Source organism: Lineus longissimus, chromosome 1 (assembly GCF_910592395.1).
Source record: "Lineus longissimus chromosome 1, tnLinLong1.2, whole genome shotgun sequence".
NCBI lineage: Eukaryota > Metazoa > Nemertea > Pilidiophora > Heteronemertea > Lineidae > Lineus > Lineus longissimus.
The window spans coordinates 28,832,413-29,095,240 of NC_088308.1; the positions used below are offsets into that span (position 1 = coordinate 28,832,413).

Genomic DNA, 262,828 nt, shown 5'->3' on the forward strand with positions numbered 1-262,828 from the left:
TTCGCCAGCTTCGCTTTTTTGCCGCTACGCGGCGCGTTGGGCCCTTGCGTCAAGTATAGGTTAAAGGCGAATAATTGAAAGAGCTTCATTAATTGTAATTAAGGATAAGCGCTTAGTTCTGTGACCGCTTGAACCACCGTGCAGCGAGATAAATCAGAATACTGCCGACATGCTCACATGAATAAGTTAGTTTGGACCAAAGACTGGTAGGCAAATACAACCGATTCAGCAGCACTTCTAATGAGAATCGTAGGTGTTTGCACTGGACATATCATCAAACTCCGTCAAAGTCCCTGGACCATGATTGGTTCAAAACAACGCTGCATTGATACATACGGCTAAATGAGAGTTCAGAATAAGAATGTTTGTCGACGGATGGTATAAATGTCAACTGATATCTTTCTTTAGTTCTACCTCCGTCGGACAGAGAGCTTAGCTGTCGCATTGTAGATGACAGCTGGCACGATTCTTGGATTTAGACCATTTATATATTACAGGAAGCGTACAAGCGTGATGACTGACGATGAAGGGACCAAGACAGTTTCGGCGAGTTTGGTTCAGTGTTAATCTCTGGTTTCTTAGTGCCGAGTGCAGGGCAAGGACAAGAGCTGGGGTGCTAGCTGGCCCTCCGCACATGTCATGTCACAACATCATTAGCTGGACTGTCTTGAGTGGGATATCTTCTCATTATTTGGGGATCAATGCGCAGCTTTGAGGGTTTTCCAATTATAGGGGGATTAGTTTGGGCTTAAGAAAGGTTGTGACCGACGTAATCATATGTATCTGTCCAGAAAGGCTCAGGAAGGCCAGATGATTGACTCTTGTTGTTCCAAACTTGATAATCACACATCTCTTTTGTTCAACCATCAACTTTGTGCCACGTGATGGTATCCTAAACGACAAGCCTGAAGAATGGACGAATATCAGACAATTGCTGGCAAAAGGCTTAGAAAATAATCCGTCAACGGGATGACGAATGTCAATCAATCAATTCAATTCAATAGCAGTAGACAGACATAAGTAATGTATTATAATCTCTATAAGGCCTAACGCTATTCATTTTTTTGGGCCAATCAACCAGACACATGAATAGCTTGCGTCGGACTCAATAGCCGATTACGCAAGCGCTGTGGTAACCATAGTGGTAACCATAGTGGACATTGCCTTGCTGACACTGTCCACATCCCCACACTCATGCCCTCATTTTCACATCTCCATCATCCACAGGTAGCATCTTCTGGGCCACTTTTTACCAATGATTGTTCTTGATGATATGACGAAATGATCTGTCGATAATGCTAGTCTATTCATATCTCTTTTCATCTTTATCCAAGAAGATGCTGCAGGCTGTCAGTGAGATAATAGGGACTCTGGTTCAACTAGGCGGGGTGACCTTGACAGCGGATAGAGGTTTTATGATAGTTTGTCACCGCTAAAGAGGAGAGGGGATACAAGATCATCGTCAAATCGGCATCTGATTTGATGCAGCTCGTCAAGTGATGTTGCTCAGGCTAGAACATGCTTGCCAGATATATCGAGTCCATGAATTCCGGCCCGCGCAATCATCTTGTTGCCCAATTACTTTATAGTCTATTAAGGATAGCACTGTGGTATAATACATGTATTAATGCATGCCTAACCTACATAAATCTAAAAAGCACACTTTTTGATCGGTCAACACGGATGGACCGATCCCAGCTCTAATCATTTGTTCATGTTCAGCTGCCAATCAAGGTCACCTAAATCGACCATATTTGGTGTATACTTCAGGCAAATATTGATACCTATATGCAGATAGACAGACAGTATAATATGTCTCTAGTATTCCCCCTGGGTCAGTGTCTGTGCCGACATAAAGCTCTCGATCGCATCGACACCAGTTTATCATTGCTATAGCGCAAAAACCAAACAGTGTTTGAAAAACTGTCAAGGGCAATTGGGTTTGTGTTCGAGAACTTTCAGATGGATTGACCTTTGGTTTATTCTCGGAATACATGAAAATGACGCACTTCTGATTTACCGCGTGCGTGCGAACAACACGGGCCACTCACTGCTGCTCTTTCGACACTGACATGACTGAACGCGTGCTGACTTACTGGTAGTGAGCGTCAATCTCTCGGGTAAATCGGCATGCACTATGCTAAGGCAGACTCGCGAGTTAGAAGACAAGCCATCGGGTTGCAGAGGCAGAATACCAACATTTTCTTGCGGCAACACTGATATGAATTACCTTTCATCAAGCCGACCACTCCCCTCTGCGAGTGTTCTCGGCGAGGTGTCCATCATCGGAGGGTTGCTCGGATGATGCTACAAGGAGGTACTAGGTCCGTCGCCAGTCAAGCTGATGACACAGATATCATCCTCTAGTGTGGTCATGGCGTCCTCCTAAACGAACAGATACATTGTTTAAAAAATAGATCAGGTAAGCTAACTAGATACAACCGGAAATTGACAGCAATCAGCGCTGGTTGATCCGCTGTCTGTCACACTGGCTACTCTCTCATTGTGTATTGCTTGTTGATTTGGCCACAATCGATACATTAGTGAAATGGAGCTAGTATTTCAGACTTGGAATCGTATTGCCTGATTAGAGTATAGGCCTCTTACCGCAAGGATGTTGCCAAAATGTCAACATTGATGCTTCAACATGTCAAACTGAAAGATAACATAGTGAACAGTATTTCGAATGGTGCATGTAGGCCTACTGTTCTGATGGGCTCGCTCCATTGTTATCGACTGCTGCATTTGAAAACTGCGCAATCAAAATTGCTGTATCTTCCCTTTGACTTTGAACATTACAATATCCGCTCGATTTCAAACTAAATGCAATTTATTTCCAATTGAACTTAGACACCTCTTCTCAAACGCTGCCAGGAAACGAATGCGGACGTTTTCAAACAGTTCGATCCGGTGAAATTTAGAAAAGAAATCATTTGACGTCAACTTTTGCTGTGGGAACTGAACAGATACGGTAACCATACACAAGCATTAATAATTGTGAACAGACAAAACGCGCTAAAGGCGACGTGATGGTCTTGTTTTACCCTGCTATGGATGCTATGCCTCCATGAGACTTTGGTCCATATCTGAATTCGGAATGCATCATCAATTTAAAAAAAACCCGGAAAAAGCGCCTTGTTCCATCTTGTCACGATTGGCAAACATTTTCTGGTAGCTCGATTACACGATCGACGAAAGAAGATGCTTGGTAGTCCATGTAGAGGCCATTTAAAGCCGGACGGAATGAACAGCTCATCTCAAACATCATCTATTGAATCTCGTGCCGTTACAAGCGCTTACAAGACATTTCATGAGAAACAAGGCAAAATAAAATGCTTCATGTTTCCATGAGCGTGGTGAATGGACGGATTTGAACGTAATTTGATGCCATTCTCTCCTGCTGAAAACCATGGCTGGTGGTGCTGTCACGTTTTCAGAGCATGACGTGTATTAAGACCAAATTGCCTTTTTTCAGCATGCGAACTGCATGTAGCAGCTGCAGAAGTCAAATGGCACTGTTGCAGCAGCAATCAGTCCTTCACGTTAGTCCTTGGCCGCATGGCTTTGTGTTGGGCACGTTGCACAGGCGGATGTAGTGTCAATGGTGGAATCAAGGTAAGCATCTTTGGTAGCCTGCCCGATGACTTCATCCCGTGTACAAAGAGATAAACTTTGACAGTCTTGGCCCCCTCATGCCCCTGCTCGTTATAGCTTCAGGACCCAGGTCACGTCCAACTGACATAATCCAATATATTGGTGTGAGAAGCATTCATTCATCGACTTCATTAAGTCCCGTTTTCTTCCGTTGATTCATCTTTCGTTTACCAAGCTTTACCAGTCTCACCGCACAAAAACTAGCAGGGCGACTGTGAATTTGATTTGATTTGACGATAAATGAATTACCTTTACAGCTGACTTGGTGTAGTATTGTTATGCTTTATGATCACCAGTCGCCTCCGTCTTGTGGAACCTTGGCCTATCATTATTGGTCCGTAGTCTCAATAGCGCATCCTGATGCTGATGTCCGTATCTACCATGTTTAACCACAAGAGTGGTTCTTTCATAAGATGCAGATTGCGATTTAATAAAGATAATGATTGTGGTGTTACTGAATCTGAAGCAGGAGGTATCTTCTACCCATCCTCGAGTGCTGTTCTGTTAACCGTATTCTTTTTTTTAATCTTAAAATGCTGGTTTAGTCATTTCAATTTCATTTTAAGATTTACGCTTTACGTCATTTAGTAACGACAAGTGATAGCCGAAGGGGTCTTTGGTAGCTTGCATTGGGAAGGAAATTTGCATGGACTGATGCTGAAGAATGTTGTACATCCATCGTCTGGAATGACTTCTCCGTAGTTGGGAAATAGGGAAGGGGAGGGGACATTTCGGTGGCATGGTAGTCATGCGCTTGCAGGAAGTGAGTTCCTTCTTTAAAAAGCAGTCATGTTTCTTATTCAACTTAATAACTGCGATAAGACGCGTTGTACGACTCGGTCACGCCGTTTTGTTGTCGATTAGATTGTAACGATTGAAATTGAAGGACATGATTGCATACACTAGTTAAGATGGCCGCCTCCGATACATCACTATTTTAGTTGTGTCGGGAACAAGCACTCGATTGAAGAGGATTCAAGTCCAATGTTCCAATTAGGACCAATTGTCTTAGATGTGAATGGGGAATGGTGATTAGTAGTCTCAGCCGGCTGCTGGAGGGGAAGCAAGTCGATACACTCATCAAAGCGCTGATACCGGCCCTTGAAGTCTTCCATGGTCTCGTCTTGCCAATTCATTACATTCAAAGTACTGAGATCGAGGGTCTCTTTAAAGCCATTCAAGTGGACAGCTCATATATGGGGGATTCATTGTGATGTCTTGGATGCAATGGTTTGGATTGGAGATTGTTGTACAAGGTAGAAGACAATACAATCTCATGACTGCATTCCAGTTTCATACATTTGTTTGAAGGCACGCTTACCCCTTCGCCCAGCACGACAACAGACATTTCGAACAAGTTGGCCATGGGGGGACTAATTGGTGGCGAATGATGTTCGTTAAAGGATCTTGGCGAGAAGAAGAGTCCTATATCTATCATTGAAGTAAGCTCCATCATCACCATCTCCTTTCTCAAAGTTCTGTGCTGTTTTAGGATAGATTCCTGGTTGGATCTAGTTTGAGTGCTGTTGAGATGAGAACATTTCGCAACAACAGACACCACTGTCGCCAACCTACAAACCTACCTATAATGACAAGACAGTATATCAGCTTGCAGGGATTTCAGACTTCACATCTAAAGCCATAGACGACTAAAAGCTTGATTGTTCTCCTAGATAATGCCATACCCACCAGGGACATACAGTTGATGGGTAAAGGTCGGGATGATCTGCTGCGACCATTAAAAGGGGTCGAACCTGAAAGCTCGGCTTAGCTCAGTCTACCGGTATTCTCCAAGTCATTGTTTTTGCCTCCGTAGAAATCCTTATATCAGTTTATCTGGGTCTCTGGTCGACATACGTCGTCATAAACTACCATGTGGCGCTGGGCTGGTGTAACTGAGAATCCGTTGTAAGGAAACTGTTGGCTGATTTGGAGACTTTCTTTCTTTTATCTGAGAGATCCAAACATGACCAGTTCTTCCCACCTGTTTATATACTCTCCCTTTAAAAGTGGGACGACGAATATAGGAATAAAACGGTAACTGATATTGCTGCTGATGAGACGCTAGATCTCTGTCACGTCGTGGTAGCCACTTGTTGCTCGCGCAGGCGGTGAGGAGCCTCCCGCCAGCTTCAGCAGCACCGCCAGGTGGACAACGACCGATGCTATCGCCATCCTGATCCCACTTTGATTTCTCTGAGCGGTGTGTCATCAGATCTAAGAACAATAACAATACGTGGATATTCATATTTGTGCGTTTTTGGACTATTTCATCAGATTGACATTGGCTGTTTAGGAAATCAAGGGGAAACCGTTACAAACTTGGTAAGTAACTTTTTTGGAGTTGGTTTAGCACTGATCTCTATGTACGGTATACCTGTTGCTTTGCTGTGAATTTCGGGTTTTAGGCCACCATGCCTATTCTGGAGACGTATCCTTCCAGAAATCAACACATCCAATACAAAGGCGGGAGGAAATGTTATTTCAGCCATGTTATACCCGCCAAGATGTCATGTATATTGATAAAATGAGGTTTAAAGAAGAACTTATATAGAGCATTTCCGAAGACGGTAGTTTGTTACCATCGCAGGCAACCGCTTTAAAGTATAGAATTTGTTCCGGAAGATATTCAATAAAATTGCTGTAGTAAACGTTTTAAAACAATTATTTGATATTCAATCAAATGTATAGGGTTAAGGAGGTTTTATCGTTCGTAACAATGTTTCGAATACATACAATCGTCAGGGCCATTTGTCTCCTCTACTTTATTTGCTCAACCTTCGGTCGAAGACTGGTTGATGTCAGATTGATCATTTGGGTAAAAAGGCGAGAAGATGAGAAGGATCTATATTTATTTGTTATTAGAGTAAAGAAGATGCCATGCCATGAGGCCGATGCCAACGGGAAATGCTTATAACAGGTGGTTTGTGATGTCAACATGCATTGGGACATGTATGACATGACATTGTTGTCAGGAAATACTGGTTGTCACAGGGAGCGAGGGTTTGGTTGGTCTCGATGATATCTATTGAAGAAGAGCACATTCATCCCTTATTCTGGACAGACAGTCCCATTGTTGGCAAATGAATCACCATCAAGATGTTTATCACGCGCGATTAATGAGCCAATGATGAAGACCAAGTCATATAAGCCCCGACTGGTCTCTGGAGAGACAACTTAGTCATTCCATCTGTCACTGGGGTTTTCAAACAGATAGGTACATATCATGGCACAGCAAGGTGACAATATTGACCTCATCATCATGTTACAAAATCAATGATTGACCCAACTTTGAACATTCAATCTCAAACGCTCGTCCACCAGTCTCACGCACACGTTACACAGCGCTCAAACGCAAGCGCGCAACTGGAGTCAACTACTTATTGATCAGTTGTTAACTAATAACGGCGCTGTCAAGTCTTAACGTGAACATTTTGCTGGGATGGACTGAAAGAGATAACGTAACCGTTAAGGATAACGTGACTTTTGTGCTTTCGAACAACCCGGCCCTCGTCTACTCTAATAAAGGTAAACTCGGGGATGCAAAGGCGGACCTGCCAACTCGAAAAATTCAGGATTTAAACTGACTTAATACTTGGTTTTACTCATTTCATGATTTTCAAGCCGTAGGCTATATGTCAGGATTCCGAACTCGCAACTTCAACTCTAGTAATAGCGAGCTTTTGTATGTAGGTGTGCGAGGGTAGGAGCATATGACTGACTGTGGTTTTCAACGTTGCATTCTTTGAAATGCTTCACTGATTTCAGCGACGCAATAACCTGTTCTCGACACTGTGACCCACATGTATATGCAGACTTCTTTGTTATATTATGCACCCTAGCATGCCTCAACCTACGGAGTGTGTGCTTCTCATCGGGGTATATCATCAAGTTGAATGGTGTCTTTAGAGATACCCTAAAATCCTTTCTACATGCATATATTGTGAGAGATCAATGATCGTGCGTGTATGCATAATTAGCCGTTATCACTTCCTTCTCAACAGGATTTTTTTAAATCGCGGTTGTGGTCGCCAACAATCTGTGAATCTAAGGACGACTTGGCACTTGGCATTCTTCAGCTAGATATTAGTTTGTGATAGTAGGACATCTGTTTTCTCAAGACCATGACTTGAAATCCTTGAAAAACCAGAGTCACTCGTATCCTCCTCCCCTCGAACACTCGGTCGATAGTGCCGAGTGTTGGCCCGAGGTTCAGGAGGCAGTCGATCGAACTTCATTTCAAAGCTGTTGGCTGCCATGCGAGGTGGTGATGGCAAGTGTTGTCCAGCATACTCAAATGCATGTCTACGGAAAAGAGCAAGAACCAATAATTCTATAAAGCAATGTTTTATTGGATTATAGGGGATACAAACTGCTGAAATATAACTGGTGGAAAGCAACGAGACCTTTAAAACACAAATACAAAATTAAAGACGCTTGAACGACATGCATACTACACTCAAGTTATAAGAGTGAAGAATGAGAAACGTTGGAGAAACTACATGAGCTGTCCACGATGGTGAGCTAGCTTTCATCCACAAAACAGCTCCCGGCTCACTTAAACTTTGGGCACAAAGGATTGTGTTAGAAGTTTATTACATATCTTCCCAGTTTCTTGAATGACTCGTCTTCATACAACAATCAGGCTAACGTCCATGATTTGGTCACATAATTGAACATTCATTTAATCTCCAATCATAACCGAGGGAAGAAAATCACCAAAACTGGTGACAGAATTAGGCAAGGTTGACTGATAGCCGCCGGATATGCAAGTTCTAACTAACAATAAAGAAACAAAGTGAGATTACACTTTTAGATCAATTTCTATCTCTTGATTAGTTACTAATCAGCAAATGGTTCATTCTTGAAAGACCTATCACTTGTACCGAGATTTTAAGTATAATTCGTATTAAAAGCAACACTTTAGTCCATCATTTCAGTGTAAATATCAATGGAGATCAACGACCTCTTACATCATGGCACTGAACCAGCAAATCATTATAATAGGCCTTTCTGCATCCCATATACATAATAGCAATTATAGATTAATCTAATGCTTTAGATTACTAGTAATCGACTTGAATATTAAGTTCCTGTGGCAAATCCTCGGTGTCATATCATCACTGGTATAGAGGGCCTGCATGGACAGTCATGGCCTAACAAGGCTGACTGTATTTGTTGCTGTAGGGTGGTGGATAGTTGACCACAGTGACTGCTTGTGGCTGCTCCTGGATCACGATTCCCTGTTGATCTTGAGGAGTGTGGCAGCAGGTGACCTTGGAAACTGCCACGATTATACAGATCAGGCAGACGAAGGTGGTGATGGTGAAGGCAGCAATGACTGCAACGACTCCCCATACAATTCCAAGAGCCTGGAACACATGAATAGAAACACTTGATACTTAAGGCTAAATATGACACATAGTCCAAAGGGAGACTATGGGAGTGGGAGACAAAGAGATGTGAGTGAAGTAGGATGTAGTTAAAGTTCTTCTGTGTGGTAATAGCGACATTTTGACCCCGGAAATGATGGGTGGCACGTCAATAGGTTCACTTTGGATGATGCTTGAGATGTGTGAGGGAAGAGGGCCATAGAGAGAGGACAGAGCTACAAGATATGATCTGACCATGTGATAAACGTGACCAACTTGATGAAGAAGCAACGGAACTCAACGAGAGTCTTAACAACTAACAGTCACCAAATCTAACAGTCTGACCTTAGTGTCTCTTTTAAATTGTTTATCAACAAATTAAAAAGTACAACTTACAATGAGGAAATATCTAGATACAATAGACACTAAGTAAAATCAGTTAGGTTTTGAAATAAGTATTTTAAATGCAATTACCGCTTTTGTCACATCTGGCTCTGGTGCTGGCTCAATTGTACTCATCGCACTACTGGCAACGATCAGGGCCACGACACCAACAAGCAGAATGATCAGCTGCAATTGGAAGAGGAGATTAATAGGTTATAGCCACAACAACAAAGGTTCAAACCATGCTCCATGCTAGGCTAACAAGATCTGTTCTGTTCTACTGGTTCAAATGGAGTACCCCATGCCAGCCAATGGCCTTGATCCCCTCACCTGTTCCGTCTTTAAAATGAATGAAAAGCATATTCAGTACCTACCTTAATAACTGTCCAAGCCAGTGTAAGACTGGCCATAACGATCGCACCAACTGAAACACTGTGTGGCTTGCCATTGGATGCTGCTACTGCCAGACCGCCAGTGCTAATCAGTCCGCCGGATGAGAGGAGGAAGACCCACCACCCAGCCACGCTGGATGTGGCATTGGCTAGCCCAGCAGCTAAGAAGATGAATACAAGGAACTCCAGAATACCAATCACCAACAGGATCACTCCTGGTGCCTTGCATCGTGGGGCAGGTGGTGCTGGTCCAGCTATGATTGTGGCGTTGTTGTACATCTTACTGTAGTTAGATGACCTAGACAAAGAAACAATCAATTTTATAGGCCTAATAACAAGAGAGAGTACGATACCATGTCCACGAGGGACCAGAAGTCTGCACCAAAGGTTTCAACTAAAAAAACTCGGGAAGAATATGACCATTATTCTGAAAAGTAGGCCAACTAGCCACATGTGGACGGGCTATCTCATCTGTAAATCATATAGCAGCGTACCACCTTTATCTTAGACTTGCGACTATCGAACATGTAGCCTGTAAAACACTTTTACGATTCAAAAACTCACCTCATCTATAATAAACTGGCAATCCACACGGCTCCGCAGTAATCTATGAGACCCAGATAAGCTGAATGAGCACGTCTTCAGAATTTGCTTATGCTGCACTATGCAAATTTGAAGAGCTCCGGCGCAGTGATTATAGTGTCTGATGAGGCGTTCCTATCGATGTCAGTGCTTGAATATTCCCTCTAGTTTGGAGAATGAGCCAGTGCAATAGCCACACCGTCACGAGGCTATTTTTAGAACCTTTCTGCGAATCGGGCGCTCGGGCAAACATTCGTCACTACCAACCAATCAGTAACGCGAACGACTGACTCTGGATTTTCGAGGATGTACAAACTCGCACAGTGCCGAAAATTTGTAAGGAACGATATCAGCGCCGCTAGTATCAAGATTTAGAATCTTATAGTATACTCCTTGCATCAGCAGTGGGATGAGGCGGTAGAGGAGATGCATTATTTTGTATGGAGCATATGTGACCCATTCCAGCAAGACCAGTCGCATGGGGAGGTTGAGACGGACTGTTTGTTCATTTCACTATTGTCTGCCTTTTGTGAAATCTGAGGACATCAGTTTCTTCTATTATCTCCTGGTGTCATCTATGCTCATCTTATGTGCGACACAATTCACATATATTGGCTTGCGGGTCACAAATTTCTCATTACGATAATTATATTAAAGTGGAATATTGAGGTTCATCATCCGATTCGCCTACTGAACTTCCAGCGTTGCCTCCGTCGCTGTAAGCACGTCATCTTGGTCACCAAGGTTTTTGCGTCTTTATCAAGCCGCGATGAGGTTAAGGATGTCTGTAAGCTGACTGATCAATGTCCTCTGGCATTCTGCTGGCCAAGGCCCGTGCCTTCGCTCGGCGGTTATCAAAAACCAACATGCCATGCCATGAAGTCGGTTTATGAATTTCAGTTGATTAATTGTGGGAAGGGGACCCTTGCATGCCTAGTGTGAAGATTACCAGTGTAATCGCTGTGTGTGGCAAATTCTCCTCGAAGCGCACCCCAGTACGAAAATACTCTATAAAACCTCACTACAATAATAGAGTTTGGCTTGTTCACGGTCGTGTCTCTTTCAAAGGAGAATGAAATGACTTCCCCAATCTTTCTTCAGCGCTTTACCACGCATCCTGACAATATCAGGCCATTTCACTCGATACATACTTACTCCCTCGGAAACATGCGGAAGGAAAAGTCGTGTTGTAGGCCCTGTTTGCAAGAGGATGCTTAACACGTTGCTAATTAACAGTTTCGTGCTCTCCTCACCAGAAACCCTAAACAATCGTTAAACGAGAATGGATGGAGATAAGGCGTGTCGCCTTACCCACCAAGCGAACCCGGTTGTTTCCTCTTCCTGTAGGTGTTGAGGCAAGGTGCATCCGGGTGAGCGTTAGAAGGTATCTGATCAGAACCAGAATTAGGAAGAGTTTGCATCAGATCACATAAGGTGATTTATGACAGAGACCAGATCACACTTCACACCGTTCCTGGTGCCATAAGCTCTCATCACTGACAGCCTAGACCGGCTTGCAGGCCCCTCCCATACACGGGATCACCAAACCAGCGCTACCAGCATGACTGGCAGCCATGTTACAAATAATTTCCATTGTCGAACACATTCAATAATGACAATAGGATTCGGATGACTACGATCTCTTTCGGGAACGCTAGAAATCTCCGGAGTATATTCTTAGCGATTCGAAGAGATTCTGTGCTTATTCTGAATTATTGGGGTTTAGTATGTTATCGAGCTGCAAGTTCCATCCACTCGACGCCACCAACAATTGCACGAAAGATGAAAGTTAATCTTTTTCGGTGTATATGATGCGATACCCGCTAGGACGATCTCTCTTTGCTGTATACAAAAGGATGAAACTGTATCGAAATGTAACATAAGATTGTTGCAATGATGAAAACTATGACAAATTTCTGTGATTATTTGCCTTTGTCATATACCATACTGTTCTGACTTCTATATCATCCTTTGCTATTCTATTGTCATTTTCACACCACACTGACAGATGGACTTGGCATAAATGTCAAGACCACGGAGAGCCTAGAACATGGCCATTCTCAATTGAATATGGCGAAGTCTTGTCCTACCTTGTTGAGTCAAAGAACTTCATTACACTGTGTAGCATTGCCAATCTTTGTCTGTCAATGCTGGTCATCTGAAACCAGATGTAATATCCCCAAATACCTTTTTGCTTTTCATCCTCCACAATACTGCAAACAATGCGATTTCTTCACAGTCTTGCTTTGGTCCCAGGGGACGAAGTATTGTTGTCATTTTGTATCATGTGCCATCAGAAAGGTCAGCTCCCTTGTCGGAGTTTGCATCTCTATGCAAACTACATGTATATGTTACTTTCTCAGTCTGGCTGTTGCAAATATAGAAACTACATTCTCAGTCGTTGATATTGACGACAATGGTATCATGTCAACCTACCTGCGACAAACAAGAGCCCGATTGCGAGATTAAAATCCTGGGCAAAGGGAGACGAAAGATGTTGGCGATACAGAGTGAAGATAACCGCGCACTCCCTCCGGTTGGCGTGGAGTTTGGTTTTCACGCTGACGACATTTTTGCTCAAAAAAGGTCGGGACAGCAAATAAAGCCGTGTACCAAACCAGAGCTTTTTTAGGACGGCTGCCGCGACGGGAATGGCCATGACACATTTGGTAAGTTCGATTTGTGATTGCACCGAAATTCACTACAGAGCTGGTAGGTTCCCCATCATCCTTCCCAATGCCGGCCATGTTGATGAGAAAATGTGACCAAGTTCACTCTATGAAATGTCCTTCGTGTCCTTTAGTATTGCGAGTGGTGCGCCAATCAGCAAGCCATCCGGATATTGCATTCTTGTTGGATTGCATTCCAATGTCGGTCTGAGATAATTTAAGTTTCATCGCCCCGAGTCTGGTGTTTGATTCGCTCGGGATACGGCGAGGGTAAATGTATCTTTCTTTGAAAGCGCAAATATTGAAATCAATTCATTAGATTCTTGCCTTTGGACGGATGGGTTATTACGGGTGAATTGTAATGTTGACTCAATGGTTCCCGCAGAAAAGATGAATATCACGATTGCTCTGAAGCATTGTTAACTCGGTTCTGATGAAAGTGACGCACAACGGAACATTTCCTTCAAAAAACACTAAACTTCGTTAGAAATTGAGACCGTGCACGTGACTCTTTATCTTTCTTTAGTACAGCGAATGGTACCTGTGACGGATTGTGATAAGTTGATAAGACCAGTAACTGTTGAAGTCCTGTAATGAATGTTACCTTGAAAAGTTTCCCAACTCGATCATGATCCTCCTGCCAAAAGTACGCAATTCCGAGAGGGATCAGTCTCCCTTGTTGTATGTTTTCACCGAATGCTTAGCCTTGGTATAAAATTCCGAATAAATACTGGTCTTATTGGCCTGACCACTCGTGATCTTATTGGATCTGACCGTCGCTTAGGCTTCTGGCGATCAACACAGTGCTATTCCCGTGACACGGGAGAAATAATCATCCCACCGCGCCATCCCCTACAAAAATTGCGATAGTCTTTGATGAGATTGTGCGGTATCACTACGATCCTGTTAGTGTCTGGGCGGTCATTCGATAATGTCACCGCAGTCCGTATCGTGAGAGCTCAGTCCTTCTTTTTGATCAGGTCTTCACCAGGACGCTTGTTGGGCTGATCATCACTGTCCAAGGTAATTAGTTATGGGCGTCCATCAAGTGACATGAGTCTTCAATCAAGGACGATCCCTAGGTCTTCGATCCCTCAGGATGGTATATGTACATTGGCGCGAACTCAGTTTTAACACAATGCCCGTGTCATTTTGTATTGAAATCGACATGTTAGACGTTGCATAAAGCAATAATGTGAAGTAACAGTTTGATCCCTACAATGTTTTACTGTAAAATTGTAGCTTGATCGGCTTGATACAGGTGACGCTGAAAAAACTACAATAGTGCGTAGCCGGCATAATTGAACCTTGCTCGTTTCCAGACAGTCGTGACATTTCCATGATAAGGCTGAAAGAAGCGATCAACCGCTGTCACATTACTCTAGATTCAGCAGTAATGGACCTGCTTTATCTAAATGTTACTCTTTCTCCGTCGATTAATACACAGCATCTCCCTAATGGAACCAATCTCATCCCTCCGGCTGGAACCATTGCGTGACAATGACCCAATGTCTTATCGAACTCCTGAGTTGTGTCAGATCAGTGCTGATTGAGGTGGTTGCGACTGCTTTATGATCGCTTCGTAGCCCCATCCTCTTAGCCCAGCGCATAAAATGGCAATGAGTGTCCATCCCTTCCACAATATGTCACCGTATCACTATCAATTGCGGTGTATTGGCCGACAATGGCTGCCGCAGTTACTCACCAAACATAAACCATTACCAGATAGACAAACTCGATTTATTGTCTACAGAATGAATATGAATGGCTTACTGTGGTATCGGTGAAATTGAATCAGGTTCGTGTTGATTCTCTTCTGTTAAGCGATAGGTTGTTTTACCAGAGATTACATGTAAAGCGATAACAGCGTGGTCGTCGACATGTTTGTTGCCTCGGTCTGGTAACAGCGTGGTCGTCGACATGTTTGTTGCCTCGGTCTGGTGAAATTGGTCCGTTATGCTTTTCTATTTCCCATGTTATGAATCAGCGTGATGTCATGATCGATGTCGATGGCTTGTTTCGTCATCTCATGCCCGTACGTCAAGAATGTCGTCTCTGTCGTCATAATCGTCGTCGTCATTTTCAGTCAGTGATTCCATCAAGAATATTCGACCGGTGTAACATCTGTCAGTGTTTCGGTGTTTCGCTTATTGTTCCCTTATTCACAGATTAGGCGACGGTTGTAACCAAACGGAAAACAACTTTTCGCGGCCCGGGAACACGGGCACACAGTAACACTCCCAGATGCTACGTACACCGGCTTACAAAAGGCTACACAAGTAATGCCCGATGTTTAGCTTTGGAAGTGTTTCCTTTATCGCTCTACCATTTACCTTATCAGTCCTTGGGGTGCTCTTATTCCTTGGCTGTGATCCAGTCCAATATTCGTGTGGCTCGTATACGAGGGGGTGTACCAGCTGCTCATTGATGTTGCTTCAGAGAGGATGAGTCTTCCATGTTATCGACAGATGGTGCAGTAGTTACCAGAGCTAGCAATTAGTGCTTCATTCTGGTTGCAATGGACAAATGAAAAGGGTGAGAACCACCAGCTTCGAGACGTCCCAGGAAATCGATGATGTAAATTTACTTAACTTGACGCTAATGAATGATTACATTGAGGTCAATTTGAGGATAATGCTTTCGATTCTGGAGCAAGTGTCATCCTCAGTCTTCACTGTTTACTACATGAAATCGGCCACGTTTCACCCATCGCCTAGACTGACCTATTATCAGTCGAATATCATTGGTCGCCACAGGACCTCTGCCTGAGGTGACCAAAGACATATGAAAGAATGGACTTCACTCTCTGTGATGCTGATGTCGGCATGTCTGACTTGTCTACAGAATATAAACCAAATCGTAGCATAATGTTGTGGTGACAATATTGCTCCGTACCTTTATGATTACGCTCTCTTTTGTATGCTAGTAATCAGCCATCACCTACGGTTTCCTCTTAAAACAAGCCTATCCAATAACGCTTGTCATTGCCATTCATTGCCGGCTGTCGGAAGAACCCTGTAGACTGAGGAGACGAGCGGAAGCACACTTGTCTCCTAGAAGACGTGATCAGTCATTTATAATCATCCGCGGCTCTCCTCGTGGCACTTGAGGTGGTAATAGCTGCCTCACTAATTGTCTTTACTGTCTTTATTTCATTATCAGTTTCTAACTGTGATCCCTCTTGGCTCTTGTTCATGTTTTCAGACGAAATGGTACAATTTTTAGTTTTCTACAATATTTCTCGTCACTACCTTCATTGTTTACTTCTGACTTGGCATCACTCTATAACAGTTCAGTATCCTCAATGGATTCTTCGCTATATGCATGTAGCTTTTTCTTCCTCAGTTGCTAACCAATTAACTGTAATTAACGGTAACTATCTCCGTTTCCTTGTTGCCGATGAACCGTATTGTTTGAGACTAGTTCTGAAAAAAGAACATACAGTTACTGATTTCGTAAAAGATGACCAAAGTCACAATAAGAATCATTTTGCCAGATTGCCCACTGTTGTGTACATACCGTCTAACTGTAGATTCCATCCATTGAAAGTACATAGGGTCTTATGTCTTCAAAAGGGATGACGCACATCTGTGAGATTCCTAACATAAAGGGGAAGCAGATAATTCGAGATTTCAGTCGCAAAGGTTCTTTGAGACACCCCATATTTAGCCCTTTGAAAGGTACACCCACAGTATAGATTTCTTCAACCCGAACAAGTCAAATCCAGTCAATGAACTGATACCTTGTTTTATTCAAAGGTTTGATCATCTTATAATCTAAGTGCCTTAGGCGGGAAGACAAAATCATAATTTGAATAACAGACTAGATATGTATATATATATATCTCATTTCAGCCATCATACAGGGATGCTGCGTGTTTCTGGCCCTGGCTGCATCTTTGTAACAGGAGAGGGAGGCAGATATCGAGGAATAGTATGATCGAAGTCACAGTACATATTAGTTTCTTTTGTAAGATCGATCCTAGTATTTAAGATTTTATTGAAAAATCTATGTACGGGTACGTCATCTTTCGTTCAAATCAGTAACGGAAATACGGATCTTAATAACGAGGCTTATACATGTTCTTTATCCATTACATTAATGAAACATTAACCAATGTGTTCTACAACCACACCAGTCATAACTACATCGTTACTCTGTGCGATACATGTAGTATCCAATCCTACAGTTGTCTGTTGAACCTCATCCCTCCTTCAATCAAAATGATCAGGAAGGTCTTGGTGCCTCGGGGCTGTACGTCGGATAAGCTTTTGTGATCGCCCTCTGATAGATCAACCTTCTATCTACTTAAGGCGTTTGAGGCGACCTTCACTTTGGGGAGACATCGATAGAAGCCAATCTTATGCAGAAGAGGGCTCAAGTTAATGATGTCGTTTGTGGAGATAACCATTTTATCGTTTTGGAACCTGCTTGAAGTTTCTTATTGATGTTAGATATCAAGATATCATCCGTTTTTCCGGGCGTCTTGTCGGTGATGTCAAACAATATGGGTTATGATGAAACACAGAACTGAACGAAACGACAAAAACTGTCGAACTGAAATGATATCTTAAAAATAAAACCCGTCTTGGGACATCTGTTGAGCTCCATAACATCTCATGCTCATGGCTCCCCATGGTTGCAACCAGATGCTGCACGAGTCACAGGTGCTTGTACCTCGTCGTCGTTTACTGCTGATGGCAGCAGTGTATGACCGATGGGTTTTACCAGCTACCCACAGCATATCACATGGCTGGCAGCACTTTTCCGTTTTTGTCGTCACCGCAAGAAAAACGGCACCGTCCCGCAGGACAAGGCATCTGAGTAGCTATTTGAAATTAGGCAGCGATAGATTCCTGTTAACTGCTATCTACTCCCGGTGGAGATGGCCATGAATCGCGGTACACAGCAGCAGGAAATTGATCTAATTTGCTTTACGGATCCATTTGCCGCATAAAACAGTGCGTTATTTACCAGTCTATTAAAAAGATTTTAGTTTACTCCAGCGGGCACGTTTGATTTTGAAAATCTTGTTGAGGCACGTATGGAGTTTGTGCTTTTAAACAATGATATCATTATATCTGATGCATTTGTAAAGTAGATTAGTCATTCGGGATGTCAGACACGGGCATTACGTAAAGGTAAATGGGGCTTTTTGTAAATCAGGTTATATCATACCATAGTTTTATTCCTCTTTGAAAACGGGATGGGGTTTACGTGCCTCTGTGTGGAATTGTATTATTACATGCAGTTAAATTTTCTCAGATCTTTTGCAATCATAACCAGGCATTTTCGAAGGAAACTAAAAAAACCAATATCAAACTTGAATAAAAAAACTACATGTATTTTCATGTGATTATTGAACGAGCCAATCATCTATAGGTTTATGGCTGGTATCATATTACTTGTGTTGTAGGACGCTTGACTGTTCTTCTGTTCCGTCTTCGTCACTGAATGGCATATCTTTATGGGTTGGCTGTGCATGTTTGATTCCAGAAACCGATCATCTTGAATCAAAAAGTCGTTGGTAAAATCTCATCCTATTAAACCATGCTTGGCTACGGAAGACCTGATTCGTTGGCCTATATCGTGTTGGAACAAAAACGTCAAGTCGGATGTAGCGCCCCAAACAAGTTGATATACATCTCATAGAAAGGTGAGCACGGCTCTCGATCGTGCAGGACATTTCCATCTCCGCCTTGACGCAATGATTAGTTCGCTTTAATCACCACTCTCAATCTCAGGTGAAAAAAATGAAGAAAAAAACTCGAAGCATCAGCAGTAAGATGTAATTGAAACTCTGATGGGATTTAAGGGGATGCGTGTGTCAAACCAGCTTACTGATATGAATTATGAGGAGTGCGAACGGATGAAACCATATATGGTGTTTAGAGATCTAATGAACACGGGAAAAATGTCGCTGCCGGGCATGATAGCTTTCGGAGGCAACTTGCAGGTCACATCCGTGATGAAGGTAAGAGGGTAGGAGTTAGACCTCGAAGGCGGGTGCTCCCTCTTCGAACCTGCATGAATTTTTTCAGTTCTTTTCACGAGGGCACGTCTGTTCGAACTTGTTGTTGGTAAAGTCAAGTGAGACCAGACGATGTGTGTCTATGTTTCAATATGCATTCGGTGGTTTGATGGTCGGACGTTCGGCCGCTTGGGGTTTTATGAATGCTTGTCAGCTTTACGGTTACACATCATGGACGCAAATGCGACCTTTTAGGGTCTGAAGCAAAGCAACTGTTTGTCTCAAAAACACAACTGATGAAAGGATACAATCCTAGGACACCCACACGATCCTAATAATTCAATAATGTAGCTAAACAAATGATCTCCGCTCCCTCATTCTGCCGCCAAGTAGGTTAGCATCCCATCAAGCTACAAGGTGATTACTCCCGCCAGTCCCACTGGGGCTTGCGGACCTATTCTCAGTACCGTTACAATGGGTTTTTGTTAAGTGACGGAATTATTTAAGGCGGCCACAGTTGATAACGCCTACTGTAGCATGACGATGATGGTCCTTGACTAGCACCAAACATTGAAAGGCACTTTCCGGGGAGGCAGATTATGTGCTGCGTGTACTGTGGCGGGGATTGTGTTGATACTACGTTCCCTAACATTATCATCATGTTGATCGAGGGACGGTGCGATAGGAATATCAGTCCGAGGACTGAGTGTCCCGGAGAAAGGATTCTTTTGATATCTGATGTATTGAGGGTTTGGGGTCTTCACAGAAATATACCTTAATCCGCCAGACCATACAAACACAATCACGACGACTGCAGGCCTGCAGGCCGTGATACCGAGAAAAAAAATAGAAAAAAAGCGCCCCCATATCTGCCCTCGGGCTATGTTCTTTGGCTGATAGGGGCTCTCTGACCATGACACCGGGACTGATTAGGCTCAACTCATATGACAACTTCTAAATATTAATAATTATGGCTTTGGCGAAGAAATGAAATACGCCTGTTGAAGCCTTATCAAGGCAGAGGATATACCTTATAACATATATGTTAGACTGGCTACATCATCCGTACCGGTTCAGGAAGGAAGGCCACCTCCTCAGATCAAAGAAATTAAAGGTGCATGCCCTGTGTCGAGACCTGAGAGACGATGGGAGATTTCCTTAGAACATCCCTGCTTGCCGGTGGCGCGATGTAGGCTTAACGGAACATGCAGTGTTTCTGATTAATTCGATCCTTTTATAGCTGTTAATGTTACAGCCAGTTGCGAAGCGATAAGTCTTACATGACCGAGAAAGAACAGTCTTTGCTTTTCAAGGACACGGAACGCCTTTGCGAGGTTTGTATTTCTCCTAAATCTCATAGTTCAAAGCTTTTTGTGCTGTTTAACGTCCTATGTGTCAAAAGGGTCCTTAACTCGCATAAGAGCGTCAGTAACAATCATGCTTTTGGAATAATTTTAACGATGTACAGTGGATTTGGGTTGATGATTTTCTGGATTTTGAGGAGAGAAAACAATTGAAAAATATTTAGTTAAAAATTCTGAAAAAGCCAATATTTTTTGGGGCTGATGATCCAACCGACCCAATTTACTGGCAGCTGAGTTCGTGGTGCATGGAATAATCCGAACTTGCATGATAATGAGTCGTGTGTTCTGACTCTGAGTCTACATCAGCTCAGGGATGTCAATTCATCGCAACATTTCCATTACGGATAACATAACGATTCAGAACTAAAAAAAGAAAACAATACCAGATATTGGATTGTTATGGTTACCAGTGACAAACCAGTCGTGGCGAAGTCACGCGACATGGGAACAATAATTACAAACTAAGCTAAGACGGAACTGTTTTAATTATCCGAGAATGCCGGGCCGATAATGACTTGGACAAAACGTGCCTATTTTCAATTTGACTGAGCCCATCGACTATACTTAAGACTGCTTGTGCAAAACACAATAATCATTATATCATGAATACGTGATACTTCACGTTTATATCATCAGGTTTGAGACCGAGCATTGATTTCAACTCCGGCATTGCCGTTCGCTAGATTTGTGGCAATTAGAAACATCCGGAACGTATTCAGTGCGGCTGTTGGCGGAAATAGACCATGCGGAATGGAATGGCGGGAAAACCATCGGGTTCTGTCTGCCAGATATCATTATTGACGCCCCCCCCCCTCCCCCCGCTCCCCAAGGAGTACTGTGTAAACAATCAAACTGCTGTAGATCAAACTGCTGAACATTTAATTTGGGAGTTTCATGTTACCAGCTAGGAGTGGTATTTCCGTGACTTTCATACATTTAAAGCCTTCCTTGACACCCTATGTATGCGCTTGGGAGTGTCCTTTGGCGAGTTTCAGACGTCTCCAATACGACATGGATCCGATCTCAAAGAAAGGTCACATACAAGCTCAGACTTCCACATCGTATGTCAAAAGAGGGGGCGTGTCCACAATCCTCTAACTGAGTGGGTGATACAAAACTTAAACTATCGATTTGTGTTACTCATAGATGAACGCTTCAGCGGAGGAATTACTTTATGTGACTACATATTCCAATAAAATTGTCATCAAGACGAATACGCACAAATGTGAATCTTCCTAGCATGGCAATTTATGAACTCAAAGGTATTGGTTCATCTTTCGTGTGAGATGTCGGCAAATGGAAGCCAAGATTGTGTTACTTATCAGCTCCTCCGATGGACAAGCGCACAATTGTTACAGCAGATGTGCATCCCTGGTGTAATGAGTAGAGTTTTTAGCTGCGATCAGACAGTGGTGTATCATTTACATTGTCATCTCAGCAGCCAGCATCTCTATAGCTACTGATCTAAAGGATGACTGGTAATAGTAGCGGAACTGATTCCTTTGACATCACGTAAGGATATCAATATCCGCTTCACTATCTCCATTTCCGAATCAATAGATTTTTTCGTTATTCAATTTGCCATGCCATCTTTCCTTCAATTTGCAGCCTTCAGTCTTGCGGCTTTATGCTGTCATTTACACTGACATCTCTGTTGGGAGATGAACTGTTCGTTATGCAGAGGATTAGGACAGGGACCTTGGGTGGGAAGGTCACGGTCGGGGTCACCACTAGTGAAGCTGCACCATAATTATCAACCAGAAGATTGGATAAACTGGTAAATACTGAATGACTGTAATATTTGCTGACGCACGTAGCCTTCTTCGTGTTATGTTTTACGGCGCTTTAGGACATGAATAAGACAGTACAAGACTCCCTGGATGCTTCTTACCCAGCATCAGTCCATATTGAGTCACTTCTATAGTCAAGAGTGTTTTCCTTCCATGTTTATATGCGGGAAACACGCGTCACTTGTTTTAAATCGATACGTGCCTTCAGTCATCCAGCTTTGTCTAAGAACTGCTCCAATAAGATAAGGCAACCTTAAGGTCTTGTCATGAAACACCTCAACATCAAAGCCACCAGCCTGTCAAAAAGATTCCAGAGAAACATTTTTCGCATGTTCTGTCGGAAATTGTTTCTTGAGTAGAAAGCCAGCAGGTGTTTCACATGAGTAAGAGGACAAAGGTTTGCCTCAGTGTCTGTGGAAGGTTTTTAGCAACAAGAGAAAGATGGCAATCTGTTGAATGGAATGTTTTCACAAGATGTTTGTCAGGGTTTTTTACGGTTGTTGTTGATAAGTAATTGATATTGAGGATTAGATGAGAGAACACATCAATGTTGTACATAATGTTTATACGTCATTCAGAAAGTAAAGGGATGACACCCACCGCGTGTTTGCACCTTAAGCTAAGCTATCACACATGGTACAGGGCAATCTACCAACATCTGGATACACCCAGAATATGGTAAAATGTTCAGTGCACCATCTAAGGAAATTAATGTGTAAACGTCACCTTTATGAACATTTTATCGAGATTATATTGACTGTTGTCCCGTCATATTCACTGAAACAATCATGCTAATTGGTCCCGTTTATGTCGAATGGTAGACAATCTTATCCAGATCAATCAATGCTTCATTCCTGCACGCAGCGATGAGATATGCTTTCACACGGAAATCGTTCATTAGCAGTGATTAATATTTAATAATCATGGTTTATGTTCAGTTTAGGTACTCAACTGATATCTGCCATCGTGCATCAAGTACATTTGCATTTTCGGCTTTGACGAATCTTAGCGACACTTTGGGTTTCACCCTATAGTTGACGACAATCAAACTCCATAGCGTTCGCCTTATCATTGATCAGGAAAGATGATGTTGAAGTTGAAGTTGAAGTACAATTATATGTATGTAGAGCACTGGACGTTTTACGATCTGTGTATGAGAAAGAGCAGTCTCCTTTTTCTCACAGCTATCTCGTCAGGCTTTCCGCACTTACGACTAAGGTTGCTTTTTAGTGTTCTTTTCACCACTCAGCATTCTCCACCTGTCTACTTCTGCTCACCAAGCACATCTACACATGTTTTATAAACCCAGACCTTCTAGCAAGCTCAGGCAAGTGATGGCATGTCCTCCATATTAATTGCTCGATAGAAAAGTGGACTCATTCTTTGATTATCAAGAAGTCCATGGTAAACTGATATGTGACTGAAATGCTGATACCAATTTATCGGTTTTAGTCCGGTGTCCTACCATGATATCCCGGTAGCAAGGAAGAGCCAGGAGGCTGGGAAATATCAAAAGAGGCTGCTTCCCAGATGAACGATGTTTCACCTTTTGTGACCAGTGTCCTAAACCCACCCGTCGTTGATATTCATGAAATCTGGTTTGCTGAGCAGGCTGATATAAAGGCAATACGTGTAAGCATCCGTTTTTATGATAAGGATTGGACATCTTTTGCTCTGCCCGATACGGATATAGAGATGACCACGAACTTATCGCGTCTGCTCAGCCCTGCCCACAGACTAGCCTGCCTAGAACACTTCACACACCTCTACACATGAACACTGTTAGAATATAAAATCGTCTTTAAAACCTCTTTTCTTTCATCAGCGTAGATATCGAAATAAGTATGAAACCATATTCGATCGTACGGTAGGTATTCCTAAAGATGACGGGATATGGTAGCAGAGTGTAGTTTGTATGGTTATGGTCCCAGAATATTCATAGGCGTTGTGAAGAGCCGGGAATTTTAGTTCCTGAGCCTCATCGGTTGACCATTGGGTAGTAAATATTTCTCCCGCGAACAGATTGAACTACAATATTACCATTGCTGACCTATAAGCGGTTGGCTACCACCTCCTCGAAATCTAACCCGAGCCTTTAATGGGTGATATGAATAAAGAGTAGCAAATGCTTTTACTTCAATTTTGTACAGAAAGGCCTAGTGTAAATGTACATGGAGTTTTAGATAAAAGCATTTGCTAGTCTTTATTCATATCACCCATTGTGTCTATTGCATCAATATAACTATTTGCTCCAAAGAACACCAGTGTCCTGTCAAGACTCCTACACATATCATTAACACTAATGTACACGCTGCACATAGGCTGGACCCGGCTTGTTTTCATCCGTTCTATACAGCCAATTCACCACTTCAAAGCCAGTCGTATCCAATTTCAAAGAAAGGAATCCGGATTCTGCCCGAGCTACTGATTGCGCCACAATTACAGTTGACCAGTGAAGCCTTTGAGGCTGGCTCAGACACATTGACCACCGGAAAGTTACCACCAGTGCGAAGCGTGGAGAGGTAGAGGATCGGAACTGTCTGGATAGAGATGATGGATAGATGGCTTTGAAGACCTCAATAAAGTGAGGCTTTGAAGCTGGGCTGGGAACTAGGCGTATAAGCTGGTCTGATGTGTTGGGAGGGCGCAATGGAATACTAATATCCAGCAAAATGTCTGCTTCACTTGATCCAAAGTGTTCTTCAGATAGATCAGGCCAAAGGTACTTGGCTGACCTCTTGTCACTAAACTGAAATAGTGTGATCACAAATAGCCATGTTACACAGCCTTGGGCAGCCGGCGTCGTGGTTGACCTGCTGTACTTGTCACCGTGAAAGAGCAGTTGATAGGCCTTTCCGGAGAACAAGCTAGTGTTGTGCAATACCACTACCTTTTGGGAAATGTGATCAGGTCTCATTCCTGAGTTCAAGTGAGCACCTTTGGCCAGATCGATAAGAAAAACACTATTGGGACCAATCACCAGTGCAGGCGACTCATTTGGCCAATACCACCTGATCGATCGTGTTTGTTATCAATAGTTTAGTGAATGACTTATTTACAACTTGTCAACTGCAGTGGGAAATGTTGTAATGGAAATTTGCCACGCTCTGTGTCAGCTTACAAGATGACAGTTTCAAGGATCGCTCCAGTAGCGTAACCATTATGAAAGCCTATTCCAGATGAGAATTTGGACCGTTCAGACTCTTTCACTTATTGGGTTGCCTTTAAACCTCATTAGAATGCGACTATAAATCAACGATATTAAAGCTTCCAAATAACAAATAAAACCATGTAAACTGGTATATTACAGTTATAACTGTAACTACCCTGACATCAGGATTGGTCCAACTTGTTTTGGACATGATAACCTGATCTCGTTGGAACGCCTTGTCAAAAATGCAATTAAGGAAAAGTGTTAGGCTCGAGATGAAATGCGATAGGCAATGTGGGCAATAATTCTGACCGGTCAAGCAGGAGGTTATTGAATCCAATGTCATAAAGGCGCGATATCAAGAGGACAACTAATATTTGGTGGGGAAGAGAGTCCTTTACAAATACCGCGATACATATCACTTTCAACAGACACATTCTTTGACCTGGTTCGATGCGGTACCGTCCAATCCGCTTAGCAGTTCCATATTACAAACTAATGAAATTAACTTTTTTAAAGAAAAAGTAACATCAGGAAATCTCTCCCACGCCAACATCTATAGATCTGTTTTCCGCATCCTAACATGATCTACATGATTGTAAGTCTGAGGAAATGAACTAGATATTCCAATTCATACGATATTAAATCGATGGCAAAGAATACGTTACATGAATGTTCCTTGAACTTGAGACAGATGATTTCTTGATTGATAAATATGAGAAAGGACAACCAAGCCAGACCCTGTCGCATGAGAAATGAGACTGAATCGGGGTATCTATCCCTTGGACAGGCGGCTGAAAAAGGTACCTCGTTCATCATCGTCTTATTCTGCTTGAAGCAATACATGATCATGACATTATCTTCAGTATGATCTTCATCAGCCATGATAAGAATAGTACGACTGGTATATCTAGCCATGATCTATGAAAACAGGCTTCCCCGTAATCCCACCCTGTGGGGGAATTCAATAATAAGAAGAGTACTACCAATATATCTGTCTCTAGCCATGATCTGTCAGAACACGCAGCCTGTAATGGGAAATTCAATGATACCATATTGTAAAGGTTTGGCGTGACATGTCACAAGAAGGAGTGTTGTCTACTGTCGCCCCTGCTACTCCCACTTGTAGTACGACTCGGATGCCTGTAAGATAATGTAAGGTAAAGATTGTCGCCATCCAGTCATCATTGTAGATTGATTGCTATCGTTGCAGCTTCAAAGAGTGGATGATGGCTATAGCGTACGGTGGTTGATCAAAACACCTACATAATCATTATACTGGCTAATATACATGTACATGTACATGTATTTGCCTTCTTTTGCCATCTTTCTCGTATAGCAGTGATGTCCAATGAGGTTTCATCTACATCAAGATATTTTGACTGGCTTTTTTCTTTGAAGTAACGACATAATCTCTTCTGGGAAAGCCGGTAAGCTTTCGACCCGGCTGAGCCGCGTTTTCATGGAATGTCTTCTCAATGGAGCGCTGATCTAAAGAGTAAAGGACCTTTGGCTTCAACCAGTATAAGAGTCATTGCGAGACCTGAATACAGCCAGACTGCCCAAGGAAGATGTCCATCACCTTATGGTTCTCTGTATAATTATGAAAATGATCAGAACTAGTGCAAGTCGCATCCACAAATTCACTCTATTACCTTTCTTTAAGGTCTCTCTCCATCTACCAATACAGGTCTAGAAGGACACGCCGATTTACGCCCACGCTTAATCAAATTAAAGGAGTCTGATTAAAAGGTGCGCTGCTGTTGCTGAAAAACAGTTCTCTTGTGATTAGATAAACATCAAAGAAAGAACAAAAACCGTGGATGTGATGAGACCGTCAATACTCGATTGTGGTTGATTATTACAAACTGCTGCTTTTGATGGTAAAAATGAGGCAATAAATTATTGTTAGAAAACATTGGCATTTAAGAAAACCTCGATGTAAAAATTTTGATGATGGGGCTTATCACAATTCATAATGAATAGACGAAGAAAAGGAAAGGCTATTGTACGTGACCATTTTGACGTAGACCGCTCAAACCTCGAGCGAATGAACTACGAAGCGAGGTGGCTGTCTGTGTCTCTCCCGATCACGCTGACCCAGCCAACCACTTCCCTCTCTCCTGATTGCACTAGGTGTTTCCCGCTTCTGTTGCAGTGGTTGCCGCGCAGTGCAAGAGTCGACGCTTCCTCGCCGGCAGGTCGAGCTGAAGGATGCGCTGTGTGAGCAGTTCCTTGACATCTCGTGTATCTCTGTACTGACCTGAAGATAGTGAAAGTTGAGACAGATCAGGTCTGTTGAAAGAGCTCTGGACTGTAATTCATCACTGGGGTGTATTGTGATCAACGTGCAGCTGCCAGGTTAACTTTTGCAGTGATGGCAGGCGATCTTCCCCCTCCCTCATCTGCTTGTTTCCATTCCTCAAACATACATCCCTAAAGGTGAAAGAGACACCAGACCATCAACAATCCTGACATGTCCACAGAAATCCTGTCAAACCAAGCAAACCAGTGATCAAACATCGTCACAGGAAATAACCAGGAGCATGTTTTTATCGCAAGATACAGCTTCTTTCTTCAACTAACTCTGTGTTGCTGTTGCTAAATCGCTATTCCCTTGCTATCAGAAGGTCAGTCTCAAACCCAACGTTCATCTTCATAGATGTACCAAGATCCAGGAGTAAGCAAATAAGATGTCAGATGATTCCACCAGCTTGTTACTTTTGTCTGAAAGTACAACTTGTTACACCTGGCAACTGTGAGTCTGTCAAATGAGCCTTATTGTTTCTTGTTGATTATGACAAGATCGTTATTCTAAAGTGACATGTTACTGTACTAGCCCTCTGGGGCAAGGAAAAGAGATTGTAAATTCATATTCTGTCTGTGTCTCTCCCGATCACGTCAACCACTTCCTCCTCTTCCAAGCAAGAATAACTATCTATTAATCTCCTAAATATGTCTCAATCATGATAAGGTACGGCCACTTGTCACACCAATCAATAGTGTGTTTGTGGTATCATCCGCGGGGGGCATAGGTGAATCAATAGATCACCCCGGGCTATGGCTCCACTGATAACTCAATAATACACATCAGTAAGCGTCGTCTGGTACGACCAGTTTTTCTCAAGCGGCCGCCAACCGATGGTGCGGTTTGTGTGCGGGTCGATGAGCGCTGCATGTTTGAGTATCATGTTGGAAAAAGCATTTCCCTCGGCAGCGTGTCAATCCAAGGGGAAGTCGTCGTTTTTTCCAGTCGTCAAAGATGACGTTAATTCGCTTTCCGCATACCTTTTTCTCGCGTATCACCAACCCTTGTCTGCCTCCAGTTATTCGATTATTTTTCGTTATTTTCTGGTTTTGTACAGATGCATATCTCTGACACCTCATCAGTCGTAATCTCAGAAATTAAAAAACAATCTCGAGATTTGTTTTCGTCGTTCGAATCATGAATTTCCAAATTTTCATTCCGACTTAAATTGGGCGATTATTGAGGAGAATGTTGCCGTTTGTTGTACATAACTCTACACTGAAGTAGCCGAGATTTAAAATGGATTCCTTCTTCTGGATGACAAGTTAACAATATCGTAGTAAAGCTGAAACGGCTTTGTACACAAAGCGCGCTTCATGAAGTACAACATTTTCAATTGTCTTTTAGATCGAATCCGCTACTTCAGTCGTGGTTGATGCAGGTTTTTTGCTTCGTGTATGACTGGTCTACTTGTGGAAGGTTCGGGAGTTTAAAAATCCACACCATTAACACCATCGGTTTGTTTTTTAAAAGATCCAACACAAGAATAAGTGCAGATACGGGAGACCATTTTTTCACCGTACACTCTGAGTAACGGCGCGGCATCAACTTGGCTTTCGACTGCGTTGCCCATTTCATTCGTCCTAATACACCTGCCAAGCAATTACAAGATTCGCCTATTGAAACCCTGAGAGTGCGAACTCTCCTTGGTATTACCTCTTGATACTTGGAGCGCGGTAGAAGTTGAAAGCACCAACCCTCCTTTCTCCCTGAGAGAATATCAGCATCAAAGTTGTTTGGGGCAGCAATGTATGCGCAATTTGACACTTTGATTCTGCTTCTCATGCATATCTTGCGTGCAGCCTACCGCGGCAGCAAATTTTCATCTGAACTGTCAAAGCGTGGCTCTCTGCGATTTGATTAATATATCATGATAAAATCCCCTCCGTAAACTTGTTATCACAGCCTTCCTTGAGATGCTACAAGATGCAATCTCATCGTAACACAGTTTATCCTACTTGCATCGTTACAAGTATCCAAGTATTGGTGTACTAAGCTAGCGGAGAAGGTGATCAGTCATTCGCATTGGCTTCATTTTGATACGTATTCTTGCAAAGTTGCAAATATTGGCGCAGACTGTGATCAGTAGTAATTTGTTCTACTTGCTCTCTGTCAAATGTATTTGCGCAGTTACAAGAAAGTGTTCTTGCGCTGATAGCTGAGACAGATATGAATACATGCCATCTGTCTTCTTCCCGCTATTACAAGTCTCCTTGCAAAGACACAAGCAGCCGTGCACTAAGCTGGAAAGGACAGAGTAACCATACCAGAATAACACTAACAACATCCAGTAGATTAGTCATTTAATTGAAACTCGCTCCTTACATGTTTCTATCACAGGATAATTATGAAGATGTCTTGTTTTTGATTGAAAAAGCTATGAAGTGATAAGAGAGAAGTGTTCTCGTTTCGTAAATCATCTTATCTTGCTTAAACAGCTTACGGCGGGTCAGTGTTGGGTGAACATGGGTGCTGACTCTCCATGTTGACACGGCACAGACGAGATGATGTGATTGTGTGGCGAGAATCGGGTTTCCGAATAGCGAAGCAATATCTAAAAGCAATATTGTACATGACGGCAAAGTCACAGTTTGTATGTTGTGCCGTATATTGTCATTCAAAACATTGGCCATATGAGCTGTCAAAGCAAAGACAGGATCGATGTTGATATTAACACCAATGCTTGTCACCAATGTGGTCATGGGCCCGATGCTCAGTCGGACCCCTTCCTAATTCAAGAGAGAGGGCGATTCTCTCTCGCAGGCTCGGTTTCGTTCTAGATTTAATCACATCAGTTTGGGAGCAATGACATAAAAACTCTCTTTATATCTTCATAAACGTGAGGCTGATCCGACCCCATCAATCTACCATTCATAACACAGGAGTCTGACAAACGACCAACAGATTATACCCTCCTCTCTAACTTTCCAGACAACATCTCATCTATGTTGCTTCTAGTCTCTGTGCATTAGTATACAGTGTCCGTTATGAGATACGTTATTCATACAGCTCAATGCATCGTGAAGGTGTCATTCGGCCATGATGGTTATCCAAAGTGACAATCATGCCGTCACGCTTTCAACCCCTTCAAAGGCGAGATGTGATAGGTATCCCTCATTCATCATCCGGTCACTCACGCTGCTGACACGAGATTGCCAGGGAAGGCGCCTATAATGTTTTGATAAATCCAAATACAGGGTACAATTATGTTATGATACGAGGTAATGTTGGCGGAGAACAGATATAAGATACGAAATGCATCATCAGACCAGCATTCTATGAAGAACTGTACATTAGTCTTTCGTTGTTTCACAGCACCTTTACACAACCAGTTTGATGTTTGCTTTGAATAATGATGGCGCTTCGCCTGTTCTAGTTGATGTTAGCATCATCAATCCCATCTGCAGTTTCATAAAAAATATTCTATTAAATTGTTTCCCCCATGTCAGCAGAGGAAACCTTCAGCGAATGAACCTTTCGTCTGTTTACGTTATCTCGATGTTTCTTGCTTCCAAGTGGGCGTCTTATGTCAGTACTTGTAGCAGTATGTTTCCTGAGTTCAGATAATCTTGGTCAATGCTTTCAGTCGTCACAATGGAATCATATCTTGTGCATTTCTTCCTCATGAAATATTCATGGTTAAGAAGGTGCACTTAAAGCAATATACACTGTATATCATTCTGATTATCAGTTCAAGTGTACAGCCAGATTTTTTAACTTGCTGTCGCTGATACATATGAATATTGTATTGAGTTTTGCTCTGTGTTGCGTCGCATTGCATTGCATTGTGTTAAGTACAAGAGACACAAAGCGGTGGTGTTTTGGTATCCATCATAACAGCAACAATTAGGGAGCGAACAATCCGTTCGCTGCTAAAGCTAAAGAACAAGAAACAAATGATACTAAGACCAGGAGATGTTGTCGAGACGATATGATGAAAAGACCTGTTGCCGATATTGAACGTGGTCTACTCATCTCACTTTTGTGTATTTGATCGTCTAACATTGTTCGCTCAATCAGAAAGACCTAAAAAGACTCATGCAAGCCTGTTTAATTATCATCTCAAAAGCTACGTTCATCCAGAAGAGATTTATTGACGACCTTATCACCCCTCTAATGTTTCTAAAGTGGTCACTGGGGTCATAAAGACAGATTAGATTGAGGTCTAAGTGCAGATGGTATTAAAGACTAGGCATGGTCATCCTGCCGACTCATACTCAATCGCGATTATCTGGTCGGGTACGTGACCGGAGCAGGGCTAAATCACCAACAGGGAGGTGATGACTTCCAGTCTAATCACTGATATTTCATTGAAAAATTTATACCGCCTTGGTATCAGTAGGCATTTGAAGATATCGAGTCGAGAGATTTCTATGAAGTTTCGGTCTAAATCTGCGCTTAGATTTTTCGAAGGGGCAAACTTTGCCCTTTTTTCTTTTTGCTGAGATTTGGGTTTCAATTCATATCAAATCGATGTTCATGTTTATCAACTTCCTGCCTTGTTATGATATGATCGATGACTATATATCTCAGCTGCTCTTTAAGCCAATGATATGAATCGTAATTCGTGACGATTTCGACTTTCAGCAGACCAGGGTTTTCTCGTCAATTCATTCTCGTCGATTTATGGACATGTTTCCTACCATCGCATCGCAGTTTTCAGTCACGCAAGAAACCATTATCATGGAGGTATCGATCGGTCGAGGGCGTAGCCATGGTTAATTTCAGTTTTTCTGCAATGCAGGCTGATAGCTGGAAACACTCAACCCACGCTAACAACGCTCTCTATCTCTTTTCATAATTCGCGTTTTTCCTCTCATATCTGAAATAAATCATGATGAAAGTCACAATATAAACAATATGACATTGTAACGCATGCGTACTTATAAAGCAAGTCACCATCCAGGTTTCCATTGGGTTTGTGTTGGTGCTAACCTTGAACACTAGCATGTACATCCGGAGTTTGTATCCAAATTTAGGTTATTCAGGAATGAAGTTCGATTGAACTAAGGCTCCGCTTCTTCAGGCCCTGATGTCTCCATCATGACTTTCTAACTTTCACCACTTCCACACAGATAGACAACTGATCATTTGTTCGGTCTGAGCTCGTCTGAGATTGGACGATGCAGCGAGGCATCTCTCATATTGATTGAAATTAATTCTTCCAGAAGAATTTGCGAGTAAAAAGCTGTGGTTCGTCTCGGGCTCTAGTGACCCACAAGTGACATCCGTCCATTTCTTGATGAGCTCTTCCGCAAATCAGGATTCCATCGCATGTTTCGTACTTAAGCCGCACATTGTCAGAGAGCAGCCAAGGTAGCAAGCTGCCGTGGTAACGTTTTTGAGTGTTTGAGTGTTTGAGTGTTATGCTACACACATATGCTATTTTCAAGAGTCTGGCCTTCTAAGTGGCTTTTAGAAAGCCAATTGTATGGAATCATCAGAGGGTCATTAGTGTCGTACCACACTCCAATACCTTTCTTTCGTAAGCTGGCAGCATTCTTGCAAAACCTGAGCCTGCATTAATGATTGACATCCTAAGCGTAATTGCGTCATATCGGCCCCGCTGGCATCATTTTTGTGATGCTTGCAAGAAGTCATTCTGGTGCTGTGACCTCGTAAGTGTAAGTCAAGCATATATAGTGACCTCCGGCATGACAGGCAGTGAGTAATGCCCGCAGCTATGCCCATTCTCTTGAGAGTAGCTATACATGTCCATAGGAAATCAATTAGCTTGAGTATTTACTGATAATCGCCCGAGGATTTCGTTGAAAGCGTTCGTCGACTTATAAACCATTAAAATCAATTTGATATCAATTCCTTAATATGTATGCTTGAGAGGAGACTGTCTCTCGACCGTAAGTCGTAAGCCGTATTAAAGTTGCCCGTGATACGGTTGGTCGCTTCCAGCATATAGCCCAATGTGATGAGATTCGAATTGACTTCGCTACCGGCGAGAAGTGTATGGGCATCTGGCGAAGGAAGTATCATTAGCTCTGACATAGATTCACTCACTTTGAAATCTCAAGCTTTTTAAGGCGGAGCACACACGACACATCCGAACTCATTGGTTCTTTATGGAGTGTTTTCACGGCCAGACATGTTCAACGCCTGGCTTAACTGAATCAAATGCAGTCATGGTCAGTTGGACTTTCTTTTGTCTGCCCATCCAGCATGGCAGGTTATGACGTCACGCGAAACCACTCTACACCTGTTTATTTGGTCAACACACAGCCCAATTGGGCACACGTAATCAAATTACACACAAGCCTATTGGCTAAAAAGGATTACTACTATCGCTGGGACCATACTACCGTATTACAAGACTTATAACAATAGAATCACTGGTCTGAGAAAGTCACCAGAACCCATACTAGGTCTTTATCGTTACCTACAACAAGACAATGCCTCCAGCAACAAACATCTAAGCCAGTTAGGTAATGCATTGTACTGATCACACTACTTGGGCATTAACACACGTTTGCATAAGCAGGAGTAGGGAAGTAATAGAGTCTGCACTTGGTAGTGTCGAACGTCCTTGTTCTGGCGATCACATGATGAGACCTTGGTGACCATCAGAGATTTAGGAGATTGTTGATGTCTGGATGATCCATTGTCATTACCATGCTCACCCATGCACTTAGCAATGTTGTCGTCATCATTACTCATTTTGTTGGTAAAAAAGATCGGCTGCTCAAACATACCAAAAGAGACTTGGGGTTAGTTAAAGAGCAGTGCTTAGAACCGGTGTGACAGCGGATATAGTCCCCCTGGAGTCATAGTCCGGTAGCATTGTATTTGACCAAATAAGCAGCATGATCTATTGTACCGCTAACCCTAACCAAAACATTTAGCAATGCGGGCTATTGTTACACGGACTATCAGCCCTAGGACTACTATCCCTTGCACACCGGCATACTTGCTTATCAATCGCGACGGTTATCTTCCCGTCGACATGTAATGTACAGTAGCTCCTTTGTGATCGTTAATGCCAATCAGGAGCGCCCATATCGCGTTAGGAGCCATTAATACAGCCAGTATCTAAACACGTGTTGAAGATCGTGTCGTAATTGATGAAGTAAGCCCTCTATCAGCTAAACGGTTCTTGAATGGCCGCATAAATCAATTTCGATTGGTCGATACAGGCGAGGGTATCATTGACTATGGCTTTGTTATACAGTAGCAAAGGACATTCATCCCAGTGAGATCATATCGGTTACTATCAGAAAATACAAGCTTTTGATTTATGGTGGGGGTCATGGTAGAACCTATATCAAGACTGAACAATAAGAGTTGTGGTCTATGGTCTATATGCATTCTTCTTCATCACAGCAGTCAGGAAGTTGAAAGAGCCAGGTGCTCGTTGGCAGGCTGAAGAAGGAGTCAACAACGAACGCATACCTTTAAACGTGTCTGATAAGGCACTTTTCATTCTTCAAAAAGTTACTCTTCATTCCAGAAGCTTTTGACTGATCTGTAATGTGATGTGTGATGTGATGTTTTAGGGCTTTCTAATGAACAGCGCAGATGGTATCATATCATGGTTTCTCCATTCCTTTTTCATAATACTACATAGTAATACTGCGGTCGTTAATGCACCTTACATTGCATGCAAGCGTATCCAGTCAATGAACAATCCAAAAAAAGTAATTGCGCTAGCGCACACCTTCTGTGAGATTCACATGACGAGCATACAATTGAATTTAATATCACCAGGATTATTAAGGCAGCCAATATTCTGAGATAAGTCTTTTGAACTCAGTTCTTTGTCTGATTCGATATCATGATATTACACGTTGAAGGAAAGACAGAGTTATCGTCATAGGTTAGAGATTGGAATATACATGTATACGTCTGCATAGTTTTGTTGTCATTTGGCAAATAAGGGTAGCGTCTCCAACATGATATCGCTGGGCTAGCCAATCATGATGGACTGCAAACATGACTTTACCCCGTTCTTTATACGGCCCTGATTAATCTCAATAAAATGATTGACTTTCCCTTGCGCTGCCAAATAAACATGTCCCTTTCGTGTCCTATGCGAATACGCCACATTGATGTTGAGAAAAATGCGCATCATAAGGCAGGATGTATTCAACCAATCTGGCGGAGACGACATTTGCAGTAATGAGACACTTCTTATCGATTAAACATAGATTTGAAATGGGCCAACGGCAAGAGAAGGAGAAGCCACACTTTGAAAGTAAACAATAGGATGACTAATCCCATGATACAGGACAAAATAATCCGTCTGTCATACACATGCGTCTGATTACAGTGATCACATGGCATCAGTTGACTAAAGGCACACTTTGAAATTTAACTTGATAATCCGAAGAAAGCTACAACTTTCCTTGTGACACTGTATCTGTCCAAGTGAGGTAATACTGTAACTGTGTTTACCCATTCTATCAAGTCATCTCGAGCGCTTGATAATTTACAAGAGAAGCCATTCAGGCATAGCCTAAGTAAATGTCACCAAGTTTGGAGAGATCATGAATATTGATGCGGTTTCCGTTGAGACGGTGAATTATACAGGATAACACGGTTAATCTTCTGATCGGAGCAGCTAAGCGTGATTCTCCTCCAGGGGAAGTGGCGAGTCACACCTGACGGGAAAGGGTTAGTGCTAAATACTGAACCAAGAAGGTAGTTTCAATACAGGTAACGTGTTTAGAACAGTCCTTCCAAGTTATCGTCGTCATATCAGAGACATGTGCCTGTCTGGAACCTTTCTTTAACCTGATTTAGGGAGACAGTTTTCAATAACATTACAATGATTTAGTCAGTGTTCATGTCGTCCGTCAAATGATTGCCGAGTTACGTGTTATCTGTCATGTTCTCATAATTGGTAGCTGAGTTGGTAGTCTTCCGTTATCATCTGACTTGGTCATGCTTGTAGTCTTTTGCTATCATCAGAATGAGTTACGATGTTCTCTACTGTTAGCATCTGACTCGGACACACTTGGTAGTCTTCCGTCATATTATCTGACCAGGTTGCCTTCAAAGTCGTAGTAAGGTGCTTTTGACAGTCCTCGGGCCTCCGCAGTTAGCCCTGTTTTCAAATCGTTCAGAAAGCTTGACGAGTTCTTCTGCAATTGCACATGACTTTTCTAACAAAATCCGAAGTTGAAGTTGTCAGTTGTATCACACTACTCTTGGGACCTGTTTCAAAACACCCTACATATCACGCTAGTACGTTGACAGATCTCTCCAGATTAACCTGTCCGAATCAGACCATAATTAATCCTATAAAGATCCCCTAGATAAACTAGAGCGGCAATACAGAAGAGATATTGCTCACATAATTGCCAATATAAAAACAATGTAAACCATTACGAGCTCTAAAAATCCAATAGAGTCATAGCATCATGTCTTGTTGGTCGTTGTTGCAGCATGACTGGTATTTACATGCGCCATTGGATAACGCTAACCGGTCCGTTTCCGATGATTATTTATTTGACTCGCCCGATGGAATAATGGTTTACTCAATGGACTGTAGGCCGTGCGATGTCATATTAGATGCGAGCAGTTGCCTTCTCACTCGGTGTAAGCCTCAGCCAATTAAGTGCATCATTGATTGTTTTTTATGCAGCTTGAACCCTACTGTTGTCTTTTCATTCGACAAAAGGATTTGATGTACTTTTGATGTACTTATTGGCTGAAGTAGACAGCATCGCCACACGTAGGATTTGTGTTACGACCCTGGTCTAGCAGTTCGTTACATGGTAGCAGAGCGTAGTTTCGATCTACGGACGTCTTGGTCATGGGCCCAGCACGCTTCCACTGCGCCACTCTAGCGTGCCGTACCATACTCGTCCTCACTGCAATGACTCTTGATACGAGCGTTTAACTTAAGCCTTAATCAGCAATATATGAGCAATATAATTCATCAATCGAGAAGAAAGCATGAGCAATGAAAGCTTACTCTGATGGATTAAACTGATGTGGAACTGGAGACATGGAGTCAACTGGATAAGAACGTCTTTGACGTGTTTAATTGGTTTTAGCTGAAGGCGACGAGTTCCCTTTGAAGAGCTCCAGGGCTTCTCTCGCGGATGGCGTTTGATAGGACCTGGAGGGCCGTGACCCCCAGCTTGACTTATTTCATGTTGGTATTTTGACAACACACTACTGCAATCACGCCTAGTCAAGCCTAGCTTCATCCTGATGAGTTACTGAGACATAAAGAACCCTCGCTATGGTCGCTTTCAATTGCACTTACTCAAGTATTCAAATACTATGGAGGAACTTACTAAAACTTTAAGTACTTCAGTTAAACTGAAAAGGACCTTTAATGAAGTTTTCTCTCGACCACTTAACCTACCAATGGACGGATTGAAGATTATTTGAATGTGTGCCTTTCTAAAAACCTTTTACTCCATTTCGACAGGATGCCAGCCTCCGATTCTGTCACATTGCATTCTGAGTTAGACATCAGTGTCACTTAGCCTCTCTTACCCGCCTAGTAAGGGTAATCCAATCATGGCAAGGATCATCTTTCCTATCCTATTATATGTAATGCGGCCTTCCGAGAGAGATTTCACTGTCCTTCAATATCTTCGCGATATGGCCAGAGGCTCTAGCGGCCCAAGAGCTGCCCACTAAGTCAGACATATGAAGCTATAAGCTCGTTTTCACGGCTCAGCAATCCACCGAGACATTTATCTTGTTTACAACTTTGATGGCAAAGAATCTCACTACTGGTGTGATACTCTAAAGGCGATGGCGCGAACAACGGCTACCTTCGGAATTTAGAATATCGAAGATGATATAAATCGCTCCCCCTTCCCAACAGTGCTGTCCTAGTATTTGTCGGGCGTCATCATGTCATCATACATTTTCGTTAACTGAAACAAAACTAGCGATACCAGACTGCATGGGTGTCATTCTGCCGTGGATTCTGGTCGTTCAAAACTCCCATGTTTTAATGAAGTTGTTCTGAAACCATGTCAGACAAGATTGATTGATTAATTCAATTTGGTGTCGAGACAGGTTAACAATGGATACAGTCGCGATGAAATAAATCTAAATATGAAATCGATTCGATGGATAAAAGCTGTCCGCAACCATGACTGATTACCTATAAATTTCTCAGATTCCAGCGTGTGGGTTTCTTTGACTGCACCACGTCCGTCACCGTCCCCCTCGAAAGAACTCTTATCAAAGAAACCCTATAACGGGTATGAAATAGTTAGAGGCATCCGGTCATTATGCGATGGACTTTTATTCCGGCCCTCAAATGCATGTCAAATATTGCCAGTTGTAATTTAGATAATTCCTTTGAAAAATATGATTAACAATGGCAACTCAGTGGTCTGTATTGTTGCTTTTGAGGGTTGTACAAACAGGGTTCTTTCGCTGCAAAGTGGGACTGGGAATGTTGCCCGTGAGCAGAATCTCCAGCAGGGCAAGAGAGAGATATAAATAGGGCATTATATCCGCAAAACGTTCTCCCTATACTAGCCTGTTGAGTTGGGTTATTCTGCTTCTTAGAAAAACCCTTGACTGCCTGACTTCCTTGCCACAGTCAGGAATAGCTTTTTCCTCTGTCATTGCTCACGCGTGGACGTTGTCGAATCTTTCTAAGAACCTGTGAAGGGTGTCCTACAAAGGATAATATTCCAATTAGCAGATGGACATGGCAAATAATTTCTCGGCACCAGATAGCAAAAACTAAATCACCTCGTGTTATCCGCAATTTTCATGAATGTCATGGTATGATAGTGGTAATTGTACCATATGCATTTCAGAAGAGCTACAAGTGCACCTCCACGAGAGGCGAAACCTTCTTATAAAAGCGTGAGTGCACCTGCTTACTCGTACTGTCTACTCATCTTTCATCAGGAGACTGGCTTATTTTGTTGACAGTTTTGGGAAGCTGCAAGTTCAAGATCATTGGAGAGCCCGCGGCTCTGCTCGGCCGTGGAGCCAAACCTGACCGCCGGGCATGTTGATGTCCTCCTCATCTGATGTCGATCTCTCTCTTGACGCCCTCTTAGTGCAACCAGAACCTAATAACAAGATCAAATCGAACACGAGTTGCCTTAGCCTATTGCTCTCCAGGATGGCTAAGTATCTCCGCGTTTTATCCTTAAGCGGGAATTCCAGCGCCGATGAAAGCCATGGACTTGCAGATTTAATTAATTTTTCGTTGCCGACCCTTCCTTCCTTCTTTAGAGCAATTCACATCTCTATAGCAGCTTTCGGTAATTGATGATTGCTTGCGGTTGGTTCAAAAGGGTGTCGCCATCATGTTCAATATGGCTTTGTGAGATCGTAGATGTCCATGGTGAGATCATGCCGTCAGGCGATTCGGGTCAAATGCTACTTAAGGTACGGTAAGCGTACTTGAACCATTCTCATCTTCAGAGATTGAGGTAAACCTCCCCATCAGTAGCATACAGGAACCACTACAGTTTCATCAGTTTGTTTTTCTGTTACCCATATCTCGAAAACAAAATCGGGTTCCTAGAATCTATACATGATCTCTATCCACAAGGCAATCCTCAATGTACTCATAATAAGAGTGGACGAAACCATAATCTTTCCAATATTGCTTTCATAGAGTGTTTTCTTTGATCTTATCGCCTAATCCAGGGTTCTATGATAATCTTCTCATCCGGGATTTTGGCCTCCTTTGACGCCAATCCGTTTCGACACAGATTCTTTTGAACAGCACGACACAATGCTGGACATAGAGAACTGGAGCAGACAGCGTTTTTTTTTACATTTCTTTTCAGAATCAATATGAAATACATGTATCAACCGTACTAGAAGTCATTATTGATCCCGGCGTCATCATTTATCTCACATCTTCACTGCACCCCGCTGAACACGGCTGCTTGTACCTTCTGACTTGAAAGCATCTTGGTCTGTAAGGCGTCGGTTAATATTACAAAACGTGCGCCATATTCCGACACTTGCACCAGTGGCTAATGCTGTCCTGGATATCGAATCTACACATCTTTTCCCGTCTCTGTCTATAAAAGACACACAATAAAACCCTACATGAAGAGCATCATCGTTCACCGAATCGTTTGTCAACAACTTTGTGCTATTGGTGCGCTCGCGTTTAATTGCCATAACATACCGCTGGTATTACAATGAGTAGCATGGTCGGGTTCTCCCTGCAGTAACCAAGCGACTGGTGGAGAAGACGGATGCGACTCATCTCTCGAGCTCGTCAATAGCGAGATCATTGGAATCAACCTGAACCTATTAGTAAATTGACGAATTGTAACGTCTCTTCAGCTTCCTACCCTAACTGAGATCGCCAGCAACTGGTGATTAATTTTTGCGAGTGGCTGAAATTCAATTTGGGCGGCTGAGCGCAGTCAACGCTGTCTTCGCTATCGATTCGCACCAGTTGCGGGATGTTCTGAAGGCGGTGGCTTACGGCGTTTTTCTTCCTTTCATCAGATTTCTGCCAAAGGATTTTAAATTTGAATCGACGCGATAAGTTTGTGACAGTTATTTTTCTGGTGGGCGAATCTTTCTTTGAACTTAACATTTGGATACTATCATCTTGTCTTTTTAAGTGAATCGACGAAGCTGTAAGAAGAAGTATATTTGAGAGAATTTCGAAAGTTATGAGTCTGACAGGCTTGACTTACTTGTTCTAAGTTTGTTTATGAACAATAGGCTACGGTGTTCTTCCGTAAGCTATTGCATTTGTATTTTAGACCTTCGGATTCTACTGTTGATACAATCATCAAACATTCTCCGCCAAGAGAGTAACCACTTGGTACACCGGACTCAATGTCCACATCTACATAGTGTTTCAGTTGTTAGTTAAGTTGAACCAAAACCGGAGTATCGCATTGGTGTAACGTTACCATACAAAGAGGATTAACTGTTGCTGTCGGTGTAAAGCCAGTAGGTTTGAAACTGGAACTCTTTATTCCTGATACAGATGACATTTTAGTGAATACTGACACGGATACAAGCAAAGGAAGAACTGAGGGTAGCAGGTAAGGACGATATGGTTTATGGTTGTAAACATCATTTGTAAATAATTACAGCGCTAATAATATCCGAGTCCCATCCCTCGATAACAGAACTCCTCCGTGATTAAACCTCCAGCTCAAGGCCAACACCGTCATATCTAGCTGACCATCAATGAGCCCCTGATGATATCAAGCGGTGTATGTCATGGACTCACCCTGAAGCCATTAGTCCTGATATGACCATTCCTCGTGACATTCCGGCTCCCGGGGACATTCTGTAGTGCAGGGTATCAAGTGAACATCATTTCACCCGGCAGATGACCTGTCATAGCATCTTAATGACATCATACATATTAGTGAAAGTGCACTGTTTATAATGTTAAACATGCTGATTGATAATGTAAGTGCTTTATTTAATGATACACAACAAACCAGTCCCCTTGGGAGTTGTGGATCGGAAACCATATGCAAGTAACGTTATTGGAAAAGTGCATCCTCGCACTTGAAAGCCTGAAGATGCACAGCCAAGGGGCAGTGTGACTTTCATTTCGCGCATGTATAATTATATGGGAGTGATACACCTTTTCAGGTAAAAACGTACTCGTTTGCCGGACTGGAGTCGTCTCAGTCGTCTTTTACAGAGTTCACGCTTTCACATGTAACGCGTCACTGTTCACTTTTCATGCGTGACATGAAGAACAAACAAGTCATTTCCAAAGATCGGGCTATATTCGATTCACGAGGTCACTTTCCACCCTCGCGTCGTGTTTTCAAGCCTGAGTCAGTTACATCTCTACTTACAAGTGACAATGAGAATCCTTTATAACTCCGGCCTTAAAGGTAAGGCCAGTCCCTTACAGTCGAGGAATTCATGAACCAAGGCGTCACTTGACTTGACTTGTACATGTAAGCTTTGCCTCACTAATGGTAGCTCGGCCTGCTTTGGTTCCCCGGACCAGGTTTTTCAAGCACCTGTTCCGGTGGGAAAAAAAACGCCAGAAGTTTACACATGCAAAAAAATGGATCAGATATTTCAAATTTATTACCAGTGATGATTAAAATGTGAGCCTTCTGTTCCAAATGATATACATTTCTATATTGTCCCTGTACAGTATATGGATTATTCATTCACTTAGTGTAAGACTTGGTGTCTTATTGAAAGTTTTTCTCTCATTAAATCCGAGGTTCCTCTTTATAAATGATGTCCATTGCATGATATAGATGTGTTATGGCATGTATTGTAAGTAGGAACGCGTGCCTCTGCATGCAGACATTCATTAGGGAGAGATTCTGTTTCATTATTAAAGGCAACAGATCATTCCAGTTTCTCTAAACTATTTCTGATATGAATTATACATGGCAAATACACCATGCAGTCGTATACACTATTCAGGCGTGGTTTTGTTTTAATCCGTTGTTGTATGTTTCTAGATCGCTCTAACTATAAGTATCATACACATCATCGTTATAAATCACAAACAGCACTGAATTGATGCGTTATGGCGTATAAATCAACGTTGACTTGCCTGGGAAAATCTGGGTCTTATTTTGAATAATTATCTTGGAGAGGATTTGCTGAGAAGTTCTTTATAATCAATTGTGATGTTTTTCGTAAAATCTTAATTGAGCAGGTTCCATCTTGGCTTGGAATTTTGATGTGAAGTGATGACAGTGTCTGCAGCGCGATACCAGTCTTGCTTGAAGTCTTAGCATTCAACAGAGCCATCTTTCTGGCCTGAAACCACATAGCTGTCTCATAAACAATAACTGAGAAACTGCCAAATACAGATATTAATGCACTTGAAGTCGATGAACTATTCTTTGAAGCAGCACTGTCTTGGGAGAAGGGATGCACAAGAGAAGAGGTGGTATACAATCAATGGAAACCCCCTCATCTCATCTCAGACAAAGATTAGTTTGAACATAGCACGGGAGCCTGGCATGACACGAAATTCATAGCCATGAAAGAAGTGCATGCAGTTCTAAGGCCCAGAATATTGAGACGTTGTCACTTACTCCTCGGCTGCTATCGATTACTACATGTAGGCATATTCTTTAGTATCCTTTATCATCTTGTTGATAAGGGTCCCTTCCCCACGGTGTCATGTTATGTTATAGATATTCGTCTTCTTCCATACGTATCAAAGGAGCCAAGCTTTGCTCCTTGATGGCAAAATCTTAAGCCGCGTCATAACGCTGCTGTTGGAGTCACAGCACTTAGTCTCATCTAAGTAAAAGGACGACCTGTCTTTCTTGATATATCAAGACCTAAATGTGACATTATACCTTTAGCGTCAAGAGCTTCCTATAGAGAGCACGCACAGCCGTTGGCCCAGGTGTATGAGGTGAAGTGACTGACATCTGATACTTCGGTATTCTTTAGACCCATCACTTACCGATTCATTTAGAAGTACAGACACCAAGTAAGATATGCTAAATTTTCCGAGTCTGAAAATCTGGCATTAGGCTTCCTGGCGTTTCATGTTTTGCTGCCTTGGTTTCTCAATCATAAGTTTGATTCTAAGTTTGAGCCATCACTTTCTGTATGACCATTATCAGACCTACTTGGACTGGCATACGAGGCAGACAATCCAGTGTAATGCTAATAGTCTCTTGGTAAACAAATATTTGTATGAGTAAGATGTAATGAGATTATATAATGACATGAAGAGAATCTGGCCGGCTCATCATATCAGCCGATACAGCAGTGGGCGACACACGTACAAGAGGCCTCGCCAACATTTCCTCGTACATGAATGAACACAGTTAAATACCTTGTTCAAAGTGATTGGTACACGTGAGTGAAGGGAGTGTATCCGTCTTAAGTGAAAGAAAATAGATCAATAGCACAACTTTTATTTCCTGGGTTATTACGAAACTTGTTTTCGGCTTCACTGCTTATTATGGTAATTCCATAAAGCGTGCACTAACAACAATGGGTACATGGGGAAAACACTCAAGCATTGCTTGTTGTAAAATTCAATTTCAAAATACTCCACCAAGCATGCAACCTGGGGAACCATAGAAACCACATAGCGTGCCTGGGTTCATCAGTCATGCTAACTTTAGGGTCAGAGTACTTGGTTACTCTTAGCTTTAGGGTTCATTCATTGAAAGCTACATCCATCTGGGCTGGCCGTAGAGCGGGGTCCAGACGTCTGATTGTGTGATCAGTTGACACGTGAATGAGCTGCAAATGTATCACATTGTTTATCATAATGACAAGTGTGAAGATGGCAATCTTATTACCAAGAGTCAACGTCATGTCAGCTTTAGACTTAGAAACAGACGACAGGCGAGGAAATCAAGCTGCTACAATGTTGAGTTGAGGCTACGTGCATCTATTGGTTGAGTCTTGTGTGGATTTATGCCCGAGATCGTGACATCCAACAGATAGAGTTTCAAAACACTTCGAGTATTTGGCCAACATGCGTTTGGATGAAAGTGACAGAAATTCTCTCGAGGAGTATATAGGCCACCACACCCCACTTCGTTTTCGGCGCCAGCCAGTCCTCAGCTCTCTATGAACGGTGTACGATAATTGAAATGTCTAATCGGTGATTAGTTTACCGAAATGCTATGAGAATGTTTGGAAATTTTCTGACACTGTGAAATTGTTAGGTTTACATCGTCTCTGCAAACAAAAGCCTGTAAAGAATTGATTGTCATTTTCTCCAGTGAGGTGGATCGGTCACTATGCAACCATTCTACTCCCTGCCACACAACAATCATCGGGTACATTCCGACGATTAGTTCAATGTATTCTCTTGCCATCATCTGCGCTAGCAATCAAATCGACAATATGTCAGACAAATCAGTTTGATTGTGTACCTGCCGTCGCTGTGCAAGAGGTTTCCTGTTTGCTTGAATGTTTTATAGATTCTTCTGGCTGATGGTTTTGTCTCATTCAACCAGAGTAGAATCGCCGGATATGCTGTCACGGCTTGCAAAACAGATTCCCACGAATGCAGCATTTTGCTTGAACAATGCATACTTCAGTGTAGGTGCGGTTGTTCTCAACTGCTAATAACCATTGGCATTTTGAAACGCGCAGTGGTTTTGATGAATGGGTTCCTGTCATTCCAAGTGGCGTGGTGGTAAGGATCGATCTTTGTGAAGCACCAGCTTGTCAATGTTGAGGGCGCGGGTTCAACTCCCGAACAATAGGTTGAAACTCTCTGACACCTACGTTCTCATTTCGATTACTACATGTAGTTTAAAGAAATCGTCGTCTGGCTGTATCGTTTCCTCGCCCCAATATCGGCCCAGTTGACACTGATATCTCAATTCAATATATCTCAACTAAACAGATGATATTTTTATTTTGCTTTTAATAGAATCGAGGAAGATATTGAAACCAGCGACAGATTCGATTGCAATCACTTGATAAAGTACAATATTCATGTCTTAATGTCAGCGCTGTCTATTGGTTATTCCCCTTGGTGTCGATAGAGTTTCCAGGCCAAGACATCCACTGAGCCATCCCGTCCTTTGAAGCAAGCTAAGCTCGTAAATGTATTATCTGAAACATCAGAAGTGGATGAAATTGACGGGCTAAGATCCTTTTGGCTAACAAGTCTAAAAGGTGGGATCTCTAAGTTGAGTCACGCCTCGCCAATCCTTCCACCTCACAAACGTACAGACAACCAAAGGACAGTGCTTCTAAAGCATTCCTGTAGACTGATGAATAATACTTTCAATTGCATTGGAGGGCGCCTTTCCGTGTCTTTTGTCGATTTATACCCTAGCCTCTTTGATGTCTTCAGATTACTGAGGTGAAAGCGAGGGTAAGAGCAGCGCCATCCTTTGTGAGCAAAAGGTGAGCTATTCATACCGGCCGAGAGGGCTGAGGCTACCTACCTTTGCAAGCATTTGTTGAGGGCTGAAAGTGTTCAAATAGAGGGCTTATTTCAACTCGGTTTGGTAAGGAAATTTTCGGTAAGTCGGAGGAAACTTAGTGGATGATCGGGACGTCATATCAATATCGCGTGTTGCGAGTCCAAGCAACATCGTCAGAGGAATTGTGCCCTAATCGAAAGTTGTCACCATATGTTCTTAATCGAACGTCCGTACTTCTTTTCATACTTTTAACAACCTTGACTGATCTTCAGTGACCTTGAGTGACTTTGATTGACCTTGAGTGACCTTGAGTCATGGGCAGCTCAGTGCATAGCATAATCCAACGCCTTTGGCAGAACCATCAGCTGTTGGTCGACATCGCCGGTAGTAAAAACAAATATCTGATTTCATTGTGGCATTGATTCCTGATAGGAAAATATGTCACCGAGTCTTAAAGTCAAAGTACTGCTGTGTTTATTTCCTGTCTTGCCGATCACCTTAGCGACTGCTTCCTGATCCAAGCCCTCCAGGGAAAGTATATTCATTCCTATGACTATTCATAGTAAAGATATTAATGACAATCAATCTGAAAGACCCTGAGGGAGTCTTTAATAGTTTCCATTGTGCGCTGTTGTTGATAACCAAATTATATTCTTGAGATGGAATTCCCCTAGGGCCTTTCAGTTGTGAAGTCATGGAGTCAAGGTATCGTGCCTGACCCAGACTGCACGCTCCACCTCGGAGACTGACCGGCATTCTATTCCGCTCTTCCGCGTTTACCGAGAAATGCCCCCACCAGCTCGGCTTACTTCGTCTTGTATTCGAAAATAACGCTGAAACTCGTTTTTCTTGCCACGAAAACCATAGTCTGGTTTTTCATCGATGTCCTTTTACGCCATGAAGATTTCGATATGCTAGCAGTTACCAAGGAGATATAAGTGGCATTTTTACAGACATTTTGGCTGAGAAACCACGTCTGTTCCCTTCAAAAACGGATGAAAAGCGGATATGTTGGACGTGATATTAGTCTTAATTGAAACATTTTCTGATGTCTTCCCAACATTTTCTCGTCAATTCTAATCCACCCCAGGTTAGAAAAAAAGCGTCTTATATCCGAGTAAAAAACGAAGTCAACTTTAAGTGTTTCTGGAGTAACATGTGGTTGAAGGTTCTTGAGAGAGGCTGATCATTATCACAGCGACAACACGTGGTGGTGACGGAAAGTAAACAGCTGTAATTAGCAAACCCAGGTTGTCTGGAATTACGAGACATGCAAATAGTAATGCCCAAGCAGACCCTGTGCTAATACTGGAGGATTCAATTCCCGGTTAATTCTTTGCCTCTGGTATACAGGATATTAGAGTTTTTCTTCCTGAGAGAGAATGTCGGCGGAATGACATAGGCCACATAGGATGTACGGTTGTCTTGCAGTCGCGATACTGAAGGTGTTCTTCATGTTTACTGGTTTTTATTTGCTAATTGGTCACAATTCCAATTAGCTGATTGTTTATCTTCAATTTCACAGCATCTGTCCCGTGATAGTATCACAATATGTTCGTTGGTGATATGACATGCTTGCGCTGTGTTACATTGGCTCAATGTTATTTTTATTGTCTACCCATTACATTGCTCTGTTATCACCAGGCAATAGAATGTGGAAGAATGCTGGCAAACAGGGGTCTACCTTAGCGAGAGTGATGCGCAAGATGCCACTTTTTACCGTGGAATTAGAAACTACTGCTCTACAAGCTCAGTGATATGTCACATAGTGGCCGGCGGCTCAAACTGGAGCAGTGGTCATCTTGGCCAAACTGGTGTTCAAACGCTTCTTTGTAGCTGTTGTTTTCCTCCCTGATTATTATGAAGAGGTATGTTTTGCAGTTTTTATGAGGCCTCTTCATATTGACAATGTTCAGTTTAATTCAATTATGGTTCAGGAGGCCTGACTTTCTATTCATTTAGTTAAAACTCTCGTGACTCTCCGTGCGGTGGTTCCTTTCTGTACGAAGCTGTTGCGTAAACTGGGTGTTTGCTACTTTAGGCAAGCTATTGGATGTGTCCATATTTTCAGCAATTCATTATAGCAACCTGTTGATCTTTCCCACCTGAAAGTCAGTGAAAAATTCCGTGTCATATTCTCCTCCTGCTGTCGCTCTGATCAGACCAAGATGTCTTCATCCTCGGGACTGACAGTAGTACCTTACTTCACCCAATTTCCGTTGTGTTTAATACTCATTGCTATCGTATAATAGGCCGATTGAAACCTTCCGGTGAACCCCCCCCCCCCCCCTCCTGTCCACAGTTGACAACCTCCGAAAGGACAATTGCCTTGTTAAGCTGTCAGACCGCGATATCTCGAAATGTGTTCAAGTTGATAAGTGCCCCTGACTTTAGTAGTCACTTCTCGATGTTCATTAACGACGATCAGTCGTTTTCAAGCGAAGGATTTTGAGTTACAATCTTCTGCATTAACGTTGGTACTGAGGCACTGATAAGCTGCATATGTTTCAGCTAATCCTCTACTCAAAGCTTTTCATGTTGGTAATTCTAGTACAGATATACAAGTCTGCTGACCTTTTCAGAATCAGCGTTTGTATTGTTAATTTCCGCGCCATTGCGTAATACCACAGTGGCGCGGAAATTGACAATACAAAACGCGGTCGCCGATGGTGGATACTGATTTCTTTTCAGCAAAACTAACCAATCATGAAATTTTAGCAAATATCTGCAAATAGATTTCCTCTTGGTGGCCCCGGAGACTGTTATTCTTTCATTTTGAAGGCGATTAAGGTTTTATTGACAAAAACACGGAGCGTCGAAACCAGCACCGAGTGGATTCATTTCGACCTAATCGACTTGACAGCATCAATATGTCGAGGTTCAGATTCTGCTTTTGAAAGATTTGGATTTCATGCCTGAGGCACATGCATTGGTTGCTTCGACGAGAGGCTAGAGGCTCCAACTCTGACACACTCGTCATTGTTGTCACACTTCATTTCTGACGACAGTCATTTTTCACATCGCTGTATTTTTCCGATGTTATTTGCCTCGGCGCTCGGATCAGGTGGGTCCCACACTTGATGCATATTCGAGAGTAGACATGCACATAGTTGTATTGGCTGGTTCTCGTAATCTTGGTGGGCATGATCAAAGGTTACGCCTTAGGAAACCAAGAGTACAGCTTGCTTTGGCTACTGTTTTGTCGATATAAGTGGTGAGAAGTCGCCGCTGATTGTTACACCTGAGCAGCGGTTGTTTCCCACCGAGGTAATGGAGACAAACCCAATGTTGATGTTATTTTGTTTTGGGCATCTAGGAGTCCTTCTCCACGCAGGAAAATCATGTTTGCTTTTCAAGTTAATCAAATCGGCGCTCAATTCCCAACGAATACACTTCGTTTACTCATCCTTTCAATGTCGACAAATTTGACAAAAATTCACCACTTAATTAGTAGCAATCACTCAGCTGCTTAATCAGCTTATCGCTGCCTCAAAGGACACTCACAAGGTTCGCATCTCTAAACACGTTAAGAAGACGAATTTCCTGAGTCGAGTGCTCAATGCAATGACGAAATAAAATGAAGTAATTATAAATGAACTAAAATCTCATGCTGTTTTTGAAGTTACTCCGCAAATTGACTTAATAGTTGTCAGCATTCCCTGAAAGAAGAATTCTTTAACCCTAACAAATATGAGCTGGTAAAGAAACCCGCGTTCGCTTTAAGAATTCTTGGTGGTTATCTAAGACTTTGAATAAAGAGAACAGTTCAAAGAGGTTAGAGAAGAAAGCTTGGATCCATTTTTTACTTCATCATGTTCATCAAAGCCAAGGTTCTTTTTCGCCTCGGTGCTTTGTGATGGTTCACACCTATGAGTGGCGCCTGCGCAATGGAATATCATCGTGGGTTGGTAAACATATTGAGATTTCATTATTTAAACATCCTCCTCCGCGGTATTAGATGGGAGGATTGCGTCAACCCTCTACAGAAGTCAAGCTCTTCTATTTTTCTTGAAAGAGTTTTCTTTGAGAGAAACAGCCATCACTTCATATCGAAACCCTTGGAGGGGGCAACCATGTTCCATAGTCTACTTTATAAACATATCTGCATGGTCAAGATCATTGCATCTTGCAACTGCCCTTGATGTCTCAGTGCCAAAGTCGAGAAAAAGTATTTTTTGTTACTGCCTGTGGTACATGTATCTTGAGTAACGCGGTGTCACGTGATGAGACTCGATCTCGCCTCAGTCTCGTTCTGAGAGTTAAACATAGTCCACCTTGCGAATGGCGAATGGCGAATGGTGCCTATGGCAAAGTCGACACAAAAATACTTTCTGACTTTTGTGCAAATATTCCTTTTAGCCGCATCGCAGCAATAATGATACGTAACATAATAACGGTAGCAATCTCACCCTGGTTCTAACTGCTCATTCAGATCTATAGACTGCGGCTGTGTCAATGACAATTTAGTAAAAAAGCAACTGTTTCCCGACTTCTGATGTTCTTTAAGTGACATGCGGCAATGCTGATCCGCCATGATGTTGTTTCCCACCTTGCCTCACATCTATATCATAATGGCTTCGCACCGTGGATGACTTTGTCAACGACCTCTCCACACCGGTTTCAGATTGGAGACGCATAGCATTCCCGTTATGAGAGAGGATTCCAGGGTGACTATTTAAACACTACCAATCTCGCAGATAAGTACTCAATATCACCGCTTCTTCTGTCAATATAAATTCTTTCACCATGAACGCGGATATTTGAGTTGCTTTATAGGAAGAGAAAGTACCTTGACTCGGGCTTTGTCTCCACACCGGTCTCCGCTAACTGCTGATGTTCACATACTGATATTCAGGGCTTTTTCACCCCAACGTCTGTAACAAACAAAATATCGAGAGGAGGAGTATTTTGAAAACCCCTAGGATGAGGTCTCCAGCTCAATTATCTTTTTAAAGGGACGGTTTCCTAAGTGCTTCTTCCAATGCTTTTTACAATAGCCACAACTGTTGCTGAAAAGGTATTGCAGCACCTAGTCCAACGAGACACATTAGACGATATAGTGGTTCACTAATTGCTTTTTGTATACGCGAAACATTCCCTATCTACCGATTCCTCTACATTCTCTAATGTGTTGTTGCAACAAAATGATAGACAATCTGACGATTTCAGCATCTTCTTCATGCAGCAAATACGGTCGTTATCATTTCCCTTCAAATACCAGTCACCAATGCTGTAATCTGCTCACCGTCTGTTAGCCTATTGTTTACCTGTTAAACATAGAGTATGTAGCCGATTGTCTCCTAAGAGGCTTATGAGATAATGGCAGCATCAGAAAGGCACTTATTGCTCATCGCATTGCGACCTTGGTTATCATTTGATTTCTGTTTTCTTAGCTGTTTATTCTGCTCTAGCTTCTGCTCTATCTGTTGATGACAGATGCTGCACTGTGTGTATGGGGATGGTTTCAGCCTGAGGTTAACCGTGAGTGGCCTCGTGGCCTTGGAGGGTGGTGGAGTCGGGGAGTGCGTCAACACCCAGCACAGCGATAAATATTCACTGAATCAAAAAATCTCGGATCCGATACGACTTTTGGATTCGCCATTGCTCTTTTGGATCCGATACGATGTGATAACTTGAGATTGCATAATGTGAGTTTAATAATGCCATTGGTCACAAAAATGTGCTTACATAAGATAGCCAAATGGCAAGCAGAGAGCATGACGCTCTCATGGATAATAACTGAGCATCATGTTATCCATTCTCTGCATGAGTGAAACCCTTCCTCCTTATCTTATGTTACGGGTGATTGTTAACCCATTTGCATTACGGTCTGTTATCTGATGTCGCTGAAAAGTCGATTTGCTGCTGGGATGCGAGAATTACAATTAGGCTTCTATTCAATAATGTTCTTTATTTGGTTAATGCGTAACATCGTTACCGCGACACTGTCTCAGTGGCTTCCTGTGTAGGAAGTGTTTAAAATCACTCTCTCACTTCTTGCAATGGTTTTCTTTGGTTTGTTTAGTTGAAGCTTGTTTGGCTTGATTTGCCCGCCGTCAGATGTTAGAGTTGCTTGTGTATTTCAAGTGTTTGTCCGGTTATGATGTTTTGTTCCCCATATGATGTAAGTTACCTGTAGCTTTGAACTTCTGTCCCCATTTGAGTTGCTTGTTTTGGTCTTTTCCACCATGGCAGATGCTTGTTTTGGGCTGCAGATTGAAGTACTGTTAAGCATAGTATGGATGGTGTAGTTTCAGATGAAACATCTAACGTATTCGTCCCTGGACTGGCTGGAAAGTTAATCCTTCTATTGTAATTCCATTTGTTAAATGTGCTTCTATGCAGATCTCGTAGCTGTTTGACATATCTGCGAATACTCATGTTAGCCAAAAGCGGTTTCATTTCACAATCTATTGTGCTCTGTTAGATGCTCTTGTAAGGAGAGCTGCGGCGTAATACAGTCTTAAAGAGATTGTCTTTTCAAGTTCAAGCAGTACTCTACCATACATCTTCTTTATGATGTTCATTTTCAACTCGGCTGAGATATATCAACACAATGGCTAATGCGTCGTGAAGGTTCTACATCCACAGACGTTGTATACAGTTCTTGCAAATGTAACTTGACACAATATAAGGTTACGCGTACGGTTTACTTAAGTGAATTTTGATACTTGACCTACCTAATTGTTGAAGCGAGTTTGCTGATTACTCTAAAAGATATGTTTTGCATGTACAACAGATAAGACTGCAAATTAAATATAAGGTTTCAACCTCTGATTAAATGGACTGTGTGAACCTTTGTTATCGGTAGAAGACTGTGGTAAGGCTTCAAGAGGGACCAATAACTGCTTTAATTGGAAAACAACGATGTCGTCTGAATGTCGCTAATAGGCTAGGTAAATCGTTTCCACTTGTAAAGGAGCACTTTCTATTTCTTATTAGCCTAACTACTACAAATGAGGCCGTGCTAACAACAAAAGCCTCATCCATATGAATGTCGAGCAAGAAAGTGACGTCCATAGACATCAAGACGGCAAACCGCTTACATAATGTGCAGCTGATATCACTCTTTCACTGATTTCCATAGCAATCTCGGTAGGATGGGTCTTAGAAAAACATACCAGAGCTGTCGAAGGGTCATCGATATTATTATAATCAATACATTCTTGCCGTACACTTTTTCTCGGATTGATTAGCATCTGAAGTGTCTCCATACTGACCGTTCGATCACTTCTATGCGAAAGGTCTTTCCTCCATGATAACAGACTGAGAAAGCATTTTGAATTCCAGCGGTAATGTCTCCGTAGCCTCCGCCCATACTGACGCGCCTTGTCTGGAAGCTGAGCAATGTCAATTCATTGAGGGTCAAGGTAGACACTCAGGCGAAAACTTTCCACTCCACTTTACCCTCTTGAATCGGCCTTATGAGGCCAACAAGGACAGAAAATCTAGGGTGTTATCCAAGCTAGCCTCGTGCAGAACGCGGCACCGGAATGATACTGAACAGCCACAGGTCATCACTTGTTGAACTGATGATATCACTGATAGGAACCTTCCTGGAAGTTCATGTCTGTAAATAACAGAGGATAGTAAACCTCGCGAGAAGCAACACGGATTCAATTTGCAGTCATGTACCGGTTTCGAGCAAGACCAGTCGCCTCATTATTTCCACTCACCTCGCAGGTGAACCAGACACGGCAGTCCTAATGATAATGGTGATAAACGTGGAGCTTCCGCTCAACAACCCAATATAAAATATTCATAAACTGCGCTCACCGCTACATAATTTGTCAAAAAATATACAATACCCCTCTGGAGGGATGTTGAATGTAACGAATACTTTGAGGTGTGAGTGGCTCCTTTGGATATCATTTTGACGATCTAGCGCCATTTTGCCAAATACTCTCAAACACTCTCCTCTCCAGACATGAAATTGAATTACTGGGTTTTGGAGATAGCTACTCACACCAAACGTACATGTAATATTCATAGAGCAGTTTATCGGAATATTATATCAGCACTAATACAATTATAGACGATTGGGTAAGCAAAACATGTTCATCGCTATGGCGACTTTTCCAGAATATAGACATGTTGCAGGATTTGCATTGTGAAAAAATGGACATAGATATGGGGGTAGTGGGTTGGTGAAACGCCTGGATAAGACATATAATACGCTGATTATAATCCATCAGCTCCTGAAGACCGACATACGTGTAGTTTCATACTGCACGATTCGTTTCCCTCGAAGATCTAGGAAGATTTCAACCTTCGATCCGATCGACCATGTTCCCTTCACTCGCTGCGTAGGCAAAAGAAGGTGTTACAACATCACCATTCATTTCCTTCAAACGTGATGACGGATAAAGATCAAGGATACCATGGACATGATATTGTTCACCATTCACTCATCACATGGTTTCATGTCGCCCAAACACCAGTCCCGTGTGATTATCTGGAGGCACCACATCCGCGACCATGTCATCATACGATTGATATGTGTCGAGCAAGGACCTGATAGCTGGTCATCACGCCGACGATTATGTCGACAACCAAATTGACATGCAGTTGGCGTGCTGACGACAACAGTCAACCGAAGGTTATCGACGACGTTTTGGCAGGAAGCGTCCTGTCTCTTCAGTGATTGCACTATTCCGTAATTATGTGTAATGGAGCACAAACCATTGATGTTTTGTTGTCGCGGCGGCAATGTGTTTTGACCCTTATTACTGCAAAGGCTGCATGGTGATCGTTGCTTCAAACAGCACCACTGCTTGATTGAAAAGGTGAACATGACCTTGAAAGCTTCGAGTCAAGATCACCAGTATCCTTGCCGTCAGCTGTGACAAGCTGGGCCGACAACCTTACAAGGTGGTTGCGTTGTCACAGACAGAGCGGCAGTGTGTCTTACCTCCCCAGGACCAAAGCTGAACACTGCTTCGCGTCGAGGTATGAGAAAGTGGACGTGATATTGAAGGCTTCAAGCTCGGTCCTCCTCATCGCGTGTTCACCTGACACGCCTGAGTTGGTTGTGTGTTCATCTGCCACTGCCTTTTGGTGGGACACCTCGACCGCTTGAACCGTTATCGTCTGATCTTTGACCGGCTGGTTCTACATAATTTGAGGCATTTCGAAGATCTACAATTTGCCTCAAGCAACGACGGCAATGAGCCTGACTCACCAACGTGTTCTTATTACTAACTCGCTGAATGACCCTTTAAGGATGTTTCACTAATAAGATTTCAAAACCATCCGCGGGATTGCCTCGGTCGGAGCAGAAAGGGAAATCCATCCCTCCAATTCTGTGGCCGTGCCGATCGGAAATGATTCTCAACGGTGGAGAAGCCTCACTCGAAGTTTTTCAATTTCCTAAGATTTAAAGCCCCACATGAATAGCCATTATATCAATGGGCTGTCAGGCAGGTTACGAGGGACCAATCAACCGAGATTCTAATTAGTATTTCCCCGATTGACGTGACCGCGATCGGAATTAAATTTTCAAATCAATTTTAGTTAACTTAAAAGTTGATTTCAACACCGTTGGATATTCATCGGGGTCACCCCTAGGGTAATCCCACGGAAATTCTTCAAAATATTGGATATTGCATCGCTGACAGTTACAGGTATCGATCGATCTGCAGTCTTCAATCTCTAAAAGAAGTTGACGTATTCGCACTAAGGTTGGTATACATTTGTTTGTATCTCTGGTCCCCACCAACCTACGCCACTCTAATCACATACTTGGCAACCCAATCACCTACATGTTCTCTGTAGGTACAATCTACCCCTGTAATTCGCCGTGTACTCCTCCTGTACGGTCCTTACTTCATTCATTAGGTAACCAATATCGCTTTGCAGAACAACACGCAAATGACATTGTATTCATCAATTTCTCCTCAATCATCACCGCCAACGATCTGATAACACCAGTATAACGGTCCATTACTCGCCCAACTCGATGTCCAGCGCAGATGATATCATTAGCCAATAAGAGAGAGCAATAACCACTTAGGTTCACCACCGCGTGTTGGGAGATTATCTTTCTTGGCGTTGTTTGCTGCCACGAAATACGATTCATTTATTCGATAGGTAACCATGAACAGTTCATTTTCGACAAATAAGAAATCGTCATACACTTTAACAAACGGACACTTTATCCATACCATTTTATGATAAGACTGTGAGCATCCTCTTTATACAGTTTATCCACCATACCACTGTCATTCGCAGATAGGATGGTGGGCTTCAGGCTCGTTTGACGACATATAAGTCCTATTTGTCGGCTGGTGATTCAGGCGGCGATTTGCGCCGTTGGCAGGCTGGCCGTCCTATTTCTCGTATTTACGGTTGGGACGGTTTTTATTACTGGAGATTGCACAGCCGTATTATCCTCTGAGGGGAGCTACTAAATAAATACACCTTATGATCCGCGACAATATAGGGCTTCTTTCGATCACATGCATATACGAATAGCGGAACCATGTCACATACGGCGTGACTCCGCTACTCCGGGACACAAAAGGCATTGTTATTAATAGTTACTGGTCTCACAAAGAAGTGGGGTTCTTACATCCCTCTCTCAACCTCATCCTGTCTTGTAAGTGAGCACTCAGCATTAGGCGGCTTCAACAAATGAACGTACCATAGCTTGCTTTGTCGCACTGGGTTTTTTCGCCAGTCGCTTTATTAGCGATGCAAGGAGTGTTGCTGTTTCTTCCGCCACGACAGGTTAGTTGTATTGCCACCGGCTGATAGTAGTCAGAGCGTGAAATTGACACGGTCCTCCGGGTAAAGGTGGCGACGCGACAGATGGGAAGGGTCGCACTGGGTGGATTAAGTGGATTGCTCTTAACCTTTTTTTCCTCGGAATGTTATCACCTCTTGTTGTTGACACTTTTGAGTTGGATGCAGAAGACAGGCAGGCACAACTCTAAGGATGGATTCGTCGATGGTTGATTATTTACGTACATGTTTGATTGAAGCAACAGTAAGTTAATAGAATACAAATAAGTCTTCAAATAGGGTTTTGTTCGTGTTAGGTTTGTTGGCGCAGACAAAGAGAGAGCCTTGGGGCCTTTCAGATGTGAGCCAATCCTTTGTTCTAATTAGTAGCTGCACGACATACCTTAGTTGGCCCCATGCTGAATCCTAAAGAGATACGATCTATTCAGTTTCGGGCAGATTTGACTTTCCATGGTAATTTGAAATATCATTATTTTCTGTTGGTGGTTCTTATTCATTTCACGTAACCTTACACTCTTTGTATTGGCAGGCCTCCTTCGTTACTGGCAATGACACTGCACAAATCATTACCGTACACTCCATGTAGGCCGTGGGTGTTGTCAATTACCTGGACAGAAATGAAATAAGATTGCAAACAATCTCCTTTTTAACACCCAAACGAGACTAATGTGCCTTGATTCCTGAGATACAGTGCTGTCATCGACATCGTTAGGAAGGATGCTGTAATTTTTAATTTAAAAGCAAACAATGCGAAAGACGTCATCGGATCTATCATCTTGGACTAATTCGTCCGATTTTCACTAACCTTGTCTTAATGGGCGTTTACAATGTGGCGTTCCACCACCGATGGCATCTCGAGTTGGGTAATTTTCCTGTCATCAGTGGCTATGAGTTACACTTGTTTGTGCTAACGAGGCATTGACGGAGACGCTTTATGCGTCGAGAGAAATTACGCGCACGATCTCACGGAAACGAATTGCCATTTCTGTTTCAAGAGAAGCGATTCTCGTTACCGATGGGTTTGCACTCTGCACTAAACACGGAAAGATCATGCCAAGCACGAGGTCAACAATGCCATGGAATGCCATCATATCATCAACTCATGATGAAATCTGTTAACAAGAAGCTTCTCGTTGATTTGGCAGCGAGTGAAGTTTTTGTTGACTGTTGGGTTCGCAATGGGTTAAAACCTCTGTCCAAAGTGCACTGGTGATCCTCTGTTTGGAGAATCGCATCCGCAGGTAAGGTTAGCGGAGCGAAGACTCATACGACCTAGAGTCGACCGGCTGTGACTAACAATATGTTATATGACGACCACCAGATATCGGCAGAGTGCCGCCAACGCATATCCGGATTCGACATAATACATTGTATCTCTGTATCTCTTAGGATCTCGACGAAATGGTCAAAAGTGGTCAAAGATAGTCAGCCATCTTGGACTGACTGAAAAGAAAAGGTCCGAACACCTCATCAGTGATATCATGATAGGCAATGGTGAAGTCATTACTCGTATGCGGTTTTTCTTCGTGGCGGCGATAGCGCTCTGCTTGGTTAGGTCGTCAGTTGGTGCAACAGCTTAAATTTCCGTTCGTCGCGAACACACCAACTTGAGAGCCGTCGTCAGCATATCTGCTCACCGTATCATCAATAATTCTGGATGCGGCCCGCCTGGAACAGTGTGGACAGCTGCCTCCAATTGTCACTTCCCTCGAAAAGCATACTGAATCTCGGTTGAATGATTCTGATCTGGGAAAGTGCTTGTCGCAAGCAACGCCTGCTCAACGAGAGATGATCAAATCATTAAAACATCATGCTTGTTCAACGCGAGTGGTTTCTGAGTGGACAGAATCGTGCTGGCTGACACGTACTCGTTTCGGCTGTCTTGAACTTTGAATGCGATATAAAGTTTTTGTAATTCTCGACGCTGATGATCTGGGCGACACTAAGTCTCTTATTAACGATAGTGCATGAAGCGGTTGTCTAACGTAATCGGAAGGAGAGGTTGTCTCCGGTATCCGGTACAGAAACAGGCCCATGTCATCATCTTCATATGACGAATAGCAAAACACAAACATTATGCTTATACATGACTACTGTACATGACATATTGGAACTTATTAGTCCATGAAACTGAGAAAAGATTTTTTCTCTTGTTCCGACAACGCTCCATCATTATCGCATACGTTTTATAATGCCATCTTTCTTATAAAATGTCTTGACCAGATTGCTTTCAAGCCCCGCAGATAAGACTGGCGGCGATCTCATTAGAAAAAGAGCTTACTGACCATTCTATGATGAATGGTTGCATATGGCTTTGACAAATGAGGTAGATGGATGGTCATTACGAGATATTCTCCATCCCCATGGGATTATCTATTCTTTAACCTGATAAATGGTGGAAGAAGTGAGATAAATGGATATGTTTTATAAGGGGCAGCGAGTGGATAAGACACCACGTGCAGGCCAACGAATTACGTGGTCAGCATTTTGAATCATAAGCAAGCCGGGGATGCAAGTCGATGTTGTTTTTTTTCATGATCAATAATTGCGGATCAGTATCAACTGCGGACTCATCTCGATGATGCGGTTATTGGCGCTGAATGGTACCACGCCGTCATCCTGACTCGGAGGATGGCAGGTTTTGAGCGGCAGGTCAGACACTTTATGAAGCAAGTTTGGATGAGTTTTCTTTGCCGCGAGAAGTAGTGTAGTCTGTAGATTCCGCAGTACACGGTTACTTTTTGAGAGAATACTTTGATCTTATTACGAGCCAGAGTGAGTTCGCTGGTAGCTCTCAAAGAGAACGAGATCGGCTAATTGAGTGGTTTTCCGAGGCTTGCTTGATTCCATCACTTAGCGATTTTATCTGACTGAATAACGTGCGGCATCATTTAATGAGTGGTTTAAACAGCTCAGTGATAAGAAATGTTAAAAAAACGAAAAGATCGGAAGCCGCTCTTGATTAAAGTTAATGAAAAGGAGTTTAGTTAGATTTAGAGTTAGACACTAACAAACCACCTCGTTAATAGAGGCAAACAAAATGAGCTCACTCATTTGATGTCGCCGGTACACGTAGTTCTAGTCTGGGATGTTTTCAGACTGTCGCCTGAAGTGTCTCAGTCATCGTGTACCGCTATACTTCCTTTGGAGTGTCGCCAAGACGATACCTTCTCTGATATCTGTTATTTCAACTGATTTCTTCTCTAAGGTCCGTCTTACATTATTAAAGTTCAGTCAAAAGTCAAACCTGATAACTGTTTATCTTTCAGCGCTCAGATCAAATGGGCGTTCAACTTTGTATCAACGCAACCAGACAAGTCAAGGTGATTTCCGTTATAAAATTTGGAATGCGATTCCGCCTAATTGCGTCAATTTTCGAGGAATTCGAAATCAGCATAACCGGTCTGGCCTGGTTGTGACCCCCAATTTGTTGTTTACGTCAGGGAACATGCTATACATATTTTGTTGCATTTCTTGCCCCATCGATCACGACCTGCCAGTTATGCATGAACCCGTAAGTGTCCCTGGGTTATTTTTACAATGTGCATGGGCCGCTCGGCTTACCGCAGAAAAGCTTGCTCATTCCTTACGAAGTTCTCTTGAGCAGGGGAGCTTGCATGATGTCTTCCCATGTTGACAGGAACACACGGTTAAATGCCGTTTCGGTGAAAGATCGCGGTGACTTTGGCCAACGAAACAGAGAAAGGACGAGTCCATTGACTTTGTTATTTGTTATGTAGGGGTAACAGGTGCACATATTAACGCGGCCAAGATATCTATGAACTTATTAGGGGTGGAAGAGAGTCGATGGGCGCCTCTTCTCTCGTGTGATATAACCAGCGTACCATTGTTCAGTGGTTGGTGGCGAATAAGGGCCAGCTTGGAGATCGCAGAGAAATTCCCTGAGTACCATCCATAATTGATAAGAAAACTTTACGTATAGTGATGTATTTATTGGAATAAGCCCAAAGTCTACCATATCGCTAAAAGGTGGATTACATAACACAGTTCTGCTGTGTTTATCGATGTGTACATGCATACCGGTGAACATACCATTCATCTCCCTGAATCTCGTTGGCCCGCGGCCAGCCTTCCAACATGATCCACTTGCTTAGCTGGAGATGTAAAACATCGGGATGTTATAGGATCGTATAGTTTGCATTCATTCAAGATTCAACTACGAAGGACGTTCTCACTACGATAAGCACTAGGACTACCGTAACGACATCTCCTTCTCAGGGTTTCATGTAAGGACGGCTTATAAGGTGTTTGTAAGACAGAGACCCGTGGACTTAGAAGGTCAAAAGGAATATCAATATAGAACAACGAACAAAATGGAAACAACTTTCTTATTGATGGTGACGAGGTAAGCCAAAGATAGGCCTTCTTAGATTGGGTTATTCGTGTATGGAAGTGACTACTTGGCAAGCCTGGCTTACCAAACAGCGACTTTTTCTTGTCCTGAATGGAGAGTCGAACTCATCAATATTAAAGTAAAGTCTCCAGCTCGCCAAACAGGGTAGATTTTTTACCTGTTTGGCAAGCCCGGCTGGCCGAACAGGGTGGCTTTTTGTGCTGTTTGGCAAGCGGCTCTCCAAACAGGACAAAAAAAGATGCCTGTTCGGCGAGCGGCTTGCCAAATAGACCCGGCCTTCGTGTATATATTATACGTTTATATATCGTGGTATTAAGCAGCTTGCTTTCTATGGCGAGATCCAAAAGTAACTTTAAACCATAGAGGTTATATCAACTTGGCATTGTTCATTGGTTTGCAATGAGTTTGATTGATATCATAGATAGTGTAGACTCCTGGTGTGTCAGAGCAAAAGGCACATGTATTAGCAGCCTTATGAAAGTCGATACGGTCTCATCGACACTCGGTGTCACATGAGTAAACTACGTGTAGGGCCTAGATTCCTTCTCGTTATCTCTAGCTTACAGTCCAAGACAAATATGCAGGCCTATATCATTAATTTACTTACATAACATAATCGTGATAGTTTCGAGTGCTTACGAGAGTTTTCGTAAGTTACAACAGTCTTGATAAGTCGTGCTGTCAGTCACGTTAAGGCAAATATATCAACTATATCAAATGTCAATATGTGCATTTCCCCTTGTAAATCTACACAGTACATGTATGTATATACATTGGTGTTACAAACAGTGCAAACGTGCATTCGTTATACCACAAACAGTAATAATACCACACTCAAATCGACACCAATATTTTCATATTGCAGTTGAATTTTTTGACGCAGGTGACAATAAAATATTTATGAATGATTTAATGTACATGTAATTGTTAACGTCTCGACCAAAGGGTATGCCGTAACTGTTCCTGGTTTTGACATGGCTGTATCATAGCTGTAGTGGAACTGAATAGTCACGTCCGAATTTAGTTCAGCGCCGTATGGGCTTGGTGGTGTATGGAGTCATCATGTTGCTCCTACGCAGCTGAATCATTAGTTCTGTGAGAAACACGAGAGAATTTCGTTGGCATGTGTCGGAGGAGGTTGTCGGCTGCAAAAAAATTATTAGATCTTTCTCCCACGCGCTACTTACACACAATAAAGCCAAGGAAGACCAAAAGAAGGAGCAGACGACATCACCATGTGACATGCCTCGAAACCTTTTGACACTGATTAACTGACATTTACTGAAAGTTGCTGCTGCAGCATCGCGATGCATCATTTGATGTTGAGCACAGAATGCCATTTTTTCGCCGCCATATCTTTCATGTGTTTTATCTTCGTTGAAATAACCTGAGGGCTTCTGCAGTTTCTCCTTCCCCGGTACACACAGAAGAAGCTTACACGAACGAGATATTACCATTTACATTTCAATTAGTCGTCAATTAGTGGTTAATTATCTCAATTACAGTCATTATTAAACCTGTTATGAAATAGCGAATGCTTCTTTGATGACTTCGCTGTGGTTGGTAGAACAGGAGGGAGTCCCTCGGGGTACACGTGGAGCAGGCAGCGTTTCTAACAGATGTCGTTTATAAGGAGTTCTGATTTGGCGAGTTTTGATTTGGCGAATCAGGAAAAGACCAGAACTTTGTTTTCAATGCAAATTCGTCGAGTACCTGCCTGCCCACACTGAGGCCTGACACTTCTATCTTGCTACGTCTGACGCCCCACCCAACCTATATTGGGAAGTTCAACTTGGACAGTATCAAATAGAGCATTTTTTCAAAAGGTGTGCTTGCCGTCGTTATCAAAAACACGTTGTCAGCGATGTCAACAATCCCTCACCCAAATGAAGGGGTTCATCTTTAAAGCCAGCCTACTTGAGACCTGAAGGCTATCTTTGTTGTATCGCATACTTCCTTGTAAAGAGGTTTCTCAGGGCCTTCAGCGATAACCTAGTTTCTCTAGTTCAATATTTGCACAACACATAAAGACAACGAAGACGAATGCAGTTGATGGATGTGCTCGAGTTGTGACAACCCGAAGTGTTTACGAGCAGGTTTTAGTAGGGAAACCTTTAGGCGACAGGTCACAGGTGGTCGGGGATGGGTTATGAAAATGTACTAAAGGAAATAGCTCATGGTAATTTACCATTTTTAAGCGTCCCGTTTATCGAAAGGACGAGAACGCATAGCTCCAATCAGTTCGATCTTCTTTCAAGTTTCGCCAGCGAATGTTTCTTCCACTTTTGATTTTTGATTGGTTACTGTGATACCACACTGTTAAACATCAAACATAAGTTCACGTGTTTGTTTACTTTTTCGGGTTTTCAGTAATGAACTTGACCTACTGTGCCCTGTCTCAATGTATCATTCAACAACTGATCATTCTCAAGCCGAGGCTGAACTGACTAAACCCGATACGTCCACTTTTATTTAGAATAGATCTTGATCGATTTTGTCCTTTCTCTGTAGTATTTGACAGCTGTCACCGCCCGTGATCGAATGACAGATGTGCATTTAGGTCACATGTATTGATAAACTACTCATCTAGGCCTGTGGACATGCTCGGTGAACACCATCGTCTATCGTATCCTCACGAGGTGGCGACAACTTGGAATTTGAGAAGCGATAGGATACCACCAGACATTTGATCTTGGTAAAGTTTCAATGTGTCAACATCTTCTGGATTACTTCGTTTGCTCCATAAATGAGGTATTTAAGGTAGGTTTCAGCTCAAAATATCGTGTTATCAATGGCCTGTATCATAATCATACCAACAGGCGAGAACTGGTCTCTGGTTCCGTTCAGGAGATCGGTTACTCACTCGACAGCTACAGCGTTTGTCTGGAACTCAGTTTGGTGTTCGATGTTTCATCAATCAACGACCAACACCAGCCATAGGTGCAGGGAAATTACTATTCCCGCAGGCCTGCTGATAATCCAGTCCGCCTAATAGTTACAGTCTAAGTTTCCTTCGTGTTCAGTCAGCTGGCAGTGGTAATCCATTGGTCTTGTGGCTTACCAATAGACCAGTAGTAGTCTTTCCCTAAAACTGAACATTGCTCGTGAATGGTAGTATCTGCGTCCGTGTATATTCCATTCTAGTTATCTATCAGCGAAAAGGCAAGGACAGGCATCAGTTGGGGTCGAATTCTATCTCATGCAACATGTTGATCAAATCAGGGTCACGATCGCACAACTTTGAAATGCTTGAGGTTGATATCATCATTTAGCATGAGATTGGACATTTTGTCCCTTTTTAGCAGATAACTTGACTTTCAGTCCATATATAAACAGTACAAATTTAGGGAGGGTGCATAGCAAAAGCATTACTTGACCAATTGACGTAATTTGCGGGAACAACATATTCTTTTAATGAATTGGTATTTTAGGGCAAACCCACACTAGCCTCAGATCTTACTCTTAGCATAGATGGATTAATATTCAGGACAAATTTGACGGGCGATAAACCATCCCCCTTCCTGGCTGTATACAGCGCCGATGTTCTTTTACAAAGTGACATATCCGGGTGTGTAAAGGCCTTTGGTTTAATACAAGCCAAGAATAGAAGAGCATATTCCAGTTTAACGCGGCCCCTCCAAAGATCCATTAATCAATGTCTTGTTTTTTTCGTAAAAACCCCCAATACATCACATGCTACAACAGGCCTTCAACCTAGCGTAACCTTTCATTAGAAGACTTCAGTGGTGCAATCAGAAATGCTAACACGTAGTGTGAATGATATAAAGTATCCATTGTTGAAGTTTTGTGTATTTTTCAATTTACCAGAATATTTAAGAGGAATCCTATATGTATACTGTAAGGGCTTTTCTGCACAATTGTTTGCATACGCGACAGTACTTTGTCCTGGCATGTTAAGTCAGTGGCGAGAGATTTACTCAGGGATAATACCTGACACCGTTATATTGAATGACAATTTCGCTATTGCCTGATAAGTTGAAATATAAACATTTGCACCAGGCCTATGCGTGTCTGAAATCTGAGGTTCCTCTCTGCTAATTTGAACGATGAGGGGAGTTTAAGAACTCTATGATGTTGATACAGGGCGTCCGTGGTAACTCAATGAAGTTATGTGATCTTACAACTTTGAGAAGACGCTTATCACCTTATTTCACGCCAGTGGCATGAAATGCACACCACACATCGAGCGAGTCATTACAATTGCACTAACTACAATTACAACTACACTAATTACAATTACAATAACATTGAAGTCGAGAGTCGAGTTGCAACGGATCGCGACGAATCATTCCCTGGACAGTCGAGATGCAAACGAAATACTTTTTCTTCTTCATCGCTTGTAATTATCTTCCTTTACCATTTCTAGACTGAAATATTCGAAACAAGTCCCTCATTGCTGTGTCTTCTGCAGTCAGATTATTTTCAATACAAACTTGGTAAAAACAAATATTTGCTGGAGGAGAGCGCGTTTCATCTTAATACAGCCATTGTTATTGCAGATCGAATTGTTTTTGAAGGCCTATACTAGTGAATAGTATATCGTCTGCCGGCATGTGTAACATGATCAACACCTACATACTTTGTACAATACATCAAGCTTTATATACATGTACATGTTAATGTATATCTATAAGCTGCATTTAGTCCACAGCTTAGTCTCTGACAGCTGCATGGTTTATGCTATTTATTGTTTATTTCGGTACGCGGTAAAAATCCTAACTTAAAAATCCTAACGTAAAAATCCCAAATTTTTGCATTTTTTACCAATTCGAAATAAAATTGAACAAAATTTATTTCTTTAAAAACCAATTTTTTAAACTAATTAAACAAAAAATCCTTCCATTAGGCCTACGAATCATTCATGATTTTTTTATCAAAGAAAATTCCAGAAAAATAAGTTGAACAAACACATTCCAAAATGGATTAAAAAATAGCAAAAATATTTCCAAAAATCCCGATATATTCCGAATATCTCAGAATATTTTTAAAAATTATAAATTTTTCGGATTTTTACCTACCTAAACATTTTTGGGATTTTTCCCGTTCGGATTTTTCCCATTAGGATTTTTCCCTACATTCGTTTATTTCATTAACGTGTCACTCTAAACTAGCCATATTCGGCCTCCAATCCGTTCTGGAATTTAACACATACATGTATAAACAAACTCCAATAATTTGATGGTCAGGAGTTGCCCTTTAGGCGCATCCTCCACCCAGTCAATCTGGTAGACTGATTGGCCTGCTTTATTGAAATACCATTACCGTCCAATCCCGAAAGAGATGTTTGTGCCTATTAATAGAAATAATGGGACGCAGGCGGGGACCTAGTGTATGCCATCTCACAGTTGTACTAATGGGGCCATTCGTGCGTTAAGTAACTATTAAACTTACTTAGCATTTCGTCCCTCTCCATACATGTAGACCTCTACATACTGATGCTAATGTAAATGTAGGTACATGCTTCATGGGATTTACAACATAGGCCTAATGCCCTTAAACAGACTTTTCAACCATAAGGACTTTAGTATAGGTATACGCCATTTGTCACCGAGGGAGGCGAAGAAAGGGGTAGGTTCGTTTTCGTTTACCTGATGCTTTTCCTTTAGAAACAATTTTACTACTTACAAAAATGTAAGCATAAATAATAGGAGTGTTTATTCATATGATCAAGGAGGTTTTACACACCTTCCTTGATATCATTGTCTTTTGCCCTTGACTTCTTGCTCAGTAACCTTCTACCAGATCTGTTCAGGTCTACTGCAGCTTCAAACAAAGCTTATTAACGTATAAACGTTCTCTTGATTGATCGCTAAATCCAAGAGGAATGCGATGTTGATCATTTATGATCCCAGAATCAACATGTCACCTGACTCAGGTATCTGTTCTTCCTCGAAAATTCCGAATCAGTCGTATCCTCCTCCCCTCGCACACGATTTATAAGATCGGTCGATACGGCCAAGTGTTGGCCATCCTGAGGAAATCAGGGGTTAATGTTTGCTTCTCCGGCTCTGCACACACACTGTGGAGGGCCGGAGAAGCGAACATCAACCCCTGATTTCCTCAGGATGAGTGATGGCCTGAGCTGACAGGATGCTGCCTGTTGGCACATATGTACATACATGACATACCATCAATACAAAACCGTATATAGATGCCTCTCTGCTGGATCCAGGTCAGTTCACCTTGTGATGCTCATTGTGCATCATCTGATGGGCACATCTTAAAGAGTATTAAAGCATGATTTCATGTTCATATTACATCCTGGACCTTTGTCTGCAGAGAGAATAGTGCAGGAATTCGGTAGAATCTGAGCGTTCACTCTGGTCAATGGTCTAGCATCTCCCATCTACTGTGTGGCCGTCCTTAGACGCTTGTCCACCTTTCGTTTGGAGCATTGAATGTTGGCCCGTTGGCCAGGGGTAAACTGCTCTGCATTGGGAGGTCCATGGATTCCTCTCATTCCCTGGTCAGATCTAGGATACCTTTCGTTGCAAATGATTGTACTAGTTGCCCCGAAATACATAAAACATCCAGGTTGGACGAAAACCTTCTTCAGTTGCATTGAATGTAGACTGTGGTCACAGCAGTGTATGAGCGTGTGCAACAAGTAGTCCGGTCATAAGTCATAAATTGTGAAAATTCCTGCATAGAATGTATGCTGATATAAATTGTCCAATTATTGACAAAAAGGTCTATACCATTCTTCCATTGAACATAATGACACATGGCAATACGGGGCCATATTTTCGAGCATATATATATAGGTGCGGATTGAATACTCGATATGTATAATTCACTTGACATTTGTCAATGCAAATGACTGTGATAGTGAATCCTTTATAACACTGTTTGAAAATATGGATTTACATTTTGCGCTTGAGATGTTTGCTGACGTTTTATCAAGAGATATCTATATCATGGCCGCTGGTTTCGCCTTGACTGAACGTCTGATCTAAGTAGAGTTTTGTTAGTTTTCAAATGACAATTTCATTTTAACTCCTGGCAAAATTCACTGTAATCAAATCCGCCACAATTTGCTGAGTCGTATTGCCACTTATAGTTATACTGTTAGTCTACGGCAATATTTGCCAGTCGAAATTGGAAACTCTAATGGACACCGCTCAGTATAGATTAGTATACATAATTGTATTTATCATAATTGGTTCTGTTATTTATACCCTTGATACAAGGATAACGTAAATTCAACTCATAACAAATTCTGAATTACAACTAAATCTGAAATGAGTGCATGGAGTACAGTACAAATAGTACTTTGTATGGTAATAATGCACACGGTCCTTTGCGAACACAGCATTTGGTATCATCTCCTTTAATTCATGTTTCTTTAATTCACTTGGAAAGACCGGGCTTTTTTTCAGGTTGTCCTTTGTGTATATATTCGTGTATTCATATCGACAGCCTGTCCTGATGTTTCCCCGCGGGAATTAGGTCATGCAGACATTGCTCAATGCTATAAGGATGTACGTCATGATTTTTCAATGTGACCCTGATACAAATAGAAAATAGCTTAGAAAGACATCAACTCAGGCCTACTGTCAGACAAAAAAACCATCAAAGTACCGCTGATGATATAACACTGCCTCGAGCGACAGTCTGTTTACTTCATATTCGATAGTTCGTATGTTTTCGTTATTCTAAATCGGGACGAGTCGCGCGTATGATATCAGGAACAACACGACAACTGTATGTCCACATATTTAAGAGATTAGTCAGAGAATCATTTCAAACGGACCTGAACAGGTGGACGTGTTGTAAGGACACGCACATTATCAATTCGATACCGCTGTTGCTGTAATATCGTACACGCGATACATTCATAGCAAATATGGTCTAGCTCTATTGAACTGGATTACTGTCTGGACAGAGGGTAAGAGATCTTCTCCATACATGCTCTAGTCTCTGTTCATCTTGGTGGTTGTACCCCCAAAGACAACGAAGAAGCAAGCACTTAACATGTACTGTATACCGGTGATCTGCATCAGTCATATGACCTGAGACCACGTGAGATGCAACCAGCTGTACTAACGAAAGGTAGACAATATCAACAATTACTAATTGCCTGCGCCTTTTATTTCATGGATTGATGCAGGCGAAATTCCATCATGCTATCAATCTTATGGCAAGAAGTTCTCTGCCCATTATAATAGGATATTTCATCAAACCTTTGAATGCAAAATCATCCAAACGCAACCAGGCTTGCTCTTGATTGGGAACATTATAGCGAAAAATGAAACTAATAATTTAGTCTTTTTCAATATTACGAGTCGAAGGCAGCTTTGATGGCTGTACATCGTTTTCTCTACCACGGAATAGCTTTTTCTCAAGAGAACTCAATGATTGTGCCTTTTGACCAATTCCTTAATCAAGTAGTCAGTAGGCTATGAGACATGCAAACAAGGAGGAATTTCATCCAGTAAGTATCGTGGATTATGATGTCGCTGTCTCAGTGAGGATCAAACAGCAGGGTTCACCCTGGTTTGGCACCTCAATGCACTTTTCAATGTGTTTGTTTGTTACCTTGTTTGTGATTGATTTCGGTATCCGTCTGAGCTCGAATGATCCCTGCAGAGCTTTGTGGACAAACACGTCTTCCATCTGAGCTCATGCATCACTACCCCTTCATTACAGGTCTGCCATGACATGCAGTACAACCTTCTGTACCAGTGACAACTAGGCATGGTCCACATTTTCGATACAAAAAGTAACTACGTGTGTCATGTAATCGGGTAACAGTCTATCATGATCAGGGCGTCGTTTTCAGGAGCATGTTGTCAGTGCGTTCATTTCATCCGATGACTATGAGTAGACCTATCGTGGCGATTGGAATATATCTTAGTATTTCAGAATACAAGCACCGGATTTTTATCGACCCCATTTCGACCCCTGGGGTCAAGGTTACGCCTGCCGAGTAAATACCGACTGCTGACAGCAAATACCTTGTTGTTTGCCACATAAAGTAGCGCTTACTTCTGGATTTGTGTCAATATTTTCCTATCACGAAGGCATTTTTAATATCTAAATCGTTTTTATACCTCCTATCAGTCATTGAACCGTTTTACTAATCTTACAAATATGATTTAAAGCACTTATTTTGATCTCAAATCATATTGACTTTTTTAACCAACTGGTATTTAAAGATTGGCAATGTTAACCAAGTAGCGTAATCGCCATGTTCCACTTGTGCTAACTCAGGCTAATCCAAACAGTTTGCACGTATCATTAGTTTCCCTTCGAGAAATAAGCTGGTTCACGGAGCGTCTTGCGTGATATGAAAAAGTTGTGCTGATACAAACTTGTGTACTACACGTCATGTTGCCCCCTGAATGCTTACTCTTATTGATATTTTGGTAGCTGTCGGGATGGACGTCATGTCGCGGCCTCGTGGGTACTTTTCAATTGATATCTTACTCTAGCCATTGCTAACAATTTACTACTGGTTGTACTGGTTTTTACACCTGTCCGTGGAATGTTCGATTTGAGTATCATCGATGGTAACAGATTGTGGGCCTAATAGTCGAGACAAGGTAACTTATTTCTTTGATAATAGCTGCGAAAATATTAACCTAACTTTCTAATCTCTCCTAATTGTCAGCTGATGATACCCAAAAGGGAAATGCAGAAATAATCAGCGGCAACCTGCAAGCTTCCTTGGCGAGGCGTATAGGTCAGCACAGTTACCCATTGGCAATTACTTCAATTTCTTTCTTGCCATTGGTAAGAGAGATGGATAGGCAGTTATCAAATAAATGCATTTGTTACCTTGCATAGGTATTTTTTTATAGTTTTACCGAAAAGCCTCGAGAGCTGGATATTTGTATTTGCCGAAAAACCGTATCCATTTAAACCTCAACAACAGTGTGTGGTGTGTTGGCCACCAAGGTCAAACTCGTAATTCTTATAGACAACCAGAATTGCGTTGACATAGATAATTAGTTTCTGTTAATGGGGCAAATTATATAGCGTTGATCATCAGATACATGTACGTTGATACCAAGGGAAATTATAGAGCGTTACATGCACTGCAATAACCAATACAACAACATTTCAGTTTGAATAAACATTGGAAATATCCCGTCCCCGGCAGGCTGATTTCCTTTCATAAAGATAAACATCTTTTTCAATGGTACATGTTTGCAGTTTGAACGAATCAGAGACGTTTGTTTGGAAGGAGGAAGTAAGAGGACATGAACACGACTCTGAGCACGGACATTTCATTCAATTCTTTAAATCAACCAACGGACTCCAAAATTTAAGTTCTATTGCGTCGTTGGGCGAAAACCGTTGAATATATTCCATGTTGAATAATTAGTAGTTACTGAAGTACTGGTCGGGCTGATTTGATTTGTAAAGACTATCCAGGTTTCAGTTGTTCGATGTAACAAGTTGTTTGTACTCAATAAGCTACCTTTCTCTGTGGCAGTGAACATACATTAGAAACATACAGTGGAACCCCTGTATAACGCGACCACCCCGCTATGACTAACAAGAATTTCCGGTCCCGAATGGTTTCCTCTCTAATAACCATTACAAGGCCCCCGGGAACACGACCATCCCAACCCAACCCACGACCACTGGATTGGGCGGTTCCCAATGACAAAATTCACCCCTCTAACCCGACCAAAGGGCCTAATTGCCGTAATCGGTCGCGACCGCGTCTCCAATTAACCCGGCAATTTTAAACACCTCGGCGCCAAGCTCTCTCTTGATTATTATAACACCACAGACAATGGCTATCATGAGAATACATATGAAAACCTTTGTACAAATAAACTGCGTTTTACTAACGGTTTTTGAATCAATTTATTCCTGTTTTTTTCATCATTCAGCCCTGTCAGTGTTGGACATGATGGGTACCGACAGCAAAAAATCATGGGATTTACATTAAAGCGTTTATCACTGAACACATTGGAGCATTCTAAAATGTGGAATGATGAGAACTGAAGACGAATGCTGCCATGATTTCTGTTAAGAAATTGATTGCGGCATATTTGTCATGCTGCAGATAAAAAAAATGTTCAAGTCCAAATAGTTTTTTCGCCCTGTTCTGCACAAAATGAAGAAACATCATCACTCCCAAATTATTTTTTTTTGGTTTGAAAGATTTTCAGAATTTTGAACAATTTTTGCGGGAAAACCTAATCAGTGGGCACTCTAGAAACATTCTATGACAGTAATGATGATAACTATCAAGTTTGTGAAGCCATGTCGGGTGCCCTCTCCTCAGCACCCTCGACCTCACCTTTGGCTACTGGCAGGTCCGTGTTCACCCTGATTCGCGCGACCAAACAGGTATATACACCTCTGTTGACACTTCGTGGGCTCGAGAAACCGGCTTTCCGACAGAAATGGTGCAACCGGTTCGTAGACCTGCCAGACATCGGTCCATGAATATTCAGTGCTGATCGGGTGATAACCTCATGTTATGTTTTCAACGCCTCATCGGTCCAACCTCGTCTTCATGGTCTTTATGATAATCATAATTTGATGAACGAGCTGCTACTAGGTCCCGGTCGACAGCACTGAGCGGCAGTATTGCCTTAAAGCTTGTCAATTATCTTGTCATTATCTGATAACTTACTCCTTTTGGTCTTGGTATGATATTAAGTGGCCCTAATTGCTAATTCATTACCTGTAATAGTCTAGGTAAAGGTTGATGGGATGTAATAGAGTAGTCTACCATGAAGAAGTGGTCACAGCAATTTGCCTCGGAGCAGAAATTACATGCATGTAACAGAGTCTTTGAAAGACTATGCTTGTCGCTTGGAATCATGATAGGATATCTTAATCATAGAATTGTGGTCAAAGAAATAATCCGAGTGAATATGATGCATTCAGGTCCAAGCTTTCCTTAGATTTGGTCTGATTTGAGTCGCCAGTACCTTACAACCGGTCGATTCCAAACATCTGCCCACCCTTCCGCTTTCACTTTCACAACTCGCAGTCGTACCGAATGATTAACTGTTTGTTGCTCGACACACCCAGACATTGTGTGTAACATGATTTAGTGCAAAATGATCGATTGTGTCAAAAGTGTTACTCAAATATGTACTTAATACATGTATATATGATTTGATTCACGTATATTTAGCCTTAACATGCCTTTGTCCTTCGACATATCAAAAGAGCAAGAGTATCATCGAATATGCTGATTGATTCGGTTGAGATCGAATTCCGATTCTGTAGTCAAATTATAGGCATCGACAATCAAATATTAATGGTTTCTAAAATCAGGTTGTTGGCGGTGTGATATTAGATTTTTCGTTTCTTTTCTATGAGAAGTGCAAATTGGATTTGATACTATCGAGACCTAGGACCATGCTCGCACCAAAGTATGTGCTGTTAGATGATTATAAGATATTGTAGTTGGAATGTATCAGCTCTAACTCTTGTCTTATATTCGCAGTTACGATGTCGCAATGTTTACATGGCAGTGAAGTACTGGGCCTCGTTTTACGTCTGTTTGATACAAACTATTGAAGCAGTCAATGTTTGCTTTGAGGTGATTTGGAATAGAAAGTGATGCCAGGCTCTTATTGGTTGGTTCACCAAATACAGCTCGAATGGCGCTGATTCCGCCAGTTAGTTTCTTCCTCGTGGAGTTTGGTGAGACAACGGATACCTCCGGTTTGGTGTCAATTCCTGCATTCATGACAATACTTAAAGATTGCTTCCAAACAAGTTAGGGTTATTCTGCTCGAGTCAATTAAGATGGAGGTCTGGCGTTTCCGGGTTCAATCAATGGTGATGATAGAATGAGGCTTATCAACCTATATTAAATTCGCCAGTAAAAGCTTAAAATTCGCACCTTCCGATCGGTTGTTTTCTTTAAATGCGTCCTTGGAAATGCCGCGAACATGAAAGTAATTCCTCGCGAGACTTTTTCAGGTTGATGTCCACTTCTTGCAGTGGACGGTTACACGGTTAACCCTAAAACAAGTCTGAAGACCAGTTATACCGGAGAATGGCAGAAGTTTGGCGATGATGGGGAAGATTTAACTTAATTACGCTCTCACTGGAAAATCAAAAGAGTCGCTGATTCAGTGGGCACTCGGACAATCTAATGTACACTAGACGTTCATTAATGCGATGTGACACTACATTGTATGCCCAGCGGCGAATGAACCACACAAGTGTGTGCCGTGTTTTCAAGGCTTAAGATAAATGCAAATACAATCACTCCTAAGTATATGGGTGGAGTCATCACTGTTTCAGGAAACCATAATTGATGTGCTCCTTGATTTTCTCGAAGTCTCGAAACGTTCTATTTTCAGGTGTTGTTGAAAATGCGCCCAACGTGACATGTATATTTTCGGTATTTATAGAAAATCAATGTTTTTTTCTTGTTTTTCAGATGTTGCAAGGTGACAGGGCTATGATAGCTTGACAGGGCTAGAAGCGTTCACGATAGAGTAGCGTCATGTCCATGGCGGAGTCGGTCACTTGAGGCGATCATGGAGTACACAAACATCGCTAGGCACTTGGGAAGGATACTCCGGATTATATTCAATGCGACATGTGTGCTTTGTGTATTCTTCCAGCTTCTGCACCTCAGTGCGGGGAAAGAAGACATCAAGATTGGATATATCATGGGCGCGGATTTGAAAGAGGGGGTTTCACCGGAGTCCTATTACAGGCCGGGCAAACGAACCTCCGGGGCTGTCCAATTAGCTATTGATGAAATTAACAACTCTACTGAGTGGCTGCCAGATCATAGATTAACGTTAGTAGTGAAGGATACGTATGGGAATGAGGAGTATAGCATTAAACATACCATCAGTCTGAAATGGCAGAATGTCTCTGTTATTATTGGACCTCAGGATACTTGTCAATATGAAGGGAGAATTGCGGCTGCCTACAACCTGCCTATGATATCCTATGTGAGTAGCAATTTGTATTTTAGAGTACCAGGATTGAGATTATGATATCCATGCCGACTAACCGGCGTTGTGTGTATATCCATCCTTGAAAGGAGGAGACTCACCGCCGGTTAGTCGGCGGGATGTTACGTGGATGATATTTACGCCAAGTAAACCGCTGGCGATGAACACTTTCATGTAGGATATAAAATACAAGGCTGTCTCATTGCTGGGTTATAGTCTATACTTATATCAAAAGTGTATACCAGCTTGTGTGTACAACAATTCAACGTAGAACAGTTCAACTTCCATGTACATCGTTGGCCCTATACGACGCCTGATGCATCGATATGTTTAACTGAATCACTGAATTTCACTTGGTTGAGTTTGTACAGCTGTCATTAGTCATGCATTTATACAAAGATCTGCTGTCCTGGGTGTCACTCATGTCTGTCAGTTCCGCCAAGTATTGTGTGATACAGTCACGACAGGGCATGAACATCATCTTGCACACAGGGCCTACTGCACGACTTCTCATTAGGCTGACGTTACATAGGCCTCATTCGTTCACTTCCCACATGTCACGTTCCAGCTTTACTTAACGTTCCTCGGTGAATGCACGGCCTTGTGGCATGCATTCAGTGAGGAACGAACGCATTAAGGGGAACGTGACATGTGGGAAGTGAACGAATGAGGCCTATGTAACGTCAGCCTTACGCATGGCCTGATATTGTCAGGATGGGGCATGAATTGCTGCTTTGATAAGCGTTTTTGCCGGGCGATATTACAATATTTTGGTCCGTCTGCTCTTGTCTACTGCCTTTAGTGTACTTGCAAGGTATGTTCAATCCCACGTACCTTTCTTAAAATCTTCAAAGGAAATGCCTGTCATTTTGTTAGTTTGAGTGGACGTCTCGAGAATACATTAACATGTCCACGTATTTACAAAATCAGATTCAAACTGACAACAGAAATGTCGGAGGGACTTCTTGAATAACAAAGGCGTTCATCCACACCGGGAATGGTTTCATTCTGACTAACTGCACTAGCTCACGGCCGACACAGCGCTAACTTTGAAAAATATGATAATATCGTCTCCTGGGTAGAACATGTCAAAACCACACGCTGAGAACCAGACTTAACATGTTTGGATTCTCATCTAGTTACAGGCGCATCTCCGGCATATCTGAAGCTGCAGGAATGTACTGTTGTGTACTGTGTGTGACAAACAGCCTGAAATAATCGAAATACAATTAGCGCAGGACTCCTTTTCAGGGGGTCATTTTCTACTTCTACACCAGTCGAAAATTCGATCAGATAATGATTACACCGTACATCTACTATAATTAGATAAAAGGTCCACAGAAAAAAGTATGAATGCAGCTATGTGACTGTTTCTGTATCGATATATACCATCGTTGTACTTTTATTGGGATTTTTCTCAAATTATGCTCTATAATCTACCGTAAATAAAGCTCTGAACTAAGTTAATAGCGTGTAGACGCGAGAGATAATGCATAACATTGATTAATGGACCAACGATCCCATCCACTCTAATGCGTGCCTCTGGGGCCTATTATCAGAAATTACTCTTCCCAAAGCCCTGCCTATTTTAAACAATAGCAAGACAGTGCGAATGTTGAGTGTTTCCCTGGTCGTTCCTTTATCATTGCCGTGACTGGTTCAGTGATGTCGACTCGCATTATTGAAATGAATTGAACGCACTCTGCCGGAAGGGTCCTCTCAAGCTAATATCTGCTGAGCTTGCCTTCAGTAACTTTTTTTTAAAGAATCTGGTGGTGAAATGCGATATCTTTGACGCAGCATCGAGCTTTTTGCTGGAGGGAGATAGAGCCTGGAGATGGGACCGGTATATGTTACTCGTAATCCGTGAGCTGGTGTCGCCAGGGATTGTGATAGAGCATTGGTGAACGATGCCAGTATCAAGCAGGGTATAGGCTAAACTCAGTCTCTCTATATTGCAGTCGATATTTCTTACGCGTAGTCCTTACGGTCTTTTTGAGCGCACTTGAGTTACACGCAGTAACATAACTGCGGTGAAAAGAGTGGCTGGTCTGGAGGATGTTTTGTAGATGATTGGTATGAAAGATATCAAGCAGATTAATCTATTATCTGCGTGGTGAATGATAACATTGATAGGGTTATTTGGCGAAAAACCTGCAAAGTCGAGCTCCTCGCGCAATGGTGTCTCCTTCGCTCTGGTGTCACATCGATGACATTCATTGAGGAGCATTCCTGCTGAATGTTGCGGCATTTCCCGATCGAAATAAGATCTGACAGCATCCTTCTGGCTGTTATAAACTTCCGATTTGATGTCGAGTTGTTTTGCATGGTCTCTGTGCCGAGAGTACAACTGGATGATGAACTAATCTGTCCAATGGTGACCAGTGCTGGGCTACGCCATGACGACGTTGACAACCTCGTTGAACCGTTCCTGCTACACTTTTATAACCAGAAATAAGCAAAGAAAATTCTGAATGTATTGTTAATAACTTCATTGCATTGGACAAATATACCGGTAGAGGAGTTAATTAGAAGGCACTGACGAAGACCCATCCTCCTTCACGTCAAATCGGTGTGACAAACGTTGAGGAAGGTTCTTTGACATCAGTGTGGACTGCTGATTTTTCGTTTCCTAACTTGGTCGAAATGACATCGTAGTGTCGGGCATAGATAGTGTGGGAGCAGAACCCTCTCCGATCCACTTCACGAGACGCATAACTTCTCTTAAAAGTGGCATAAGCTGTCGAAAGTGCATCCGTCAAAACTATAATCATGAAAAAGGTAAATTCTCTTCTTTCCCTCGGTTTGCTGCATGACTGTTCCATTGAGGCGCACTTGATTGCCATCCCAAAAAACTGATCAGATGCACCATGTTGTCAACATTTGCCAATTTCCATCTCGTCAAAGAGGAAAAAGATTGAACTTGTGGAGATATCCTTCCTCCGATTTGCGCGCGATCTTAATATGCGAGTTTTTTATGCTGCTTGCATTTTCCGGCAGATTGGAATCGTAGTGGATCTCCTCCAATCATGCTTAAATGAGCGAATGAAAGCTAAAAGTGCCTAGTCAGATAGTACATGTATGAAGAGATGGTGTGTTGTTTGTAAGTGGTCAATTAAGTTACTTTACCTAGGAGATGGCGCTTTCTGATGATATTGGATGATTTCCTAAATCATGGGATACCAAATTCCACCTGTGCTTCTGTTGATGTGTGTAGCCACAGAGTAATTCCTTCAAACCTTGAAGCGAATACCAGGTGATGTGTACTTTATGGAATGTTACCCAAGCTGTCCTATCAATGAATCAATATCTCTTCATTGTTTTCTATCAAAAATATCGATTTTTCCCGGCCACATCTGACACGAACCTTCCGGCATCTCCCACATTGCTTCACAACCGGATGTTGACCTTTCTTAACAGCTTCCGCTTTCTGCTGCAGCTAGTTGTCAACGGATCAATCGTGATTTTATGACAAGTGGTAATAAGTGGCGGATGTTAAATGAGTGCCCAGGAAATTATGACTTTTAGCCAACTGTTCATTTCTTTATTATCAGTTTCTGTTCGATGTTTTGGAATTGATTTGAAAGTGAGTGCAGATTTATACAGATCCTTCTGCTCATCAATCTTGCTCGAACGATAAAAAAACCTTATATCTCATGACGTCCGAAATTGGTCTAAATTACAATGGAAAAATTGCGTCTGGGGCGACTCTGTAAAGCACGATGCCCGGCTGGATACAGGAGCATTGTCTCCTGATAAAGTGCATGGTCAATGCATCAACACTATAAACATCATGCATCGAATTGTATACAATATAACCACCATGATGCATAGTACACGTAATTGCATTATTAGAGGAATTCGAGTTTGCACCAGTGAATTAGTTCAGCTGTTAGACAAATGTTTAGACCACCAATAACACATCGGTGTCCATTCTTATAGATAAGTGGTGCCTGGTTGAATCATGGAGGTTAAATGAAATAATATATGATGAAGCGTTAACTAGATTAATGTAGCTACTACATGTAATTGACACAATTCGAGCAAAGCATGCCGCGGGATCGAAATTCCCTTTCACTGTGGTAGCATTATTCACATTTCTTGATCTTTAATAAAGGCGTGATATATATCTGTCTGAAAACCCCACCTTGGCTCAGCTGCTACTCGGCTGATGAAACTGCAGCTGTCTGACAGCCGTAAAGCCTGCATCGCCAGAGAATAACCTCAACCACCTCAGAGGTTGGCTAAAAGGTCGCCATCGTTACTGCTAATCCAATCTCTATATCGAAGAAAAGTTAGAATCACAACTTTTCTGAAATGTTTTTAAACCCCGGTATATGTAAAAATTCCACTGCTGAGCTGAGCGACACGCAAAAATTACCGCGCCATTAACGTCATGTTAAAAACGAAAAATAACACTTATTTCCTTCTCTTTGATACTCTCCCGGTCTTCAACAAACTCCATTAGTCAACTCAAACCTCACTGTCTCTGGTTCATGACTTATCAGATGAATGCTTGCTGAGATACATGAACTTCAAGTAAGACATCTTGAGCAATACTGGCTGCTTCAAGAGGGACATTCAGAAGAAAGTTGACATTGAAATCCAATCAGCAAGTCAACAGCTTTCTACATTTGTTTGTCCGAACCTATTGTATTCTGACGGATTATGGTACATGGTTCTAAAGAGGCCATGACTGTCATAGAATCCTTTGTTTGCAGGACATTCTCTCCGAAGACATTTCAATTAACGGCAATACGAACAAAGCATTACGTAGTTTACAAGCCAAATTTGGCCACCAGTACATATGATACACAGACGCCGTGGCTGTAGTGAAACGCGACATCGTTGTGTTGGGATCAATCATGAAGCCAACACTAAAGCCAATGTCTTGCATTTTTGTCCGTGGTCGGGTGTGATTGTCATGTCATGACCATTTAGTGTCTCTTTTGACAAAACCAAGGCTGCCACAACCATGGCAACGATAGGATAAATGAAACCTTGTGTTAGCGGGGGCATGAAACCTTGCTGAAGGCCATGGCTTGCGTGAGGAAAGCCTTTATCTCCACTTGTTTATGTGGTCTTGATCACCCTTTTGTCTTCAATAGGGAAGATTTGTGAACTAAGTGTATACCACACCGAATGACCGGACTTGAAAAAAGCTGTCTTGCAAGCAGGAGACAACCACAGTCATTTGTGGTATTCGGACGTGCTAACTGGCTGCCTTGGTAATCCACCTGCCACAGCTTGCATCCAAGTCCTGTTCAAGCAGACACTGTTAACGGTCGTCTCCCACATCAGGACACAGGTTGCCACATGGTCATAATGCCTTTCTAATCAATTATCTGTAATAACGTGCGCCTTGTCCATCAGGTCCATTAGTGACAGTAAATATTGACTGGCACCGTCACCAAGGCTGTCTTCTCACACTACTCCACACTGCTTCACGATATCTAATAAGGTACTTCATGTCTCATGAAGATTCCCTTTGATTTGAGCTCTTCCCATTCCCCATCACTCTAGTCGAGTAGTTCTTTAGGCTGGTTGCTCTACGACGACCAAAGACCTTGCTAATTCAAGCATTAGTGTAAATTAAGGCTGTGCGCTCTATCATTCCATGATTGGATGCATTAACACCACAACTCAACCTGTATTGGCTTGTCTAGCCAATTGTCGCAGTAAAATATAAGAATCGATTCTATGATCGGCCCAAACAACTCTGAAGTGTTTCAATATTACTACCGATGCCATATGTTACCGGCTGCAGTGGTGGATTACTATACAAGTACATGTATGTTGTTGTTGTTGTTGGGGAAGTTCGATAAAAACTGTCACATTTTTCAGCTTTCGGTTTTAGGATTGTAGCTCTGTTTCTGTTGTCCATAGTTTCCTTGCCAAAGATGTGTGCTCAAGCCATGCCTCCTCTCGGCTTGTCATCAAGGGACAGTCTATCAGGATGTGTTCGGGCGTTAGGTCAGAGAAACAACATTCATACTTTCGTTGTCCCAAAACTGAGGTATTATCTTTATAAAACGTTAAGAAAGAGTTTTACCTCTCTGCTGCCTGAACTTGTGATGACCGATCTGAGATGAGTGTCTCAATGGTAAGCTCGAGCACTTGCCTATAGTGAAGATGCTTTTCAATATCACTCACAGAAAGATACTTGGAAAACCAAATAGAAATCAATATATCGTCTTTCAAAGCAATATCTCACCCAGCCACAGATTGTCTCGTGGGGGTGTTTTTAACAACATTTAACATCGACTTAATCTGACGAGTTGTCTCGTTCATTTTACTTCCTTCGAAGTCTCCATAGGGTTGGGAGCTTGAAACCAGCGAACGTGTCATGTTGCAAGCGATACAGCCACATCACCCCGCGGGAGAACGTAGCCTACGGGAATACCATTACGGTCACGTAAGAATTGCCAAAGCTATGTTTTTTAAATATTTGATTATAGATAGAGTTGTTTTTCAATTTTGTGAAAAAGAACACGACTCCAAGATAAAATAGCACGTCACCACGCCTATTCCGCATTGAATGTTGATTGATAACAAATTGATATTGACTCAGATTAATCATAAATAATCTGATAAAATGCTACCCGATCGGGTCAGCCAACACCTGTTGGTCAATCAATAATCAAAGCAATGCAATGATTTCTATTCTGAGGGCTGTTAGTTCAACCTGGACACTGAGTTTAAACAAGCATTTTAGTCCTTTGTAAGCGAACTCTGAAATGCCGACCAGACAGAATATTTCGATGAGATGCCGAACGAGGTATCGCGCGCGAGAGGGGGGCGGGGGGCAGAGGGAGACGAAGGCAAAACTTAGGTGAGAGAATACAGTGGCAGATTCAATAAAGTTACTATCAACCATGGTCAGCAGAGTATCCTCTGTTCTAACCTGTCATCAACCATGGTCAGCAGAGTATCCTCTGTTCTAACCTGTCATCAACCATGGTCTGCAGAGTATCCTCTGTTCTAACCTGTCATCAACCATGGTCAGCAGAGTATCCTCTGTTCTAACCTGTCATCAACCATGGTCAGCAGAGTATCCTCTGTTCTAACCTGTCATCAACCATGGTCTGCAGAGTATCCTCTGTTCTAACCTGTCATCAACTGAGGTTTGTAGATTGCATTACTACAATCGCCTTTATACCATCTTTGCGGCTAGCGAAGGGCCAATCATTTGGATGTCGCAGTCTCCAGTCTGGTGAACGGATCGGAAGAGTTCCAATCTATAAATGCCATTCTCTGTGACATTATGTAACAAACTAATCAGCCTTTCTGCACTAATACGATATCATTGATTGGATCATGTATCTTTTGTCATCTTAATCAGATCACAAGGCAACAACTCTGTCAATCATGTGTTTCTCTGGACATTAATGTCAAAGTTATTTTGACTTATCCATTATATTGTGTGATGAGGTGTTTTGTGAAGCGGTATGTTGATGGTACTGTAGTTTTATTGGGAAAATTGATTTTGAAATCGGGAGAATTCGAATCAGTTTGATAACGTTAATGTTGTGGCTTCCAGACACGATGAAAACATGATGTTTATTAAAGTCAGTACGCTTTATCGGAGTTGCATCGGATTAATGACTATATGTCATTAGCAGTAAATGGGCTGTTTTTTTTTGTGTGTTTTTAGTGTGGTGGCAGTGAGAGACTTACATGATACGCCATTGTGGCAGGTTTTTCGACATTGTTTTGACATCTGTTTCGTTCGATCGATGCAGCCTTATCATCGTGATGTATTCCGAGGCACCACTCTCTTGATTTTAGCTACAGACAGGCCGCAACATGATATGCTGCTAACAGCTACATTTCCGCGCCTATTTTTGCGATAGGCAATATAATAACGCCGAACATGAAGAGACCAGCTATGAACTGGTTGTCAGCAGTGTATTGCCAAAAGAAGAAGGGAGATTATGGCTGCATCTCCACACACAAATCACCTGACGGTTTTTTCTTCTCACCCTCGCTCGTACAAAACAGTCTGAAACACAGATATATTGTTCTCCTCTCTTTCAGTATTGTAACGATGCCGCCCTATCCGATAAAGTGAACTTCCCCACATTCGCCCGCACGAAGCCGCAGGCGGGTCAGATCGCCAAGTCGGTCATTGCGTACCTCAAGAACTACGACTGGAACAAAGTCACCCTGGTCTACTACGACAAGGGTGACAATGGTCCTGTCACAAAGGCAGCTGAGGCTATACAAGAGGTGAGTCAATTACTTTTTAACACCTCCATTGACTAGTCCTTTTAGATGTATTTTGTTCCAGTCCAAGTGGTTTTTGTTACGACACCAAAACGGGGCGCACTGGCCACTGGCCTGCATGCGGCCTCTTTTAATACTACATTCAAAGCAACTCGTTGGTCAATATCTCCTCGAAATTGGAAATGCAGCGTACAGGCATCTTCCTTCTAGCTTCCGGTCAGTCATGTCAGTTCCTGGTTCCCACCCAATGACCGGCAATGGAGCTAACGGAGCTTCCTTTACTGTTATTATTATCCATATGCCATGGACCCTTTGTTGTCTCTTCGAGTGGCAATAGTCCTCAGAATACTTAGAAACGAAGCTTGAGATGCCTCCGAAATCACTCTGATCCGAATGACATGGTTCTAATTTACCTGAAATGAGTCTGGAATGATTGTTGGAAGTTGTTCCAATCAAACTAATTGGAAAAGGACACGACCTCCCCTGTTGTAAAGCACGTTTCGCTTTGACGTGGTTTGGGTTGCTCGCGGCTAACGAGATGGTAACTGCACTCACTCGAGGAAGCCAAACCTTTGCTTTGAAGTGTTGCTCAAGTATAATGTCCGCGATTGAAGTACGTGTAATAAGGAAGGAAAGACACCTGTACTATAAGTTAGGGAGAGAGTGCATCAGCCGTACATGTTAATAATATCATTTCGCCCTGACTGTAGACGTTGAGCATGTCAATTTTTGTTTATCAGAAAATGCAAAATGGACGTTGATCTTCTTCTACAATAGCCCATTACTTGTACTAAGTGCATCCAAACCATGGAACTTTGAGAGCCTTTGAGAGCTTTAGTGGTCGAAAGATGAAAATGGTGTTTCTGATTGAGCAACTAGTTAGACCTGCCTTATCAGACCAATTTCCCTCCATCAACATCTGACCAATACTTCAGATCCTTTCATTGACAAATAGCACCGGAAAAAGGCAAGAAGCCACGCAGCTTTAGCAGGCGTTGGGTAATTTCGGCACTCCTGGCCGACTTCAAAAGCCTCTGAAAGTAGCAAAACTGTGATGGTAAACCTTTGTGGTGGAATCAAACCTAAACACGATGCCTATCTTACCGTTCATACCGTTAACGCTTTCTCTTCCAGCTAGTGGTGAACGATCCCACTCTCAACATTACCACTGTCCATCGTTACACCCAGGCTGTATTCTTTGGTCTCGATGCCAACCAGGGCACAGAACCGAACGAAGACTTCGCCAGTATCATCAAAGAAACATACAAAACCACGCGAAGTAAGTAAGACAAGAATGCATGGGCTGATTCAAATACGTTTACGGACAGATACTGCTATTTGGTTCTGGTTCCTCTGAGCGGTTATTTGATAATTATCATCTCCCTTGCCAGGTTGGCATGGCAGACCAATTACGTGTACATGTATAAGATTTCATCAGTAATTCCCCATGTTTCATCTCTAATTCTATATATTTAAATCAGGCCAGGTGAAAGCAGCCTGGGGCTGCTTTGTTTTTCTCATCTTACAAACAGTTAGAAGGATATCTTTCCCTGCCTTGCCTGTCATTACTGATGAATGAGTTGTATCGAGAGCCGATACCATCACAACCATCTCACAGATCCACCTCGCGATCCTCCCATTAATCCCTTCACCTTTCAGCCCATCTTTCCAGATTTCTTTGAACAAGTCAGTTGAACGCCTTGCCAATTAATCCTTAGCGTCTGATAGGAAACTATTGTCATGCTCTCGCCGCGTTCAATCCATCATCCAATTTGATCCCGGTGATTACGGCAAATTTGCAGCTCGTCAGCGTACCTCATTACACTTCTCCGGATTCAAGTTTTACTGGCTCGGTGGACTTCTTCTCCTTCTTCTTCAGCATTCGCTCTGAACTTGGAGGTGTTATTCTTATTTTCCAAGGATTATTCCTCCTCCAAATGGGGATAAGCGTTTTTACGGGCCCCCTTTCGCCAATACGTTATATTCCCAAAACAAATGGATAATGTCTGTGCTGTTGATAAAGGAACCCTACGCATCTCACAAGCTGTTCCTTTATCATCTTAAAAAGAACCAAGAAGGTGACTGAAACTTGCACGAGAGCATCTTTTCCTGGTCATTCTGCCACTTTCTAGCTGCGTTTCTCGTTTACTTGGTTATTGCTTTGTAGATCATTGCGGCGTCTCATGGGTAACGCCAAACAAACGTTACCTTAAAAGAGATTGGATTGTTTTAAACTAATCCGATATCCAATGTTCATCCTGCCGTATCCGGTTTTTAAAACTCACTTTCCATTATGCTGCTGATGTCAAAGGATGAAGAACCTTTGTTGCATACACACATTGGAAACCGATACTCGACGATAACTGATCTCATGATATAAGATACCAGGCTTAGCATGATCCCCTGGGAGAACGTTCGTGCAGATTTCACCAACTGTTGCCTTCCCAGGCAAGGCTTGGCATGGGTCAGCAGATACCGGTAACATGCTGATCATCTCCAGGGAGGGACACGTTTTGCTACCTTAACAGTTCTACATGATCTTAGATAAAGCTGGCACTGTTCCTCTTACCATATGAGATACTTCTCTCGTCAATATCTGGTGTTGTACTGACACAATAGACCATGGAATAGCTTGTAAACGAATCTTAAAAGCTACGTTGGGATTCTGTCATTCGTTCCGTATCATCAATGGCTGAACTATGATCATCATCAATCTGGTGGCGATGATACAGCTGTGTTGAACGTCGCTTCATTGGTGACGACAACCTTATGGCTATCATGCCATGTGTGTCTGTGAATTCTTCTTCTTCTTACTCGGCGTTCAGACATGTCTGTTACTATCTATCTGTTGTGATGTGGGGAACACTGCTAATGAGTAAATATGGCGTGCCAATAGTGTTAACTTAACGCCAGAAAGCAAGCTGAAGGCGAATAAGGCTACGTTCTAGTGTTTCTCTCGTAAAAGCCACCTTGAAACAGGTTCCGAAACGAAGATGATTCTTTCATAGTCTGGTATGAAAAGGTTATGGGCGAATCATTAGGTAGGTCTCTCTGTTAACGCAGGATTGTCAATTTCAATATAGGTTGAGTCGATTAACCGGTAGCTATCGTTTATCTGATGGTGGATCTTTCTTTCCTCTTTCCAGTTTATGTTCTCGTTGCTGATGTTTATGCCTTCCCCGCCTTCCCGGTCGCACTACAACACATGGGCCTTCTTGCCAAAGGGGAATACTTTGTTGTAGGCGTTGATGTCGACCATTACAGCCCTGAAAATGTCAATCATTATCTTAATGGTAAGGTATTTCGATTAAATTAAGTATTACAAGGCAGGTTGCTAGATAATCATCATACATGTAGTTGCCTTAGGTAGGACCATCGCCCCAGTGCTTGCAGTGCAATCTGGAGGCAGGATAACAGGAATGTTAGTGCCAGGGATGGTGAGTTTGTTTTACCATATTGGACTCGAGTATAACAGCCAATCGTCATGAAGCTGGGCCATGTTACAACGATGACGATAGCATGAGTTTATGATAAGCCTTATGTCTTCTTATATTTCTGTTCAAACGGTAAGACACCAGTTAAATTTGAATCGACACAACAACAAGGAGGTCGAGCACTCAGAGCGATGCATCTCAACTCCGGCAAATGCCGCTGTGAGGCGCCACTAGTTTAGAGTATGGGCGTGGGGCTGCGAAACGTCCACAAAGGTTGCTAAGAAGCAACAATTTATTTATTCGTATATTTTCTTACAGGTCCGTTTATGGAGAAAGGTTTTCAAAATCAGCCACAGTTTTTAGAAAGTGCCCGCTCATTGGTAATCATACTGCCTACGCCACCCAAGTATCCAGAATTTGACGACTTGTCCAAACGTGTCAATGAATATCTTAAAAAGCCACCCTTTAACATGAAAAACCCATTCGAAGAATCAGGCATTGAAATCATCGTAAGTAGCCTCGTTTTGAAAGTCGTCTGCTTATTAGCTTCTTCTCTTGATTTCAGGGATGGCTGCGGGTGAGGATAAGGCTGATATGTCCAATATTCACGACCCAATGAGGTCAATTGTTATTATTCTTCCCTCACCACCCAAATATCCAGATTTTACGAGGTTCGCTGCTGTAGTGAACGACTATCTCGAAAATCCTCCTTTTAACTATTTTAAAAGCCCATTTGGAATTGATAAAACCGTAAGTAGTATGCATGATAAACCACTAAACCCTCTTGACCTTTTTACATGATACCTAAAGACGTCTATCCTCCTGACTTTAACACTTTAAGGACTGAAAACTGAATCATCATTAAAGGGCCAGAGAACCAAAGCGGCTGATATTCTGATTTCATTGCTTTATAATACATGGCAATACGATGCACGATTAACTAAGTGGTGATGGTAACGTCTTCTCATCGGCCACCGTAGCAAGCCAAGGTTTAAACTTGGTGTATCCATCCTTGTTCTTCAAGCATGGCTGCAAAGCTGTTGAACGCCTGCGAGAGACAATACTGCGCTTTTGGTGCCTGATAATACATCGAGCAGGCGTTGGTTCTCTACCCTCTTCTAAACACAATTATCTCACAAACTGAAAAGTCAAATCAAAAATCAAAATGTTTCTAAAAGCAGAGAGATAATTGATTTTTTAACCTGAAACTATTAAAATGGTAAGAATATCAGGCAGCGAAATTCGTTGTCAACCATTAATGGAAATGGCTCACTTTATCGTGATTATCAAATGACTCAAAAAGACATCAGAACTGAAAGGTAATTCTTGTTAACACGTTGCAGCTTTTTCATCAAGCAATGTCGATTTCCTAAATGTTGCTGTTAGTGTAAAACTATCAACTATCTACCAGAAAAACAGTCCTTAAAGCATTAAAATGTTGCTTTCTTCTTTCCCTACACTGGTTTGGGATCAAACTCTCAGTTCTAACAGACAAACGCCCGCATAAACATTAAAACATAACCTTCTCGTTTCAAATTGGGACTTTTGTAGGCATGCCAATACGTCCATAAACGTTGTAAACTTGTAAAGTGTATCTCATCTTATCAAATGAAGCACTGAGGAACACTTTATCTTGACGTCTTCTAAAACAAGCCACGTGGTGTTACCGCCCATTTCCCTGGCGGTTGACTCAGCTACATTATGGTGAAAAGACCAAGAACATCAAAAAAGATAACCTGGTCTTATTCATCGTTCATGATCCTGGACTTTCACTTAAACCTTGGAGACCTAGAGGCACTGCCCTTTAACAACATCTAACGTTCCTACTAACAGAGTGAAACCTTTGTTCCTCTCTCTCCTGTCACCAGGTAACGTGAATCGTCTGGCGCAACATTTCCCCCAAGAAGTAGAAATTAAGCAAGCTTCAGAATGTGAAGTTGTGCTCGACTTTGCACGTTACCATTGGTGAGAGTAGACATGTTCGGGTGGGGGACAAACGTTTGGACAACTACCAGTTTGGGGATCTTTAACAATGTGGTTTTCGGTGGTCTGGTCGCTGTTGTTCATAAGAAGTTAAGTGGTTGTTTTGGTGTTAACTTAAATGAGTTCTCGCTCAGCTAAGCCTGTTGTACTTAACGCCTATTTAAAGTTAATACCAAGTTAGCGAGCAGCTTGTTTTGAACAACCACGCCCTGAATGCACACTCTGGTTTGGTTTGAATCATTCACCAGTAGCACTTTATGTTCTTAGATTCAGTTTTCCTCATTGCTGATAGGTGGAATAATCTGGAAGGGTGCTTGGTCATGCTTTGGTATAGATCATCACATCAGCACGATTAAATGTTTTTAACCGATCATAGACATCACACCGACTAAAACGGTTTTAAAGACTCGGTGTCGGGACACGCGTCGTGTGTTTCTCTCTTTTGTTGTAAAACTGGGCCCGGCTACTCAGTCGACGTTAGTGATAACGTTACCGTTAAGTACTAACGCTACAATTCAACGTCTCGTGAAAGGAAATGAAATTTAGTGAAGAAGATGACGATGGTTGAGTTAGCGGTGGCGCTTGTCACTAACGCCGATTGAGCAACTGGGCGTTAAAACAACTCTTAATTGTTGAATTTGAAGAAAAATATATATCATTGGTAAAATGTCAATTGTGTTCAATGCATGTTGGTTAAATAAGACACTTACTTCTCAAAATGATTCCCGTTATCGTTTCAATACAAAGAGCTAATACTGCGTAATATCTGTAATATTTAGATTGATACAGCACTTCTGAACATACTAGTATCTACCGATCGTTTGATTGCATTTGGATTTTATCCATTTTGTACTTCACACGTTGTTTAAAGCATGATCCCCAAAACATTGATGTTAAAGCCAACGTTTAATCTCCTATGCATGTTCCAGTCTTCTCCTGGTATCATCAACTCCCTCCAAAGCAAGCTCACCCCTCCTTGTGCTTGAGAATGATATGTGGCAAAAATCTCAAAAAATCTTCTTCTCTCCAGTCAATATATGATTTTGATCCGCATGATCCGAACACCTAACCCATAATTAAATGTCAGATTATAATCAAAAGACGCTCCTGATTAGGAATTAGTATTTTCTGAACAAATCAAATCGACCAAAAGCCCAGGAGTAGTCGTTGGTTAAATCGGATTTTGCACTGAGGAGTGATTTCAAGAGTTAATGCTACGGTTTCAGTTTTTTTCAGTTACATTTTTATCAATAAAATGCTACACTATTAATCTGCTTTTCTTGTCACGTGTTGAATAAAACAAACTAATGTACAGGCAGCGAAGTTGAAATTATCAACTGAAATCAAATGAGTTTTTGCCAAACACGAATTCATGGCGTTATCGGGCAATCTAACTATCAAATATCCGACTTTTTCCAAATTAAAAAGGTGAATTCGTGAAGAAAGTCTAATAGCACTCAGTCTGAAAAGGAGTAAGAAATCTTAATATGCTAAAATGATAGGTGGCTTGATAATGGTCTTATCTCTTGTTGACAAATTTCAATCCAAATGGTGCTGGTTTTGAATATCGACTTTCTGAGATTCTTAGTTAAGATCTCAACTAAGGACTTCACTAAGGACTCTTGTAAAGATAAAAATCCGATGGCAATTTTCGACCTGGCGTTAACAAAAATGACAAAAGACCTCAACAGCGAAAAACCAGCCAAAGTTGCAAGCCTAAAACGTCTTTGCACCAAGGGGCCCTTTTTACATACACTAGTTTGTAGTGCTGTTAGTTTATCTTAGCCAATTCTGGTCAGTTGGTGTTTTACTATGAATGATGTATAACTTGACATGATCGAGTCGGCATATCTTCCTGGGATCGCCGATCACCCGTTTCTGCACTTTAGCAATAACCAAACGACCCATGAAGCCAGACTAGTGAAGCAAGGTGTAGCCTCCCAGTGTTGCCCCTTTAGTCTGCTCTCCACATTGCACCCTTAATGTTTGTCATTTCTAGGTGGTTGCTCACTGATGGTCTAGGTATGTGTCCCCTTATTAACTTGATTGACCAGTCATCTGTAAACCATTAACGTATTATGGTGAAAGGTCGCCAAGTTTAGACAGGAACGTAACTTTGGCATTCTTTGTGGTAGTCAGTTATCTGGCGAGGCGAAGGCCAAGTATACCCTTGACCAGTGTGTCAATGCAGAAAGAACGGGTCATGGTGTCTTATACCTCAGCTCCTGAATACCTATCGAGCCTGTCGTATTCTGCTAACAGAGTCGACCATGAACGTCTACCATTGGTAATCAATGATACCATACCCCATCCTGGCACTCCGCTTCTCGATATTTCAAACGAAGGAGTGAAAAAAAACCTGAATCTCAGGATGACCTTACCCCAGATATAATCATAATCACGGTCCCACCTGATTAACACTTTAGTTTTAGCAAGGAGATATCGCATCTAATTCGCCACGAACTACCTCCTAAACCATGGTAGTTTTGATGACAAGTAGGACTCCCGATAAACTATTAACTTACTGATGCTTGTGTAATCACTGGTTTTATCACTTCCCGAACTAAAGTGTGAACAAGATGGGTGAGAAGGTTGAGCCCTGACTATTTCTTTCTTTTCTTCTTGTGTAATACACTCACGGTATACTTCAGATTCCAATGGAAGCGGGCTATCTCTATGATGCTGTATGGCTCTATGCAAAGGCTGCTCACAAGCTACTAGAGATGGGGGAGAGGGTAGATGATGGAAGAGCCATATTCAAGGAGTTACGTGGCAAGGAGTACATCAGTAAGTGTTTTTCGTAAAGGAAGAGTATAGGCAGGAGCCACATGGGCCAGATGGATGACGTTACACCAGGTCTCCAATTGATGTCAGTCAAATGATGGAGACTTATGTATGAACTGTGTAGTAACGAATAAAGGTGCAGACTATAATATTTAAGAAGTTGGTTAAGTGTGTATTTGTGAGTTAGTAACATATTTGACCACTGCGTTCGCAGCCGTGTCGAGTTCTGGTATGAATAGAGTAGACGTTGATATGGACAATCAGCCAGAAAGCTGAAGGTATTGAATGTTTCTAGCGTTGAGCAATCTATCTTGAAAACTACTTAAACTTGTATTCCCGAGTTGTTAGAGAAGATCAGTTATAAATGGAACCTTGGTGAACATAGTGAATGATGGCTAACGTATTCCCCAAGGGGGAGAATAAATGGTATATCTGGTCGCAGAGCGGGATGTTCAATCAATATTTGATTCATGGTCTGCGGAAGGTTTAAATTTAAATCCGTGTTTTGAACAAAACATTGCAATAATTAATAAGTTCTCTTGAATTTAATGATATTACTGTCTTAAGTAGGCAGATTAAACAGACTTATACGAATCTTACTTTGAAACAAGACAATGCTTTTAGTATGAATATTTAAGTGGATTGTATCTCTCCATCTGGGTAAATGTAAAGGTTACGTGGAAGGAAGAGTCAACAGAGAGAGGAGATGGAGCATTATCCGGTATCAAGCAGACTCCTTCCCTCTCGCATCCTTAATGGAAAAGATCATTTGTTTGATTGTAACTTAGTGTTTCACTTCGATGTTTTCGTGTGATGTTGAAGTGATGCTTTGATGTGATTCTCTTGTGGATTGACCAAGGACGCGACATTCATCCGCCAAACAAAAGATCAAACAGATAAATCGAAGAGCTTCTGTCATTTAGAAACAACTAAGTGACAAAAACGGTTAAAGACATCAATCAAATTCATTAAAAGCGACGATCGAATGAGATATTGCTAAAAATGGGATCTGTTTTCAATCATACTCTCTGTCACCTTCTTGTAAGGTTTAGTTCCTGTTAAAGGCTTCTTCAGAGGTCACATTCCGTACTCCAGGATGACTATCTTTTTCATTAAATAAACCCACACTGATATCTTCCAGGTATTAATGGTTTCGGGAATCGTATTGATGACAATGGTGACTGTGAGGGTAACTACACCATCATCGCCCGCCGACCCCCAGATCTGGCCAAGGATCGGAAGAGCTGGGGCATGTACCCGATCGGGGTGTTCAGGCGAGTGGAAGGAGGAAATCTGGTATGTGTAATCTCGCCACCAGCAAGAGGTCTCCCCACGAATCTGGTCAAACCAACAGCGTTAAGTTCGCCTGAGTTCAATAGATATGATGGGAGCAATTGATAAAAACGTGCATGGTGGTATTTCCGTTACAATAACAACTCTGATAGAGCGCACTTAATTTGAGTAGTAACTTAGGCCTTGACAAATATCGGCTTTTCAATTATGAGTCAATATTTTACAGAGATAACCAATATATGGTAGCAATGAGTGCCAGGCTTCTCTTGGGGACGATTCAAATTATTTTAATGTTTGAAGAGAAACTCCATCATACCGGTATTTATTGAACTGATAGTGATGTTGACATTCCGATAAAGAGATGTTTACACGCGCTGGTATTGACATCTCCCTGGCGGTAACATGATTGATTGAAAGAGATGCCCCCCCCCCGGCTCTCCCCCTGGAACGTGCAGTTTCCATCGCTATTTAGCAACGATTAAGTAGACGGTTGAGTGCCGCCTCATCGTAGGTATTTGTATGGCTGATTTACATGTATCACATCAGTTTCCTGTCGCTTTAAAAGTTGTCACTAATTGGTTGACCATCTTTAACTACTCCGAGTAATTGCTACAGACTCCAGCAATCAGCACACTATCTTAACAGTCTTAACCATTTGAATGGCAAAGTGCATGATGACGATGGAGAGTGGCTTTCAGCCTGAAGCTAGCTAGATATTCCTTTTTAATGAGACCATCAAGTTTAAACATCAGATTTTTTACAGCCACCGCCGGTTTCCGACTATTTGAATAATTTAGGTCTCCATCTCGATCTAAACAAGCTCTTTATGAATAGTACATTAGGGTGCTTTCGGCAACGTTATGGCGTTAACAGCACTTCCCATTTAATGTCAACTTCCATTCATGTCAAAACACTGTCAAGCTAATCGTGCTAATTGTCTTTTTCAGACGGTGGCCTACTTTGAAAATGAGACTATGCAATGGGTTGGAAAAACCGCGCCACTAGCTGAGCCAAAGTGTGGCTACTTCGGCAAGAAATGCAACGAGAAAGAATGTAACTAGAGTATTTCCAATAAATCATAACTGGTTTCTGCTTACTGCGCACAAAACTCATGTGAAAGTTACACAAAATCGCTCTGATTAGACAGCCCACGGGAAGGTGTGATTTGAGAGTTACAGTTGACCAAATTCCTGCCCCTTCTAACGCATAACTAAAGTATCAGAGAATTTTTTAAGATTATCACACTCCTGAAAAACGCATTGCCCTGAAACATCAGGTTACTATTGTATTAATCCTAAGGTCGCTTCATTACGATGATGATGAAAAAAACTGATCAATATCAGTCTAGAGCAGGCCCTGGTAGTGTTTAATCACAGTATGTAAGCATTTACCTTTGCACGATGAAGGAGGCCCTTGTCTCCCTCTGAAGGTATCTCCTTCTGACCAACATGTTGCCCCAAGACATGACTACTGACTGACTTAATTCCTTGTTTCCACTCTGCTTGCAGCTAATACTGAGAAGATTGTAGCAGGCGCCATCGGTGGAGTGGTCCTTCTGGCGGTAATCATTGGCTCGATTATCTACAGGTAACGCTCAATTAACAGTAAATGATGCTAATGGTCTATCCCTTTCGTACAACCATTAACAGCGCTGATAATTATGATGAGAATTATGGTAGTGTCTTGCCAATATTTCGGTTTAACGAATTGGCTTCGGATTAACCCGTTTGTTGTAAGGAGCTGACAACATGGTTAATGATGTCGCTTTCCCGCCTTAGTTAACCAACTCCAATCTTTGAGATCAATCATCACAGAAGTATCATTGACTGATTCTTATTCAGAGAGATTTCGCAATGCACTTGGCTGTTGTTCAATGGCTCATTCTATACGTCCACTGCGTTTAGACTCATCATGGTTGGTGCGACATGTGTCAATGCCTCTTTCACCGACACAAGAGGCGCATCACCCTCGCAAAATCAGAATCTGACAATTGTTGCTTTGTATAATCATCCCAAACTGCTGGTCATCTGCAAACACTTACCTCCCTTACAATTATCGCCATCTGCCATCAACGATGTAAACCTTTCGATGCTACCCTGCAGAATGATGTGTGTTGGTCAGTAGTTGTTTTAGTAAGTGTACAGAAACGTTTCCCATCACCCACCTGTAAGACGATCAAGGAATACTAGTCTAGGCCAGGAACACAGTAGGAATCAAACCAGAAGGAGAATGCAATTAAGTGATTTATTTCCATCGTTCCATTCCAGGAACTGGAAGTACGAGCAAGACCTGGCCAAGATGTTGTGGCGTGTCGACTGGAAGGATGTCGTGACGAAAGAGAAGCACCATGCCCTTTGCCAGAACTTGAATTCACTCAACGACTCAAACACAGGCAACAAAGCAAACGCGGGGAATGCAATGACCCGGGTATGTATCAGGTTGAGCTGTCTGGTGAAAGTAGTCCTGTTTCACTCTTTCCCTTGTAACATGTAGCAATGGCCGCTTTATCGTTTTAAATAACCAATATCTATCTGCGCTTTTCCGTTAAAAAGCGTTACAAAAACTGTCACTGTTAACATAGATCTCAAGGCGCTGTTGTATTCAGCAGGTACACCTGAGCTCGAACCATCAAAGATAAAGCAGTGCCCAGACTGCCGTCAGAACCCACAGCCCACGGACTAAGAGCAAGGACTAAGAGTCAGAAACCTGAACTAGTACGCACCCGTACTCCACGTGGACCATTAATTCATTTGATAGTAAATCGCCCTCTTTATAGTAAATAAGGTGCTTAATAGTAAATATCCTATTTCGTAGATGAGTTCGCACATACGATCGAGTCTGATGTCCCTGGAGTCGCAAGGAGGCGACTTAGAGCTCAGGCATTCCTTCTGCCAGGTTGGCACGTATAAGGGCAACTTGGTCGCTGTGAAGCGCGTCGCCAAGAAAAGCGTTGATCTGACGAGAAATGTACAGAAAGAACTAAAATTGGTAAGGCTTTCGGTTTCCTCATGACTGATGTGATCCCGTCATTTGTCATCTGTTAACGTATTACCTCGCTCCCCCCTGCCCATGGGCCAAAGTAAGGTTGCGACCTATCAAATTCTGCCTAAACTAGTTATGTGATGTATCTACCATTGTGATGGGTGCTGGGTTAGTCAAAATGAGTAAAGTTACTAAATTGACGTTATTTCCTCTTGTAAATTAATCCATATTTGTTTCGTGAGAGCATTCAGTGTCTAACTCAGTCACTTCTTCCTTCTTGCAGCTCAAAGACATCCGTCACGACAACCTGACCCAGTTTATAGGTGCTTGTGTCATGTATCCTAACATAGCTTACCTCACGGAGTATTGTCCCAAGGGGAGCTTGCAGGTAAGAGGAGACGGTCGGTAACATACTCTCCATCACCTTTACTTAAACTCTATTGGATCGTTCATATCATCAACGAATTCCTCCTGTATCTATCAGCTTTAGATTTGTAATGAGGGACCACAAACGCAGGACGTCTATGCCCGTTTCTGCTCCTACTTCTAATAGTTTCGTATTTTTGTGTCTTCAGGATGTCCTAGAGAACGACGATGTGAAGTTAGATAATGTTTTTATAGCCTCAATAGTCAATGATATTCTGAAGGTAAGGCTCGGACATTCACAAATTGGGAGAGATGCTTGACATAAAGGATTTTGAGAACTTGAAGTGAAGTGAAGTGGTCGACTTCAATTGACGATGTTCTTCCTTTCCTCTACCAACCCTTACTACTCATTTTTCCAGGGCCTTACTGTTATTCACGAGAGTGAGATCCACTTCCATGGACGACTCAAGTCTTCCAACTGCCTTATAGACAGCAGATGGGTGCTAAAACTCACCGACTTTGGCCTGTCCCACTTCAGGTCAGGGGAGGACAAAAAGGAGGATGGCGACTATGCGCATTTTCGAAGTAAGTGAACGAGCAAACAATCCAGCCATCTTGTTGGTTGTGATGTCAAACCAAGGTTATTTGAACCTTGTGCCTATGAGTGGGCAAGCTAAATAACGCATCTCAGTGGACGTCAGGTCAAGACGGAATCTTCTTCTTGTCTGGGCCGACGACGATGACATTAGACTCTTTAACCACTTGGTGCCAAACTAGAATGGCACGGAACAAGAATTGAGACAATCATAGTCACATGCCTACATGGCTCCTCTTGTAGAAGTCGTGAGTGAGATCGTACCAGGACCTGATAACAACTGTCTGTTTTCGCTTCAGGTCTGCTGTGGACGGCACCAGAGTTGTTGCGGAACCCGAGCTGTCCTGGAACTCAAAAAGGAGACATCTACTCCGTAGCTGTGATACTTTATGAAATTCATAGTAGAAACGGGCCTTACGGAGACACAGAAATGACTCCGCAAGGTAAGTCGATTCAAGTTCGTGAATCTGTTGTGATTATTATGCTCTTCCAACATTGAAAACCACCTGACGACCTTCACGTAGAGAGAGAAGAAACTTCTCTGAAACATCCTACTTAGGCATGTCGGAGAGGTGCAGTGGATTCTCTTCCCCTGAGTTTCAGGTTGAGTTGGCCGGAGCTGGTGGAGACATCAAGCTTTTCATCCAATCATCCACATAAAACTCATCCAGAAAATGCTAAGTTGTATTAGCTTCTTTCAGAAATCATCAAGAAAGTGAAGCATCCCGAGTCCATCCTTCATCCATTCCGGCCACGACTTGGAAACCTTGACAGCACGGCCAAGTTTATAACTGACTGTATTTCCGAGTGTTGGTGTGAGATACCTCAGAACAGACCAGATATGAGAGGCATTAGGAATATACTGAAACCTCTGCAGAAGGGATTGTAAGTTCTCGTTTACACTTCGTTACTTCTGTCAACGGCGGTAAATCCTGCAATTGCTTCCTTTGAGGACTGACGAGCCATGCTTAATAGTTGTAATAGTTGAGCACTCTTTTTGAACTAGCGTAGCCAGGCTACTCCCTCCCTACTCTCCTCTCTGTTATTCTGCCAAGCTCTACAGAATTATAAAGAGCAAATGATGCGGGAAATGACGATTGTAATACAAATGTAAACAAGGCAGTTGGCTCAGTCGTGTCTCGAGGGAGAAGGATTTGAGGTACGTTACAACTGCTTTAACCAAAATCATGAATATCTCCTAAACCTCTCATTGTAGAAAGTCTAACATCATGGACAACATGATAGCGATAATGGAGCGGTATGCCAACAACCTCGAGGGCGTGATCGAGGAACGGACCGAACAGTTGCTCGAGGAGAAGAAGAGAACAGAAGAACTGCTGCATCAGATGCTGCCAAAGTAAGTACTCTCCAAGTCAGCAGTAACGAATACTTTCCACCTGGGCTAGCTTCTGTCATTTAACATCATGCTGAAGGTGGTATTTGTTTTCTGGTAAATGCTGTGAAGGGTTTGGATTACTCGACCCTGTTAACACTGCGAGCCATCACAGTGATCTTCAACGATTGTTTCATCTTGTTTACGATTTCTTTGCAGATCTGTTGCTGAGCAGCTGAAGCAGGGTAAACAGGTCGAGGCGGAGGTGTTTGAGTCGGTCACCATCTACTTCAGTGACATCTGTGGTTTCACTGCCTTGTCATCTGAGAGTACACCCATGCAGGTATGTGGAACAGATGTTTGGCCCTCTCATTCAAGAATTGAATAAACTCTCAGTTATCTTGACCCTCAATGTATTGACTATGCTCAGCTTAGCTGCGGAGGCAATATCGCTGGAAGTTCAGTATGTTAGACAAGTGACCTGGATTACTTTGATGAATTGAAGTCTTGCACGTCTGAACTTATTTGGCAATAAGATAACTCTTGTCTGCTGTCACAGTAGAGAATAGCGATCCTATCCAACAGCCGCAATCAGAACTTCACTAGGTCTATAGTGTTTCAATTAGGCCTACTGGCCTTACTGTCTAAGCTTCTACAGCATTCACTTATCACTGTTCCCACTGAATCATGAAAATACAAACCTCCTTTCCTGTTGATGTCAACTCTTCTCCCTCTCGCTTCAGGTTGTCGACCTCCTCAACGATCTCTACACGACCTTTGACTTTATCATCGGCAACTTCGATGTGTACAAGGTGGAGACGATTGGGGATGCCTACATGGTGGTGAGCGGCCTCCCCACCAGGAATGGCATCAACCATGCCGGCGAGATTGCCTCCATGTCGCTCGCTTTACTGTCCGCTATCAAGAAGTTTAAGATCAGGCACCGACCTGACGAGTGTCTTAAGCTGAGGATTGGAATACATTCCGGTGAGTCCAGTTGCTCCATTCGCCTCTCGTTAACAAACTGGAATGCATCATTAGGAAATCGTATTCCTGAGATGATGTTATTTAGGAACCGGATAGTTGGAGGGGAGGGGGGGGGGTTCAAAACTATGAGAGTGGACAGAAGCTGTTGTGATATCCTAACTTGATTTTCTTCCGTTTTATAGGTTCATGTGTTGCTGGAGTCGTAGGTTTAAAAATGCCACGATTTTGCCTCTTTGGTGACTGTGTCAATACCTCCTCGAGAATGGAATCAAACGGCTTGCGTAAGTATACCAACCTTGTTCGACACGCCTATCAACAGAAATCTTATTGGTCTTCAGACTGCGTAAGTATACCAACCTTGTTCGACACGCCTGTCTACAGAAAGTTTGACTCTTATTGGTCTTCAGGCTGGTGTGAAGTAATCGAAACAAAGATTTTCAGTCTATGATTAAGTATGCCCTTTTACTTGTAGCGTTGAAGATCCATTGTTCGCCCCAGTGTAAGCAGTTGCTTGATGAACTCAAGGGCTTTGAGGTGGAGGAGAGAGGCCTTGTCAAAATGAAGGTAAGCTTTCATACGCAGACGGTATATAGCACTTTAAGTCTAAGGGTTTACAATAACAACACTCTGTTCAAGTTAAGATAATCGCCTCTGACTGGTTGCGACTTAGTGCTCATCGGACAAACTTGGGATTAATGGAAATTAAAACAACATGTGATCTCCCTCCGTGTAACACAACAATGCCAAGAATGATTTGTTATGTGCTCCCATTACGGCAGGGCACGCAATGAGTGCATTTGGGTTGTTTGTATAGGCAACTCAAACTTAGATGAGAGATTGCATCCTTCTATTGCACTGTTCTACTTCATTTTTCATAACCCATACATTCCACTTACACAGGGCAAGGGTGAGATACGCACTTACTGGGTCATCGGTGATAAAAATTCAAAAACGAGGAAGTTTTCGTCGTCACAATCATCCGTCCAGACACCGAACCACAGCAATGAATCTTCAGACTATGATTTATCACAACCTAGTTCACCAGTGGATAATAAAGGACTTCCTAATGGCACCAAATCAGATGGTGATGATAGTCGGTCGACCTCGCCCTCCAAGAAACACCCATCGTCACCCTTGAAAAAGTTCTTCCAGAGTGGCAGTAAATCGGACTTGGGGAATGAGCGGAAGAAAAGTGCAGGGCAGGTCCCGGAGTCTTTACCACTGTTACCAAGGAGCCAGCAATGTGCTCCAACGAATCCTGGTTACAGAGACAAATTTGAGATTATTATCAAGGAGTGAGATTAAGAATGCTGGATTAGAGTGCAAGAATAGCAGTGACTGATGGAAGACATTCACTGATGGCCATAGGCACGCTGAGCAGTTATGGATACTAAGTGACAGGTTGTGACTGGTGGATATCAGGGCATCCAGCGTGTTCAATGTACAGTATTCGTCCGGAATGAAGGGGTGTATGCGTTCTGTGATAACGAATGGTAGAACGTGATGACAATAGCCCCCACGATCGCTTGCTTGTCAAGAACGTCCCCAAGGACAAAGAAGGCTTAGAGGGGCAGAGCTGTCTCTCCTGAGAAGCTCAATATGCTTTCATAGTAAAATCGTGTGCTGGGTCAACTCATGTCCACGTGGCAAAGTGCTCTAAGTTGTAGTAGGTAATATCATGTCAGGAGGAAAAGGACGGGCTGTACGTGTCCGTCCGTGGTCGAAATATGGACCATAACTTAAGGGTAATTAAGTTACCATTAAGTCCTGCTTGTGAACCCTTTCGAGACTCAGTTTTATAACGAGTTTAGAGGCATTCATTCTGGTGAGAACTACTTAAAATGCAGAATCATTCCATGGAAGACATATAACACGAGGACACAGCACTAAAACGAATGAAAAACCTGAGTGCAACGCGGGAGTTCTAAGTTTAAACGGGTTAAAGTGGACATGTATTGCCAAAATCTGGCCACTTGAAATTTGCCAAAACTACATGTACTATGTTTCTGATGACAGCATGGGTTTAGATTGGAGCCAAGCTTTCTCAAACTTAAAAGATATATTACTGGCCATTCAAGAAGTACTGATAACGATAAAATGTAACGGTAATTATACTCTAGTCATAAAGTTATAATGTACATAATTTTAATGAGGCGACTTACAAATTACTCATCTAACAATAGTTAAGACAATTACTGACGTAATGGATATGAGAACGCAGGCTTTATTAGGATGTAGTACAAAGAATCGAAATTCACTTTGCATAACATAGTTTGTGGTCAGCATTTGATCCACAGATTTTCTCGAGGACTGTGGGGAGGGTGTTCCGTGGGGAACTGAGGACTGTGGGGAGGGTTTTCCGTGGGGATAAGCAGGAATTTGACAACCCAGATGTGATAGCCAATTTCTTGCTGAGATATATATACATTACGGTAGTAAAACAAACAGACACTGGTATGTGTCAGCGGTCGAAGTGGAGAAGTGTATTCTGTTAAGAAATGAATCACTGCATCAGCCATAGATAAGTAACTACAATGAGCACTAAACGAGTGTATGAGTGCCATACATTCGTGCTATGAGGTACGGTGGATTCACATTGGTTTGCATGTGGAGGGTTTCCAATTCACGATGTTGCCCCACGTTCCTACATCATGTTTTACCAAGACCTGAATCATCTTAAGAGTTGTCGCCAAATTCTCTGCCAGTGTCATGGTGTGTCAGACTTCAAGTGTACATACATGTAGGTCGCGTCTGAATGTGTATAATAAAGCACTACTCACCCACTTGGAGCAATTTTTCTCTGGGTGGATTTTGATATAAGCTTCGTGTTCATCAGTGGTTGTGATGTCCAATAGGACATGTTATTGTTAAATGTGCTTAGCCCTCTGTCTCTTTGTGTAATTGATATAAGATAGCACCAGCTACCACCGGTTCAGTAATCATGGAAGGACAGCGGTTTTAGTTGTAAAAGATGATTCGTGTTGGTTTCGCGAAGTCATTGAAATATTCACTCGCAATGTATCCAGGACCAATACCGAGTTGATTGTAACTCATCTTAAAGTTATGAAAAATGATTGCAAGCTGAAGCATGATTATGTGAAAGAGCTGGTCTATGCCAATGACATTGATATTTCGCCTAAGGCCGGGGTTAGATAGGATTCACGTTCTCACTATGTTTCACTCAGTCAACTGACTTAGCTAGGCTTAAAAACACGACGCGAGGGTGGAAAGTGACCTCGTGAATCGTATGTAGCCCGCTCTTTGGAAATGACTTGTTCGTTCTTCATGTCACACATGTAAAGTAATAAGCGACACCTTACCATCTCAATACGTGAAAACATGAACTTTGTATAATCGCGGCCAAAGAGTAACTTCGGTGGTTACTGTCTAATCCCGTTATTGGTTTAGGCTATTGTGTTTGTTGGTAAAGGTAGCGATTTGTAGTTAAATTCAGCCAAAGCAAAGTGTGATGATATGTTTGTTAACCCAATTTTTTATTTCGTACTATGTTGACTACTAGATCTGACAATGTCGAGGCTATTTGAATGTCGACCTCTGAGCGTGAACAGTACAACGAAGGCGCTACCGGGTAGAAACAATCACATTACGACATCAACACACTAATAGCCAGTCCTGTCCTTTGTACACTCTACAGTCATCCACCTGAGACCACTTCATCAGTTACGCATGATCATCCGACAGCTCGGCGTTACCAAACCATCGACTGTCCAAATCTTTTAAAAGGCATCGAACGACTACGTGCAGTTGGGCTTATGACTGATCGTTTTAAAGGGGTGGTTTTAGATGCTGAAGCGGTCTCGGATCGGACAGACTAGAGTATATGAGGTGTTTATGTCTTGTCATTGTTGTACTTACCACGTCCTGTGCGGAAGATTGATTGACGCACAATAATGTAATTATTGTATTATAAATCTTTTAAATGCGTTACCAATATGATTACTGTTCATCATAATGAAAGATACCAATAAATTAAGTTTTTTAAATATCGACTTTTTCTGGTTTCTTTTTTAATAAATAAGTCGCAGTATAAATAGTTCGCAATCTCGCTTCACGACGTCATGGTCTATTAACGGCCAAATATATGGTGACATCCTCTGAGAATTGCATCCTGAGTAAATCAGTGGTTAATGTACCTTGAGGCAGCAGTTGGTATGTATGGAACAGTTCCCGACTCCGAAATGATGCTGCTGTGTCCCTTGCCGCTTTGGTCATATCCCGGCAATAACCTTGTCCGTAAAGACCAACCTGGGATGGATGAAGGTTACAGCTAAAAAAACGGGATCTTTCTCCGCGCAAACCATCAATGACCGAGGATGGTTTGTTTACAACAGGAGTCACAAATGTGCCATCTAGGTCTAACATGAAGGAATGCGTACAAGGTTCCTTTCTACATCCATATACGCATTCCTTCAATGGACATATCCCATTTTAGCCAGAATATTTGCATGTGGGTGGAGGTCATTTCAGACTGACACTGTGACTATTCACTGCTTAACTGTGTGGGAACCCGCATTTTGCTGCCCTGATACCAATGAATCCCTGTTTCTCCCAAGGTCATCATGACCAATTCGCACATACAGATATGCCGCTATGAGATTCGATGGCCACTTCCAATCACTGCATGACACAGACGTCTCACCAGCTTTGACAGCGTTGAAAATGAGAAGACGGTCGCCCTGCGAGAATTACTTTGTAAGTCCCTCCATCATGACTTCTTCATGTTGTTGTCTTCGGATTATTGATTGTTCAAAGTACATTTCCCGTTTGACGTATTGCCATGCCGCATTCTGTCTTCCAGTCATACCTGAGATCTCAAAGAGATGGATTCAGAAACGAGACCGCAATTATCGAGAGGCCAGGTAACTCTGATGAGGGACATGCCTGCGGGACAATCACGACAGCCCGGAAGAGCTGAGGAGGCCGGAGAATATGTACCCAAAAGGCGTGGATGTCTTCTATACTATGTCTCAATTCCAGCTTCCCGTAAGATCTTTGAGACAGCATTGAAAAGGGCTTGCTACCTGCTTCGGTTCATGCTGGCGGACAGACCAGGCGTGAGGGAGAGCTTCTACAAGATGTTCGGTCGGTTAGCTTTGATGGGATGAGATGACCAAGGGTAGGTGAGGTACGGTTAACCCGTTCATAAGATAACACCAGAGTTGAAATGATAGCACGACAGAAAACGGCTCATAAATGGTCAAGAAGGATGACCATAACTCTCTTCGAAGGCAGCAGCTTCTCCAGTCAAGATGGAATGACTAAAGCCAAACAACATGTTAGACTCAGTAACCAAAATGCCAATTTAATTGTCATCTTCACTTAAAATGATTTTGTACAAATTCTACAGGACTGGCTACATGCCTATTTACAATGCAATTACAAAGTGACCCACAAGGTCTTATTAAATACACAGACATATTTTACAAAAGATCCAAGAAAATCATTCAAATGACAAAAAACAGGAGAATATTGCGTGTTTTCTTACAAGGTCGGATGTTCCACTTCTGCATTACTCATTTAACGAGGGCACCCAATAAAATATCAGGCATTTACAAGTTCAGCACTGAATTTCGCTGCTCTCGATTAGAATTTTCCTTGAAACAGAGCAGTCACGTAGCTTTACATTTTATCAAAGTTTTCATTCAACTCTCTCATCCACTCAGTAAACAAGCATAGAAACTCTGCAATAGCTTCGGACATCATGTGACTGGTTCAGAGATTTGGTAAAGGACATGTACAGTACACGATAGAGTTCATAACACAATCAATATGTCACAAAAAATCAAGAAAAAAAAATAAATGAGATTCATAAATAATGCTTCACAAGAATTCTTTAGACCTATACACAGAGACATTCTGTTTTTCTCTACTCATCCCCCCTCTGTCGCATTCAGATGCTACCAGATTACATCATTTCCTAAAGCATTGTTTTGATATAAACATAATAAATGCAAAGTGGATGAAGAGTGAATGGTGAATCCCAGAGCTCCATAATCAACTGGAAAGTAATGACACATGGTCAAGCAACTGCAGCTTGGTGAGTATGACAAGCCAGACTCTCCAGTCACAGTACCCAACCTGGTTGAGTGTTGGACGCTTGGTTCATGAACAACATCTTCTGCCCAGGGATACAACATGTGGTTAGATGACTTTCACTAAGATATGCTATCTCACCAGAACTTGAAGCAGACTCTGATAGCCTAGCCCTGGGATTCATCTGTATGTTACAATATTATTGAAAGTAATAAAATTATTTCAAACAAACTTGAAGCAGCCACATTCTTCACTGAATCATTGTACCAAACCCATCCTAACTACCACAGCTTGGCATGAACAGGAATAGGACAGCCCTTCCCACCTTATCTGCCACAGCTCAATGTGAATGGAACTGCCTCAACCACCCCGGCAAGCTACAATGGCTCAGTGTGAATAGAACTGCCTCACCCACCCGAGCTACCACAAACTATAGACTGGCCCAGCAATCTGTAAATGCCCCCCCCCCCAAATGTGTCCGGGTTGGCAGCTCTGTACCAAGGCTCCGGGTTGGCAGCTCTGTACCAAGGCTCCGGGTAGGCAGCTCTGTACCAAGGCTCAGTATGAACATGAATAGCACCCTCACATAAACAATATCAAGCTAGAGCTAGCTTCATTTGATGAGAGCCAAAGGCCAAATCAATCACTTGGCATTTTGGCTACCTTTAACTTGATCAGAAACAAATAGTACAAGTTATTATACATTATAAGAGCAGCATGTTTTATCATGAAATTCTTTTCTATGGATCGAAGCTGACTTCGCTGAGTTCCAGGAAAGGAACTTTCGCACGGAACTGCCAGTGAAATCAGCCTGAATCCTTACAAATAACTCACACAGCGCCCCTCTCAAAACATTCACATCTTAAATAATAAATACAAAAATTGCATGGAGTTCTATGACCAAGCCAGGCAAGTCACTGGACTTTAAGAACACCTCCTATGTTTCATCAGTAATGTCTATAGTGATAGCGGGACAAATGAGGGCAAACATTCTATCCACCACGAGTTCTCCTCAACTCTGATGAGAACAACATGGCTGGAGAGCCTCACATGGCACCATTCTATTCAAGATTCCTTTCAACTTGTCTCTATTATGCCATCATTCCTAATTATACATAGTATCTTGGCGACATACCTAGCTAGAAAGGCTAGAAATGACTGTGATGACCCTCACATATTTTGAGCAAATGGTGGAGAATACTTCAATATGATTCTAGAAGATGCTACATCACACATGATATTATTCTGAAGAATATCTACAACCAGAACACAGCACTTACAAAGTGAATCTACATGTCAGCAGATGCCATTTCCCCCAGACAAGTCATGAGCAGGATGGATCAGATCAACCACAGTATATCAACGTGAATACACGCAGCTAAAGCAAGCTATCACTGTCCGCATCAGTTGAGCAGCTAAGACGCCCCTTATCTAAAATGTAGAACAAGTCTTGGAACGTAGCAAAGATAAACAGTCCATATTCACAGATTTTCCTATTTTCGTCTCTCAAGTCTTTGAACCACTAAACCGATAAACCACTCCATGGTGATTTAACCAGCCAGATTTGTGGGTATTTCCACATCAAGAACCCTTAACAACCAGATTTTTGTTACACAGCTTGAGGCCAGTGAACCCGACAAGTCCAGGACAACATCCAGTCAGCCACACTCCCAACAAGAACTGCCTTGATCCTTGGGCCGAGTGCTAACAGGCTTTATACAATCACGTGATAACATCCTTTCAACAAGTTGGCTTTGCTCATTCGACAGCGAAGCCACACGTTTCCTCCACAGCACATGTGAGTTTCTCCATCATCTTGTCAAAGTCTTCATAGGGTGGGATATCAATGCGATTGAAGCTGGAAATGGAATCAAATTTATCGTAAGATTTATACTGAATACATTTCAGCTTGTTTGAAGTGGAGGGAGTTGTCGCCGAAAAGGACTTGAATCTTTGCTATTGATTCATGTGGTCAAAGGCTCAATATATGAAAATAGAGTTGATCTGATGACGCTCAATGTTCCTCAGAAATGTTGTCAAAGTGAGTGAGGGTTGTGTGTCGAGATGGTTGACGTTCCACTTACCACGTGTGAGCTTTGGGTAAGTTAGCCGTGCTGATGTCCACCTGGTGGATGGTGAAGAGTCTCGGTCCTGCTGCACCTGTTGACCCTAGAACAACAATGAAAACAGCATACGCCTAAACAAACACACAAACTAAAAGCTCACAAAAGAGGCCAAGCAAAATAAAGGCTCAAGAAGGCAGCCTGAAGCAATGTCTCTGGGGAGAAAATGGTGTCTGTGTGACAGAATATGACCTTCCACCTTGAGGACAAGCTGCTGTAGATTGTGGATAGGATTATCCTCCCCAGTTACTAAAAGAAATGAGGTCATTTCACCCAATAAACAACAAACATACTCACACACTTTCATACAGCCATCCAACAAACTGTCCACTTTATAAACTTTAATACCGCCCTGCATTTGACTTGACACACTTCGCATCTACTCAAAAACTTTCGGGGACAATTGGAAAGATCCAACATCCAAAATAGCACCAATGCAGATCAAGTTGAATGCAGCACAGTAAGTTTATGAAGTAGACACAGCGAGCGTTGACTGGCTGTCAAGAAATGGGTGAGAGTGTTTGCAGTTTCAAAAGCAGAAGAACCACAATTCTTTTAGAAACTGTGGGCTAGGACAGCTTCAGGCTGACTTTAGAAACTGTGGGCTAGGACAGCTTCAGGCTGACTTTAGAAACTGTGGGTCAGGACAGCTTCAGGCTGACTTTCAATAGCCAACATAAACAACAGCGAATAAACAGAATTTGCTCTAGTAGTGAATAACAAAACAGAAATTACATCAACAGCTGGATGGGCAGGGATGATGGTCATGCAGTTACTAACTGATGATGCAAACTACGTTTCCCGAGGTTTTCAAGGCATGAGTTCATGCTGGAGGACAAAGCAAACCAGCGTCCCCTGCTGACAAGAGGAGGTACTGTGGGGGCACGGGGATGAGGCATACAACAATACTCCAGCATGCAGTTACACAACAACCTGCACTACACAGTGGAACAAATATCAACATTCTGTTGGCTTATAGTGAACAAGTCTTTCCTTGCTAACATTAGCCAGTACTACTAGATAGCTGCATCATCACAGAACATGGATCATGATGTCCACTTTACAGTTAACTTTCTAATATCATTTAATTTTACACTAGACTTCAAGAACCAAGATGAAGTGTTAGGCAGCCGAGGGTGAGATCCAGGAAACCTCGAGGTGTGTGTCTCTAGGATCCACCCTGGTTGACCACATACCCTGCAATGCTTTGAATCCCTGTAATGGAACTCGTGAACTCCCCGTCACAAACTGTAGCAGTCTCGCTCGCTTCTCCTGGTCAAAGTCATCTACTGCTTTCCAGAACCACTTCACAATGTTACTGTCTGGTGTGCAGTGCTTTAATCGTGTGTGAGCCTTCCAGTCATCAATATCTATTTTACCTAGGCCACCAATCATCAACTGAAAAAGGGAAGATTAATATGCAGACCATGGCTCACATCAACAACAGCAACTAGTCAACTTCAAAGGGGTACTGGCATGTTACAGAAGGGAAGGGCATCCACTACGGCCTTGCAGTGGGATTCACATCTGATCCAGACTAATGCTCCTGGAAGGAATCTTGCTTGATGCCTAGAACGTTACCATGAACCTACCTCGAGTTCCCGCTCATCAAATGGCCGGAGTAGATGTTGTGGTATCAGCTCATTGAAACCTTTCTGCAACGCAAGGAACTGCGCTTCTATGCCTCGCATAAACCGCCAGTTTACATATAACCTGAAATAGACAACCACATTATTGTATCATTCTCTTAGATTCCTATGATGATACATACACTGCTGAAACAACAGAGTCTCAGGGTGCTCAAGTCCACAGCTCTCAGAGTTCTATAACCTGCCTACTTGGTCCACAGCTCTCAGAGTTCTATAACCTGCCTGCTTGGTCCACAGCTCTCAGAGTTCTATAACCTGCCTGCTTGGTCCACAGCTCTCAGAGTTCTATAACCTGCCTGCTTGGTCCACAGCTCTCAGAGTTCTATAACCTGCCTGCTTGGTCCACAGCTCTCAGAGTTCTATAACCTGCCTGCTTGGTCCACAGCTCTCAGAGTTCTATAACCTGCCTGCTTGGTCCACAGCTCTCAGAGTTCTATAACCTGCCTGCTTGGTCCACAGCTCTCAGAGTTCTATAACCTGCCTGCTTGGTCCATAGCTCTCAGAGTTCTATAACCTGCCTGCTTGGTCCACAGCTCTCAGAGTTCTATAACCTGCCTGCTTGGTCCACAGCTCTCAGAGTTCTATAACCTGCCTGCTTGGTCCATAGCTCTCAGAGTTCTATAACCTGCCTACTTGGTCCACAGCTCTCAGAGTTCTATAACCTGCCTGCTTGGTCCACAGCTCTCAGAGTTCTATAACCTGCCTGCTTGGTCCACAGCTCTCAGAGTTCTATAACCTGCCTGCTTGGTCCACAGCTCTCAGAGTTCTATAACCTGCCTGCTTGGTCCACAGCTCTCAGAGTTCTATAACCTGCCTGCTTGGCAAGAGAACAAGAGGAGAAGCTGATGCACAAGGAAATGAGTTTACAATCGGCTTCACCATAATCTATCCTGCCTCAAGATGCCACAAAAATGACAGCAAAAAGGCAGGCAGAGTCAGTGAAACTACAACCTTTCATCCAACATCACCAAGAAGAGGGAGAACATATGACTTACTTTACATATTCCTTCTTGTTGTCTTCAGAGACATTGATATCTTTGCCTCCTGGTTTCAGCTCGAGTTGTTTCAGCTCTCCAAATGCTTCATGTTCCACACTAAACGTATTGTGAATCACATCGGTAATATCATTTTCTCTGAAAGTAGAACCGACCTGATGAGTTATCTTCACATGTGCAATGAGAAGTGCATACTTCTCTTAGGATTCTGGAGGATGCAGTCCCAACCAACACAGCCCTCTCTTTTAGAGGGGTGACAGTACTGCCCTCTGGCAACACTGCTGCCATCAACACACACAAGTGAAAATTACCAGCCAATTTGTTTCTCCTTTTTGTAATAGCATTTCAATCTGTCACCTCGGGTACTTACAGCATCCAAACTAAACTCCTATGAAGCTCAGGATCGACATTCTCAATGTCGTCGAGCGCTATAGGTTTAGCCAGCAGTTGTTTGTAAAAAGGCATGGTGAATCCACCATCGATGTAGTGACCGTGGAATATGGCACTTCCCATCACTCTTCCAACAAAATGGAAGTAAGACAGATGTTCCTGCAAAGACAACAAAGGGAAGTGTAATCAGTTCCAGCCTTGCACAAGCGGATGCCTCTCAGGCGAAGTCCCTGGCAGCCACGGCCGTTTGACTATTAAACTCGGTTTCCCTGGTGCCATATCTTCAGCAAGAATCAACCTCTTGTCAAGGTTTCTATCTTTTGCACAACTGTTTCACCAAGTCAGCAGCGACCTCTTATCTTGCGGTCACATCCTCGTAGGTAATGCTGTTGGTTATCTCACTTACCGGATTCACTCCCGAATTTGCATTGATTTGTAGCGTGTATATATCATCCCTCGAGTACTGGAAGAGGCCATAGTAAGGGTTGAGCATTTCATGAGATAACAGGTACAGCCATTCCCTGGAACAAACACAAGCAATCATTAGATATGGTGTATTGGTTGTCATGTCCGATATCCTCATACCCTGTCACTCCACCTCGATGAAGACAAGACACCTGTTTCCCGTGAAGCTCATCTCGCCAACTTGGACTGACTGGTTCCACTCAAAGCTTATGCTGGAGTGGTCAGGACTCCAACATCACTTCATGAAGATACTAACCTAGCCACGCCTCCATAATCCAGACCTTCCTCTCCACGGAACTTTACCATCAATCTTTTCCGCAAATCCTTTGGCCGCATTTTCATAACCTGACGATAAGATTCCTGAAGAAGAGACGAAGATTATAAAAGACAAATCAAGTTGCATCAAGTGTACTTTTAGTTTAGCAAAATCCCAAAATGAGTGCAGTGACTGAATTGTGCAACCGCTGGTAAACCTGCAGTCAGCCCTTTCAAAAGCAACGAATTTACCCCTGCTGAAGGAAATCATTTTGTCTATGAAGTTAAAGGGACTGGAAACATGTAAGTTGGCCATCATGGCCTCTTTACTGGGCGAGTATGACATAGTCATCCAGCAGCATGTCTCCACCTGGATCACTTACTTCAAATATTTCCTCTCTTGATACCTCTATCCTACAATGGCCAGACTGCGGCTGTAACGTTTGAAGTTCTTGGCGTAAGATTTTCATTTTTTGAACTAAGTCTCGTTTATACTTGGGAGCGGGTGACTCATTTTCTTTATCATGGTTGTTACTCATGTGTATATTCCTAGAGTTGTTTGTGCTGAAGGAGAGACAAATATCCAAATCACTAACGAGCATTTAGCACAAGTTTCTTGTTCCAAGCAAAGTCGACCTGATCCTGCCATTTCAGATGTCAATGCTGTACTCACCGGCCTCCAAGTGCCTGGTGTAGACAGACATGCTTGACTCTCCTCACATTCAACACAGCTGTACCTTTATGCCACCAATTCACCCAATACTGATCAGAATATGATGTCTACGAGCCAATGATATGAACTTCATCTTTTTAGAGTTGGAATTGCAAAATTTGACGATAGACAGGTTTCCTTCTGCAATCGCCTCAGCACCAATGAGAGGTGAATGAGCCCAACTTACCACAGTCGCCGTAATACGTCAGGATTAATTGACAATCGGGGATCGGTAAACTGTGTTGTTCGGTTATTGTGATCAACATAGTATATACGGTTATTAGCCGTATACCGCGTCTCCCAGCCAGATGGTAATGGACCTATGTCTGCCTCGGGGACATTCGCTACATCCCTGAAACCACAAAATGAAAGACTCACTCTCATGTGACGCACTTGACATCCTATTAATCTCAAGTGCCTCTAAATTAGTCAAATGTTTTATCTACAATACCACCTTACAATTGAAATATGTCACATCTAACATATGGATGGCCAACAGACCGAATTACAAGCACAAACTGACATCTCATATGTCTGTATTCAGGTATAGAAACTACTGGTTGTTCACAATGGGACTCCGTGTCTCTGACAGCAATCATACATACCTAGGTACGCGGGGGTCATGCCACGTACTAATACCAGTTTGTGAGTGGAGGAAATAAACCTGCCCTTGTTGCGTCGTTCTTTGTTCTGAAAAGATGAAGCATATTATGCGACTGGTTGTAGTGGCATCAAATATATGTTGTAGATGGAAGAGAAGCTATGCTAATACCACTCAAACCAACTAGCCATACAGAGGGCCACGTCAGCCCACTCACTATAGGCAAGGAGGAATCGGTCAAGCTATGCTAATACCACTCAAACCAATTAGCCCTACAGAGGGCCACGTCAGCCCACTCACTATAGGCAAGGAGGAATCGGTCAAGCTATGCTAATAGCACTTCAGAGGTCAAACCAACTAGCTCATATTGAAAGTGATACTAAGCTGAGAGACTCTACTCACCATATCCGTCAGGCAGCTCAATCGCTTGATGTAATTGTGACCGATTTAAATAATTCCTATGTCGTGTTGATCTTCGCCTCCGATCTCCTTCCCTTTGCATCCCAGCACCACTACCACCACCTGAGTGACCAACACTAGAACTCATGTTCATATCCGGCGTATGACTAGTACTGTTACTCGGACTAACGTTCACATTATCCCGTTCCGGCGTACTACACGTTGTCGTTGTTGTTGTTGGCGGTGTGACGTTTGAATTACTAGTCGTTTGATTCTCTCTGAGGCTATGCAGTCTTTGGTTGGCACTAAGCCGTTGGGCAGTGGTCGCCCCCGTGCTGTGAGATAGTGAGCTAGATCCTTGTCTCTCATTGATGAACTCAATAGCAGGCCTGAAAAAAACATGGAAATGCCATGACCTTGGTGAACAAAGGAAACAAGTATTTCTCCGTAGCTCACTTGTTAGTTGAACATGCTTTGGTTTGTTAGAGTCTCAGACGGCGCAAGCATCCGTGCAGTTGAGATGACATCTCCTATCTACAGCAATAAACCAATGAGATGGAGAGAACATGTGGCACTCTTCTCCTCTACTCACCGTGTCGGCCTATCCCATTGTGTTGTTCTAGTAATATGGTTGACATAATGAATCCTACCAGCGGCCGTCCGTCGCTCCTCCCAACTGTAAGACCAAGGCAAGAGGTGTTTTTAAAAGCAGGAGGAACAAACAATAAGGCAGGGACTACCCCTCAGGTACATGGATCTCTTCATTTAAAGAGGGAGGTGGTCATCGTCCCTTGTTATACAGGCCTGGGTCCAGCTCTATGTCTGACGAATTAAGCATCTTATCTGGACATGGTTCAACAACAGTCATTAGCCCTGTTCTGCTGGGCTTAAAGTTCTTCCTTCTCATTAAATTGTCAACCTTATTACCCCTCTCCCCCATCATTTACTATCTTTCTTGTGTGACTACGACTGAATACGGGTCACAATGCCTTCAATGATGATGATGATGATGATGATCTTCTACACCAGATGGAGCCCTGATGCTTACCCTTCAGGTAACTCATTAGGATCTCTAGTTATGGCATCAGAGACATCATTGACAGACGGCCCAATCCCCGATCCTCTATCACGTGATATGAGACTGATCACAATCTGTCCTCGTACGGTCTCACCTTCCACGGGGTTCTTCTTCTGGAGGTCAAGACGCTGAACTGCAACATGGAAACAGATACTACTATAGAAGCTGTGATTCGAGCAGACGGCTCATTAGCCAACACGACATAACAGCCACTATAACAACTTCCAAAGATCATGAAAACATGTTCCAAAAGGTAGCACTTGTTGGCTGAAATAGTCAAATGCACCAAAGTGTGAGATTTATGTATAAACTTGAGTAGTACTAGTAGAAGTTTGCCACCAAAGACAATGCATTTTTCAATTATTTCACAAAACAAGGCCGAACCTGTCTTATCAATTGACATCAAAAACCATTATCCACCAGTCCTCAAATGGCATCGACTTCTTCAAAAAGAAAACTTTGTGAGTATTTGAAATTGATCCTGTCAGTTGACAGGGTAGGACATCGTGGCTTGTCATGAACAAGCCTGTTTGTGTGCCGCAAGTTTTGACATCAGAGCCACCCTACATTCTTCTGCCGATGGAGTCCATGCTGACTTTCAAATAGTTGCTGATCATGGCTCATGTGGTCAGACACACATTACAGCATGCCTCCACACAAACATGATTTGTCATAATTATTATCAGAGCAGGTCACAGAATTACAACCTTTGATTTGGTTGTCTGGTCTGTACTGAATGATAGAGAGGTCAGGCTGAATCTGCCCAGTCAGCTGCCTGGCCTATGTAACCTAGATCATAGGCCTGCCTGGTCTATGCAACCTAGATCATAGGCCTGCCTGGTCTATGCAACCTAGATCATAGGCCTGCCTGGTCTATGTAACCTAGATCATAGGCCTGCCTGGTCTATGCAACCTAGATCGTAGGCCTGCCTGGTCTATGCAACCTAGATCGTAGGCCTGCCTGGTCTATGCAACCTAGATCGTGGGCCTGCCTGGTCTATGCAACCTAGATCGTAGGCCTGCCTGGTCTATGCAACCTAGATCGTAGGCCTGCCTGGTCTATGCAACCTAGATCATAGGCCTGCCTGGTCTATGCAACCTAGATCATAGGCCTGCCTGGTTTATGCAACCTAGATCATAGGCCTGCCTGGTCTATGCAACCTAGATCATAGGCCTGCCTGGTCTATGCAACCTAGATCGTAGGCCTGCCTGGTCTATGCAACCTAGATCGTAGGCCTGCCTGGTCTATGCAACCTAGATCATAGGCCTGCCTGGTCTATGCAACCTAGATCATAGGCCTGCCTGGTCTATGCAACCTAGATCGTAGGCCTGCCTGGTCTATGCAACCTAGATCATAGGCCTGCCTGGTCTATGCAACCTAGATCATAGGCCTGCCTGGTCTATGCAACCTAGATCGTAGGCTTGCCTGGTCTATGCAACCTAGATCATAGGCCTGCCTGGTCTATGCAACCTAGATCGTAGACCTGCCTGGTCTATGCAACCCAGATCGTAGGCCTGCCTGGTCTATGCAACCTAGATCATAGGCCTGCCTGGTCTATGCAACCTAGATCATAGGCCTGCCTGGTCTATGCAACCTAGATCGTAGACCTGCCTGGTCTATGCAACCTAGATCATAGGCCTGCCTGGTCTATGCAACCTAGATCATAGGCCTGCCTGGTCTATGCAACCTAGATCATAGGCCTGCCTGGTCTATGCAACCTAGATCGTAGACCTGCCTGGTCTATGCAACCTAGATCATAGGCCTGCCTGGTCTATGCAACCTAGATCATAGGCCTGCCTGGTCTATGCAACCTAGATCGTAGGCCTGCCTGGTCTATGCAACCTAGATCGTAGGCCTGCCTGGTCTATGCAACCTAGATCGTAGGCCTGCCTGGTCTATGCAACCTAGATCATAGGCCTGCCTGGTCTATACAACCTAGATCGTAGGCCTGCCTGGTCTATGCAGCCTAGATCATAGGCCTGCCTGGTCTATGCAACCTAGATCGTAGACCTGCCTGATCTATGCAACCTGGATGGAAGGCTACATGTACATGTAATGATACAGATAGGGCTATTAATGTAGCTGCCTCTGAGGACAACAAGTTACCATTTCAGGAATAACAGTACACGTGGATTGGTAGACCACACCCTCAACACTGTACAATGTATATACATGTAATACATGTACCATATGACAATTATATTCAGAACAATGCTGACAATGACTCAACTAGACACTCAATACAGAACTAACATGTACCACTAGTTACACATAGTATCACTCCAGTTCACAACTGAAATGAGGGAAAATACCCGACTCAGAAACCAAACTCAGAAGTTCTCAGTCTGCATTGAAAAAAGGAGATGGTCATGCGACGAGCTCTCTCGGCTTCACCAAACTTGAGTGGCCAGATCACGCTTTATTCATTGTTATCAATCAAAAATAGACGTCTGAGCCAAGATTCATAGATTTGACCAAAAAGGAACCCATTTTCAGATTAGCATGTAGGCCTGTGTCAACTCTGGCCTTTAGTTCACTGTATAATCTATCATTGGCATTATGCTGTTTTATACACCTCCACATAAGCTTAGAATGTGTTATTCAACATATTCAATGCTGCATGTACATGCAGAATGTAAGTAGACTATTGGATCAAACATAAATAGATGGCAGCCTCGAGACATGAAATGACAACAGTCTGTCCACATGGTTAGTATTCAGTGGAGTCCTTGGCTGTGTCGTCAGAATATGATTAGTAAACATGTCAGATGATTTATTCTGCATGCACAAAATCAATTGCATTTTTTATTGAGCATTGCGTTCTGACAATGCATATCCACCATCAAATTGATTGTATGAACGGAAAAATATAAATGACATCAAGTGGAGAATGTGGTGAACAAAGGCTGGTGACTTTCCAGACTCGTAATTGCTAAATATTGAAGTGATCACGGTATTGTATTACCATACCATCCAGAAATAATTGGTTTTGCAAGCAGGCCTGACACTGAAATGTCTCTACACCAAGTATGGCCTGACTGCAGACATATTCAACACAACTGTGAGCCTCCAGGAAGGGATACGAGCCATTGAAGTGGACCAAAGATCAACATCCAACATGCACTGGTCATATAACATTACATAAGTAGTTCACACTAAATCATGTCTGAAAGATTCATCAAGCCACTAGATGCATCACATGAATGTCCTGAGGATAGGCGAATCGAGGAAGCCATAGGCTATAGCATCATACACAACTAACCCATGACTGATACATTCTCCAGCTTCTCAAGCTCCAGGATCACACAGAGAGTTACAGACACACAACAGATAAGAGGCTGCCTGAGCCAAAGAAAACCTTAAGCCTGCACCACACGGTGAAAATTTGCGTGATGCAAGTGACACGCGTGCATGTTGCGACAGGCAAATTCTCACTGTGTGGGGTCGTTTTTTGCTGCGTATCTTCCCTCGCGAGTCGAGACGCAGCCGATCTAGCATGTTTGATATTTTCTCGACACGCGAGGAAGTTAATCACCGTGTGGGGGCTACCTGCAGCAATGTTGCGCGAGTTCGACGAATCACAACAAGCAGATCGGTCACATGATTTATAGGTCAGTCACATGATACCAAAATGGCAGCGCCCGGGAACTGTCAAATCCTATGAGAAGTATTATGGACCAAGAAGACCAAATTGCCCTTATTCTCCTGCTGTTACTCCATCTGTTCCTCGACCCGCACTCTGTGGAACTGGCGATACTTCATGGGGTCCTCCTCCCGCAATTCAGTAATTAGATTTGCATAGGCCCCCTTATCCTCTCTTCTCTGAATCCATGGCCTTGTCCAAAGACTACGGTCCACGCGGCGCCGCCTCCGCCGCCGCCTCCGACGGAGTAACAGCAGGAGAATAAGGGCAATTTGGTCTTCTTGGTCCATAATACTTCTCATAGGATTTGACAGTTCCCGGGCGCTGCCATTTTGGTATCATGTGACCTACCTATAAATCATGTGACCGATCTGCTTGTTGTGATTCGTCGAACTCGCGCAACATTGCTGCAGGTAGCCCCCACACGGTGATTAACTTCCTCGCGTGTCGAGAAAATATCAAACATGCTAGATCGGCTGCGTCTCGACACGCGAGGAAGATACGCAGCAAAAAACGACCCCACACAGTGAGAATTTGCCTGTCGCAACGTGCACGCGTGTCACTTGCATCACGCAAATTTCACCGTGTGGTGCGGGCTTTACCATTCACTTTACATCATCAACTCAAGATACCTGACTTTCTTCACCGATTCAGATAAAAACATGGATTCATTTTCATGGCAACTGCTCATGTTTTGGTGTAAATCTATCCTAATGACCCTGTATTGTACCCAACTAAGTCACATATGAGGCCAGGTCATACTCTCTAAAATGGGTCTTTGCTCATTTCAGTGACCAGACTGTTCATCACCAGGGGCAACCATTTCAACCAACATCGTGCATCTCTGGCAGGAACGCCTTCATTCCCAATCACAGACTGGGAAGACTGACCATATGTACCCGTCTCTTTACCACACTGTAGACTGCACTGTCTAATTCTATTGATCTCAGATTTGGAACCAAGCAGATGTCTCCATGCTCGCCAGCAGACGCTATTCATGACAGTGCTAATGTGCGAAGAACTAGTTGGGGTTATAGTATCAGTAGAAAGCCGACACCACAAATAGAATATTGAGACATCAGCTCGGTCCCATAGTACTGCTCCAAAATAAACTGTGTTAACAGGTTTAAGCCAATTGAGAGGCACCGTTTCTACATAGGCCTCTTTGCAGGTGAAATAGGTTTTCTGTCCAGGCCTCCACGACTGGCGTAAACCCACTGATACAGTATGAAGACGGTGCAAAGAAAGAGGCAACATATGAGATAAAGAGTTAATGATACGTACAGCCGGTGTCCTTGAGCCGCTGGATGGCATTTGACATAATACGCACACATCCTAGGAAGCCAGCACCTTGTTTCTTATGGATCTTCTTGTGGTTCCACACGCTGATCGTGACAGAATCCTTCTGCCCAACGTACCTGAAACCATGCAACGTATCATCTCATCAAATATGAATCAATACATGTAGGTCTGGTATACATGGTGATGCAAAAGTAGCATCTCAGACTCAGACATCCGAGCAGAATGTAGAATGTCTATGTCTTGGTGATCACTCATAGGGTAAGTTGTGACGATGTGATCTACCGAGTTTCACTTTAGTTTGAAGTTTCAAGGTGGAAGGAAGAGCGATGAAACATGCCCCATCAGTGATCCATCCCATGCCAATGCCACAACTGACAACCAGACATCAAGATTTGTGTTTTTTCCTCATCAGTGAAGAGCTTGTGGTGCATGATGAGACATGGAACACACAGAATCTCACGTGACTCATTTTCAATAACATTGTACTTTGTAAGGAGAACTGGTTGCATGGTGGACCATGACTGGTGCTATCCATTTGCAAGAAGAGATTCAGACGACCAAAGCCAAAACAAACAGGTCTTTTAGTTTTAAAAACGTTTTTTTTAATAAATTCTCATGTTAGCTTGAGACAAGTCTCAACCTATCCCCTGCCCTCTCCAATTCCCACATCAGTCGGAATATGCAGCAATCTATTTACAAATGTATACAAGTTTAAGGGCATTTCGAATCTCTCCTCCCAGCAGCACATCCCACTCACTCGTATCCCCACACATCTCCTTCACCCAAAGGAGAGCTTGAACCCCAGAGATATTCCAGTGTCAGCATACTTGGGGTCAAAAACACCGCCATTCAAGCAAGCAGCAGACAAAGCCAATCACAAAGAAATCTGCCAACACGACCAGGAGCGGAATAGATGAATATCAATATCATTGTTCTTTTAACAATGACAAGTGATGCGGGTGAAACTTCGGTGAATGTTGACGATGATGATGAAGTTCAAGGTGACTGAATACAGGATGTCTTGGAACATTACTTTTTTTAAACACCTTTCAGAAATTTTTCGATAACGTTATTTTCATAATGGGCAGGACAACACAATTCTAGTGAAAACTGAACCAAAAGCACCCAGTGCTGAAAATTCTACAAGCACGCTTGGTTCATCAAGATTACAGTTGATTTTCTCTATCTCAACTGTCAACTTTCCATAAATGGCCCTGGCCTTGTGTCTGAAGGTTTTGACTGACCTTGTTGCACTATAACAGCACAGTGCTATACAGACACCTAGTCTATCAATTATACATGAAATGTTATTATTGGTCGGTGTAGTTCATCAATTGAGAATACAAGACAGTCTGACATGATGTTATGCAGCACAACAAGGGCAATTTGGACTGAATCATTGCTAAAGATATCTCCTTGTTTTATTCCTTTTGAAACATTTTGTAATCCACATGATCAAATAAATCTCATTTCACATGCCTGGGAACACGCCTACATTCTACGCCTCTAAAATCACACAGACCACTCTGACAACGTTTCTGACCCTGGTAAATATGCTACGGGCGTGGTGGGGGTTGATTCATCACACTGATGTTGGTTCTTTCATAGCGAGTCAGAGTTAAGGGCTTTGAGTAGAAGACACATCTTGGTCTGTATAAGAAAGTGCTGTCAAAGTGTCCATCATCATTCTTTTAGGCCAGCCCCACTTCCTCATACCTCAAGAAATATACTAGATCTAGAATGCCTCTAAAATACTTACAAATCATAATGCTGATTCCACTTGGGGTCGAGTGTGTTCTTACATGTCTCCGTCGAATGGCATTGGCCAGAGCCATCAACGCTGATCTTGCAGAATGGGTCAGGGAGACCTGGAACGAGAAAGTCATATGAGAACAACATAGGAAATACACATCCAGGCAACGAGGATTGTCTTCATCAAATACACACTACATTTGTACATGTATATGTGATCCTGTCCAGAAAGTTCTCGTGTGAACATTCATGTAACATGTGTTGTCATCAGACTACATGTATGTAAGATGTGTTGTCATCAAACTACATGTATGTAACATGTGTTGTCATCAAACTACATGTATGTAAGATGTGTTGTCATCAGACTACATGTATGTAACATGTGTTGTCATCAGACTACATGTATGTAACATGTGTTGTCATCAGCTACATGTATGTAACATGTGTTGTCATCAGCTACATGTATGTAACATGTGTTGTCATCAGACTACATGTATGTAACATGTGTTGTCATCAGACTACATGTATGTAACATGTGTTGTCATCAGCTACATGTATGTAACATGTGTTGTCATCAGCTACATGTATGTAACATGTGTTGTCATCAGACTACATGTATGTAACGTGTTGTCATCAGACTACATGTATGTAACATGTGTTGTCATCAGACTACATGTATGTAACATGTGTTGTCATCAGACTATGTGTTGTCATCAGACTACATGTATGTAACATGTGTTGTCATCAGACTACATGTATGTAACATGTGTTGTCATCAGACTACATGTATGTAACATGTGTTGTCATCAGACTACATGTATGTAACATGTGTTGTCATCAGACTACATGTATGTAACATGTGTTGTCATCAGACTACATGTATGTAACATGTGTTGTCATCAGACTACATGTATGTAACATGTGTTGTCATCAGACTACATGTATGTAACATGTGTTGTCATCAGACTACATGTATGTAACATGTGTTGTCATCAGCTACATGTAAGATGTGTTGTCATCATTCAGACTACAAGTATGTTATAACCTGTGTGTTAGGAAATGACGTTTAGTGGAAGAACACTTAACGACTAAAAAGGGTGCGACCCATTTCAAAGCGACTTGGATAATAGACGCCCCCCCCTCCCTCCCCCCCTGACAAGACAATATTATATACCTACCTGTAATTACAAAAGATCTACCTCTGGCATTATATGCTGTGCGAGTTTCACCCGAATCATCCATTACTGAACGAGATCACAGATAGTGACCGTATCACAAGAAGCAAGACGAGCTCCGAATTATTTGTACACACAAGTAACCATGAGACGAAAGTGACAGTTTGACTGCCAACTATTGATGACAACCAATACATCTATCTGGGGTAAATATGACGTCATCAAGCAATGATAAGATACCAGAGTATCATCAATGACGACATAAACTTGACCTACAAACCAGTGTCAATATCGACATCAAGAAGATTGAACCAATCAAAGTTGCTGACCTGTGGTTGTGATACAGTCTCAAGTAAAGCATGTAAAGTGGAGCTCAGGTGAATCAATCACAACCTAAACAACCTAAACAAGTGTCATTATATCACACAGTGGGCTGGCGGTGTCATTATATCACACAGTGGGCTGGCGGTGTCATTATATCACACAGTGGGCTGGCGGTGTCATTATATCACACAGTGGGCTGGCGGTGTCATTATATCACACAGTGGGCTGGCGGTGTCATTATATCACACAGTGGGCTGGCGGTGTCATTATATCACACAGTGGGCTGGCGGTGTCATTATATCACACAGTGGGCTGGCGGTGTCATTATATCACACAGTGGGCTGGCGGTGTCATTATATCACACAGTGGGCTGGCGGTGTCATTATATCACAGAGTGGGCTGGCGGTGTCATTATATCACACCATGAGCATGACACCGATAGCACTGTGAAGCTCTTACAACCAAATCAGTTTAATAGCAATCTACTTGGATTTAGATTTGGAGCATGTGTTAAGAATCTCTACTGAGGGTAAGTGAATCATCCGGCCAGATATGTAGAGGGAAGTAAAGAGTAGCCTGTTTCCTGGTGTAAACTAGGCTACATGTTACTCCTCAAAGTAGTTTCATCTGGATGACTATGAGTAACATAAAAACAAACAGACTGGAATTCCTACATGACGTTGGTGAAACTAGTGTTCAGCACTGACGAATGTAACTGAACCTCAGTCGGACATTTTGCTTATTGAATGTGTCTCTTCTTAGCCTTGGTCAACATGTACCCAGACATGTCTGATTCCATACAGCAAAGAAAAACTTCCTCAGATAACAGAAAATTGCTGTCCCTGTTTCATCTTTGCTTTCTACATGCGGGCAAATTTGGAGAATTCTTACCCTAGTCTTATTTTTTACTTAGGATTTCTTTTTTTCAGATCCTCGCAGGAGGAAAGTAGATTCCAAATGTCAGTTGAATCACCTCCATCTAAACACATGTCATAACAAGCCCAACGAGAAATCAATAAGAGCATTCTGCAAGACTCAACATGGCAGAAGCTAACACTAGTAAATGTGCCTTGTATTTTATACTCAAGGTATTCATAGTAATAAATAGTTCAGGTAGATTTATGAGTGGATCGAAAAGCAAGGAGCTACTTTTCCTCTGGCTGAATACTACAATGTTTGCAACTGGAATTCCAAACTTTTTGCTTTGTTGCAGAGAGGAATTGATGATGAACCAATACTCTGTCACTCTCATCATCCAAACGCCCAAATGGAGAACATCCTATAGTTTCACCTTTGTAGTAAGACCACTTATGAAGTTGACACAAAGACCCCGCCAAAACATGGCATCATGACCATCAGATAAATTGGTGTTGCAAAACCATTGCCATAATGCCAATCCAAATTCAACTTGCTCAATGGCATTGAACATGTCGCATGACCATGCAGAAACGGTCTTAGATCTGTGGAATCAGCTGAGTATCAAATGGGTGAACACAGAGCCAGAGGAAGCACTCCTGGAATTCCCATTGTATTATTGTTGGTGTTAATGAACACAAATTGTGCCTTTATTGAAAATTCAAAGTTAATTGAAAACCTAACAAAATATGCATTGACATTGTAACAGAAATAAATACTATGTGATAGACAACACCAACATACAACATTTGAGACTAACTCAAAACACGTGGCAAAGGACAAAGCTACGATAGAAAGCGCAGTCACACGCTGAAAGTGCTACTAAACAATAGGCCTTTTATGCAACTTTACAAGCTTGGCCTGGCATAAATTGTACATACTTTTATACTTACGAAAAAAATCCTTTTTGGCCAGATTCTTTGCACACAAAACTGAAACAAGAAATCAGGAAATGTCATTAGACATTAAGATTTATGTGAAGTATAGAACTTCCAACACCAAATATGAGGGTACAAATGTCGGCCTCAAACTCTAACCACTGGTACCTAGCAGTGGTAAAGTAGCAGGCAGATTATCAAATCCTCTTTTTCACATTGTGGAATGAATAAAGCCAGGTGAAGATGAATACTCCCAAGTACAATGTACATCAACTGACGATGAAAATGATGTGGAGAAGAAGAGGAATTAGCAAGGTGAAACTTGGCAGGTGCTACTGTATCACTGGTAACCTTCCACGTCCAGCACCTGTAGTACTGTACAACATAACAACCAGATACAACAACTAGTCTACCAGTTCTGGGCTTTTCTCCGGTTCGAAGTAGGCCATCACATTACCATGTAGCGCTAAGAATATCATTCACCACGTCTATTCAATTCAGTGAATTCACACCCTCAATGAAAGTTGATGATTCCTGCATGCGCTCTGCTCATTCAGCTATACTCAAGTACATCAGACCTTCTCTTGCAATAGAAGTCAACTAAGGCAAGAGTAACAAGGCTAGGATGAGGCTCAGGAAACCATCTGTTGACTTCATGATTTTCATGCCCCCCCCCCTAAAAAATATCATGTCCTGGCCAATTATCAGACAAACTGCTCCGTCTAGAGGTTTTGGTTCCTTTTGACTGAGAGGGGGGGGGGAGGGGGGAGGTGACAGCTCTTACCATGTAACAGTAAAAACTTATGTCAGAAGACAATAACATCACAAGAACCGGAGCAGGCATGATGAGATTGAGAGTGGTCAAGACTTAAAAACATGAAACCACCTTTTTGTGCCCAAACTTACACTACAGAGCCCAGTGGAGTAATCCACATGCATAGCAGATTCTGACCAAAAAAAGATTGGCAAAAAACTTAACTCTCATGTCTGTAGGGCTAGGAGGGTGTTTATTTCAATATAGGGCCTATGTATTAGGTAGCAAGGTTTATAGAGCAGGTTAAGTAATCTGAAATAACTTCCCCAAACTGGCCAAAGGTAATTAACACCAAAAAATTTAAATTGTGGCTGCCATTTTGTTGAAATATTCACACGGACGGCTTTGCAATTACTCCATCACATTTATGCCTGAATGATCTTTGATTTTTGCATTGTGTTTTATTTTTAAGATTCTTCACATCTGGCTTTAGAAACTACCTGATCCCATTCACTGTCATTGTTGAAAATGTATCGCTACGTCAGCTTTTACACGATGGCACTCAAGCTATATTGTAACGGTATCTGCATGGACCATGTGTCCATGGTCAATCGATGTCACAGTCTGATCTACCGTCCAAAGCCGGTGACGGTCCATCATCAATTATGCCGCGGATGCCCCTGCTCTGGAGTGGACATGACATTTCAACAAGCTTAGTATAGGCCTAGGAGTCTTAGACTTAGGACTAAGAACTAGAAGTACTAGGACGTCGTATGTAAGGTAGTTAGAATATAGGGTAAGACTCACAACCGACCGACCGACAGACAGAGTCAGAGGGCTTGCATTTCGCAGAACATTTTATGGTGCGAAGTCTCCAAGACAATGCTGAAGGACAATAACAATAACATGAACACAATGCACGAGATTTTTACTTTCATCACTGACATAGAACAGTGAGTCAAACTGCATGGCGGCCATCTTGGATTGCGAAGACTGGGAACTTGCGACAAATCTTTCAATTTTCAATGTGATTTCCTCTCATCCCGGTCAACTCAGGTTCGGGTTCCCCAGCTATATTTCAAAAACTTACCCGTTAGTCTTATTCTCATGTACCCATTTCGGCTATTTTCCTGACTAGCCATTATAATACCACTCTGAATACAAGTTATCGCCTTTCATTCTGCATTATAATGAACAATACCAATCTCCAGCAAATCGTCGAACTCCTATTCTGACTCTGGTAATCGTTGACTTCCGGGTGTATGAATTTACAGACTGTTAACTTTCTTTATGATCTGTGTTTCGCCGAAGCAAATATAGTTCAAAATATATTGCTCAAATTTCACAAATTTCACAAGCTGCATGAATCTATTCAAACAGACTTGACACATTATTCAATTAAAGAGTTTGAAAAATCCAATATATGAGGCATACCTATGTTGTAGCTTTTAGTTCTACGGGATAATTTGGGGTTTATCGGCGGAAAGGATCTTCTTGAACACTACCACAATAGCTTGCCGCAGAGCTGGTAAATGGAGAATGCGATAATATATGACGTCATTCTGGTTCCGGTTATCGCACCGTCATCTGGTGTAACCGTTTGAAATACCCATTGGAAAATTACACTATTGTCAGTCTGCAGCTCGCCACGTTATGAAATGCATTCAGGCGGATTACTGAAGGCTTTGTTCACAACATATCAGGACATAGGCACAACCATGGCAAACAAACAAACAAACAAACAGAAACAAAGACAAAGCTTCTCCACCGTGTTGACAGCATGGTGAGAGAGATGAGACAGTCACAACCAGGCCGAATCAGTCTTGGCTTCTCCACCGTGTTGACAGCATGGTGAGAGAGATGAAACGGTCACAACCAGGCCAAATCAGTCTTGGCTTCTCCACCGTTTGACAGCATGGTGAGAGAGATGAGACGGTCACAACCAGGCCAAATCAGTCTTGTTGGCTGCTCTGCCAAGTTGTCAACATGGTGAGAGAGATGAGACGGTCACAACCAGGCCAAATCAGTCTTGGCGGCTTCTCCACCATGTTGACAGCATGGTGAGAGAGATGAGACGGTCACAACCAGGCCAAATCAGTCTTGTTGGCTGCTCTGCCAAGTTGTCAACATGGTGAGAGAGATGAGACGGTCACAACTAGGCCAAATCAGTCTTGGCTTCTCCACCGTGTTGACAACATGGTGAGAGAGATGAGATGGTCACAACCAAGCCAAATCAGTCTTGGCTTCTCCACCGTGTTGACAGCATAGTGAGAGACATGAGACGGTCACAACCAGGCCAAATCAGTCTTGGCTTCTCCACCGTGTTGACAGCATGGTGAGAGAGATGAGACGGTCACAACCAGGCCAAATCAGTCTTGGCTTCTCCACCGTGTTGACAGCATGGTGAGAGAGATGAGACCGTCACAGCCAGGCCAAATCAATCCTGGCTTCTTCACCATGTTGACAGCATGGTGAGAGAGATGAGATGGTCACAGCCAGGCCGAATCAGTCTTGGCTTCTCCACCGTGTTGACAGCATGGTGAGAGAGATGAGACGGTCACAATTTACCAGGCCAGGTTTAAAGCACAAATATCAGGAATATCATATGAAAAGAATCATTTAATTCATTAATTTTCAAATCTATGAGAAATTTCTTTGATAAACCAATAGGCTGTACTATTACTATGACATCTTCTCTGATACACTCCTAAATATCACTACAATAGAAGAAATGTCAAAATGTCCAAAGTGTAAACTGTGGGAAATTTTAAACGTTTTTTAAATACGTGTATATCCTGACCCCAACTATCTTGGACCATCACACTCGTTCCCCCGAAGTGGTGTCTCACCGCTTAAAGGGATTTGGGCCATATTTTCCCTAAAAGAGCTTCTCTTCATTGGGTTGCTGCTCTGAGGGTTCTGCGACTCTTTACACTGGGCTAGGAAATTCTTCAAGGCCTAACTCTGGTCCCCGAAGTTGCTGTTAGGCTGCTTGTAGGGGGATTTCTGCTCAGGCATCATGCTGGAGCATTTTAACCCCCCCCCCCTCAATAAGTCCTTCTGTGATGCCCAATAAACAACATTGGTTCTAGTTCTTTAATTTGCCGCTAGGGTTCCGTCGTTGGATCGCATTTCTCGTAAAGATGGGCAACCTCGAGCCAAGGAATACCAGCGCGCACGGTATTGACAGTCCATCCACTGCATGCACGGCACGCCTCGGGTAAATCAACTTGGCCTCCTCGACCCTTCGCTGCGCGGCGGATTGGGTCGAGGTTACCTGGACGAGGTTTTCGATTTTCGGTGTTATCTACAAAAAATGGACGATATATACGAACACGAATCAAAGCGTCTAAAGTCAGTAAGTAGGCCTACCTCTGAGTCTGATATAATCAAAATGTAACGTTTGAGAAAGTGATTGGTTATTGTGTAGTTCACAAAGGAGTGGACGATAAATAACAACGATGAGTACTTCGCTACTAGCCTAGCCTGGACGACAGGGTGTATCAAGAAAAAGAGCAATTCTAACTTCAGCCCGAATTAACCCTTTCCTGACTCTTGTCCTTTCTCACCTAACCTGTAGCATATAGTATTACCAACAACAACATCAGCACATCACATGCACCGTAGAGATGATGATCCGTAGAGATGATGATGTCATTGAACTAACCGTAACCCTACCGGCCTACCTAACCTAGGCTAGTCCTATATAGGGGCCTTCAAGGCCTCAGCTCCGCTCCCTGACGACAGTAGTCAGCTGTGTCCAGTCAGCTGTTTCCTGTATAGCCTACACTGGAGACAGCAAGCAAGTCCAGGCGATTGTCTGACGACAGTAGTCAACCTTGTCGTCAGCTGTTTCCTATAGCCTACAATGGAGACCGCAAGCAAGTCCAGGCGATTGTCTGACGACAGTAGTCAACCTTGTCGTCAGCTGTTTCCTATAGCCTACAATGGAGACCGCAAGCAAGTCCAGGCGATTGTCTGACGACAGTAGTCAACCTTGTCGTCAGCTGTTTCCTATAGCCTACAATGGAGACAGCAAGCAAGTCCAGGCGATTGTCTGACGACAGTAGTCAACCTTGTCGTCAGCTGTTTCCTATAGCCTACAATGGAGACCGCAAGCAAGTCCAGGCGATTGTCTGACGACAGTAGTCAACCTTGTCGTCAGCTGTTTCCTATAGCCTACAATGGAGACCGCAAGCAAGTCCAGGCGATTGTCTGACGACAGTAGTCAACCTTGTCGTCAGCTGTTTCCTGTATAGCCTACAATGGAGACCGCAAGCAAGTCCAGGCGATTGTCTGACGACAGTAGTCAACCTTGTCGTCAGCTGTTTCCTGTATAGCCTACACTGGAGACAGCAAGCAAGTCCAGGTGATTGTCTGACGACAGTAGTCAACCTTGTCGTCAGCTGTTTCCTGTATAGCCTACAATGGAGACCGCAAGCAAGTCCAGGTGATTGTCTGACGACAGTAGTCAACCTTGTCGTCAGCTGTTTCCTATAGCCTACAATGGAGACCGCAAGCAAGTCCAGGCGATTGTCTGACGACAGTAGTCAACCTTGTCGTCAGCTGTTTCCTGTATAGCCTACAATGGAGACCGCAAGCAAGTCCAGGCATGGCATTGTGTCATAATAACTGCACTACGGCATTGTGTCATAATAACTGCACAACGGCATTGTGTCATAATAACTGCACTGCGACATTGTGTCATAATAACTGCACTATGGCATTGTGTCATAATAACTGCACTACGGCATTGTGTATTGGTGGATTTTTATTGAATCAGACCACAAGTAATTACAAACGGTGTACCCCTTTAAACACCAAGTTGACAATGAAAAAAGGCCTGTGGAGCCAATCATTTGAAGTTTGAGCCTGTGAATGGGGCATTGACAACTCAGTTAGACCTTGAACAACAGTGTGCTTCAATATAAAGGGCTTAGTGGGAAGGTTATTTACATTTTAAAAACTTCATTCCTTGCCTAAAGTTCAATCATGAAGGCAGATGAGATAGGAGCGTATTTTCAATAAGGTATACACCTTTCCAGAAATGGGACGCCGAGTGTCTGAAATAGTGATGTCGTAAGGGGAAACTAGGCCTTATGGTGGAGGGACAAAGGAGATAGTCATGGTTGACCAACACAATTGAATGCCTTTGATGACGGACAAGGGGGAAAAAGTTAGTTCCAATGCAAACCACCAATTTCGGGGTGCATGTATATATTGATCTTTCCTGTTGTTGGCCACACCAGACATGCCAGAGCGACCTCCTGCCGCTCCAACATTGTTGTTAGTGTGTGACATGAGGTAATGTTGGATCACATCTCTTCATAATGGGCGTCTATGCCATGTATGGCTTATCATCATGGTCAATGCCATTCTCATTAGAGGGCAGCTAGCCAGGTGTGATCTACTGCTGTGCTGTTCAGCTCGCTTGGAGACATCAGTGCTGCTCTCTCCTCAATTGATTGTCTTACGTGTCAGTTGGTGTCTTTGTTTTATACGAGAGACATGGACGGTGTCATCAAGTACCAAGGTGGATCACCAGTATGTTCATAGACACTCTTTAGCCGGTTTTAGTGCATCTGTTTCCTGGTCTTTTGTACAGACGCCCTTCAAACGCCTATAGCGTGGAAACAGTTTATCAATTTGTATCAATTTGTACAACTGTTATTTTCATGGCCATCTCAGAATCAGCCAATGATTTCATCGTAATGTTTCCAAGTTTGGCAAACTCAATATCCAGACACTCTCAACAAACGAGATCTCAAACAAATGTGCACGAGAGTCAGAATGCATCAGAAGCATGAGGTTTTATCATCGTTTCATGAGTTTTATTTTCCATTAAACAGGATAACGGCAAGGGACTGGTAAGTACAATATATTGCAGAAGTTGGAACGCTTTAAACATTTCGCTTCATCATTTTGATTTGACCGTTTTTCCGCACACGGCAGTTCCTTCCATTGACCTGTTGGACCGGTTGTCTAATAGACCCTTTTACACCAAGCGGAGGAAGTCATTGCGGGCACAAACAAACAAGCAGCAAAGAAAAGACTGCATGGTCGCACACCACATGATCTTTTGTTCGTTGTGCCTATATTTAGGTTTGTTTGTGCCCGCAATGCCTTCCTCTTCCTGGCGTGAGGGCCTCTATGCCCTCTATGCCCCTTGTCAAACTCCTTTCCCTCACTCACACTCACTTCCTGTTGTGTCACTCAGTCTGGTTTCTAGCATAGCCTGATAAGATTGCAAATAGGCCTTGTATTATGGACTAGAACCTCCAAATCCGCATTCTGTATATTTTTCACCACAGTACAGTCTCCTCCCTCACTAGTCAGCTGGTCTGACTGGTGGCTGCTTTGACCTGGTTTATTCCAAAAGCTCTGGCTGTTCGCCTTCACACTTTCTAAACTAACTAATAAAGAGCTATTTCTGGCAACCTTTCACATTGCATTATAACACACACACTGAAAAAAGCCATATTCTTGTTTCCAGGCATGTTTTTTGGTAAATTTGTATTGTCCTCGTCAGGGATTGCCTGCCTCCCTTATTCTTTTCTCCAGAAGGAGAAATAAATTGCAGGGAGGGTCAACTTTGGTAAAATAGGTAATTTAGGTAAATGACCTGGTTAATACATGTAATATTTCTCCATCTTTTGGCTTTTTGAAGTGGGGAATCTGAATGTATTATTCATGATTCTGTTCATGTTATTATAACGAAGTGTAGGCCAGTGCCAGTGGAATGCTTACTTTGTCCAACCTTGTACAGTAGGGCCTACTTTATACTGTGTGAAGTAATTGTTAACTCTCACAACAATCATATTGTTTGGCACTAATAGCAGTGTTATTAACCTGCCAGGTCAATTGCAGATTTCGTGAAAGACTGGTCCTGTGCAGTGTGGTCAATGTTATTGTTATGTATCCCCCTGTTAACTCTATGTCACTAGCGAGTAACACATTGAACAGATAACATGGCTGACCATCTTCCTTGCACCACTGGCAGGGTGCCCCAAAAACTGAACATTGATTTAAATTAGTTGATCGCCGATCAGGCAGGTGGCAGCTCCTGATCCCACAGTTCTGTCTGCTCTGAAATTATACCAAGAACATGCTCAACAGTCAACTGAATCCAAACTATCAATCTATGATGTCTTCAAAAAGATCATTGCATGAATAAATTAGAAAGAAAAACTCCCATGATTAGGCCTATAGATTAACCGAGTTTTGATTGAATATGTCTTTTGGTTGAATTGATCGTCTTGTTGGTACTCAGCAGTCGAGGTTGTCTGATCACATGTTCAACTGAGCGTGCTGATAATCGACTCATGTCATGATAGATGGCCATCCGCAAAATATGCGTCGATGTGGCTTTAATGCTATGGCATGATTTGAGTCAATGTCACTCCATAGTATGAACACACTTGCAATACAATTCTTCTTCTTCATGCAGTGTTGTTAAATCTTTGAGTTTGATGGAGTGTCCAGTTCTGGTGACGAAGGTTGTCATACTTCATCTTGATCACCATTTTAAGCTTGTCTTGAGTGCAGGTTTCAGATGGCCTTGGCTCAGTGTTACAGGGGAGTGTATGTTCTCTCTTTCCAACTTGACAAGCTACAACTGCTCACTTTCAGACTGCTGTCAGACTTCACTGGCTTTACCGTTGCTCCAGGATTGGATACGTCTTTTTATTCCTTTAAAATGCCATGTTAGAAACTGTGTGTTTTGACCAGGCTGTCAACTAAACAGTCATTGTTTTATTTTCAAAATCAAATAGTCTTCCTTTTGGAACAATGACCCATCATTTCTCTGTCCAAACCCATATTGTGCCTGCCAGCCAATGCCAGTGAATTGACTCTCCGGGTGGTGGCCGAACCAATTCATGATCCCAGCTTGAACTCTCTAATGTAATCGTAAAACAAAGAGCACAAGTAGAAGTACATGCCGCTTATACTTGTATTGGATACTTCAAATCAATCTACTACAGTCATGGTGGTTTAATCCCCCACCCAGGTTTACCTACTTGGCAAAAATGGTTGGGAAAATTAGCTTTTGTCCCGCCCATTTGGACATACATAGTACAAATATGTTGTACTAGTTGTTGACCATACATAAATAACAGACCATTAGCAACTACAGTGGCCAGACCTCGCCTTAGTTGAATTTAAAAGTAAAAATAAGTTGTAAGCCCATGATGACGTAGGTCAGATCTTAGAAGGCTGGTTGGAATTCGGTTTGTCTCTGTGTCAAAATAGTTGTTCTGACCTAAGGGCTTGTGATATGTGACCCGTCACAGCAAAACCAGGCGCATGTCGCACAGAAGATGAGCCTGAATGACACCAGAAGATAATGGAAGAAATTGATGTGCTCGTATTTCACAAAAGGCAGACAATAGAGAAATGAACAAACAGTCCGTCTCAACCTGCCGAGCTCAGAGCGACATGCGCCTGGTTTTGCTGTGACGAGTCACTATATATATTCTTGGTTTGGGGATGGTTTGATCGATATGACATAGTAGACCCGGCCATAGTGCAACTGTTTCTCGACTGGTTGGCTAACGAGGCACGTACCCCCCCCCCCCCAGCACTGACAATGAGTACCTAGCACTCATGTAACAATCATGTGGGCACATGTCTTTGCCTTGGTTTATGTGCTTCTGTGTCCTTGTGGATTGATACTTCTGTCCACAGTGAAATCTGTGAATTGAATGGTTGGTCTAACCTCTCTCACTCCAACTGGTGACATCGCTTATCTCACTGAAATGGACAACTGATCCTTGTGGACAGAACCCCAAATGGTGCTGTCCTGATCTGCTAAGTATTGACGATCAATCGATGGGTGATCAGCGCACTCTGGTGAAGAGCAAAGCAAACACACAGGACAGTGGGGAAGACAAGGAGGCCTACTTGGCAGACGTGGTCTCCATCAAGTCCCACTTGAGCATTCCCTGCAGGTTAGACGATAATCTCACACATGGTCCAAATATTTACTCTCGTTATCAAGTGTGGGAGGAATGATTTCCCGTTGCTCCCCCTCCCCCTCCTCGGTCTCTGAGAGGCAAAAACCACCTGTAGGCACTCCATGGACTGGTCTTATTCAAACATGGCAGTCAGTATGCAACATCTGTTTCACACCAGTCCATAAAAATATCAATTGAACCACTGCTCAGCTGGGCATATGAATAATTAGAAACTTTAACTGAGCTCATAGCCAAAACTGTCATTCTGTTTGCGGCTACCATTTGATACTTCTTGTGCTTGAAAGAATATAACAAGTGTTGCTCCAATACTGAAATATTGATTAAAATGTTCGCATACCTTAGCTGTGTTCCACACTATTTGATGTGGTGATGGTGTATCTGGTAGAATTCTCTCATTAGGACACACCTGTGCATCTGAGTTCAATAGCAATTTGAATTCTAATGTCAAATTTCATCCTGGTGATGATATGTGTACTTAGTGTTGATTTCATCGCACTCTAGATGTATGTACCAGAAAGAGAGATATGTGATGAAGTGCTACAAAAATCAATTTTGCGTCCATCCCAATCAACACTTTGTAATGGCATTTGATTGAGGTTTGAGGTTTTACAAAATGTGAGTTGGCTTGTCCATCCACATTGTTTCAAATATTGCCCTGCGAGCTCGATATAAAATGATATCATTGACTATACAGACCAACGATTGGCAGCCAGCAATCATTGTATCATCACCAGCAGATTCCAGCCCGCTCAATCATTCCTCCACATGGCACATGTATGAATGATTTGCCAATGTCATCCACCCTCATTACCATATATACATTCCCATTGGCTGACTTCACCGATCAAGCACATGCCCAAGCGTGGCTCTGCCAACCTTACGCCAACACGCTTTGTGGCCTCTTGGAGGGATTATTGGTCGGATAACCACTCTAGGATAGCAGAAAGTCAAAATGTCTCTCGCTGCAAATGGCATTTTGGGAAATGGTATTAAAAACACTCCGGATCCCTATGGAATAAGAACGGTAATATTTCCTTTCCACATTTGCTGTCTATTTTTATTGATTTCAGTATATTGGTTATGGGATCCATTGATCTATTGGGTCTGGGAGCTTGGTGCAGGTATGGTTAAGGGGCTGATATGTCACTCTTGACTGTTTGTGAGTAAAGTCAGTAATTGGGGACAAAAACAGTTGGACAGAGTAAAAATCATTTTCTCAACTTGGTCCATCTTCAGATTAGTTCAGTCAGGTGAAGAGCTACTGTTGCCTTGAACAGACACTACGAGTAGGACGTTTTCATTGAACTTGGTCATTTCAATTTAATTGGACTTCTGTTTTCAGATACCTCTTCAAAGAACACCTCAGTTTTCTGTCCCAAATGGCTGTCCTTTCTAATATTTCTACACTAATCTTTTAAAAATGTCTCTATTTTCTGACATTTGGCAGGCTTTGAGGTGACAGAAAGCGTTGGAACTTTTGGCAAGGGCTAAAAAATGGGTGGTATTCAACACATTGCTTTCTCATTGATTATTCCCGTTTTTGTCTGTTTAAACTCGTCAGACAGTAATTGGTCAAGCTGTCGTACTAGTGTTTTTACCACTTGTTTATCAGTTAGGCCTAATGTAATAAAGTCAGGGAGAGGGTTTTAAATTTGGGACCCTGTCAGTGCTTGCCCTATGTGGTTTGTTGATCTGGCACAATAGGTTGGGTGGGGTGCCATTGTTGGGTTGAAAAAGGATTAGTGCTAACTTTAGGTATTGGTATTTGCAATAGAAATAGCCACGTTGCACAAGAATTACCACAGCAGTTGTATTTTATACTGGTTGCTATAAATTTGTTCTGCATTTGAGACAGGCCTGATAAAACTTAAAAAGCTACTACAATATTACTAGATAGTGCACTGCCATTTTAGTTTTCTGAAAATGGGGAAGAGGTTTCATGATGATGTGTAGCTGGTGAGGGCATTTGTTCTGTGTCTGCTGTCACATGATATTCCATCTCCCATTAAAATGTGTTGTTTAATAATTAGGTTGCTGGTGACATGGGCCACATCATCAAAATATTTGTGGAAAAGGAATCGTCTGATTTTGATATTTGCTCTATTCAGTTTTCGCTTTACTCGTCAACTATAACCCCCCTAACTCCTACTGGGATGTGAAGCTCTCTTGAGAAGTAGCTCATACATTACATCATGCCAGCAGTATTCAACGATGAGTTATTTCATAATACATGTTCAGTACTTGCATTTGCTCATCACAGACAGCAGATGTGCACATGGCAGGTTGTCTAGCACCTGTTGACAGTGTTGTCGTGTTCAGATCAGCAATCATCGGTGTTATTTAGCTCAGGCCTACAGCCCCCCCCCCCCATATCATGACGGTGGCAAAATGAAATGAATAAAATGAAATTTAAATGGCAAAATGAAATGAAATTCAAATGAGACGGCCTATATCAGCCATGGATTAGCACCAGACAATAATGTGGCTGTCACCAGCTCTTTCCAACACAAATGAAGGCAATAAAATCTGTTGAGCATTTAAATTTGCTGCAGCAAAGATCTTGTTAAGTATTTCATTCATGTGCTTGCTAAGCTTTGATGGACAAAGTGTCTGTGGCAGTCTGAGCTTATTTATCATCTCAGTTTCAATAGGACAGAAGATTGAACCAGGACATTCACTCAGAATAAGATAATGGACATGCGATATTTTGACACTGGCATATATTATTCATACATGATATCAACTGCCGCTGTTTACAAATTCAAATGGGATTGTCGTCGCATGATCTTTTCATCGTTAGTGATTTGGAACTGGCGTAGGATGTAATCGTCAATTGTTAAAGAATACTTAAGGGGAAATTATGCCCCAGCCTCATCATGGCAGTTGTGTCATTTGCGAGTCCCCAAGAACAGGACGAATCAATGATAATGATAATAATATTTAGTTCTTATAAAGCGCTTTTCTAGGTGCTTTTGGGATATGATATTATTGTCACGGTCTCCAGAGGCATATAGGCAGCTTTTATATAGCGCTTTACACTGACCAAGATCTGTCTGGAAGTACTTGGATGATCGCTATCACAATGGTAGGGGTGAGCAGAAGCACTTGGCCAACTGTCATTGAGATGCAGCTCTTCTCGAGCTCAACCTGCCAAGGTGGTGATCACACAGGGGTGTGAACCCATGACTCTCTTGCGTTGGGTGCTAGACATGAATGCCACTGCACAACACAAAACTTTCATCCTGACTTGCCGGCAGTTCTGATTGGTCAGTTGCTAATTCTAGTCACCAGATGCACATTGATGAGTAACCAAGGTATACTTCATCACCCGATACTAAATCTGGAAGTTTTGTTGGAATTTCTGCCAACCACACCATTTCCAAGTCCTTTTGAAGGGAATAGGCCTGTTCCCCAATACACTTTATAGCACTTCAGTTTAAAAAGCCACCAGTTGCAAGCTGTCAATGGCTGAACAGACTTGTATGGTCCAGTCTATTACTGAACTATTGTTGTAATGTAATTGAGGACATAAAAGTTAATTGTTCTTTAATCGATTCCATCAAGTGTGTTTAATAGTGTTATGACTTTTCATTCATGTGAGGGTTGATTTATTGATGTTACATGAGGAAAGCACAATGGCTTTTTAACATACTGGCTGTTTCCCTCATCTTCCAAACACCAAGTAGCTATAGCTATTTGGTCAGTTTGGAAAGACTTGGGAAGGCGGTTCCAAGATTGTCAAAATGTTCCCGTGGAGAATGGATTCGCCAGCTTACAGAGAAGCACTGCAGTGGATCCAACTCTTGATTGTTGCCACCCCCCTCCCCAATGATGATCGCTGCATGTCTTTCACAGCTGGCTGTGGCCAGTCATTCCTCACGTTAGGAGCCCTAGTCTGTCACTACCAGCTCTCCACTAATTGCCTCTTCATATTGAATTCGCGCATTGAATATTTGCTTTCTTCAAGTGCAAACTTTTTAAGTGAATTCGGTGAGGAATATATCTAAGACCACTTCAGGCAATGGACACAAAATGCCAGGTTGAAACATGAGCTCATGACCTTGCCAACCTAGTGCCTTTCCAAATTGAACACGTAAATTAAATGGCACTGAACATTAATTTGCATAATTTGGGGTCTGATTTGAGCATCAGAAATGGTCTTAAATCGGTGAAAGTAGACTATTTTTTGGTGCAGTGTCGTCGAGGGCAGGCGATCATGAATACAATTTTGTTGAAATGTAACGGCCTCTGTCCCCTGCAAAAGCTTTCATCAAAATTTGAACATTGTGAGAAAGGATAGTATCTGTGTTTGATTTTGGTTTGTTTTCTATCTTCTCATAGCTTCGACAGAAAAGGCCTCGCTTGGCTAAGACTAAAGTATGTTTGTGTATCATATTGACTTTCTCAGCCCAGTAAATGCTCTATATATGGCTCTTGTCAACATGTTGATTGTCCTCTGGCCAAACAAGTTATGGACAAGGTCGTATTTAATAAGAGAGTACCACCTAAGACTTAGGTCAGCCCCTCTAGGCATTCAATGTAAGGTGTCTGTGAATGGCCAATCAGGTCTCTGGTATCATAATCAAAGACAAGTGGAAGGAATTATTTGACCACGTAAACATATCGGTATCATTGAACCCTAGATTTTCAGGTTATGAACCACCTGAACAATCCCATCCAGTCACTGATGGTGCATTGGATCTCCATGGATTACTCCAGCCTTGTGTCTATTCCCTGGAGACAGCGCATGTCCTAACGAGACCGGCTGTAATTACCGAGTCGTCGAGCTTCGATGCCCATTCCTGGGCACTTCCTCCCTGATGATGAACAAAGCATGTTCTTGTTACTGATGCAAATTATCCGTTAAATTCCGCCATAATGAGTGAGGTGAATTCTGCCATGATTTTGGTGTTAGGCCGTGTGTTCATTAACAAATCAGAATCCTGATACGGTTGTGGTATGATTATGATGCTTGGTGTAACGTGGAGGTGTGCCTTATCGGTTCAGGTGGCTACTCCCCACGTTGTCATAGAAATGCTTCCTGCTGTGAACTTGGAATGAGAATATCTGATGAGACAAAATGTCAAGTTTAGCCGACATAAAAAGATATCTTGGACAGAGTCTGAGAGTGAGATGGTTGTTTTGGACAACAGATTATGAGGGTTGCCCCCTTTACCCTTGCAGTGATCCACATGTTAGGAAACCTTGTTCTGTCAGTTTCCAAATGAATGCAGTGAGTTTATATCTAATGGCAGTGTCGTTATGGTGAATGTACATCAATGAGTTATCATTGAGCATTGCCCGCAAGCAGTTTTGGTATTGTATATATTCCAACCATATGAAGTCTGTGTTCTTGGAAGGAAGACAAACAATTCCTTTGACTTTAAAACCAATAGTGACATAAGAGCTGTGGGCGATATGTTTTAGGTGTTTTTCTAGGGTCTATTTTCGTCAACCCGCGACTTGCCCCGAGTTTGATCACATTATTGACCCTAGTGCAAGTCTACTGGTCTTGATATCAAGTGATGGCGGTAAAAATAGCATTCCTCTGTTGTCGCCTTTTAGTTAGATGTGTGTAACAGAAATGAAAATTTAATGTTGCTTACATGAATGAAAAGGTGTAGGAAATATCCCATACCAGAATTCGTTAGTGTTTATGTAACACATATTACATTATTCACTATAACAGATTGCATTCACAGTGATCGATCAATGTAAAGGTCATGATTTCGGTGTAGTAATGTGCTCGACCACTATTGCTTGGAATTTAACACTCCATTTTGTGATTTCTTGGTCTATTTGAACCATATTATTCACACATATTGAATTTTTATGACAACATCCATCGCTTCCACATGAATGAGTGCGGAAGCAGCATTTGCCGACCATATTGACTCCTGCTAGCGACGAGATGATTGCTGGGAGTAACTGTGAGCGTTCACCGTCTCTCAGATTGGCTGCTGACTCGGTGGCGATGGCGAGTAGTTACCTTATCGGCTACGGGAGGAATACAAACGACCAGGTAGGTGACTAGTCTAGGTATCTCCTCCTCTTTCTATTCACCTAATGTTCCATTGGCATGCACATTCCCGTTGGCGTCTGCTTCAAATTGAACACTGTGTTTGTTTTTGTGGGAGCGCTCGTGAATGGTACTTGCACATTGTGATAACTCCAATTAGAGTGCTCGACGATGTTTCAGTATTTCACATATTGCGGCTTGTACAGTGGCATTCAACTACTGTAACAGTGTGTGACTCTTTGACTCCAATGATTTGGATGAGTTTGTACAGTGGCATTCAACTACTGTAACAGTGTGTGACTCTTTGACTCCAATGATTTGGATGAGTTTGTACAGTGGCATTCAACTACTGTAACAGTGTGTGACTCTTTGACTCCAATGATTTGGATGAGTTTGTACAGTGGCATTCAACTACTGTAACAGTGTGTGACTCTTTGACTCCAATGATTTGGATGAGTTTGTACAGTGGCATTCAACTACTGTAACAGTGTGTGACTCTTTGACTCCAATGATTTGGATGCGTTTGAATAGTTGCTTTGCCTGCCTAATTTTCAAGCTGAAATGATCGCCATTCACCACGTAGTTCACATGCTTTCTGCCTTTTTCTGATAGGGGATGTGACTCAACTACTTGAAGTGCTTGGCCAATACTTTGGTACATGTGTACTTGAAATAAATCACAGTGCTTGTCTTGTCAGCAGCACATTACATGTTTTGGTGCACTGGTGACTGGTCTATTGCGATGCACCTAATGGTTTTGTAAATGTGGTCTGTTTGACAAGCTGGAGTGGCATCCCCAGTAACCTAGGAATACAGTTGGTCGAAATCAACAACACTGTACAAACAGCTCCTCCTTCCCAAAGTGTTCAAGAAAGAATCTTGTATTCAGGTCAATGGGCCTATATGTGTTGCCAAATAGAGATGGACAGGACTTGAAACCACCTGAGTTATAAGGCTTTGTGTTCACAGCAGTCACTCAGTGATGCCTTCCTCATGAAGCAGTCCTGATGAAATGTTGTAAGATCAAGCAAACACAGGCTACATCATGATGCCCTAAGTGGCTTCAGTAAGACTGATATGCCTGCTGCCAGTGCTGGCCTTGGACAATAAACAAATGTGGAGGAAATTGTCAATCATGCCATGACAATAGGCACCCTCTTTGGACAAGATAGCCAGTAACACCATGAATTTATCGGTCAAGCTATCGTGTTGGTCAGTCATCCATTGCAGAATGGCCATGGGGTCCCATCATTAGAGACTGTTGGTGTACATCATTACAACACCAGTCACTTCCTCATTGACAGTGATGGGTTTGCACAAACATAACTGTTGGTGTACATGGTTACAACACCAGTCACTTCCTCATTGACAGTGATGGGTTTGCACAAACATAACTGTTGGTGTACATGGTTACAACACCAGTCACTTCCTCATTGACAGTGATGGGTTTGCACAAACATAACTGTTGGTGTACATGGTTACAACACCAGTCACTTCCTCATTGACAGTGATGGGTTTGCACGAATTCTGTGTCATCCATTCAACTGATAGTTTAGGAGATCCTTATGGTCTCTATCCTTTACTGTTAGAAATGATATGAAGTGTGATCAAATCCAGTACGTCCAATGTGTGATCATTTTGAAGAGATCAGTCTGTGTTTGAAAGCTTCATTACAGCTACAATCAACTCTTCAGACAGAGTGTAAGTCATCTTTGTGGTTGTTGATGATGAGTTTCAAGTAAAAGGTTGGCTGTATCAGAAAGGAAACTGACAAATTCAAAACCTGTCTATAACCGTTGTTTTGTGAGCAGCTTAACAAACAGTCCTAATCCATGTCTCTCAATCCCCTGTCATTGTTGTCAGCTGGCTGTCTTTGATGAGTGAGTTTGCTTCCTCCTGATCCTGTGGACCTCCGTTAACGATCAGTTAATGATTGTCACAATGGTTCTTGTGATAAGGCCCCAAACAACAAACTTTCCCCGGCTGAATTTCATGGTGATAGATTCAGAGGTTGTAAAATAAGATTTGATCAAGACCAGTTTCTCTTTGATACGAGAAAGGTCCAGCTTAGTCGAAGCAACCCAGCTCAGGATGCAGAAGCATCCACCCCATCAGCACGAAATTGGCGGAAAATTTCTTAAAATTCTGCCTGTTCAAATCAATCATCAGTGGGAAGAAGGAATGAGAAGAGCTTGCTTGGTTGCGCTCGGCTGAGCTGGAGTTACCTTGGTTTACAGACCAAGTTCTCTTGCTTGGTTGGGCTCGGCTGAGCTGGAGTTACCTTGGTTTACAGACCAAGTTCTCTTGCTTGGTTGGGCTCGGCTGAGCTGGAGTTACCTTGGTTTACAGACCAAGTTCTCTTGCTTGGTTGGGCCTCGGCTGAGCTGGAGTTACCTTGGTTTACAGACCAAGTTCTCTTGCTTGGTTGCGCTCGGCTGAGCTGGAGTTACCTTGGTTTACAGACCAAGTTCTCTTGCTTGGTTGCGCTCGGCTGAGCTGGAGTTACCTTGGTTTACAGACCAAGTTCTCTTGCTTGGTTGCGCTCGGCTGAGCTGGAGTTACCTTGGTTTACAGACCAAGTTCTCTTGCTTGGTTGGGCTCGGCTGAGCTGGAGTTACCTTGGTTTACAGACCAAGTTCTCTTGCTTGGTTTGGCCTCGGCTGAGCTGGAGTTACCTTGGTTTACAGACCAAGTTCTCTTGCTTGGTTGCGCTCGGCTGAGCTGGAGTTACCTTGGTTTACAGACCAAGTTCTCTTGCTTGGTTGGGCTCGGCTGAGCTGGAGTTACCTTGGTTTACAGACCAAGTTCTCTTGCTTGGTTGCGCTCGGCTGAGCTGGAGTTACCTTGGTTTACAGACCAAGTTCTCTTGCTTGGTTGCGCTCGGCTGAGCTGGAGTTACCTTGGTTTACAGACCAAGTTCTCTTGCTTGGTTGGCCTCGGCTGAGCTGGAGTTACCTTGGTTTACAGACCAAGTTCTCTTGCTTGGTTTGGCCTCGGCTGAGCTGGAGTTACCTTGGTTTACAGACCAAGTTCTCTTGCTTGGTTGCGCTCGGCTGAGCTGGAGTTACCTTGGTTTACAGACCAAGTTCTCTTGCTTGGTTGGCCTCGGCTGAGCTGGAGTTACCTTGGTTTACAGACCAAGTTCTCTTGCTTGGTTGGGCTCGGCTGAGCTGGAGTTACCTTGGTTTACAGACCAAGTTCTCTTGCTTGGTTGCGCTCGGCTGAGCTGGAGTTACCTTGGTTTACAGACCAAGTTCTCTTGCTTGGTTGCGCTCGGCTGAGCTGGAGTTACCTTGGTTTACAGACCAAGTTCTCTTGCTTGGTTGGGCTCGGCTGAGCTGGAGTTACCTTGGTTTACAGACCAAGTTCTCTTGCTTGGTTGGCCTCGGCTGAGCTGGAGTTACCTTGGTTTACAGACCAAGTTCTCTTGCTTGGTTGGGCTCGGCTGAGCTGGAGTTACCTTGGTTTACAGACCAAGTTCTCTTGCTTGGTTGGCCTCGGCTGAGCTGGAGTTACCTTGGTTTACAGACCAAGTTCTCTTGCTTGGTTGGGCTCGGCTGAGCTGGAGTTCCCTTGGTTTACAGACCAAGTTCTCTTGCTTGGTTGGCCTCGGCTGAGCTGGAGTTACCTTGGTTTACAGACCAAGTTCTCTTGCTTGGTTGGGCTCGGCTGAGCTGGAGTTACCTTGGTTTACAGACCAAGTTCTCTTGCTTGGTTGGGCTCGGCTGAGCTGGAGTTACCTTGGTTTACAGACCAAGTTCTCTGTATTGTTTCGAACTGATTCAAAATCAATAGTCAGCCAACAAACCACGGTAAAAGATGATATTGCTGCCAACATCTTGCTCCGTAAGTCAAAATCCTTTGAAATCCGCATCGAAACAACGCAAGCAGCCAATTTGCCCAGCAATCACCTCACACAGCCCACAACATAATTGGCTGGGAATTTATTCAAATGGCGCCATTAAAGCCGCCATCAAATCATGCTGATGATTCCTGGATGGTGAGTTTCATTACGAGGAGCTCAAGAGCGGGCTGGTTGTGACAGCTGGGTATCCTCCTCAGGTCATATCTGCATCCCTAGCCTGCTATCTCAGGAGAGATATGGATCAGACCTTGGTTTCATATTCTACACCTCGATTGTAATTTATGTATTATACGCAGGGGTCGGGGGTTTGATGACTATATGTGTGTCCTTTGAGGGTGATCAAATTTCCAATACTATTATGAGCAAAATTCAAATGCAAAATTGAGCAAATCTTTGAATGAAATTCTTGATGTGACTACTGGTTCTTCCTCCAACCCATTCTCCCCATCCAGGAAAGCTTGTTCTTCCTCCAACCCATTCTCCCCATCCAGGAAAGCTTGTTCTTCCTCCAACCCATTCTCCCCATCCAGGAAAGCTTGTTCTTCCTCCAACCCATTCTCCCCAAAGCTTCTCCTTCTTCATCCATCAATTTCCGTTCGTCAGCTTTGGGGGGATGAAATACCTTCTTGGATCAGCCATGGGGATTATCCATCATAATAAAGGAGGCAGCTTCAGAATATGTTTCAATTTATAATGATAGCAGGGTTGCGTGATCGATCAACATGAATAGGTTCAAGATTATACATTCGTATCATCAAAAGGAGAAATTGTAAATTTATGCTTTTCAATTTCGTTCAGATTAAGATGTGTAGTGTGCTTGAGGAATAATCTGTTAGTATTTTGGTGAGGTTCACATCTGTGTGTACCTATTTTTACCAATTTTTGTCTTAGAAAATGCAATTCCCAATTATTGATGACATCAATAGTATGAAAACCCCATCTAACACCATGCAGCTCTGCCCCACTGACATGCAGCTTTTGGTGGTCTTTCTGGATTGAGATTTATGTGCAATCGTCTTGGATTGTGAGTCGGGTGTTTTCTTTTCATTTGCAAGCAGTTTGAGTTGTGTTAGCTGGGTGATTATCCTTCTAGAACAGTCGAAAGGACAATTTCAAGAGACGCCAAAACTACCAGCAAATAGTAAACTACAGGGGGACAGTCATAGGAAGCTGCTAAGGGCCACAACAAACCAGCAGGAAACAAAGACCGCGTGGTCACATACTGTGATTTCTTCTGTTCTTGTGCCGTCAACTATTACTACATAGCCACTGGAGACAATAGCAGTTCCATCGTAGCGGTGACCAAAGCTGGAAGCAGTCTTTATGGTAGAGAAGCTGGGAGAGGTTGTGAAGTAGAAGGCAGATTGACCTCGTCAATATATCACCTCGCTCCCACTTCCTCAAGCTTCTTCACCAGACCACTCAACCACCAATATTCTGCCTAATAATCTCATTGCCATGGGTATGGGGGGGGGGGGGGGTGATCAAGACTGCACCAATATAAAAGAATATGGCCTTATTAATATTGGCTTTGTGTGAAATAAACGTGTTGTTGTTTGATGTATCTGTTGACCTTTAACTGGGTGGCATGACATTTAACTGGGGGTTCCATTTTCTATCAGTGTCCAAAAGACCATCCTGCCATCAATCCTGCGATCAATCCTGCGATCAATCCTGCCATCAATCCTGCCCTCAATCCTGCCCTCAATCCTGCCATCAATCCTGCGATCAATCCTGCCCTCAATCCTGCCCTCAATCCTGCCATCAATCCTGCCCTCAATCCTGCGATCAATCCTGCGATCAATCCTGCGATCAATTCTGCCCTCAATCCTGCCCTCAATCCTGCCCTCAATCCTGCCCTCAATCCTGCCCTCAATCCTGCGATCAATCCTGCCATCAATCCTGCCATCAATCCTGCCCTCAATCCTGCCATCAATCCTGCCATCAATCCTGCCACTGATCTCATTGCTTGAACTTACACTTTCATGATTCCATTATAACTCTTTCGTTAGTATTCATGATTGTGAGGTGGCTTCACCATGGCACCTGGATTTGCCTTGATAGTCGCTCCAGCGGAAGTTTCATTACGGAGAAGTCCACAGCTTTTCCTGTATTGTTTCGTAAAATGGCGGCATCTGGTTCGGCATCTTGGCATCTGTCAGTTGATACGGCATTAAATAGGACATTAGCATTGTGGGTGATAATGATGTGCATTGAGCTTGTCTGAAGATCAATACATTTGCAGGTTTCAATATGGGTAACTGCAGTCATGAATGGAATGACATATCGTTGGGTTGAATGACCTCAAATTTGATATATTTGGGCCAACTTTATCAGTTAACTCATATTTCTTGTTCAGCGTGGCTCCATAACCATTTCATGTCTTGAGCTATGATGTCCTCCAACGATCTTTGGAATACTGGTCGATATTCGAAAAAAAATTCTGGGCTGGTTGGTATTGTTGGCTATTTTGGCCATATGTCTGACATTTCTTGCAGTGACATCGTAATTTCAAGTTATCGCTGGCTTGTGATAGCAGGTGTTATCTGGTTGTTCATAACACCTCTGTTGACAGCCTGCATGTGCTATCATGGTATGAATCTGTCATCAAGTCTCCGGGAGCAGCCCATGCTGGAATGTTGGCTGTGTGACACCTCAGATTGGCCATGAGAATGAGTAAGCTGCTCTGTATCAATATGATCCTGATTCCAGCCAAGCTTGGTTGAAATGAATGCCAAGATCATTGATTTCTTTCCTCTTGGTTGTAATCCTCGTCATTTCCCGATGCTAATGTCTCATTGACGATTGCCTAAGTACGCCTTGTAATAAATCGCTGTGTTATATTCTGCCATTAAAAAGCTTGTAGAGAGCATTGTCTCTGTGGCGAATATCTTGCAGTCTTTATGGCTCAAAACATTGTAATCAGGGTCTGCGAAGGTGGAGCACAGCTTTGCCACTAAATATCAGATAAACGGTATTTTCTCGGAGCAAGTTGAGTTAGATGACATCCTCCTCACTTGCTTTTTGAAAGAGATATGAAGGACTAAATGTTATTTCGTCCAAGGCATAACCTCGTGCAAACAGGGAGTGGTTGTCACTCTGAAAGTGCTTAGACAACTACCGCCGTCTGCGCTCACCCACCTACAGTATAATAGGTCACCATTGAGATCAGTCACACACTGTAAATGTGTCAAGACAGGTGAACCATTCTCATCAAGAGCCATAACATCTGCTGCTTCTAGCTTGCTCTCAAAATCACAACTCATCAGTTCAACATTCTCGCTATTATTACAGCATTTTGGGAAAATGATTCCTTTTCACCATACAGTGGTACCCCAGTAACACGACCACTCATGGGACTGAGGTTGAATGGTCGCGTTACCGGGGTGGTCGCGTTTAATAGTGAAGTTGAACGTCTGGGGACAAAATACATGATAAGGTTTTCCCGAATCATTGGTCAGAATGATTGCTTGCTTTCTCCAATGCTGGTGCCAGCGTTGATATGTTATTTTCCCCTCCAGCTCATATTGACGATGTAATTTAAATCGTTCCCCTATCTATTTATATTTACATTCTTATTGGCTGCATTTCCCAATGGAACTGACCAGTTGACGTTAATCATTCTCCACGTGCTCCACTGAGGGAAGGGCCGTTGCCGCTGCAGATCAAAACAAAATGACTTCTGGTTATCTCTTCCGGCCATGCACGTTTTGGGAATGAGCATTACCTATGATGGAATTTCGTAGCTTTAGTGCTGCTAAAATGGAAATAATCGCTGGTGCCTGATGGTGCGTGAACGGGGTGTGTTGGAAGCTGCGATGAGACTGAGATTTATGCGAACTTAAAGGTCATGCTGTGTCAGAGAAACCAAAAAACTCTTTCGGGTGCAGTGTTTGTTTGCAGTGTCGCGCCGTGGAATGTTTGAGATTGAAGTGAATTCTGTTTGCGTTGGTGGTGGTGATGATTGTGAAACTCCAGGGAAATTACACAGCAGATGATACATCTGTTTCTTTTGAGAAAATCTGCAGTTCGGGAAAATTCGATTATTTTTCCATAAATATCTTGCCAATGAAAAATTTTGCAATCAATAGTGTTCAAGTTTATTGTGTTCATGGTCAATAAACCCATAGAAAACGATCTTAAAAATCCTCATTGATATTGCATGATTGGCATTATCTAACCCCTGAAAGTCTTCATCATGGCTGTTGACATTTTAGCTTGGTATTTGTTCTTGCCACCTTGGTAGCAGGACACTGCTCAATTTAGGACAGTATTGGTCAGTCCCAAGAGAGGTTCTTTAGTTGGATGCTGGGTGATAAACTGTACAAAATGTTCCCCCTTGTCAATCCATTGAGTACTAAAACCAACGTCCATCCTAGTCAACTCTCATTGATGTGGCCTCTCCGGATTGTGGAATTATTTATGAGATGTTACTGATGAGGCACATTGCGATTCCGCTCCAATAATATGTATTGAAATCTAATGGTAATATGTGAGAGAAGAACACGCCGTTAATCATATGAGGTGAATAGCCACTGTCACCCGTCCTTTCATGGCACTTTCCCTTATGGAGATGACCATTTGCCTATCAATATCTTCAAGAAGAAATTGAGTGATTTCTGAAGATGCTATTGAACTTTAAGACCAATCTGACCCATAAATGCAATAGCTTTTAGCTCAATCTTCCATTCTTATTATACATGGAAGCCTTTTGTGTGGCTGTTTAAACTAAATTAGAATCTTGTGAAAGCCTTTTTGGCTGATATCATTCTTTTGAAAGTCATCTTACGGTATCAATCAAAGGGCTGATGGTATAGCCGTATTTCACAGATTCAAATTCTTTCGGACGATTGTTGCCTTGTGTAAAAAGCGATCATCTTTGCTGATCCTTCCACTCCTTCTTCCTTGAATCAACAGTCTGATGAATTGAAAGATTTCTCATGAAATTACGGTGGCCATCCATCATGATCCGGGTCCATCTTAAATCATCTTTTAATCTCTAATATTTTCCTAGTGATATTTTATTGAACATTTCAATATCATTTGTTCATGGTTGTATGGCCTTCCTTCTGATTGGTTACCCCTGCGTGAAACACGATCAAACAATCAATGCATCTGATCTCATTCTTGGCAGTAATTAAAGCTATATGAGATGTTGGTCCACCATCAGATTGGCTAGCCACATTCTTAGAAAGTCAGCTAGTTGGCCGGGCGCGTGTTTCCGTATCCATACAGGACTAGAGCTTTCAACTGCCAGCTGCCATAATAAAGCTAGTCCTACTCACTTCCATCTCTTTCCCTCTCCTGCTCTCCCCTTACTTTCAGAACAGCAACTTTATCTGTTGCATTCTATCACATAGCTTTATGTATACATCTCCGCACCATCATCCCTCATCGATTTTAATTACAGTCAAATCTAGAGACAATCACGTCAACTTTCAAAAGCACTGTTTGCTCATTAGTTGATAGCAATTTTACATCCCAATGACAGGTTTTGTGATGACAGCATCCACTCAGAAGTGTTGTTCAAAGTTGCATTTGAAGTTTTCTCATGTTGATTACTACAGTGCCAGTTGATCTAAGAGGAAGAGTTCTGCTAATCTGTGTACGCCTTCTTTATAAACACCATTCACTAATCTTGATCGGTCTGTGCGGAAATTGAGTGTGACTGCACCATTGTGAGGCTTCCTCTGGAGACTGTAGACGTCCCCAGCAACATAGACTTGCAATGGAAGGACCATGTCGCTTTCACATCCAAACTTCTATGCATGGGGATCCATCATAACCTGCTAATGCTGCGTGTGTATTTCATGTGCATTGCCCTGTTGAGCAGAATGTTATGAAATGGACGGTAATTAGATTTACTTGTATCATCTCCACCGAAGCCATAAAACCAACTGCGAATTCATCGCCATGAAAGAATGATTGAAGTCTCCACAGCACTCCTGATTGCTGATCTAAAATGCCTACAGCTTCACCACACCAGAAACTGGTATGAAATTTAATTTTCTGCTCGATATGATTAATAAAATGAGCTTGCTTGTTATGTCTGGTTTATTGATATTGCCTTGTGAACTATATAATATCATTTAATAAAACATGAGAAAAGCTCATTGCTTTTTGCTCGTCGATGATGTGATTGCCGTGCATGATGTGATCGCTGTGGATGATGTGATTGCCGTGGATGATGTGATCGCCGTGGATGATGTGATCGCCGTGGATGATGTGATTGCCGTGGATGATGTGATTGCCGTGGATGATGTGACTGCCGTGGATGATGTGACTGCCGTGGATGATGTGACTGCCGTGGATGATGTGACTGCCGTGGATGATGTGACTGCCGTGGATGATGTGATTGCCGTGGATGATGTGATTGCCGTGGATGATGTGATTGCCGTGGATGATGTGATTGCCGTGGATGATGTGATTGCCGTGGATGATGTGACTGCCGTGGATGATGTGACTGCCGTGGATGATGTGATTGCCGTGGATGTTGTGACTGCCGTGGATGATGTGATTGCCGTGGATGATGTGATCGCCGTGGATGATGTGATTGCCGTGGATGATGTGACTGCCGTGGATGATGTGACTGCCGTGGATGATGTGACTGCCGTGGATGATGTGATTGCCGTGGATGATGTGACTGCCGTGGATGATGTGACTGCCGTGGATGATGTGACTGCCGTGGATGATGTGACTGCCGTGGATGATGTGACTGCCGTGGATGATGTGACTGCCGTGGATGATGTGACTGCCGTGGATGATGTGACTGCCGTGGATGATGTGACTGCCGTGGATGATGTGACTGCCGTGGATGATGTGACTGCCGTGGATGATGTGATTGCCGTGGATGATGTGATTGCCGTGGATGATGTGATTGCCGTGGATGATGTGATTGCCGTGGATGATGTGATTGCCATGATTGGCGTGAAGATACCCTTTCATTCTTATCAAGGAAACTGGGGAAGATGCTGAAAGTTTAACAAAAGTAAATCAAACTAAAATAATGTGACTGGCTGTTATCTTAAGTACAATCTACATTGTCACATTGCACTCTTTGATGTCACAGATGTGATGAGCACTGAACAAGAACTTTGATCTTATTTATACGCATACTACATACATTGTTAGTATGATCTATGTGGGTTAGAATGGCTTTTTCTTCAATTTTTTCTTGATAAACATCAATATATTGATTGATATTGGTCGTCACTCTAGGTGTTCTTGTCTTTCCCCATCTGATATAGGTCAATGACCTCACTGATAACTGACCAAGGTTGTCTTGACTAAGATATATCAGATAGTCACTCAAGATTGCACACATTGTCTTCCAGGATAGGGGCTAAGCCAGCATGTCCGTCATCTTCCCTAAGAATTCATTCCCCGCCAATGATACTGATTTCTGGTATCACTTGGATCAGGTAGACAAGCATCACTCTTTCATCTGTCTCTTTCCATGAAATATTTCCGTTTCAGATCTCTGCCTCCCTGACTTATCACTACATCTTATTGTCTTCCATTGTCTTTACTTGCAGGGTGCGCGACGAGCAACGAATGTGACGTTCCAGAGCCATCATGTGTCCCGAGACAAGAGAGGACAGGTTCTTGGCCAGAGAGGAGGGTTCCGTGGATGTACCATCTGGTTCACCGGTGAGTGCATGCACTCTTCGTGTTGTCCTCCCATTCTCAATGACCTTATGCCGGTGCAGTTCTGTACTGGTGAGGGGGACCACTCTCACTGCTACAAGTGTTCCATTCAAACCCTGATTTGGCTGCCACTTTCTTGTCTCCGGTCCTCCTGGTCAGTCAAATGCTGTGGTGACATAGCAACAACGAGCTTTTACCAGTACTGGTAATGTGGTCATGTTGAATTTTCCATGCCAGCATGACTTTTAAATCTATGCCATCTTGGGAATGTCTGTCCAATCTTTGCATTGTTTCTTCAGGTCTGTCTGGAGCGGGTAAGACGACCCTCTCTTTCGCACTGGAGGAGTACCTGGTAACCCACGGTATCCCCGCCTATGGCCTCGATGGTGACAACGTGCGCACAGGCCTCAACAGCAACCTCGGCTTCAACTCTGAAGACAGGGAAGAGAATATCCGGCGTATCTCTGAAGTCTCCAAGCTGTTTGCTGATGGTGGTATTGTCTGTCTGAGCAGCTTCATCAGCCCCTACCAGAGGGTATGTATATGCCTGGCCTCCATTGGGAGTATCCTCCTTATGTCAGTTCAGCTGATATCGAGCTTCTGCCGCTGGTTGGGTGTGCTTGCTGAACACTGTAATGCCATTACAATATAATGATAGAAAACATCAAAGCTCACCACAGACATTGTTATTTCCACTTCAATTTCCCCCTGTGATAAAACATACTGCTGGTAATGATCAGCATTGTCATCACAAGCTCAGCTCGACACAGAAAAAACGATATCTTCCTTGGAAACAGACAGCTACCTTTAAAGTTCTAATGGATGAAGATGGAATTTATTGGTTCGAAGCAAGCATTCATTTGATGGCGCTGATTGCCGATGTAGTCTTCATGAATTGAACAAATAATTCTTGCTAGAAAATGTTTTTCTTCGATGATATTTATTGCTTGGGAATAGAATGAGTTCATCAACCCTTTGGGGGCGGATAGAGTTGTCTCTATCGAATCATGGGAATCAAATCAGAAGGTAGCCAAAGGCAATCGTGTATCCAGATTTGAAAGATGTTCGGGAGGCCAGTGTTTTGGGGGGGTCTAGGCCGTGCTCAGATTATAAATCAGGAGGATGTCATTAGTTTCGATGCATGAAATCTTGAAAGACTGAATTTCGGCTGGGGAGGATACAGTCAAATTTGGCAATAGGTAAAAAAGATCAGTTTGAAGTTTGTCATTTCCAAATCAGTCTAAGAATGTGGAATAAGAGCGAAATTCCAATTTCTCAAGACCCAGAAGAAAACTAGAGGTCTTTTGCTTAAGAATTTGAGTGGTTCTATAGACTTTCCAGATTGACAATTGCTCACTTATTATTACAGGACCGAGAAAAGGCACGCACACTCCATGAAGAGGCTGGCCTGCCGTTCTTTGAGATCTTCGTGGATACCCCTCTAGATGTCTGTGAGCAGAGAGATGTGAAGGGCTTGTACAAGAAAGCCAGGGCTGGAATGATCAAGAGTAAGTTGGGATTGCTGTCCTCAAGTTCACAGTTCCACACTGATCTAGTGAAGTCCTCTTTCTTTCAATGGACAACAAATCCTTTCCACGTGTTGTTACTTTGACATCAACATCAATACCATTTAAAGCAACTGATGATTCTCTAAGTTTTGTGGATTTTCTCATCACAGTTTTAATCCTACGTTTTGTTTTGACAGAACTTGTGTTGTTGTTCATTTCCATGGCTAATGCAAAAAATCACCATCAAAAATATCCAAGTGGTCCTGAAAACAATCGTGCTCACCTGGTTTTGTGTGATTCCAGTTGCTCGTGACTCGGTTCAATCAGGCAAAGTAGAATATCTGTCGTCAGATATGAGGTATTTTGATCACCTCCTACCAAAGCTTGCCAGACTAGAACAAGGTGGGCAGGTGACAAACACGTTTTGTTTGGAGCACGGGTCATTCAACTCATAGCTTTGCATGAAATCCCAGACTTATTCATTATTTTTCAATGACATTGGAAGTTTTGGATGGTTTCTTTCTTTTGTTTTCGTTTCCTCTTTTGGTTTTAGCTTTCGGCAAATGTCGTTGAAATTGAATTTCTCTGATGATCTCCGTGCAGCTCTCATGAAATAAGCTTATCCGACAAAGATTGTTACAAGCTCCTATTTAGAGAAAATGGCCAGTTCTTGGCTACCAGGAAGGAGATTTAATCCACTACTTTTCTCATTCTCTTTCCCAAACTGAACTTACACAACTGCTCTTTGCTGTGACAACGAACAAAGAAGAATTGTACATAACTTTCTACGTACTTTCAGCTGACTTCCAGACCAGTCAATGTTAGCCCCTCGAGAGCACTTAGACTTGTTGCACAGAATGTCAGTTTGCTTGTTTCCCTTTTGCAGACTTCACTGGTATCGACTCTGCCTACGAACCTCCCTCAAAACCTGAACTCACCTTGAAAGCCGGCTATGACACGATCGATGATTGCGTTCAGAAGCTGGTTCAGATGCTGCAAGATCGCTGCATCATTCCAATCCATGCCTCCAATCAAGTGAAGGAGTTGTTCGTCCCTGAGAACGGTGTTGAGGCTGCCACGAAGGAGGCGGAGGCACTCAAGTTTGTTGAGATCACAAAGGTAGGGAGAGAGATTGTCAATGTGACAGAGGTGCGACCTCATGGTTTCACTGAATCTTCAGAGTTAGGAGATCCATTGAGACCTATAAGTATTTGCCACATTTCACCAAGGGGACTGCTTAACTTGCAGAACGAGCCATTGTAACTACACATCACAGGCCGGATCTGTTTTTGTGCCAACCCACACTCCAAGTGATATCCTCAGCAACATCAAAGATATCTTGCTGACATGTCAGACCGGTCCTGTCAGTGGCCTTATCTGGTCTTGGTATCACCAATAATGACCATCACATGCTGCTCACGAACACTGCATGTATGGAATACCAAATCATTCAGTTTGAACGACCAATAAAGTAACGTGATGTGGTGAGAAATCAATATGGCCTGACTTTCTATGACCAAGAACTTAATGTCTGTGGTAAATGTCTGTGGACTCAATATGAAATACAGATGACGGCTGGGTTTATTGGTATTTATTGCATGATGTTTACTATTCTGGTGATTCTGGTAATGATAGCCCAAACCATGCTGGAATGTCTTGGTATATGTGGAGTAGGCAGGCCTGCTGTGATTATCACTGGGATATCTCAGTGCTGCTGTCTATGATGTATAGGTAGAACTAAATATGTAAACATTCATGTATTTGGTAATGATCTGTATGGAGTGTCATAAAGAATGTGTGTATCTTATAATGTGAGTACTTGAGTTAGCAGTGAACCATTTATAGATTCAATTGTCTTCTTCTCTTCAGCTTGACTTACAATGGGTGCAGGTGCTGGCTGAAGGCTGGGCGACGCCACTGACAGGCTTCATGAGGGAGAGGGAATACCTCCAGTCACAACACTTTGGATGTCTCTTGGATGGTGAGTGTTGGCAGCTTGTTACGGGGGTGCACAGGGGGGTCTGACTCTTGGATGGTGAGTGTTGGCAGCTTGTTACGGGGGTGCACAGGGGGGTCTGACTCTTGGATGGTGAGTGTTGGCAGCTTGTTACGGGGGTGCACAGGGGGGTCTGAAAGGAGACAACAGCAGATGAAGAGTCAGCCAACTCTTCTAGACCAACCAGCAGCGCGAATATTTAGGACTTGATGGACACTCTCGTCTTGATCTTCTGTGTGTGTGTGCCATAGTTTAGCTGGTAGACGGCTGACTGGTGGACAACATTGAAATGACTGCAGGTTGAACCCTTGGTGTGCTTGATTGGGCCCCTTGTTTCAGGACAGGTGTGACAGTGGAATTGCTCTCCTAAACTCTTCGAGTGTGAGTCTTGCTGACCTCTTTCGTTATATTTCTGTTGTATTTTGTTCCTGTTTCCTCATGTCACATGATGCAGTCAGGTCGCTGTCGTCTGCTTTCTGTTTATAGTTTAAGGAATTGCCATTTCTGCTACATGCTGTGTATTCAAACGGCCCTTTAATTTGTTTCCCCAAGGTATCCAGTACAGTAACCAGTATGTGATTTCACAGTACAATACAAGTTTATGTATGTACTCAAGATGGTGCATGTGGTTTTCAACTTCTTTTGTTTCCTTTACAAATGATGTTTACTTTAGAGTGACTGAGGAGGGTATGGAGCCAGAAGGTACCGAGGGCTATTAGGTCAAATGTGAGTCGGGCACCACTTAATCACAAACGCCAAGAAATATGCCTTCTGGCTCGATGCTTCTGACAGTATCATTGGAGGAGGACCTTGCATTATTGATCTCATAATTTGGTGCAGTTATTAAGTTTTCTAATTCTTTTCAAGATGCATTATAGATTATTTTGTCCTTCTTCTGGAGGTGGTTTATACATGTGTTGCTGGCGGTAGGTTTCATATGCTTGCTTCTCTAAAATTGCTCTACTTTGCTCCTCCTCCCTCTGATCTGCGACCAAAATGACATTTCTTTCTTTATATATATTGGCCGAGTTTCAAAAAGGAGTTGACAAAGTTTCACTATTTCCTTCCAGGTGGCGTGACCAACCAGTCCATCCCTATTGTTCTCCCAGTACAGACCGAGGACAAAGAGAGCTTGCAGGGCAGTGAGGCCATGGCACTCAAATACAATGGCAAATGTGTCGCAATCCTGCGATCACCAGAGTTCTTCGAGCACAGAAAGGAAGAAAGATGCTGCAGGCAGTTTGGGACATCGAACCGAGGGCATCCCTATGTCAAGGTAGGTTCACAATCCCATCTTGTGGGGACATGTTTCAGCTCATTGCTCTATAATCTGAAGTTTGTTAATTGGTGTCATTGTCCTTGAATGAGAACGTGACCAGAGGGAGCTCCTTCCAGCATTCTCTTCATGTTGTTATTTCTGCTCCAGATGATTAACGAGAGTGGTGATTGGCTTGTTGGTGGCGACCTGGAAGTCTTACAGAGAATACGCTGGGATGATGGTCTTGATCAGTATCGACTCACTCCACTGGAACTGCGCGCAAAATTCCGTGAAATGAAGGTAAGAAGTGAACTCTACTCTAAAGCCGTGTGTAATTTGAGTGCATGTTTTCACTAGACCACATGGAGCTGTTGCCCTTATCAAGGAATCGAGGCTCCAGACTGCATTGTTATGAAGATCAGCTACAACATGCAATGACTCCTTTGGTCAATCTTTCCAACCCTCCTGATTATCGTCACCACTGCTCTTCTTCCAGGCTGATGCCGTGTTTGCATTTCAACTCCGCAACCCGATTCACAACGGCCATGCGCTCCTCATGGCTGACACCAAAAAGAGACTTTTAGACCGAGGTTACATCAACCCTGTCTTATTACTACATCCACTAGGTAAGTTCTCACCTTCAGCTACTTGGCTCTTATGGTAATAGTTTCTTTCACAGATCTCTTTGTAGGTGTGTGCGATGGCTAACGTAGCTGCCTCTTTACAAATAGCTATGCTATGTTATGCAGTCAACTCTTTAACAATCAAAGACAAGAGTAAACTGACCTCGGCTTTGCTTCATGAGCTGCTGAAGAAATGTCTTGTATAAAGCACATTGGTTGGCAGGTTGATTGTAGCACTTTTCTTATTGCATTTCTCATCTTCAGGTGGCTGGACCAAGGATGATGATGTACCCCTTACCACCAGAATGAAACAACATATGGCTATCCTCGCAGAGAAAGTACTAGATCCTGCATCCACCGTAGTGGCCATCTTCCCCTCACCCATGATGTATGCAGGACCAACAGAAGTGAGTAGGCGTTTCTTGGCAAGACACTTAACCATAGAGTGACTTATCTCAACCCTGAAGTAATGGGTATAGCTTTAAGCAAAGCGCTGTTTGAGCAGCTCCACAGTTTTGAAAGAGACTTTGAGGTATGGGTCAGCTGATCAGGCTAATTGCATAGATACTGGACTACAGACCACAACCTTTAACCTTCATCTTCATGATATCAATTGTTTATCAATGAGGGCCAAGTTGAGGTCAATTTTATGTTCAGTATCATTCACTCCTGTAACTCTCTATCCATCCTCTCTAACCCAGTGGTTCATGTTACAGGTTCAGTGGCATTGTAAAGCCAGGATGAATGCTGGTGCCAACTTCTACATCGTTGGCCGTGATCCTGCTGGTATGCCCCACCCTGACACAAAACAAGATATGTATGAAGCCACACATGGAGGAAAGGTGAGAATCATAATTAGTGTGCTTGTCTTGTCAATATAGCTGGGTTACTATAGCATAAAGGTTTTTCAAGTTCATCGATAATCCATTGCTTGTCCACCACAAGTGCCTTTCCAGTGACTTGTACAGTGGAACTTGTGTTCGATGGACACACTCTCTAGTAAAAGATGCTGCTTCTGGTCCAGATTTGGTCATTTCTGTATAACTTGACTACTGTAATCAGGACAACTCAATGTTAAGGACAGCAGATGTCTTGTTTGAGGAAAGAAAACCTAATGGTTCATAAGATAACTCAACCTATTCTCTGTTTTCATTGTAGGTGTTATCGATGGCCCCAGGTCTGACCAAATTAGAAGTCATTCCATTCAGAGTCGCTGCCTACAACAAAGTCAAGAAAGCAATGGACTTCTTCGACCCGGAAAAGAAGGACGACTTTCTCTTTATTTCCGGGACGAAGATGCGAGCACTAGCTCGTGCAGGTGAAACTCCCCCGGACGGTTTCATGGCTCCGTCAGCGTGGAAGGTCCTCTGTGAATACTACCAATCAATAAACAAATAAGGGAGCTAGCTTTATTAGGAAAATGTGTAGCAATGTGATAGAAGCTGAGAGAGGTGGTTTAGACAGCCTATCTTAGAGATCAGATGATGTGTAATCTGGCCACAAGCTGCACGCTGTGAATGGCAAAACGACCATGTTACTTCAGCCCTGCGCTCTGTCATGTTACCTTTTACATGGCAGCGTCATTTTGCTATCTCTGGTCACCTGTTGGCTACTATGGTGGTGGACACCATTCATAGCTCAGTGACATGTTTGGCTAAATGGCAGGGTGTAACTGCATTTCAACTACTAGCAATATCATATCTAGTAAGATACTAATTCTGGTCAATGGGAGTGTGTGTAGCACATTCAGAGTAAGTGTCAACTAGTCACTGCATCATGGACAAGAGACCATGCTGTGTTTTTTATCATTTGCTCAAATATAGGAATATACTGGTATGGGCTTTATTTCATGTCCTGCTCAAAATACCTACAAAATACTCTAGCATACTTGCCAGTGGAGGCCCACCACCTCTCTCAGTTTCACCCTGAAAGTGGTAATGGACTCAGTCCATTACTTATATTGTGGGTTAGTCTATTTATCTCCTGGTAGGGTATGTTTATTAACCCTTGTATGGTCTAATGGAAATGGTGATTGAGGTATTATTGTAAGTTCAGTGAAGCCTGAATTGTAGCTAACTAATTAATGGCTGGTGTACAGGTAATGCACTGCAGCTGACTATGCTGAGTATACAGTGAGAAGTTAGGTCATGTTGGCATGCTGAGCTTGATTGAGTTGTTAGAGAGAAAGTCAGATAGAGGACACAGCACATTGTTCTCATTTGATGAAATTGACCATCCCCTGTTGATTACCTTGATTTAAACATTCCAACTTCAGATGTGCTGGTCACTTGAGGCACTTTCTGGGTTGTTGAGTTCATATACCCATTGAAGGTAAAAACCAATGTTCTGTGATATATTTTGTTTCCACTTGACCATTAGACCATGAAGGGTTCATAGTGTCAGACCAGTCACCATATTTATCTGTTGTATACCTCATCTACTGATTCTAGTTTGGAGGCAGCTTGTTCTCATATCTATCCTGACTATCTCTTTCCAACAATCTTTGAGTTCTTGATGTTTTTTCTGAAGATTCAATGAAAGGTGCCACCTTGCTCCTATAAAGAGAGTTCAACATGATTCTCAAGCAAACCTTGCTAACTTTCTTTTCGACATGTTTTCAAGCCATCCAAGCTCATTGTTGGAAGGACTAATACCTGTACATCTCCAGATAAATAAGACACCAATTTGCCTCTTCATATTCTTGTTTCTTTGTGTACATGTTTTATCATAGTCTTCCTGTGTACTGTTGTATTCTACGTACATGTATGTTTCCAGTTTGGTAGCAACAGTAGTGATGTATATGTACATATTGATCAGGACGGAAGTGTGTCGCAGACATTCTGAGACAGTCATGAACAAAATGACAACTGTTTTGACTTCAGAATGTGTTTATACACTTCAGCCCCAATTGAGTAGAATGGGTAATGTACAGTTCATTGTCTTTTTATAGAAATACACTTTTCCACCAAGTGCCTTTAATTCATGTGTCCTCACAGTGTTGTCCAGTTGCCAGGTGTTTGACTTCATTCCAAGGCAAAGGGAAAGTCAAGATTTAAAGTCACCTGGTGGAATGATTGTGTACTAGATGAAAAGTTGTGTGTGTGATTTGGCAGCAATGCAGCTGATGTACTATTAACTCTGTTGTGGATGATAGATAGGAAACATTCATATTCTCTACTTGAATGGGAGGCAAAGTTCCTTTGACACAATCGTATGAGACTATGAAGAATAGTGGAAAATGAAATATTCATATTTGCCCATATGAAGGGTACCCATTGCTCCTTTCTGCTATAGAATTCTTGCCTCGTTGTTTAAAGACACCTCAAGTACAAACAGTATGACATGTTTATCTCTTAGCAAGTGGAATCATTCTCCTGTTTCAGGTTGCCCATTCCTTCTATGGTCAAACACACTGTTGACCGAAAGAATTTACTGACCTTCACAAAGTGTCTTATTTCTTATTATTTCTTTAAGACTTCTTGATTACTTTATAAAACATTTGTAATTTATTCAATGGATGGGATATGCTTCACCAACCATGGATCAATTGAGAGGATCACTTTGCATGCCTGGATGTTCAGTTTTGGGCTAGTTGTAATAGTAGAATCATGAAGACTTGTTAGTACTTTAGCTTCATCAATCTCAGACTAGTCGGAATATGAAATTCAAGTGAGATATTATGGACCTGGTCATTCGATGCCATTCTGTGTGTTCATTTCGGATGGACAATAGGTTAGCAACACCAAGTTATCGATTGGACAGGTTGTAATGTTTCAGCTTGTCCTTGATATTGATGATGTAGTATATGTGATTATTCAGCTAATGTAGTCTAAGATCAGTGAAACTCAAGTATGCAAGTAGAATTTGCTCAGTTCAAAAGGAAAACTCGCATAATGCGCAAATGATAGTTGCTTTGTAAATCGCGCTAATTTATAAACCTCTTGCTTTGTTATGTAGTTTGCATGTAATTGTTGCCTATACTTAAGATGATTTTTGTCCATCTCCTCTTTTTCTCAAATGTTTTTCTTTAACGAGCCAATCCTTAGCGACATTTGTGTGGAACATAAGTTTCCCAGTTACCATAAACCAATGCTCTTGTTGATGGAGCTAAGTATCACATTCGCATGTTGTAATAACTTTAGTTCTATAAAGGTATGCAATAATTGATCGATTCAGAAGTTAATCAGTTTCGATTGAGGTTATATTTGTGATGAATGATCAACATTGCAAATTTGATATCTGGCCGACACCTCACAATGTAACACTTGATAGATCTTAATGGTTAAACACCGGTTCTCAAACCGCCGGTTAGATAGATGAAGTCCCAATACATCAGTCATGATTCGTCTCCCTGCTATAATCTCGTTGTTAGGATGTGATGTGCAGGTGTTCTTTGTCTTCTCTGTGTCTGGTCTGACTTGTCTGGTGAGTAGACTTGTATAAGATGGTCGTCTACAGAATCAATATATCAATACATGACATGAATAAAGTGCATATTCTGTGGCATGAATCGCTTTGTTTCTTTTTTCTGACGCCAACGATCAATCCCAAGATGTCCACCATGTGTTGGAGAGATGTTGTGACGAGAGACAATCAGTAGATAATCTGAACATCTCGTCAAGAATAACTAATTGATCCAACTGACCACGGGACACAATTCATGTTCGCAGTCGCCTGTTGACAGGGTGTCCCCATAGTTTTGAAACCTCTGTAACATCCACATGGTGATCCATGTTTGTATGGTTGATCCTTGACATGTCCCCAGATGTCCACCTTGTGTTTCAAATAACGCTGTTCTCAGCATACAGTATCAAAATATACTGGAGGAAGACAATACACATGAGGCAGTATCGAAAGACAAGTCTCATTGCAGAGAAACATATTCATACTCGAGGACGACCATTCACATGAGACAAGTCTCATTGTATATTCATACTCAATAGTCAATATGATATCTGAAGGACTAAGCCGCAAATCAGGAATGACAGGTTCCCAACCTGCCGCTTGGTGTTACAGGAGAACTATTCCCCTGGTATGGAATTCCATTGTGGCTGTTGTTGTAAGTCGCATCGTCCTCTGTCCCCGCCTCTGTCGATCACAACTTGTTGATGGTGTAGCAGGAGGGATTATCCTCTGTCTTTCACAATCTTGTCGCCTGTCTCGCACAACTGAAATGTCCAGTCCCCCACCGTTCGCAGCTTGTGACTGGTGACCAGGAGGTATCCGAGTATAGCCCCTGGTCTTTCACAGAAGTTGGTAGGAGGTATAACGGCTGGCTTTCACACCGTGGTCGCCTGACTTTCACAGGTTGTGGCTGGTGTAGCAGGAGGACTACCCCCATCGTTCAAAACTTGACCAAATGTCTTTTACAACCTGGTGGTCCCCGTTTCTCGAGCAGCTGAAACAGGAGCCTTTACAAACTGTGTCTAGTGTTACAGGTGAAATAGCCCACTCATTTCTACATGATGGTCCCTTGTCCTTTACGATGTTGCCCCATCTCTCACAACCTGGCTGGTGAAGCAGGAGGTACTGTCCTTGGTCGATCACAACCGTTGTCTGGTGTAGCAGGTGAAATAGTCCACTGATAAAATTTGGTCCCCTGTATTTCATGACGTTGTCCTCAGTCTCTCACAACCTATAGCTGGTGTAACAGGAGGTACACTACCAAATGGGAATATCTGTCTGTATAAAGGGGATATGGTGATATTTGAATCTTAGAGGGCGCCACTGTCAGTAACTGTTAAAGGGAAGTCTGCCGCTTTAGTTGAAGGTGAAATTTGTCGATATTTCAAGTTGTGAAGAAAAAGCTACAACCGTCATTGGATTGCCCCACCTTTAAAAAATTGGCATGTGGGTATGTGGTTTTAGACACTGCCCATGTACTCGGCGCTGTGGATTCCTATCTATTGAGAGGACGGAACGCCGTCTATTAGTGTCGTTCCATAAGTTTATGATGGGCCAATCAAATTGGCGACGTCAAGGGTCACCGAGGAGAAGAGGATGACAAATAGCACGATCTCGTTGTAATATCTTTATTGAACAATAAATTATTAGAGTAGAATTTACAACTTTTTCTGGGAGTTTCTACAGCCGGGGATAGAATGTCCGGGAACCAAGCATTCTATCACTCACTTTAATCTGGAGCTATTGGCGGTCATGGCATCTAGTACAGAACCATTTATAGCAACAGAATACAACAGGCCCGGCACGCGAATTGTTTTTCCTCCTGAACCTTTGGGGCACTATAGTGTACATTTGTACAGGGACTTTCAGCCAATCAGATTTCGACAAATACATGACATCAGAAGTCTTAGAAACTTTAGAGCAGTTGGTGGAGCGCTCGTCAGAAATGGCAGAATACGATGTTCGATCCAAAGGTCGCGAGTTCGAATCCGGTTGTGGACAACATTTTTTTTTTCTTTTATTCTTAATTATTTTATTTTTATAATGCATTTCTTTTCCCTTGTTATTTAGATTTTAGATATTTGAGTTATGCTGCCTGCAACATAGCCTACCTACAGAAAGGACTTGAACAATAGCCTATCTCCAAGATCCAAGGGATAGTTCTTCAGATATTATATTGAGTGTGAATATACAATGAGACTTGTCTCATGTGAATGGTCTTCCTCCAGTATGAATATGTTTCTCTGCAATGAGACTTGTCTTTCGATACTGCCTCATGTGTATGGTCTTCCTCCAGTATATTTTGATACTGTATGCTTCAAAAAAGCGGTTCATGATGACGCCCCGATGACGACACAGATTTATCGGATTCTGATTGGCTGAGAACTTGTGTACAAAGCGAAAATGTACACTGTACTGCCCGAAATTTTCTGCTTTTACAGCAGAGTATTTCCCCCGACTCCCGTAAGGTATCGGCGATCTGTGACCTGATCATCCTGATAATGTTGATGTAATTGTGATGTCATGATGTGACTGGGCACTGCCACCTCGTCATTCTGAAGACTGGCACTCATCATTCTCGCTTTCACACCTCATGGGCCGAGGGGTCAGTCACCTCTGCAATCATGAGACAGATCAAGTTAATGGTCAAATTCAGGAACACTAAAAGATCAAGATTTCCTTACAATAAATTTTCAGCAAGACTTGCCTTTGACTTGGACAGTCGCAACGTGAATTAAGACTATAGACCTGCCACTTTAGTTTTCCTGGCAATATGGTCCATCAGAATAGCACCAGGTAGCATACTAATGCTGTCTTTATAATACCTTTAAAGGCACTATGGCAAACTTCCATCTCCAATCACATCAAAGTATGTTGGATCAAACACCCACACAGGGTCTCCTAATTATCATGATCATATACATTATCAAAAAGTAACATATCGCCTTCTTTTCGGCGAAACCGAGACTGAATTATTCACATTGTGTTCAACTGCGTTCATTTCGCAGTCAATTCATTAGTTACCAATGTATGCCTTAGAGGGGGCAGAATGGCACTGTTTAAACAAGAAGTCTCATCAACAGCCTCAAAGAATATTGGATCGACGGCACACAGGGCCTCCCAGAGATACTGTCAATGACGAGATATGACTGGGCCTTCTGTAAGATTAGTTTCTCCGCCAAACTCGAGACTGAAGGATTAAAATCTTGTGTTTATAGGCCAACAAATGCAAACACTTCCAATGAACCCCCTACAAGAGACGAGTGGCTCTTCGTCTCCCCGACTTTGACACCCTACTACGAACATATCAATAGATCAGCCAGCGGTCCTCGGTGTCGCCGCGTGGGTTACGTCCAATGAAATTGTTTGCAAATGTCAGGGAACCACGATCTGACATCCATAACCAGCGTATCCCCTTTTCATGCCAGTTACAGTCGGGTGCTACACCACAGTCGGGATAGTGGCCGCCAAATGAATTGTTGTTGAATTTAAAACTGTTAACTGTTAACTGTTAACCTTCATGAATTCAGTGGAGATTTCCACATCACAGGATAGAAGAGCAATGATGGGATCTCGCTGATTTAACATGATCACTTCCATCTTCACCATCATGACTTGAACGTGCGCCTTTAGTTTCTTTGAGCAAATGGTATTTGATTAGGGATGGCAATTAAAATTGCCGTTGAACATGTGCAAGAAGTGCAGTGATGTACATAATTCAACATGTCTGGCTTGAAATTTCAAACTGCGCAGTTCATTCCCGCCTTGATTGTATGACTATTTCTGCAATAAAAACCCTTTGAAACCAACCCATACCTTTATCAGGAATAGATACCGTGCTTTACCTTCTGCTGCAGCCGTTTTGATTTGTTTCGGAAAATTTGAAGGCATTTTTACGTTTGAAATCGGAGAAAGTGTTCCCGCGATGTTCTCCGCATCACACACACCAACCGACTGGCGTTCAAATCAACCGCGACCGATCATGATCAAAGACAATACATTTGTCGTCGCGGCATCCGGGCACCTCCTTAAACCAGGCCGGCTGGCAGTAATCTGCTCAAGAGAGACCTTTGTTCTGTCAATGATGAATATGACAGGCATTGTTAAAATGTGGGATTTGCTTTAGCATACATACTTGTACATGTACATATGCTGAGCTGTGGAAGTGCATTAGGCAGGTTATGTAAGCCAAAAGACGATGTAAATGCATTTTGTCGTATTGGAGAGATTTCACTGCACGAAATGGGTTGGAATACCAAGTTAATTTTGTTACACCGAGATCGGTATTCTAGCTGTGAAATGTGTTATAATTACAATATACTGAGATGGTATATACATTGTATTTCGAATATAGGCTAATGATCAGTATACTTCAGCACATTCTTTACCCCTAGTAGGCCTATACTGATATTCATATCCAATTAAACTAGATTCTTTCGTATCAATGTGTTATACTAAAGAACATGAGGCAATAATATTGGATATTAAATATGAAGTATAACACATGATCCATCACGGCATCCTACCATGCTGTAAGATAGAAACTTGAAAAATGCTGCGTCAGTATTCAAGTTGGAAGCCCTGAAGGCAGTAGGCCTGTTGTGGAAGAAACAAGGCTGTGAATGTCCTCCAGAAAATTGTGAGATTACAGAAAATTGTGAGATTCTAGCTTAGACCAAGTCAGTAGATTATGATGCATGTACTTGAATGACGTCATGCATGTCAGACTCCCAGAGAGAAGGTAGCTCAATCCAAGGAAAAGGATCAAGGTGGCTGTTTTACGATGAGGCAAAAACAATTTGTAAGGTTGTGACTGTCTTCGGAGTAGGCCTATGCAACTAAGCACCAACATACATTAGTCGGTCAATTTGACACACACAAGTACTTCCAATTTGCAGGATCCCCCCCCCCCCGATGCACACTTCATTAAGCTTAGAGTAACCTGCCTATTCGGCAAAAAGTCCTTTCTGAAAGACCTAGTCATCTCCGAAACGAATTCGATTTGGAGCGTAACGACTGGGGGCGAAACGACCGGATACCGTTTAAAGAGCTCGTATCACGTGACGCATGAGGATGGTCTGATTTTTGTCTCCGTTTCTGAGATTATAAACATTGCTGTGTTCACTAATTCTCCTCCTAGAAACTGATGCATTTTTATGTCTGAGTGACTTGGAGCTGGACTGGAGTGGACGGGATGACAAATATAAACGGTAATTTGTGCATATTTGCTGACAAACAACCAAAAAGTTGTTGATTCTCAGTGAACATTACATGGTGAATCTCATGATGATTGCATGGATATGATTAAGATAGGCCTAGGGGCCTAGGGCTAGGCCTGTAGAGTGTAGGCCTAGGCCTACATACATGTCATGTATGATGTTGATGTCATTTGATCCACACACGGGCTTGACGCTCTCCACCCCGGTAAAAAACCTATAAACCTCATGACCTTATTTTTGATCAGTCTATGATTATGGTAAACAGTAGCCACAATGTTGTTCATGTGTGATGTAGGCCCCCTATTCAATTATTGTGACGTTCTGTTTGATTTAATAGTCGTATCGCGATCGTAAGTCGACCGCAGAGCTAAGTTACCGGATGCCGAACAAATTTATTGTTTTATACCTTTGCTTTAACATGTTTTTGTTGCAGGTGCCTCGTCTGTGAATGACCGCCAGGGCCATCTCAACCGCCTCCTTGATGCCGTCAAACAGGTAACGGGTCGAAGTCACAATATGTTCAGCCAATGTTTATCGACTTGGCCTTGTTCGTCTTCCCTCAATCAACACTGGACATTATTCTTACCTTTTGACAGAATATGTGTGACCAAACCCTTGATGAGTTTGTGGATGAGCTTTGATTCTACGTTGTCATTGCTTGAAACTAAATGAAGTGTTTGCTACACCATTGTACACCTCGACCCCATTCTTATGAAGGGTGACCCCATTCTTGTGAAGGGTGACCCCATTCTTGTGGAGGGTGATCCATTTGCATAAGGCCACAAATACTCTTCCATTCAAATCTAAATCAGATGATGAACTCTGTTTTACTTTGGTCAGTTTTGATAATCTGGTGTACGATTCTTCATTTCAGTGTCAGGTTCGATTTGGTGGCAAGAAGGAATTGGCTACAGATTCAGATAGCAGGTTGGTATATGCCCAACATGTTCATGTCATGAGACTTGGCTGTAATGCCTGTTGCTTCGTGTTCAGCAGGCCTCTGGTGGGATGTGTGGAGTGAGTCAGCTAGGGAAAGTTACTGAATGTGTACGCGACCTACTTTGATGGACTGCCATTCTGCCTCTGGTATCCCCGGCAGTTGTTAGTCTCATTCCATGATAGTCTGCAACAGGCATTCTTGTTATGGTGTATCGTGGGTGAACATTTCGTTTTGGCTGATGTTAACATGAAATTTGTTTCTTCCTTTATTTCAGGGTTAGTTGTCTGTGTTCATCATGGGAGGTTGTACTTCAGCACGGCATGAGGCATACCAAGAAGGCACTCTCAACTCTCAAGTAAGTCTACTGTCGTATTGACAGGAAATCACCTACTGCTGTCACAAGGTATTCATGAGTGACCACTTCTCAAAAGATTGATTTCATTGCGGTACCCATGGTGTACACTTGACATTGGCCACATGACCAAGCTTGGCATTTGTGTCTGAAGGAGTTACACTTGAATCACCAGCGGTTTTTACCTCCTTCAGAGTGGGGTCATATTATCGGCAGCTATTTCTAAAGACATGACAAAATAGAACACTTCATCATTCCCAGGCACTGAAAGCATACCTTGTACATGTAGTATTCAGTGCATTCTGCCAGGATAATAAGGTTAAGTTTTGACCCACTTTTGAATATAACTGCATCTGCTGCATGGAGGTTATTTGTCATCTTAGAGCTATTGATCATTCACATTGATGGCCAATGGTAGAATCTATGGTGAGTTACCTCTCTCCTAGATTCTATGACAGAAACTTTGCTGTGAGAAGTTGAACTTGACCACTGTTTAACCTCTAACTTGTTGTTGCAGACAAGTAAGCGAGATGACTGGCCTGACTAAGATGACTGGTGTCCTCGCAGAGATCAAAAATCTGGAAACTGAACCAGGTATAACAAGAGTTTTGTGACGATACTGTGTTATACATTAATTACATTGTATGGCATTGTGACTCTCTCTGTTTCACTACTCCAGAGTTCCTCTATAGAAACCTATAATAGTGACAGACAGTCTGCAGTATGAAGGCCTCGATCAATTAAAAAGCACACTGTATAAAACCTGCTGTTCATGCCATTTGTTCCGAAAAGAAAACATGAGAAATGATGAAAATGAGAATCTTAATTGATGATGTTGACATTCCAGCATTTTGGCAGTTTGTGAAGGAGTATCTGAATAAACATGAGCTACAGCGCTATGCAATGCTGAAGAACATCCATACAGATGCCGGTCGAGGAAGGGCATGGTTACGATCGGCCTTCAATGAACATTCCCTGGAAAGATACATGCACATGATGATAGGAGATGATTCGTTACTAGTGTAAGTGAAGTAATGATAAAGCTTGAGATGTAAGGTCAACATGTGGCTCCTCAGATGAAGCAGATGTTTGGGCCAGAAAGAGTTGGTCAGAAAGTGGCTCCTGTATCAAACAGAGGTTTGAGTCAGAAAGAGTTGGTCAGAAAGTGGCTCCTGTATCAAACAGATGTTTGAGTCAGAAAGAGTTGGTCAGAAAGTGGCTCCTGTATCAAACAGATGTTTGAGTCAGAAAGAGTTGGTCAGAAAGTGGCTCCTGTATCATACAGATGTTTGGGTCAGAAAGAGTTGGTCAGAAAGAGGCTCCTGTATCATACAGATGTTTGGGTCAGAAAGAGTTGGTCAGAAAGAGGCTCCTGTATCATACAGATGTTTGGGTCAGAAAGAGGCTCCTGTATCAAACAGATGTTTGAGTCAGAAATTAGCTCCTGGGGTATCAAGTATGTTCAGAAAGCAGCTTGTAGTCTTGAAATGTCTATTGTGTGTTGTTGTTGCAGCCAATATTATGAGGACTGGGCATTCCTGAGGGACCAAGAGAGGAGTAGCATGTTACCCATGATGGCTGCTGGCCTAGGGTCCATTCTCTTTGCCATCACCATAGATGACCCAGAGCTCAACACAATACGTCCAGCACAGGGCTTACTTGACCTACCTTTCAATCACGCCATGGCACCAGTGCATGATGAGGATCAGAAACCAGTCATAGCTGGGGAGGCTGCCATTAATGGTGAGAATCTCATGATACAGGTCATCTTTGTATTGGCTTAGTTGATCAGAGCAGATATGTGACCCATCACAGCAAAACCAGGCGCATGTCGCTCTGAGCTTGACAGGTTGAGACGGACTGTCTGTTCATTTCTCTATTGTTTGCCTTTTGTGAAATATGAGCACATCAATTTCTTCCATTATCTCCTGGTGTCATTTAGGCTCATCTTCTGTGCGACAAGCGCCTGGTTTTGCTATGACGGGTCACATATGTTGAACTTGCTCACGCACGAGAAACTATTGTTTCTTTTCTTGTGGAGAAATACTTTTGATAGCTTAGCTACCTGAGGTGTAGACGACCAGCTTTCAACAGGAGATTTATCAGTTGAAGTTGCTTCATCATGTAGTGTTAGTAGTAGTGATCCATCCACCCACCCATTGCTTCATCATGTAGTGTTAGTAGTAGTGATCCATCCACCCACCCATTGCTTCATCATGTAGTGTTAGTAGTAGTGATCCATCCACCCACCCATTGGTTCATCATGTAGTGTTAGTAGTAGTGATCCATCCACCCACCCATTGCTTCATCATGTAGTGTTAGTAGTAGTGATCCATCCACCCACCCATTGGTTCATCATGTAGTGTTAGTAGTAGTGATCCATCCACCCACCCATTGGTTCATCATGTAGTGTTAGTAGTAGTGATCCATCCACCCACCCATTGGTTCATCATGTAGTGTTAGTAGTAGTGATCCATCCACCCACCCATTGGTTCATCATGTAGTGTTAGTAGTAGTGATCGATCCACCCACCCATTGGTTCATCATGTAGTGTTAGTAGTAGTGATCCATCCACCCACCCATTGCTTCATCATGTAGTGTTAGTAGTAGTGATCCATCCACCCACCCATTGGTTCATCATGTAGTGTTAGTAGTAGTGATCCATCCACCCACCCATTGCTTCATCATGTAGTGTTAGTAGTAGTGATCCATCCACCCACCCATTGCTTCATCATGTAGTGTTAGTAGTAGTGATCCATCCACCCACCCATTGGTTCATCATGTAGTGTTAGTAGTAGTGATCCATCCACCCACCCATTGGTTCATCATGTAGTGTTAGTAGTAGTGATCCATCCACCCACCCATTGGTTCATCATGTAGTGTTAGTAGTAGTGATCCATCCACCCACCCATTGGTTTTGTTACTGTTGTTCAATTAAGGTGTTGCATGATCTTGTGGTCAGTGGCCGTATTTCTATTTTTATATCAACACTCAGAACTGAGAATAACTTTTGTCAATGTGTGTAATGTTGGTTATTTCTCCTTTCTCTATGTTTGCTCTTCCTTGTTTCGTTACCTTATGTTGGTTACATTATGTTGGTTACATTATGTTGGTTATATCATGTTCGTTACATTATGTTCGTTACATTATGTTCGTTACATTATGTTCGTTACATTATGTTCGTTACATTATGTTGGTTATATCATGTTCGTTACATTATGTTCGTTACATTATGTTCATTACATTATGTTTGTTACATTATGTTCATTACATTATGTTCGTTACATTATGTTGGTTACCTTATGTTGGTTACATTATGTTCGTTACCTTATGTTGGTTACATCATGTTGGTTACATTATGTTAGTTATATTTTCTGTTTAACCAGACAAGAAACTTCCTGCTGCTGAAAAGATTAAAAAGAAAAAGAAACCGGTCAACTTTATTGATTTGGGCGGTGGAGATGAGACGTCAGAGGACCCACAGAAAGGTGCAACTTTCATTGTTGAAATCTCTGCATCCTGCATCTCACATCCTTTGATTAACAATGTAGGCAGATCTTTCACCTGAAATGTTTCTGATATGAATCCAAAGACTCTCCCAAGTTCTCCACAAAAGGTCTTTCAGTGTTGATTAAACCTTTAATACAATTGAATCCTCAAAACACAGTGAAACCTTCATTATTCAGAAGCACTTTGGATTGTGAGATTTTTCCAAATAATCCAGCATGTTCCCCACTTCTGCTACTTCCTTGGGGATCTCGTCATTCTGTCCTGTTGATAAACCCTTCCCTGGTCTATGCTCTCTATGTGAAAACCTACCCTACTGATTAGTCACCTTCTGCTGGTGGCTAATCCCTACTCTATTCCTTGTGTCCATCTCTTGTCTTAATAAGAGTTTTGATCTGGTGTCTTAAGTGCTTTCAACTGTATAAAGCTATTGAGTTCTTGTGCATGTTGACTGGTGTCAAGTAACCCTTTGTCTTTTGTTTCAGAAAATGTCAAAGTCAAAAAAGAAAAGAGGAAGAAGAAGAAAGTGGCTAAATTAGTATCGTTTGATGAAAACACTGGAAGCTCTTCGACCAGACCTCGCGTCGTCTCCCCGGAGCCCAACTTTTCTCCTGCCTTATCTGACAAGTCGTTTGATTCTGCCTTCTCTGCGGATTACTACATGACAAACATTTTGCCACAGGAGAAGGCGCCGGATTTACTGACATCAAGTCTTGCCGAGCCACTAGTTTCGACGTCTGCCAGCTCAAGCACGGGAACATTTGTCACACCAAGAAGTGATACTGACATCAATGTGACGGCCTCTTATCAAGCAAGTGCTCCAGAGGCAAACTCTACATTATCTAATGTCAAATCAAATTCATTCAGTAGCTTGGTTTCTGAGAATGGACATTCAGGGAATAGTCAGATGAGGAATCAACCTGGAGCCTCTCTCAGTCCTGAGAATCAAGCAGAACTGAACACAAGTGCAATAAATGAAAGTTTTGTGACAAATTTACAGAAACTTGACACGTCGCTTGGTACAGGTAGTGCTGATAGACAAGGATTAAGTCTTACTGGTCTGACGTTGGGCCAGAGAGTTGTACCTCTTGTCGAACTGAATCAGGGAGCGATCAAGGACGACCAATCAGAAGTGTCCAGCATTTACACATCGGCGCCAACCAGTCCTGTCAGTTTGACCAGTGGCACCACCTTTGATACACCGCCGCCCCCTGTGGAGAGGAGATTAACTACAGGAATACGTCGAAGTCCAAGTCAAACATCGCGAGCATCATCAACGTCAGAGTCTGATTATGGGTAAGAACACTTCTTTGCATGTCTCCAATGTTGCTGTTCTCGAATGGGGAAGTCTGATTGAATGGTTAGGGGAAGCGACACAGCAAGGAATGAAGCATAAGACATCCACAGTATTGCTGTTCTCGAATGGGGAAGTCTGATTGAATGGTTAGGGGAAGCGACACAGCAAGGAACGAAGCATAAGACATCCACAGTATTGCTGTTCTCGAATGGGGAAGTCTGATTGAATGGTTAGGGGAAGCGACACAGCAAGGAACGAAGCATAAGACATCCACAGTATTGCTGTTCTCGAATGGGGAAGTCTGATTGAATGGTTAGGGGAAGCGACACAGCAAGGAACGAAGCATAAGACATCCACAGTATTGCTGTTCTCGAATGGGGAAGTCTGATTGAATGGTTAGGGGAAGCGACACAGCAAGGAACGAAGCATAAGACATCCACAGTATTGCTGTTCTCGAATGGGGAAGTCTGATTGAATGGTTAGGGGAAGCGACACAGCAAGGAATGAAGCATAAGACATCCACAGTATTGCTTGTTTTGACCTAGCAGTCATTTGATCAATCAGTTTGATGATTTCTAGGTCACAGCTTGATGAGGTTATCTTGACTGTTCAGATGTCTCTGCTTGAGAAGTTTTGGGCACTAGATTGACCTTCTCTTTCATGTCTTGTCTTATATCTTGATTTGGCTCACAAAAGACAAGCGGGAATTCCCAATGTACTGCAATTGAACTTCTTATCAGGTTGATAAAAGGTGCTGTGAGTTGAAGTCCCAATCAGTTTTTGAGCAGACAATTTGAGGTAGCCATTCACTGAATTCATTCAATGATGATCAGAAGAGGAATCATGAAGCAGTGCAGTATTCAGATATTTCTGTTTTTCCTCAAGGATGCTGTTTGTTGCCAGTACGGAGAGTGGAGCTCCTCTCACTCCTATAACCAACAGTAGTGGTAGTGCCTCAGATTTCATGATGACCATGTGTTCTAAGACTGACGACACAGCATCTGTCGATTCCGCTAACCTTCCTGATTATTCATCCTACTCAGAGAGTGGTGTATATGCCTTGGCTATAGCTCAAAGGGGACTCATTGAAAGGTAAGCTCTAGAATCGGTTGTACTTTTCTCTTTGTTAAAACATTTCTGATCTCCAGGTCTACATGTACATGTAGTTGTTTGTTTTTGTCAACCTCGTGGACATGAGAAGATGGACTCTCCGGGTCCGGTGAAACATGAGATCATGTGATAAGGTCTTTCTCTCTTTCAGTCATTCTAGTCATGGTTTACGGACTGCCGGTGATGGTAGCTATGGACCTGAGAAGATGGACTCTCCGGGTCCGGTGAAACATGAGACCATGTCAACAGAAGAACTTAAACAGGCTGTTGTTGCTATGATGTTGAGGAAAGATGAAGTTGAGGAACAAAACAGGTATGTACCATGGCAGCTTTGATGGAGGATTGCACCAGATTGGGAAGCTGACCTCCGAGGAGAACAATGATGCTGCATGATGTGGGTTGGAACCTGCAACCTTAGGGTTGAGAGTCAAACACCTTAAACCACTCTACCACCAACTCTCATGCATGTGTAGTTCGCATTCCTCAGGTTATTTTGATGGTGGTGACCTGATACTGGGCCATAGTGGGTGACAGATAAAGTGGTGACAAGGTGAGGTGATGTAGCGGGTGTTGGCTGCATGGAACACAACACATTTGTATCCTTGGTGAAGATGTAATTTCTTAGTTTGAGTAGCTGACTCAATGCCAACCTGCCTGTCAAGGTGAGGTGATGTAGAGGGTGTTGGCTGCATGGAACACAACACATTTGTATCCTTGGTGAAGATGTACTTTCTTAGTTTGAGTAGCTGACTCAATGCCAACCTGCCTGACAAGGTGAGGTGATGTAGAGGGTGTTGGCTGCATGGAACACAACATATTTGTATCCTTGGTGAAGATGTACTTTCTTAGTTTGAGTGGTTAGCTGACTCAATGCCAACCTGCCTGGCATATTTTGGCAGAAAAAGGTAACCAAGGAAGTGTTTCTTTCAGGTGCCTGAGGAACATGCTTGACCAGGAAATAGAAATGTCTGCAGGACTGAAAGCTGAAATGGAAGAGATTAGAAAAGAGGACCAATCAGTGGCGGAGAGGGATCAGTCAAAGATTCAGGCTTTGTCACGGTCAGTTTATAGGTGATGGCTCTCGAAAAGTGTTGTCAAGACTTATCTTGCTATAATCGTCTATTTTGCCAGCCTCTGTACATGTGTGATTACAATATTTAAATGATTTTATTTAGCTAAAATCATGTCATAATCTTGAGAATACTACTTAAGGTTGACATCTTTTGTGTCCCCTCATTTACAGAGAGAACGAATTGCTCAAACACCAGCTAAAGAAATATGTCAACGCAGTGCAGCTTTTGAGGAGGGAAGGTCTAGCAGCCGAGGCAAAGACAGGTATCCACTTAGATGCCCCTCAGCCCCCACTGCCACCAGAAAAACCTGCTGTTGACTACAGCTTCGAGGCGAGTGAGTTTGAGAAGAAGTTGATCCAGGTGGCGGAGATGCACGGTGAACTGATGGAGTTTAACGAGGTGCTGCATCGCCAGCTGAACGCCAAGGAGAACGAGCTGAAGAGACTGAAGCAGGATATCATTGAGTTGAGAGGACCAGTAAGTTTCTAAATCTCTTGCTGGGAGAGTCGTTGTCAAGCAATCGGCTATCAGGCGAGGTCTGTTCTTGAATGGAATGTGGTCTATGTACATCCACTAACTTTAATGTAAAGTATGCAGTATACTATTCTCCACCAAAGAACAACCCGGCTCAAACTTGTGAATTGTTTCTTATGCAGTCAAAAACATGCCAAGGAAACTCAGACCTTGTTGTCAGCTTGTCAATGAGGGATCCTGTCCGTGTTGCTGGCCTTTTGGTTTACAATCTTTCAACCAGATTTACATTTTGAAGTAGATTTTGTCATGATTCAACGGCGATAACTAATTATCATTCAAGTCTTGTTTTGCTTCCAGCTTGGCTATGATGGTCAGTCAACAGACAACTTGAGTATATCATCTGACTCTGATATGATGAGTGCTGCCTCCAGGCCTATTGTGAATATTTGGATTCCATCAGTTTTCCTGCGTGGAACCGGTTCAGATGCCCACCATGTTTATCAGGTAAGACGTGTAATGTTTGACACTATTATTGATGCATCAAGTCTCTTGCCATGGGAGATCACAAAGATGTCATGCTCATCAAACTACAAGAAACATTCTTCATGCCATAACCAGCTGCCTGAAAGACATTCTGTGATGCGATTCATGTGAAATGGACACCATTGTCGGTCGTCATTGATGTCCTGGGTTTATTTCATTGTCAGGTTCACATCTTATGAGCTTGGCAGCGCTTCTGTGTTCAAGCTGAAGCTTGGCAGTGCTTCTGTGTTTAAGCTCAAGCTTGGCAGTGCTTCTGTGTTCAAGCTCAAGCTTGGCAGTGCTTCTGTGTTTAAGCTCAAGCTTGGCAGCGCTTCTGTGTTCAAGCTCAAGCTTGGCAGTGCTTCTGTGTTCAAGCTCAAGCTTGACAGTGCTTCTGTGTTCAAGCTCAAGCTTGGCAGCGCTTCTGTGTTCAAGCTCAAGCTTGGCAGCGCTTCTGTGTTCAAGCTCAAGCTTGGCAGCGCTTCTGTGTTCAAGCTCAAGCTTGGCAGTGCTGTGTTCAAGCTCAAGCTTGGCCATGCTTACCTCCTTCAGCACAAAACGAATCCCAATCTCGCACAAACTGATGATTAGTGGTTTGTTGTCTTCTCCAGCTCTACATCAGAATCCGTGATGTTGAGTGGAATGTGTATCGGCGTTACGCCCAGTTCCATGAGCTCCATGTCAAGATAAAGAAGCACAACCCAATATTGAATACCTTCGAATTCCCACCAAAGAAGGCACTAGGTAATAAGGTAAGTTGGCTGATGCACAACTTCATTAGTATTTGAGGTGGTGCCTCCTGATTGGGAGGTGAAAGATTCGTAGCTCTCGGCTGAAATGTGTTCTATGATCAACTCGGTCAAAATGGCTTTTCACCATTTAGTGATTGTGTTTTTCTTTGCTGCAGAGCAATAAGTTTGTTGAGGAGAGGCGGAGGAAGCTGCAGACGTACATCAGAAGGGTGCTCAACTGGATGCTACAGAAACATGCTGATGTTGCTGGCTCCATCACCAAGGAGAAGCTCATTGAGATTATTCCACTTCTTGGGTAAGATTTCGTGCCGATTGTTTGTCTTCTGTTGTAGGCTAGTTTCTGTCAGTTTCACTCAGGTTGGTTGTTTTCAGGGTGTTGGGCAGGAGATAGGAAGAGTACACAGGATGAACTTCTGCTGGCCATTGCTAATGTATGATTACTGTGTTTGTGTGTAGAGGGCAGTCTTGTTGTATTAGGAGAGGAGTTTGGATGTCAATCCCACTTCATCTCTGAAATGCCACTTTGACACGTTCTCTCATGTTGTTGCAGAGACATTCCTCCCCCGGATAAGAAAGGACGCAAGAAGACCCCAGCCAAGGCAGCGACCTCCCAACCAGAACCACCAACCACACCGCAATACCAAGGCTTATAGGATGGATGTGGCCAATACAAGTCGGCTTAACGTGTTGTGGAGGAGACCTTCTGTTATGGAGGGATAAGCATGAGAGGCTTCCACTGCCTGTAGGAGAACTCATTTGTTTGCTTGGATGTGTTCAGATCTATCAAACTGCTAACCACAAGCATGCTTTGCTGGTTAGCTGTCCTAATTATTTGACTGGTTTTAAAAGGACTTTGTCACAATCAGTACATGTCATCACATGTTATTTGGAAGTGCACTCTTTATGTTAAGTTTTAATTTGACAGTGTGTTTGGCAGTTGTGGCTATTTCAGCACATCCTGCATGCTGTTCAGCCTGTTTGTCCTCAGAGATATAGTGTTTGTATTGAACTGTTAATACAAGTCATGTTGTTTGCAAGTCTTCATCACATTAAACCATAACTAGGGCTTTATTCATAAAATCAACTGTGATTTTTTGGCCAATGGTAATAGTCATTTCACTCTCCACATTTTCTGTAAATATTGTAAATCTGGCTGAGAAACACCACTTCTTAAGATAGAAATAGTGTGAATGTGGCAGGATTGTAACCTACAGCTTTTTTACATGTTAAACATGTCGTTTCAGATTAAATGTTTAGAAACAATTTTTTTAATTTGTTTTGATGGTCATAATGGTGCCTGAGTCTTTTTATCTTTCTGACATGACGTTGAGTATGTTGGCCAGAACCCTGAGTCAAAACTCACTTGATGTAATTGTGATTTCATTAATCATGTAATTGATGATTAACTGTATGTGCTAATTATAGGTTATATAAGTATACTTCTCACTAATTGTTATCAAATGATTGTGTTCTTGTCGTGGAAATTGACACCAAAATTAGCTTTGCATGTGATATAAGGTTGTAAAGTAAAAGGTAACAGTGTGACATATATTCACAAGGCAAATATAAGAAAAGACTCGACTTGATCAGGCAGCATCATCAACTGATCAATGATACGACCCAGGTGAAGATTAGAGGGATTATGCTGTTGTTGATGTTTAACTAGGAGTTGTCTGATCTGCTTAGGGTTAAGTTAACTGAGTTTGGTCAGCAACATCCCGCTTCATCCAGTCCTATGAGTGCTTCAATGAGTCACCCTCGTGGTACACAGAGATGTCAGGTGTTGCCAGCCATTATCAAAGCCAGGGTTGGTATGTATGCCGTGGATAGCGGGCCGCACTAGCTTCAATTATCTGCCATGTGTAAGCTATAGAGATATTGATGTTCTGAAACACTGCGTTACATGTACGGTGTATATTCCAATGTTGTTAATGAAAGTTGCTAATAATCACTGTCTAATGTACATAGCGAGTATCATGAAAATAATGAAATAAATGTCATTGTTTAGTAATTAAGGTGTTGTGCTTTTTCTGTTTCTAACTGATTTCACTGAAGGGCCTCAACAGCTACTGTTGGTACCCATCAGATGTGGACCTGTACCCACTGTGAGGTGGGCGAGTGCACCAGGTTGCTGACACAACCAGAGGGAATCAATCCAGCTATGCCACTACAGTGGATTTGAACTAATAGTGTGTCGCTACCAGTGACTACAATGCCAAGAGGACCTGGACTGTGAGCCCCAGCCAGTAGACTTTGTACCTGCCCTTGACAACAGCAGAGAAGGAACTCTCAATCAACATCGCTTGTGCAACGTCTGGTTCAATATGGCCAACGCCTGTGTTCGGAGAGATCCAAGATCAGGGGACACTTTACACTGGCTTATCGGTGTTTCATTGTCCAATTAGAGCTCCGAGGTCTAATTGATGATCCACTATTGGGCTGTGTGTCCACAGGATGTTTGCTCGAGCAGTTCTCCTCATTCTTTGCTCTACCATGACCTTGTCATGCACCAGACAATAAACCTCTCGGGCTTATCAGGTGTCGGCTGTACCGTCTCTATTTTTCCCTTTGTGAATGGCACATGGCCTTTTGACTGAACAGCAAGGTTACAAGACAGGAGACCAAGCCTTGTATTCACAGGTAGGTAACCTAAGTTGTACAAGCACAAGTTCGCTAACATATTGTGTGATAGTGATGACAGCCATTGGTGACTTGGTGAATCTGGCGCCGGCCTATACGTAGTCTTCCTTTAACTGTTGCGATATCCTAAACTAGATTCTCTCCAATGATAAGCAATGAATAACAACCAATGATGTAGAATTGCTGGGCAATATATTGATGTACATCTTATTACCATGCTATACAAAATACAAATACGTGTAATCAAATTACATTGAAATATATTGTGAGTTTTAGAAAAACTATTACATACAGATTTACCTATAGACTTTGACAGTATCAACATACATGTATAACACATACATCTATTCTAAGCTAATTTTGTATTGTACGTAGTCAATCAGAGCCTGTGTACGATGATCCATTATGCTACATGGGCATCTGCTTCCAATCAAACATATAGGTGAGACCCGGAAGTACGACGTGAGAAATCAACTTGCTTGACCATGTCACAGGATGCTGGTCATACACATCTGTACTATTCACCAACCATATGTATCACCTATGATCTCAAGACCACCACAGCTGCAGGCTCTCACAGTGAAAACAGCAAAAACAGGACATTCTTAGAGAAAGAAAGAAGCACATTAACAATGAAAGGCTATCAGCACTCTGTCTAAAGCTACTGTTTACAAAACATCAAACAAAACATCGTTTAGAGCACCAATATAGTATGACTTTGAGAGATAACTCTACACCTAGACCAGGAAATGCAATCTGAGTGACCTGAACATCGCTGACACTAGTACATTCCTGCACCTACTCACAAGCAGTGGATATTTTAAATGATTCTGGTTGTTGTGGACTTGTCTTTCAAGATGTACATGCAGGGGGTAAAATGATGTAGCAATGAAATGCAAACATAAGGACAGATGACATCAACTATCAGAATTCAATAGAGACCATATTGTTTGTCTGACAATGGTTAGTGGAGTAGAAAGGAAACCATTCACAACCTGACTTGAGTGGTGATGTTCCAAGAGAAGTTCTCTTTATCTGTGTACAATATCGTGAAGTGCAACAAAATACAGATGGTTTCAAATATGGCAACCTCTGAACTGAAGGCATCTAACAGCTTTTTGATCAGAATCAAGAATGACCTTCATACCAATCATACCGCCCCATGTGCCACCTAGGGCACGAAGGGTCCTAAGTAAGTTCATACCAATCTGGCGTTGATATTGTGGGGATTCTTTTGAGAACTTGTTAGATATATGGCACCAGTACATGCAGCAATCCTAGTTTCGGTGTACGTGTACTTGCAAGCCTCTTACAGTTCATACACATGTGCAATTACTAAATTAGTACATATGTGGTGTCAACTTGGCCGAAATGAATTATACACACATTCCCATAAATCTTAAAAACCATTGAACGATTAAAAAATCACAGAATTATAATTGGACAGAAACTCCCATGACACTTTTCTGGGCAGAAATGCATCTCTGCCCGAAACAAAAACCTGAGGACATATATTGCATAATTGTCTCAGATACACGGTGCAACAACCATAAAAGACACCTTATATTCATTAGAACACGACTCAGAACATTTAGACTTGAAAAATATGGAACAGCTATGAAAGCAACAGGGTTATCAGGGCCCATGCACACAAGAAGGCAAGGCTTACTGGTAATGTGACACTCATCACCGGCAAGGTCAGAACACTGTCTTCACATTGCTCACAGGCTATTTGACTAAAAACCCATTCATATTATTAATTGACATTTTGATTGACATTCTCTCGCAAAAAAGAAAAACATCAGTCACATATATGAAACTCCCTTTTAATGCTTTAGGGGACTCTGCAGTTTGAAAAGAATTCTTGCTCCAAACAGAAGTTGTGCATAGGCCACTAAGGGGCGCTGCCTGGTGGTTATTACCTGGAACCTAACCCACCTCGGCAGTACTGTCATTACCATTCTCCCTCATGGATTCTGCACGTAACTGCTCATCTTTGTAAAATGACAAAACTAACTTTTCTGCATCTAAATGAGATGCATAATTTGGACTCTCCAGTTCTTTCCACCCACTGGTTTCCAATGCGACCCCCGACGCCGAGAGTGAACCATTCTGATTTACAACATCATCAGGTTTCGGTGTGCCAGCATCCACCCTCACATCCCTGTACCAAGTCCTGGCTTCATCAACAGCAGTGCGAACCACCAATAATAACTCCTTATCTTTATCCTCTATCTGTTCTTTAAGATACACTTGCAGCTCAGCAATTTTGCCAATGATTTCAGGGGCATCAAGTTTAGAGTCCAAGTTGTAGTATAAGCCAGATATTTCCCGAATGCCAATCCAGTGTTTGCGATGAAACGGCAGGCGAAATATGCCCCACTTGTACTCGGTGGGGATATTCAATATGAAGCCCATGATGTTCTCCAGGGCCAAACATTCAATGTTCCTGAAAGAAAGTGAACATTAGTTGAGTAGATCTTCATTATTCATACCTGAAACATGTGAGACTTCATGCGTGTGATTATCATGGTTTTAATAATTGTCCTAAGGATAGTAGATGCAGTTGTGTGGACTCATGTTTTGGCCTGTGTTAAGATAGACTGTCTAGAAATAGACAGCAATCCCAGTAAGAAATGAAGATTTACAAACAGATGGTATGCTTCAGCTACAGTAGCCATACTCGTACTGTTAGTAGCCTATGGAGACAACTTACTTTCTCTTATCAAACCAGACTGCCTGGAAACCTTTAGTCTGCAAGGATGCCATGATCACATTCACATCATAGTTACCAAGACCGAGAACACTCTTGTGGGGGTTGATCATATTGTTGGGAGAAAGTCTGAAAACAAAAAGGCTCAAGTTACATTTCTGATCATCATCATTTGTTAAGTTTCCATCTTGTTTAACTGACATCGGGTGAGGGGTTGTAAAACAGCAATTTTGCCTTCAAGAATTAATTTCAAGTGATAACTCCACACCACCATAACACAGTTTTACTTCTGTTTTCGAAACAACATGAGCACATATATACCTGAAGCACATTTCATCAAGGTGTTTCCTGGTGAAGGCATTCTGATCCTGAAAGAGATTGTTGAGTGCATGAAGGGCACACATCTCCTTTGATTGTTTCTCATGATAGATGGCACTATCCATTTCGATGCTCACACGATTTTCAGCATTCTGGCCCTTGATACATGACATCATTGTCAAGATCCTGCGAAACAAAAGAGATATAGATCAAATTTGAGCAGAAGACACATACAGTAAACCAGGCATGGAGCTTTTTTGGGCTGCAGATTGTAGACTCATCCTTGATTTGGCCAACAGCCTAACGCAGCCAGGCAAATGGGCAGGGCTCAGAATCCAAACGACAGCACATGAGCACAGGCTCCAGCCACAGCTAAGCTGTCTCAGTGTCAGCAGCCTGAGCAGGGCCCAACAATTCTTCCTTTCTTTTTGCAATATATTTACAACCATAGCAAAGATTACATACTAAGGCAGACACAGAAAGATGTGTATGGAATTTTCTACAAAATGCAGTAACTTACAGGGCAATTTATGAAATGAACGAGCGGTAAAATCAGGACTTTATCATTCCAAAACAAACAAAAATGCATCAAAATATTTCGACGATGTAAACTACGTCATCAGTATCTGTGAAGTCTATAGTTACAAGTTTTCACACAAGAGGCGCTGAAACACCACAACAATGCATTGTCAACATTCCGGAACTTGTGCCAAAATGAACATCTAAAATCCCACTTTTTACCCATGTGCACCGTGAAAACACCAACTACATTGTTTTATCAAATATATGATATTGGTAAGAACTTTATTGATACATGTTTTACCTTGCAAAAGGTCAATAAAAGTGGAATTTGTGGTTTGGTGTCAACATAGCTTGCACTGAATTTTGCATGCACGGTGTACACGCATGCGTTGTTGTTGACGTTTTGCACACACAGATTGCATTGACCCTGACCTTCTGTCCACGAATCGTGTACGCTGTGTATGCGTTGAATGGGTGCTGATGACACGGTGGTGCAAGAATTCTTATTTTGAATGAGTACGGTGTCGGTAGCTAGTTTTGTATCGGGTACCATATACATACAATTAATAATTTTCTGCCTCGGCCTCAGTCACTTGAGATGAGTCGGGCTCAGCAGCATGCTCAGACGCCTCGGCCTCGAGCTTGCTTCATCGAGCTTGCTGTAGGCCTAATCACCATCGGCCTAAAGGGTACGCTCAATCAATATAAACATTAACAATTGGTTGAGGTCTGAGAGTGAGGCTTATATTACAGGCCCGTTGCATCATATCCGCTGAGAGTATAATCATACATGTACCCAATCCAATGCCTGGGATTGTTCTGGTGATTGCACCACAGCCTGCCTAAATGTCCTCAGTTAAGTTATCTTTAGCACTGTATAAATGCCGAATAAAGTTGTAGAGTGCCAGAAGACTCATAACGTTGGACTTAAACTGTGCGATCGTGTAGGATGCATACTCGCAATACTTTATTATGAAGATTCTATTTGTGACACTTTGAATGTTTGATGAAGTGGTTGACAGCATCGTCACAACCAAAGATGTGAATCCAGCATAAGTTACCTGATTTATTGAGATTAGATGAAATGTAAGGTGCCGATCTTCTGTGGACATTGATATGTCACAACTAGGTGCATCTCTCCTGACAAAGTTGACCTGACATTGACAACAAAATTTGGATTACCGATTTGCAGATAAGATTCTGGTACTTGTTGGCAGTGTTGAATAGGTGAACCAGTCTTCTTTAGCTAAGGGTTAGTGTTTTCAAGGTAGATTCCTAGTTGATCAGTTGAGGTACAGATTTTCAAGTAATTCGTAAGGGCGTACAGCGTAAGGGCTGTCTTGCATAATCTGGATTATGGGAGAAGCCTCTTCATGATGATAATGAAATAAAATTCATGTTACTCATACTTGCAGTATCTCTGTTTCTCACTGTGAGAGATCAAACCTGAAGCATTGATGAAAAAAAAGACAAAAATGCCCAAGCCTTGAATATGTCTAGAAAATTAAATTTTGTAGCCAGAATCACGAGGGAGGTTTAAACACTGAATCCAAAACACTGAATCCAAAAAGGCTAAACACTAGTAGTAGCTCAGTAAATACATATCATGATAATATACTATCAGTTTCTACTGTTAGCTGTGTACTATGGATGGCAGCTGCATTTTAAGGGCATGGTGGTCATTAATTGAATTGAGAAATGAGAGTATTTTCAATGTCCTGCATGTGGGTCACCAGTTGTCAGTGAAGACAGCTGTCTCGACTCCTGACTGCATGTGTGTGGAAATGGACCATATGGCAAAAGATTAAAGTGGCATTAAGCTTCATTATCTCTTGATTCAAATACAATGTACATTCAGTTATGAAGTCATATGATGTGTGCAATGGCTCATATCATACAATGTATGTAGCTGTTTCGTTCCAAATTCTATAGCTCGCCAATTTGAAAAATCATTCCATTCGTCATCTGATGTTATTGAAGGTGTATTAAACTGGTGTGTATAGTATGTGCGTATGTAGTGCTGATGTTGTCAAAGCTGATCATATAGGCCTGACCAATTGATGTCAGATTGATTCCATGCCATACATAATGTTCATAGATCTACTTTTATTCTGCACAAAGATGTTTATTTAGCTGATGGATGGCTAAAAACTGTTCAAATAGTTGTTTGTACATTTACCCTTTGAGTCTGATCTAAATACTTCCATACATACTTTGGTGTACGTGTACGCAGAAATGTTTCCCATAGCGGGGACCTGAGGATTTGGAACAACCTTCACTGAAGAAGACATTGTTGGATCATGGTTGGTCAGTTGTCCGGATAAGAATACCAACCATTGTGGTATCTTTTTCATTTCAGGTGTAAACTGGAGTGTGAAGGATGGCGACTTGTATGAACGGTCACAATGAAGCCATCTTCAGTGGTGATGATGAAAATCTCTTTGCACCGGACGAGGCTTCCATGAACGGCAGCGAAGTCGAGATGAAAAGTATAGGAAAAGTATGTTGTAGTTGAGCATGATTGTACAGTACAGACTGTTGAATGTGGCAATCATTTGAGGGCAGACTCCTGTGGGGCAAAGACTTCACAATGTTACATGCACGATATGCACATCAGTTCAGTGAATGAACATCATAATCTAGCATTTTGAATGTCTTGTGGTCTGAGTGTTGAGGAGGAATCTTGACTCCAGGTGTAAGACATGGAGAGTGTCGTAAATCATTCCACACCATCCATGATCTTACCGTTGTTCTCCATTCATGTGAAGATCCCCATTCTGCTACTGTTGTAACCAACTCTAGAGTTGTAAGGATTGACCAGCTGGACTTTAGTTCTGAATGTCTCTTTCCACCAGACTGCCTTCGTAAGCCCTACAACTGAAGAGTATGACATATTACTGGAGCAGCTGCGAGAACGTGTGAAGGAGGGACAGGGAGAGACGATATATGAGCTGGGAGTTGGAGGTAAGGTGGTCGGGTATATTGTCTTAAACCAGTTACTTTGATTGTGACCAGTGAGAAGATGGTATCATTTCTACAATGTGGGATCCATAAAAATACAAATGATTTTGTACACATCCTCAATGCTGACCATCATCTCTGGCTGACACTCTTGTTTCCAGAGGCTGATACTCCTGGCCTGAGTGAGGCAGATATGGAGGCCTCGGCAGCCACACTGTCATCAATGGCATCTTGTCTTCACACGGATATCGTCATGTTACGAGGACGCACTGTACAGGATGGCATTGTCAGAGAATACTTGATGCGTACCAAAGCTGATGTGAAAGACTTTATGGAAGTCAGGTATGGTCATGTCTTACAGCTTCCTTCAAGCTATTCAGAGCTTATTGCTCCCATCTCTGCTGCTGCAAACAGTCTAAAGCTTGGAAAAGAATGAAATCCAATATTGGCATGTCGACTCTTTTCAATTGGACTTTTTACTCTCTGGATGATCAAGTTGAGTATGTTAGTTGAAATAGAAAGACTTGCTATTCCATTGTAGGGTAGCGGTGGTTGGTAATGTGGATGCTGGAAAGAGTACATTACTTGGCGTCCTCACCCATGGTGAACTGGACAATGGTCGAGGGCACGCTCGGTTACGACTCTTCCGTCACAAACATGAAGTGGATTCCGGCCGGACGAGCAGTGTTGGCAATGATATACTGGGCTTTGATAGTATAGGGAATGTAGTTAACAAGCCAGATCATGGCCATTTAGACTGGACTAAGATCTGTCAGGAGGCTTCCAAGGTTAGTCGCACAACATTTTGTCCAGGGAAATTTTGTACAATGTAACTCCTAACGCCCCTGGAGAATTGGTGCCATCCTATTGTTGACCATTGATTAGGGCCGAGGTCTTGAGACCCTAAGGGCCTATGGTCATCCAACGAGAGTGTCTTTTGTTGGCGTATAGAGACTTGCTTGGTGTGAGGCCCCTGGCACACCATCATTGGCCTTGCTGAAGTCAAACCCATGACTATGGTCTGTTACAGGCCTGTGTATAGTTCATCTGATTGATTATGTCATCTAAGTTTTGTTATATTTTCAGGTCATCACTTTCATAGATCTGGCAGGACATGAGAAGTACCTGAAAACCACCGTTTTTGGAATGACGGGACATGCGCCCGATTTCTCCATGCTCATGGTGAGGCTATATTACTGTTAGTCAGTCATTTATTCTGTGAATATCATCTATTCTGCCCTTGAAATGCAATCCATATCACACTAAAAGCTTGTTCATGGCTGTCTTCACATTGTCTAAAATGTGACATATCTTCCTCTTTCAGATTGGAGCAAATGCTGGTATTGTTGGTATGACAAAAGAGCATCTTGGACTTGCCCTGGCCCTGAATGTGCCTGTGTTTGTGGTTGTCACAAAGATCGATATGTGTCCACCAAACGTACTCATAGATACCATGAAGCTCCTGCAGAAGATCCTCAAGTCAGCAGGGTGCAGGAAGATACCAGTTCTTGTTCAGAATGCTGATGATGTCGTGTGTTCAGCTACTAACTTCAGCTCAGAAAGAATATGTCCCATATTCCAAGTGTCCAACGTAACTGGTGAAAACCTTGATCTCCTAAAGAAATTCTTGAACCTCCTGTCGACACGAATACGATGTAACGAGAGAGAGCCATCAGAGTTTCAGATCGATGACACCTTCTCTGTTCCGGTAAGACTATCAATAGCTGTAGGCCCATGACATGATATCTCTAATGCCAGTCACCTGGACGTGCTTACCACCATGTAAAAGGAAGTTGGTTGAATGACACCCTCTGCCTTGTTTGAAGTTCAATGGTTGAATGACACCCTCCGGTCATGAACATTGCCCAGTCATCAGGGGGATGACCACTAATCACGATACAAGTCTTGTTAGATATGATACTGGCGTCATTCATTGTCTTCAGATCACCTCAACCTTACAATTGCCCCAATGTCACTTGTTTTTCTTGGTGATTTCCAGGGTGTTGGCACTGTGGTATCAGGAACAGCATTACGAGGGCTGATCAAACTGAATGATATCCTTCTACTCGGGCCTGACCCACTTGGCCAGTTCACGTCTATAGCTGTCAAGAGTATACACAGAAAGAGAATGCCAGTCAAGGAAGTCAGGGGAGGTCAGACGGCTTCATTTGCATTGAAAAAGGTGAGCTGTCTGATCTTTCTACTGGTCCATGTATCATTTGCAGGCTTTGCTTCTGAGGAGTTGAGTACATACATTAGTTAGGCTTTGCTTCTGAGGAGTTGAGTACATACATTAGTTAGGCTTTGCTTCTGAGGAGTTGAGTACATACATTAGTTAGGCTTTGCTTCTGAGGAGTTGAGTACATACATTAGTTAGGATTTGCTTCTGAGGAGTTGAGTACATACATTAGTTAGGATTTGCTTCTGAGGAGTTGAGTACATACATTAGTTAGGATTTGCTTCTGAGGAGTTGAGTACATACATTAGTTAGGATTTGCTTCTGAGGAGTTGAGTACATACATTAGTTAGGATTTGCTTCTGAGGAGTTGAGTACATACATTAGTTAGGATTTGCTTCTGAGGAGTTGAGTACATACATTAGTTAGGATTTGCTTCTGAGGAGTTGAGTACATGCTTCTGAGGAGTTGAGTACATACATTAGTTAGGATTTGCTTCTGAGGAGTTGAGTACATACATTAGTTAGGATTTGCTTCTGAGGAGTTGAGTACATACATTAGTTAGGATTTGCTTCTGAGGAGTTGAGTACATACATTAGTTAGGATTTGCTTCTGAGGAGTTGAGTACATACATTACGTAGTTAGGATTTGCTTCTAATGCTTTAACTCTTTCTTTTCAGATCAAGCGTAATCAAATCCGTAAGGGCATGGTCATGGTGCATCCCTCTATGAAACCCAGTGCATGCTGGGAGTTCGAGGGCGAGATTCTTGTCCTGCATCACCCGACCACGATGAGCGTTCGTTACCAAGCTATGGGTAGGTCACTCGTTTGTAGCATGAGTTCAGAGAGAGGCAGAAGGCTAGATTTCTTCTTCTTGGCATTTGTTTGACAGATGATCCTGCTTTGATGGAAAATGTCCTGAGATGTTGGCCTCCTCCATACAAGCCACATTTCTCGGGTCAAGTCTCCTTTTCGATTGCTGGGATGTACCCCAGAGTGAATCACTAGGCTCTCGGTCATTTTTGAGGACGGTGAGAGTGCCCCTACATAGCTTCTATTATTGATATCGGAGTGATGTATGGTTCCCTCAACATGACAACACTAAAGCCTCTCACCTTTCTTTCCAGTGCATGTTGGAAGTGTTCGTCAGACAGCTACAATTATAACCATGTCAACAGAACACCTACGAACAGGGGACAAGGCAGTAGTCAGGTTCAGATTCATTAAAAATCCCGAGTATTTACGGTCAGACATGCGAATGGTGTTCAGGGAAGGGCGAACAAAAGCTGTGGGAACGATAACCAAGCTCTTCCCACATATATCGGCGCAGGCACAGAACACGCGGCAACAGAGAGCAGTCAAGAAAGCACAAGAGGCAAACCATCAGTTACGGCCACAGAATGAGCCACAGAAACCCAGCAAAAAGAACCGACGACGAGGAGGGGGTGGTGGGATGAACAAGACACCGTCAGCATGTTCAACGACATCAAACATGTCATCTTGTAGCTCAGAAAGTATAAAAGAGAACTGTGGTGTGTTGGCTGCTAGTTAAACTCTCATCATTCACTTTGGAGTGTTGGACTGATGTCGCTTACAAGAACTTGGACTAAACTTACTGTGGAAATCATGTTGTCCACTTTATTTATAACCGCACGTACTGATTGGTTCAAATGACTATTTGTGATTTTAACAACTCACCAAATCTTAATGAAAATGTTTTTGCCTGCCATGTTCAGTCTTTATTTGCATCCTAGATCCTGATTTTTTCCTGGTCATTGCCAGTTTTATTTTGAAGGACATGGGCATTATTATAGATTGGGATTTAATTAGCGTAGCGTATTTTTATATCTGTACTTGATTACAGAGATGTCATTAAACCATTGTTTGCCCTGATGTTTGTGTTGTGTTGGTCTGATCTCTAGTCATCGAGAGGACTTGCATGATGACGCGTTTGCTGCAGCTCAACTCCTGATGTTTGTGTTGTGTTGGTCTGATCTCTAGTCGTCGAGAGGACTTGCATGATGACGCGTTTGCTGCAGCTCAACTCCTGATGTTTGTATTGTGTTGGTCTGATCTCTAGTCGTCGAGAGGACTTGCATGATGACGCGTTTGCTGCAGCTCAACTCCTGATGTTTGTGTTGTGTTGGTCTGATCTCTAGTCATCGAGAGGACTTGCATGATGACGCGTTTGCTGCAGCTCAACTCCCAAAGATATTCTAAAGATGAAGCTGCTTCAACCTATTCATTAATGTGAAGCAGCACTGACCTGGGTATTCGCTTCGTGTTCACGGATGGGTCCTACTGGCTCCTTTCACTCCAAGTGGGCCGATTCATTCTGGATCAATCAACCATTGGAAGTAGCCTTGCTTTTGCTGTTGTTGAATCGCTGAGATATGAAATGCCAGGACAGGATGTTGTCTCTGGTGAAGGTGCATCACATGAGACATCACTGTCACTGAATCATTGGTTGTGTCGTTGTCCCCTAGATGGCAATGTGGGCATGGCTACAGACAACCAATCAACACTGTCTGATATGGTCAACCAATGTATGTGCATGACCAACATGGATTGTTTCTCTGCTCAATGTCCCTGACATGGTCTGTGAAACTGGGTTGTGCCACTGTCCTCCCATCACCAACCAAACTGTCGCTCCACTAGATCTCCTGCTTTAAACCTCCAAGTACTGTTTGAGTGGGAGCTGATACAAGACATCTGATTGGATAGTTTTCGTTACAAGACAAGGGTATAGGTCTTGCAAGTGAAAATGATCACAATTGTCTTGTGAGACTGGTCCTTCCAATGCCTTGTACCAGGCACACCATTTGAAGAAGCTGACAGTGTAACTGGTCATATTAAGCTCAGAAATAACTGTCTCATTATGAGACTGTCCAGACAGCAAGCATCAGTGGACCTCGGGACAGGCACATGAAGTCCACGTGGACGACTGGTAACCAATGACCTGAACCACCTGGTCTGTCACATCCAATATCAACAAAGGATGTGTCATTTTCTCCGATTCTCTAGTCAACTGTGTCACGGTATCGAATGGCTAACATGAAACATGATAATGCCTGACGTGAACGAGATATCGTGCAAAGACATCAGTGACGTTCACTCTGTCTTTATTGGAGACGGCGAAATCAACTTTGGCTGTGTGAATTGGCAATGGCCTTCCTGGTGACAGAGATTAGAGGTAACAGCTCAATATCGAGGGATCCAGTCAAATTGGCCAAGAGTTGTTTCGTATCAAAGACAGTAGCACAGCCATTCAACCAGATGTCAGTTCCTTTCATTTGAGACGGTTTCAAAACAGGGTTGCGGACAGCTGAAGTCTGTCACACCCGGTCGTTTGGTTGTGCCACTGTCTCCGATCCTATCCAATGTGACCAGTCGTCGTTAGGTGGCACCACTGCAGATATTATCAAGATCTACTATGTTCGTGGGCGATCTTGACTTTCGAGATTTTTGCGTGTTGGACGACGATTCATTAGATCTCTGGCTTCCCCACCCGGATGCGTCGTTGTCTCGATCTCTGGCTTTCCCTACCCAGCCATGTAGTGGTGCAACCAAACGGCTACCACGTCGCGTTGGCCTTGTCATGCCATGCCGAGAATATTTCACCCAGTTTCTTTAGCTGCCGATGTTAACTGGTAGGCCGATATGTGTGTGAATTTTGTGCTATTTCAAGCTGCAGAAAACTAGATAAGCAATATAAATCAATCGTATATACGTATCATATATCCGAACCACGTGCGTTTATCCCATCGGAGCTTGTGCAATTATGTCAAGGACGATTTATTTTGCAAGTATGTGGAAAGCTTTCTTGCGTGATACATAACGATAATACTTAATCAAAGAATGCTATGGGTATGTTATGGTCCGGGGTCGTGTAGTTTGTTTTCGATGTTGGCTTTGTCCCGTGGGCAATATATTAACCTAATCAGCGGCTGCATATTGTCTCGGTGTTCGTCGGCTCGCCAGTGAAGGCAACAGTGAGAAGAACAAGGCGGTGATCCAGAATCAATTGGCGACTGATTTATCGGTCACTTGGCCACGGCTGCGAATGTGTCATGTAATAAAAACCATCTACAGTAGTGTCCACGGGGCTATATAATTCGGCTAACTCAGTAATCACGGAGAGAGCTAGTTATGCTCTCACCCGGGCTACTGTCGTCTGACCAGCTACCCGGCCCGGCGAGTTATGACGAGAATGATGCATGGCCGACGTGATAAAGGTGTCGACAGCATGATAACAGGTCATAATAGACCAGTAACCCCATAAACCGTTCTGTCAGTTGAAACTGGGCTCAGGGGAGACTGTTAACAATCCTTTGGGGACTAAAGTGCTATGAGATATTTCTCTGCACTCTCTAGTTACAGCTATTGCAAGCAGGAGTTGATGATAATTAACGAGGATCAACGCTTGTAGTGAGCCATTTCGTTGATGAAAATCCACGACCATCAAGCTATTATTCAAAAGAGCTACGTTTTTATGAAAATCTATGGTAGTTTTTTTTAGCCCGCATTCATGTACACACCGGCGTAGTGGGTTATTCTATTAAGGCTCTTGAAAGTCATGTCACATCTTCCACCAATGAATTGCGCAAATAGATATATATTTCACACAATTATACCCCGACAAATACATTAGTGTGAGAACATAAAAATATTGATTTCAAAGTAATAATAAACAAGAAGAAGAAGACATGAGTCGCGTGAGGCAGGCTACGAGGTATGGAGTATATTCTACGTCAAGTCAATGAAGTAGTTTCCTTGTTTCCGTAAGTGGCCAAAAGATCATCTCCACTTTCCCGCGAAATCATCCATCAGACATTCCCGCCAACCTTCAGCAGTCGCGTCAAGCATCCGTCATCATGCTTCATGGGCCTCCGTAATGAGATTACCTTCTTGACTGTACTTTTACAACGAAAATATGCAAGAACAGAGAAAATGACAAAACATTATGCAACATTACCTATGCTACTTGAGCAAAAAGTATCTTAAAAGCAACCAAGACGTTTTACGATGTTTATAGGCTATTTTTAGGCCGCTCCTCCAGCAAACTCAAGTTCTAACCTATGGATTATATTTTCACCTGGCCACAATACCTCATAATCATTCCATTTTGAAGGTGGGTGAACCTGATATTGTTGACATTCTTGTGCCTTCTTCCTCCCTCCAGTGTTCAAGGCAGAGCCAACGTACCCGTGGGAGTTCTCAGCCCACCTCGGTGATCATGCTGAGGAGTGATGGCCCGCACTGATGATAGCGGGAAAGCTATTATCAAAGGTACCTTTCAATAACATTAACCATATAAAAAAAACCCATCAACCTTCAGAGTCTGAACAAGTATACTGAAAACAACCTGGTAGAAAGGTGAAGGCCATTTTTTCCCCACATTTTTTTCAGACAGTAATTTGCGTACTGAGGAACCATTAATCACTAAAATCATTTCTGCAAATCTTGAAAGTGCTTTACCATGTTGACTCCACAATGCACAGCCCCATCTGCAACATCAGATCTGCTTCCTGTTGTGATTCTATAAGCGAATAAAAAGAACCACCATCTTGATTTTGAGGTTGTCATGCAACATTTAGACACATTGGTGATAGAACTCAAGTGGAAAAGAATAGAGACCTCCACATCCCACAGCGATCGTCTGCTGAAACATTTTACCAGTCTTCATCATGTGATTGATCTTCGCCAAGACCAAGGATGAGCTATTTCCGATAGGGTTGTCCGGTTTTAGCACAGCAACAAGCATACATCCTGAGGAAATCACGGGCTAATGTTCGCTTCTCCGGCCCTGAGTGTGCAGGGCCGGAGAAGCAAACATTAACCCGTGATTGTCTTGGGATGCAAGCATATGGCCTCGACAGTATATTCAACCAGATTAGCTAATGAGCCCAGACCAAGTGAATTCCTCATTGGTATGTTGGGGAGATCTTGATTTTGATTACAGTTAAGGGACTCAGATATCTTAGACTATAGGCCGTCTGCATCTTGGGTTAATTCTGATATATCCAGAGAATCAAGTACATATATTCATGAATACTTGAGAGAATGTAGAGCGCGACTGGGGTAATTAAACCGTGACCATGTGCAGCAAAATTGGCAAAGATGCTCTGTCGCCAAAGACTGCCACTGCTTTGGTCTCAGGTGAACTTATGTCACGTCAACCGAAGCCTTGGCACAGTTGAACTTGTTCAAAACAGGTTAATCCTTTTCAAGGCCGTTCCTCTAGTGGGCTTGCTGAAGAGGACAACGCTTCGTTCGTGACTTATCATAAATTTTGCGTGAGATCGTGTAAGCATCAAATGAACTATTTCATATCTTTGGATTCAAGAACCAGCCATTTCGAACCTTCCCATCCATAATTAAATAAAAGATAAGCCAGCTTTCAATTTAGTTTTATCGCACATTGGAATTCCTCTTAAGCCGTGCTAATTTCATTTCGCTGCCCCTGGGGGATGCTAGCGACTTTCACAATCGAGGCATTACCATCTAATGGCTCACAAGAGGATTTTTACTCTCAATTATTATCACACAAACATTTCAGTTTTTGTGGGGTGCATTTGTGTATCTACACCAGCATATGAGGTAAGTCGATTGCCCGGCCCGGTCCCTTGCAGGCCACACCAGCATATGAGGTAAGTCGATTGCCCGGCCCGGTCCCTTGCAGGCCACACCAGCATATGAGGTAAGTCGATTGCCCGGCCCGGTCCCTTGCAGGCCACACCAGCATATGAGGTAAGTCGATTGCCCGGCCCGGTCCCTTGTAGGCCAAATGATATCAGTGTCCGGCTAATCTTGCAGACGAAGGACAGACATACGGTGGCCCATAGAGGACATGCGTTTATTTTTAATATAATAGCAAAAATTTTTTTACAATGCGTTCTTTTTCTCTCGAATTACAACCGCCGTCGGATTTATTTCTCACCGCCGAAAAAATAATTTCCACCGCCGGGTAAAAAATAATAATTCCCACCACCGCCAAAGAAAATAATATCCACCGCGGTGGAAAATAATATCCACCGTGGTGGAAAATAATTATTTTTTACCCGGCGGTGGAAATTATTTTTTCGGCGGTGAGAAATAAATCCGACGGCGGTTGTAATTCGAGAGAAAAAAAACGCATTGTAAAAAGAAAAAAATTCTATTATATTAAAAATAATCGCATGTCCTCTATGGGCCACCGTAGACGGCGGTTGTAATTCGAGAGAAAAAAAACGCATTGTAAAAAAAAAAATATTCTAATATATTGAAAATAAACGCATGTCCTCTATGGGCCACCGTACAGACAGGCTCATGAACACTGGCTTTCATGAAACCTCATCAATAGTGAGCCCATGTGCTGAAATTGTGTTGCTTCATGTATGATGAAGTGTTAGAGCTGTTCATGTTCGAGATGTGATTAATGATTCGATCTCTCTTTGTATTCTCCCAGGTCGACAAACATACGAAAACAATTCGTCATACGTGATCGCCTCTTTGTGCAGCAGGGAATTGACAAAGTGGAAAAGGCGTCCGTTGTTTGACAGGCCTTTCAAAGGAGCGTCATTGCGCTGAAAGATGGATAGGACAACTTGCCAGACTCCCCAGAGTCGCCTATAGTGGAGACTGTGTTAGCTTGATCGGCGATTTGTCATCTCGTGACTCTGCGGCTGAAGAAAGGAGGACATTAGTCACCGGTTGGGGACTTGTTGTCGATAAACAAGTATGAAGATGTATATGTTTGTTTTACCGCTGTTCTTTGATGATACTTTCATGTTTGTTGAAGGTTCACATCAAACATATGGCATGTCATTCATCAATGAAATACCGCTGTGAACTTTTACCCAAATTCGTTTGATGTTCTTCGCCCTCATGGCTCACAAACTTCGATTGGAAGGCCTAGGATTGATTTTGATCCCGTATCCCATAAAATCTTGTTTTCCCAAAGATTGGCGAATTAAGCGGTCTGACCTAGTGAAATAATGGTCAAATAATCGTCTTGTTGACGATTCGCTTTGATCTCCAAATCACAAGCACAATCATACTAAATAATACACGAAAACGCCATTTAAAAAGCAAAACATGAGGTATTCATTGGAAAAGCTATGATGACATGTGCAGAGTTAAGGCCTATAAATCAAAGCATTGGATTGGATTTCTCCGTTTAGCTAGTTGATGTTTGACATGCTATTTGCACAGGAATCGATTTTCATGTACAATATTCGTTGTAATTGGTAACATAATTCATGACATAACCCAAATGGACAACTTAATTACTTTTATAAAATCGATGTAGACAAGGACATTTTAAAAAACTTGATCTACATTCATAATCGGAGTTATGTTTGAAGAGTGACTTTAGTTTTATCCGAGACTGGCACAGACGAAATCAGAAGAAGAACAAGAATTTAGCCACTAGTAAAGTCACTCCCGTTTCTTTTCAAAGACAGCGATTCCAATATGAAGTTACAATGTGAGTTAGACTGTTTGATGGAAGAGGATGCTAAGTGAATAATACACAAGTAGTATCAAATATGGGCGGATAAACACACAACAATAATCACAACAAAGCTTTAAACAATATCGTTAGCAGCTACACGCATTAATTGCAAGCCCAAAACAAGATCAAAATTATCACTCACAAAGCAGTCGCCAGTTTATACAGCAGTATACACCATTACAGGGAAGAGATAAGCAATGCCAGAGCCTGGCCCTCTTCGGTCTTTCCTATTACCTACATAAGAATTGTCGAAAATCTTACCATTCACACATATAAAACCGCTTCACTCAATTACCCTTGTAACGAAAGAGATATTCATGACACAAAAGACCACACGACAGCTGAGCTTTCGTGAGGCTCGGAATACGTGTCTATTTCTTGTCCCATTGACAATGCTTCCCCGTTAAACCTTCGTAGCTGTCTCCGCATTTGTGTCGTTGATGGGCGTCTCCTCAGCACTAGTCTTGTCCTTGTCACCTTCCTTGCTGCGTCTATCGAAGCAGAACATGATAAGATCATAGATAAGCTCGACGATCTCCATGGTGGTGATGACAGTGATGCCCAGCCAGAAACACATGATTCCACCGACACTACTCAACAGCTTCGCCAGTGAGATGTCCGGCTTCTCCTCGACGATGCTCACCTCAAATGTTTCCTTTTGTACTGTCACAGAAACGAAGTTTCTTTGGAAGCTATCCGTGTCCATCAGAGTCTTTTTGGAATCGGTTATTTTAGTCGGGTTGAATTTCGAAGGCCTTTCAGGATCATGGAGATTAAATTCTTCCTTAGTTTTTATAATTTTTTCAAGTTCATCCAGTGTAATGTTACGTTTATTCTTGATACCTGTGTAGAGTGGTAAATGAAAGGATTCATGCGGCCACTCTGACATGGTTTCAGTGGTACCATAGTCGTACCGATGACATGGAAGGGTGCATTCAAGACAAGCTATCGGGGGCCGCAATCTAAAGTCATACATGCAGGCGACCCTTCTGAGTATTGAGCCAAGATCTGTGCTGAGTCCCACACAGAAGGGCAGACCCTTGGTGTTATTCCGCGGGTGAATCAACTCGGCATCCACGCAGTGACACTTACTATTGATATGTTCCTGAATACACTGGTCCTGACAAGTGTTTTTTTCATATCGAAAAACCTTGCCATCCCACGTCTTGATGCGTTTGTCAGCGTTCTCATGACTACATGTGCCGTATGGAGGAGGCTGGTTTTGCCACCTTTTGGTGATTAAGTAAAAGTTAGCGGCCATACCAGGAGGCACATTGAAACCCTTCTTGCCGATATTAGGAAAGGAACCAGGTTCATGGACAACAACCTTAATGCCATGTAGCTGCGATGCCTTATCAACGCGATACATTTCAGGGTAAAATAAGTGAATTTCATCATCGAGAAATAGATCAAGCGACAGATCTAAGATGGTGCCAGGTTTTGTTTGGTCACGTGATATGGTGAAACAGTTGAAATACTGCGGGTGTTTGAACAAGCGAATGTCGCATTTGTCCGTTTGTAATCTCCGCCCGGACTGAACCGTAAACACGCAGTGACCAATCATGTTCGCCTCGTGGCCGATTTTGTTGCGCATGGTATGGTTAACATTTTGATATATGGCAGCAGTGGTCGATAAAATCCCCTCCAAAGTGCTCCTATCGATGATTTCTTTCTGTTGTTTCAAAGACTCGCCTTGGACATCGTCGCCTTCGTCATAATAGACATCTGGTTCCTCTGGTTCCCCATCGCCAGGATCGAAGTAATCATACTTAGAGAAGTTAGGGTTGTTTTTGGCTCCTTCCTTATCAGTCGGATCCTCCGCATCATGGTGGAAGGGCGCGTCCGAGCGATCCCAGTCCAATGCCCCCGTCACGCCCTTCCCGTACTCCTTCATGCGCCGCGTCACATTGTCAAAGTACTCAAGCACGAGTAGCTCCGCATCGCTGATCTGGCCTGGCACCGAATGAGGTTGCCTCCGAAACGGCTGAAGATTGCAAAGCGTGATATCAGGGAATGGAATCTTTCGCGGGATTCGGATTCTCTGTTCTTGAGTGGTATCGTAACGGAAGTACCCCCTTATGATCTCACTAACCTGGTAAATGGATAAGATTAGAAATGCCAACACAACAGTCGTCCACAAGATCATCAGCAGACGACTTTTTGTTTTGAATATTCTGCCGACGCCCCGGACAGACGTCGTCATTAAGAACTTGAGGAAACACTGTCCTACCGTCTGTGGCGGCTTGGTGGGGTCATACTTCTTCTTGGGTGCCTTGAGTTTATCATCTCCTGCCATGTTTATAGTTGATGTATCACCGGAACCGGAACCTACAGAACGTAAGATTCTCTAAACGAAACGAGCGCCTAAGGGTTCGGGATATTTCATATGATATCCGATAAGCAGTAGCTTCACCAGGATTGTTCAGACAATTTGATTCACTTAATAGCTCCAGTGTCACTATTGAATGAAATGACGGCAAGAAATCTCGACGAGGTCAATGTTCGGCTTGACTATCTTCTGCTTCCAATCTGTTTGTAACTGGTGTCTGACATATCATCAATAATCCAACGAACATTTATAATGTATGATAACACTGGTACTGTTCTCTGCCAGTGATACACTGCACTAAACAGAGTAACTAATTCTCGCGCGACTCATGGGGCAGCTGCAGCAATGTCACCATAGCTTAGACCGGTTCCGTCGGGACAATGATGAAAAGTGCAATATCCGCTGCAATGTTATCCTTCAGTCGAGGACGTTGTTGACGTGATGCGCTCAAAAACACTGACTGGGATTTCATTAAAGTAATCCTCAATATAATAACACGTAAATGACCCAGTGCAAATTCTCGTTCCCACTGTATTACTTTCAAGTAAGCCTCTGGCACAACATTGACAGAACGTATGGTTTGTAATCACTTTCCGTCCAACTATCAAATATATGTCCGATTCTCACCAGTTCATTATTCGTTTAAGCAATAAACAACTCAGGCCAACTAGTATTTCGTGTTGATATCCGAAAATATAGCGAATAGTTAGCCAATCTCTCCTTGTCTATGAATTGCAAGCCACGGTTTAATAGCAACCACGCAGACTTCTGCTGAACGCTAACGGACTGACAGGATAAGACACAAGTAGGCAAGAGTTCTTGTTATGCTTTTTTACGAAACAAACAAAATGAGCCAAATTTTGTTCTGACAGTTGGGGTTCCTTTGCAAGCTCAGATCACTAAACCAGAGTTTTTTTGTCGAAGCAATAGTTTCCACCTACCGGTAACCCAGCCGTGATGATAGAAGTCGCTCACAGAATCTGATAGCAAATGTTTTCTTAAGTCAGCCTCGGAAAGAATACGTCCTAAGGTATCTGTAGCTGTACATATACCTCGAAGCTTCATACAAACCGGCAGCACTTTATATCCTGAACATCCATGCAAAAGCATCGATTCGACACTCCCTTAGATTTGATTGGTCCACAACCAGTCTAACGAATGTCTCGTTCAATCAGTTGGCTGTGATGATTTCAAAAGTAATGTGGGGTCCGTGAACTAATGTGTCCCAAAGGAACAATAAAAAGCAGATAACAGTCTGTCTCAATATATAACACTAAACGTCGACGAGGTGTGATGATAAATCCCTTCTGATAAACACTCATTTCCTCGCATCAATGTCCTCATTGAGTTATAGTACGGGATCAAGCGAGTATCCCAGAAATGATCAGATTGACATGTATGCAAAAAGTTATCTTTCTCCTTCTCCTTCAGCTCACGACTTTTTATTCCCCAGACAGCCTTTGGCACAGAGCAGCTAGTCTGACACAGAATCCAATCTCTTAGTACCCGGGGTCGGCTCCTCGTTCAATCTGTCAAGTAGGCAGCCGCGAGGTTAACCGTCTTAACAAAGAAACTTTATCGCTCTGAGAAGTATTCCATCTCTGAGATACTCGTGAACAATTTAGAAGTGTTTCCTCAACACAAGTCTTATATTTCCACCAAAGAATGTCTGCTTTCCTTCACTAAGTGGCTACAGTCAACTGGTTGAGATCAATGGGCAAAACGCTTCCAAGTATCTTCCTTCCCTTCAGAGCCCGAGTCAGAGCGAGCTGCTCAGCGTTCGCAGCGGACGGATCGTGATCAGTAATAGTTCTCGGACGCCTCAAGCATTTGAACGACATCAGATCCGCCGGCTCGACGCTTAACCTGACCATGATCGCCTTTCTCAGCGGTGTTCCTGCAGTAGTTCGCTCACGTTCCTTTGACCAGGCTTCCCTGGGAGACAAACTTATACATATTCATCAAATGTCCGTATTGGAACGAGCTATGAACACACGGACACGCTTTTGAATACCAACGGCCGTATTCGGGCACGGTCACAAAATCGGACTGTATATCCAACTAAGAAGAAACAGTTATCGTGTGTCCAACAGATAATGCATACGTCCTTGCATACCGGAAGGAAGAGGAAAAGAAGAAGCTTTGAAAATCCTCCCGAGATTACAGGTTGCTACTGTTGCTCAAATAGAGTAGTTTTTCAAAAAAAGGTTTCTATAACCGCCAACAACGTACATTGTACTGTACACACTAGGAACGCCAATGTCACTTCACTGCCGGAGGTACAGTCTCGTAAAATACGTTACCTTCACTTATCGGGGTAGGTAACACTCAGGTAACATTGGTGAAAGCCTTGGAAGCATAATTTTTTCCAGCCGCCACATTTCACCTTGGGGATGTTTTTGAAACTGAGAAGCCCATCAACCATCAGCGGTTGTCATTTTTTATTAGCCTCACATGGCCCTCGTGATTCACGCTGCTGAAACTGAAATAGCTCCAGTCACTTCATTACCTGTAGCTTCAATGGAGGTGAAAGCAATGTTCTTCTGCATCCGAAAGAAGTACGAAGGCTGCTAAATAGCTATCTTTTGACTTGATCATTGAATGGTCGATTAATGGGAGTCGCAATGAAGCTGCATGACCCAATGTTCTTCCCCATCCGCTTAGTAGAGTTAGTTGAAATGATCCAATAACATTCTGAATTATACGAATATCCATTAGATGTAAACAAGACCTTGGTCTAGACTCGAACCAGTGACCTTAAGGTTCAAGGGTGGCATCCTTTATGGCCAATATACATGCGTATCAATCCATTAGGCGTTGTATTCAACTCAGCAAAAGCTCAGCCCAGGTGTTATTTCAAGTACATGTATATTATTTTGCGTCCATGGTAGTCTGTCAAAGCAGCTGGTTCGTTAATTAACCTACTTAATGCTTACCGGTGCCTATCTATTCCTTTATCGAATGATATTATTCTTTTGATCTTCAACTGTACGGTGATCGATATGTCATCAGAGTCAATGATAAGCAAAAATAGCTTCATTTGCCGATCGTTCCGGCGTTGACGGACCGTTGTGCGAGCGGCGATCTAACGTCGAGTGATTTTTGTCGCTATTCAAATATTCAGGATCAATGTGGTCCCGAGGCAAATAGAAACAAAATTCCTGGCGCAAAGTACTCCTGAGGGAAATTATGGAAAACATCACCACACGCGTGAAACATCACCACACACATGAGACATCCCACCGATTTGTCGTAGTGGACTCAATGAACAGCGCGAAGAAAACTACAGTCGCATCGATCACTTGGTGGCAGGGGGCAGCGGCCTCATGATCAGGAGGTCGTGGGTTCGACTCCCGGCCGAGTCACTCCTTGGTTCCCCGACTGGTCAAGTTCAAGTGAACGCCTTCTGGTTGCTCCTTGAAACCCCTGATTGATTTCTGTGGAGACCGGCCGGGGTAATAATTTGATATCCCACAGCGCTTTAACAGTTCCGTTACTGAGCAGCGCTATATAAATGCGTGACATTATTATATTGGTGGAGTAGCCTATAGCGGGTGGACTGTTGGTGGAGAAACGGAAAGCGTAACATGATCGACATCAGGACGAAACGGCGGAAACTGAACCGATTTGACTCGACCTTTTCGGAAGGAGCACGCGATCCACTATAGGCCTGAGTAGGAGGTAGGAGATAGGAGTATAAAAAAATGAATCTCTGGAGGAACCTAGCCAATGAAATCATCAACATTCTCAGCCGTAGGTATCTTAGAGCATCTCGGGAGCCTTTTCTTCCGAGGAAGTGGCTATCGCTGGCAAAGCCTTCCATCAGCAAGAGCAAGGCCACTATCACCATCCCCTTTTATAACAAAATGCAAGTGGTCAACGAAACCATTTACCATGCAGCGTGACCCAGTCCTCACACTTCCATTGTGGTGTCAGATAATGTGCTCTATGGTTTATCTATTCACGAGGCTTGAATATTCATATGGAGGTTGCCTCTTTTATCACTTCACTGACAGCAACCATCAATTAGGCCTGATTGCTATTAGTATCATGACTTCCTTTAGCGACTACAACGACCCGGTCGTTACTCTCATTAATAGAAAGGCAATATCAGAGTTCCGGAGTTTGCTGAAGAAATGCCTTCTTATGCACTTTACATACAGTTAGATGCCAAGGACAGGATACCAAAGGTCTTTACAGGCCAGCACAATACAAATACATCTTTCCAACGATAGTGCCACGGTAAAAAAACTAAAGACAGTCGACATACCGAAAGAATACCACTCTGGACCATAAGCAATAAGCTACATGTACTGGTAATCATACCACTACATTCCGCAGCACCAGTCTGTCTTCAGCAGAATTGTTTCAAATGTCCCGAGTCGATAAAAGACTTGATTTACCAAGAATTGATGAAATTCTACGTCCGATCCACTCTCGCACTCTCTACGACAAGTTGTCAATATGAAGCTACGGCCAGGAAAATGGAGCTCAGGGTTGGTGTTGATTAGCCGTATCCTAGGCAACATTCCCATGTTGACAACCCTCTTGGAATACTTGATATCGAATGGCCGAACGACCATAAGGCAATTCAGATACTGGTGAAGTCAATAACAGTCTTCCTTACAGCATGTAGATACATGGCATGCATGTAGGGCGGAACCTGTCAAGAGTCACAAACAGCTTAAGGATATCTGTGCAGTTAACAAAGTGAGCCTCAAACTGATTTAGAACACATTTTTATTGATAAATGTAAACAAACAATTATTTGTCTATCAAACTACAAGTCCAATGAGCACATCAGCCAAACAACACAGGCAAATGTCCTTACTGTCTTTGAGGCAAGTCTTTCACTTGAGGAACCAAGTTCATCCATCATGATTTGTTTTTAGATTCAAGTCTCACTAGATTTCCCAATACTTTCACTTGATTTGACAAGCTCAGGAAACAAGATGGGTAACTGGTCTGTCCTGTCCTCTCGCACATATAAGTTCAAAACTGATTCTCTTGGGACTATCTCCATTTTGGGTGGAGTCAACAAGTTCATTTCTTGCATTAGCATTCTGCCGAGCAGTGGTGGATAATCCACCTCCTTTGGGATTATTCTTGGCTCTCTCTTTGGTGCGTCTTGCTTCTTTATCTCAGCCTCCTCATCCTTGTGTATTAGCCTCCAATCTGGCTTGTAGCCTGTAGTGATTCTTTCCTCCTCTGGAATCTTTACACCTCGGAACACCCTCTTAGCAAATGCGCGACCATGACGGAGAGTCTGGAAAGGGGAGATGAAGAGATTACGTTTCTGGTCTATCATTTCATTACTTTTACCATTGTCATTCTTTGTCTCTGGCCTCTTCCCCATCCAATCAAATGGCCAAAGACAATCACCAGCCTTATGCTATACAGAGGTAACTTTCCAACATTTGTCCAATGCCTCCTCGATCACTACCAAATTTCATAGGCACAACCAGGCCCGAAGAGCGTTGTAAATTCGTTGTAAGTGCTGCCACCTACCCACAAACAATAACACTTCGAGATGGATGAAAAGTGAGATTTTGAACACATTTAATCATCAAAAGGTACGCAGAATGAACGACGAAACTCCCCTCTTTCTTGTCTCGGGCAACTTAAGTAGAACAAAAACAGCTGAATGGATCACAACTCACCTTGTCACTCATGTCAGGGGTGGACTTTGTGATGGTGTAGTAGGAGGGTTCAGGATATCGATTGTAAAACGACTCCCTGATCACCATTCGACCGACTCCAAAATTTTTCAGCTGACACAATATCTCATACAGTGTCTTGCCGTAATATATACCGGCTGAGCGCCCAATATATTGGATAGACATGGCAGAAACTGCGAAAATATTAGAGAAATTTTTGAAAGGTCACGTTTTCATGGTCGCAGCCATATGCAAATTGTTTTCTCCACAATTTGGATTCTTTCCATTTCGGCCGCAATCCTCTCTGGAAAGAACATTGATAACCAGCTGGTTGAGTCAACATCAGCTGGGCCGATGGTGGACTCGATCCTCCTGGGGGAGTCCATTTCGTCACCCTGATCGTATTTCCTTATTGAGACAGGAAGAAGTCGATCCACTGCGTCTGGAGTGTAGTCCGATGTGATATCAATTTACTATTTTGATTGATGGGGCAAATGCATAGGCAAATGACTCTTCCTGCTGGATAGGGCAAAGTTGTTTACAACTATGGTTGTCAGTTCCAAAATGATTCCAAAAACAACACTGTTACAAGCAATGAAATCATTTATTTGTTCCAAGCAATTTGCATACGTTAATAGGACTTTGATTGGTCAATGACAGAATACAGCTATTACCCAGCTTGGACTATTCAGTGGCACAACATCAGGGACAAGCATGCTTTGTACCCATTTAATGTGTTGTCCAAAGATGATTTGTTTTGTCAGAGTCTGTAGAGGATGTATGATTTAAACCACACAAATCGTCCAAGCATGACGTTCTTAAGAAGACTCCCCTTATTCATAGTCAGTAAATGCAAGTCGAGCCAGTGAACCTTTGGAGCGAAGAATCTGTTCAAACTTCAAACAAAATGCTGTCTTATGCCACACATTAGCCTCCATCAGCTCCTCTTCATAAACATTGAAATCCTCAAAGTCGACTGGGAAAGTCATTTTCAGAGCACACAGGGATGTGAGGGCAGCAAAGTACTTGACACAGCTCATCACATTAGCAGCAGTAAACCTATTATCAGTCAGGTTGATGTACAGGAGCCTCGAGAACGTCTGTAATACTGGGGACAAGGTGGCTAAGTTGGCATCATTCAACTTACAACCTTCCATTTCAACAATTCGAACCTGATTTTGACAAGCTTTGAGAACCTTGGTAAGACTAGTGCAACATGTGCTCAAGTTGTTTTCACCGATGTCCAATTCTTCAATAGTTGTGATGTGATGTGAGCTCGCCAGGTAAACAAGGTCCACTTCCTTCAAGCAGCATCCACTCAGGTTAAGGTACAACAACGGGCTTTGCACAGCCGAGAGAATTTGCCGTACATTCTCTCGGACCCAGTTATTACTCAAGTCTAATCTTTGTAGATTCGGTAACTCCTTGAATATGGCACACAAACTCTCCACAGCTTTAGGGTTATGAGGAAGGACAATACTGTTACAAGAAAGATCCAAGCTGACGAGATTCGTGAGTCGACAGAAGGATGGCTGCATTCGAATGAGGCTATCACCGGTGAGCGACGTGAATTGTAGGCGAAGACCAGTAGCAACCTTCAAAACAAGAGAAAGACAAGGCTCAGTACTGAAAATCAGGATGAAAATAACTGATATCACACTAGTCTCTCCTTATCTTGCAAGTAGGAACGTCTTTGGCAATTTCTGTCAACTGCACAATGTTATAACAGACATAATCTGACACAGTCTTTCCATGTACACTGACCTCTTCATTGAGTTGATCCATAAGCATCATAACACTGGTCTCCCCAAGGCAAGAGATGTCAACCTTGTCCACAAGAACTTTGAGGTTAGTCTCTGCAAGCTTCGATAGTTGTAATGCCTTCACTAGTTCTTTCATAATCTCCTCTGTCTTGACATAAACATCAAGCTTTATCATAACTGAAATTGAGGATTGAGGATATATCAACACTTCAGTAAAGACATGCATACTGATAGAATAAAGGACATCTGTCTCTAGCCTGACCTACATTATACTGTAAACACAGTCCAGAGCTGTTCTGACTTCTGCCGGGGCTGTGGTCACTGATCAGCTGTACTGACTGCCATACATCTTCATCACTGGCCTACAACTGTACTGTCAAGACAGGTCAGATCCATCCAACTTCCATGAGAGTAACGGCTGCCAACACTCACCTACTGTGAACACAGCCCAGAGCCGCCTGACTTTCAAGACATTGACAGTGAGGGGCTGCCAACACTGACCTACTAACTGTCGAACTTCCATGACAGTACAGTGGTAGATGACATGAAGACTTCTGGTGATGTCTTCTCTAACAGTAACAACTGTCTCTAGAGATGTCTCAAAGAACAATCTGCCTACTTACACGATTCATCTGGAAATGTTTGTCGAAAGTCGTATTTATTGGTGGCAAGGTGTGGTATCTGACTAGCTGTCTCATTGTACAAGTGGATGATCTCCCGCTGACGACTCTCATTAGAAATCAAGAGGCAGTGGGTGCACAGGTAATGGGTAACAACTTCAGCTGGAAAAAGAGAAAACATCTCGTTGGTTTCATGTCTTGCAAACAAAGGTGAAAGCTATGGCTCCAACCAAACTGAGGCTCTTCTCGGGCTTGCGATCTTTCTCTCATTTCTTTCTGTGTGATAAATCACATTTTTTCTCGTCCCTCCCATCTGACTTCATACATTGCAGTGCCTAGAATTAGGGCTTATTTTAGGTTCTTTCAGAGAGACATCACCTACCCTGAAATGGAAAATGTAACAAGCTAAACTTGTCCTTATAATCCTACTTTCTTACCAGCTGGAAATCCTGTTAGATCCAAATACTTCAATCTTGTCGGTGCTCGTTTCTTTAAACAGTCCACAAAGTTTGTAACCAAGCAAGTTGTGTATTTCATCGCTCTCCTTGTCTTCCAAGCCAGCACATTCCTATTGTAGAGAATTGTCACTGGGTCTTTTTCATCAGATACAAACTTGCTCAAGACAAGGGACTGCCAGGGCCAATGGGAAAGAATAACACTGATAGCTCGGTCCTTCTCCTTTAGGAGTGCAGCCCTCATCAAGTTGACAAAGAGATCATTGGGCACAACGTCTAAAGTGTTCTTCGTCATTGTGCTATCTTTGACGATGCATTCTGAGCACAGGTCAAGAAGGGGTGTGACCCATCTATCACCACTGGAAATGTCTGACCAGGTGCCATCAAGATTCACAGGGTACAGTGCCCCCTTACAGTTATTTAAGAAAGTGGTATCCATGTTGTCTCTGTTCCCCAATCAAAGCATCTGCAAAAAAAACAATATTGAGTTATTCACCAAATTGTGGATAAGAAAATATGCATAAAAATGATATGCCCATTTAGCAGTTGTAATAAGTGTAGCAATAGCATGTGTCACGTAAGTCTTGTAGCCAAAACCACCAGAGCTGATCAGGGAAAAGGAAGGATCTTACTCTTCTTAAATCTTTGGCCTTGCTGCATGTCTCTGGGGCGGCGCCGATACAATGGCAATGCCAGTGGTGGACACTCAGAAGGATGCTATAGTACAAGGATGACCATACCCTTCATCAATCCAGTCCAACTTGAGTGACTTGAGTATGAATGAACATGAATAGCCCAGAATTTGAATGACGAATTTTTGGTCTAATGGATTCTTCCGATTCAAGCCTTTCTTAGGGAAAAAAACCCAGTTTTCTTTCTCAAGATGACTGGAGCTAAACGCTTAATGAACAATTAAGACAATTGATAGGCGAACACTTTATTCAGATGCAATACCTGACATAGTCTGATGTTGACTTTTCGTTTCCAATATGGACGGTAGGCAAATTATACCGTGAATCGAGGAGACTTTCAGTAGTGCTGCTATCTAACGAAAAAATTAAAAACTACTTTTCGAGAATTATTGACGAATCAGCGACGAGAATTCCAGACTTTTTACCCGAAGCTGCAAGATGTCTGCGCCCATGATTAGAACGTGTCTAACGAATAGTTATAGATTTTCCCCTAAAGTATCTCTTTTTCAGGTTTCGTGTAGTTTAAAAACCCCTTACACAAAAGCAATAAAGCGAAGCTATAGTAGTGTGAAAGGTAAATTGCAATATGATGCTTTGGATGTGATCTTTTTTAATGTTTTGTGATCTGCTCGTATGTCTAGGGCCTGCCCATGTATGTTATGTATTGCAGGCTAGGCTACATACAGTCCTGATCATATTAATAATATTAATATCAACACCTTCTTCATTCAATATCTCCCAAACAGCGCACCAATAATCCAATGCGGTTTTCAGGATATTATCAGAAATCTTTTTTTCTATCTAATCATTATGACAGGAATGCGAATGCATGAGATGAGTCTTTCATTATGTAATGAGCCAATTAAAAAACCCTTTCAAAAAAACTTTTTTATTTCCAACTATTTTTGAAATTTTTTTCACTGGAACAATAGTACACAAAATTCTAAGAATACTGACAAAAAATTATCAAAATCGAACGAATCGTCGACTCCTAGTCCTTGGGCTATGTCAGGACTTTGTTTTTCATCAATTTCTAAAGACAGCATCAACGTCAACATGTTCTTTGTATTCTATTTTGCAGAGGTGAAACGCTTTTACAAGAATGTATCCATCTCACAAGCCAATAATGGTAAGTCAGTCAATCACTGGTACCAGATAGATTTCATTATGGTAAAGGTGTAATAACTATGTTCCCCCTAAGTTCACGCTGTTGCATCTGCAGTGGGAATTCATAACGGCTGTATTGGACCTAAGTTTGTTAGGGTAAATCATCTAGAAATTATGTAAGTTCTTCCCGGTATAATACGAATTGTTTGAATTTGCAGGGGGATACGAAGTGAATCTGGATCAAAGGAAGCTGAAGACTCCACTGGGGAAGTTGTTTGTGGTTCCCAATGAAGCCCTAGCATTAGCAGTTGAGACTGAATGGGATGCTCAGGAAGATGTCATCAGGAGACACACCATGCATCTGGTGAGTTGTTAGATTCTGACTTCATTCTTGGGTATTGTCTGATTAGATCAGATTATCATGTCATAGTGGAAACCATGAAATATCTTAGAAGTATTTCAATGGTATTCAAGTAAAGTGATATGGTAGGTTTGTTTTATTTCACTCTAATAATTCATTCTCTTCCAGACTCACCTCTGTAACACTGCCATTGACAGGCCAACCCAGAGGGACAAGGCGACTGTTGCTGGAGGCATTTTAGAGTATCTCAACACTGACACTATCTGGTAAGTACTTCAACATGAGTTCAAACTTTATTCCTGAAAGAACATGTATGGTTTAGAAAGCCTCGACATCATCTGTAGGATCTGAAGCTGGAAAAGGCATTTCAAGAGTTGTGTGATGTCGCAGACAAAGACCATTCAATTTCATAACTGTATGAGGTTGTCTTGTCACACATGTTGTTTGTGTGATATTGTTTATCATTGATCGATATTAGTATTCATCACTTCTCCTCTTGTTTTCAGTTACCGCACTGATGAGCCACCAGAGTTAGCAGAAAGGCAAGAACAAGAATGGTCTCCTTTTATAGATTGGATGGAAGACAGGTTGGTATGTTTGATCAAGTGCATGGAGAGTGACCTGTGCCGTCTTGCAGGTCATACTGTTAATCTCTAAAGTGCCGTGACTTCCTGCAATCATAATAAAATTGCCAAGACTTTTCTTTATATGTTGTAAAAATATATTGATGTTATTTTATCTATGTGCACCCTATTGTACATAAAGCAACATGTCAACATGTCAACGTTGTAGGCTAACATACTTTCTAACCACTGGGCCCTGGTTGTTATGTCACATTCTTATCACCATTTTCAGGTACAACATCAACGTCCCTGTCACATGCGGTTTGTCGACATCTGAGCTTCCTGAGAACACCAGGAATGTCTTACACCAACATTTGTTATCTCAGTCAGACTGGGCAATAATAGGTGAGTTTAAAGTGGCCACAGTCATGTATTTTACTGTCATTGTCTGGGAACCAAACTAATCCACTGTCCATTCTGAGGATACAGCTGTAAATGATGTCTATATGTGTCACAACCTGAACACATGTCTTATCATTAGTTGTGAAGTGAAGACTCACTATCACCACGGGTCTGTTTTTTATTTCATGCTCATCCTCCTTTACAGGCTATCAACAAGTGGTTGAACTGCTCAAGTCTGCAGTCTTAGGATTTGCTCTCTTGGACAGACATATAGGGGTGGAGACTGCCGTATCTCTGGCAAGATTAGAGCTCCAGTTTCAGGTAGGTGGAAAAAGCCTTGAATGCTAGATTTCCAACTTGATCCGATTGAAAGTCAACAACAGATATTTGCTGTCCTCATTTCATACACAAGGATGCTATTGCACAGAATTTATTGAGAAGATAAGATTGTTCATTAGTGAAGGTTTCCATCCTGAAGTCTGAATGTGGCCTGGATGTGGAATGCTAGTATGACCACACAGCACTATTCTGTTTGACATTTCAGATTGAGCGATGGGGAAATGTCGAGTGGGCACATGATGTGGATCTCATGGACCTCCAAACAAAAGTAGCAGCAGCCACTTTATTCGTTCATTTATGTAGTGAAAGTTCAAAGACATTGCATAAAGGAGGTTAGATAGACAGAGACAGATTGGGACATTATCAGACTGGGAGTATTTATTCTGCAAGGATAGAACCACAAGTGATTTGAAAGAGGAGTCACAAGGACAGTCTTATGCAAGACATTACAGCCCCACTGAGTGCGAGTTACCGATACTTCAGCTGTGAGATTTTGTCCATCTCTTCTTGATTGTGCTTGCGCATAGATGAGTGATTGTTGATTGTTTTTATTGATTTTGTACATTTTGTAAATCAAATGTTAGAAAACTCAAAATAAAAGTTGAAAAAAGAATATGCATTAATTCGTTTGTTTTGAAAAGATGGTGACAGTATTGTATGACCTGCATAGTCGTGAGCAAACAGGATTATGGCCATTCCAAACTGCTTCACTGGGATATGAATCCTACCAAACTGGAGTGCCATCTTTTCACACTTTGTCTTCTTGTCGTCACAAGAAGGTTGTGACTTTACTAGTGTCATTGTAGGACAAGACAAGGTAGTGCCAAGTTGGTGACTTGACTTGTCTCCAACAAGCGGTGCCTGTAAAGTAACAGGCGGGACCATGTGTGTTGCAGCATTCCTTATGCAGTCGCAATCGTACCAACGATGTCACTGTCCCTCCATAATACCTTTAAAGATTATCCGGTCTCGGAATATTAATGCACAGGGCATGTTCTACCCTCGATCCCCTGCATTCTTCGACAGTACGATCATGTGCCTTGCTGGATTACTGGTCCATTGACCTGGGATCACTGGGTTCAGAAACCCGGTCACAGTAACCTTATCCCAACTCATGTCTTAGCCGTGGGGCCCCCGTCTTGGCCGTGGGGCCCCCGTCTTGGCCGTGGGGCTCCTGTCGCGCGGTCTACGTTCTATCAGAATCCTTTGTTACTAGTGCATTAATACAACACGTGGCAGCACAGACGATAGACCGGATATGTTAGTAAGCCGTGATTTAGCGAATGCATGTCATTTTTCAGAATGTATGAATATTTAGTCAAACACTTTCAATGAACCACGTTGTAATATATAGATATACGCCATATATATATATGTATATTTGACCTCCTGTATACCACACATGTGGTCGTCTGGAGTGAATGACCTTACTTCTACTTTACTCTATACGTTCAGATAGCGTCATGGGGTTAATACCAGTGGACTCGGTGCTGAGAGAATCGGCACAACATGTAAAGGTCGTGGTATGTAAGTTTAGTTCAGATAAGCTGTGATCTAACTGTCAACAAAAGCATGTTTGGGGTTCATGCTATAAATCGTCCCCCGCCCGAAAAACGGGCGGGATTTTCTAAATTTCATTCAAAGCCTAGTTACAATTACTTAGCTCAGATGGCAGCACTTAACAGTAACGGACTCGTAAAATGTGGAAAGTTTCATACGGGTTTATATACCGTGGCCCTGTGTTATATTTTTGCTGGGGAGGACCGTGTTCTTCAGAAATGACTTTTGCCAATGAGACAGTACCGGCCTAGCCCCCTGTAAGTGAACAGCGAAGCGGATCGAAGCTTATTTTACTGGTCTAGAGACAGCTGCACCGTATTCTGTCCTCACTCAATGCAAATTAGGTATCTTGGTCAGTGCTTGCTCTGGACGATGGTGAACTGGGGGAACAATCTATCCTGAAGAGGCAAGCTTCAGTGCTAGCTCTGGGCGATGGTGTAGAGGGGAACACCCTATCTTAAAGACAGGTCAGAGGTCCTGCAAATCGGAAGTACTTGCATTTGTTAAATTGACCGACTAATGTCTGTTAGTTCAATCACCCAACCCTACAATTTTATTTGCTTCATCGTAAAACAGCCACCCTGATCCTTTTTCTTGGGGCCCACGTACCTGTAAAAAAGATTTAAGCCGTTTTCCCTTTAAAATGGTGCTTTTCTACAAGCTCATAGCCTGCATGAGATATATGATGTAATCTACCTGACTGGCATGAATGTTAAGTATCTACTAGCATTGTACCCGTGGCGCAGGCAGGTTCAAATGGGCTATACCTTGATTAGATTGAATTGCAATAAACATCTAATGCAATATCAAAGGAGCCATATCGAAGAGACAAATTAAACCAACCATTTGTCCACAGACTCGGACCTAGCTGTGGCGTGCTGTATGCGTATAAAAGTATATCAATTAGTCCGATAGAGATGATGAGACAATGCCTCGTTCCTTCGTCAGCAATATGCGCCTTTTTATACGGAGAAGAGGGAGTACCCAGATAGGCCTTCACATGTCGGCCTCCAAATGGCTCGAACCAATTGCACTATCACTACTAAAACTTTAAAATGTGTGATCCTCCTACATGTAGCCAAGTCTCGGGCAAGGCACTTACTCGACAGGCAAGCTAGAAGTTCAGCACCGTGAGCAGCTCCTTGATAAGGCCATTTCAGGTTCAGCGCTCCTCTTCAGATCAAGTATTGAGAGCTGTGGTGAGCACATAAACATACCATGGTAACCTTTATTATCACGGGTTAGCTCTGGCTAACACAGCACCCATAAACAATAGACCACCAATTTGACCCCAGCTCCTTACTGCGGGAAAACCCAAGTCCAGCGACCGAAAGTACCAAAAATACATTTTTGTTTACATTTGAACTGCACACATACGTTTGTTTACAATTTCTTTCCCCGCGAAATCTCGAAGATCAGGTGACCTACAATCGTGGATTGAAAATAACATTAACCTTGGTGCAGCAGGTCAACACGTGTACAGGCTGTTCCAATCACCCCCCCCCCCCACAGCCAGCCGTTCAACAGGCCGGTAGTGTTAGTCACCCCACAGGGAGTGCAGGTGATTCATTAATCCCCTGCATAACTAAACAGCAATGACTTGGCTTCCGTGAGTGGTAAGGAGAATTGACCGTGTCCGATTAAAAATCCCTCATTACTGCTCCGCTGAAGTAAATTTCCGAAAATAAACATGACGTTGCATCAGGATAACATATCACCTGCAAACGTGCAAAATTTCGAGACGAAACACGACCCCCAAATGGCACTTTAGCGAGCCGCCTTATAGTATTATGATATAGATATGCGGCCTATCTGATGAAACCCTGCCCCGGTTCTCTGGACCCGGGGTATCTTGATAATCAGTTCTTGTCAGATAACGTGAATGGTACGGGCCTATCTTTGGTCATCGACTCGACGTTATCCCACGGAATTAATGCAGTTAGCTAAAAGACCTTTTCCATTTTAATCAGAAAAACACCTAACAAAGGCCTGGCAAGGGCGGTTTTTACTGAACAACAGAGCTTCGCGTAGACGCCATGATTTATTTCAATTTGATAGTCTCGCTATTTCTCTTCAGTAGCTCTTGTGCGGACCAAGGTGAGTCGATTTTACAAAAACATTTGAGATTTTTCCACAAAACTCACTGACAGCATAGATATGTTGAACACGAATCCCATGTAGTGGTCTTTAGAACGTCCCTGGATGTTCTTCGGCCAGCACTCCCATTGCATGCGAGTCATTATCTTTAAACTACTATTTCAAAGACAATGTCACATCCAACAGTCCCGAAACGTTCTACATTTAAAAAAGGGAGAGGATGTAGCCAATGGACATGTTTATCAATAGACAACAAGGTACGTTTGTCTCAAACAGGGTACTTAAAGAAAAAGAGCAAGAAAATAGCAATTTTTTTCAGCGACGTACCTGAGTCTCTATAGTCGAATCCCGGACAGGCGGGCAAAGTACACCTCATCCAAGACTGTCCGGGTGACCACAGTGGTATCATGTGCCGAGCGCTGTGCCTCCGAGACCGCCTTTAACTGCCGGAGCTTCAACTTCAAGCACACTACAGACACGTGTGTTTCAAGCAGTGAAGACTATGGAGGAGACAGCTCCACGCTGACGCTATCTAATGACAGTGGCTGGGATTTCTACATCAGTAAGTGAAACAAAATGGGGAGAGGGGCAGGCGACGATTCAACTGCTTTCCAACTGCAAGCTAATGTTAAAGGCAACGTTACGTTTAGGATCTCATGACATGGACATGGACTGTACAACCTGTAGCCGTATAAACTTCTCAAAGGCATAACTACATTATTCGCGCATATCCTATCAGAGCGTGGTTGTCCGTCATTATGACGTTAGTTGTGTGTGTGTTCCCGACACTAACTTCGTCTTGTACGCTAAGGACACCCAATATCTTTCTCAATCTCAATCGAAAACTCACTTAACATTTCCCATTTACTCTATTGACAGCCAATTTCCGCAGCCTCTTCAACCGGGTCCCTGATCACATGGTCTACAAAGCCAATGACCTGACCGTGCTGGGAGTCTCCCCAGAGGAGTGCGCCAGGAGGTGTTACTACGAGACGTCCATCCAATGTCTTTCCTTTGACTATGACATGCGCAATGGGACACAGGTGTGCTTTTTGAGCAGTCAGAACGCTTACACTAATGGCGGACTCGTGCAAGTGTCTGGGGTGGATGTGTATGAGAGGATCACAGGTAAAATCTCTCCGTCTCTATCGGATTGCTAATGCGAAAGTTTGGCACAACTTCAAAGTTATCTACATTAGAAAAAGTAATCGTCATAAGCTTTCCCAAGTGAGACCCAAGTTTCGTTCATCAAACCTCCCTGCGGTAAGGTTGCTGTCCACACAGATATATACAGTTAGTGGTCCTTGGTTGTACCAAATGGTAAGACAACTATGGTAAGACAACTTGTCGCAACTTGCCTAATGCTGGTCTGGTTACAGTTACAGGCAGAAGTATTGTCTTATGTTTAATGAACAGACTGATCAATTTCAGTCATGATTAATTGAACGTGTATTTCAGATGGGACCCTGTCCTTCTTTTTCACCTACGGCTTCGGGGCGATCGAAGGTCACAACACGAAACAACACAACAGTGTCGACTTGGAGCAGTGTGCATCCTACTGTTTGACCGAGACAGAGTTCGAGTGCAAGTCCTTTGATTACGTCCTCCAGCTGAAGCAGTGCAAGCTTTGTCAGTATTCAGTCAGCGACATCCCTGAGGCATTCCAGACGTCGGGATACGGACAACCGGTTCTGCATTACGAGAAGCTATGTAAGTATCAGATGAGAGTTATGTCTCTGTCTCTATAGTCGTTCCTCTACCAGTAATCAAAGCGTAAACGTGCATCAATAACCAATTAACGTCTTTGCATGGAGGCAATGCATAATCTGATCCTCAGATGACAAGCACTTCTAATCAATTTACACTTCGTCCTCTGATATGCAATAACGAGATACATGGATTAGTCAAGTAGATCAGTTGGTGTTCCAAAGGCATCTCGATTCGACATTCTCTCCAGCCGAGACAATACACTGGTCCTCTTGATGAAGTTAGCGTATTCAATCTGAACACCTTTCCACATTTCATCCTCAGATCTTCATCCAGCAAACACTCGGAGGAAATGCTACCTAATAACCGGGCCTAAAACTAACAGTAGTTCAGAATTGACAGACAATCCTCTTTTCAGTGAAGCACATGAAGTATTTCTACCCGACAGCCAGAGCCAGCCTGAACATACCCGAGGAGACATTGTTCAATCAGACGGCCGAGTCCTGCGCTAAGCGATGCCTGAAAGAGGACAGGTTCATCTGTCGCTCCTTCGACTACCTCATCGCCAACCAATCCTGCTTCCTCAGCAGTCTCACAGGAAGCGATGTGGATGGACTGTTGACGAATTATTCAACTCCAACAACACATTTTGAAATGAAGCCAATTCTTGGTAGGTTTCCCGGAAGAAACAGTCATGGGTAACATGTAATCACTAACAAGTCTTCTTCAGTTGGAGCCCAATGTTTGGCGCAGTTGGAAACGGCAAGAGTCTAAAGAAGCTTCTTTTGTTAGGCGCATATATGTATTTGTAAAAGAATGAGGCATCATACAAGAATCTTAATGAGATGACAAAATTGTGCATCTTATCAGAATCAGGCTTTTCGTCTATGAGCTAGGACTGCGCTGCTGATTCCTGATCTGACAAATTCCTACTTCAGAGTGTGGTGATCCCCTCACACTAACAGCTGAGACAGGTGACATTGCCTCACCCGGCTGGCCGAGGCCATACCTCAGAGAGGAGACCTGTAAATGGATTATCCGCACAACGCCCGGGAGAGTCATCCGCTTGACCTTCACCCATCTGAGTATCGAACGCATGGTGGCCAACCCATCCCTCTGCTCAAACGCCGACTATGTTGAAGTGTTCTTGCCCCAGTCTTCGGGAAGACTCTGCTTCAACCCCGATACCTATCTCTCGGTGACTAACGAAATGACAGTGGTGTTCAAGTCTGGGTTGGCAAGGCAGGACACGGGATTCAGGGCTTTCTACACATCTGGTAAGCTTCACTTCAAATACATCATGATATCAACATGTCGTCCTCGACGCTTTATTAGAAGGAATGACCTGTAAATTGTCTTCCCAAAATACCGATGGCGAGTCTTTCCAGGGAGTGACTCTCACGCCAAGCACCTGTCATTAGGGCCACTACAGAGACTGGTGCTATATTCCATCTGACACCTAACTCTCATTCATCTCTTACCAAAGCAAAAGTGATAAGATAAGTTGAGCCCGAACTCATCGAAACTCATTGATTTCAAATAACATAACGAGTGCAGAAGGCTTGGTAGTGAGTCCACAAGGCTTGGAAGTGAGTCCACTAGGCTTGGTAGTGAGTCCACTAGGCTTGGTAGTGAGTCCACAAGGCTTGGTAGTGAGTCTAGAAGGCTTGGAAGTGAGTCCACTAGGCTTGGTAGTGAGTCCACTAGGCTTGGTAGTGATTCCAGAAGGCTTGGAAGTGAGTCCACTAGACTTGGTAGTGAGTCCACAAGGCATGTTAGTGAGTCCAGAAGTCTTGGTGATGCATGTGATAAGATGACAAGAACCTTCCCAGGGACAGGGTGGTTGTCGTTGAAAACACACTATACTCAGACTATCGTTTCCATGGTCTTCAGAATGGATGTGCAGCGGCTTGATAAGAAAGCCAGGCGAGATAGCCACACCCAACTTCCCCGAGCCATACCCTCCAGATGCTTCATGTCTCTGGGAGATAGAGTCCCCGGACTACCAGTCCCCCAACCCCTCGCCAGTCAACCTCTACTTCGATAGGTTTCACCTGGATTATAATGCGACCTCCGCTGATTGTTCCAAGAGCGATAGTGTAAGGGTCTACATCGACAACCAAGTGAAGTAAGTAGAAGGAGGTTTGAACAGTCAGTTTTTGTATTCTGTACAAGTTACAATTTTAAAGAGATAATAGATGCCGCAGGTGGTCAAAGGTATGGTTCGAATAACTCCGTCATTCCACAACATAATCAATTTCACAGGATTGGTCATTGCCTTTACCGAACTTGGGAAGAAATTGTTGAAGGCTTATACCCAAAATGTTGACATGGTGATGCCGGGCTGATGTAATACTTAGTAAGGACGCCCCGTGAAACTTTCAGCCATAAGTTGTTGCCTGCAAATTCGATAATCGATGATCGATCTTATGTTCCATTTTAGGTATGACTTTTGTGGGCGACAAGGCAAGAACGTGACAGTGATCTCGCCAGTTGGGAGAATGGAGGTGTTGTTTCAATCTGATCTGGGTGTAGCGTTCTCCGGCTTCCATGCCTTCATCACATTCGGGGAAACTATTGAACCGAGTACAACACCTTCCCCGACAGGTTAGTATCATGGTGGGCAATGCTCCTGCTGAAGACTGCAGAAAAGATTCCTTCTCCGCAGAAGTAAACTCTCTATACGTTACGGTATGTTGCTTCTTAAGCATGGACCAACGTATTTCAAGGTTCCGATGCAGTCAAGATATCAACCAGAGGAAAGGGGAAATTCATTCTTATGCTCGATTTCGTATTCAGATACCTCTGACTCTCTTTCAGTGTCGTGCGGAGGCACCATTGACGTCACCACACCAGGGCAGCTCACGAGCCCAGGCTATCCGAACTACTACGACAGCAACCTCAGGTGTACCTGGGTGTTGAGAGCGCCTCCTGACAGCAGGGTCATACTCTCCTTTACCTACTTCAGATTACAGTCTGGGAGCCAGAGCGTCCTCACGCCCATCTCGTGCAGCACTGACTACGTGAAGGTCAGGGACGGAGGGGACGCTGGAGGCAGGCTGATAGGGGTTTATTGTGGCTTTCAGGTCGACAGGATCCAGAACATCACATCTTCTTCGGAGGCTCTACACATCTACATGTTCTCAGATGAAGGCAGGAATCTTTACAGGGGATTCTCGGCAGAGTATGACGTTGTCACTTCTGCGGATATTACCACAACTCCAGCACCATCCTGTCCGCAGCAGACTGTCACCACACCTGGGCAAATCAGCAGCCCAAACTATCCAAACGACTACCCGACAAGCGTGACCTGCATCTGGCTCATCCGAGCACCACAAGGAAAACAAACATTTCTTTCATTCACTGATGTCATGTTGTCACATGAAACTAGTAGTAACGGCGTCATTGACTGTGATAATGACGTCATTACCATTGTAGACGGCAGCAATATCTTCGGGTCATTTGTGGACAGTCCCTGCGGACCAGCTCAACCTTTGACCTATGTATCAACCAATCAGGATCTGCTTGTGCAGTTTTCATCCAGTGACAGATACGTAGCACGTGGATTCCAAGCTAACGTTACGTTTGAGACAGTGTTCCCCTGCAACAGTAGTGTACGTGAAGAAGGATACATACTTTCCCCAAACTATCCGAATTCCCCAGACATCGGTGACAACTGCAGATGGAGCATCATCGCACCTTTGGGCAAACTCATTAAGCTGGTGTTCGAAGAGATTAACCTTGGCGAGGGAAATTCAACTGACTGCAGTCAACAGCCTGCTGTTCTCGAGATTCAAGGAAGCCTACTAGCGAAGACCGAATTCTGTGGTTCTCTAGATCCATTTGAAGTCCATGTCGACGAGACTTATTTGGAAGTCAGATTTATCTCGGCTCGCCTGATTGCCAGTGATGTAAGATTCAAGGTCAGGGTGAAATACAAAGGTGAGTTGGTGTGATGACATAGACAGTACATGGGTTCGAATTCTTACCACATTCTCGCTCTCATTGAAAAGGTTCTTTTGTTTTTGTCCCTCGTTTCTAAAAAAGTATCACTCCGTAGAATGTTCTTCGAGCAGCTTCGAGCATGTTGTTGCCAAACGTCAAGACAGCAGATAAGACGACCATGTGTCGACATTTTCACGAACTGGTATGGTTTTCTATTTCAGATTGCGGGCCGACATCACTAACTCCAGACAGCACGCCGACACCCACTTCCTCTATGACGACATCCACCCCATTTCAAGAATGCCGCTTCTATGTTGACGTCAGTGATATTGGCTTGCTCAGTTCGTACAACGTTACGAAACCAAGCGACAGGAACATCACCTGCACATGGACAATCTATGCACCTGGGATTCTCTATTTTCTAACTCGTATTGATTTGAACTTCGACCTCGGATTCAACATGACCGAAAAGTTAGACTCGGAAGGACTATGCGTCGACAACTACGTGAGCGTTTTTGATGGCTATGTGGAAGACTTCAATATGGCACCGGAACTTGGGCGTTACTGTGGCGGGAAACGACCCTTTAACATCATGTCAAGTAACGCCTCGATCACAGTTCAACTGAGGATTACAGACGAAGTTGGGTTTCAGGGATTTGCTGGTGCCTACAAGATACAGAGCGATGAGGGCTTAGTAGGTAAGAGGAATGTAGAAGAAACATTTATATTACGAGAAGCTTGGAGTCATAAAGGGAATTCTCATTTTGTACAAGTAATGTCTTTAGACAGTCATTTGTCCTCTAGCGAAGTTTCTTTCCAAGAATGCCAACATATTTGGCACTTCACTTTTTAGTTGTTAAAAAGCTACATTTTGTTTTCTGTCTCACAGCGGGATCCGCCATCTCCTACTATCCCGGGTTCTCACCATCCGTCTTCACGAGCCCGAACTACCAATCAACAGCCTCCATAGACGTTGCCTTGAATGCCTATCATGTGATTGGTGGAATCTTGCCCAATCAGATGGTAGCCCTGACGTACAACGTATCACTGGGTGAGGGCAAGCACTGGCACACATGCCAGCACTTGTATTTAGAGATCAAGGACAGCAAGGGCTCGAAACGGTTATGTGGGGTCATGATGGAAAGGACCATTCATTTGCCGGAGCCTGTTGGACGTACTATCCAGATTCATCTCTACACTGATGGCCTCATCAGCAGGCTGCAATATGTCATGTCTTATGAGCTGCTTGAAAAGGATATTCAAACTACTACTCTTACACCTACCACTACACCTACTACTACCACGACTTCCACGACTTCCACGTCTTCCACAACCTCCACAACTTCCACCACTACAACACCTTCCACTACAACACCTACAACCACCACTACACTTACTACTTCCATGCCTACTACGACTTCCACCACGACATTACCTACCACTGCAACAAGGTTCACCACTATATTGTCTACCACTTCAACACCAACCACAACCACAACTACGCCTACTACTTCAACGCCTACCACGACTACCACGACTTCCACGACTTCCACGACTTCCACGACTTCCACGACTTCCACGACTTCCACAACTTCCACCACTACAACACCTTCCACTACAGCACCTACAACCACCACTACACTTACTACTTCCATGCCTACTACGACTTCCACCACGACATTACCTACCACTGCAACAAGGTTCACCACTATATTGTCTACCACTTCAACACCAACCACAACCACAACTACGCCTACTACTTCAACGCCTACCGCAACATCGCCTACCAGCTCACCTCCTGCGACGACGCCTAACACAACATCGCCTACCAACTCACCTACTACGACGACGCTTGCCACAACACTGCCTACTACCTCACCTAATACGACGACGCCTGCCACAACAAAACCTATCACAACTACACCTACCACTATAGAATCTACCACTGCAAGCCCACCTTCATCATCTGAAACCTCGGCTACCACAGCACCAGATGCCAATGATACATTTACAGCTTTGCCAGGAACAAACGAAAGTCTTAAAGCTGGTAAGAATGAGTATTCAATTTGGAACTCCGATGTCATTCCTCTATCCAAGCAGTTGAGACATTCAAGTGTCCTCAAGGGCTGCCCATTGACGTACCAAACTAACCAGAAGGAGCCTGACTGTGTATGACGTGTACATGTTGTGTACATTTTTCCGGCTGTCCGGTGATCGTTACATGACCTTGTCCACGTTGAAGGAACTGTTTTCTTAGTAGACGCTTCAACTATAAACTCTGTACATGTATCCACTGTGTTTTGCCTTTAGCACCATGTCATTTATCTTGAGCGAACGCAAGCACATACGCTAATATGACTCGCGTTTAGTATTATTGAGGGATTGAGTGGTAAAAGAACCAACATTTATTGCAGATGGCAGCAGCAAGACGTCCACGTGGATGATCATTATTGGTGTGACTATCGCTGTTATCTTTGTAGCCGCCGTGGCGTTAGTGATTGTCTACAGAAGGCGAGCGTCGAGAAGGTGTGTAAAAGCCTTTCGACAAGGAAGACGACAACACAAAACACTTTTCCTGCGCTACGTCTAGCTGGTATAATTACCACTTTTAAAAAGGTTTTATACTCATCTACATGACGAGTTTTTTGTTACTCTCACTGGTCCTTGAAAATCAGGATGTGGTCGAACGTGTCTACTATCCTTCCTTTTCATCCTCCAAAAGAGGTTTTTTAGTTTAAGTTAGATATAATGCTTGGTTTCTGATCGCAGAATTTACCTCGATCAGTGTAAAAGATCCGAACGTGCTAAGGTTGATTATCAGCACATACTTCTTTTGATAGGAATGATGTCTACGGCCAGGTAAGTGCCTTCTTCCAACGACGACCGAGTGAAAGGAAGTTGATTAAGAAAACACCCTCATTCTACAGCGATGGCACCTTGACGAGGACCCGGGCGAAAAGGGGGTAAGTAAGGTATTGCCTCTAGACGAGGGGAATCACAAGGATAGCTGGTTTTATATTGCTGATTTGTGTCTTTGCCTGTAGACCCTCGTCAGTGTAAGCCATTCGCTGCTTAGTGTCTTTGCCTGTAGACCCTCGTCAGTGTAAGCCATTCGCTGCTTAGTGTCTTTGCCTGTTGGCCCTCGTCAGTGTAAGCCATTCGCTGCTTAGTGTCTTTGCCTGTTGGCCCTCGTCAGTGTAAGCCATTTGCTGCTTAGTGTCTTTGCCTGTAGACCCTCGTCAGTGTAAGCCATTTGCTGCTTAGTGTCTTTGCCTGTAGACCCTCTTCAGTGTAAGCCATTCGCTGCTTAGTGTCTTTGCCTGTAGACCCTCTTCAGTGTAAGCCATTTGCTGCTTAGTGTCTTTGCCTGTAGACCCTCTTCAGTGTAAGCCATTTGCTGCTTAGTGTCTTTGCCTGTAGACCCTCTTCAGTGTAAGCCATTTGCTGCTTAGTGTCTTTGCCTGTAGACCCTCTTCAGTGTAAGCCATTTGCTGCTTAGTGTCTTTGCCTGTAGACCCTCTTCAGTGTAAGCCATTCGCTGCTTAGTGTCTTTGCCTGTAGACCCTCTTCAGTGTAAGCCATTCGCTGCTTAGTGTCTTTGCCTGTAGACCCTCTTCAGTGTAAGCCATTTGCTGCTTAGTGTCTTTGCCTGTAGACCCTCTTCAGTGTAAGCCATTCGCTGCTTAGTGTCTTTGCCTGTTGGCCCTCGTCAGTGTAAGCCATTCGCTGCTTAGTGTCTTTGCCTGTTGGCCCTCGTCAGTGTAAGCCATTTGCTGCTTAGTGTCTTTGCCTGTAGACCCTCGTCAGTGTAAGCCATTTGCTGCTTAGTGTCTTTGCCTGTAGACCCTCTTCAGTGTAAGCCATTCGCTGCTTAGTGTCTTTGCCTGTAGACCCTCTTCAGTGTAAGCCATTTGCTGCTTAGTGTCTTTGCCTGTAGACCCTCTTCAGTGTAAGCCATTTGCTGCTTAGTGTCTTTGCCTGTAGACCCTCTTCAGTGTAAGCCATTTGCTGCTTAGTGTCTTTGCCTGTAGACCCTCTTCAGTGTAAGCCATTTGCTGCTTAGTGTCTTTGCCTGTAGACCCTCTTCAGTGTAAGCCATTCGCTGCTTAGTGTCTTTGCCTGTAGACCCTCTTCAGTGTAAGCCATTTGCTGCTTAGTGTCTCTGCCTGTAGGCCCTCTTCAGTGTAAGCCATTCGCTGCTTAGTGTCTTTGCCTGTAGACCCTCGTCAGTGTAAGCCATTTGCTGCTTAGTGTCTCTGCCTGTAGGCCCTCTTCAGTGTAAGCCATTTGCTGCTTAGTGTCTTTGCCTGTAGACCCTCTTCAGTGTAAGCCATTTGCTGCTTAGTGTCTTTGCCTGTAGACCCTCTTCAGTGTAAGCCATTCGCTGCTTAGTGTCTTTGCCTGTAGACCCTCTTCAGTGTAAGCCATTCGCTGCTTAGTGTCTTTGCCTGTAGACCCTCTTCAGTGTAAGCCATTTGCTGCTTAGTGTCTTTGCCTGTAGACCCTCGTCAGTGTAAGCCATTTGCTGCTTAGTGTCTTTGCCTGTAGACCCTCTTCAGTGTAAGCCATTTGCTGCTTAGTGTCTTTGCCTGTAGACCCTCTTCAGTGTAAGCCATTTGCTGCTTAGTGTCTTTGCCTGTAGACCCTCTTCAGTGTAAGCCATTTGCTGCTTAGTGTCTTTGCCGGTAGACCCTCTTCAGTGTAAGCCATTTGCTGCTTAGTGTCTTTGCCTGTAGACCCTCTTCAGTGTAAGCCATTCGCTGCTTAGTGTCTTTGCCTGTAGACCCTCTTCAGTGTAAGCCATTCGCTGCTTAGTGTCTTTGCCTGTAGACCCTCTTCAGTGTAAGCCATTTGCTGCTTAGTGTCTTTGCCTGTAGACCCTCGTCAGTGTAAGCCATTTGCTGCTTAGTGTCTTTGCCTGTAGACCCTCGTCAGTGTAAGCCATTTGCTGCTTAGTGTCTTTGCCTGTTGGCCCTCGTCAGTGTAAGCCATTTGCTGCTTAGTGTCTTTGCCTGTAGACCCTCTTCAGTGTAAGCCATTTGCTGCTTAGTGTCTTTGCCTGTAGACCCTCTTCAGTGTAAGCCATTTGCTGCTTAGTGTCTTTGCCTGTAGACCCTCTTCAATGTAAGCCATTTGCTGCTTAGTGTATTTTGTCTTTGTCATTGTCACCCACAAATAAGTCCTCTTCATGATCTGCAAATTCATGAAGATATAAAGCGTCTTTGATGGTGATTCATTCATATTTCCAGTGGTAAACATGCTGATCTCGGCAATGTTCAATTTGACAACCCACTCTACTCGTCTCCAGATGACCTAGATGTGTTTGTTGATGATACGTGAGTTTTTTCAGTCAAAGATCCTTGAGCTTTGTAGCCCACGGGCCGACAACGGGCGCAAACCATCTCCCCTTGCAGTTCAGGAGTCTATTTAGTTAATAAGGCCACTATGAGATCCATTCAAACACGAGCAAAGGGCGAAAAAGACCGACATCAATGATTGAGTTGTTGTCTAACGACTTTGAAAAACCCAGTGTAATGTTTTTGAGTGTTTTCGACGTTTCTGATAACATCTTGCTCTATCAAAGGTTCACTTCGCCTGCCGCGACACGTTTCATTCGGTCAAACGACAGCAGAGCCGGATTACTGAGAGCGAATAGTCCACCTTGATTGGTCGGGATGGAGGGACAACGTCACGGAACCTTTCTTGCAAAAGTAACGACAGTGTTTTATTTCAGCATGGTCGACAACATAGTCTATACGTCCAGCATCATGACTGGAGACTTCGACTTGCGTATTCCACGTAAGTAATCGTGGGCTGTACATTAGCGGTTTGGACTAAGTCAGTCACGGCAACCTTGCGAGAAAGCGTTTTAAATCACTACATGAACGTATCTTCAGTGACATTCTATACTTGGTATCATCACTACAATCCGGCCCTCTCAGTTGCGACCAGTCTGATGCAGAGATGGTGCAGTCTTTTACACCGCAGAGTGAAATATAACCTGATGGCTCAGCATTTGAGGGAGGGACCGTATATTCGGGATTGATTTGATCCCTTAATTAAATGAGGGTCTGGCGAATACAATGAAATGGGTGGGATTCCTTCACATCATGAATGGACTATTGTTCTCATGGGCTTTTCTTGTCGAATGCTGCACTGTCGCACTGTCGCACAGTTCAACCACAGCCATGCAATGGGTCATGTTATCATGCACCATTCTATCTTTAATTTCTGCTTTCTTCTTAGATAACCCGTCAAGTTCGAAGGCGTGAAATGATACACCGAGGTAGCAAGAGTCAGCGGCGACACTCAGCTGGACAACGAGCGTCTCTCGTCACACCAATTCGGACACTTGTAGTACAAACTAATAATTCTGGCGATTTCATTGTATACGAGCAATAATAGACATATACAGGTCAAACGTTTTTGAGTGGTTCCCTTTGTGTATTCCCTCATTGTTTGGGAACAATCAAAAATTGGCTGAACCTTGTACATATGAGGGAATAAAATGGCCATATCATACAAAAACTGACCCTTCATTGTTGTCTTTGTCACATGGCCGAACCAACGGTCACGGACGATGTATCCATCCAGGTGTTCAGCACGCATGAGTTGCAGTTTCTGATCAAGTTCTATTTAATGGTCCACTACAGTTGTCACTGAGTCTGTCAAAAGAGGCTGCTAGCACTGCAAGTCCAGTACAGCAACAACTTTCCTACCACTTACACAGCTCGTGTTACTTGGTGATTGGCTCCAAGTAATGAAACCACAAGGTCATGTGATTACAACATGGCTACCGTTACCATGGACTTTATCCAACACAGGACACTTTGATATTTCGACACGGTGCATTAATTGTGAATTTAATCACTCGATGAATAAAGGAACCTTACTAATAGGTATGGAAGATTGACTGGTTTAAATCAATCAGGCGTTGGTATGACAATCCCCATTTACGTGTCTAAGACCAGGCCAACTGCTTTATTGGTATCAATAGATGTTATACGGTTTACGGTGATGTAGGAAATGATTTGAACGTTAAACGTTAATCGCCTACATGGTTAGATTATCGCTGGATTAGGTGGAATATTGTGACATTAGACAGGCAACAGGTCGAAAGCTTATCGAATAAAGATAGACATAGTAAAATCAACCACAGGCTAGTTTTTCAGGGATTTCGTGTTCCCTATTGAAAATCCATAGTCTCTTCCCCTGCCAACTTCGGGGAAACACTGGAATATGGGGAACAACCTGACAGATATTACAGCGCAAAAACAGGGCCATTTTGGTTCTTTCAACTCCCCCGTATTCATTGTTTACTCTTTTCCTTGTCATCAATTATTCAGCATCAATTTCATAATGGTCTGTTTGTTGTATACTGCGTGGTAATCACACAGTATGAGAACGATGATGCGTAACCTTTGGGTTGACAACTACACATTGTATCTGTGATGCTACGAGATGCAAGCCTGCCTGCATCAACTGGCAGAAACTTCCGCAAGATCACAACACATTGTCCTGAAGTACGGTGCTCTTGAACAACTAGACAGACACACTCTTCAAAGATTTCAGCTGGACATATTTTGCGAAGCTATTCAAAGACCTGTTTGGGTCGAATGGAATTAGAAAAGAACTATTTGAATCTGGCCCATGGTCGTTTAAAGTCTACAAGTCACTGATCACGTGCAAGCTGCTGTCTCAGGTTTACTGAGCAAGATATAAACAAAACCAGAATAATCCCCCCTTCCTCCCGAGTGATCATATACTAGTATGAGGAGACGTTAATGTGCCCACCTGCACTTTAACCTAACACTTTTATGACCTTTATGACTCCAAAGTATTTCGAAGCTGACACTTCAAGTTATACAATCGAAACCCAGCACAATGGCTGCCGAAACAGTTAGACCAGCAGCCGGCGATCAATCCGCACAGTTACCAAGGTAACGTCCACACAATTGAATATCTGGAGAAGGCCATTTCATGCATACATTTACACGTTACTTGTACAGTTAACTAACTATGTTTTCACCGCCAACTGCCATATTTAACCGGAAAACATATTCCAATCGATATCCAAGACTGCGCATGCGCATGAGATTTTAATTTTACACGCATGCGGATCTCCCCCGAGTCTTCTCATCAATATCAAGTTTGCGGCTTGGGAGTGAGATCTTTCTGCAGCGCCATTATAATAGTTCCAAAGGGATTTCTATTTGTTTCAAGTTGTGCGAGAGATTGTTGGCTACAATTGGCCTCTGATTTCTACTTTTGATTTAACTCTGATTTGTAAGGATAACAATCAACAAAAGATGACGTTATGAGGCCCCATAAGGATTTACTTTTGGCAGGAGGGGTGTTGGTAGGTAGAGATAGTAATCTTTCATGAATGCGATAACCCACCATATCCATCGCAGGGTCACCCTGTTTTTGGACCGAGCTACTTTGATTTTCATTTTTGGTTGGTTATTATAAGCGACATCCATCAGGGCGCCAAACATATCTGTAACGTTCATAACACACCCTTGTCAACGTATTGCATAATTAACAATTTCGGCGTTTCTTGATGGAAACTCGAATGCGCGTGATGTTGGGATATCGAAACATAATGAAATCATCACCAAAATCAATTCGCGCAAAGAAAAACCTCAAAATGCTGTTTTCCAAAAAACGACAAAATGCTGTGTCTCGCATTTTCGTGAAGCAAGGAACTTTTTGAATATCAAGAATTCGGAACTGACGCCTTATTGATTGGTAGAAAGACACGTCATTAAGGACATGTTAGCTGATAGATTAAAGATTACCAGCCGGTGTATCTCTTTCTTGCCGCCATTTTTGATGCGACTGGGTAGGAATGTTAGAGGAGAAACTGTTTGGCTACGCCCTACTTCTTCGCATTTTGTCCGACATGTGTTTTGAATGACGGCATATTTTCGAGAGCCAATGAGACGTTGATTGTCTGATCTTGATATTTTTGAACTCTTCAAGCAAGCACGTTGTCTTTACCTGATTGATTTACGGAATCTGGCTGGTCAAAGTTTTAAAATGTTGGTTTATAGTCTGAAATCTACCTTTCACTTGAGAGCTGTTCAGTCGGCGCTACATGATCATGTCATAGCGGGACCCATCGCCTGGGTGGTGTAACCCGGGCAAGGCAAACCTGCCAAGAGTCAGGCGCTGACAGTGGGGATCGAATCTGGAACCTCATGACCACTAGTCAGAGACTCGAACCACTAAACTACAGGGGCCCAAGGATATCTCTTTAGAATGGTGGCATACCGGTTACGGCAACTGCTCCACATCAGGCCAGCGCACACTCCCTTTAACGTCACTGAACAGTTGTGGCTCAATATCCTCACCAATGATATGACATTAATTGGTTGCCGTAGTAATTAGAAATGTCTTGTTTACCTTTCTTGCGTAGCCACTTGTGTGGTTCTTGTGTGTTTGCATTACTGAAGTGGGGAATGTTTGAAAGGTTTTATACGGGGCTGCATGGACCAGACGTGTGGTCTTGGGTCGGTTTTGCGGTGGTGGCAGCTGATAAAAAGGTCAGTGATATGACTTCAATTTCCACGTCGAACTCTGCTATATTGGGCCGTCAGAGTCAGTGGTAAGTGGAAACATGGGTACACCTGTTGCACCACTGGTATTCGTAAACACCAAGTTTCGAAAAAATGTACAAACTGTCATGTTATATTTGCTATTTTCCACCCCAAACATGAATGTTACACTGTGTCAACGGAGAGAGAACGGGCATGATTGGTTCAATCTTCTCCATAATGCTGACAGGAAATGACAACATCAGCAGTCATTAGATTGGTGTCCATGGTCATTAGATTGGTGTCCACTTTCTGAGATAGCCTACGATACATGAAACAAGATGACCGTGTGGCTTTAACCCAGTTGTTTCAACCTGTTCGTCGCTTCCATTGAATGACTAAGGAAGTTACCCATGTCTCCATTAGTTCTGTCCTTAGGACAAAGTTTATATTAGTTTGTGATAGAAAACATCTTCTTTGAGAAAAGATCTTCAGTTCATTTACATTGATTTTGGCTGCTGCTCGAAAAGCCACATAACATCATTGCAACTGTTTGGTGACATGTTAAGAATAGTATTCGAATACAACGGACGTTCGTTACCAATCAAATATCAGCAAATATTTAAAAGGCTTTTTCAGAAAGTTGATCTAGAGGCTGCTTTTTACGTTTGATTTATGCGATGGATGCCGATTGGTCAATCTCTCCAGAGACGAAAGCCCGATCTGCATGAACATTTTGAACCTCCTTCCCGCCCCACTTCATACTGCCTCGAATCGACGCAAATCATGGTCGAGCAGCAAGCAACAGGTAGCTATTAATCAAGAAACAACAATGCTCCGGTCCCATGCAGTCTCCGTGGAAACGCAAAACAAATTCTAACAGTTGATTTATGGATTAAGTGTAATGTTTCGGGACAATTCAATGACTTCATTATCAACGTTTGAAATCCTAACAACGCGAGGCACGAAACTGGAAAGCTCCATCGCTTTGCACGTCAACTCATTGGTTATTTCTGAAGATCATGCTCGGCAGGTTTTGTGTAAAAGCTATGTTAATTGACGTCACCGACAACGATATTCAATTTTGTTTCTGGCCACATCAGTCTGACTCTAACAGGGTTTCCAGCGTGTATTGAATGTTCCCAGGTTGTGCCGAGAATGATATGTTTTAACTGGGACGTCGGCCGCCAACTTAGCAATATTTGCACGTCATTCCGTGTAATAACTTACACCAGACAGAGCCAGACTAGTCTCGGTTATGCTACCATTGTGTTTTCTGCATCAATACAGTATTCATCAGCCTGTGAAACAACATAACGCCGGGTGAAATTCGCAAGCATGATGGCCGGTCAACGCGGCAAAATCATTGACAGACATCAAGTCCGTTACCCTTTGGTACTATTGCCAGCATACGGTGGTGTAAATCAAAGCACCTAAAATCAATGGGGTCTGGTCTTTTTTCCGGCAAGCGGCGTAGAGTGGATTGCAGAGACATTCAACATTCTCTGATGAGATAAAGGGGTGTTTCTTCCGCACCGCAATGAGTAAGTCATGTTCCTAAAGAAGGAGGAACAGAAAAATCATTATGCAAATGTAGATGACGCTTTGAGAAGTATTTTGTACTGGCTTAACTGAACTGCCTATCTTCGCTTTCAGTATTAACGCCCTGTCAACAGAACTACTGCAAATCAGTCAACACTAATCGAAATTACATTACCTCTAGTTTTGGTGTTGTGAACCAATATTGCAATATATTGATGTTATTTGTCTAAAACCATGTCGTAAGCTTATCAAACCGTACCGGAACATGCTAATGGACAATGGCGTTTGTGGCCATGACAACAGGACGCAAAGAACCAAATAACCATGACGTCCAATCCTTGGTGCTTATCGACGCTCTAATGTTGATGGAGTTTTCTTGTAAAAGTTAGTCTTGTGTGAAATGGAACAGTGAATAGATCGACAAGCTGCTATTATTAAGAAATATCATAAGCTATATGAATGTTGCTGGAGATGTTCTTGTTAGGCTATTAGTAGCAAGCGTTGATCTGACTTCGCTGCCAAACCTTTCGCTAGTGCAAGATCACAAATATTGACCCACTACTCAGTTTTCAGATCACCATAGTTTTTTGTTGATACTCTCCAACTTATCAACAAGAACCCATCGCGCTGAAACAGTCGAAAAGGTCCCCCTGGAAAAGTGCCCGGTACTGTTGTGTATATTATGTCAGATGATGGTATCTAATGAGGCCTCAGAGATCAGCAACTATCGTGAAGTAGTGACTAGTACATGTAGTGACTAGTACATGTAGTGACTAGTACATGTAGTGACTAGTACATGTAGTGACTAGTACATGTAGTGACTAGTACATGTAGTGACTAGTACATGTAGTGACTAGTACATGTATTTGTCGTTTGTTGTCTTTTCAGATGTTGGTAATCTTCACAAGAGGAGGTAAGAAACAAGCGACAACCAACAAATATTTGCCGCTAAGTTTAGTTTATCGTTTTAATTCTCGACGATTACCTCGCCATATCACTTTAAGGATTTGCCAATATTGACGGGCATCTTCCTTCAGAATCATACCTCACAAATATGCTGCTATCATCTGTTTTCAGTGCCTGCACAAGACTGCTACAAACTCAATTCTCTCGATCCGGTATGGTGGTCGCCTGGAGAGTATGATGACGCTACTCTCGACACAACCATATGCAAAGCAAGGTGCGGGCAAAGAGCGTCCGCCTACTCCGCCACACAGAATGGAAAGTACTGCTTCTGTACCAACACGGCGCCGGTGCCGGCAAACAAAGTGGCACCACCAAATACGTACTGTAACATCAAGTGCACTGGTGGGACTGAAATGTGCGGAGGGAGAACCCATGTGACAGTTAATGGTGCTACAGCTGCCATGTCGGATCCATGGATGAAGGCAAAGCCAGCCGACACCATCATTGAGACCGGACAGAAAGTAACATTACAGTTCGGCGTCACTGGTATCAACGAGCAGTTCAATTTTGACTTTGACGACGGCGCCGGCTCCACCAAGTCGTGCTATCCCACCGGCTTTAAGAACACCGACAGCGACAAGAACGTGCAGCCGGTCTTTCGTAAACCTGGAGTCTACGATGTGCGCTTTGAGGTGCAGAGTCCAGCAGTGCCGGTAAGAAAGTCATCCGGCAACCATTCTGACCACAGATACGGGACGTAACAAAAAAAGTTCCTGACATATCTGCTGGAAAGATTTATTAATGAAACGTTTCCATATAGGACTAGAAAACGGTCCATAATCACCCAACTGTTACAAAACAGAGAAAGATATCTCGTGATTGCCTTTTAGCTGTCACGCAGCGTTTTTCAACTTTACAAGATCCTCTGGAAATGGCCTTCCTTTCTTGGCCCAGCTGCTCAACTGGCGTTAGAGACAGACGCCTGCGTTAACTTAACTATGCATTATCTCCTTTAATCATTTCATTCACAATAGTAGCGTTAGGACTTTAACGCCAACGTTACTGCAGCGTCTAGTAGAGTCTTATTGATAGACTCTACATCGATTGAGCAACCGGGCCATTGCAGTCCTAAGTTTGTTGAAATACATTTCGAATTTCGGATATTCATATTCGTAGGAGCATTTTTCTTCAACATCAAATCATTCAAAATAAGATATGGTTCTGTTCCCCTATATTTTCTCCCACCACACCGCAAAGTACCGAAATAACTGTAGTATTCTTCAACCTTACCAAACGCGAACGCCAACGCGACCTAAATTGCCATTGAAAGGCCGACAGGTCAATGAGAATCTTGCAGTCATGTCTCGCATCCGGGAGTCTCAACGCGTTGACCCTGGCGAAATGTTTCATGCACTAAACCAATGTTGATCATCGCAGCCTTTCACCCTGATCTAGAAGGTTTAACAACTCTCATGATATGCAAAAATGTGTTTGTTCTGCTTTTATTTACTAAACATCATACAAATGCGTGGTCTTCTTTACAACAGGGAAAGGTAGGTGATGTTTTAAAATGTTATTAAGTGTTTTCATCGGTATTTTTGTACCATCTCCGCTGAACCCCAAACCTTAAAATGTCTATGGTAATATAAATCATGCATTTACTGTTTCATGAACATACGTCAGACGTCATGATAGAAAGAACAAACTTGTTATGCTAAAGTGACATTCCACAAATGAAACACTGTCAAAACATGTATACAACGAACTTTCCAGTACCAATCCAAAGATACTCTAATCAAAGCGAGCTTTTCTCTTCTCATATCTGTACATAAACAGCAACTGTTCTTGAATAGAATCATCTGTGCTATTTCTGATTGATACTTGGAAACAACCTGCGAGTTAATACCACATCAGTGACCAATTCCGATGAAGGTCGGGCTGGATTTGGTCAAATCATCCTCGAAACACATCTCAAGGCAAAAATTGTCAATTAAATTCGCTTGCTGTTGCTGTTCAAGTTGTACATTTGTAGTGATCAGATGTCAACGCTAAGATTTGTCCATGATGTATACCGCGTAGAGTAATTGTTGTTGCTTTTAATGTTAGTAATACTAGTTTGTTTAATGCCATACATGATAAATACGTTCGCTGAATAAAAAGGAAAAAAATTGGAAAATTTGTATGAATCCCAAACTTGATATTACTTTGCAAGAAATTAGAAACAATTAAAAGACAGACTGAAATAGAGTGCCATGGACGACTAATAGTATAACCGAGAAGGTAAAGTGGAAAGAATAAAAGCTTGGTTGATTGAGCCACGACTGTCACCATGGTGACGTCATGCTTCAGCGTTCTTTATCATCCCCTACGTCATTGTGACCGCATGGTCATCAGACGCTATCGATTTAATCAACCAAACATTTATTGTTGTTTTGATTAATTAAAATGGGTTGAGATTAATTGGTTTTAATGGTATACACCCAAACGTCTATATATGAATACCCTGAAATAAAATGGTTTGTCTCGAAAAAAAACCCCAGTTGGATTTAGTCCGTGCTGAATAATCATAATATAATTATATATCATTGAATAAAGATGTTTAATGTCAATAAATATTTGTGTAAATAAATGTGATAGTTTCCTAATGTTTCCATGTTTAATGCTAGGCTTTGTTTTACATCTAATGTGAACAGCTTCTCCCAAAGTCCACCTTCGTGTGTTGCTTGTTTCATGATAATGCCATATCAACTTCCTCATTCAAAAATCACAAAGTGATTTTAAAGCGTTACCCCTTAAATCCATATTTGTTGCGAACTATTCTGTGGTAACAGCTTCTCAATGAATAAGACGTTAAAACCTTGATTGTTGAAAAGTTGCAGACCATTATCATGAGCTAACTCTTATTGATGCTACTTTACCTAAAATGTGTAGGAAACCTTTAATCAGCGGTAAACGATAATTAAATATGACTATGCAAGCTGACCCTAATACATGTAGATGCTAATGCCAAAAGTGGACTAAAATAAACTATTTCGCTATAGCCTCTTTGAAAGCTCTATGCTTTGGTTCATTTAAACCGGTATTTTATCAATTTTCCAACATACACCGCACCAAAAGTTGTTTCTAGTCTATGGATGCTTTCTCTGATCATTGCAAGTGCACATAACATCTCCACGTGCCATTTCAGTCTCTGGCTGCAGCCGTTGGCATCGTCGTCCAATCTAAGGTGACCGCCTTCCGCATGCAGTGTCCAGAGCAAGTGGCCGTATCATTGGATGAAAAGAAACGAGAGGAGGAGTACGCCTGTACCGTGGAGACATTCACCGGCTCCGCCATTACCGGCACATTCGAATTCGGGACGAGCAAGATATTAGATAATGTAGCGATCGCTGGTAGGTGGACGCAAATGGGTCACTCCGTGTCATGGTATGACGTGGCCTATCAAAATACAGAAACACTGTTACAATCATCTAGTCTTGACTGGGTTCAGACCAACACCATAAACCCCACAATATCTTGGCTGTACATGAATCAATTGTCACACTAAACCAACGTACAGCTACATGAATCAGCTTGCCGACCACGATAATCATAGCGCTATCGAAACCAAAGCAGACCAGAGCAAAGCTATCAGACTTGTTCACGTTGGCAGTTGATCCTCCAGATAGCGCGAATATTCATCTTGTTTCTATTTGTAGACCCTCCTGTCAACACTGCCGGCCCGGGCATACCGCAATTTGGCACATGCACTGGTGGGACTGCTGACAGGACGTACGTTATGCCCGGATCCGAATTCACTGAGGATGGCACGATCATCGGCTGGGAATTCAACATGGAAAAAACAGGGGACCTGTCACTCTTGGTGAGAATTTTAGTCAACCACTCCTTTATTGTAACATGCCGTACTAGTATGTTATTGCTATCTACAATGTCGATGATAGAGACTCAAAGAAGACGGTGGTCAAGTGCTTTTCTTGTGACAGTTGCATTCACTTCAGGTCCAGGTCAGGCAAAGATGGTTTGGGTCTATGACAGAAGCACTCAGTAAATAACTTAGTATAACACCATGTGCATGTGTCCTTATCAAATCGTTTGCTATAATCAACACGAAAGCCCAAATGCCATGTCCCATTCTTGTCTCGTTGCAGGTCCTTGAACCCTCATGTGGGAGTGGCTCGTTTTGCTACGACAGTTACACGTGCCAGGCAACCTGTGAGGTGAGGTGTTCAACAGCAACACAGTCATTCTGTACATCGAATAGTCAGTGTACGGCGAAGACGATCACAACATGTCCGATAGATCCAAGGTCGCAGAAACCAACATTCGACTGGATGATCAAACATGTGGTGCCGGTTACGACTGTAACGGTCGGGTATAACTACATCGATTTGACAACAGTCACGGCAGCAAGCTTGAATGTTACTCGAGGAATGGCAGTTGGCGCAGTAACGAAGGGGATCATCGGAACCAAAACACCCTGGACAGGACCTTCTGATTATTCCGAGAACTACATCGCTCCTCGTCAAGGAGATACCATCAAATCAGCCTCTCTCGACGACGGAGCGACCACAAAGAACAAAAAACTTCTGGTTCGAGCTTTAGTCAGTAAGGCCAGCGTGACAAAGGTCTATCACAACTGCCTGAACTCGGGAGACTATGAGATGACGGCAACTCTCACCACGACGGGAGCCGTTGGCAGTGTCACCCAAAAGCGGAAGATATCGTGCCAGTATGGCATCGATTATTGTATCCTAGATGCACCTAATGTAGCTGAAGCAGGGAAAGCCGTGACCTTGGAGATACTGGAACACAAAGGTAAACACACAATGGTAACATCACGTCACCTTAGGCAGGCCGGTTATAGGCCTCGATGGAATTCAAAGAAGCAGCCAGTGTGAAATAGATCTGCCTTAAAGAAAATAACGTATTTTTGTCTTCAGCGACGAATTGTGCTGCATCCAGAATTTTGATTTCTCTCATTTGTTTCCCCATTTTTCATGTGGAAATAATGCTTTGCACTTATACAATTGACATATTAAAGCTGGTAATGACAGCAAACACAAATAGCTTGCACATACATTGATCGATGATCTTCAATCCTGACATGTAAGATGTTAACTTAATTTGTCTATTTACTTCCTTCTTCAGGAACAAACATCTCTTATATGTGGAATTACGATGATAGTTCGGCTGTGAAGAAGGAAGTTTCTCTATACACCGTGCACACGTTCGCTGTGAGGAGGACATACAACGTCTGTGTTGAGTGCAAGAATGCCGTCTCTTCGAAGTCGAACTGTACATCCTTAGATATCAAGGACAAGATTGGGACAGTCACTGTGACAACCACGGCAGCAACTGCCGGTGTGGATGCCACTATAAAAATAGCCATCAGTAAAGGAACTGGCTACAAATGTAGTGTCGACTTCGGTGATGGCACTATCGCGGTCTATAATGATACCCAGCTCCCCATCACAACTGGTCAGGTCGTTCACACATACACCACACCAAATAAGTACACTATCAAAGTCAGCTGTAGGAATGGAATAACGCCTGATCCTGAAGTTCAGACAGCCACACAAGATATAGAGGAAAAGCTAACTTATGTTAAAATAAACCCACCGGGTGCAAAGAAAAATGAACCTGTGCAGGTTATGATTCAGACAAATGTCAAGAATGGTCACGGTTTGACCTATACATGCACGTCTACTCCGCCGTTTAAGGCAAACACGGCGATAGACACGAGTCATTGCACCAACAAGCCTTCATGTGCATCTACCCCGATTTCGGACGTGCTTGATCAAAAGTACAGTGTCAGCTGCACCGCCACCAATAAACTGGGCAGTGTCGACACAACCATTGATTTCACGATTGATGCGCCGCTAGATAGTCCTTTCGTCAACATTTCTAAAAGGTGCAACCCGGTCAAGTTTCCACCCGACATCACTAATTATTACATCATGGCACCAAGCTGTATCGAATTCACTGCCACCATCAAAGGTGGTTCTAACGCATTTGTTAAAATAGATTACGGCGACGGCACTACTGCTTCGCCCAATGTGCAATTGACGAGTACAAACCCTGAAGTCATATCTCACCAGTACACAATGGTCGGAACCTTCGAAGCTAAGGCCATTATCGGAAACGGAAATGGGGAGTTCAACTGGAAATTTGTCATAAAAGCTTACAAGAAGATGGATTTCCAATGTAACATTGTGGATCCACAGAAAGCAGGAAAGGTTGAGATCAAGTTCAAAACACCTGACGGGATGGTACCCCCTGATGTCGAGTACTCCATAGACTTTGGGGACGGGACGACCAAGGCATATTCTCCATTTAACATGGCCACACCGGTTGCTCACATTTACAACGACCCAAACTCCTACAACGTTACGACCACTTTCAAAAACTCTGTCGAGACTTACCACTTGGCGTGCACATTTCAAATCATTGAAGCCATCATGGACCCAAGGCCGTTCTGGACACCAGAACATGCAGTATGCAACTCGCCTGGAACAGAACTGTCGCTATTGATGCAAGTCGGCAAAGGATCGGGTATGAAAGTCACTTACAACTGGAATTACCCCACATCGTCGTCAAGTTCAGTCACTGTTAACTGTAAGTCGATTTCTCTTCCAGTATTTCTCGCTTTTTTCACATTTGAAACGAGGCTAGGCATCAGGAATGATTAATAGAACTTCGTAGTCTCTCCCTGTCTTATTGAACTTCATCAATCAAGTGTCTTCTTAATTATTGTAACACAACCAAGGTCTGGTTATTTGTTAGACTTTGGTTATGAATTAATGCCATTATATTGTGATGAGGTACATGTATTGATTGATGAACTCTTCCACCCCAAGAAGTTTGAAAACACATCTCAGAATTCCAGTCTGTACACAAAAAGACTTCATCATTCAGAAAGTATTCGCAAGCCTGACGAATTGCTACGAACGACGAGTTATGTAAACACATTTTGCCGACGACTTTCTGTTAAAGTTCCCCAGGCTCCTTCTACAACTACACATGTATAAAGATGTGCAAGTGTCGCATCGGAATTAGGGGAGGTCTTGATAGCATTCGTGCTTCGTCGTTCGTAGCATGGACTAAAAGAAGTCCGTGTTCGTACTGATTACGACACCTGTCGATTGAGTGACTCGTTCGTCGAGGTTGGTGACAACATCCGAGATTCGGTAGGAAATTGGAATCTTCAACATCTAGTCGAAGGTGTGTGAAATCGGATGGAGACAGCCACGTTGGCGAGCAGCGAACCACTCTTGAAGTCTCGTTGTGGCTGACGGAAACACTGTGATAGATTTTCAAAATTGGTTTCAAAGAACTTGTAGAAGAGCTACATGAATGAACGTCTTTGGGTGTGATGAACTTCTTCAGGTGTTATGAGAAATGGTTTATGACCAAGTAGTGTCGATATCTTTGGTTGTTCTACGAAAGCCGAGCTTGAATAAAATAGAACATTTTAAGTTGTCAATCGGCCAACTATGTTTGATGATTTTCATCTATGGGTATGCAAATTGTAAATCATTCGAGACAAACCAACGGTTTCATCGCATAACGCTTGCATTCCAGTTCCCAAGTCACTCACGCCCACCCTTGTGAGTACACGGAGGTTCGACCGCCTCGGCAGTTATACCTGCACGGTGAAAATCTTCAATGATTTGAGCATGTTCACCTTCACACACAAGGTATATTGCCAAAATGGAGTGTTCAAGGACGATTTTGAGTTTACGAGTGACGCACCACGTCCAACCACAGACCGTAAGTACTATCATAAAACGTTCTTTCTTTCATTCTCTCGACCAAATCCGTCGCATCTGGGTCGTTTTGTCCCCCAGCCTCGTTCCAAATATTCCTTTCAGCAAAGTACTTGTACGAAATGTAACTAGATGTGACAACGGTTTCACCAGTTAACAAGTCATTTTAAATAACTTGTCTTTCACATTGCCGTACCCATCAAGTGTCACGGCGCGGATGATGCGCTCATCTACTTGGATCTGCTTTGTAAGCCCAGTAGCATTGGTGCCCGTTGAGTCACCGATGTGTCACTTCATTTTCAGCAAAAGTTACCTTCACTCTGAAATGGATTGGAACAACAGAACCAACAGATGCTAGCGGGGAACTCCAGTATGGGAAACCCCTAGATGGACAGGCAGCTATCACTCCTGTTTACGCTGGCACTAAAATATTGAAGAACACGAAGACGTATCAGAGCATTGGATGCAGGACGGCCAAGATGGTCATCAAGAACTATGCATCTTCTATAACATGGGAAGCAGACGTAAGTCTTTGAACACGTGATAGTATGAGTGGACGATTGTCTGGCCTTTTGACTTGATACGTCATAAGATTCAGCCTGAGAGCGACAAGTCATGTGAAGGCGCATGTTAACTCCCTTAGTCATCCATTGAACAGGCAAGTGCGGCCATGGTGTTGGAGGTGCCAGCTGAACAGTTTACACCCATCTAACCTGTCGAGGTTAGAGACAGTGCCCTGAAGTGAAGTGGAGCTTGCTGCAGAATGCTAAGTCAGTTTGTCCTGATAAAATTTGTGCAAATCTATGATTCAACCTCATTTTTAAGCATCTTGTTTGTTTACAGGCAAGCATTCAAGATAGTCTGCAAGACTTTTACATCATACCAAAATACCGTCCGGCGGTACCCCTAAACGGTGTTGATAAACCAGGTTTGGGCACTGACAAGAACCATTTTCCAAGCAACCGTGATATCAAGCTTTATACAAAATTTTACGGCGGGAAGCTGGGTGAGTGAAAGAGAGGGTGAGCGAGCAGCGTAGGGAGAGACATTCCGGCCCTTAATCCTTTGGTTGTGGTAGAGCTGTGCAGCGAGGAACTTCGAGGAAATCAGCAATTATTTGAGACAGCAAAGCCGTCGGTTTAGAAAAACAAGAATATTTCTGTTGATATGTATGAGCTGATTGCATGAGTACATGGTTTCTCTCTTTCAGAGTCTGTTGATAAGTATGAGTTGATTGCTGAGAGTACAAGTTATGTGTGGTTGTGTAACAGCACGGATATCAAGCCAGGAGACCCACTTACATACAAGATACCGGCGGTAAGTAGGCTTTGGGTTAGTGTTGACCATAATCCCATGACTCGTTCGCACCACACGCAAAAACTGGCTCGGAAAATTCGACAATGTTTTGCATCAAATCACTCGGTCTCGCTGATGCGTCATGTTTTACATGACATTGAAATCAACACAAGTTGTATTGACGTTTTCTGGTGAAATGGACTGTATACCATCTGCATGTTGGCAATGACACATTCTCGTTAACAGGTGATATACAGTATCATCTTCGTTATGATTCCAGCCTGGTACATATAATATCTGCATCACAGCCTCCAACAAAAAGGGCAGTGTTTCCAACTGCACCACCGTCATCGTGGGAGATACACCTCATGGCATCACCATAGATGACAGCAGAATAACCACTAAACCGAATGAGCTAAAGACCTTTAAGATCGCGTTTGCAAAGGTTGGAACAAACTCTTGCGTTGCCGTCAATTTCGACTTTAAAAGCACAACCCTGAAAAAGTGGCATTTGTATGGAAAAAAATCAGACTGCACAAAGCAGGAGGTTGAGAAGAACCTGAATCTTCCGGCGGATGCGGAACGGAATTACATAGATCGCGCATTGGATACATCTGGTTGGACTCTTTCTCATACATACACTTCAGGAGGACATTTTGAAATCAAGGTGATCGGAGGTAACTACATAGCTGCAAGTTCAGCGTCCCTTGAGTTCAGCGTTTCCAAAGATCAGAAATGCCAGCGTCCAGAGATCAAGATTGATGACGCGCGTCCATTTGAGAATGGTACGCGATGCGATAGAGGATCCGATTGTAAAATCAGAGGTATAGTCGACTCCCTCAATTGTGACCCTCAAGACAACATAAAAGATTGGACCATGGAACAAATGAATGATAATGAGACGGTCAATAAGATCATAGATATCAAATCATGCGCCGGCCATAATGGACTGTATCTCACCATCCCTAGACACTTTCCCGGTGCAGGTCTCGGGGTCTATCGCCTGACTCTGACCGTCCAGATGACTGGCTCCAGTGACATCAAAGACCAAAAGTTTATCAGTACGGCCGTGACCTTTATCTGGATAGTGCGAGGTCCAATATACGCGAGTATGATCTACGGAGGCTTGACATTTATGACCCTAGGGAAGAAAGACCAGCAAACGTTTGATGCTGCTAAATATTCGGTTGATAGTGATGTGGACCCTTCAGCGCCCAAGAAAAAGGTGAGTGATTTGTGAGGGGTAGAGCTGCGAGTTACTCCTAAGATCACCATTTACCTAATGAGGAGAACAATGCAGCTATTTCGGAAAATCTAAAAAATACACTCATTCCAAACACATGTGTTAACGACAGGAGTTTTCCAACTGCAACATCGCATTTGCTCTATTCTCGTGAAGTGCGTTAGTTTGCTCTGTAAACGTAGTTTTTATCTTCGAATTAATAGAACGTGCATGTAAGGTTGTTTTAAAACACTTCACGCATAATGTCGCGAAGGTTCTTGATGATATAGGTGAATTAAGTGTTTTAATTTGTGCTTCAGGAATTCCGTTACAAGTGGTTCGCCAAACAGACGCAGGAGCCTGATAACCCGGACACCACAACACTCATGTCCCCTACACCCAGTGACGACAATCACGGCGGCTGTTTCGGCAATGGTGTAGGACGGCTGGATATCCCGGAAACCTCAGGCACGTTCACGCCCGACTTCTCTCGCATGCCCATCAACGGTTCCTGCAACATCACTGTGATTGTGCAGGTATATGACCATAACGGGACGGATGATCGATCCGGACTGGCATCTGTGGTTGTCAAGATCGTCGAGGGAAAACCACCTATTGTCAGCATAATGTGAGTTTTTAAAAGATCTGAGGTTCTTTTAGAAGTTTACTCTCTAAGGTTTAATCACTTTTGCGAATGGACGGCGGATGAGCAATAGAATCTTCACCTTCATAGGGTAGGAATACTTCGAGGGCGGACATATTTGGACAGTTAAGCGGATAGTAGCGGATACTAAGAACAACAAATAAGGTTGATCACAAAGCAGAAAAAGAGCACCGACATAGACCCTTGTCTTCATTCATATCTTACAGATGTAGCGACGAAAGATTCTGTGTGAAAACACAGTTCGGCCAGAGACTGATTCGGCCATCGGGTCTGTGCAAGCTGAGCGTGAAGTGTTTGAGGAACTGTCCCGACAACAAGGCTTACAGGGAGAACGAGGCTATCTACCGGTGGAAGATACGCTACAGTTACAAGAACACAAAAACTGCATTTGGCCAAGTGGATTCATTGATTTACGTACCAGACGTCTCCAAGACAACTCCGGACAGCCAACGGCCCTATATTGGTAAGTACTATTAAGCTCGGACTTACTTGGCCAAGGCAAAGTTGTCATGTTAACTTGTGTTGACGAAACCACCTCGTTAGATACAAATGTGCCTCCTTTATGGTCAAGGACCGACGCCACGCTCGAACAGCAGATATGAAATCAAAACGTACCGAGTGCTCGCCCACCTCGCGGTTAAACTACTTGTTGCTGAAACGTTCTTCGGGCGCAGGTAGGTTATTATTGGAGAACTCTTTATCATAGAATGGCCATCTTGCTAACCATTATAAAATAAGTAATAGCAGATGTCTCAGTGTTGAACTATGCAGATACCATACGTCGAAGGTTGTTATCAGTTGAACTTGACTATGGTGTTGGTGCAGAAAGAAAACAAATCTTTCCTGTTGAGACTACAGCCGTTAAGAATGGACAGACGTTAATTTTGACCAAGAAACGACTTCTTCTTGCAGATTGATAATGCAGCAATGTTTATCTAGTCGAAACCTGATATTCCTTTTCATTTGCATATCGCACGCTCAGTCTTGTAATTGTAATGTGCGCGAAATCCGCCTTGCGCTTTCCACACAGCGCAAACCTTCCTTCATGCTATATTCATTTCATGATGCCAATTTTCTGAAAGTCGATCAGTCTTCTCAACACGGAAACAACACACTTGTTATGAGTTTGTGATGAAAAGAAACCATAAATAACCAGAAGCGATGCCATTTCCCTCATGCATGCTCACATGCAATATATTGACTTCATTCGGAAGAGGCAACGAAAACAGGCACTGTACACACTTAACCTCTGGCACACACGGCCTACCCTAGATTGGGCTTTCAAGCATCGTTTTCGGCAACCTTCACTTGTTTCCTGATGAAGTGATAGGCACCATGGTCAATGAACCGCTGCGTTCCCGCACCAGCTAGCTATAGTTCGCGCACGCGCAGACGCTGCGTCTGCTAACGCGGACTAATCTGTCAATTCGATACTTTACAACCCTACAGGTTCAAGAGGTAAGAACAAGATATGATAATGAGTGTAACCCCCCCTTGCTTCTGCCCAAAATGACAAATACCTAATCATTCGCATTCGGCTTCCCTGGAGTTTGATGTGAAGTTTCTTTTTATACAATTTTGTGGAAATCTACGGTCAAGTCGAGCCAGGTCGAATATCAAATCTTCTCCATGAGTTCCTCGGTTTCAAACAATGACGTCAATGCGCTCCTCAGCCATTTCGATTTGGAATGGTCGTCCAGGTGTAAGGATGTAAACCTGTTAGTTGTAGTCACCTTTGTCGTGCATCCCCAACTCCCCTTGTAATCATCAACGGTCTTCAGCCTCAGAAAGAATAAAACCTATCAACTTCATGAAATGGGAAGAGGAAGGAATTCCTCTGATTCAGTGGTGATGTTCTCTTCGTCGAGCTTTGTGTTCGCTCGTCACTCTTATTACAAGTTTTTGCGGAGTTCAAAATGTCTGTCACAAAGGTTTCTCATGCGATCAGATGATAGCACCATATAGGTCGCAATAGCTTGTTAACCTTAGTCATTTAATCGTTTAAAGTAACTTTACAGACCTATCCCAACTGGTTACTGTCGTAGTAACGTATTAGCATGTGCCTTTGGTTGACTATTGTAGATATGACTCATATATCAGTTCTCTCATCATGATGAAATGATGCCCTTGTGGGCCATACTCGAGCTTGGTCATGGAATACCAGCATGTATATGCCATTCGATTCAATGCGCCTTAATCTATTAGAATATAGATATTACTGTCTGAATGAAGCATATTTCTGCCTCTCGTCTTTGAATAAAATAAAGCACTTGACTCCACCTTTCAGGCGAGGAATCAGAGGAACTGACCTTACTGCCTCCACTCTTTGAAAAGGAGTCCGACTTATATCAAGCCGAACTGACCTTGTCCTATCTCGGTCTAAGAGGCATTGCCGAAATGAATTTCACGGTGAACCGCCCACCTACGAAAGGCAGCTGCAGCGTCTCGCCGAAAACAGGAACGTACATTTCCACCAAGTTTGTGGTGAGCGGCGCGGGATGGTCTGATGAGCGAAAAGTGAGGTTTTATGAAATATACGGTAAGTTGAACAAAGTGCAACCAAGTTATCGGGTCCTCACCTTTTTCGAGTCTCTTGTCCCATTTGACTAAAATACTGGTCGTGACGAAGAATGATCAGTACATCGGATGGCCTCCTGTTGATTTGACTAGCCCGTGCTCCATTTGTCTTCATTGACTGGATCGCGTCCGTTGGCAGTTACCTTGAACTGGAGTTTTCGATTCAAGAGTTCACTAATATCTGCATGATATTTGACATTTCATGAATCCATCACCAATGAGTCTGATCAGTCATGGTTGACTTGAGACAATGTAATTGAAACCTCTAATGACCAGAATAATTATCAGTCCCAGAGAGAAATGACCATGGTGGAGATGTCTCAGGTTCTTCACCTCTCTATGATCAGCAAAGACCTTCATGATCATGACATAAGCGGGCCCAATATTCCTTCCTCATTCTATAGTTGTATCCATTTTGCATTCGTAGTCAATTTTCCGCAAACCGGCACGGCCACAGATAACGAATTCGTGAAGAAATTCATCGCTGTAGGCGAAGGTGATAAGTTCAATCTGACCAGTACTCTCCGCCAGGGAACATTGGGCGTGAAAGTCCGAGTGTACGATGACGAGGGAGCTTACACGGAATGCGCAGCAGGAGAGGTCACGGTAGGTAGTCTCGGTCTCTTCGCCCCGGGTCGCGATGATGAGCCCTTCGTCCCGGGTAGAGTTGATGAGCCCCCAAGTCCAACGTCCCTCTAATATTGTCTCTGTAAGGTCCCTGATATGAGTTTTGTTTTGTGTGTTTGTTTAGTATCAGTAGAAGAGTAGCGGCGCTGGAAGATCCACATGCCCCCTTCCCTCCAACATTTCGAGCAAAATACGTAGTCCTCTCTTTGTCACGCTGCCAGTCCTTATCTGGGTTGCGATCAGCTTGCTGTTGCCCCAAAGGGGCACGTTCGCACCCTCGCCTCTGGCAGTCGCCTTTTCTCTTATTCTGTGCATCATCCAGGTTCTTTCTTCCCTCCCCTCACGCTAATCGATTCCTCTGCTAAAGGCCTCTGCGACGCTGGCAGCGGTAGGTTCCAAGTTGCCAAATATCATTCAAATGCGAAAAGTTTTTCCTTTGACTTGTCATCTTGACACCAAAGTCTCTGAGATGCAGTTCCTTGTAAGACCTATAACGACTGTAAGTTGAGATTGAACTTATTGGGGTAAGGTGGGATTTGTAGGCCCAGGGCGTCGCTATTATTGGAACGATAAAACCACACGGACAACACTATGCAGTTTAACATACTTCGTTGCCATGATTAAATTTACTTCTTGTCAATGACAGGTTTCTCCCAACATCATGTCGACTAAAGAACTCGCCTCCAGTATAGATAGCGCCTTCCAGAAGGGAAACCCAGGTGAGGTAGCTGAAACCTGCGTAGAAGGACTAAGTGCAGGAAACGATAAACAAAGTAAGTCTAGTGCCTCCACAGTGCCCGCTTGTTCAAAAAAAACTTAGTCATTAATTTGACGTTATCTTTAACTCGGCGTTATCACATCAACCCAAAGTCTTTTTTCACAAGTCGATGGCGGACACATGCATTTTGAGTCATTGACCCCTACAACGAATGTAGCGGCTTATTCTGGTCGGAACTATAGTATCAGGCTGCAATTTGTGAATGCTCATATTGGGTTTGGTGCTACATGTATTTGTTATGTGTTCTTTTGCAGAGAAATTGGCGAATCTGGTGGACCTCTCTAAGGGGAATCAAGTAAGTAGTTTAAACAGGCTTTGGGGGAACGCAGTGAGGGAGTGGATAGCCTGCCAGAGGCGCAGTGGTCAGAGCGTCGCGCACCATCATTTAGAGGCACTTAGTTCTTTTCCGTTAAAGTTCCCCCTAGAAGGCTCTGTGGAACTCTGCATGCTATTATATATATGTTTATTCGTACTACATGACGCAATCGAACTTCATCTTTAGCACGACTAATATCTACGACTAAACCTAGTGTCTCTGCAACTAAAATATATCAGTTGTCATCGCGAAACAAACAACCGGAATTGTTGCTATGCATGAATGCCATAGTCCATCTATCTTGCGTTGACATACCATACACGGCTGCCAAGATAAACACATTTTTCCAGTCTTGTTTTTTCCCAATGGCTTTGTGGATCGGCACCATACTCCTTCAGATAAGCTTTGGAACCACCCTGGATTTTGCCTCAAATTCAAAATGGCCGCCAATATCCAAAATTGCTGCCAAAGTCTCGTTTTTTGAACAGCTTGGTAACAGGTTTGATTGTTTTTTTCAGTTGTTGACACCAGCGCAGGAGAACCTGCGGGCAGAGGGGACCAAGGTATGCATCTCCTTATTATTTCCGGTATACACCGGTTACAATTGCCTACTCGAAGGCATCATCATGAAAAGTATTGGACACCACAAGTAAATTCTTCGAATGACCTTTTTAGGAAGGCACTTCAACTTCTAGCAGAAATACGACGTTGAGGCCTGTCTTCAAAGATTCTTTGCCTGAAAACGGCAATGGAAAAACTGGCTGCAACATCGCAGCCTTCATGCTGTGGGAAAAAAATCAAATTGATCAGCCAATACCCACAAGTAAAGCTAGATTGACGGATATTTAGTGTCTTATCAACAAGGTTTATCCCTACTGCAACTCCCCTCAAGCGAAAGTTGACGTGTTTTTCTTTTTCTGTAGTTCATAGGAAACGTGCTGAAAAAACTGGCGGTAACACCTGTAATCCTCGGTCCCAAGGAAAACATCGAAATATTGACCTCTGTGGTCAGACTGCCTTCCCTTAACGACCGGACGTTGACGGTAAGAAGTACATTGCGTAACCTGATTAAGTGAAGTGCATTGGTTGTTGAAAACTTCCACTGAAATATAATGATAGAGATACAAAAGCATTGAGCAGTCTTGCGTTTTAATGTATTTCAGCTTACTCCGGACACAGCTGCATTCTAAAATCTTCCCTGTTCTCCCTAGAATTGGAAACTAAGGTTGTTTCATCTCGAGTGATACTGGTTGTTCTCGTCACAATCCCTCGCTTGCGTAGATGTTGATTAACCCTACCACGGGAGGGGGGGGGGGATACGTGGATTTCCAAATGTGAAATCCAGAATATGCAACATTTGCCTTGTTGAAGGGGAGCAGTATGTGACACACATACACGAAACAGAAGCCATCACCCTCTTGTTTATATTCTAGCCAATGATTCAACAACTATTAGCCAATACCCTTGATGAGATTATGAACGACCCAGTCGCCAGTGTTGAAGACAAGATCGACATAGTGGCCAGATTACTAGCTTGCGGGAAGGACTTGGAACTGGTAAGTCTGCCTCAGCATGATTGCAATTGGACAACTACCAATATATTCCAAATAGCGGCAGACAATAAAACCATCAAAGAACTGAATCGTCTCACATGTGATCCCGATATCAACCTCAGAAAATGTTGCTTTTCTCTGCGAAAGGAATGACATACAAGAGCAATATAGGTGGGGATAATGTAACGCGAGGCACGAGTCTTATGGGATTTGGAAAGTGTCTCTCCGTATCTGGCACTTTGCTCTTCATGGGAAATATTAGAGAAGTTTTACCGAAGTAAATGCCCTGAAGCAGTTACAAAGTAGAATACATGTGCCGATAAGGGTTATTATGACTACAAATTCATCCTACCGTAGCATCTCATCATTTTAGTTTCTGTCACGAATGTTTTCTTCTCAGGGGCAGAAGACCACCAGACAAAAACCTGGAAACGAGGCAAGACAAGAAGCGAAGAAGAAAGCTAGACCTAATATGGCATTACCGAAGAGTGGAAAACCATGTAAGTTACGGAACTTATAAAATGAATCGGTGACCGACATGACCGGTATTTGGGCATTGAAAGCACTGCGTCCCTTTGTGGAGACCTGGTGACAGCTGCTGCTGAGCGATTGAGAAAGACATTGGTCAGTTCAGCGCTGTATGCACTCAGCAATTTCTAAGCCAGACTTCTGCCAATTAAATGATCATCTTGTCTTATATTAAGGCTGGTTGGCTACCTTTAGGAGCTATGACAAAACTCTTTTGTTCAGATTGACTTGGGTCAGGAAGTTCCATTGACTGACTTGTGGTGGTTGTTCATTCTAGTTGATGGAAGCCCTCAGATCGAAGAGGATGAGGCCATTACATCAACAAACCACGAGTTGTCAGATGAACAGGTAGGTGATCAGACTCCCACACCATTGAGTCATACAATACCGCCAGTGTTGGTGTTTTCTCTTGTCGTTGACGCTTACAACTAAACGCAAGGTTGCGTATCCATAGATAGATGATAGATGATTCAAATGATGCATTCCATCCAGCCCCATCTTAAAAATAAGAGTATGAACCATCAACCTAATGTTGATAGAGACCAAGATAAGATTGTCTTCATGATTAGGCCTACACGACTTGATATCTAAAAGAAATCATAGTTACAACCCGAGGTTATGATAAAATAGAACTGTCATCTCGCCCCGGCATGAAATTAGCCTTGACCCTCATCTGGTTGATAGTTCATACTCTTATTTTTAAGATAAGGCTGGATGGAATGAAACATTTTAAGCATAACTTGACCTTGTGGAGCGCCACAGACAACGCAGTGCTACAAGGATACTCGTGCAATCAACCAATCCTTATAATATCATTTTAGAGCAATGCAATTCATGCCAAGTCGAGAAATATATCTAAGCAGTGTCTTGGCTTGTTGGCAAATCTAGTGCCAACCGGTGGCAGCCCCATTGAAGTCAAGTCTGGTGAGATCGTTGTCTCGATACAGAAGGATGAGGTGCAGACAGGGAGGCCAGTTATAGTGAAACAGGGTGCAGCCGAGGCGGACATGGAACCACTCTGCCAGCAGACTAACCTACCCATCTGTAATGACGCCCGTGCACGCATATCTTCAGTAGTAAGTGTTGTCTTGCCCTGATTACTCGTCTGCATTTGCTCGAGGAGTATCAGGTCTAGCATTTTTAGGAAGACGGAACCAATCGGGCTACAGAAGCTATAACCAATGGAATGCATCCGATACGGGGGTGTTCATACCAAAATCAACTAAGGTTATAAAAGTGAAAAGAGTACGATTTCATAATTTGACTGTAAAAGAACTGAATGTGGGTAAACATCTGGTAAAGACAGCGTGTTATGCCTGTTATGCTCTCAATAGCTTTGGCAAAGTTTAGTGAACCTCAATAAATGACACTGATAACGGAAAAGGAATTAAACTCATCTCTAGCAATGGTACATGTGTTTACGTTGTACTGATCCATTCTTCCTCGTTTCAGGTATTGGTTTCACAAAGGCTCACAAGTTATTCCACGTCGGACAGAAACCTTCCGAGTATCGAATCACCGGAAATAGAAATTAACTATCTGGATGAAAACGGAGACGAAATCAGAGTTAACTCTTCTGGCTTCGAAGTCAAATTTACCTTGAAACTGAAGCCGAGCGAATTTGAGCAGACGCCGGGAAAAGTACCGCATATGGAACATTCAGATCCATACCTTAGTATCTCGATCAGAGTAAGTCAATATCCTTCTATTTTAGCCAAATGTAACCTCTATCTTGTTTCCAAGTTGCGACTACCGAATAAAACACTTTTCAAGTCGAAGGTGTTTATGAGTTATTTTATCATTCTTTTAACACGACTCCCATTACATTTCAGGCCAACTATTCCAGTGTTTCTTACCCACCTTACTGTAATTACGAGTCCAGTGAACTTTACGTCCGCCCAGTAGCAGAACCATTCGACCCAAACAAGGCCTACATGATCTTCATCGCCTTTGACAAACGAGTGAATCTCACGTCCAGCTACTACAATGCTACAGTTGTGGTGCCGAAATGGGAAAAAGGAAAAGGTAGAGATGTTATCTTCTTGATACCGAGCCGAAACTTCCTATCGGTTTCCTTGAAACTACTGGCGAACATAATAGGCCCGGTATGGGTATATGGAGACTTCTAGAACATTATGATAACGATTTTTTGGCAAAACTAGTCGGTTCATTCTTGCCCGTTCTAGAGATTAGTGTAGTGTAGTCTAGCGTTCGTCAGATCGTAAGCATACTTTAATAGAACATGTACAAAATCTCTTCTTTTGCACACGCATGAGGGTTGCAGACACCTGGACCACTTCAACACACCCCGGAACACTGATACACGTGGACAAAATAATATCACCTCGTCGTAGGCTAACAAAGGGCAAACTGAGAGGGAATAATTCACTCTTTCTCTACTGACATGTATCTATTTACATGTAGTGTTAGTTCAATATATGCCGAATATGGGTGTGTATATCATCACATAAAAATAATGTAATTCTGTCTCTAGAGTTGCTTATGGCTCTGGAAAACAACTAGTCTCTCTTCAGGTCACATCTTCACAAAGGTCAATTATAGACCATATTGTCACCGACAAAAGGTTCCAAGGAGATGATGCGTTTTGTATAGAGAATGGGGACTAACCGATCTTTGCCTCACTCTTCATGTTCAAATCACAGTCACAGTTTCAGTTCACCCCGCAGAAATCACTCAAAATACTGTTCTATTTATACGATATTGGCCCGTCTATGCCTCTACATAGTTTCATTGGATTTGTTCACAATGCCATAGCAAACATACAAGCACATGACCGCATGGCTTTATCACTAGAGTATTGAGTTACAATTGAAGATGCTACTGCAAGAAGGTGGACATTCTGTCAACATTGAGCTACTAGAAGCCACATTGGCGACTGCGTAGCCGCCTACAGTCCTTAAGCATATTCCACTGATTTCATTGTGGCTTTGGCCCACTCCGAAAAGGAAAAGATAACATTTGACCGCCTTCTTGCACTGGCGTCATCAAATGTGGCAAGGCTGTTTCACGTTTGGCGATTATTATTCACTTGATGTGCACATCATTCTCTAAACACATCGTTGAAGGCTATCTTGTCTTCTTGTTCTCTCTAGTGGCGATTGCAGGTCCAGACTCAGGTAAGTTATAATACCCAGATCTTATACCCATCCTTAGCGTACCTAATTGCTGCTCCACCAAGAATTGTTATCACATCGTTTATGATCATGTGATCATTCGGTACTATAATGTTATCAAAACCCACGACTCCTCCAATATGGACGATTACCTCGTGTCCCCCATTTGATTCCCTAGAATCCTTATCAACCTCTGTCATCGATGGCCACACACTAGTCCTGTACCTTTTAACCCTAATCTCATCATGTCTACTGAAAGCCCATCCTTACTTCCCGATGGTATCCTGGTATAGAAAAACAATCCTATCACTGCACTGGCTTTTCCATCCCTCTGCATGGCGACCCATCCCATGTGCAACAGCGCATCAAGTACAAGGTTCTCCTTCTTACTTACAAGTGTCTTCACCAACTTGCTCCCCAATACCTTTCAGAACTTCTCACCGTTCATACCGTTTCTCGAACTCTGCGCTCTTCATCGGCCGTTCTTCTGTCTATCCCAAAGGCCAATGTCATGTCAGTCGGTGGTAGAGCATTTTCAATTGGAGCCCCTCAGCTGTGGAACAAACTTCCTTCAAACATTAGGAACTGCAGCTCTCTGTTATCTTTCAAGGGACAACTGAAACATTTGCTTTTTAAAGAGGCCTATCAAGCGCTTTGAGCGGCCAGTTAATGGTTGGATGCTGCGCTATATAAGACTCGTATTATTATTATTATTATTATCCTCAGTACTTCCGATACGCATGTGCCCTAACCTCCGCATGGAGGACCGATGACCCAGTCTCCCTAATGCAGACCTTCAAACATACCAAGACGAACCCATCGACGACATGTTACCCTCAGCCATAGATAACCCAACCTGCCTTCAACATGCCTTCTGTTTCGACATCCTGCCTGTGCCCTTATCTAATTTCGCATGGAAGACCAACCTTTTTCTGATATTGTTGTATCCCAGTAACTAAATGGTGTGAATCATACGCCCTGGTGGAAGAGACTTCCAATGAACCAGCTTCATTTCCGGCCTCATGGTTCTTTCGAGTCTTTGCCAAAATTGGAGAATTTGGTCCACGTCAGATTCCCCCACCTGTGTTGGAGCCTTAGCCTCCCCCAGCGTTAGGCACCAAGGTACTGCTATACGATAGCCGTACGGGGCTAAGTTGTCCCCGGAATCAAACCGAGCCTTTTGCAAGGCAGCCAGCTGCCGTGCTCACCACTTGGCTATGAGTCTTCCATAAAGCTCGTCTTGAACATGTTGGATGGTGTATCATTCCTCTCTCTTCATTTCGTTTCAGTAAGCGACCCGTATACCATCACCTTAGACAAGAAAGCCAAGAGTTCACAGTTGAAAGCCAAAGACCCCTGCACAGTTTATGTCGGTTTACGTGAGCTAAACGCCTCGGAGTTTGAAACTTACAACAGGACAGGCGTGAAACCAGATGTGAACAACGAAACCCTGGCCAGTTGGAAGTCAAAGAAGGGGAATGTCACAGCTAATCTTACCATTAGCACTTACATTCAAAGCTGTTGTTACTTTGATGTGGCGAAGCGAGAGTGGAGCCACGAGGGATGTTGGGTAAGTTATTCACCGCTCGTCTAGTCTAACCACCAGCAGCTACAGTCAAAGCTGTTCCTATTATGATGAGGCGAAGTGAGTGTTGGCGACGAGTGAAACATAGAAGACTAATATCTTTGGTCCAGGATCCCACCCAACCAGGAGTGATTGACAACTCTTCACTATTTTCAGGTTAACCCCAAGAAGTCTTCGCGGACTAAAGTCGTGTGCTCATGTAACCATCTAACATCGTTCGCTGGCGGATGGGCGGTGGTGCCCAATAAGCTCGACTTCAACTTCATCTTTGCCAATTTAGATTTTGCCAAGAATCCAACTGTTTATTCCACGTTGATAGTGATAATCATCCTGTATAGTATCGGCGCAATCATATGTAGAAGGGCTGACATGAAGGATGTGCAGAGGGTAAGGTGATATTGGTCAGGTTAACGTCGCATCCAGTTCTTTGGAAGACGATGATTCAGATGAAATAGGCTTTTCGAAAAGAAGGAGAAGTCCACGATGCGAGTTCTATAGTAGGATGGATATAGCATGACGACGGCATGAAGCATCGCTTCCATAGGTTGTACAGTGTTGAATGTTTTTTACGACAAATCTGCGATAAGGTCTGCTTCTCACATGACATTGTCAACATTTGGTGCTGGATGACCAATATGTTACCAAGTGTCTCATGGTGAGGTGAATGTTTTTCTTTGATACTATCCTTGGTGTTGCTGCTTGAGGCCTGCTAATGACGCCAAATATCCTTCTTTCAGGCTTGCGTGAATCCAATGGTTGACAACGACCCTGATGATAAGTATATGTACGAGGTGGTTGTTGCAACTGGGATGTCCAAGGGAGCCGGAACACAATCCAAGGTAACCCAGAATTTGAGGGATTTGCTACTTTTATACCCACGGTACAGCCAGATACGGCACTTTTGACTGACATCTTCGGTAATTATCTTTAGTCACATGTTAATTAATGAAGATAAAAAGATATGCTTACCGTATCAACGGAATCTCCGCACTTGGGAATAAAACTAAAGTTCCAGCAGACAATATATCCTCACCGTATGTGCTCCTATGTAAAGCTTCCGAAAGTGGCATCGTGCACAATTGACATATATCAATTTTACCTTTAGGTGTATTTTGTTTTATCGGGTGAGAACGATGAGACGGATGTGAGGGTGTTACATGACCGCGACCGAGGTAACAAGCATTGTCTAAACAGAGGAAACATTGACAGCTTCCTCTTGACGACGCCAAGGTTCGTAAAATGGAGAGAAATCCCATTGTCCATGCACTTCGATGATCATTAGGTATCTTTTAACAAAGTTATTGTCATTGTCTAATGCTTCAAGTCCGTGATATCGGAGACTCTTTGATAAGAATTAGATGGGCTGGTGATAAACATGTACAACACTTTGAAATACATAAGTTGCTCTGTGACATGAAGGTCGAGAATCAGGAACGCATAATCCACCTAGCCTGTTGTGTCAAACAATATCATCGCCATACACCCAATAAAGCATTAAAGGCTTGTCTACTGTTAATGTTATAGGCCGCTTGGTGACCTAAACTATGCCCGCATCTGGCACGACAACTCAGGCAAAGGCAAATACGCTTCTTGGTATCTGAAATACTTCCTCGTCAATGATCTGCAGTCAAAGAAGAAATATCAGTTCATCCTGAACCGATGGCTGGCGGTGGAGGAGGACGATGGACAGGTACAGTACATGTCGAGGTCAAATCTTGCATAAACTTTACTAGAAATTGCAATGTTGAGACATTAAGGTGCTGGACAGCTGGAGAAGACAAATATTTTCATCGTCTCTCTTTTCGTATTTGTACACTTGGGAAAATAGACATTAGGCCGGGTTTAGATAGGAGTCACGTACGCCTACCGTAATCAGTTTATCCTTATATCACCACTTGTTGAATAGAATAGTAGGCCCATATGAAATAACCTATCTTCTTAACTTTCAGATTGACCGGTTGATCCCTGTTGCTGGCATGGAGCAGATGGTCGAGTTTGGTCATCTCTTCTCGCAGACCACGCGGAAGAATTTCAATGACGAGCACTTGTGGATCTCGCTGGTTGGCCGGCCTCCGCGGAGTCGGTTCACCCGTCTTCAGAGGTGCTCCTGTTGTTTCCAGCTCCTCGCACTAACTATGATGACCAATGCTATGTTCTATGGTCTCAGCGACACGGAGAAACCCAACACAAATGCACTGGAGATAGGACCTTTCACCTTGAGTCCTCAGCAGGTTAGTTACGTATTGGCCGGACTGTTTCATGTGACCTCTGTTGGGCTATTCTTCCCTTGCTTGCCGGGGGTGTTGGTGGTACTATCGCTGCTAATGTTTCCATTCATTCAAGGCCCCAAAACGTAACATATGTTATCCGATATATGACAGTATTACCTAGAAGCGGGCACGAAGTACATGTAACTGCAAGGGTAACCTGGTCTGGAGACGTTCATTTGATCATCTTGTCTCATGTCTGACAGTACCATCATCCTCTCATTTTCAGCTGAGCGTGGGTATCATGTCCAACTTGGTCATCTTCCCCGCTACTTTCCTGACTGTGTGGATGTTCAGGAAGACGCGGCCCAAGAAGAAGCGCCGCTCGCGGATTCAGGAGGCCAAGGAAAGGAAGATCAAAGAGGAGAACGAGAACAATGGGACAGCATCGGTCAGTGATGTCCAGGCGGAGGTCAACAAGAATGAAGACATGGAGATGTGCGAGGTCCAACCAGCCAGGCCTCCGCCATATTTTGAAAATGACATCCACGGTCTAAATGATCTGCAGAACCAAATCCACGTAATCAACAATGGCCGTCCTGAGTCTCCACCCGACAGTGGAGACAAGAAGATTGGGATACCGATGGACAACCCATTGATCAAGAAGAGAAAGAAGAAGTTCTCCCTGCCGCCTTATTGCCGCATCATCTCCTGGATCCTCCTGTGGGTGTGTGTCGCTATTGGCTTGACCTTCTCGTTCTTCTATGGAGTCAGTTTTGGCGAGGTCAAGTGCAAGAAGTGGATCACGTCCATGATGATCGCATTCCTAATGTCAGTGTTCATCACCCAGCCAATAAAGGTGCGTATTATAATACTTATAATAGTCCTTGCATGAAAACGATTAGGCTACCCAATAGTGAGGTAAGTCTGTCTTAGTCATGATTGGTCTTCACCGAATATAGACAGAGACAATCGAGTAGGATTCAGGTTTGGACGACGATCACCACCTTTTGAAATATTGCGTATTGTGATGTGGTAGTTCGCTTAGCAAGCTCATGGTTGTTGTTCAAGTCAGTGGTTGCTGCAATGATATGAATGTCACTTGATTTATCCGAAAGCTGCGCTGTTACAGCTTCCCTTGATTTCCAATCACCAGTCCAAACAACTCTCAGTACACTTTCCATTGATGAAAAAGTGACTTTGTAGCATCTCTCCGCCATCATGCAGGTATTCCTTGTGGCGCTGTTCTTCTCCCTGGTCCTCAAGAAAGCAGACGATGATGGCGACGAAGACGAGGAGGACGAGGAGGAACCGGAGCTGCAGTATGATGAGCAGTGGCTAAACCAGCCGAACGGCCAAGGCAGTAAGTGGTCTAGGTCAAGATCACCATGGACCATCTAGAAATCTCAGAAGTAGAGCAATATTTCTTGAACACAACTTATTACTAGTATTTGCTTTCGTATTCCCAAGTTATAAGACAACAATATTCTCAGTCTCTCAATCACCTACTCCAGTTGATTCTTTCATTCCTATTCCATTCGCCATCCTTTAAGGATAAGAATAAAATCAGTGTGTTTGCAGGATTTCATAAAGCGGATTTTTTTTCACTTGTGTAGGACATGAATTCAATTATATCTCGACACATTCTCTCTATGTGAGACGGCCTTCTTTGCGATTCATCCAAGATGAACGTGAGATATGTCAAATAAAGTGATGCAAAACCTTTTACTCTACAGCGTTCGGTGTGACGAAACCGCGAATGATTGCCTACAAGCCACCAGACCCAGTACAGCTCGAGAAATACCGTGAAAACCGCCTCAAGGAGTTGAAGATGTACTCGATCATCAAAGAGGTTCTCAGTTACTGTCTCTATGTGTGGGTGTTACTCTCTGTGAGCTACAGCTTCCGAGACCCGGACTCCTACACTCTCCAGGATGAGATGGTCAACGTTTTCATCCACAGCAACAAAGGCGACCCTGGCGCAGACTACAGAAAGGTGAGTTCATAAGAAGTATCAAATGCTGAAAATTCGCTGCAAGTTCAAAAGCTTATTCTGGTCATATTTGTAAAGGAATCTTCAGTTTGTTAGATTGACTTCACTTAACTACATAAGTTGTGGTCACATCTGATCCTCATGCAAATTTGATGACCTAAATGTACATACTGTAGAGAATATCATTGCTTCAAATAGTTTCAACCCAACATACCACTGTTTCAGATAAACACCTTCAAAGGCTACTGGGACTGGACAAAGCAAGTCCTACTACCGGCACTTATTGTAGACCCTTGGTACGACAACAAAAGCGATTATTACGCCCAAGCTTATGGACAACGAGGCTTCATCTCGGACAGGTCTCAGAGACTCATGGGTTATGCTGTTATACGGCAGCTCAGAGCTAAGCCATGTAAGTCTGCTATAAGCTACTTCACTGAAAATCTGCCATCCAAAAATGTCAGATTTCCTCTCTTCACTCCTTTCCTTTTGCAATTCTTCATATTTTGACCTGGCTAATTAGCACGAGTAAGCCTGTTTCCTGAAAAGACAATTTTATTCATTTGGTTAGACATCTCCATTTTTCATTTCAGTCTCGTGTAATGTTGAAAAGGTGATGCAGGTAGCCATTAACGAGTGTGTGGAAGGATACGGTATGTTCAGCCAAGAAGAGGGGACCTTTGGAGTAGGATGGACACCTTATAACAAGACACTGAACAACACAAGAGAAGAGTACACCTATACATCAGCATTTGCGTTGGATGGCCTTCCATATGCTGGTAACCTTGCCGTTTACTCTGGCGGGGGTTATGTCCACAGGTTGCAGGGTGGTGATAAAGAATTGATGGACAGCGTTGATCGCCTGATGGATGAACTATGGCTAGATACGTACACTCGAGCTATCTTTGTGGAGTTCACGGTGTACAACCCAAACATCAACCTGTTCTCTGTGTCGACCATTCTTACAGAGGTCCCGGGTAGCACTGCTATGGTGAATACGTTCCGCTTTGAATCCATCAATCTTCTCGGCGACTACCACGGTGATGGGAAATGGTACGAGATTACATGCCAGGTCCTCTTCTGCGCCTTTCTCCTGTTTTTTATTTATAGAGAAACGAAAACCCTGATTAAAGAAAAGGCGGGCTACTTCAAGCAAGTGTGGAACCTTTGTGAAACGGCCATCATCGGGTTGTCCATTGGAGCTATAGCCATCTACTTCTACCGATACTTTATCACGAAAGGCCTTGTGGCAGCCTTCAAGAAGTCTCACGGTTTGACCTATATAAAGTTCCAGTACGTGGCATATTGGAACGAGCTGCTTCTCTACTTGGTTGGCTGGCTCGTGTTCCTAGCAAACCTCAAGTTCCTGCGGTTGCTCCGCTTCAACAAGCGGATGGGGGTACTGGGCTCAGTTCTCCGCCATTCTCGGAAGGATATGTTCGCCTTCGGGATCATGTTCTCAATCATTTTCTTCGCCTATGTCCAGTTCTTTTACCTGATCTTCTTACGAGAGCTTGTCGGCTACAAATCCTTTATCGCATCTGCTGAGACAAGCTTGAATATCATGTTGGGCAAGTTCGACTTCAAGGCCATGTTGGATGCAAGCCCCATCTTGGCTCCCTTCTTTTTCTTTCTGTTCGTGGTGACCATCATCATGGTCCTGATCAACATGTTCCTGTCTATCCTGAACGAATCGTTTACCATCGTCAAGAACGATGTGAGTAAGCAGTCCAATGACTTCGAGATGGTCGACTTCATCATGCGGCGCTTCAAATCCTGGACGGGGATAGGCCATAACCAGCCGCAGCTACCGCCAGGGGCCGGGGACGATACGCTCAACAACCAGCGAGAAGGAATGAACGGCATGCCAGTGCCCTTCGAGATGCAGATCGATAATTTCCCGGACAAGATAGACAAGCTGCTGAATTCCATCAGTAAGGTGTACTTCGACCATGACAAGATCGATGCGTTGTTGGATCCGAACAAGATGGGTAAGGATGGGAAAGCGACCATGAAGATGATGATGAAACAACAGCAGATGATGGACGCGCAAAAGGACAACCAAGCAAGGGCTGCAGCGTTGAATATCCACATGCCCATGCCGGACGTGGAGAGCATTGAGAGGAGGTTCAGTCTAGCAAAGGCTAAATGAAGGCTCGTACATGACTGTAACCAATGTGCATAGACATGTTTGGTATTCATTAGGTTAGATAGGCAGCAGTTTCTGTTATAAAGAACATGAATAAAGGTGATAGACTGATACATTCTATTGAAAGTCCCAAATATCTTTGACAACTGTAATTTCAGGTGGATTTTTGTTCTCATCACCAATGTTGTCTTACAGAAACTCTGCACTTTGTGTTAGGATAACATGAATGTTTTCCAATTTCTATCATCACGCATTGAAGGCAAGCAAAGGATGCAAGGTTGGTCACGTCTTACCGAATAAAAATTAGCTATCAAGTGTTACCATACTAGTGCTTTTCCTATTGATAAGGTATTCACAAGATTCCCTTAAAGATGCTATACTATAAAACGTTGTTATAATGATTGGACACCCACCAAATACTAAGATCTTCAACGAATTTGGGAATCGCAACTTAAAGAAGACTATTTTCTCTTGTTACGTTTGGACATCGCTACAAGTTCTAGTATCATCGCCCATCATACTGTCAGTTCTTAGTCAGTTCATAGAGATAGCAATTCATGTGATTAAGTATTGTAAAGCTTGTTGTTGCCGCAAAAATATCAGATGTAAGCGACGAGAAGAAGTAGCAAACGGGCCAAAGTGTGATAATGTATTCATCAAAAGATCAAATAGTTCTTTCGCGAAAGAGATGCTGTTTATTTTGTTACGATGGACAGTTAAGCTATCGAAACGAAATGTACCGTCTATACTATGCATTTGGATAACCAAAATGTGAATTCCATAAAGTTCTAAACTTCTGTTGACAGGGTCAATTCAAAAGGTCCGTAAGATGTGGATTCTCACTCTCAACTTAGAACATGGCTGATGTTGCCAATTGAACTAATTGTTAATTTTAATGAGTTGTTGCTATTTTTGTCAAAGAAATAATTTTTCGTGATATTTTCGCAGATGGAATCTGTTTTTACATGTATATCCCGTCCTACGTACAGTTGCCAGGGTTACTGCTGAACAAATGAGCATATAGTTTCTTTTAAGTTAATCGTTACTGCTGAAGTTTATTATGGACCCGTACTTGTCACACATAATCTATTTTATAAAATCATCGAATGAAGCGCTTTTGGGTAATATCCTATTGATGTAATGACTACAATAACTATAGCAGTACTGATGGGATTTTTCTAGATGCAAGCATTAACATTACATCTGGAAACCAGGATGGCGTCCCTTATCTACATTGTCACATATTGGGCGGGGGGGGGGGGGGCTGCCCAGTAATGTTAGTGATATGATCAAATGAAGAAGATGACACGGGGTTTATTCCTTCCCGCTCTCCGCCCAACCGGCCCAGCAGTACCAGCAGACGACGTTTGTGATATTATTTCACATTAAAGTGCACATGTAGACCTGTATCTGTGATATTGTGAACGTATTGTTGAAATATATGAGATGATGCGAGTAAAGTAGCCTGCTTTCTTTTTATTTCTGACCTAGACCTTGACACCCGTCTGATTGTTATGTTGAAATCCATGTATTCAGACCACAGCAAGATGATACTGGCGAAAACGTGGAAGTTCTATCAACAGTGAGGTTTCGGTAATGCCCTTCTACGACGAGGTTTAGTTATTATGCAGCCATTGGACATTCAGTATATCTGGTTGCTTTGATGTATGGTTACTGGTGCAGATGTGTTCATAACATATGTCCCAGCTGTATCTTTGGCAATCGACGAAGTGAAGATTAGAAAGAGGGCGTGTCAATCCCACACATTCTTGTCGTATCAATGAATAGGCGCGAAACCTCGCTGTTATTGAGCAACTGAAAAGTCACAACATAAACTGAAGATAGAGGACCTACCTTGAGCAACGTATCGAAGCCTGCCAAACTCCACTCGGCATATCGGTCTCTGTTACACGGTCGCTGTGAATTACTGAGATTCACTACAGTTTCTCTGGTGAACGAAATCTCAGGACGAAAGTAATTTCCTCTGCTAAATACGAATCCTAAATCGGTTTTCACAACACTGAAACGGTCCACCACGAAACACAGTGTAACATTGAGAACCCAGCCAGCATAAGCATATCAATAGCGTCTAGACAAATTCTCAGTCAATAGGCCTAGAGTTTCGTTTGAGGCCATGGAAGATTACGCAATCAACTAGGCCTACACGCCTTTCACTGCAAATGTGGTTCTTGTCATGTTACACGAAAGAAGAATCCATTCACCACCTTCTTGTTATTTAGGATGGTCAATTGCGATCAGCCAGGAAAATTCTCAGCCGAATTGATATGCGCACTTGCTACCTTAACCTAGCCAATATACCCTTCTTCCTGCAATATCGACGACCACTGTAGGAAGGGAAGTTGTTATCGGAATTTTGAGCATACAGGCTTTTGCAATGATCAGTTTTGGTCATTCGTTCCTGTGCACTTCTGCCTCCGAAATTCCCTTCCAAGGGGTTTACGATCAGGCCTGTAACTCAATCAAGCCTCAAGTCATAGGCGTGACAAATGACACGTAGTGAATGTTGTCTTCAGGAGCCAGAGGTTTGAACGCAGCCTGAAGCTATAGTCG

General features: G+C 42.9%; 12 protein-coding genes and 1 long non-coding RNA gene across 36 annotated transcripts; 6 read left to right on the plus strand and 7 right to left on the minus strand.

Annotated features, from left to right (window-relative positions):
• Positions 1-5,638: 5,638 nt before the first annotated feature.
• On the plus strand, positions 5,639-103,455 carry LOC135496317 (speract receptor-like). 5 transcript variants are annotated; one of them, XM_064785600.1, is made up of 23 exons: positions 5,639-5,979; positions 74,937-75,462; positions 83,503-83,694; positions 84,826-84,970; positions 86,838-86,984; positions 87,444-87,634; positions 91,760-91,895; positions 93,034-93,188; positions 94,133-94,238; positions 94,694-94,772; positions 95,453-95,612; positions 96,000-96,173; positions 96,451-96,555; positions 96,743-96,814; positions 96,953-97,118; positions 97,428-97,571; positions 97,830-98,013; positions 98,345-98,485; positions 98,681-98,804; positions 99,205-99,448; positions 99,631-99,729; positions 99,921-100,012; positions 100,349-103,455. In XM_064785600.1, the coding sequence occupies exons 2-23, from the start codon at positions 75,037-75,039 to the stop codon at positions 100,745-100,747; spliced, it is 3,681 nt and encodes a 1,226-aa protein (XP_064641670.1). In that variant the 5' UTR covers positions 5,639-5,979; positions 74,937-75,036; the 3' UTR covers positions 100,748-103,455. The 5 variants fall into 5 exon arrangements, with proteins under 5 accessions (XP_064641670.1, XP_064641664.1, XP_064641648.1 ...); XM_064785594.1 differs by lacking the exon at positions 5,639-5,979 and adding an exon at positions 40,770-41,610; XM_064785578.1 differs by lacking the exon at positions 5,639-5,979 and adding an exon at positions 64,143-64,303.
• On the minus strand, positions 7,986-10,520 carry LOC135496308 (uncharacterized). Its single transcript, XM_064785568.1, has 4 exons — positions 10,367-10,520; positions 9,785-10,100; positions 9,501-9,596; positions 7,986-9,026 (listed from the first exon to the last, which is right to left on the minus strand). Exons 1-4 carry the CDS (start codon positions 10,369-10,371, stop codon positions 8,811-8,813), a joined length of 633 nt encoding a protein of 210 aa, XP_064641638.1. The 5' UTR covers positions 10,372-10,520; the 3' UTR covers positions 7,986-8,810.
• A 1,290-nt stretch (positions 103,456-104,745) lies between the features above and the next one.
• LOC135496341 (E3 ubiquitin-protein ligase SMURF1-like) lies at positions 104,746-126,129 on the minus strand. Of its 5 annotated transcripts, none has more exons than XM_064785651.1 (18): positions 126,004-126,129; positions 124,175-124,213; positions 120,875-120,983; positions 119,098-119,231; positions 114,140-114,302; positions 113,684-113,767; positions 113,095-113,480; positions 112,697-112,781; positions 112,279-112,443; positions 111,763-111,943; positions 111,381-111,484; positions 111,066-111,180; positions 110,640-110,818; positions 110,270-110,407; positions 109,218-109,338; positions 108,822-109,023; positions 107,587-107,662; positions 104,746-107,360 (listed from the first exon to the last, which is right to left on the minus strand). In XM_064785651.1, the coding sequence occupies exons 1-18, from the start codon at positions 126,053-126,055 to the stop codon at positions 107,261-107,263; spliced, it is 2,433 nt and encodes an 810-aa protein (XP_064641721.1). In that variant the 5' UTR covers positions 126,056-126,129; the 3' UTR covers positions 104,746-107,260. The 5 variants fall into 5 exon arrangements, with proteins under 5 accessions (XP_064641721.1, XP_064641706.1, XP_064641699.1 ...); XM_064785636.1 differs by having other exon boundaries at positions 107,587-107,671; XM_064785629.1 differs by having other exon boundaries at positions 124,163-124,213.
• A 2,048-nt stretch (positions 126,130-128,177) lies between these two features.
• LOC135496369 (bifunctional 3'-phosphoadenosine 5'-phosphosulfate synthase-like) lies at positions 128,178-161,309 on the plus strand. 8 transcript variants are annotated; one of them, XM_064785710.1, is made up of 14 exons: positions 128,178-128,271; positions 130,763-130,780; positions 151,307-151,421; positions 151,718-151,953; positions 152,788-152,926; positions 153,813-154,045; positions 154,796-154,907; positions 155,475-155,525; positions 155,993-156,198; positions 156,349-156,480; positions 156,677-156,806; positions 157,068-157,210; positions 157,520-157,645; positions 157,962-161,309. In XM_064785710.1, exons 1-14 carry the CDS (start codon positions 128,230-128,232, stop codon positions 158,199-158,201), a joined length of 1,923 nt encoding a protein of 640 aa, XP_064641780.1. In that variant the 5' UTR covers positions 128,178-128,229; the 3' UTR covers positions 158,202-161,309. The 8 variants fall into 8 exon arrangements, with proteins under 8 accessions (XP_064641780.1, XP_064641799.1, XP_064641790.1 ...); XM_064785720.1 differs by lacking the exon at positions 128,178-128,271 and adding an exon at positions 130,354-130,457; XM_064785672.1 differs by lacking the exons at positions 128,178-128,271; positions 130,763-130,780 and adding exons at positions 146,151-146,222; positions 150,727-150,759.
• Positions 161,310-162,824: 1,515 nt separating this feature from the next.
• LOC135482898 (uncharacterized) lies at positions 162,825-165,175 on the minus strand. Its single transcript, XR_010446280.1, has 2 exons — positions 165,053-165,175; positions 162,825-163,823 (listed from the first exon to the last, which is right to left on the minus strand). It is a non-coding gene; the product is annotated as an uncharacterized LOC135482898 (long non-coding RNA).
• A 1,095-nt stretch (positions 165,176-166,270) lies between these two features.
• On the plus strand, positions 166,271-178,464 carry LOC135496400 (sorting nexin-29-like). 2 transcript variants are annotated; one of them, XM_064785741.1, is made up of 17 exons: positions 166,271-166,417; positions 166,860-166,921; positions 167,301-167,353; positions 167,641-167,721; positions 168,236-168,312; positions 168,566-168,740; positions 169,232-169,461; positions 171,105-171,206; positions 171,711-172,521; positions 173,408-173,614; positions 173,784-173,945; positions 174,563-174,691; positions 174,876-175,182; positions 175,537-175,683; positions 176,313-176,453; positions 176,609-176,748; positions 177,004-178,464. In XM_064785741.1, the coding sequence occupies exons 1-17, from the start codon at positions 166,402-166,404 to the stop codon at positions 177,104-177,106; spliced, it is 2,943 nt and encodes a 980-aa protein (XP_064641811.1). In that variant the 5' UTR covers positions 166,271-166,401; the 3' UTR covers positions 177,107-178,464. The 2 variants fall into 2 exon arrangements, with proteins under 2 accessions (XP_064641811.1, XP_064641818.1); XM_064785748.1 differs by lacking the exon at positions 171,105-171,206.
• An 804-nt stretch (positions 178,465-179,268) lies between these two features.
• Positions 179,269-183,013, minus strand: LOC135496461 (josephin-1-like). 2 transcript variants are annotated; one of them, XM_064785796.1, is made up of 4 exons: positions 182,948-183,013; positions 182,128-182,310; positions 181,810-181,935; positions 179,269-181,542 (listed from the first exon to the last, which is right to left on the minus strand). In XM_064785796.1, exons 2-4 carry the CDS (start codon positions 182,298-182,300, stop codon positions 181,023-181,025), a joined length of 819 nt encoding a protein of 272 aa, XP_064641866.1. In that variant the 5' UTR covers positions 182,301-182,310; positions 182,948-183,013; the 3' UTR covers positions 179,269-181,022. The 2 variants fall into 2 exon arrangements, with proteins under 2 accessions (XP_064641866.1, XP_064641856.1); XM_064785786.1 differs by lacking the exon at positions 182,948-183,013 and adding an exon at positions 182,645-182,739.
• On the plus strand, positions 182,777-189,677 carry LOC135496411 (GTP-binding protein 1-like). 6 transcript variants are annotated; one of them, XM_064785758.1, is made up of 11 exons: positions 183,096-183,162; positions 184,579-184,639; positions 185,006-185,146; positions 185,502-185,610; positions 185,769-185,949; positions 186,149-186,395; positions 186,694-186,789; positions 186,932-187,315; positions 187,607-187,789; positions 188,464-188,599; positions 188,912-189,677. In XM_064785758.1, the coding sequence occupies exons 3-11, from the start codon at positions 185,027-185,029 to the stop codon at positions 189,334-189,336; spliced, it is 1,881 nt and encodes a 626-aa protein (XP_064641828.1). In that variant the 5' UTR covers positions 183,096-183,162; positions 184,579-184,639; positions 185,006-185,026; the 3' UTR covers positions 189,337-189,677. The 6 variants fall into 6 exon arrangements, with proteins under 6 accessions (XP_064641827.1, XP_064641826.1, XP_064641828.1 ...); XM_064785757.1 differs by lacking the exons at positions 183,096-183,162; positions 184,579-184,639 and adding an exon at positions 182,777-182,919; XM_064785756.1 differs by lacking the exon at positions 184,579-184,639 and having other exon boundaries at positions 183,073-183,162.
• Positions 189,678-195,518: 5,841 nt separating this feature from the next.
• On the minus strand, positions 195,519-200,909 carry LOC135496471 (FMRFamide-activated amiloride-sensitive sodium channel-like). The gene has a single exon (XM_064785810.1). It carries the CDS (start codon positions 198,572-198,574, stop codon positions 196,682-196,684), a length of 1,893 nt encoding a protein of 630 aa, XP_064641880.1. The 5' UTR covers positions 198,575-200,909; the 3' UTR covers positions 195,519-196,681.
• Positions 200,910-203,330: 2,421 nt separating this feature from the next.
• On the minus strand, positions 203,331-204,529 carry LOC135482902 (small ribosomal subunit protein mS34-like). Its single transcript, XM_064763386.1, has 2 exons — positions 204,268-204,529; positions 203,331-203,873 (listed from the first exon to the last, which is right to left on the minus strand). Exons 1-2 carry the CDS (start codon positions 204,448-204,450, stop codon positions 203,502-203,504), a joined length of 555 nt encoding a protein of 184 aa, XP_064619456.1. The 5' UTR covers positions 204,451-204,529; the 3' UTR covers positions 203,331-203,501.
• Positions 204,530-204,849: 320 nt separating this feature from the next.
• Positions 204,850-208,125, minus strand: LOC135482910 (preferentially expressed antigen in melanoma-like protein 7). The gene is made up of 5 exons (XM_064763394.1): positions 208,057-208,125; positions 207,085-207,568; positions 206,651-206,809; positions 206,029-206,204; positions 204,850-205,859 (listed from the first exon to the last, which is right to left on the minus strand). The coding sequence occupies exons 2-5, from the start codon at positions 207,539-207,541 to the stop codon at positions 205,098-205,100; spliced, it is 1,554 nt and encodes a 517-aa protein (XP_064619464.1). The 5' UTR covers positions 207,542-207,568; positions 208,057-208,125; the 3' UTR covers positions 204,850-205,097.
• Positions 208,126-208,233: 108 nt separating this feature from the next.
• LOC135482919 (ATP synthase mitochondrial F1 complex assembly factor 2-like) lies at positions 208,234-211,179 on the plus strand. Its single transcript, XM_064763404.1, has 8 exons — positions 208,234-208,368; positions 208,876-208,923; positions 209,120-209,265; positions 209,431-209,528; positions 209,769-209,849; positions 210,118-210,230; positions 210,433-210,548; positions 210,772-211,179. Exons 1-8 carry the CDS (start codon positions 208,245-208,247, stop codon positions 210,901-210,903), a joined length of 858 nt encoding a protein of 285 aa, XP_064619474.1. The 5' UTR covers positions 208,234-208,244; the 3' UTR covers positions 210,904-211,179.
• A 16,873-nt stretch (positions 211,180-228,052) lies between these two features.
• Positions 228,053-261,720, plus strand: LOC135496476 (uncharacterized). Of its 2 annotated transcripts, XM_064785823.1 has the most exons (38): positions 228,053-228,234; positions 231,845-231,869; positions 232,034-232,575; positions 235,050-235,254; positions 235,561-235,724; positions 236,011-236,677; positions 237,011-238,477; positions 239,444-239,632; positions 239,932-240,152; positions 240,472-240,634; positions 240,839-240,945; positions 241,205-242,149; positions 242,467-242,774; positions 243,017-243,273; positions 245,098-245,349; positions 245,815-245,993; positions 246,661-246,787; positions 247,047-247,087; positions 247,627-247,671; positions 248,032-248,151; positions 248,542-248,664; positions 249,062-249,161; positions 249,467-249,537; positions 250,011-250,265; positions 250,642-250,878; positions 251,022-251,214; positions 252,303-252,326; positions 253,613-253,893; positions 254,065-254,295; positions 254,646-254,747; positions 255,014-255,138; positions 255,433-255,598; positions 255,858-256,139; positions 256,405-256,974; positions 257,343-257,478; positions 257,852-258,111; positions 258,334-258,520; positions 258,702-261,720. In XM_064785823.1, exons 1-38 carry the CDS (start codon positions 228,193-228,195, stop codon positions 260,258-260,260), a joined length of 10,968 nt encoding a protein of 3,655 aa, XP_064641893.1. In that variant the 5' UTR covers positions 228,053-228,192; the 3' UTR covers positions 260,261-261,720. The 2 variants fall into 2 exon arrangements, with proteins under 2 accessions (XP_064641893.1, XP_064641904.1); XM_064785834.1 differs by lacking the exon at positions 252,303-252,326.
• Positions 261,721-262,828: the final 1,108 nt, after the last annotated feature.

Coding starts and splice junctions, on each gene's coding strand:
- LOC135496411 (XM_064785757.1), top strand. CDS start 185,027: ATGGCGACTTGTATGAACGGTCACAATGAAGCCATCTTCAGTGGTGAT. Junction 186,396..186,693: donor TCTGTCAGGAGGCTTCCAAG/GTTAGTCGCACA, acceptor TTATATTTTCAG/GTCATCACTTTCATAGATCT. Junction 187,790..188,463: donor CTTCATTTGCATTGAAAAAG/GTGAGCTGTCTG, acceptor CTTTCTTTTCAG/ATCAAGCGTAATCAAATCCG.
- LOC135496341 (XM_064785622.1), bottom strand. CDS start 126,055: ATGGCTAGTCAGGAAAATAGCCGAAATGGGTACATGAGAATAAGACTA. Junction 119,232..120,874: donor TGGAATCAGCATTATGATTT/GTAAGTATTTTA, acceptor GCATGGTTTCAG/GTACGTTGGGCAGAAGGATT. Junction 110,408..110,639: donor AGGAGTTTAGTTTGGATGCT/GTAAGTACCCGA, acceptor TTCTACTTTCAG/AGAAAATGATATTACCGATG.
- LOC135496476 (XM_064785823.1), top strand. CDS start 228,193: ATGAGGCCCCATAAGGATTTACTTTTGGCAGGAGGGGTGTTG. Junction 247,088..247,626: donor ACCTCTCTAAGGGGAATCAA/GTAAGTAGTTTA, acceptor TGTTTTTTTCAG/TTGTTGACACCAGCGCAGGA. Junction 250,879..251,021: donor ACCTTAGTATCTCGATCAGA/GTAAGTCAATAT, acceptor ATTACATTTCAG/GCCAACTATTCCAGTGTTTC.
- LOC135482919 (XM_064763404.1), top strand. CDS start 208,245: ATGATTAGAACGTGTCTAACGAATAGTTATAGATTTTCCCCTAAAGTA. Junction 208,369..208,875: donor AAGCTATAGTAGTGTGAAAG/GTAAATTGCAAT, acceptor TCTATTTTGCAG/AGGTGAAACGCTTTTACAAG. Junction 209,266..209,430: donor GGAGACACACCATGCATCTG/GTGAGTTGTTAG, acceptor ATTCTCTTCCAG/ACTCACCTCTGTAACACTGC.
- LOC135482902 (XM_064763386.1), bottom strand. CDS start 204,450: ATGTCTATCCAATATATTGGGCGCTCAGCCGGTATATATTACGGCAAG. Junction 203,874..204,267: donor CCCCTGACATGAGTGACAAG/GTGAGTTGTGAT, acceptor TCCCCTTTCCAG/ACTCTCCGTCATGGTCGCGC.
- LOC135496461 (XM_064785796.1), bottom strand. CDS start 182,300: ATGATGTCATGTATCAAGGGCCAGAATGCTGAAAATCGTGTGAGCATC. Junction 181,936..182,127: donor CTTGATGAAATGTGCTTCAG/GTATATATGTGC, acceptor TTTTGTTTTCAG/ACTTTCTCCCAACAATATGA. Junction 181,543..181,809: donor GTCTGGTTTGATAAGAGAAA/GTAAGTTGTCTC, acceptor ACTTTCTTTCAG/GAACATTGAATGTTTGGCCC.
- LOC135496400 (XM_064785741.1), top strand. Junction 166,922..167,300: donor TCCTTGATGCCGTCAAACAG/GTAACGGGTCGA, acceptor TCTTCATTTCAG/TGTCAGGTTCGATTTGGTGG. Junction 171,207..171,710: donor GTCAGAGGACCCACAGAAAG/GTGCAACTTTCA, acceptor CTTTTGTTTCAG/AAAATGTCAAAGTCAAAAAA.
- LOC135496369 (XM_064785663.1), top strand. CDS start 139,800: ATGATTGCTGGGAGTAACTGTGAGCGTTCACCGTCTCTCAGATTGGCT. Junction 152,927..153,812: donor CAGGGCTGGAATGATCAAGA/GTAAGTTGGGAT, acceptor TCCCTTTTGCAG/ACTTCACTGGTATCGACTCT. Junction 156,199..156,348: donor GAGGGCATCCCTATGTCAAG/GTAGGTTCACAA, acceptor TTTCTGCTCCAG/ATGATTAACGAGAGTGGTGA.
- LOC135496308 (XM_064785568.1), bottom strand. Junction 9,597..9,784: donor TGGCTTGGACAGTTATTAAG/GTAGGTACTGAA, acceptor TTCCAATTGCAG/CTGATCATTCTGCTTGTTGG. Junction 9,027..9,500: donor AGCCAGATGTGACAAAAGCG/GTAATTGCATTT, acceptor CATGTGTTCCAG/GCTCTTGGAATTGTATGGGG.
- LOC135496317 (XM_064785600.1), top strand. CDS start 75,037: ATGGAGTACACAAACATCGCTAGGCACTTGGGAAGGATACTCCGGATT. Junction 95,613..95,999: donor CGGGGAATGCAATGACCCGG/GTATGTATCAGG, acceptor CCTATTTCGTAG/ATGAGTTCGCACATACGATC. Junction 98,014..98,344: donor AAACCTCTGCAGAAGGGATT/GTAAGTTCTCGT, acceptor CTCTCATTGTAG/AAAGTCTAACATCATGGACA.
- LOC135496471 (XM_064785810.1), bottom strand. CDS start 198,574: ATGGCAGGAGATGATAAACTCAAGGCACCCAAGAAGAAGTATGACCCC.
- LOC135482910 (XM_064763394.1), bottom strand. CDS start 207,541: ATGGATACCACTTTCTTAAATAACTGTAAGGGGGCACTGTACCCTGTG. Junction 206,810..207,084: donor TCTAACAGGATTTCCAGCTG/GTAAGAAAGTAG, acceptor CTCTTTTTCCAG/CTGAAGTTGTTACCCATTAC. Junction 206,205..206,650: donor AACATTTCCAGATGAATCGT/GTAAGTAGGCAG, acceptor CCTCAATTTCAG/TTATGATAAAGCTTGATGTT.